Raw genomic sequence first — 288,358 nt, 5'->3', positions numbered from 1 at the left:
GAAAATATGCCAATAATTATTTGTTAAGGATCTCTTTGTATACCATGTTGTCAGTTCGGCCCTCCAGTTGTAACATGACCAAGCTGTGCGCTGAGCTTACTCTTTAATCGGTTTCAGTTTCATGGTTTGTTTCAATGATGACAGTATTTGCAGGATTTGTTGTGTTGAAGTGACATTCGGCATCTGTCAAGCGTTGTAAGCACACAACCGGTTTCATGGATAAAATCACATCCAGCTTTTGAGAGTTTAAACATTCATAAACATCAAAGTGTCCACTACTGAAATCGTCCCCTGTGAATCTAAGATGTTTAAGAGGCATTCGCGGTTGTCGAAAGGTGTAAAATATTTGGCCATTTCGGTACACTTGAAAGCGACAACCTAACAATTCAGCGGCAGCCATCAACTCACATGCATAACCATAGGTGAAGGGCTTAAGCATTTCACTCTTCTAGTGCTCCTGTGTAGTATAATTATCTCCTGTACCGTCATCAGCCCACACCTTGAACCTGTCCCAGTCATTCAATACATAAGACACAATGTTCCTCCGGATATCAAGAGTGAGCCTGATATGGCCGTGCAATATGTAACAAAGAGAATGGAAAAGGATAGGTGCCATCTCCGGGCATGGAAACCACTCGGTAAGTGACAGTTCTTTGATCGATAGTGATCACCTCAATAGACATGGTAATGGGGGTTGGAATGATAAAGGAAATGGGTACCTGAGAAATGTAAAGTAAGTGTAAAATACCTATACAATAACTATAATTGTAATAAACAAACAATAAAACAGCGGAGAAGCCGTGGATTAAACAAAAAGGCTGTAGTTATCAGTAGGGAGACGTGAATCCCGTGGCGAAGCAAGGAAGGGAATGTAGAGACCCGAGCGACGGACGGTCTTATATAGGTAGGCAGCCAACAACGTGGGAGGCGTTGGGATGCGGGACCCAAGCTTCCCAGCTCAGGGAAGCCACCTACCAAATTTCGTGAAGATGGGGCCGTAAATAAGAAAGTTCAACATGGCGGACGTTGTTGACCGTTATGACCGTTATGCGTAGAATTTCAAAATGAAACCTGCTAAACTTTTGTAAGTAAGCTGTAAGGAATGAGCCTGCCAAATTTCAGCCTTCTACCTACACGGGAAGTTGGAGAATTAGTGACATTGGAAAGTTCAATATGGCGGCTGACAGTGGTGTCATACCAACGAAATAAGTACGGACATCGGTTTCCGTTAAAAGTTCAATATGGCGGCTGACAGTGGCATCATACCACCGAAATAAGTACCAAATTTCAGCCTTCTACCTACACAGAAGGTTGGAGAATTAGTGACGTTGGAAAGTTCAATATTGCGGCTGACAGTGGCGTCAAACCACCGAAATAAGTATGTACATTGGTTTCGGTTAGCACAGGGAAGCCACCTACCAAATTTCGTGAAGATGGGGCCATGAATAAGAAAGTTCAATATGGCAGACATTGTTGACCGTTACGTGTAGAATTTCGAAATGAAACCTGCTTAACTTTTGTAAGTAAGCTGTAAGGAATAAGCCTGCCAAATTTCAGCTTTCTACCTACATGGGAAGTTGGAGAATTAGTGATGAGTGAGTGAGTCAGTCAGTGAGGGCTTTGCCTTTTATTAGTATAGATAGCAAAATACCCGCGCTTCGCAGTGGAGAAGTAGTGTGTTAAAGAAGTAATGAAAAAGAAAAGGAAAAATTTTAAAAAAATAACGTAACTTGACTGTTAATGTAATTGTTTTGTCATTATCATGAGTGTTGCTGGCATATATATATATATATCGATAGATAGATAGATAGATAGATAGATAGATAGATAGCGTGAAGCGCGGGTATTTTGCTAGTTATTAAATATAGCACAAGTACAAAAACGTGTTAGTATGTTTAGCTTTTCACCATTTGCCAGAATTTCTTCTACCACCTACCTGTATTTCAGTAGAGACATTGACAACTCGGGAATTTTACAAGGTTTGTATCACTTTGTTGTTAAATGACGTTTTTAAAGCAAAAGTGATTGGTCAGGATGAATATGCTGATCTTGTATAATGACCTTGTCAGTCTGTTGATCAGTGCCGTTTAATTTTCAAAAAATAGCAGTGGTCTCCCCTAGACTTTCTTGTGTACTCAGATATGGGGATGGATATTTGAGGAGTAAACTGCAAGACAATGATTATATTATGTACATTAAAGAACCATCAACAACAAATCAAATTAATAATATATTGAACAATTATTATAAATGTAAAATTGAATAAATCGGACTCTGCAGCTGCATGAATAAAAAAAAAAAAAAAATTGAGTATATTTCCAGGGGCCTCATGTATAACGTCGTGCGTAGAACTCGCACTATAACATGGCGTAAGCACAAAAGCCGAAATGTGTTTACGCACAGAAAAATCCAGATGCAGGAATCTGTGCGTACTTCAACTTCAACGTTCTTCCGTTACATAAATCCCGATCAGCGTGAAAACTAACTTCGCACGCGCATTATGTAACGCCCAAATCCTCCAGAATTACGCCTCTTTGAATATGCAAATCAATATAAATCGCCCTTAAGTGCAGCCTTCTGTGAAAAGACAATGGGAAAAGCACGGGGAAAATATAAGAATTTCAGCGAATACCAAGTGGAGGCAAAGGAAAAACATACTATTTGTTCAAATAAACCGTGGTATAATCAACAAAATGAAGTTGATCGAGTGACATAGCGTGTTGAAGAAACTTGAAAGCTCACATTCACAAAATCGCACAGTGCCGGAAATAAAAAAGAAGTCACATATCGAAGTTGCCGTGAAAAGAAGAGTTGTAAGCCCACTGTCTGAGTGTCATATGAAAGTTTATTAGGGTACAGAGAAAAAAGGCACACGGTGGGGAAAAAGCATGAAATGTCAACTTCAATCTCGACATTTCCACTTTAATCACGTAGTTTAGTTTGTCATTTAGTAGAACATTATAAACTTCATCTTAAAATCGTTTAATTAACCAGTTTCTCAAATCACATCGTAATTAAAGTAGCATGTTAAATGCTTTGTTTTGTATTTGATCTTCTACTGTATGTGCTCTGTGTGTGTGAATCACTACTTGCTTCTTAAACTGGCTCTCTTCCTCCAACTGGACACAGAGTCCATTACATTCGTGATATTACAGCTCTCTGAATAACTAAAATACTGAGATGTATACGTGATGTCATTTTCATGATGATAGGAGTTAAAGCACATTATTAAACATGTGTTTCACTTGATGAAATAATTTATTGCAGCAGTACTCAGGGGTGGCTCTAGGCTTGTGGTGGCACTGGGCAGAGGAAGAATCGGTGGCTCCTTCGCGCCAATGTCAGTAAGGTAGCTTATCACGGTGGATGGCCCGTCCGTTGCGGACACTGCACAGCAGCCTCGTGCTCATGACAAGCATTTATCTTTTGCGAAATTTGTCACTGCGTTTTTAGCTGTGTTGTTATTTTCTCTTTCTGTTTTATATTCAATATATATTGGCGTAGCGCCAAGAGTCCTTGCTTTTCTTTCCCCAAGTAACCGATCGCCATACAATCAGCTCTGTAATAGGCGTTAAGCCATCTGTAAGCTTAGCCGATTCTTCAAAACGTTTAAAGAACATTGAAATATCTTCGTAGTACATGTTTAATTATTCTATCCTTCACGACACTCCCAGTGAAGAATATAGATTATTTAAATGAAGTTAAAGTTTTATGTGTATAATTTAACAAACATATTTTGCTGCATTTCACCTTAAAAATGATATCGTCATCATATGTAAATACGCGCTTTATAAAGTGGCCAGGTTGTGAGATATTATAACTGTAGTGCAAGTTTACAGTGGTGATTGTACTTATAAGTACAAACCGTTCTACAAGGAGCAATTGATTGAGTGCATTTAAAGTTCTTGGGATTAAACTGTTTCTGAACCGCGAGGTCTGTACAGGAAAGGCTTTAAAACGTTTTGCAGTGGCTGAGACAGCGTGTCCTTGAAGCTGTATACCGATAATTCTCTTTCCGATCAGCTGCTGCTGTGATTCACACTCAGATACAGTGATATAAATACTCCGAGTCGTGCAGTGAGAGTAATATGGAAAAAGATGATCCGCTGTGGCAACTCCTAACGGGAGGAGCTGAAAGAAGAAGAAGAAGAAGAAGAAGTGAGAGTAACAACGCTAAAGCAGTTATGGTATTTGGAATACTATGGCTGTTCCCTGGACCATTATATTGTTACCAGTTAATTACAATCAGATGCATTACACTAATAAACAATATGCGGTTAGTTTCTGTGTATTTATAAAGCCGCGTCATGAAAATAATGAGTAATCACACAAGAACAATACCATTGGTTTGACGCTGGGTGCCGCCAGTTTGCAAAACCGAGCGGAGAACTTGCGTACGACAAGGCATGAGGTACCGTGGAAAAGTGCGTGGCTTTACGGCAAGTGTAGGTTTTATACATCGTGATTTGAACGTGGAAAAGTTCTTACGCAACATTTCTGTGCGTACGCACCGCTTATACATGAGGCCCCAGGTCAAGTATCACTTCCAGTTGATGGATTTGGCCCAAAAGTTAATACAGATCTACAGTTTTGGTGTAACAACCAGAAGCCAAATTTCATCTATCTCGTTGCGCTTTTGAATTATCGTGTTTACACACACACACATAATTCCAAAAAACTATTTTTGGACTCAGGGAGTCCTAAAACGTCAAGATTCATCAAAATCTCAAGGTAAATTTTTTTTTTATGATTATACTTTCTCTATACTTCATATACTTTGTGTGCGAAGTGGCAGGTGAATTACTGTCAACAAAAAGCAGGCAGGCACCTGAGAAATAAACTGAAACATTACTCACTCGATTTTTCTGTCCTACGGTAAAGCTTTTGTTGACCAGCACATTCTGATTTCAGGTGTTTGAATTATATCTTGATATACAACAAGTGCAAAGAAAGGTGGCATATAAGTTGCTTTCTATTCCATACGCTTTACATGCCCGCATTGAGCTCGCTCTGTCATCGCAAATGCTGTCTGAACACCCGCCGTGCACTGGATGAATATGTGCAGGCGGCTTGCGGTGGTTGACTTTCAGTTTTAGAGTTAAAAGTTATAAGAGTTAAAAGGCTAACGGCAAGAATATTCATTCAAAAATGAAAACAAAAAATATTTTTTGTAAATTATTATTTTATTTCAGTTAGTCTTTCCAGCTACTTTAATAGTTTCATTTAGTTTTAGTTTTTCATTTCGGTTTTGTTAATTATTTTATGTCAGTTTACAAAAAAAAAATTTAATAGTAGTTTGAGTTTGATTTTAGTTTTCGTTAACTATAATAACCTTGGTAGAGACAAACAACCATGAGGATTCCCCCCACCACAGAGTTACATGAAGAACTTTCAAACAAGACGTGAATGCACTGAACAACCACATGGGATGACGCTGAAGCAATTGCCCCAGAACAAAACCGCTGTAGAACTGTTGCTGCCCGATATGCCACATAGCATGGAAGGATCTAAGTCTAAGTCTAAACACACAGGCTTATAAAGGTTCACTTAGGGGATTAGAAACAACGAGTCACTAAATCTTCCTAAATTCTTTGTATAATGCTCTGCTGTGAGTTGTCATGGTGGTTAGTAAGTGTAAAGAAGAGAAGCTGAGGTAAAACAATAAATGTTAATCCTGGTGAAGTGACATCTCTGTTGTCCAAATATCTAAATTTTGCAAATTCTTTTTTCTTTTTAAATGTACCATATGACTGGTCCAAAATTAAACTCTCGAGTTGCTTTATTAATCGAAATCAGCGCTTGGTGAAGAAAATTAGCCAAGGTGATGGCTACAGCTTCTCTATTAACTTTATAAAAAAGAAATAGTATGAAAGTGGCTATTTAAAAAAAAAATCCAAAAGACAAAGGCATCCTAACCAAAAATCAAACTCGGGTCATACAGAGACTACTCTGGTTCTCTTCTCCAAACTGTAAAATTAATAAATAAACTTTATCAGCCATACAAGCTAAACAAAATCTGATCTTCAAAAGGACTTAATTTTTAATCAAAAACAGACAGTGACCAGATATTAGTCAAAGAGAGCCTTATCCAAGTTTCCCAGTAGACAAAAGGTCCATGATAAAGATGATTCATGTTTTGTTCCTTCAATTTTTTTGGAATGTCCCAGGAACCAAAAGTAGAATTTTATGTCTCAGATTGATCTTTCTCTTTCTGTGAACACAATGCTGACCCAAGAAAGGCTCAGTGACATTATAAACACTGACTGCTTTGTGTTAATTTAATCTTTGCATCCTGTACTCAAAACGTTGCACATGGTAGTTTAGATCCCTCATTATTGATATTTGTTGTATATAATAGAAAATAAGAGTAAAAAAAATGCACAAAAAGCAAATAGTGTTTAATAAATGTTGGAAGCTTCAAAACATAATAAAGTATACCATCTAAGTGCTGTAAATATTAAAGGAGCTACAAGAAACAGGACACCTGATGCCACATTGAATACAGCTTTAAAATAATTAAATTAAATGATCTTGAATATGAACCCAGGGGATTAGCACTGCAGTAATTTCCTCTGTATGTAAATATGCAGCTTTTCCTGGAAAGGAATTTGGGGACACCTACCCTTAAAACAAACATAACTATAACATAAATAATATTTATGTTTGTATATATATATATATATATATATATATTTTATGTTTGTTTTAAGGGGAGGTATCCCCAAATACATACCTTTCCATATATAAATATATATATACAGTGCATCCAGAAAGTATTCACAGCACATCACTTTTTCCGCATTTCGTTATGTTACAGCCTTATTCCAAAATGGATTAAATTCAATTTTTTTCCTCAGAATTCTACACACAACACCTCATAATGACAACATGAAAAAAGTTTACTTGAGGTTTTTGTAAATTTATTTTAAATAAAAAACTGAGAAATCACATGTACATAAGTATTCACAGCCTTTGCTCAATACTTTGTCGATGCACCTTTGGCATCAATTACAGCCTCAAGTCTTTTTGAATATGATGCCACAAGCTTGGCACATCTATCCTTGGCCAGTTTCGCCCATTCCTCTTTGCAGCATCTCTCAAGCTCCATCAGGTTGGATGGGAAGCATCGGTGCACAGCCATTTTAAGATCTCTCCAGAGATGTTCAATCAGATTCAAGTCTGGGCTCTGGCTGGGCCACTCAAGGACATTCACAGTGTTGTCCTGAAGCCACTCTTTTGATATTTTGGCTGTGTGCTTAGGGTCGTTGTCCTGCTGAAAGATGAACCCCAGTCTGAGGTCAAGAGTGCTCTGGAGCAGGTTTTCATCCAGGATGTCTCTGTACAGTGCTGCAGTCATCTTTTCCTTTATCCTGACTAGTCTCCCAGTTCCTGCCGCTGCAAAACATCTCCACAGCATGATGCTGCCACCACCATGCTTCACTGTAGGGATGGTATTGGCCTGATGATGAGCGGTGCCTGGTTTCCTCCAAACGTGACGCCTGGCATTCACACCAAAGACTTCAATCTTTGTCTAATCAGACCAGAGAACTTTGTTTCTCCTGGTCTGAGAGTCCTTCAGGTGCCTTTTGGCAAACTCCAGGCAGGCTGCCATGTGCCTTTTACTAAGGAGTGGCTACCATCTGGCCACTCTACCAGACAGGCCTGATTGGTAGATTGCTGCAGAGATGGTTGTCCTTCTGGAAGGTTCTCCTCTCTACACAGAGGACCTCTGGAGCTCTGACAGAGTGACCATCGGGTTCTTGGTCACCTCCCTGACTAAGGCCCTTCTCCCCCGATTGCTCAGTTTAGATGGTCGGCCAGCACTAGGAAGAGTCCTGGTGGTTTCGAACTTCTTCCACTTACGGATGATGGAGGCCACTGTGCTCATTGGGACGGGGAGACGTGTGAAGGAGGCCCGGTATCGGTCGATTCCGGCTACCAAGTAGCCATACCTTCAACAGTAGACGTGGTGGTGAAGTCCGAAAGTGTGGCAGGGGTGAAAGGAACAAGAGGGGAGGTAAGACGCCGGCTGTTGTGTGCCAGGGGTCTAGGTGCCCTACTCCCTGAGCCAGGGTCAGTCTCATGCTGCTCTACAGGGACACAGACGGTGCAGAACGCCTATATAGCGCCTCTGACAGGACAGGACAGCCACCATGGTTTCTATGGGGGTCACGGGAACCAAGCTGGGAAGCTCAATCCTATAGGGGCCCGTGGCCACCGCCAGGGGGCCGGTTCTGGATGCTGAAGCCCTGGAAGCCAGCACTCCTGCCACACCAGGAAGTGCTGGCGGAAGGTATTCCAGGGTCACCCGGAGTGCTTCCGGTTGCTCAGCCAGCACTTCCGCCACAGCAGGAAGGCTTGGGAGAGTGGAGAGAAGGCAGCCCGAAGAGGAGCATTGGAAGGCTCCGCAAGAGAGGTGTTTGGTGCTGGAAGCACTTTGTACTGTGCGGGGCTTGGGACTTTTACTTGTAAATAGTGTAAATAAATCGTGTGTGGTGGACTTAAGACGGTGTCTGTCTGTCTGTGGTCGGGCTAGTGTTCACACAGTCAACAACATGCTGCCTGATTGAGCTAGTGGTGCATGAAGTGTCGACAGGTAAAGCAAGTTCAGCTGCAATCTCTGCCCTTTTTCTTTTTTCCACTGTTTTGGTGGTATGTAAAACACCAGTGCTCCTTATTACTCATTGCTCCATTATATGCATTGTATTTACAGGTTGGCACTCATTGTTTGCGAGTTCTCATATACAGAGCCTGTCCCAGTGATTTAAGGTAAATCATTGGGGTGAGTTTTTGACTATTTAGAGTGAGTCACTCTAAATGTCAGATTAAGCGTCTGACAGTCACTAAAGCACACCGTGACTGCCCCCAAGTTGCTACGATTCTATAAATTAAGTCTACAACTGGTAAAGACACACAACGTGACATGGCATAAAGACTGTGGACTTACAATGCCTCAGAGTATTTGGCACTTCCCACAAAATATTCAGGCAATTCTTAACTAAACACAAAACTAAATATAAACAAGGTACATTTTCTTTATAACACAGAAGACTGCTTTAGTACAGAAGTTACAGGTCTTAAGTCAGGTCAAGGAAAAGTTGTTCTCCTTTCTCTACAGGCCTGCACATATGCTCAAAACCAATTTTGATCAACAGTGATTTGTGCATCTAAATGTAGTATACTGTTGTTGAACAGGTAGAGGGAAAAAAAAAGATTTGACAGAAATTCAAAAAGTCATCTGCCCCTCTGCCACATTCATTCCAAGGCACTAAACTGAATATTGAAACAACTCTGCCGCTCTTCCAGCATTTGGCCAATTTTCATCTGGTAACCACAAGCTTTGTTCACATTGAGCAGACATGTTTGCAGACAAAAGGGGTGCCTACAAGGACATTCAACATAAGCTGGTAACCACAAGCTAAGCTCTTGCTTACTCTGATGGGACACAACCCATTCATGCACCCTATAAAGCAGGCATGGATCTGTACCTGGAAGGAGAGTCTCGATCCTTTAAGTGGGCAAAGGAGCAGAAGATTCCTTACCTGGATGGGAAGCCCCACGTGGACAGACAGGTGTCCTAACCAGACATATTCGTATTACCTTCCCTGACTGGGACAAAAGGGAAGGACAGTGAAAGACTGTCTCTGTGGAATGTTTATTCCTCATGGATGGTAGATGGCAGTGGGCCTGGATATTGGTGCCCATTTGGAAACCTCAAGAGGGCCAAAAAAGGATGCTGTAGGGAGATGACGTATGACCCCTCTGTGGCGCCCCCTAGCCTTCACACTACACGGTGTCAGAATTCACTTTTAAATGCTTAGTATTGCAAAACTGCTTGATCTGCATTAAAACAAAATCAGGACTCTAAGTAACCAGCTACATACTTTCACCTGTTTGTTACTATCAATCTCATGATTACCTGTACCATCAACTCTGGGGCTATGACTATAAGCAAAAGTAATGTGAAATTACTGTAGAATGAGAAGCACTATATATAAAATGGCACGTACAATGAAGAAACTGTAGAAAACTTCTATATAAACTTAAGTTAGTCACTTTTCTTTTACATAACTTATCATTTCAGATATATAGTCATCATTCCAATTCTAAAAGCCTTGTGCTTTATCAATTTTTTTTTTTTTTAAATGAGCATGCTTTAATTATTTTTCTTTGGCATAACAGCCAGGAACCTCCATCTACAGAGAAAACCTAAGGAAAAAATCAAGTGAAAGTCTTATTAAAATTCAATATTGGCTTTGGTTTTAACAGTTTTGCATTTAGTAACTTAGTTCTGTGTATTACTTTTCAGGAACCATCAAGGTGGAGGGTATGAAGAAGCAAATAAATTAGCCATATTCGCTTCTTTCTTACTTTGTGAGGAAAATGTAGGTTTTGAAATGACTATGGTGAAACACATACCTTTAAAACAGCACACATTAAGAAAGGCAAATAACAATATGTTTGGGTAGGGGGTACAGCCAGAAAGGAATCATAATGCATAAGACTATAGTGGTTATAATGTAGACCACATAAAATTCTAAGAACGCTAAGCATGGTAATAAGCATGGACATTCTAGTCGTACTAAATAACCTTGTATTTGCAAAGGAGCTGTTGCCAGAGTAGTATTAATGCTTCTATTGTGCATTGGTTGAAATGATGGCGACAGGAAGTCCACACTCTAAAAAATTGAGAAATCTGAGATTTACAAGCGCAAGGTCCAGTGTAACACTACAAAGGTTGCCAGAAACTGACCTAGAGACAGATCAGCTTAATGAAACTGTAGAGAGAGATTGTCTAAATAGTGTTTTAGCACTAAAAGGGCGGGGATATACTTAACACTATGCAACGCGTGTGCTTGAGGACGGAGGATGCTACAAGGTGGCACTGCGAGACATCATCACTGTGAGAAAACAATGCCCAGGTTTGCTGTGTTGTGAGTTGAGGGACAAAGATGATAAAAATTAAAATTCTTTCCATTATTGATACTGTTGCAAAGGTGCAAAAAAAAAAAGATGGCAACAGCAATGCAGGTGGTATGTGGGACCTTTAAATGTATGGCATCAATATAATGGGGAATATGCAACACTTGTATTACCTATATGAGATATGGATGAAGTCAAGCACATTCGCATGTCAGCATTTAAGTCTGATGATTTGCTTCATTGTATCAAACCATTCATCAAACATCAAAGCATGCAGCTTGCTGTCACTTGTTGATAGTAAACAACAATGCTGATGTCAAGTACCAAAACTTGAACTCACACATCACAAGTATAAAATGACCTTAAAGGTTTCTGAAAGCCTTAAAGCAAATAAACAAACTTATAACAGAGTAAGAAAATTGAAGAAAGGGGAACTATCTAAAGCACAATGAGCGTATGAAACACTCAATGGTAGACTAAACATCTTTACCGAGTTCTACGAGGACAGAAAAGGGTACAGCAAGAAGAATATATCTACCATGAAAAAGGTTAATGAGTTTTCAAAAAGTACACAGAGCTGGATTGATGATATGAGTTGCAATATCCACAACAAATTGATAAGCGCATGTTACATGGATTAATTCAGAAGATGGTGTTAAATCTGAAGACAGTGTTTCTAGAGTTAACTGTAGTAAATCACACTGTTTGTCTGCTTCATCTGCAAAGAGACACATCACCGCACTCAAGAAGGTGGAAGCTGGCATGCAATATTTATGGCATAAGCAGAAGCAACAAAATAAAGGCAAGTTTTAGAACATGTAGAAGCACAGAGAAATAGATAAGGTACAGCTGAAACCTAAAAAAAGAAATCAGAAAACTCCAATTGAAGGAGAAAAAGGAATAGATAACTAAAGAAACTGCAGAATCATAAGCAAAATAAAACATACATGAGAAACACACAAACTGCCTGTACTTGCACACAAGCCACAGCTGAAGAAAGCAGTGTGTGAAGATAATGAAAATGTAGAGTCAAGGCAATCGCCACCACTAAGTAGTAAATACATTTCCAGATTCCCACAAAGACTATAAAACTTTCATGAGAGAAATAATCGGGAAGGGTTATGCTGTCAAAAGTACCCAAAGAAACACAGAATCGCTACGATGACAGGGTGTGATACATACCCCATCATGGTGTGTATTATCTAAAGAAAAATCAGATTCAAGTGTTTTTTTAATTGTATAGCAACCTATCAAGGGACTTCTCTTAATAAACAATTACTGAACTGTCCTGATATGGAACAGCCACTGGCATTAAAGGCAGAAAATAAATCAATGTCCTACAGAGTAAAAATCCCAGATAAAGACACCAATCTTCTTTGCTTTTTGTTGTGGCTGGAAGATAATCCAAATAAAGATTTGGAAGAATTTAAGGTGACGGTACATCTTTTTGGTGCTACTTCTTCACCCAGTTGTGCTTCTTGTGCCTTGCATGCAACTGATGATGCAAGGGAAGAGGTTTCAGAACTGGTTAACACTGTACTTCACAATTTCTATGTAGATCATGTAGTTGATGATCTATCCAGGTCTACATGATAATATCAAATACCGCAAGGACAATCACACAGTTTGTAATGGGTCATAACTTATCAGTTCCATTAAAATTCTTAAATACAAATTTAAGGGAATATTACTTCTCACCAGTGCATGATAGTTGCTCCAGAATTAATTATTTCTTCATCGATAATAATGTATTACTCACTGTCAAATCTTGCAAGTATGGTGCTTATTATTATCTGTGATAATGGAGGTTCAATCACTTTGCCCCACATACTCATTTCATAGCTGGTGTCTTAACCTCTTGTCATTAACAATGTGAACTCATCTCCAAACAAATTTGATTATTTTTTAGAGACTAACACATCCTCAGTGGTTTCCTCAGGAGTACTTTTGGAAACTTGAAAGACATTTTTAAGAAGACAGATGATTTCCATATCTTTCCCATAAAAATAAATTGGAGACCAAGAAGGCAGCAGTATTAATCAACAAGATAGATCAACAATACATAAAGTTTCCAAATGAAGCACTTTACAGGAAATGACAGGCTCTACAATCAGAATTTAACCTCTTCACAACAAAAGAAACTTAACAACCCATCTATAAATTGCAGCAACATTATTATGAAAATGAGGAGAAGGGTAATAAGATCTTAGCTAAACAAATTCACAAGCAGGCAGTAACATAAATTACCAATGCAACTGGACATAAAATCACTGCCCATAAAAATATAACTCACAGAGTACTACAAGTTCCTTATATTCTGCTCAGTTTAAAGAAAACGAGACACAAGTTAAGGAATTTTTTTATACAAAGTGCAGAGGAACTAGACAAACCGCCAGCACTCTCCTAACTAAGTTAGCTACACTATTATTACCAATAATTATAGAAGCTAGAAACAACAAAATTATTCCTCAAACTTTTGCCAGGGATTAATTACTATATTTTTAAAGGAAAATAATGACTTGTGTATATCATAGAGAGCAATTTCACTTTTGAATAATGATAAGATACTCTCCAAAGTTTTAGCTAGAAGGATTGAGACAGTGCTTCTTTCTGTAATATCACAAGACCAAAGTGAATGCACCGAACTAATACCATTTTGGACAAATAAAAAAAAAAGATCCCTGAACACTTATCAAACAGCCTTAATGTCACAATCATAATCAAACAAATTAAGAGCTGTGTTTGGTGTACACTAAGACGGACCTGGGGCCTCATGTATAAACGGTGCGTATGCACAGAAACGTTGCGTAAGAACTTTTCCACGTTCAAATCGCGATGTATAAAACCTACACTTGGCGTAAAGCCACGCACTTTTCCACGGTACCTCATACCTTGTCGTACGCAAGTTCTCTTCTTGGTTTTGCAGACTGGCGGCACCCAGCGTCAAAGCAGTGCTACTGTTCCTGTGTGGTTACACCTTATTTTCTGACGCGGCTTTATAAATACACCGAAACTAACCGCATATTGTTTATTAGTGTAATGCATTTGATTGTAATTAACTTGTAACAATATAATGGTTCAGGGAACAGCCATAGTATTCCAAATACCATAACTGCTTTAGCGTTGTTACTCTCACTTCTTCTTCTTCTTCTTTCAGCTCCTCCTGTTAGGAGTTGCCACAGCGGATCATCTTTTTCCATATTTCTCTCACTGCAACACTTGGAGTATTTATATCACTGTATCTGAGTGTGAATCACAGCAGCAGCTGATCGGAAAGGGAATTATCGGTATACAGCTTCAAGGGCACGCTGTCTCAGCCACTGCAAAATGTTTTAAAGCCTTTCCTGTACGGACCTCTCGGTTCAGAAACAGTTTCATCCCAAGAACTTTAAATGCACTCAATCAATTGCTCCTTGTAGAACGGTTTGTACTTATAAGTACAAAAACCCCACTGTAAACTTACACTATAGTTATAATATCGCACAACCTGAGCCACTTTATAAAGCGTGTATTTACATATGATGACGATATCACTTTTAAGGTGAAATGCAGCAAAATATGTTTATTAAATTATACAGATAAAACTTTAAACTTCATTTAAATAAACTATATTATTCACTGGGAGTGTCGAAGGATAGAATAATTAAACATGTACTACGAAGATATTTCAATGTTCTTTAAACGTTTTGAAGAATTGGTGCTAAGCTTACAGATGGCAGGCGTCTATTACAGAGCTGATTGTGTGGCGATCGGTTACTTGGGGAAAGAAAAGCACTGACTGCAGTGACGGCTACGCCAATATATATTGAATATAAAACAGAAAAAGAAAATAACAACACAGCTAAAAATGCAGCGACAAATTTCGGCAAAAGTTAAATGCTTGTGTCATGAGCACGAGGCGGCTATGCAGTGTCTGCAACGGACGTGGCCATCCACCGTGCATAAGCTACCTTACTGATGGCGGGCGAAGGAGCCACCGATTCTTCCTCTGCCCAGTGCCACCACAAGCCTAGAGCCGCCCCTGAGTACTGCTGCAATAAATTATTTCATCGAAGTGAAACACATGTTTAATAACGTGCTTTAACTTCTATCATCATGAAAATGACATCACGTATACATCTCAGTATTTTAGTTATTCAGAGAGCTGTAATATCACGAATGTAATGGATTCTGTGTCCAGTTGGAGGAAGAGAGCGGTTTAAAAAGCAAGTAGTGATTCACACACATAGAGCACATAGAAGATCAAATACAAAACAAAGCATTTAACGTGCTACTTTAATTACGATGTGATTTGAGAAACTGGTTAATTAAACGATTTTAAGATGAAGTTTATGATGTTCTACTTTAATGACAAAATAAACTATGTGATTAAAGTTGAAATGTCGAGATTGAAGTTGACATTTCGTGCTTTTTCCCCACTGTGTGCCTTTTTCTCTGTACCCTAATAAGCTTTCATATGACACTCAGACAGTGGGCTTACAACTCGGCTTTTCACGGCGACTTTGATATGTGACTTCTTTTTATTTCCGGCACTGTGCGATTTTGTGAATGTGAGCTTTCAAGTTTCTCCAACACGCTATGTCACTCGATCAACTTCCTTTTGTTGATTATACCACGGTTTATTTGAACAAATAGTATGTTTTTCCTTTGCCTCCACTTGGTATTCGCTGAAATTCTTATATTTTCCCCCGTGCTTTTCCCATTGTCATTTCACAGAAGGCTGCGCTTAAAGGCGATTTATATCGATTTGCATATTCAAAGAGGCGTAATTCTGGGAGGAGTTGGGCGTAACATAAAGCGTGCACGGCGTTAGTTTTCACGCTGATCGGGATTTATGTAGCGGAAGAACGTGGAAGTTGGAGTACGCACAGATTCCTGCATCTGGATTTTTCTGTGCGTAAGCACATTTCGGCTTTTGTGCTTACGCCATGCTATAGTGTGAGTTCTACGCACGCCGTTATAAATGAGGCCCCTGAACTGGAGAAGGATAAATTGATTATAATAGCCCATACCACACTACTAGCATGCAGACTTATCTTGCTTATCTAGAAGAATCCCAAACCACCTTTAAGTTAGTGGGTAACTGATGTTCTACACTATTAGAAAATGGAAAAAAATAAAAACTTTTTTTTTTTTTTTTAAATAGTTCAAGATTTGGGGGGAAAGTGACATTTTCCCATTTTCCCCCCCTGCTCTTGGCTCTCCTCCCTCTCTCTCAGGTGGAGGTTGAATTTTGTTTTGTTAGGGCTTGTCTTTTTTTTTGTTCCTGCATTCTTTTTTAACTTTGATTTTTTTTCCTTTTTCTAGTTTGACTATGAGGCCATTTCTTGTGTGCAATGTTATTCTCGTCAAATGAAATAAGTTAAAATAAGAAATGAAAAGAAAAAGTACAAACTGACATTAAAACCAAACCGAATTTTTTCAAAACCAGCTAAACATCCTTCATTTCTCCAGAAAAGTTCACACTTTACTCATTTTACTTTGCAGCAATGGACAAAACCGTAAATAAACTGTCTGCTACAAGAAACAGCAGACAACTGAATAGAGAAATTCTTAAATACTGCTTGTGTTTTTATGAGTGAATCTGTATCTGGAGTTTATGAATAATTTGTGGCTCTTATTAAGTGTAGTGATTGTCTCTGCTCCCTGCATAAACAATTAGGGGTCAGAGATATTCAAGTCAGATCTTTTAAGCTAATGTTAGTGGTAGATATACCCAAGCACTTTTCTAATTTGAATAGGTAAATGATGATTCTGCTTTACCCCCATAAAAAAAAAGTTAATGGAATGAAATTAATGCTCTGCTAGATTTCTGTATTCAGACAATAGAGGCCCACAGATTGTAAATATGCAGCCAGAAAGAAGACAGAAATGCATTACGGGCATATAGTTTTCTGATCATATGTACATACAGTATGTCAAATGTAGGTCACAGTGTATGTGATAAAACATAGAAACTGTAGGAAATATACCTAGACATTTAAGACTTAACAGAACATCACAGACAGGATTTTTTTTGTTTGTGTGTGTATTATTAGCGTTCCTCTTTATTTTTTGTGGGAACAGTTTTCTTTGAATTTAACTTAAACTTTTAAAATGGGGACACTTAGACTGTGGAGTTTCTTTGTACACCACTCATACTAATGCTGGAAAGCCCTTTTTGGTAGCTACATTTTGAACTATAAGGAAATTCTCAACAAGCACAGCTACAAGTTTAATAAAGTTTGCTAAAATTAATTTTCAGATACAGTCATAAAAGCTGTTTTTCCTCTATAATTACACTGTGATCTAAAAATCTAAACACAGAAGTCTTTATTTGAACTGTATAGTTAAACAGACTATGAATAATAAAAAAAAGTAATCCTACCTGTAAGGTTGACTCGAGGAACTGTGTACATTTCCTTCTCAGGATTAAACATTGTTGGAGCAACTGGTGGTAAAGCCTCACTTTTCTCTACTTCTGATACAACTGGACAACGTTGCAAGAAGTGTGTATCAACTAGGCAGGTAAAGGTATTGACCACTTCACTGTACTCCATGGTCTTACCTTATTAAAAAAAAAATGTTGAAAAAAATGAAAAGAAAAGGAAATGTTCATCTGTATCAACTGCAGGAAGAGTGATATTTAGTTTCATTATTTTAAATCAGCAGCTTCACTCAATATTTGTACTTTGTGAATGTAATTTTTACAATGTACTTTATCTAATCTTAAACTTTTTTAATCCTATATACTGCAATTCGTTATTTTCTTATGTTTTTGAAGGAAGCTCTTGATAAATGCTGCTCCATACACTAGAACAGTGATTCTTATTTATATGAAAAGGTCTTACAGAAGTTTTATGTTAAACCTGAAAATGCATTATTTCTAAGGTAAATATATATATATATATATATATATATAAAATCACACCTCAATCAGCTAAATCAAATGTAGCTAGTCTGACATCTCCAAAATGATCAGCTTGGATTGTTAGGTGAAATACACATACATACCCTCTGTGGAATCGGTCAGTCTGTCAGCCACTTTGCGCACTGTACTGCTCATTGTCATTTTACCATGCTGAAGTAGCTCTTCCACAATTAGCTCTCCTGTGTCGCCATAGAGTGTTTTTGCAGTATAAATATACCGAGGGAAGCGCAGAAGTCGGAGAACGCGGATAAAATCCACAGCATATTCCACTTGCCCACGACGGTTTACCTCATAGGAACAAATATTGTGCTGGATTAGCACACAAAGGGCTTTTTTAACCTGGTGGTGGGATAGAGCGAGATAGTAAGAATGGTGTTACTATGGAGAAGGTTTGCTCCTAGTTCTCCAAAACATCCGAAATAACTGTCCCTTTACCAGATCAAGGGCGGTCCCCGTTTCATGGCCAATCATACGTAATGCTTGAGCTCCTGTTTGGATGAGATGAGAGCCCACTTTCGCCACCACTTCTCCAAAATGTTCTCTCAGCAGCAGGGAGCAAAGCTTCCCCTCTTCTAACGTCATTATGTTTCACCGATTTTACTGCGTATCAGCATTGAACCTGAAGGATAACATAGTGAAATAGCGGTCAAATAAACAGCGGATTCCGATAAGTATTTTAAGAAATCCTAAAACTCTTTTTAAGTCTTTTCCATAATACAGAACAAACCCACTGGAGATAAAAGCAAGCCTCTCTGTGCGCCAGCCATTATCACCACACTACATTGCCACATTATCTTATCAGATCTAATACATTAATGATTAGCTGTGCCATTTTGGGCTAATACGGAACATACAAAAGCATGACAAACAAATATAAAAACATTGAAACGGCAAAGACTGAATGAGGAGACATTTTTAATTTACAAACACGCTGTTCGCACTTTCAAGTACAGCATTTTGATAACTATCGTTTTAACCTTAAGAATTATAGCACATCTAATAATTAACGTATCCGATGTTACCAGTACATGTGATTCTGTTCTGACACTTTACCATAAAGTCATATTTCTTCTACTGTCAGACACACACCAAGTTTCTCACATTGGTATCTCTTAAAGCTACCATGCACAAAAACCTCCTATCCGCTGGAAAATATTAAAAGACTTGTTTAACTGGTTGAATACTGCCACCTTACGGGTCGGATGACTTGGTGTTTTCAAACTTTTAAGCTATGAAGTTACTAGTGGGCGTTGTACCGTGTTAGCCATTATGGATGTAATGAAAAGTGAAGCAAAATGACAAATTTATTGGCTAAAAACATTTCAAAATGCAAGCTTTTGAGGCAATTCAGACCCCTTTTCAGGGAAGAAGAAGGGGTCTGAGTTGTCTCGAAAGCTTGCATTTTGCAAGCTATGAAGTTTAACTCCTGCCTACTCAAGTCAAGTTTACTGTCTTGGGTATATAGTACAATTCTTACTAAGAATAGCTGACATACATACATACATACATACATACATACATACATACATACATACATACATAGAATTTTTAAAATAGTACACATTATATTAATTTACTACTTACTTTAACCTTACTAGTTTCTAGCAGAAGGCAATATGTGATGCAGTGCGTAATAACAGATACATTTTCAGTAAAGTGGATCATTTAAAATATGCAACGGTATACTGGAAAAAAAACTATGCTATTTAGATAAGTGCGTGCTTGTACGTAAGGTGGCCTGTCCCAGGTGTAGTGTAAAACTTTGAGCATCAAGAGAAGCAGACTCTTATCAGTGTATTTGCAGAGTTTTCAAACGAATTACCGCGATATCAAGACGGAATACTGTAAACAAATCTTTAAAGGGACAGCAGGATATTTCGTTTTACACAAGATACATTTAAAAGAACACCGTCTTATTGTTGACATTTGAGCGCCGAAAGCTCATAAGTGAAGAATTTACCTTGTGTCACTTCAACACCGTCATTTTTTTTAAATTTATTTTTAATGGCACTATAGTTGAAACGTAGTAGGCTCCAGGACTTGTCATTAAATAAATAAGAGCATACCGCAAATGTTAAAGGGAAACTTTTTAACTCTTGAAATGATCAACTTTTTTCTTCATTCGCGGGAAGTAGGCTAATACCAGCAATCTATATACTGTAAATCGCAACATTTGAAAAATTTTCGACATAGAGAAAAGAAATACATTTGTGTTTGTTTTCATGTCTTCTTTTTTTAACTGAATTTTTTTTTCGCTTTTCTGTCTTGTAATCTTGTGTGATATGCTGTATTGTATTTCTTTGGTCCCGGACGCCGCATTGGCAGCAGTTACTTTTTGGGAGGTTTCGTTTATACGATAATTAACCAATTTATATCATTATTATTAGTATCAAGATAAACATCTGACCTATGGATTATTTCTATTAATCTTAAATTAATTTTTAAACCCAAGATGTGCTGCTGGGTCGGCCTGTATCCACTGCCTTTTGGACGAGCTGGGAACTTAGTTGTCACTGAGTGAGCAGCGAGGATCGGAAGAATCTCATGGCGAACTACGTCTATAACATCTGAGAATGTAAGAGACTGTAAGAACGTTATGTTCCCGTAATCAGCTTTTAGCAGTGTGATTACTGCAGATTATGATGAAGTAAGTGGACAAAGAAAAAGTAAACAGTACAGTTAGATAGCTGTTCGAAAAGAAAGATCTTTTAATTCTTTTACTGAAATACTCTTCACAAAAAGAAGCCAAAATAACAACAGAATTCTATTATATTATAGCAGTTCTGCATGGGCTAACCTAGGCTGTAGCCCAAGTTATTTCTGCACACTGCAAGAACCCCTAAATTAATCAAGATTCATGAAAAAAATATTTTTTCAGACAGGACAGCTGCTTCGAGCTCCTGTCATTGTTGGCGAGTCAAATTATCTCCAAAGTTAATGTTTCATTTATGAGGGAAGAGAGAACGGGGCTTGGGATCCTTGTCCTTCCATGGTTTCAGCAAATTGACATGATAAATCTGTTCACTGGGACGACGATTTGGTTGTTTCACCAAATAAACGACCAGACCCTTCCTCTCAGCTTCATATGGGCCCTACCAATGAGCCAATAATTTGGAGTGTGAAGTAGGAACTAAATCTATGACCTGATCTCCTGGGCGGAACTCCCGAAGAGACATGTCATGGTTATAACACCGGACCTGGGCTGCTTGCGCCTTTTCCTTGTGCGTTTTTAGTATGGGTTTAATCTTTCCAAACCTATCGCGTAACTGCGCGATATATTCCAAAATATTTGAATATTTGTTGAAGGGAGTGCCTCTTCCTCCCAGCCTTCTTTTAAAATATCTAATATGCCCCGGGGTTGTTGTCCATATAATAATTCAAAAGGCGAGAACCCCGTGGAGGCTTGTGAGACTTCCTGATAATGCAAAAAGGATGGGGTTTGGAGCTGATCCCAGTTCCTTCCATCCTCATTGACTACCTTGCATAATATCTGTTTGAGAGTTTGATTGAACCTCTCCACTAGACCATCAGTTTGAAGATGATATACCAAGGATTTCAAATGCTTTATTTGTAGTAGCTTGGCAGTCTCCCTAAACGTCTGCGAGGCAAAAGGCGTCCCTTGATCCATCAGGATTTCTTTAGGGATGCCACTTTGCGCGAAGACCCCTACCAATTCCAGTGCGATAGCTTTTGAAGTAGCTGAACGCAGAGGAACAGCTTCAGGAAATCCGGTAGCATATTCTACAAGGACAATTATATACCATGCATCCAGAAAGTATTCACAGCGAATCACTTTTTCTACATTTTGCAATGTTACAGCCTTATTCCAAAATGGATTAAATTCATTTTTTTCCTCAGAATTCTACACACAACACCCCATAATGACAACAAATAAAAAAAATTGAGAAAACACATGTACATAAGTATTCACAGCCTTTGCCATGAAGCTCAAAATTGAGCTCAGGTGCATCCTGTTTCCCCTGATCATCCTAGAGATGTTTCTGCAACTTAATTGGAGTCCACCTGTGGTAAATTCAGTTGACTGGACATGATTTGAAAAGGCACACACCTGTCTATATAAGCTCCCACAGTTGACAGTTCATGTCACAGCACAAAACAAGCATAAAGTCAAAGGAATTGTCTTGAGACACAAATCTGGGGAAGGTTACAGAAAAATGTCTGCTTCTTTGAAGGTCCCAATGAGCTCAGTGGCCTCCATCATCCGTAAGTGGAAGAAGTTCGAAACCACCAGGACTCTTCCTAGAGCTGGCCGACCATCTAAACTGAGTGATCGGGGGAGAAGGGCCTTAGTCAGGGAGGTGACCAAGAACCTGATGGTCACTCTGTCAGAGCTCCAGAGGTCCTCTGTGGAGAGACGAGAGCCTTCCAGAAGGACAACCATCTCTGCAGCAATCCACCAATCAGGCCTGTATGGTAGGGTGGCCAGACGGAAGCCACTACTTAGTAAAAGGCACATGGCAGCCCGCCTGGAGTTTGCCAAAAGGCACCTGAAAGACTCTCAGACCATGAGAAACAAAATTCTCTGGTCTGATGAGACAAAGATTGAACTCTTTGGTGTGAATGCCGGGTCTCACGTTTGGAGGAAACCAGGCACCGCTCATCACCAGGCCAATACCATCCCTACAGTGAAACATGGTGGTGGCAGCTTCATGCTGTGTGGTAGTTTTTCAGTGACAGGAACTGGGAGACTAGTCAGGATAAAGGGAAAGATGACTGGAGCAATGTACAGAGACATCCTGGATGAAAACCTGCTCCAGAGCGCTCTTGACCTCAGACTGGGGCGACGGTTCGTCTTTCAGCAGGACAACGACCCTAAGCACACAGCCAAGATATCAAAGGAGTGGCTTCAGGACAACTCTGTGAATGTCCTTAAGTGGCCCAGCCAGAGCCCAGACTTGAATCCAATTGAACATCTCTGGAGAGATCTTAAAATGGCTGTGCACCGACATTTCCCATCCAACCTGATGGAGCTTGAGAGATGCTGCAAAGAGGAATGGGCGAAACTCGCCAAAGATAGGTGTGCCAAGCTTGTGGCATCATATTCAAAAGACTTGAAGCTGTAATTGCTGCCAAAGGTGCATCGACAAAGTATTGAGCAAAGGCTGTGAATACTTACGTACGTGTGATTTCTCAGTTTTTTTTATTTTTAATAAATTTGCAAAAACCTCAAGTAAACTTTTTTCACGTTGTCATTATGGGGTGTTGTGTGTAGAATTCTGAGGAAAAAATGAATTGGAATAAGGCTGTAACATAACAAAATGTGGATAAAGTGATGCGCTGTGAATACTTTCCGGATGCACTGTATATTATATAACCCCTGGCCGAGGGTTCTTGGGGTACCACCAGATTGACCCCAATACAATCAAAAGGGACACCAATTAAAGGTAATGGAACTAGATGAGCACAGTCCCTCCAAGGAATCTGCCGCAATTGGCACTCTGGACAGGTCGCGCAAAAGCGGTGGACCTCCTCATTAATTCCGGGCCAAAGAATCAAAGCTTAATTCGCTCAAGTGTTTTTTCGGGACCCAAATGGGCTCCCAGGAGGTGTGTATGTGCTTATTCACAGACCTGTCGCCAGCAAGTCCGTGGTACTAACAAGAGGGACCTCACCTCCCCTTGTGTTCTGCTACCCGATACAACAGATCATTATTCAATACAAAGTGAGAACCCTGTGGCATGGGATGTAATTTTTTGCAAATTTGAGGGAATTGTCATTCCATTCTTCCCTTTTAAATGAAGCTGGGGTCTGCCTAAATTAAAACTGCAGACATGTGGAGAAAGACAGAACATGAGTGGCAGGAGATAAACAGATTGGTAGGAAAGGCTTTCTTTTATTGTTTTTGGAGGTGTGCTCCATAACCCAGATAATGGAGTATATGACAGGGCACCATTTGTTACAGAACAAAGACTCCAAATAAAATGCAGAAAACTCCAGTTCCTCTGAATTGTTTGCTTATTACGTTGGTCGTTACAGTATTATAGGAATTAAATCATTTTGTTAATACTTGTCCTTTGGTGTGTGTGGAATTTCTATCAGCGCATGCGTCCAACCTATATTATATTTTGTTAATATAGTTCTCTTTTGTAAATAAATACAACTATTCCCTAATCTACTGTATATCATTTTTAAAGTAGTTGTTCTGTTATCCAACTTTTCTCTTATCTGTCATGGCCTCGGTCCCGTCCCCGACAGAAAATCAAGGTTTTTACTGTAATTACTCATGATATATTGTCAATATTCTGATAACATCATTTTCTGTTCTTTTTGTTGGTCACTTCAATTTTTTAGCTATTTCTGCATGGTCATGGCCATATTATTTTTAATTGCTATGCACATTGTCAGCTGATATGGAGGTCACATGGCAGCTCCCGTCATCATGTCCTGACTATCAAAGATCGTGATGTACAGATTCGACCTCAAGAGGCGTGGTTTCGTTCTGACTCAACACCGCACTTGAAGATGATGTATGAGCGGACGAGATCAGGCGGAAGGGCATGTACCAAAATAGCACAAGCTGCCTGTTCAATGATACATCGGGTGCTATTTTATTTTGGTCTTAAGCAGCACCCAACTTTAGCCCAAAGTGCAAATGCCTGCGGTTTGATGGACATTCTGGGGTTGTATTCCTAATTCATGATATACCTCGCCTGCCAACCTGGGGCACCTCCACCTTTTTCAAAGGCTTTCGCCTTTGTGGAGATTTCGGGAGTGGTCCTCTTACTCAAGAGACCATAATAAGTCCCCAATGTGTTCCCATCTGAACTTGACCCTCATCCATAGGACCCCTGTCTACTGTCCTAGGTACCTTTCACAGGATTCTGGGTTGGATTAGGCTCTCGATTCTCCTGACACACACTGACTAACCCCAGCTTGGCAACGTGGGAACAGTACTTACCTACCTGACCCCGTTTTGGTTTAAAGGCATGTTGCTGTTTCGAGACATGTCCTTGTTCTGGCTTCCACTTCCTGTAGGAGGCCATCCTTCTGGCTACTCCACTGTAAAATAAATCAGACTCGGACACACAGGAAAGTTTGGGGCAGTCACTCATATATTGTACCTGGCAGCAAAAAGGTTTTAGTTGTCACACTGAAGTGCACAGTTCGAGTTCTCGATTTGTTAAGTCACAATGGCATCTTACAGACCAGGTCCCAGAAATTATGTCATCTTGGATGCTGGGACCTAAAGTGATGTTTCAAGATAGCGTTGGAACTGGAAGTGACATCTTTCGAGGTACCGGAACCAGAAGTGTCATCTTTCAGGGCACCAGAACTGGAAGTGACATCTTTGAAGAGAAATCACACAGGTTTTCCTACATCTGGTCTGCAGAGAAAACATAGCAAAGTTTAGCTTCCTCCTCTTCACACGTGTGTGACAATATATATATATATATATATACACATTAGGGGGCTCTTCCCCCCTGGTCACTTTGCTCGCCAACCCCCGGGCAGGCGATATGGGCTAGCCACTTCACAGATCTGCCAATTGCATATGGGGAAGCAGATGTACAATTTAAACAGATTGTTATTGTCAAGGGAATTGTTACATGTGAATAATGGAACTATTTTACATTAAATCAAGTAATTAACCATAGTAAAAAATGGTAAAACGTAATAAATTGAAAGAAAATTATCTTTCATGTTGCATTAGAGATATTTGTTGCGTTATACGTTTTCATTGTTTGGTTTGAAATTAACACACAAATACTTTTAAAACTTACACTTTTACTGGAAACCTTCAGTAAAAACAATTTTTTGAATCAACTTTTCGTCAGTGTCGCATTGAATTTTGATTCTGTGTTTGGACTTACATCATGACAACGCAACGTATAACTGCCCGTGAGTGAATATCGTTTCTTTCTGTCTAATAAATAATCCAACTTTTTCAAATGTGTCAAAAGTGATTTGTTAATTGCTATTCTAAAGGGAAACTATAAATCTTTTAATACGAATTGCATATCAGGATCTCCTTTGGTGTCTGTTATCCTTGGAAGATGTACTACGTTACCTTTCTTGTCACCCGTTTCCTGTAAATCAATTTGAACTGTTTATTGGCCTGAAATGTGTTTATATATACATATATATATATATATATATATATATATATATATATATATATAGCCTTTATTAATACTGTACTATCATCCATTGTTTTAATAGCTCTTATTTCATTGGTGGGTAGATTGTCTTAAGCTGTGTCATTAGCAAAATGCGCGCCTAAGGCAAAGTCAAACGCTAGCGCCTAATGACTAGGATCATGGAGGTGGAAAAAAATCAGTCCAACAGATATATGAGGACCTGGTCCTTAAAATGCTCAATCAGATCCTCAATGATCCCACACTCCCACTACAATGTAAATTTAATTTCATCTCAGTGGCAATAAACATATACTGTACTTACAATATCATGAAAAAAAACTTCCACATATAGTTGATCATACATTTGAGGTTCTGATATATGTCGTTCCTTATACTGTATCTCTTTTTCCTGTGTTTTTCTATTTAAACGTTTTATCTGTGTAAGTTTTTGTCGACGCACAAACCTAATTTCGTTATATGAATAAAACATGTAAAAATGCATTTTATTCCAGATTTGTGGCGACGAATTGCAGTTATGCTTTGCTTATTTCCAAGAAAACTCTTAATTACAGGGATTTTAAATTTACTGACTACAAGGTCCTAGTTTACTATTTATTTCGGACGCATCCTATAAATTTAGCAATTTGCATACCCCACGTTTCATTGTATCATTAATAAAGTGTTGAAATGCTTGTGTCTCTTCCTTCTAGGTTTCATAAGAATTGCTGACAAATACATATAATTAGCGAAAAAAAAAATCAAGACATCCAAATTTTACATGCGCACACATTTCTGCACAAAATGAAACCGCTTGACCTAAATAAGTCATACGTTCTCACCAAGTAATGCAACTGCTGAACTTACAAGGAAGTTATGGTGCAATCTGGGATATTAGCGGTAATTTACTTCAGTACCTTGGAGGACTGACGTCACAGCTTTTACCTCCCACCCCTCCCCCTACTCAGTCAGCGTAAAGATGGCGGAGGCTGCGGCTGTTGAACAACATCGTTTCTTTTGCCACTGCTGTAAGGGAGAAGTGAGCCCTAAATTGCCGGTGAGTCCTGGTACTAACTTATTGACGAAGTGAAGGTGTTATTAAGCACTGTCCCTAGTGGTACAATGTGTGACAATGATCGGTTGGCTTGGTGCTTTCAGTTTGGCTTTAACAATTGACTTTCTGTTTAGGCTTATAATCAAAATAAACCCATAGAAAGAAGGGTGGAATGTGGTCGTATACGTTGAAAATTTTACAGGTTTTATCCACTGAACCTAAGGCTTTCTGAACTACTGTTGTCACTGGCATGTAAGAGCTATAAATCGCGTGTTGTCATTTGGGCACGAAGGTATTTCAGCTTTTTATGTCGCTTAGGTTGTATAGCCTAGTAGTAGCACAGTGGACATGTAGTTATCAGAAGCAAAGGCCTGTTTCGAAAGCTGTTTGATGAATCTGAAAGTGAAAATTTAAACTCCAGTATAGACTCTACAAACCATTTCTTCCAGTCAGAGTTAAAAGTAACAATCCATTCCATAATATTATTCAGGACTAACTAGCGTTTGTAGAATACATTTTGGTAGTACATTACACAATTTGAAAGAGTTAGTTATACTTGTGAAATTTTTATGCAAAGCTGATTCTGACGACTTTGCTGTGTGTGTATGCTGTATATGATGGAAACATGAAAATGAATTCAGAGGCAGTATTTTTAAATCCTTATTGGTATCATGAAAGTGTATGTATATAATTTGTACACGATACTGGGCAAAAGTTTAAGCCAAACAATACATTTTCCGTGTTAATTCACACATGAAAATAGTATAAAAATTAGAAACAAATAAACATTGATATAATAATTAGTAACACATTTCTTGTGTTTTCAATGAACTTTAGTGTACTGAGATGGCTAGAATAATATTGATTTGGTTCCCAATACTCTTTAAATGCGTCCCATCCATTCCATGTCTTTGTTAATTCCTCCATCAACACAACTGATTCAGACTAATGAAAAAGCAATCTGCTGAACAAGCTGTGACAGTGATGCAGTTTGATAAATAAATAAATGGGTTTATTGGATGGCTTAGAAATAGTTAAGCTAATGCACTTTGAAAGGCATATATATATCATAGTTTTTGCAGCTGTAAGGCTCTGGTTAGCATGCAACAGCACACCATCTCAGATTTGCAAGATCTGGTGTTCAAGCTGTCCAAAACAAATTTCAAGAAAATAGACAAGTTTACGACAGAAGATAAAAGATTTTTTGAAGTGCTTGATAAAACATATTTCACAAAGTCATCACCTGTGCAGCAAAATCTTAGAAGAAATTGTCTTTGTTTTATGTTGCAACATAGAAACTTCTTGCGGGAAAAACGGCAAGTGGAAGAAATAATCATCTTTCAGCTGCTCTGGTTAGTGTTCACCACAGTAGGTCATCTGTTTCCATTCCTTCCTATCCTCTGCATCTTACTCTATCACACCCACCACCTGCATGCCCTCTCTCACCACATCGGTAAACCTCCTCTCAGGCCTCCCTCTGTTCCTCTTGCTTGGCAGCTCTATCCTTAGTATCACTCTCCCAATATACCCAGCATCTCTCCTCTGCACATTTTCAAACCAACACAATCTTGCTGCTGTCTTTGGCTCCAAACCATCCAACCTGACCTGACCCTCTATTGACATCCTTTCAAACCCAATGCAAATCTTTACATCTTTAACTCTGCCTCCTCCAGTTCTGTCCACCCTGCCTGCACTCTTTTCACCTCTCTTCCACACTCCCCGTTACTCTGTACTGTTACCAAGAATTTATATTCATCTGCCAACTATACTCCCTATATCCTTTCAATTCCTCTGACCTTCCTCTCATTTACACACAAATATTTTGTCTTGGTCCTGCTGACCTTCATTCGTCTCCTCTCTAGAGCATATCTCCACCTCTCCAGGGTCTCCTCAACCTGCTGTCTACTCTTGTTACAGATCACAATGTCATCAACAAACATTATAGTCCACGGGGACTACTGTCAGTCTCCTCTGTCGGCCTGTCCACAACCATTGCAAATAAACAAAGGCTCAGAGCTGATACCTGATGTAATCTCACCTCCACTTTTATTGCATCAGTCACTACTACCGCAAATTTCATCACTGTCACACTTCCTTGTATATAACCTATACCACTCTTAAGTACTCCTCTGCCTCTACTGATGTCCTCATACAATACCACAACTCTTCTCTATGGACCCTGTAATGCTTTTTCTAGGTCCACAAAGATACTTGATGTCTTCTCTATACTTCAGCACGCTCAGAGCAAACATCACACTTGTAGTGCCGTTTCTGGCATGAAACCATACTGCTGCTAACTAATCATCACCTTCCTTCCTTAACCTAGCTTCCACTACTCTTTCCCATAACTTCAGGCTGTGGCTGATCAGTTTTATTCCTCTGTAGTTATTGCAGTTCTGCTCATCACCCTTATTCTTGAAAATCAGTACCAGTACACTTCCCCACTCCTCAGTCATTTTCCCACTTTCCAAGATTGCATTTAACAATCTGGTTAAAAGCTCCACTTCCATCTCCCCTAAACACCACCATGCTTTCACAGGTATGTTGCCTGGAGCCTTCCATTCTTCAGCCTCTTCATAGCTGTCCTTGCATTCTCTTTGCTTTTTCCATTGCACTTCTGGTTCACTATCTCCACATCAACCAAGCTTCTCTCTCTCTCTCTCTCTCTCTCTTCATTTATCAGCCTCTCAAAGCACTCTTTCCATCTGCTCAACACACACTCCTTGCTTGTATGTTTTCATCATTATCCTTTATCATCCTAACCTGCTCCTCATCTTTTCCAACTTGGTCCCTCTGTCTTGCCAATGGGTACAGGTCTTATTCTACCTCGGTACTGTCTGAACTCTCATACAACTCATCATAAACCTTTGTCAAATCTCTTGTCACCTTATCTCCTTGTACTACTGTCTGCTTCATTCATCTCTCTGTCTGACCCATTTCTTTTTTGCCAACCTCTTCCTCTTTATTCTCTGCTGCAATTCCCCTTTCCACCACCATATTTCTTTGTCCTCCTTCCTCTGTCCAGATATCTCACCAAGCAACTGTTTGTCTCCCTTTCCACTTTTGTTGTAGTTGCCCAGCTAACTTTTAACCCTTCACTGACACCCAGTGCCTGACTAGCCTCTTCCATGAACTCCACCTTATAGTCTTCCTTTTTCAACTTTCACCATTTGATCCTTGGCTCTGCCCTCTCTTTCCTCCACTTCTTGATCTTTGTCATCCTATAGACCACCATCCTATGTTGCCTAATGACGCTTTTCCCTGCCACCACTTTGCAGTCTCCAATCTCCTTGAGACTGATCCTCCTGCACAGGATATATCTAGGGCCCTGTGATTTCCGCAATGTGGAAAACACGGGCAGAATCACAGGATTAACGCATTAAAACGGATTTTAGATTTAAAAACGGAAATGTGCGGAATTTAGAGACTGAAGGGATGACTGTTGCAAAACTTCCCAATAAACAGAACTACATAGTATCTGAATGATTAAACGATTGAATAATATTTTCTAGTTTGTTGTTTTTAAAGCAAACGCAATTCTTTGTAGAAATTCAGCCATGCCTCTATCTGTTTGTGCGCGTGTTTCTTTTATGCTTTCTTGTTAAAGTCACGCAAATTAGCTAGCTGCACGAGACATGGTACCTGATACTGCTCGCTTCGACATTTCTAACAATGTAGAAAAAACTAAAACACGAGCTTAACTGCAAAATCGAGGGCACAATAATATCCTGGCGACTTTATGACCTGGACAATTTTTCTGCAAGTTTTGGCAGCATGACATAGACTGGACATGAAAAGATACTTGCAATGACCACGTCAAATCTAAAACCCATCTCAAGAACAAGGAGAAATTAATATCAAAAAGAATTTCCCTTTCAGGTTGTAGCGGTCAGAAGCCGCTAAGATTCACACCGTCGAGAAAGACGGTGATTTATTTATTTTATATGAGGATTACCAGGGACAACCCCAGCCTTGGCACGACACACACCCACACACACTACAGAGACAAAGCGACTGGGAACTTAAGCGACAAAAAGTATAATGAAATTAAATTACTAAATGAAAACAATAATACCACCCCTGATCCCTTCGGCGATATTACAATTAACAGATAAACATGACAAACACGCAGTAAAGTCCATGTGTCTACTTTCTTCGTCCCCGGCAATCCCCACTCTACTGCATAGGTCACTGGTCCTTTCTTTTGGACTATAGTTGCCGGGCCGAACCACTTCGGAGCCAGTTTAGCTGTGAATTTATCGGAGGCTTTGGAGAGGGGATGAGTCCTGATCCAGACTTTCTCCCCAACTGAGAATTGCACAGGCTTATGTCTCCGGTTGTACAACTGAGATTGTCTGGACTGGGACCTCACCATCCTCTCCTTTACCTTTTGTGTGATAAGTTGTAGTGTTTGCAAATGATCATGTATTGAGGTGTCTGGATTGGGTGGTTTATGATTAATTACCCTCTCTAGTGGACCGTTTAGCTGTCTGCCTAAAGCTAACAATGCAGGGGTCTCACCCGTAACCTCGTGCACCGCCGTGTTCAATGCGAACCGCAGCTCAGGCAGCCACTTTGTCCAATCCTGATGATGGTCTCCGGCGAAGGATGCAATCATTGTCTTCAGGGTCCGGTTCACCCGCTCAGTGCGATTAGATTGGGGATGGTGCGCTGTTGTCTTCAGGTGCACCACCCCCATTGCTTCCAAAATTCTTCGCCTCTGAGCTGGTAAACTGCGGGCCCCGGTCTGAGATGATGTTCTTCGGCACCCCCCATCGGGTAAAGATCTCATCCTTCAGGGTGGAACATATCTTCTTGGCTGTGGCATTAGCCATGGGAATAGCTCCACCCATCGGGTAAAATAGTCCACAACCACCATCAGGTAGGTCTTCCGGTCCTTACTAGTGGGTAATGGTCCCATTAGGTCCACGCCTAGGCTCTCCCCCGGGGTAGTGATGGTTACTGGCTGGAGTTGACCTGAGGGGAGACCAGGTGGGGTTTTGTATTGCTGACAGGTGGTACAAGTCTGGACATGGGACCAGGCGTCTTTGCGTATCGTCGGCCACCATGCCACCTCCAAGACTTTAAACAGTGTCTTAGTGCGTCCAAGGTGACCACCGATCGGGCTGTCATGGTAATACTGTAGGAACTTGGGCACGTATGTCTCGGGCACTACCAACTGATAATGGTAACCCGGTCTTTTGTTGGAACACAGCGATAGAGTGCCCCTTGAAGTTCCCTATAATGTATGCGGTCAGACCTCCCCCCTGAGCCCTCTCTCAACCCCTGACACACAGGACTGGCTGCTTGAGAGTGAACAATTTCCTGCATGTTCAGGGGAAGATCAGGCCAAGGGTTAGAGACCGATACCGCACATACCATCGGTGCGGGCTCGTGCACCCGGGATAAGGCATCGGGCACCACATTAGCACAACCCTTCCGATAGCACACCCTGAGCGTGAACTGTTGGAGGCGCAAAACCCACCTTGTTAGCCTAGGCGTGGTCTTGGGCAATTGAATGCCCAGGTCAGAGCCCTATGGTCGGTGTAGACTTCAAAGGATGTCCCCTCCAGGAAGTGACGCCACTTTTCCACGGCCCACACGACAGTGAGGCATTCCTTCTTGGTGGTGGAATAATTATACTCGGCGCCCTTCAGTGACCGTGAAGCATAGGCCACCACTCTCTCTTCTCCTTGGTTAGTTTGAGCAAGAACGGCGCCGAGTCCGAGGTCACTTGCGTCTGTGTGGACCTGAAAGGTTAATTTGGGATCAGGCTGTGCCAGGACTGGAGGTGATATCAATGCCTGTTTAAGTCTTTCAAAGGAGTCCTGGCACGTTGGTGACCACTCCCAGGGGGATCCCTTCCTCAGCAGCTGGAACAAAGGGGCAGCGATGTCGGCAAACCCATGCACAAATTTGTGGAACCACCCAGCCATCCCCAGGAAGCGCTGGAGACTTTTACCTCCTGGGGCTGGGTAGTCCAAGATGGACTTAATTTTCTTTGGGTCTACCGGACCCGTCTGCCGACACCAAATGGCGAGGAAGTTTAGATGGTCCTGTAGAAATCTACACTTGCGGTGTTGAGTGTCAGATGAGCCTTCTGCAGTCGCTGGAAGATGTGATCAAGGTCCTTCAGATGTTGTGAGACAGATGGGGAGAATACGATGATGTCATCAATATACACGAAACAGGTCTTTCCAATGAGTCCCGGAGGACCTGCTCCATAAGCCGTTGGAATGACGCCCCAGCGTTTTAAGTCCAAAGGGCATCACCGAAACTGGAACAACCCCTCCGGGGTGATGACGGCAGTCTTCTCCATACTACTCTTCCCCATCCTCACCTGCCAATACCCGGACTTCAGATCAAGGGAGCTGAAAACCACTGCCCCATGCAAAGACTCCAAGATGTCATGAATGAGGGGCATGGGGTAAGCGTCATCTAAGGTCTTCTTGTTCAGCTCCCGATAGTCAACACAGAATCGGTAGGTCCGTCGGCCTTCTGAACGAGCACCGCAGGGCTAGCCCAAGGCGAGGTGGAAGGCTCAATGACCCCATCCGCCAACATCTGGTCGACCCACTCCTTGATTATTCCTCTTTCAGAGGCGACACTCTGTAAGCTCTGTGCGAACAGGGACAGGGTCGACTGTGTGAATGTGGTGACACACCACCTCAGTCCGACCCAATTTGTCCGTCCACACAGAGTGCCACCTCCTAAGCAGCGGCTGAACAAGCTCCGGCTGTTCAAGAATAGCCTTCTCTACTGGGCTGGGCTCGTCCACCAACTGCGCGAGGTAATAACACAAGTTAGGCCAAACCAGATTACTTTGAGCCTTCGTCCCAAACCGATGGACTCCACCCCGGCAACTCATACTCCAGCGCGACAGATGGATGGTAAGACCTACCGACACCAGAGAGTCCATTCCCAGTAACAAGGGCATTGACAGATGGTCATCTTCCAGGATGTAAACTTCTGTCTCCCAGTGTGTCTCATGTAAGCAGAACCTCATGGGAACCCTGCCCTTTGCCCGCGCCCTTCCATCCGCAAGAAAGAATTTTACTTTTGCACTTTCCCTTAACTGCTCATGAGGCACTTTAAGCTTTTCCCACAAGCTGTACTTCATAAGGGTATAAGTGCTCCCTGTATCTCGACTGCCTCTCCAGTGACACCCGCACTTGTATGGGCACCACTAAGAGGGCAAGGTGGCTTGCACCAAGGTGAGATCGGCCCGGGATCCACTGGGGCTTTCCCTCGTGGTTTGGACAGGGGACATCTCGAGGCGTGGGACCCTTCGAGACCCACTCAGCCCGATAGCCGCCCAATCCTTTTCCACTCGGGACCCCACCTTCACCAACTCATCGACCGATTTCACGACCCCCCTCAGAGTAGCAGCCACCCGAGGGTCACATGCATCAAGGACACGCCGCAATATCTCTTCCTCACGCATGTCAGATCGCCACTTCAGACACAACGCACGGAATTCAAAGACAAAGTCCCGGAGGCTCTGCGATGGTTTTTGCACAAAGGTCCGGAGCTTTTCTTCCAACAGCGCCTGGTATTCGCCGGAGAGGAACGCATTCAGGAAAGCAGCGAAACTCCGCCCAGGAGTTGTATTTGTGCCGCAGCAAACCACCAAGAGCGTGCCGCCCGCTGAGTGCCGTGTTCAGGAATCCCCGCAGCTCGGCTCCACTCAGAGGATGCAGCTCCACGAACATGTCGACCTCCTCTACAAAGTCGACAATGCCCGTGGGTGCACACTGAGGGGCCAGCTTTGGAAACTCCATCCGCGGTACGCAACGGACAAGGCCGACTGTCCCCAGTCGTTCCTCACTCCGCTACAGGAGTCGACTGCCCCAGTGGCTGCGTGACGGCACGCCAGCTCTCTTGCACCTGCCTCCTGATCTCCTCTCTCATATTGGCTTCCAGGCGCTGCACACACTTCGCGAAGGACTGCTCCAGACGCTGCACCCTCACAACCGCCTCTCCAGAAACTCGGGCGGCCGTGGCATCGATAAGATCATGGACAGTTTCATCACGATTTAGAAAACTGCGGGCGATGTCATCAACCCGCGTCTCTAGCTGTTCTAGGCGCAGCGTCAGGTCTTGCAGAAGCTGTCCTCGCCGATCTCGGGCTGCTCCGGACTGGAGACACACAGGGTATCCAGCAGGCTCAACTCCTCCTCGAGAGGGGCTCTGACCGTAGCGCGGACGCGCCTAGGCAGCGGACGACATCAACCAGCGGTTCACTAAGTTCAAGTTCCTCGCCCTGCACTGCGCTTACAACAGACGCTAAGATTCACACCGTCGAGAAAGACGGTGATTTATTTATTTTATATGAGGATTACCAGGGACAACCCCAGCCTTGGCACGACACACACCCACACACACTACAGAGACAAAGAAAACGCACTGGGAACTTAAACGACAAAAAAGTATAATGAAATTAAATTACTAAATGAAAACAATAATACCACCCCTGATCCCTTCGGCGATATTACAATTAACAGATAAACATGACAAACACGCTGTAAAGTCCATGTATGAAATAATAGCGGTGAAGTTATGTCCAGTGATTTGAATGAAGCGAGGGAAATGGAAAAACACAGTCCTACCGGTAGTTGCTGAAGTAAGTTGACAGATGAATGGTTCAGGAGCGCTCCTTCTTCCGTGAAAGCCAAATAATCCAGACAACGTCCTCAGTAACAGTAAACAGGTAGACGAATGATTCTAGACCCCAACAAACAACACAATCCAGGACACGAAGATGTAAAGCAGGAAAACGACAGGCAGTTCCACAGATAAATACAAGCAGCAAACGACCAAAACAAAACTTTTTTCCCCTCTTCGTCCCCTGCCCTCCTTTTGAACCCCTCTGGCCACCTTTGCCCCCAACAGCCCTGCAAGGACTGCTGGGAGATGCAGTTCTAACCAATGGTAGCACTGCTACAAGGTAACAGAGGAAACAACAAAAATTTGTCAGATGCAAGATGCTAGTTTGTGGAGGACTTTGTGGTCATGCGAGTCTGACGTACCACTGGAAAAAATGACAAAGATGTGTCATTTCTTTATTAAGTATTGTAATCAAGGAGGCGTGCTTCTAGAAAATGAGAGCAGTCTTCATCAAACTCATTTGCCCTGTGTCTTTGAACAACATCTTCGAAAGATTCATGGTGGTAAAATTTGTGTGTTAGTTGATGAAACCACAGATGGCTGAGACCACATAATTCTCAACATAGTGATAGGTGAGTAAACATTTGGCTGTATGGTAATTTTATGTAGACGGTTCTAATTGTACATGAATATTTAGCTGGTATTAACAGTCTTTCTCTTAGAAAAATGTTTTTAGTGAACGGTACTGGTTGTTAATGGGTTCCCTTTTAGAAATTAAAAATGATGTTTTGGGATTTAATAAATGTTTTGCCTCGCAGTGATGAGGCATGAAAGGTCCACATTTGACTCTTCCTTTATAAACTCGGCACCTACAAACCTGGGCAGAAGAGCAGACTTCGCCTCAGATGCAACAAGCCCTTAAAAGCAGGTCTTTGTTTTTTTTCTGTTAAATTCCTGGATTTAGTGTCTTGAAGATTAGTTTGCTTTTGCTTTTTAATTAATTATTTTAAGGTATGCATTAGATGAAGCTACAGATGTACTGATACACATTTTCAATCTGTAAACATTTAAGGTATAAGAATCATTATAAATAATTTACATAATTAAAATTACAGGTACTGAAGACCAGTACTTTTTGACAGATGTTACCTTTATGGAGAGCTACAACTTTTCCACTTTTTCACAGACAACATTTCAGTCCCTTCACAAAACCAGCTGAATCTTAATGACATTTTAACAGTGGTTACAGACAATACATCATACTGTCTGAAAGCATACCAGGAAGTTTTAAAAGGGGTTATGCCTATCGGTGTACATTCAACCTGCGTGTGTCAAGGCATCAGTTTGGTGGGAGAGACCTGGCAGCACTATAAATACTTTAGTGAGACTTCATCACTAGTGATGTGGGTAAAGTCTACCTTCTTCAAGAAGTCTTCCAGGAACCTCCAAGGCAGAAAACACCAGGTGGAATAGCTGGTTTGAATCAGTAGGGTACCTTGCTGAACATATTCCCCTCTACAAAAAGTTATTTCTGGCCTAGAACCCAAAAGTGACACCAAATGCTGCTTCATCTCAGAAGGATACATCAAACTAGATAGATGCTTTATTCATCCCCAAGGGGAAATTCACATACTCCAGCAGCAGCATACTGATAAAAATATTAATAGCAATAAAGTAGTGCAAGTTTTAAAAAAAAAAAAAGGTAGCAGGTATAACAGTCTATAATCTTGTATAGTGTTAACATTTACCCCCGGGTGGAATTGAAGAGTTGCATAGTGTGGGGGAGGAACGATCTCCTCAGTCTGTCAGTGAAGCAGGATAGTGACAGCAGTCTGTCGCTGAAGCTGCTCCTCTGTCTGGAGATGATACTGTTCAGTGGATGCAGTGGATTCTTCATGATTGACAAGAGCCTGCTCAGCGCCCGTTGGTCTGCCACAGATGTCAAACTGTCCAGCTCCGAATATCTAGTAACCGCTCTTACAATTCTGGAGGGCACTCACTGTCCTACTACAGTCTGAGCATACAGCCTCGTGGAGCATCTGGGCTCCTTCCTGTTGAATGGAACTGCAAATTAAGGTAGTGTGCTGTTTCATTAAAAGAATGTGCCATTTCATTATTTTTTGTTTTTGTTGTAGCTGTTGCTACTTACAGCAAAAAAAAAAAAAAATCAAAATCAAGGAAAAATTAAACAGTGAAAACCATAAGTCCAAAAAAAAAAAACGGAATTTTTAAAAAAATAAAACGGATTTCATAGGGCCTTATATAACCCACCCCACTCTTGTAAGTCACCCTGTGTTCCCTGTTTCTTCTGAAAATATGTACAGTAATCCCTCGCTATATCACGCTTCGACTTTTGCGGCTTCACTCAATCGCGGATTTTAAATGTAAGCATATCTAAATATATATCACGGATTTTTCGCTGGTTCGCAGATTTCTGCGGACAATGGTTCTTTTAATTTATGCTACATGATTCCTCAGTTTGTTTGCCCAGTTGATTTCATACAAAGGACGCTATTGGCGGATGGCTTAGAAGCTACCCAATCAGAAAATGTATTACATATTAACTAAAACTCCTCAATGATATAAGATATGCTTCCCGTGTGGTGCTTCATTGTTCGCTTTTCTCGGTCTCTCACCCCTCTGACATTCTCTGCGCCTGACGGAGGGGGTATGAGCAGAGGGGCTGTTTGCCTAGAGGATACGGACGCTCCTCTACAAAATGCCACTTTATCGCGGTGCTTCGGCATACTTAAAAGCACGTATTGATTTTTTGATTGCTTGCTTTTATCTTGCTCTCTCTCTCTGACATTCTCTGCTCCTGACGGCGCTCCTTTGAAGAGAAGATATGTTTGCATTCTTTTAATTGTGAGAAAGAACTATCATCTCTGTCTTGTCATGGAGCACAGTTTAAACTTTTGACTAAAGGGTGTTATTTCATGTCTAGAGGGCTCTAATAATGTTAACAGTGTGGGAGAGTTTATAGGGGCTTAAAATATGTAAAAATAACCATACAAACATATGGTTTCTACTTCGCGGATTTTCATCTATCACGGGGGGTTCTGGAACGCAACTCCCGCGATCTAGGAGGGATTACTGTATTCACCACAGCCATGTCTGTCCTTTTCGCAAAATCTATTACCATCTGCCCTTATTCATTCCTCTCCTTGACACCATACCCACCTATCGCCTCCTTATCCCCTCTGTTTCTTTCACCAACATGTACAAGAAATAATAGCATGCAATAGACCAAGTATGGAGCAGCAACCAATGCCAGAAAGTCTTGTGGAGGAATGAGTCCAAATTTGAACTTTTTGGTTCACAAAGATCAAAGAATGTCCAAAAAGACCTGAAAAGAAGTAAATTGGCTCTCTGCAGCCTTTTCATGATGCACAGTGGTGGCTTTGTCATGGTTTGCGGTATGTTTCATCCAACCATGTAAGGGTGCTGGTTAAAATCGGTGGAATGATAACTGTTGGGAAGTATAAACAGGTTTTGATGTGTTCATCAGGCTGTACCATGAGGAAAATGTCATTTTTGGAGAAGTGTCCAGATGCAGTCAGGACAGTTTTAGGCCTTGGACAGATCTGCGCACTTCAGATACTATGAGGTCCATAAATTAATGCTCCCATCTGGGGCATCTGCCCTGTCTGGCGGGTGAACTGACACCTATATTACATGCCCCTCATGATGAGTTCAATTCTCTTGAGTTCCTGCACTCAAATTGTGCATTCAGCATTTATTAAACTTCTAAACTATCGAGGTCTCTCAGTTCTGCATCCAAAGCAGTTGTTTTGGCGCCATATATTAGAAACAGATTGAACAAAAAAATCTTAACATTTTGTATTTTATAGTATATGTTTTATATCTTCGTTTGCCATGTCTCATTCACAAGACTTCACTTTTGAATATGTCAGTTATTTGCTGCACTCAACAGAGTAGTGGCTCTTTGACTAAGGATTTAGAACTGGTAATCAGATGGTTGACCCCATATAAAAATGGGAAATGCTAAGGAAGAAGATGAATAAAATATTTGCTGCACTCAGCTATGATCAACACTACATATTCTTATAGACACTGAATCGAATAAATCATTTAATTTGTGTCAACCGTCAAAATATGTAATACTATGCTCTGGACATTTTGGAGTTCTTTAGAGTACTGTCTTAGTGCTCTCTGTGTTTTTATCATTAGTACTGTATTATTACTGGTGAATCAATCAATCAACATTTATTTATATAGCACATATTCATACAAAAAAATGTAGCTCAAAGTGCTTTACAAAATGAATAGAAAAATAGAAGACACAATAAAAAATAAACATAAGTCAACATTAATTAACATAGAATAAGTAAGGTCCGATGGCCAGGGTGGACAGAAAAAACAAAACAAAACAAAAAAAAAACTCCAAAAGCTGGAGAAAAAAAAAAATCTGTAGGGGTTCCAGACCACGAAACCGCTCAGTCCCCTCTGGGCAATCTACCTAACATAAGTCAAACAGTCCTCTTTGTATTTAGGGTTTTCATGGAAGGACTTGATGATGATGGTCACGTAGACTTCTGGCTTTCAGTCCATCAATGTTGGTGCATCATGATGCTTTAAGTAGGTAGTAGTAGTGTACAGAAGTTTAATATTTTATATTAATGATGCATTAATTGTGGCGCAGTTTATGCTCTATAGGAATGACTCGCTCGCCCTCAGAAGCACAAAGCGGTATAAAGTAGTCATTTGAGTCTCTCAGCTAAGACCTTCTGTGTTAGCTGAGCAGCTTTGCATACCCATTGTGGATAGCTCGTGACTTTGCAGCAAGTATGAAGAGATGTTTATTACATTAGCACGACCGTTTATCCTGGTGACGCTTTTTTATTTATAATATTGTTTTGCGCACACTTTCAGTTTGCCACCATTACTATAATAGTACATTTAGCACAAACGTGTACTGCTAACACAGGTTTGAGGGAGTAGAAAGTGTGTGGAGTCAAAACAGATGCAGCTAAACGGGTGTCATCTTATGGGCCTCAGAATGTCTCAGGTTGCTGAATCTGTCCAAGGACTAAAACTGTCCTGACTGTACCTGAATTCTTACATTTTTGGCAGAAACTTCATCTTTAAGCCTAATGTCCCTATACACCCCACATACACTATTAAGACTTACTTTCAGTACAGCTTTGTAGGTGAAACACTATTTTTAAAGCAAGGAGTACTTGGACAGAGAAGAGAATAAAATTAAAGTTATGGCAAATTGTGCAAGAGGTTTGAAGAATTTCAAGTGGTACTTTTGCAGTACTACTTAAACATGTTGCAGTAGTATACAAAAGCAATAAAAAATGCTGACTTTCTTGTTACCTTTCATTGTATCAGTGTGTGTCTGTGTCTATTGTTTTGCTCTACTGATTATATTAGGCCAATATGTTGTCTCTACATATGCATCAGTACCAGTAGATCCTCCACTAATATTATAAGGCTGAAACATTTCAAAGCAAAGCATGTTTATTATATTCTTTTTCAACTATAAATGGCCTCATTTTGAAAAGACAGTCATCCATGAATGGTGTGCACAATGACAGTGATGAATTGAGCGTTTAGCAGTGTATGTGCTAATTCTTATAGTTTCAAAATGCTAAACATGGACTCCATTCTTTGTGCTGGAGACAGTCAATACTGAAAACCTTTATAGAAGATTTAAAAATTCATTTGTTTACTTACTGTTATACTGAGAAGTTCAGTTTTCCTGTTGAAATACTGTAATCCATGGTGTTCTATATTTTCCCATTGTCTTTACAGCCTGCTAAAGTGGTCACTGTACAGCCCACTACAAGTGTGCATAAGGTTTTCACTTAGTAACTACATTTGTGTTTGTTTCAAGGGTTGGGCATTTATGCAGTAAGTTGTTAGATAGAACATTTATCCTGCAAGATAAGCATTTAAGATAAGTATTCACCCACTCCTTTTCAGTCATCTTTTCTTTTAAGAGTGATGGTCAGGTTGTTATTTGATGTGATATATATATTTTTTTATATAAATAAATGCCCTAAGTTAAGTCTGTCAGCATTCTACTTGTCTTCGTAAATTGTAGCAATTGCTTAATAGACTAGTTTTTGTGGATACGTTCCTGTCACCCTTTGCTTGTTGTCGACTCATAGATATGTTTTCATATTAAAATGACTGGCAGCTCTTTCTCCAATAAGGTAACTGAAATTTTCTGCTCTTGAAAGAGCTATCACATGTTACTGTGGAGCAAATACAGTACATCACTTTTTATGCAGATAAGGTGTTTTCCTTAGCTACCTTGATAGTCATGAATTTAGTTGGACTTGTCAAATAAGGGGTGTTTCTTCGTGTGGATGAAAAAATTCTAATGTTACGCTTGTGGAGGGTGTCAGTGACTGTCTTCTGGACAACTGTCAAATTGGTAGTCTTCCCCATGATTGTGTGGCTTACTGAACCAGACTGAAAGACCATTTTAAAGGCACAGGACACCTTTGCAGGTGTTTTGTGTTAATTAGCTGGGTGGAGTGTGACAGCATGAGTCTTCAATATTGAACTTTTTCACAATATTCAAATTTTCTAAGATACTGAATTTTGGGTTTTCATTAGCTATAAGCCATAATCGGCAAAATGAAAAGAAATAAACGCTTGAAATATATCACCCTGTGTGCAGTGAATCTATATAATATATGAATTTAACTTTTTGAATTGAATTACTGAAATAAATTAACTATTCGATGATATTCTAATTTATTGAGATGTAAGTGTACATGAAAAACTTTACCGACAAAGGTGTTAAGTCACTCTGGATAGTACTGTTATCTTCATAAGCACCAATTTAATAATCAGATGATTGCACTCACGTCGCCTGCAGGGCACACTGTAGTGATAAATGTCAGATGTCTTTGTGCTTTGGTTGCATGAAGACAACATCATTTAACCTGTTTAAGTGTTAAAGTATGTCTGAGTGAAACCATCATACATGTAATCCCTATTCAGGTTTTTTTTTCTCTTTTTTTCTAGAAAAATCTACTTAAACCTTAAAGCAGTATTGGTACAATATGCATCTATAATTGGTCATCATTGCTTAACCCCATATCAGTATTGTTAGCTGGTCAAGCACTAGTCTTTTGGAATGTTATAAAGGTTTTTTTTTTTTTTTTGCCATCTACTGTCCAGGGGTCTCATGTATAAACAGTGCGTACCCACAGAAATGTTGCGTAAGAACGTTTCCACGTTGAAATCGCGATGTATAAAACCTACACTTGCCGTAAAGCCACGCACATTTCCACGGTACCTCATACCCTGTCCTACGCAAGTTCTCCACTCGGTTTTGCAGACTGCTGGCACCCACCGTCAAAGCAGCGCTACTGTTTCTGTGTGGTTATTCTTTCTTTTCCTGACGCGGCTTTATAAATACACTGAAATTAACCGCATATTGTTAATTAGTGTAACGCATCTGATTGTAATTAACCTGTAACAATATAATAGTCCAGGGAATAGCCATAGTACTCCAAATACCATAACTGCTTTAGCGTTGTTACTCTCACTGCACCACCTTCTTCTTTCAGCTGCTCCCGTTTGGGGTTGTCACAGCGGATCATCTTTTTCCATATTACTCTCACTGCACCACTCGGAGTATTTATATCACTGTATCTGAGTGGGGAATCGCAGCAGCAGCTGATCAGAAAGAGAATTATCGGTATACAGCATCAAGCACATGCTACCTCAGCCACGGCAAAATGTTTCAAAGCCTTTCCTGTGCAGACCTCGTGGTTCAGAAACCGTTTCATCCCAACATTTTGTTCTTACAGCCTTATTCCAAAATGGATTAAATTCATTTTTTTCTCAGAATTCTACACACAACACCCCATAATGACAACGTGAAAAAAGTTTACTTTAGGTTTTTGCAAATTTATTAAAAATAAAAAAACTGAGAAATCACATGTACATAAGTATTCACAGCCTTTGCCATGAAGCTCAAAATTGAGCTCAGGTACATCCTGTTTCCCCTGATCATCCTTGAGATGTTTCTTCAGCTTAATTGGACTCCAACTGGGGTAAATTCAGTTGATTGGACATGATTTGGAAAGGCACGCACCTGTCTATATAAGGGCCCACAGTTGACAGTTCATGTCAGAGCACAAACCAAGCATGAAGTCAAAGGAATTGTCTGTAGACCTCCGAGACAGGATTGTCTCAAGGCACAAATCTGGGGAAGGTTACAGAAAAATTTCTGCTGCTTTGAAGGTCCCAATGAGCACAGTGGCCTCCATCATCCGTAAGTGAAAGAAGTTTGAAACCACCAGGACTCTTCCTAGAGCTGGCCGGTCATCTAAACTGAGCGATCGGGGGAGAAGGGCCTTAGTCAGGGAGGTGACCAAGAACCCGATGGTCACCCTGTCGGAGCTCCAGAGGTCCTGTGTGGAGAGAGGAGAACCTTCCAGAACAATAACCATCTCTGCAGCAATCCACCAATCAGGTCTGTATGCTAGATTGGCCAGACAGAAGTCATTCCTTAGTAAAAGGCACATGGCAGCCTGCCTGGAGTTCGCCAAAAGTTACCTGAAGGACTCTCAGACCAGGAGAAACAAAATTTTCTGGTCTAATGAGACAAACATTGAACTCTTTGGTGTGAATGCCAGGTGACACATTTGGAGGAAACCAGGCATCGCTTATCACCAGGCCATTACCATCCCTACAGTGAAGCATGGTGGTGGCAGCAGCATCATGCTGTAGGGATGTTTTTCAGTGGCAGGAACTGGGAGACTAGTCAGGATAAAGGGAAGGATGACTGCAGCAATGTACAGAGACATCCTGAATGAAAACTTGCTCCAGAGCACTCTTGACCTCAGACAGGGGCGATGGTTCATCTTTCAGCAGGACAACGACCCTAAGCACACAGCCAAGATATCAAAGGAGTGGCTTCAGGACAACTCTGTGAATGTCCTTGAGTGGCCCAGCCAGAGCCCAGACTTGAATCTGATTGAACATCTCTGGAGAGATCTTAAAATGGCTAGGCACCGACGCTTCCCATCCAACCTGATGGAGCTTGAGAGGTGCTGCAAAGAGAAATGGGCGAAACTGGCCAAGGATAGGTGTGCCAAACTTGTGGCGTCATATTCAAAAAGACTTGAGCCTGTCACTGCTGCCAAAGGTGCATCAACAAAGTATAGAGCAAAGGCTGTGAATACTTATGTATATGTGATTTCTCAGGTTTTTTTATTTTTAATAAATTTGCAAAAACCTCAAGTAAACGTTTTTCAGATTGTCATTATGGGGTGTTAGTGTGTAGAATTCTGAGGAAAACAATTTAATCCATTTTGGAATAAGGCTGTAACATAACAAAATGTGGAAAAAGTGATGCGCTGTGAATACTTTCTGGAAGCACTGTATATGATACATGCAAATGTAGTTTTATTATTTGGTCATCTCTTTTTTAGTTTTTTTTTTTTTTTGTATTCTTTTGAATTCTTTTTAATTGAAAGGGCAAAACTATCTTTGGTTATTGTACATGGTAACTTTCAAACTGCACATGTTCTCACACAGTTTTAACAGATACTTTAATTTTGTTTGAGTCTAAATGTTCGCAAAGAAAAACAGCATTTCAGTTTCTTCAGTTTTGTTTAGTGCTGTTTGCCAATGATTTTTTTTTCCTTGCCCTCCAAAAAGTTATTTTGAAATCCTGTTATCAGGAGTTTACTACCAAGTTACTGTAATATGTTATTTTTAAAAGTTCAGAGTTTTCTCTACTCCTTGAATTAAATAAAATCCATTTGCAAGAGAGAATGTGTGACCATATAACTGGTTTATTCAGTCATTTCCATTGTAACCAAATCTGTGTCTGTGGTGGGCTCATAGATAATATTTTGAGGCAGAATACCACAGCGGTCTCCTTTTCTGGTGCTTTTGATCTATGGCATGTTTGAAAAATCAATCAAAATAATCTTGAATTCTCATAGTTCATACGAGGTACAAAAAATGCATTTTACAAAAGTCTGAGCTTCTTCATTTTTGATTATGACAGTTAGTACATGCAGAAATTAAAAATTCAGATCTGCATAAATAAGATTTCACATAGTACCGTCCAGTATTCAGAAATTTAGACGTTACAGAGCAATTTCCCTGCAAGTGTTGAATTGGTACTAAAAGTTTGACTTTGGTATCAATACTAGCTTTCGAACCTCAGTACGGGTACTGAAGCAAATGGCTTATTTAACACTCCCCCTCCAATTCATTCTCCTCAGTTCACCGTCCAGCTGCATAAATACACACTGGCATGCCTTGCTGCACTCTGCCATTCCCCTTTTGAATTTTCCAGCATTTAGAATGGGGATTTGGGTATCCCAGTGTAGTCATCAGCAGCATAGACATATATATAGGTAGATGCCGCATTCACTGTGTTACCCAGTCGACACGATACATCGGCGCATCTGCCATATTGCGAATGGCAAAAGTGCTGTTTTAAACTAATACAGCTAGACGTGGAAACATGGCTTTCTGATGAAAAAACAATGACGTTTAAAACAGTAACATTTACATACAACAGATTTTGGCAAATCGTTTAAATGCAATTTATATCCATTTGTACACTAATAATGGCAATTATTAAATAATTATTAAATAATTCCTCCCATATAAGTAACATTTCTCAGGCTGCCTTCTTCCATCTCCGATACATTTCTAGACTTCGTCCTGTTTTTATGCAACACAGTACGGAAGTATTGGTTAATGCCCTAGTCACCTCACGTATAGATTACTGTAATGCTATTCTGACATCCAAAAAAAACGTAACCATCGCTTACAACTTCTTCAAAATTCTGCTGCCAGGATAATAACCTGTTCTAAATCCACTGAACATATTACACCTGTTCTCTCTCAACTTCACTGGCTCCCTGTTCACTACTGAATACAATACAAAATACCGCTCTTAACATTTAAAGCCTTGTTCCCCCCTACCTCACTGATCTCCTACAGATGTACACTTCCTCTCGCTCACTGAGTTCCTTTAATTTGAGAGTATTCAGTCTGGCAATATGGTGCAAGACAGACACAACTAAAGACATGAGCATAAAATGATGGTTGTCAATTTCAAACTGTTTTTCCTCAATGTGCTCCTTGAGAAAAAACACATCATCTGAACCAATCTCAGCCCGAACAAACTGATTGATCAAAGATACACTGACAGCTTGCCCTAATTTGACCACCTTGACTGTACTCCTTCAATTCAAGGTAATGGGAATCTATGCTATAATGGGGCCATTGAAAGCAGTTCTGTGCCAAGTGCTTAGTATGATAGTATTAAAGAAAAGCTGGTTCAACCAGCCCCTTCACTAAAGTGAAACATATAAATGCTTTTTGGATTTTATAGTAACCCAAGAAAGAAGAAACTTAACAGAATATACAGTGGGTGTTGAAAAGAAAAATAATCACATTTTGTTGCTTTACATCCTAAAATGAAAAGCCACACACAAGTATTTTTTCAGCTTTATTTGCTCAGAGCAACCTATAACATCAAAGTCAGATTTATAAGCATCCCTTTGGAAAAATATGTAAGTAAAAAAAAAAAAAAAACAAAGTTTGAATTGATAAAGGATCACCCCCACTGTGTCAGTACTTTAGCCACATTGTGGTCAGATTTACTGTGTGCTTTGAGTCATTTTCATGTTGAAAGGTGAACCTTCTTCTTTAACTTTCTGGCAGAGGGCTGCTGGTTTTCTTAAAGAATTTTGATGGTGTTTGCCCCATCTGTTTTTCCTGCTACCCTGGCAAGTGCCCCAGTTCTTGCTGCAGTGAAGCTGGTAGGTATGGTGTGTTTTGTATGGTAAGCTGTATTGGCTTTCTTTCGGGTGTACTGTTTGGTGTTAAGGCCACATAGTTTAATTTTTGTCTCATCTGCCCGTAACACCTTTTTCCACTTGATCTCAGAATCTTCAAGGTGTATTTTAGAAAAGCTTGAACAAGACTTACTGTGGTCTTTTTTGAGAAGTGTCTTTTTTCTTGCACCCGTTCCATACAGGCCCCATTTGTGGAGCGCTTGTAATATTGTTGTCACATGCAGCAATCAGCACACTTTGCCATTAAGTTCTGTAACGTCTTTAGAGTTGCCATTGATTGGACTCTTGGTAACCTCTATGACCATTTTCCTCATCGCACATCCATCTACTTTGGAGGGACAGCCAGATCTGGGGACTTGACTTTGCTCCTAGTGATTGATAACGCTTTTGAAATATTTTTGTTTCTGTCTTCTGACTTGTGCTTGTGATTGATTACTTGCATCAGTGATGGATGTTGCTTTGCAGGTGATTAGAACCACATGATATGTTGTAAATACCCTGTTTACAGTTGTCTTTTTTTTGTTTTCCTGTTGTCAATGGATGGGCTATAAACACACTGTGAATATATTGTATATGTTTTAGAAACTGTAAATATGTCTTTAGCAAATGGGATTTTGTTTACATCTGGAGATATAGTCATAGCACAGCAGTATGCTTTTCTTCCAGAACATGTACACCAACTTTTGTTTCTACAGGGTGAGCCAAAAAGAAGTACAGTAATCCCTCCTCCAGAACCCCCCGCGATAGATGAAAATCCGCAAAGTAGAAACCATATGTTTGTATGGTTATTTTTACAGTATATATTTTAAGCCCTTATAAACTCTCCCAGACTGTTAACATTATTAGAGCCCTCTAGACATGAAATAACACCCTTTAGTCAAAAGTTTAAACTGTGCTCCATGACAAGACAGAGATGACAGTTCTTTCTCACAATTAAAAGAATGCAAACATATCTTCCTCTTCAAAGAATTCGTGTCCGGAGCAGAGAATGTCAGAGTGAGAAAGAGAGAGCGAGAGAAAAGCAAACAATCAAAAAATCAATACTTGCTTTTGGGCTTTTAAATATGCCGAAGCACCGTGATAAACCGGCATTTTTTAGAGGAGCGTCCGTATCCTCTAGGCAAACAGCCTTTGTGCAAACAGCCCCTCTGCTCACACCCCCCTCTGTCAGGCAGAGAGAGACAGAGAAAAGCAAACAATCAAGCACCGCACGGGAAGCATATTGTATATCATTGAGGAGTTTTATTTAATACGTAATGCATGCTCTGATTGGGCAGCTTCTAAGCCATCCACCAATAGCGTCCCTTGTATGAAATCAACTAGGCAAACAAACTGAGGAAGCATGTAGCATAAATTAAAAGACTGTCCGTAGAAATCCGCGAACCAGCGAAAAATCTGTGATATATATTTAGATATGCTTACATTTAAAATCCGCGACGGAGTGAAGCCGCAAAAGTTGAAGCGCGATATAGTGAGGGATCACTGTACCACATTTCAAATGTTTATTCCACAAAAATGCGACAAGATAAAATACATTTTATTACAACACAAGAAAGGGAACATAAATTAGATTTTTTTTTCCCCACTGCGTTTTAAAAAAAAATGTCAAGTGGTTGCCATCCTTAGCAATATACTCTTCGAGACGATTTCTGAACGCTTACATGACTCGTTTGGCCATGTCAAGGGGAATACAGTGATACCTTGAGATACGAGTTTAATTTGTTCCGTGACCGAGCTCGTAAGTCAAAATGCTCGTATCTCAAATCAACTTTCCCCATTGAAATTAATTGAAATGAGATTAATTTGTGCCAGCCCCCAAATTACCACCCCAATTTTTTGTTAAATGTTTTCAACATAAGAAAAATGTATTTATAATGAACAAATATTGTATCCAAACAAAATAAAACCTAATACATAAAAGAGAATGTAAAGAAAGAAACATGTTTTGGCGAAGCTGATTAGCGTATTGTAATGTTTTCTCTTTCACTTCACTTTTGCTTAACTTAATTTTCTTCTTCACTAGTTTTTTTCTTTTTTGCAATGCTTTCGTCACATTCATTTGCAGGGCATTTTTTTAAATAGAAACCTGTCCAAGGAGCTTTGTTTAGTCTTCCCTTTTAGAATGTTTCTGAAATGAGTTAGGCAAATATCATTAAATAGCGTCGCTGCGCGATCAGTTTCTTTTCAATAAAGTCAAGTGTTAGGCAAGTGTCATTACTGTAAAAAGCGCCGCTGTACGATCAGTTGTAACCTTTTCAAGGTGTTTCTTTTCTTTAAAGTTTGAAACTTTTTCCCACATTGCAAACACTTCCTTTATCTCACTTTAAGAGAGAACCTCCTCCGCGATCCCGATCTCCTGCAGAACCTCCGTATGTTGCTGCGTCTGTAGTTCTGTCAACTCATCTGTCGTCAGTTCCTGGGAATGTGTGGGGACAAGCTCTTTGATGGCTCGTATTTCAAATTCTGGCTCGTAACTCAAGACAAAAAATTGACCTAGTGACGGCTCGTATCTCAAAAAACTCGTATGTTGGGACACTCATATCTCAAGGTACCACTTTAGTGGCAATTTCATGGTGCATAGTGTCCTTGAGGGCTTCAAGGTTTTGAGGTTGTTATGCATATACCTTCTTCTTGACATAGCCCCACAAGAAGAACTCGCATGGAGTAGCATTTCAATGTAACGTTCTGAAGTGACGGTGACCATGGCTCCCAAAAGCGTAAGGGCCTACAATGCCAAATTCTGCAGCGGCACACCAAATTGTAACACGCTCCCTGTGCAGGAGTCTCTGTAGTTCACAATGGTTGGTTTGAGCCAATAGCGAATGTTTTACTGATTTATGCAATCATTCAAATGTACACGTGCCTTGTCTCTGCACATTTATTTTTCTTTTATGTGGAATCGCTCCCTGGACACTTTTTACTATTTTTACTACTTGACATGGATTTTTACACTCCGAGACTTGCCTATTCAAGTAGTCAACTTAAAGCACTGAGAAGAAATGCCCACGCCGGTGTGGTTCCCTATTTACCTGACGAGGTAAGAAGAAGATATCGGGGCAGCTGAGCCGGCGCAAAGATAAAAGATAAGATGAAAGTCAAGCAGCTTGCGAGAAAATGGCATTATAAACCGTCAGTGCCTTCTGTGATCCTTGGAAATGTGAACTCACTACCAAATAATATTGACGAACTGGCTGTGCTGGTGAAAAATATCAGAACCCACAGAGAATGCAGCTTGCTGTTTTAGTGAAACGTGGCTAACAACTACTATCCCAGATGCTAACGTGGAGCTACTTGGGTTTAGCACAGTTAGAGCGGACAGAGACGCAAATACTAGCAGTAAGAAGAAAGTGGGGGGGGAGTTGCTCTCTATGTCAATACAAAGTGGTGCAACTCTGGACATGTAAACGTTAAAATCTCCACTTGCTGCAGGGACATCGAACTGTTGGCCGTAAGTCTGCGTCCCTATTACTTGCCAAGAGAGTTTGGACACGTGATTGTTATTGTTTACATCCCCCCCTCGAGCGAACGCGGAGATAGCGAGTGACATCATCCATTCGGTAGTTGATAAGTTACAAACGCAGCACCCTGAGGCGCTTGTGATAATTGCTGGAGACTTTAACCATGTAACACTGGATAAAACATTACCTGCCTTCTCCTAGTATGTGGACTGTAACACCCGGGGAAATAGGACTATTGACCTACTGTATGCAAACGTTAAAGACGCATACAGCGCCACCCCACTGCCTGCGCTTGGGAAAGCAGATCATAACCTGGTTCTGCTTCAGCCTCACTATAAACCAAGAGTGAGGGCACTACCTATAACCACACGCTCATTCAGGAAGTGGTCCCCTGAGGCAGAGCAGGCTCTGAGAGTCTGCTTTGAAACTACAGACTGGGATATACTACAGGGGTGACATAGCGAGAACATTGAAGTTGTGCTCTTGACTGCACAACTGATTACATCAACTTCTGTATGGACTTTGTAGTTCCAGCAAGAACAGCATGCTGCTATGCTAACAACAAGCCATGGATTACAAGTGAAATCAAGGGCCTTTTGAACCAGAAGAAAAGGGCTTTTAAAGGCGGTGATCACCATGAGCTCAAGCACGTGCAGAAGGAACTCCGAGTCCAGCTCAGGGCGGTGAAGGAGCAGTACAGGAGAAAGCTGGCATATATGTGTGTATGTATGTATGTATGTATGTATGTGTGGATATAGATATATATAGATATACAGTTGTGCTTGAAAGTCTGTGAACCCTTTAGAATCTCTCTATATATATATATATATATATATATATATATATATATATATATATATATATATATATATATATATATATATATATATATATATATATATATATATATATATAAAATTCACTAAGGTAAGACACCCGCGGAAGGGGCATGGATTCACTAAGCCGCCGACAAGTAAGATACCTATGGCGCACGCAGGGAGGAGCCGCCCACCAACTCAGGTGCGACGACACAAAGAACGGTGTCATTTATATTCGTCTATCGTAGAGGCCTCGTGTACCTCCGAGCCACCTTGACTGTTCATAGAGGCATGTTTCTTGCGGAGGTGAGTCGCCATATGCAGCGTGTAAAACAGTTTGCGAGGGGTATCCCATGGCATCCTTAAAACCATCCTTTACAACTGAGGTTAAAACACAATGAAGTAAGCAGTCTTTAAAAAACGAGTTTTCGGTTACGACGCACGACCGCGTGCACCATGGCAAACTGTTTTACATGCTACATACAGCAATTCTCATCTGCGACAAACATGCATCTTATTCACTCACGGACAGTTATATGTTGCTCTCTCCAGAGTTCCATCTTTTCATTCACTTTATGTTGTATCCTCAAACCCTCCCTTTTTAGACAACTGTGTCTTTCCAGAAGTGTTCAACCATCAATAAATAATTATGCGGGCGTTTGTTATGCCGCGGGTTCACTATTGTGTTGTATTTTGCTCTCTCAGAGTTCCATCTTTTCATTCACTTACTGTTGTATTCTCACACCAACCCGTTTTAGACAACCGTGTCTTTCCAGAAGTGTTTAGCATTCAATAAATAATTATGCATGAGATTGAGCGTGTGTCTACCCGGCGCAGAGAGGCGTGGGTAAGCCGTTGAACCCCTTTCAAGCTGCAAACCGTGGAATTCTCACTAAGTGCGACTCTACCCTACCCTTTGTGCACACCCCCCTCCCACCTCGCTACTACTGTGGTCGGATGTCTTGGCTGCTTTTCTATATATAATCCACCAACGATTCAAGTGACGAGTTGGAGGTGGGCATATGAGCGGGCAGTACATACTTACCGAGAATTCAGCAGACTAGCATGACGGAGGGAGCTGAATGGACATCCTTCTCCTCTCTTCCCGTTCCACACTCTGCGCCGTGCACCCCTAACCCTCTGTCTGGCAAGAGAAGGCGCGATTGCGGTCTGCCAGCTTTCAGTCACGGATGATTTGTGTGTTGGTTCGTTCCGTGCATTGTTACAATGTTGCTTTTCTTGCTGATTTATTACATTACCGATTTTTCAAATGTTAATTTTCTCCCTGTGCTTAAAAATCATTAAAAAACCGGCCTGATTATGCGTCGTATGGTACACCACAGGTTGGCTAGTTTTCTATATTTCTGCATAAATATGACCTAAAACATCATAAAATTTTCATTCAAGTCCTAAAAGTAGATAAAGAGAAAACAGTTAAACAAATGAGACAAAAATATTATACTTGGTCATTTATTTATCGAGGAAAATGATCGAATATTGCATATTTGTGAGTGGCAAAAGTATATGAACCTCTAGGATTAGCAGTTAGTTTGAAGGTGAAATTAGAGTCAAGTGTTTTTAATCAATGGGATGACAATCAGGTGTGAGTGGGCACACTGTTATTTAAAGAACAGGGATCTATCAAAGTCTGCTCTTCACAACACGTTTGTGGAAGTGTATCATGGCACGAACAAAGGAAATTTCTGAGGACCTCAGAAAAAGAGTTGATGCTCATCAGGCTGGGAAAAGTTACAAAACCATCTCTAAAGAGTTTGGACTCCACCAATCCACCTGTCAGACAGATTGTGTACAAATGGAGGAAATTCAAGACCATTGTTAACCTCTATTGGAAAAATGTTTTGTGGATGGATGAGACCAAAATAGAACTTTTTGGTTTAAGTGAAAAGCGTTATGTTTGGAGAAAGGAAAACACTGCATTGCAGCATAAGAACCTTATCCCATTTGTGAAACATGGTGGTGGTAGTATCATGGTTTGGGCCTGTTTTGCTGCCATCTGGGCCAGGATGGCTTGCCTTCATTGATGGAACAATGAATTCTGAATTATATCAGAGAATTCTAAAGGAAAATGTCAGGACATCTGTCCATGAACTGAATCTCAAGAACAGGTGGGTAATGCAGCAAGACAACGAACCTAAGCACACAAGTCGTTCTACCAAAGAATGGTTAAAGAAAAATAAAGTAAATGTTTTGGAATGGCCAAGTCAAAGTCCTGACCTTAATCCAATCAATGTTGTGGAAGGACCCGAAGCGAGCAGTTAATGTGAGGAAACCCATCATCCCAGAGTTGAAGCTGTTCTGTACGGATGAATGGGCTAAAATTCCTCAAAGCTGGTGTGCAGGAATGATCAAAAGTTACTGGAAACGTTTAGTTGCAGTTATTGCTGCAAAGAGGGGGGTCACACCAGATACTGAAAGCAAAGGTTCACATATTTTTGCCTCTCACAAATATGTAATATTTGATAATTTTCCTCAATCAATAAATGACCAAGTATAATATTTTTGTCATTTGTTTAACTGGTTTCTCTTTATCTACTTTTGGGACTTGAGTGAAAATCTGATGATGTTTTAGGTCATATTTATGCAGAAATACAGAAAATTCTAAAGGGTTCACAAACTTTCAAGCACAACTGTGTGTGTGTGTGTGTGTGTGATATAGATAGATTGATAGATAGGTATAGATATATTCAACTTACATTCCTACCAAAGAGATTTCTGTTGACTAAATAGAACCTACTTATATCCAAATAGAACTTGAAAAGATATATTTCGAATCTGAGCACGCATTTTAGATCGACTTAACGTGCACTACATCGAGCCCTGTGCTATTGTGCTCTCGCCAGCCTGCCTCAATAAGTCACTGTCGCTTCGCTCTTATTTTTTTAACGTTCATTTAATCATGGGCCTCTGTACAGCTTTGTTTATTTTCGGATTGTAATGTTCATTAAATTTACGTATCATCTGGTCCATTGGCGGACCGTGCATCTCACACCTAGGCCAGTACTGCTCCGTCTGAATCAACCCGCCCCTCAAAAACTAATTTATGGTTATAAAAACCATCTTAATATGCAGAAATACAGTATAAAGAGCCGCTGCATCGCAGATAACTTATGTAGCCACAATAAATGCCTTTATTGAATAGACAAACCAGGGGTTAGCAAGTTCCTTTCTACTGCAGCCACAGCCACGACACACATAAAAAACATCAATATATGTATATATGGATAATTATGTGTGTGTGTGTATCTATATCTATATCTATATATATATATATATATATATATATATATATATATATATATATCTCTATATATATATATATATATATCTAAGAAATGTATATGTATATACTATATATATATGTGTATTTGTATATATACATACACATATGGGCCGTGCCCAAGCGCTAACGGAAGATGTTAATGATTGCCGAAAAGGTAAACGTTTTGGATATTTTGAAGGAAAGGAAAAGCTACATGGCTGTAGGACGCCATTACAGTATCAATGAGGCTATGATTCTTTTTATTTAAAAATTAGGAAAGGAATATAAGATCTACGGCCGCAGTGTCCTTTTAACAAGGGTGCAAAACGAGCTGCAAGTGGATGTAATAAGGCAGTAGTCTGGATGGAATCTTGTGGTGTTATGGGTCCACAGCTCGTGGAGAAAAGGCCATTGATTTTAAATAAATAATCACCGCACCCGAGGCGGCTTCATGAGGGGGGCGTTGTTGTAGCGAGCCGCGGGGCAGTCGTCGATGTGGCGTTTCTCACCGTGTGCACAGGTGAGGAACTGCCCACATTCGTGATTGCTCCCGTGGCTAATGCTGCAGCTGTGATGGCCCCTCACGTTTTTAAAAGAAGCGCAAGTCGGTTGGGGAGAAAAAGTGGAGAGAGAGAATCGATCCGAGAGAAAGGAAAGGAGAGGACGGAGGTTACAGGGAGCGTGGAAGCAAGCGCTGCAGGAGAGAGACGGACACGCGGAGCGTGTGGTGAGTGCGCGATCGATCGCTCGTGGGCAGCTGCGAGGAAGCTGGGTGTTAGGCCGACACCCAGGTGTTTGTGTAGATGTCGCTCCCGCTGAGTGATCTGGTAGCGGGAGTGACAAGGTGAAAGCGACGGGCCGCAGAGAGGCCATGGAAAAGGCAGCGGAAGTCGGGAGACTTGGTGATGGAATCCCCAACATGGGCGACCTGGCCGTTGAGGGTAATCAAGTCTCGGGGACTGGGATGAGTGCCAGACCGAAGCCAGGGATCGGGAGGTCTCCAGTCTCGAGCGTGTGATGTAGGAGGGCAGCTGCAGAGAGCGTCTTGCCTGCTGCTAAGCCCGCACGGGATAAGCAGGTGAGACGCTAACAGAAAAGAAGCACCAAGCTTATTTGTTGTTGTTTTTAAAGACAGCTTCCTGATCATTTTAACCTCTCGATTTTAAGGATTGTTTTTTCTATTGAGTTTTAACCCCCACGTGTTCTTTTAATGGATTATTTATTGACTCTTTGAAAATCTGCACTATTTATTGGAACACTGTTTTTGATTTGATGGACAATTATAAATAAAAGCACTTTTGCACTTTTTACCTTCCCCTTGCTCAGATGCTTAATTTGCCTCCATTGACTAGCTCACTCGGTTACATTATCGACGGTGTTGGGTTCATGTGCTTCCAATATCAAAGGGAGTGTGGAGCCTGAACCCACATCGTCACAAATCTGCTTTAGGGTTTTATATTGAAGAGGAACAACGGCGGTGCTACATAGTAACCTGAAGTGGCTCCTTTAGAAGAGCTGTAACGCTCTCCTTTGTTGTGCAGTAAAATTAAACTCATCGTTATCAGACAACTCGTCGTGTCATTGTTGGTGAGTAACCATAATTAATTTTCTACTTACAGTACTTAGTACATGTACGTAGTTTAGTGTCACTGTACACACATTTACTGTATACAATTTTTCTTGCATTGTACTTCTTGCTGTTGGCCTGTCTATCGTAATGGTTGTAACATATGTGATATCGGAGACACTCGATATCTTTAAAATAATATTTAGGTTTTACTGTATATAAAGCGTGAGCGTGGAGCGTGAACACCTCCGAGTTGCTGAAAAAGACCCAACAGAGACTGTTCTTCCTGAGGGTACTCGGGAGGAATAACATCACACAGAGACTGCTGGTGTGCTTTTATAGAGCTTCCATAGAAAGCATCCTAACATACTGCATATGCATATGGTATGCTAGCTGCACAGTGGCTCAGAGGAGAGCACTTCAGGGAGTCATCAACGTTGCCCAAAGGATTATCGGCTGCCCTCTCCTTACACTAGAAGATCTACACGGCTCCCGCTGCCTCAAGAAATCCAATGACATCATAAAGGACATCTCACACCCTGGTCACTCCCTTTTTGAACTGCTGCCGTCAGGAAAACGGTACAGAGCAATACACGCAAGGACAAACAGACTCAAACATAGCTTTTACCCAACTGCAATAGCATGTCTTAATGCCACTAAAAGTAGAAATGGTCACAAATAGCTATATGAGTTACGTACTTATGTATGCACTAATTTATGTAAATCGCACTACTGTATGTTGTTTATATTGTTTGTTTAGTTCTACCTGTTTTCTTTTATTGTTATATATGTGATAAGGCACTGACCGGAGACATCTTTTTAATTTCGTTGTACTTGTGACAATGACAATAAAGGATCATTCATTCATTCAAAACTGTGTGTTTACATACATATTTTCAATGAATCTTACCTAATATCTAAGAGAATACAAAGGGTTTATGATGTATAACTGTGCGGGGAATATTTATAAACAGTGTGGGAGAGTTTATAAGGGCTTAAAATATATAAAAATAACCATACAAGCATATGGTTTCTACTTCACGGATTTTCACCTATCGCTGTTGGGGGTCTGGAACGCAACCCCCGCAATTGAGGAGGGATTACTGTATATGAGAGAGCGAGATCTCTCTCTGTCTCTGTCTATCTAGAGAGAGATATTATCAACTCTATCTCTCTATTATAAAAAAAAATAAAAACTTGGGACGAGATTTTTTTGGCGAGAAGACATGATCTTTTGTAGAGACACTTTTTCAAGTCCCTCGACACGGTCATTTTCAATTAAGATCACGGTCCTCTAACCTCTGTGTTTGGCACACCCTACTTACCAACCATTTTCAAACAAGATCACGGTCATCTAACCTCTCAGTTGTTGGAAACCACTTCAAAAACGACTTAACAAAGAAGAAAGATCAGCACGTTGAAAAGAGACCCAAAAGTGTTGTAGAGAAAAGAATGCCCAAAAAATTCCCCGAAGGAACAATGATAACCTATGTGCAAATTCTGAAAATAAGGAAAGTAAGCAACAACTAAGCCAAGAAGAAAGGTTTGCGCAATACACATGCAGAGCAAGTTAAAGCTTATGAAAGTAGTAAAATTCAAAAGTGTCAAAATGAGAGTAAAGATTGCATTAGTGTCAACAAACGGAAATCATTACTCTGTGAAATAACTGAACAGCAAAAAGAGATCGAATATATGGACATAAGTGATATGTCAGAAGTGTGTAGATATTGTAAGGCTTTAAAGTTTAAATCAGAGACTTGTAGATCATCTAATTCGTGTTGCCATCAGGGAAAAGTAGTGTTGCTTCCCATACCGTGCGCTATGAGAATCTGTCGTCCTGCAACAAATAAAGCTACAACAAACTTAAGTTAGAAGAAACCACAATTCGGTCAGGTGTGTATTTATGATCATGGAGAAGCGATGCAACATAGAATCGAAAGAGAGAACGATTGGACATAATAGAAATTATACATCCAATAATGGATACAAATCCATACGTCCAAAAGTATCGCACTTTGTCTGCAAGACACGGGCAAAGAAATTTTCTTGGATTTTTAAAAGAATCCGAAAGATCATTCGCATTTATAATAAACCAACATGTGATGATTGTCAGCGATAATAATTTCGAAAGACGAATTGTCATATTAATGTCAAGTATTGTGCATCGGTTATGAAAATTAAGTACATCTACAAGTACATTCATAAATGGCACGATAGAGTACACGTAAGTTTATCGAAAGAACAGTTTCAGGACGAAGTTCAAGCATACTGTATTTAGATGCACGGTTAAGTCACTGCAGTGGAAAGCAGGTGGTATTTAATGGAATTGCCAATGCACGGTTGAAGTCATTCTGTTGAATTATTACCGATTCATTCATCAGGTCAGAATATGATTCAATTCAAAGAAGGCGAAGAATCTAAAGCTTTAGAGGTAGCGCAAAAATAGAAAAAAATATTGGCTTATTTTCTACTTAATTAAACAGATTGTAGCTACGTTTTTCCAAAATTACCAAAGTTCAGCAGCTCTAACTCAAAAAATGGGATTCAACAAAAGCCTGATACGCCAAAATAATTCCACAGACAAAATATCTTCGTTTTTAAAAGTTTTAGTTAAAATTCAAGGTAAAACAATTCACACAAAAAAGAAAATTAAAATAGCAAAAAAAAAAAAAGAGAAAAATGTATCTCTGGCATCTTCAGCTGTTCAAAGCACAAGAAGCACAACTGGGTGAAGTGGCACCAAAAAGATGTACTGTCATTTTGATTTCTTCTAGATCTTTACTTAGATTACCTTCTGGCCACCAAAAAAACTTAAAGATCAGTGTGTTTATCTGGTACTTTAACTTGGTAGAACATTGACTTAATGTCTGCCATTAAGGCTACTGGCTCCTTTCTGAATCTTGTAAGGATGCCAGTGAGTGTGTTAGTTAGGTCAGGGCCTTTTAATAATTGTTCATTAAGTAGGTGGCAGTGCAATCAAAGACCATTCGAATTTTATTTTTTTTTGGATGATACACACCGTGATGTGGGAAGTACAACACCCTGCCTTCATTGAAATTTAGGCTTTCTTTGGGTACCTTGACAGCGTTAACCCTTGTCAATAATGTCTTTCATGAAGGCTTTATAGTGGAAACCAGAATTTTTGCTCAGTTTTCTTTTGAGTCCAATTGCACGCTGTTCAGCAATACAGCGATTATTCGTCATTTTAAGTGTTTCATCCTTCAAAGGAAAATTTAAACAATAGTGGCCACCTACCAGTCTCGCAGATTCTGAGGCTATGCGCATGAACTTGATATCCTTCTGTGACATTTCCTCTTTTTCTTCACAACTGCGCTCTGGAAAATCAGTGTTATACTGTTGCAGCAACATATCTTCAATCCCTGTTATTGACACACGATTGATTGAATGTTTGGGTAGCTTACCACTTTGTTTTACAAGGTCATCTATCTCTTTGTATGGTTCATCAACCACCCATCCAAGTGCAGTCTTCATAGCATGAGGTCCACCTCCTTGGCTAGGTATGATTCGCGACTACTCGAAGATTTCTGGGTAGTTGATTCCTATTAAAAGATCAACTTCAGAGTCAATATGATATAGAGGTACCTCTTTAAGATATGCCCACTTACCGATATCTTCTTGTAGTGGAATACTTTCTCTGTTCACTGGAATGGAGACCTGTGTAAAGACCTTTGGCAAATCAGTATTTTCAACATCCTTGATACCACAGACTTGTAAATCTGATAAGACAGAACATTGGGTTAGCATCTTTGAATCATCATCATAATTACTCATAATTTTGAGGAATACTTGTGTTCTTCTCCCTTGAAGGCTTAGTTGTTTCTGGAGCCTTTCAGAGCAAATTGTTACTGTACTGCCGAGGTCTATAAATGCATATGTTTCTACATACCTCTCTCTCTCCTTGGATTTTACCTTAACAGGAACTACTTGCAGTGTGCATTCTTGTCCGGCCCCAGTAAAGGCACAAGTTCCAGTCTCGGTTTCCTTTTCAGTAGGTGTTGCCACACTGGCTGTAGCTTTAGATGTTGCTCCACTGTCTTTTTTGATGTGCAGGATGTCTGGGTGCTGAAAAGAACATGTCTGACATTTTATTCTTTCTTTACAGGTCTTACCAAGGTGCCCCTGTTTGAGACAGCGAAAACATAAACCTTTAGATTTTAAAAAGTCAATTCTTCCTTTATGTGGCAGTTCTTTGATTTTACTACATTCCTCAAGAGTATGCTGGCCATTGCAGAATACACAAGGCTTTTTAAATGAACATGTATCATTAACATTCTTTTTGAGAGATTTCTTGAGTCTCCCTTTCGGTAGCATCAGATATACTTGTAGTGTAGATACCTCCTAATCTCTGTCCATACTTAAGAGGAGACCTAACCTTGTCGGTCTTTTCCTTTTTCTCTGTGCTGCCATAAATAAGATGCATAAATATCTTAGCCTGTTTATGTAAAAAGGTAGTTAAATCACGAATGTCTATCTCTCTGTCTTCTTCTTCTTCAATTTCATAAGCTATGTTTCCCCACATATTTTGTAACATACATGGGAGCTTTGAGAGTATAGTACGGATATTTTCATTGTTATTAAATGCTGCTCGATTTCTAACTTTAGTCATGGAGTCCATACAGTTATTAAATCAAGAAAGGTTGCATAGTCTCTCAAGGCCTCTCCATCATTTTGTTTTATTTGAGGCCACTTCAATGCTTTACTTATGTACGCATTTCCTACAAACAGCTGGTTGCCATAGTAACCTTTGAGGTGCTTTCTAGCTTTTTTTATATACTTGATCTGGTGGCAGTCGTGCATAACCATTAATCATTTCTTAAGCTGGTCCTCTTGTATATTGAATCAAGTAATCTAATTTTTCTTGTGGGTCTGCTAATACGCCACCTACAGCGTGATCAAAGGCTCTGATGAAATTTGCATAAGTCAGTGGGTCACCTGAAAATGAAGGGACTGGTCTGTGTTGTACTCCACCACGTGGCGCAGTAGGTGGTGGAGCAGTAGCTGTCTTTTTTTGGGTTAATGATTTAGCCATTTCAGTGATTACTTTCTGACATTCAGCTTGATTCTTCTGATATTTGGCTTGATTTTGCACTAATACATCTAGTATATCATTTCTGGAGCTTTGAGTGTCGGTTTTTGCGCTAGTTGTGGATTGTTCCTGCCTTTCTACTTTAACTTTAAGTTCATGTAGCATTTGTAGGATACTATCGAGTTCCATCCATTCAAGTGTGATTGTTGAAGAAGGTTGAATGATTCAGCAGCGCTTATCTGGGCTAAAGAGTCACATTTAATATCAAGAGCGTGCTTTAACTGACGAGACTCCTTTCGTGTTTTTGACTTGTGCGATCCCTTTCTTGCAATTGCATCTCTTCGAATTGATTAACTGTTCATCAGATGTGTGTGTTAAAAGGCTATTTGTATCTATCAGCCATGCCGTTGTAGTGTCAATAAATTAATTCCATTTCTTAGAATTTTTCGCAAATGTCGTTTTCTGTTTCTTTATCACGCCATCTTTGCACTGATAGTAACCTTTTATGCAGCTCCTCTATCTGTGCATTTCACGAAAAATTTCAAGTCTTTCTGCTACTTCTAAATGGAGTGTCTTTTTAAGGCTTCCGGTTTCAGTTATAAGTACAGAAAGCTGATCTTTCCTCCGACATATATGACCATTTAAGATCTCCAATTACATTCTCTGGCTTTGAGTCCGTACTGAAAACACTCCCGACTTCACTTAAGCTATGCTTAGATGTTGCCATGACAGCAGCTCGAATGACTGACAAAGCGTTTCCTGACAGCAACAAACGTCACAGTCGAACACTGACAACAGATGACTTCCTTACAGCGAGGCTTCCATGACATGGGCAAAGCACAACCGATCATCCACAATGTCTTTTATAATATCACAGTCTCTTAAATCTTCTCAAGTTCAGGTACGGTGACCTTGCTTTCATTTACGATATTGCAGAGTTAGAAGTAAGAGCTCAGTACCTCGGAATGACTCGGTTCTTTTTCTTTCGTTGACAAGTTCTGAAGCAGAAGCATCCTCTGTCCTCAGATGGTAGATTCCATTTCAAGTTCAAGGTCTTCAGATAGCAAGTTTTCTGACGAAAACGTAGCTGCATTTTTCCAAAATTACCAAAATTCTTGTTAAAAGTTCACTTCAAAGCTTAAATCTTGTTGTATTTCAAATCATTATTAATCACTTAACATTTCTGAACCATTTCTAAACGACAGTCAGAAAACTGTATGCCTATCCCATCTCTGAGTCGAAAATGGGTCTTTTAAGTCCCTATGTACTGGGATCTGTTCTAAACAACGACTGAATCTATTATCACACTGTTCTTCAGTTATAGCAAGAAGGTTCTATCTCTTACTAACTTATAGGGAGAAAAGACTATGCCATTGTCTATGACTATGGAAGAAATTAATATTCTATTCAAATTAAGCGAACATTAATATGAGTTTAACTCAACTTTAACTTTCAAAAATTGGCTCTTACACAGATGTAAATGCAAAAGCATATATATATATATATGTATGTGCCAATTCCTCAACATTACACATGGCATAAACAAAAAAGTGTGGCATCCAATAAAAATTAAATGCAAAAGTGTTGCTTGATTAAATATTTTATCACCAAAAGATATTGAATGGTTTCATTTAAAATTGTTACGTGAATCAAAAGGAGCAACGTCATAAAAAGATGCTCTAACTATAAATGAAATTAAGTACACTACCTTTCAAGAAGCAGCATGAGCAGCTGGGTTATGTAAATCGGATGACTATATATTTGAAATGATGTCTGATGCCACTTCTGTAATGATGCCTGACAAATTAAGACTCTTGTTCATGTACTTAATTATGATGGGAGAAGATGACGCTCTACAATTATGGCAAAGCATTCAAAGGACCATTATCCAAAAAGTTGAATGAACAAACGGCTCATTCGATCATCAAAGAATTGTTAGAAGCCGAAGATTTAATGATGCAACAATTTGGACTTCCACAAGAAATTAACAAATCAGAGGTAAAGAAAGAGATAACAGCACAACCATTAACACTGTCCGGTTTTACACCGGCCGGATTACTGTTGAAAGAAGGATGTGTAATTTATGTATGATTGATGGGCTATGTAATGGGACAAGATTAGTTGTACTGAAATTGGTAGAACAATTCTAACATGTAAAATTTTAACAGGCGACAAGAAAGGTAATGTTGTACATATTCCGCGAATAACATTAGATACAAAAGGAGATCTTGCTATGCCATTCATTTTAAAACATTTACAGTTTCCTGTGAAAATAGCTTTTGCAGTGACAACAAATCACAAGGACAAACATTTGAAAAAGTCGGTTTATTTATAGCAGAGATGTAAGTCCAAACTCGGAATCAAAACTTCAATGCAATCTTGAAGAAAAGTTAATTCCAAATATTGTTTTTACTGAAGTTTTAAAGTAAAAGTGAACATAATGCATATATAACAATTCCCATGGGAAAAAAAACAATCTCTCTAAATTGTATTTCCAGTTAAACAAACCCGGGGGAGAGAGAGGCCGGAGCCCCCTAGTATGCAATTAGGGTTTTATATTAACCCTAACTCCAATTTTATATTAAGGCCTGCTTATTCACATTATTGAAGAAAATTGTCATGTTGCAGTATCTACAATAACTTCAAATAGGTTTCATTTTCCCAAAAACATACCCAAAATGTACTATTCCCTGCTTTTTCAGTGTTTCAATCAAAAGTTTTCCAATTGTTTGGCACTACACTACACAGAGCACTATAGCTCTAAAATGTTGCCACAAATCAGTGTGTTGAATTGAGAATTATCTTGGAATAAAATCAAGGTTCCAAAATCTAATTGAATCACAGGGATTCGTACCACTAGCATTCACAGTTGACTATATTTGACCAATATAAAGATTATTTTGATAAGTAATCCATACAAAACACAACACTATACAGTGGAACCTCGGGTCACGACCATAATTCGTTCCAAAACTGTGGTCGTAACCCAATTTGGTTGTGACCCAAAATAACTTTCCCCATAGGATTGTATGTAAATACAATTAATCCATTTCAGACCATACAAACTGTATGTAAATATATTTTCTTTAAAGATTTTTAAGCACAAAAATAGTTAATTATACCATAGAATGCACAGTGTAATAGTAAACTAAATGTAAAAACATTGAATAACACTGAGACAAACACCCAGGCTCCCTGCTCAGCTGCACGCAAGCCTGCGCTCTCTCTCTTGTGCGCTCACTTGCTGTCTCTCTCGCTCTCTCTCGCCCGCTTGCTCGCTCTCTCTCGCCCACTTGCTCGCTCTCTCTCGCCCACTTGCTCGCTCTCTCTCGCCCACTTGCTCGCTCTCTCTCTCGCCCGCTCGCTCTCTCTCTCTCTCTCTCCCGCTCGCGCCCGCCCGCCCGCTCTCTCTCTCAATTTCATGAAAACATAAAATTTTAAATTTCTTTGCCATCGCTACACGCAAAATGGGGAAAGTAACATTGGGAAAATATTTTTTGTTGGAGGGGCATAAATTGTTCAATTTAGAGACATTTTCGCCCTTGATTATTTCTGATGTTGGGTATTGCTTAAAAAGTGCTCTTCTTTGTATAGTTCAAATCTGTCCATGAGTTGGAACAGTCTGGCACAGTTTTAAATATGCAACTTATAATGATTACTTACTGTGCATGTTTAACACAGTCCAACTACAATACAGTGGAACCTTGGATTGCGAGCATAATTCGTTCCGGAAACATGCTTGTAATCCAAAGCACTCGTATATCAAAGCGAATTTCCCCATAAGAAAAAATGTTAAACTCTTGGATCTTTGAAAAGGAGGGACTGTAAAATGATTTTATATATTGCAGAAATGGTGTCTTAGTCCTTGAGATTGAGCAATATTTTTCCAGCATGGATGAGGGTGCGAGATGAGGAAAATCAGGAAGGTTCTGTTTAACAAAGTTCATAAGTTAAAGATAGTGAAAAAAAATGTGTAGCTGGAAAGTTAAATTTGGAATTTAATTGTTCATAGGATGCAAAGACTTCTATATAAAGATCTCTAAGCAAGTTAATCCCAATTTTTTTCCAGATATTAAAAACTGCATATGTTCATGAAGGTTGAAAGAGGTGGTTCTCTTGCAGAGGTGCCACAGATAAAAGCTTCTCCTTCTTAAAATGCTTTCTACATTGGTTCCATATTCTAAGTGAGTAAAGCACAATTGGGTTATTAGTATATTGCTGATAACTTGCGTTTATTGGGACACAGAGCAGGGAATATAAAGAAGTACTGCAGGAATTTACTTCTCTCCTCTTTTAAGTCAGTGGGAAAGTGATGTTTTATACTATTTGAAATTGGGGGAAAAAATCAAATACTCGGATGATCTGTACAGACTTTTTTCAAAACATGGAAGGATCTAATCAGTAATATTTTAAAATAAGCTCTTAAAGCACAGAGGAAGCAATTATTTCTGTATTTCTTTGTCTTCTGCATTCATCTCTAATGGCTTATCAAACTTATTAGTTTAGGTATGTTTACAAGCCTTAAATTTTACGCCGTTTGCCTTGCTCTCTCTCTCAGGGGTAGGGATCAACTTGTTCTTAATTTTACTTTTTGTATAAATTGATTGATTGATTTTGTATGGAATGATTGCAATAAAATGAATAAAACTTCAAAAAAGAAATAATGGAAACTTAGATGATTCATTCCACAACCCAAAAGTATTCATATAAAACTGATTAATACAAAATATAAAGTAAAAATACATAAAACAAATTAACCTGCATTTTACCTTTAAAAAAAATCATGGCTGGGATGAGGGAGTAGAGAGAGAGAGAGAGGAGCTGGAGGGTTATTGTGTAGGTCGAGTTTCACTCTAACTAACGGAATCCCTGCTCTCTGTTGGCTCACTGGAATCTTTTTTTTTTTTAGCAGCAACAAGGAACCTAACCAATGACAGTTGCTATTGCCTGAAGAGTCACTACACTTGGACACAAAACAAAAAAATGCTTTGCTCACTGTAAGGTTTCTAAACTCTTTTGGGGATTCCACCCAATGGGACGACACGCGGAAGAGTGTCCCAAGGCAACTACAGGCTCCCAGAGCTGTAGCAGTTTGCCATATAAGCAAATCTGAAAAGATCGCAGACATGCTATAAGTGCCTACCGTTGATTGGTAATACAAGGAACATTATAAATGCGCAGGGCACAGTATTACTTGGCCACTAACCTGGCCATGACCATGCCTGACTGCTGTATCTGTGTATAGGATAGTGACAGATCCCACTACAATAAATAACCGTACTGTTCCTGTTTCAAGTTGAATAAAGCTGGTTTTGCTAAACTTCTGAGACTCTGCTTCGTGTTTTATGGTGCAAGACAGGGACTCGCATGTTACAACACACACACACGTGGTCACAATGCTATAGTACACAGTATACGCTCATATGGATGTTGACTATACAAGTGAGGCACGCCGACTGAGACCGAGCAGGGGAGATGATCTCCCACAATCCCGCAGCGAGAGAGAGAGAACCACCATCTGCTCAGTTGTGATCACGTGATGCTTAGCAGACAGAGCATATACGTACTACTCGTATTGCAAGACCTCACTCATTTATCAAGTTATAATTTTTTAAACATTTTTGCTCGTCTTGCAAAACATTTGCAATTCAAGATTTTACCGTATTGATATTTGAATCTATACTAATAAAAGGCAAAACCCTCACTCACTCACTCACTCATCACTAATTCTCCAACTTCCCGTGTAGGTAGAAGGCTGAAATTTGGCAGGCTCATTCCTTACAGCTTACTTACAAAAGTTGGGCAGGTTTCATTTCAAAATTCTACGCGTAATGGTCATAACTGGAATCTATTTTTCTCCATATACTGTAATGGAGTTGAGCTTGATGGCTGTGGGGGGCGGAGTTTTCGTGTGACATCATCACGCCTCCCAAGTAATCACGTGAACTGACTGTCAACGCAGTACGTAGAAAACAAGGAAGAGCTCCAAAAAGCGCTGAAGAAAACATGCATTATACAATTGAGAAGGCAGCGAAACAAGAAGCGAGCGAGTGACACACACAAGCATATTCATGAGTGCAGCTACTTTGGAAACAAAGCACGGTGTAAACCTGAAGTTTAAATTAAGTTCATAGACAGGCTGCCGCTGGCGTTTGTCATACCCGCGCCTAATGCGGGATAGAAGTTTAATGAGAGGACACAGGGTATAAACGAGAGTTTTGATCACTTTGTAACTAAGTTAAAATTGCTGGTGAAGGGCTGTGCTTATGCAAATTCCGAGAGACTGTGTTTGTGGGGGGATTGACAGTTAAGGCGGGTGGGGGAGTGACGTCGTCATCTTTCCTCCCATTCACCTCATTTCGCTCTGAGCTGCGCTCCGTGGCTAACGCGGCCTTGCGGAAGCAACTTCGTCAAGCTGCCACGAAATACTCACAGAAAAATCCACAAGTTAATACACATGCTGTCTCTAGAGTTCAATTCAGATGCCTCCAATTTCCAGTAAGGCTCTGCTGCGCGATGACAAGTAATAAGTCTAGGGCACAGACCCTTCAAAACGATGCCATTGATTTCAGGCAAGATTACTTTTCTCCTGGACAACTATACGTTGCATTCTCAAGAGTGACCTCGCGCAGCTTCGTCATATTACAAACTTTTAAGTGCCGGGTCTTAGTTAACATTAAATTAAGCCCTGGACATTGCAACATCACACGAGAGCAGCTCACGTGAACTTACTGAACGCAGTACGAGTGATCACTTCCATGCATCAAATATGTTCAAAAAACACATTACACAATTGACAAGGTGATGGCTTTATATGTTGTTCATTTATAAAAGAGCGGAGAAGCTGTGTAAAGGCTATTTCACAAAAAACCAGCGGAGCGTCTTATATGAGCAGGCAGTCAGCTAAAGAAGGGAATCAATAAATATCTATATAATCGTAATAAACGAGCAAAAAATAACATACAAGCCGCGGATTAAATAAAGGAAATGAGTACCTGAACAGTAAAGTAAGTCTCGAATATCTACACAATAACTATAAGAATCATAATAAACTAACAATAAAACAGTACAGAACCGAGAAGCAAGGAGAAACGATGGCCTTATATGGCGTTCGTTTATAAAGCAGCGGAGAAGCTGTGTGAAGGCAGCTACACAAAAAAACAGCAGAGTGCCACACTCTGAATGTATTCCTGGCATCACCGTTATACCATCTGATCTCCCATTTCAATTGAAATGCCTCAAATTTCCAGTAAGGCTCTGCTTCGCAATGACAATTAATAAGTCTCAGGGACACACCCTACAAAAGGTTGCCATTGATTTGAGGCAACATTGCTTTCTTTCCTCCTGGACAAAACTATACGTTGCATTCTCAAAAGTTTTTTATATATATATATATATATATATATATATATATATATATATATATATATATATATATATATATATATATATATATATATATATATATATATATATATATATACACTAGCAAAATACCAAGCTTGGAGAAGTAGTGTGTTAAAGAAGCAATGAAAAGAAAAGGAAACATTTTGAAAATAACGTAACATGATTGTCAATGTAATTGTTTTGTCACTGTTGTGAGTGATGAGTGTTGTTGTCATATATATATTTATTTATTTATTTATTTACACACACAAACATATATCTATACATATACACATATATACATACACATATATATATCTACATACATACGTACACACACATATATACACACAAATACATATATATACATACATATCTACATATATACACACACAGCTATTTCAGTATCAGTGCAATACGCTGCTTGTTAAAACGGATAACTCCTGCTCTTACGTGCAAGTCTGCGTGGATATTATGAACTATCGTATTTGTTCAAGTTCTATTTAAATTTTAAATAGAAGGAATTTTTATTTAGTCGACAGAAATATATTTGGTAGGAATGGTAAAAACAGACAGGAATATTATTCCTGAATAAATCAACTCAAAACTCTCCATAAAAATATATCCTGTCTAAATTATACAAGTTAGAAATAAAGTAAACGTTAAAAGAACAAACATTCAAATTTCTTTACTCTTATGTAATTTAATATAAAAATAAACTTAGATTTTAAATATCCCAAAAGATTTTGCTCTCCATAAAAATATATCCTGTCAAAATTATACAAATTCAAATATGAACATGCTGCATAACAAAACCTGGAAATATAAATAAAATGTGTTCCTTTCAGCAATAACAAATCAAATCATTCAGTTGTCTTTGCTCATATGTCATTTTAGAGCTGGACGCCTGGCATCTTTTTTTGGCAACAGGTTCGTTTCTGTTTGGTGTGAGGTTCTGTGTTGTGGAGATTCTCAGGATGGATTGCAGGTGCTCATCAGTGAGGCGACTCCTGTGTGCTGTTTTGTTAGTCTTTATCACTGAGAAGAGCTTCTCACACAGATATGTGCTACCAAACATGCACAAGGTTCGAGCCGCATGTAGACGGACTTTTTGTTCTTCAAAGTCACCAAAGCGCCGTGCAAACTCAGTGCAGCGCTCAGTTTATCAGCAAAGTGCGTATTTGGGAACACCGTAGTGACGACTTGGTTTAACATTACTTGGCAACAGGGTTGCACTGGTGCATTTGTGTCTCCCATAAAAGCAGCTTCACTTGAAATCACTTTGTGATTGTGCACGGGTAAAAAGTCCGCTGAAGTGTCAGATTCTTATTTAATTCTTCTGCTTTCTGTATCTTCTGCATTGCATTCAGGTTACCCTGATGTTTTGTCTCATAGTGCCGTCTTAGATTAAATTCTGTAATTACAGCCACATTAGCTCCACAAATGAGACACACGGGTTCAGTAAACATATACTCAGCCTCCCATCGGTTTTTAAAGGCTCTATTTTCAGGATCAACTTTTCTCTTCAGCATCCTGTGAGCTAGCTTCGCAATAACTTGCAGCATCATAAGCTAGACTTGATTAGCGTGGTAAGTGTTCGGCAAGGCAGCTGAAGCGCTGCATTGCATTATGGGATCTGTAGTTTATTGTGTTACCAGCGCTTCATATACCGGGCCATTAATAACAATAATACAGTATATAAAATGATCTCGGGCGGATATAATTACGCCGGGCGGATGTGGCCCTGGCCCTTGAGTTTGACACATATGGACTAAATAGAACTTGAAAAGATATATTTTTCAAATGTGATCGCGCAATTCAGATAGAGTTGACGCACTACAGCCTGCATGCCTCAATAAGTCATCCTCCCTCGCTCTTACTTTTTACCGTTCATCTAATGAATACACTGAGTATGGCTTTACCAAAACAATCATTGATGGCGAATAAAGTATCCATTATTCGAGTATGTAGATCGGGATATATATATACATATATATATACCCGAGTATCGCAGCGGAGAAGTAGTGTGTTAAAAAGCTAGAAAAGAAAAGGGAACATTTTAAAAATAGCGTAACATGACTGTCAATATACAGTATTTGTTTTGTGAGTGTTACTGAGTGTTGCTGTCATCAAGGATTTGATTATCATTATTTCTTTCAATCAGGTTCGTATTTGTAGGATGTGTTGTGTTCAAGTTACATTCCGTGTTTGTCAATCGTTGTAAAGATGACAGGTTTCATTCATCGATTCGTTTCTTACTGCATCAATAAACAGCTCGTCTTCTTCTTTATCTGAGACCTGACACACTGCATGCACGGGTTTTTTACACTGTCTTCCTTTAGCGGGACATTGACTTTTTCCACCGTGTGCTTTGTTTCCGCAGTAGCTGGATTTATGAATATGCTTGTATCAGGCGCTTCATATTTTTGCTGCCTTTTCAATTGTGTAATTCGGTTTTGTTCAGCTCTTTGGAACTGTTGCTTTTATCTGTGCACTGCGCCAGTTCACGTGAGCCGCTCGGTGTACATGCATCGAAGGTTCCCAGCTGTGCTGGTGCCATCTCTCGCTATGTCCATGGCTGTATTTAATGTTACCTTAGTCCTTTCTCTCGCAGTTTCGCTGAGTTTGTGTCAAACACCACCCTGACCATCTCATCTTCCTCTCCATAAGCACAGTCCTTCACCCGTGAATATTTAGTGGGAGTTTGCTATTGGATTGCCGCTGACGGACGGCCTTATATGGGCAGGCACTAAATTACAAACGCCAGCGAAGCCTGTCTATGAACTTAATTTAAAGTGTAGGTTTACATCGTACTTTGTTTCAGTAGCAGAACTCATGAATATGGTTGTATATGTCACTCGCTTCGCTTCTTATTGTTTAGCTGCCTTCTCAATTATATAATGCATGTCTTCCTGGTTTTCTATGTACTGCGTGATTACGTGGAAGGCGTGATGATGTCACACACGAAACTCCGCCCCCACGGCGTTCAAGATCATCTCCATTACAGTAAATGGAGAAAAACAGCTTCCAGTTATGACCATTACGCGTAGAATTTCGATCACGCCTCCCACGTAATCACGTGAACTGACTGTCAACGCAGTACGTAGAAAACCAGGAAGACCTCCAAAAAGTGCTTAAGAAAACATGCATTATATAATTGAGAAGGCAGCGAAACAATAAGAAGCGAGCGAGTGGCATATACAGTAATCCCTCGCTATATCGCGCTTTGACTTTCGCGGTTTCACTCTATCGCGGATTTTAAATGTAAGCATATCTAAATATATATCATGGATTTTTTGCTGGTTCGCCGCTTTCTGCAGACAATGGGTCTTTTAATTTAGGTTACATGCTTCCTCAGTTTGATTGCCCAGTTGATTTCATACAAGGGATGCTATTGGCGGTTGGCTTAAAAGCTACCCAAAAGGAGCATGTATTACATATTAACTAAAACTCCTCAATGCTATAAGATATGCTTCCCGCGTGGCTTGCTTGCTTCTCTCTATCTTTCTCACTCTCTCTGCCTGACGGAGGGGGTGTGAGCAGAGGGGCTGTTTGCACAGAGGACACGGACGCTCTTCTACAAAATGCCGCTTTATCGCGGTGCTTCTGTATACTTAAAAGCATGTATTGATTTTTTGATTGTTTGCTTTTCTTTGCGAGCGCTCTCTCTGACATTTTCTGCTCCTGACGGCGCTCCTTTGAAGATAAGATATATTTGCTTTCTTTTAATTGTGAGAAAGAACTGTCATCTCTGTCTTGTAATGGAGCACAGTTTAAACGTTTGACTAAAGGGTGTTATTTTATGTCTAGAGGGCTCTAATAATGTTAACAGTGTGGGAGAGTTTATAAGGGCTTAAAATATATAAAAATAACCATACAAACATATGGTTTCTACTTCGAGGATTTTCACCTATCGCGGGGGTCTGGAACGCAACCTCCGCGATCGAGGAGGGATTACTGTACTACCATATTCATGAGTGCTGCTACCTCGGAAAGAAAGCAAGGTGTAAACCTAAACTTTAAATTAAGTTCATAGACAGGCTACGCTGGCGTTTCACATGCCCACAGGTAATGCGGGATACAAGTTTAATGAGAGGACGCAGGATATAAACGAGAGTTTTGATCACTTTGTAACTAAGTTAAAACTGTAGGTGAAGGGGTGTGCTTATGCAAATTCCGAGAGACTGTGTTTGTGGGGGACTGACAGTTAAGGCGGGGGGGGGAGTCACGTCATCATCTCCCTCCCACCTCATTTCGCTCTGAGCTGAGCTCAGCTAACGCCATCATCCGAAGCAACTTCACACTGCCACCAAATACTCACAGAAAAATCCACAAGTTAATACACACGCTGTCTCTAGAGTTTCAACACACTGAATCCTCCAGGCACTACTTACAAAAGGTCACATTGACAATCGTGTTACGCTATTTTTAAAATCTTTCCTTTTCTTAGCACAAGCACAGCTGAGAAGCTTCGATGCATGTGCTCCATAACGTTGAAAAATAATGCATTTAATCACACTTTGCATTACAAGCAAAGGGAGCTTTTGTCAATGCATGATTTCCTGGTACACGATTACATTGATCAGCGCATCCCGATTCATTTTACCCTCGCACCACCTTAGTTTGTGAGAAGAAGTATGAAAAAATATGAGGTTAACACAGAAAAACAGATCACCAATTCAAGCTTTATGAATAATCGATTAAGCCATCAATAATTGTTTTGGTAAAGCCATCCTCCTTCCATTTTATAATTTTTCCGCCACTAGCCATGATTAAATGAGCGGAAAAAAGTAAGAGCGAAGCAAGGGTGACTTATTTAGGCAGGAATATATATGATAGCAACACTCATGACAATGTCAATCATGTTACGTTATTATTAAAATGTTTCCTTTTCTTTTTCATTACTTCTTTAACACACTACTTCTCCGCTGCAGGTAGCGGGTATTTTGCTATATATATAATATATGAATTACCTCCAAAGGCTGAGACTTTTGATATCATGAGCGTGTGTACAAAGGGGTCTCCTGCCCAGCAAAAGTCGAGCAGCCAGCAGCGTGCATAGCTGTGCCGGCCTTTGAGGCGCTGACTGCGCTTCTGCCTTAAGTCAAAGTGAGCACTTTTAATTTTTTTCATCCGCCCCCTGAGCTATAGCCCAGACAAGTGCAAACACGGGACCCCTTTTCTACACCACGGCAAAATAATATTAAGGCGATTCACACTTTCTTTTGCGATATCGATTATCAGGTCCTCAGCTCGGATTATGAACACGCGCACGAGTGGAGGACTCACAGTGCCATCACAGCCGATTAATGGCGGGGCGTCTCACCAGTCTACACAAGACCCACGCGACTGTCCCCAAAAGGCGATCATAACGTCAGCGAACACATCTCTCTATACTATATAAAAGAAAAGGCAACTTTCCTTTCTTTACACCTTTTTCCTTTTATCCCAAACCAAAGCCTTTCTCTCTTAACACGGCAGAGGACACAAAATAATTTTCTTTAATTGCAGGTAAGGCACATTACCAGAGGCACAAATTTGAGCGTTCACATAGAAAATGTAATTTCTATACCACAGCCGTCGTGTAGCGCCTTTCAAAAGGGATCTACTACGAGAGATGATCCATATACATTTTAGCTGCTGTTAGTTACTTACCTGTTTTGTTACACAGTCTTTAAAATGTAGTTTACCCAACCACTCCAGTAGTGCTCAATGTACCTGTACTTCTTAAAACGTTAATGTTTTACTGTTTAAAAACTTATAGACTATATTTCATTATTTTTCCCTTGCACTCAGTGACCAAAGCTATACACACACATATAGACACATACAAACATACACACAAGTATATGTATGTATATATATATATATATATATATATATATATATATATATATATATATATATATATATATATATGTATATATATATATATATATATATATATATATATATATATATATATATATATATATATATATATATATATATATATATATATATATATATATATATATATATATATATATATATATATATATATATATATATATGACAGCAGCAATCAAGCTGTGAGAAAACAGTAAAAAGGAGGCGTGTCAGATGTCGTGGTACATTTTCTGATGCAGCTACCGAAAACAACTTTGTGACGCTGCAACCAAATACACAAAATAATTACTTTGACAATCATGTTACATTATTTTTAAAATGTTTCCTTTTCTTTTTCATAACTTCTTTAACACATGACATCACTGCGAAGCGCGGGTATTTTGCTATATATATATCTATTTAAATATCTATATATATATCTATATATATCTATATATATATCTATATCACAGCGACACTCATAACAGTGACAAAACAATTACATTGACAATCATGTTACGTTATTTTCAAAATGTTTCCTTTTCTTTCTCTTACCTCCTTTAACACACTACTTCTCCGCTGCCAAGCGCGGGTATTTTGTGATATATATATATAGAGATATCTATATATAGAGATATCTATATCTATCTATCTATCTATCTCTATATATATATATATATATATATATATATATATATATATATATAGAGATAGAGATATATATAGATAGATATGGGAACAACACTCATATCAATGACAAAACAATTACATTAACAATCATGTTACGTTATTTTTAAAATTTTTCCTTTTCTTTTCGTACCTTCTTTAAAACACTACTTCTCGCTGCGCTTGGTATTCTACTAGTATGGTATTATATATATATATATATATATATATATATATATATATATATATATATATATATATATATATATATACACACACACCCTGATCTACAATACTGTCAAATAAACGAACCACACACCCTGGCGCTGACGTCAGAGGTTCGATTCCCGAGAGGCGGTGCAGTGAGTGTGTACTGCCTGATGAGCCCAGAATTAGGGTGAAACACGTGCCGCATACTGTTTGTATTATTTGACAATAAAACTATTTCAATATATATATATATCAGCACTTCCCGATTCATTTTACCCTCGCACCCCCTTTGTTTGAGAAGAAGTATGAAAAAATAAGAGGTTAACGCAGAAAAACAGATCACCAATTGAAGCTTTATGAATAATGGGTACTTTATTCGCCATCAATAATTGTTTTGGTAATGCCATACTCTGTGTAATCCTCCTTCCATGTAATAATTTTTCCGCGACTAGCCATGATTGAATGAACGGTAAAAAAGTAAGAGCGAAGTGATGGTGACTTATTCAGGCAGGCAGGTCGACAGCTCAATAGCTCGAGTATGGATATAAGTAGGTTCTATTTAGTCGCCAGAAATATCTTTGGTACGAATGGAAGTTGAATTTAGTCTTTAAATTTCTATGGTGAAGAAAAATTTATGCAATGATGACTAAATTTAACTTACATTCCTACTAAACATATTTCTGTCGACCAAATAAAAATTACTTATATTTAAAATTTAAATAAAACTTGAACAGATACGATAGTTCATAATACCCACGCAGCACTAAGTACACGTAAGAGCAGGAGTCATCCATTTTAACAAGCAGCGTATTGCACTGATACGAAATAGCCTGCCCATTTAATTATTTCGGAATGGATAGATAAATTAAGATTTTGTACAAATGTTTTTTATTTTTCTTCCTCGATGGATTCTGGCACCCCCAGCAACAGCTGCTCGCACCCCAAAGGAGATATAGATATATAGAGAAAGATTATATAGATAGATATATAGCGATATAGATAGATATATATGCCAGCAACACTCATGACAATGACAAAACAATTATATTGTCAATCATGTTACGTTATTATTAAAATGTTTCCTTTTCTTTTTCATTACTTTAACACACTACTTCTCCGCTGCAAAGCGCGGGTATTTTGCAAGTATTGTATATACAGTCTCTTTTCTAAGAAGATGTTAGTGATGTGAGCTTATTTCAAATGCATGTAAGGGTGTGTTTTTTGTAATTTTGAATAGCAGTTGACATTCACTTGACTGCATAAAATCATTTGTAATTGTTTGTTTGTTTGTTTTAGGAATACATATGCCCTAGATGTGAATCTGGATTTATTGAAGAAGTCACTGATGACTCCAGGTAATGCATGATTGTTTTTTAAATGTACTGTAAAATGTTTGAAAAAACATTTAATAAGAGGATTGAGAATTGTGCTGGTGTGTCGATTGTTTCCATTGTGGTATTCATATGGGGCCTTTAACACTAGAATCTGTGAAGCCTACGAAAAAATTTGTAGTCATAAAGTCGTGAATTCTTTTAGCTCTACCTGACTGACTTTGCTACCCTTCTCTCAGTTTATCTCTATGTCAAGATGCTCATGTAACCTGTATGTGTGTGCTAGATCTTCAGTTCTGTTGTCTGTTAGGCTTTTCTCTGAATTTACTATCTTACTGTTCTTTATTTATTTATTTATTTATTTATTTGGTTTAGTACAATGCTATATAATGTAAATCCTGCTGTACTTTCTTAAACTCTGAAGTGTCTTGGGCATAGAAAAGGCGCTATATAAATAAAATGTAGTATTATTTTTATTATTATTATAATGCCGTGCCACCCTAAATTCCTTCAAACCTCGTCGTCAGTTCAGCGTCTTTGTTTTGCAAATGTATCGATCAGCACAGGAAGCAAGCAGCCTGCTATCCCAACCCCCACTGATGCAGCTGAAGTGAGACCCAAAATTCTCAGAGCTCAAGTTTTATCTGAGTTTGAAGTGCCTGGAATTGTATAGGATGAATAATATACCGTTATTTGGAATATATACATTTCATGTGTTTTCAGTGTCTACAATGATGTGTAAATGTAGGATGACGGGAAATGACAGGCAGGAAATGTTGAACACATAATAATGACAAAATGCTGACATGAAGTGTATAATATGCGAAGACTGAAATCCAAATATGAAATGCACACTTTCACAAAAGGTATAACAAAAAAAGTGCACCTTTGTTCAAGTATATAACAGAAGAAAAAGAAATTATTCAGTTTACAAGTTGATATCAAATAGTTCTGGGCGGTATGACCAAAATTCTATATCACAGTATTTTTCAAAATTATACCGGTTTCACGGTATTCAACGGTAGTTTTTTCCCATGAATGAGTGGTTGTTAACCACATTTTCCACTGCAATTACTGCAGAAGACTGGCTAAGAATAACCTTTTCCTCTGTCATGAGAATTGTTTGCACGGCCCCATAAAGTGATAGTGTTTAAGGGGGTGGCAGTAATGAAGGGAAGGAATCACATTGCATAACGTTTGCAGTCAAAATACAGAACCTTTTTATTGAACAAATTTTGCACACAACTTAAGAAAATTTTTACAACATATTTTTAACAATCCAAAAAGGCATTTAGACTTAAAATATTCATAGGTACTTGTTAAAAGTTGTATTGCACTGCACATGGCTTAGAAAAGGAATAAATAGTGAATATTTTTTGTAAACCAACTACACTAGCTAGCTCTGTTAATGTTAACAATCTCTGTCCACTGACACGTTAAAGTGACTTTTTAAACAACTTTACCAGCATTAAACTGCATAATACTTAAACTAATAACAATGAAATAAATAATAGTGCAACTTCCAGTAATAATACAATTGCTTCAAGACTTCAAGCCCAGGTGCATTACACAGTATTTACCAAATAAAAATAAAACAAATCAAGTGCAACTTGGTGAGACATCTTTACCAACGGAACCATTATTAAGGCAAATTGCATTAATATGGACCTCGTATACATAAGTAATAAAACTGCAACTTGCATTTATAATGCTATTTGTGATATAGCCCTACGGCAGCGTATTAGGGCCACAGTGAAAAAAAAAAACAAAACTAAAACTGACTTTATTCTCGACATTTCCACTTTATTCTCACTGTTTATTTTCTTATTAAAGTAGAATGTTGTAAACTAAACTTCACTCTAAAATCAATGTTTAATTTACTAGATTTTCTCAATCCCCATCATAAGTTAATGTAGCACATTAAATGCTTTGTGCTGTGTTCCCCGACCCAGTTGTTTATCTCTACGTGCTTCTTAAACTGATTTCCTCTGCACTAAGAGAAGGCGCAGGCAGGAATCGCCATACAGAATACATTCACTTCATGGTATTCCTGCTCTCTGAAAATTTAGAATGCCAAGATAAATACTTGATATCATTTTCATTATGAAATGCATTAAAGCAGATATTAAGCATGCGTGAGGCGGTAGTGCTGCTCCCTCGCAGTAAGTGGTCCCCAGGTGTACATTCAGTGTGAACTTTATGGCAGGTGTGACAAGGCTTCAAAAAACTGAATGTATGAATAGGTATCACACAGGTTTAACTTAAATATTGTGTATATGTTGGGTTCGTGATCTGGTGGTCAGGGACACGAACACGGAAATCAATGGATGTTATTCTGAGCAGGCTTTCTTTTTTGCATGCATCTCTATCGTACCAAACCCCCAGTTCCTATCCTTTTTCTTTCTCCTCATAACCAATCACCACACTATAAACGTCTTCGTGAAATTAAAACTAGTTATAAACTTGGACCACGGAGTGTTCAGAACTTTAAAAAATCTTCATTATACATGCTTAATTATGCCATCCATTCAGGATTACGCCCATCCCAGCAAGCACTGTGTGCGAGGCAGGAGAAAATCCTGAATGAGGAGCCAACACATCGCAGGGTGAATACGAGCAATACATACGCTAGCAGGGTTAATATAGCATAACAAAACCCCACATCCTACATGACTTTGAAAGGAAACTGAAGCACGTTGAGTAAACCCACCAGAAAAACATGCAAATTCAAAGCAAGGAACACCCGGTACCCCTTTGCTGCGAGGCAGCAGTGCAACCTCCATGCCACCGTGCCCCCACGATTAATACATGCTTTAATACATTTCATCATGAAAATTATGTCAAGTACTTGTCTTAGCATTCTAAATGTTCAGGGAGCAGGAATATCATGAAATTAATGTATTCTTTGTGCTGCCTGCGCCTCCTGTTAGTGCAAGAGGAAGTCCGTTTAAGAAGCACGTAGCGATTAACATGGCTCGGGGAACACTTAACATAAAGCATTTAATGTGTTAAATAACTTACAACGGGGTTTGAGACAATCTAGTAAATTAAATATATTCATTTTAAGGTGAAGTTTAGTTTACGATGTTCTACTTTAATGACGACCTTTTACGAGAATAAAGTCAACACAGTTCTCTGTCCATTTTCACCACGCAATACCTCCACTACCGCATGTACTCCGTATATGGGCACATTGAAGGAAAAAAAAACTATATGTCGAGAATAAAATCGACATGTTGACTTTATTCTCGACATTTCCACTTTATTATAGTTTATTTTGTCATTAAAGTAGAATGTCGTAAACTAAACTTCATCTTAAAAATCAATGTTTAATTTACTAGATTTTCTCAAACCCCGTCGTAAGGTAGTGTAGTGCCTTAAATGCTTTGTGTTAAGTGTTCCCTGACCGAGTTGTTAATCACCACACACTTTTTAACCGGACTTCCTCTTGCACTGCGGAGGCACTGGGAGGGATCACTGCACAGAATACATTCACTTCATGATATTCCTGCTCTCTGAACATTTACAATGCTAAGATATATACTTGATATCATTTTCATGATGAAATGCATTAAAGCAGGTATTAAACATGCACGGTAGTGTGGTGGTAGTGCTGCTCCCTCGCAGTAAGGGTCCCCAGGTGTACGTTCAGTGTAGAGAACTTTATGGCAGGTGTGACGAGGCTCCAAAAAACTAGATGTATGAATGGGTATCGCAAAGGTTTAACTTAAATATTGTGTTAATGTTGGGTTTGTGATCTGGTGGTCAGAGACACGAACACGGAATTCAATGGATGTTCTTCTGAGCGGGCTTTCTTTATTGCATGCGTGCTGTCTGTCTGACTTACCAAAACCCCAATTTCTATCCTTCTTTTTTCTTTCTGCACATAACCAATCACCACATGATAACACAAAGCATTTCATGCGCTACATAATTTATGACGGGGTTTGAGAAAATCTAGTAAATTAAATATTCATTTTTAGATTTAGTTTAGTTTATAATGTTCTACTTTAGTGACAAACTACGAGAATAAAGTCAACATGTCGACTTTAATCTCAAGATAAATGGCGAGAATAAAGTGGAAATGTCAACTTTACTCTCGACATAAGCTTAGCAGCACTACACAGACTGCACTGATGCTGAGAACAGAGACGTCACTTCCTGATGCCCATTTTCTGATATCTGATAGGCTGGTATTTTTTTTATTTTATCAGTCCTCCTCTCGCCCGCCTATCTCCACACCGTCTTTGCTTGTGAAGTGCCGCTCCGTTCCCACTATTAGCATGTACAGCCGCCTCTCGCCTGCCCAGCTCTCCACACTCCTTGCTACTATAATTAAACTGCTCCGCCCCTGCTATTACCATGCACACCCCACTCTCAAAAGCCAACCTCCCCATACTCTTTGCTTGTGAACTACACTCTGCCTCTTCCCCGCTATTAGCTTTAGCACCTAGCAACTTGCAATCCTACCTCTAAAATATTTGCCCACCTGCCCGCTCGTCCCTTGCCATCTCTGCAGATCATTAGATTTGTGGCTGTCATCTCACAATCTCATGCGAGATGACAGCTGGGCGCTCACCTAAATTAGCCGGGTGGAGCGCCCGGCTAAAAGATGCTAGGGAGAACACTGATGTAAATTTCCGTTTGTTTGCACTAATTTGATCTTTACTATCATTTTTTTTTTTTCAAATTTTAGTACTTTCATTATCTCTAACCTGCTCTGCATGTGTATTGCGCCAATGTTTTTGAATTCTTTATGAGATTCTACTTTTGTCATCTACTCTTTGTCTTTATTTCCTGCCCCAGGCGTGGTTAAATCTCTTGGCACAAAGTCTTGTCTCGTGGGACATGAAAGTATCTCTCTGAAAAAGTCACGTCTCTTCCCAGGCTAAAAGGTCTCCTCTCCTCCCAGGATTTTTTTATTATAATAGAGAAATAATGAAAACATACATTTGATTTGAGTCTAGAACAGCAGGTGAAGAGATTTCCTACTTGTAAAAGATATCGCTGTAGGGATATAAGCAAATGCTGGTGAATCTTGTTGTTACTTGAATTTTTTTTTTTTTGTTCTGTTTTATTCTTGAATAAAAACATACTTATTTCGTTATACCTTTTTGTAAAAGTGTTTATTTTATTTTTCAGTAACCACTTGAATGATGATAAATCTGTCTCTGCCTCTCTCATGCATACATACACACATCCATGCATGGAAACACAATTATTTGAAAATACTATGTCATTTGAACATTTTTTTTTTTTTGGATCTTGCCCAATTTCCACATTATGGTGCATGGTACTGGGAATGCAGCCAGACTTCCTCTTTTTTGGGGCGCATATACCGATAGCGTGGCACTAGCGTGGAGAATTGCATACGTACTGAAGTGACTTTAGCTGCAGGTGGAAGTTCCCGCCTCACTTTATGGTGCCAAGCAGAGTTGTGTTGTGGTGCAGCAGTTTATTAACCAGCAAAAGCAACATGTTACAGTTCAGCCTTTGTCCAGAAACTGTTTATGACCACAATCTTCTGAAAATATTTTTCCCATGGGAGGGCTGGGATGTTTTCCTAAATAAGGAGTAGCTTTGCACATGCAAATCTGTCATTTTTCCCGTGTTCTCCACAGGTATCTTTGTTGTCCAAGTGCAAATGGCTTATGGTAGTCACCGTATCTTTGATTGCCGGTACAACAAATAGTTCTGACCGACATCAATCACAACACCAACTGTGGTCATCACTGCTATTGTGAAAAGAATGGAGATAAATGCCATCAATTCGGAGAGGGAGAAGCAAGTTCGTTATACCACGTGAAAGTGACTGAAAGAATAAAACTGAATAAAAAAAACACACACATTTACAAGTAGCAAAAAATTACAATCAAATCAAATTAATGTTTTTATTTCTGTATATAATAATAATAGTAATAGCAGCTCACTACTCAAAATGGAAAATGCTGGGAAGACCCTTTCTTCTAATCCAACCATGCAATTAATAAAAAGGCTTTGTTTTTTACATATTGACAGTAACATGTAAATTGAATAATTTTCTTTGGCTATATTCTTGTTATACCTTTTGTGTATTTATCTGATATTTGAACTTCAGTCTTCACACTTTATACATTTCACATCAACATTTTATTAATTCTTACTATAACATGGAAAAAGTTTGTTTTAGCTATGTGTTCAACATTTCTTGCCTTGCATTTTCTGTCATCCTACATGTATCCAGATCTTTGTAGAAATGGAACACATGAAATGTATGTATTCCAAAAAACAATGTTATTTACCCTATACAACTCAAGGCACCTTACACCCAGATAAGCAAACTTGAGCTCTGAGAATTTTGCATCTCACTTCAGCTGCGTTGGTGGGTAATGGGATAGAAGGCTGCTTGCGCTGATTGACACATTTGCAAAACAGACGCAGATGAAGAGGTGCAAAGGAATTTAACTTGGCCCGGCATTATAACTTTTTTAGGTAACACCATATTTAAAGATTTCATGGAGCCATGTTTTTAAATAATTTGAGGAAACCTAGGATTTTAAATGTTTGCAAGATTGTAATGGCATAATCGAATAATCAACAATAATCAACAATAATCTGTAAACTGCATCAGTTCACTTCCTGAGAGTGTTGTCTGTTTTATTTATGAATAACCTCTTTAATCCTAATTGAGTGGTTCAAATGAAAAAGAACTTTACATGTATCTGAACAATTTTGTTTTTGTGTAAGAATGAGCTTCACCTGTGTTTTGGGTTTCTTTGCCACCTTGCCTGACCCTAATACATGACCCTATTTCTAAAATTAATAATCTGGTTTACTAGATAAGGTATACAAACTATATACCTCATGTATTCAAAAGAAGCTTTCACAAATGTCAAATTAAACTTTTAAAACACTTTTTTTTTCTATGGTAATTTTTGATACAAAGGACTAGACACCAGCATTTTGTATACCTGTATCATGTTGCATTTATGGATGACTTACTGTATACCATTAGAAAAATATGAAGATCCTTCTCCTGGCTCTTTGTGACCCTGTGCAAGTTGCAGTACCAGCAAAAACTCGGCGTGGGGTTGGGGGTGCAGTGTGATAAAAGTTGGAATGTGATGTCAGAGTCTCTGTTTACTATCTGCATTTGACAAAAAGCCGCTTTGTGGATCCTATGAGATCGATGTGCGCGGTTTGATGTGGTGAAGCTAAATACCGACATACAAATGCATTTGTGGTGCTTTTATATTCAAGCATTGCATTTTCCCGATCGTAATGACATGATACATTTTAAAAGTCTCACATACCATCTTCTGTGCCATCTTTTTTTTTTTTTTGCAACTTCACAACATCAACATAATGTACAGCGCTGTATTTGAGCCACAGAGAAAAAAAATAAGGACATGGTGAAAAGGTGTATTTGTGATTTAAGTGGAAATGCCAGCTTTAATCTCGAAATGTCCACTTTAACCTTGTAGTTTACTTTATCATTAAAGTAGACCGTCATAAACATCATCTTAAAACCGATCTAGCTGTTAATCACTGCGAACTTCTGGGGCTTCCTCCTGACCTGACAGCAGCAGCAAGCAGCAATACATCACCACACATTAAATGTATGATATTTCAACTCTCTGCACATTTAGAATCCTTAGATTTATACTTTATCTCTTCCATGATGAAATATATTGAATGTACTGTATTGTATGTTACATTTTACAGGTAAATCATTAATTTCATTTAAATAATGAATACTGAAAATTACACACATGGGGGTGACACAGTGGCAGAGTAGTAGTGCTGCTGTCTCGCAGGGAGTCATGTCGCTGGTGTTCCCTGTCTGGAGTTTACATGTTTTCCTGCTGGGTTTCCACAGTGTGCAAATGGTTTCCTTCCAAAGGTATGCAGATTTGGTGACACTAAAATGATGCTAGTGTATGTGAGTGCTTGTATTCACCTTGCGATGAGCTGATGCCCCATCCAGGGATTGTTTCTGCCTTTTGCCCAATGCTAGCTGGAATGGGCACATCCCTGGATTGATGGATTTAATCATTAATAATACTTTTCAGATATATTGCGGCAAGGTGTCATCGGAATTTAATGGGTGTTTCAGGCAATTCACAACACAGCGAAGCTGAACCTGTTCACACCGTGATATATCACACTGCCATCTGGCGGGTTCTTCCAGATTTATGTTAAGTACGCGCACAAGTATAAATACTACACTGCTTGCGTAGCAGTAGTTTACGCTGGAGCATGCGTTGCGTGAAGTATAGTCTTGACGCTTACAGTAGCAGGCAGACCATTCCACAGTTTAGGGACCCTGTAACTAAAATCTCGACCTCCCACTGTTGTTATTAATCCTTGGAATCATAAGCAGACCGGCATCCTGAGACCTTAATGTACGTTCTGGTGTGTAAGTCAGATCAATAAGTTGGACTTTGGCTTTATATGTTAAAAAGAGGATTTTGAAATCTGCCCTAAACTTAATCGGGAGCCAGTGTAAGGATTTAAAAACTGGAGGTATGTTTGTATTTTCTTGTTCTTATAATTCTTTCAGCAGAATTTTGGATTAACTGGAAGCTGTATAAAGAACAGTTTAAACATCCAGTGAACACAGAATTGCAGTAGTCAATCCTACTAGAAATTAATGCATATCTTAATTTCTCAGAATCCCACTTATTTTTAAGATGGAAGAAACATGATTTAGACAGCTGTGTAGTGTGTGCTTTAAATGACATGCCAGAATGAAAGATAACTCCTAGATTGTGAGCTAATTCAGTAAAATTAATGGTGATTCCAACTGAATTAAATGATGACAAAATATTGTTGCGATCCGTATCACTCCCTCCAATAATTAACATCTCTGTTTTATTGGTGTTTAAAGACAAGTAGTTCTGATCCATCCACTCCTTTAATTCACTAACAACTAATTAAAGACAACATCGGAGAAAACTTAATTTGGTCTAAAAGAGAGGTATAACTGAGTGTCATCTGCATATGAGTGAAAATTGATATTTATTAACGGTAGATCCCAGTGGAAGCATGTAAAGTGAAAACAGTAAATGTCCCAGTACTGAGCCTTGCGGGACACCATATCTCAGTTCTGTGTATAATGATGGAGTACTTTCAGCACATTTCTGTGTATACAGGAATTGATTTGATAAATAAGAGTTAACCAGGCAAGGACAATGCTTGTAGGCCCAATATTATTTTCTAGCCTGTGCAGTAAAATGGAATGGTCAGTGGTGGTGTTCGCTGCACTTCAGTCTAACAACATAATTACAGTGGAGTCTCCATCAGAAGATATCAGAATGTCGTTTATAACACCCGTTAGTGCTGTTTCTTTCTGAATTGTGACCAGTGTGAAAGCCAGACTGGAATTTCTCAAATTGTGATGTGTAAGGTGTGACTGAAGCTAATTGGCGACTACTTTTTCAATTATTTTGGAGAGAGAGGGTAAATTTGATATGGGTCTATAGTTAAGTGTTTGTGGGTCTAGGTCTGACTTTTTAAGTAATGATTTGATGACTGACACTTTTAGTGCATGAGATACTGTGTAATGCAATAATGAACTATTAATAATATTGAGTATAGGTGCTGCAAGAACATCCATTGCACTTTTTACTAATTTTGTTGGAACTGGATCAAGGGAACAAGTAGTAGATAAGAATAATTGTGATCAAGTGCAAAGACAAGAAACATGATACCCTCCTGAGCACTATTCCGAATGCAGCAAGTGTCAATGTTCATGTCCAAGGAAATGTGGTAGTCTACAATAACACAAAGGACTTGTCTATTGTGCCTGTCACCAACATTCTACCCTTGTGTTTGCAAATGACAGACAAAAATATATGTTTCGACCATCCCTATTTTTTATTTATTTTTTTCTGTTTATAGAGTAGTACTTTTTGTGAACATGCGAGTTGGAGGGTGGAAAAGAGATGTGCTAGGTGGTTCAATGAATGATAAATAATAGTGGTTCTGCTTCAACAAATTCAAAATATGTAGGCTAGTATCTATACTAATAAAAGGCAAAGCCTTGACTGATTGACTGACTGACTCATCACTAATTCTCCAACTTCCCCTGTAGGTAGAAGGCTGAAATTTGGCAGGCTCATTCCTTACAGCTTACTTACAAAAGTTAAGCAGGTTTCATTTTGAAATTCTACGCGTAACGGTCATAACTGAATCCTACTTACATACATATATACAGCCATAGCCTGCAGCTCGGCCGCCATGTGGGGTGGAGTTGTGTCACCCATCACCACGCCTCCCACGTAGTTGGCTGCCTGCCTATATTGCGTCCCCCATACCCACACCTCCCATATAAGGCTGTCCGTTACCAGCAATCCAATAGACACGCTGCCGCTACGAGACGTTTGTCATGCCTAAAATGAATACGATTTTCGCAAGATACAAGTTTAGTGAGAAGACGCAAGGTATAAACGAGACTTTTGATCACTTTGTAACGGAGTTAAAATTGCTGGTGAAGGACTGTGCTTATGCAAACGAAGATGAGATGGTCAGGGATAGAATAGTGTTTGGCACAAACTCAGCAAAAGTGCGAGAGAAACTTTTAACTTCCGGGTCTGAGCTAACATTAAATAAAGCCGTGGACATCACAAGATCGCACGAGATAGCACAACCACAGCTGAGAACCTTCGATGCATGTACTCCAACCGGCTCACGTGAACTGACTATGAACGCAGTACGCACACAAAAAGCAAGCGCTCCAAAGAGTACTGCGCAAAAAACGCATTGCATAATTGAGAAGGCAGCGAAAGAATATGAAGCGTGTGACGCATACAAGCATATTCGTAAGTGCAGGTACAGCGGAAACAAAGCACACGGTGGAAAAAAGTCAATGTCCAGCTAAAGGAAGACAGTAAAAAATGTGGTAAATTGAACCAGTTCGCTAAAGTTTGCAGGACTGGGAAAGGTAAACCCGTGCATGCAGTGTGTGATGTCTCAGATAAAGAGGAAGATGTGCTGTTTATTGATGCAGTAAGAAAGGAACAACCCTCTGAATCTGAACAAGCCTTTGTAGACATATCAATAGGAAAGCAAGATGTAAAGCTTAAGTTTTTAAATTAAGTTCATAGACACGCTGCCGCTAAATATTCGCAGGCAAATCCACAACTTAATACCGGGATTGCCTGTTAAATATCTTAGATTCACGAGTAGCGATTTGCATAGTGAACACTTTGATGAATGAAACCTGTTATCTTTACAACGGTTGACAAACATGGAATATAACTTGAACACAACACATCCTCCAAATATGAACCTGATTGAAAGAAATAATGATAATCAAATCCTTGATGACAGCAACACTCATAACAGACACAAAACAATTACATTGACAATCATGTTACGTTTTTTTTTAAATGTTTCCTTTTCAATAAATTCTTTAACACACTACTTCTCCGCTGCGGAGCGTGGGTATTTTTCTAGTTTATAATAAATACTGTGAAATGTAATTAACTTTTAGATTATTTGTCATTATTTGGAAAAGAGTTTCTTGTTCATTTTGTTACTTCTGATAATGTATGTTTGGGAGCACAGTAAAATTCAATTATTAAATGAGAGTTGTGTTTATTTGTAAAAAGTATATGAAAAACAAATTTACCCAATTTTAATTACATAGGTATATCACAGTAGAGACGTTACAAAAATAAGATTAATGTTTCTCTTAATTTGTGCTTAGTTTCCTTGAAGGAGGTGCCAGTGGGATCAGTGATGAGGCTGCCACACATTTTGCAGAGGTATCTTTCATAATTTGATAGTCTGTTAAATATGTGTTTTATTGGGAATGCAAAGATTTTAGCTCAGTAAAATGCTTGCTACTTATTTTGTTAGCTTTTGTTAATGTTAAAAGAGTAGGACTTGAACCTGTTGCATTCATATCTAAATTTCTGGTATATTTGAATACCAAATTCTTGTAATCTCTATTCAGCTTTGCCTTACATCAGGTCATCATTTAATATGGCCTTGTTTGTCTATCAGTTTCAGGAACTGTCTGATCTGATTTTTGCCTGGTAACTTTTGGCTCGCCGTTCAAACTGAGATAAAGTGGCATCCACTTTATTTAAAACAGCTTTTCTTGCTATTTGTCCAGTTGCATAGAATGACTTCTTAGATTGCTTTCTTGTTTCACAGCCAAAAAAAGACAGACGTGTGCACAGGCTGAACTACATTAACACTAGAATCCCTGAAGTCTACGAAAAATGGATCCCAGGCCACGCAGCAGGCAGCCTGCTCACTGACCCCCCCACGGAGACAGCTGAAGTCAACTTAGACAATGAAGTGTCTCTATCTTGCAGTGAGGTGTTTGAAACTGTATAAGGTTAATAATATATCGTTATTTGGAATACATACATTTCATGTGTGTTTTGTGTCTACAGCGATCTGTGTAAATCTAGGATGACCGGAAATGAAAGGCAAGAAATGTTGAACACATAACTAAAACAATCTTTTTGCATGTTATAGTATTAATGAGAAAATGTTGACATGAAGTTCTAATGTGTGAAGATTGAAGTCCAAATATCAAATAAACACTTTCTCAAAAGGTACAAGTATACAAAACAGGTGCACTTTTGTTCAAGAATGTAACCAAAGAAAAAGAAAGTGGGTTAGGGATGATGCTGACACGTCCTCTTAGCTGGTGCAGAGGTAAGAACTGCTGTCTCATAATGAAGAGGTAGCGGGTTCAATTCCCGGTCTTTCCTGCATTTACCGTTTTGAGTAGCAAGCTTCACTTATTGTTACTATTATAGAATAAAAGACAAACCAAAACTTGTAAAGGTTAGCTTTTATTATTATTATTCAGTTTTATTCTCTCAGTCACGTTCACAATCTGACATTGTTAGTTTTCAAATAAAGACGTGCTATAACAGAGGTGAACTTAGATGAGGATGAAGGTTCTACATTGGAGAAAGAGAACAGAAGCCCTTCCCGCAAGAAACATCCAGTCAAACATAAGAACAACGCACCTGCACCAGGCTTGAAGGAGAAAAATGGCACTGTTTGGACGCAGCAAGAGTTTGGGCGTCATCCTGCTAGTGAATCTGCCACACGCATGTTCTTTAACGAAACAGCAGGGCTTACAGAGCTCGCCAAGGTATTGTGAAAGTTCAGTTTCTGATTGGTTTTTGATGGTCTTTATATAAAAAACAAAATTGTATGTTGTATAAAAGCCACATTGAATGTTGTTTACCTATATTTATTTATTTACTTCAGCGTAAAGTCAGAAGTAGACTGCTTTCTGTGTGACAAAGTACATGTGCAATGCCACTCCATCTTTCGTCTTCATGCCTGATGGAGCTGCATTGCTCTTATGTGTGACTGGACGTTTCTCACAGGGAGGGCTTCTGTTCCCTTTCTCCGATGTAGAACCTTAATCCTCATCCGAGATCACCTCTGTTATAGCACGTCTTTATTTGAAAACCAACAGTGTCCGATCGGGGGGAGCGTGAACGTGACTGAGAGAATAAAACTGAATAATAAAACAAAAAAATGCTAACCTTTACGAGTACCATAAATTTATATTGGCTGTTACAGCCTCAAATCAAATGTATGTTTTTATTCTATAATAGTAACAATAAGAGTAGCTCACAATCCAAAATGGTAAATGCAGCCAGGACCTGGAATAGAACCTGTAACCTCTTGATTATGCGTCAGCACTTCTTACCTTTGCACCAGCCAGGTGGATGTGTTAGTATCATCCCCTAATCCAATTTATTTTTCTTTGGTTATGTTCTTGAATAAAAGTGCACTTGTTTTGTTATACTTGTATCTTTTGTGAAAGTGTTTGATATTTGGACTTCAGCCTTCACACATTATACACTTCAACATTTTGTTATTAGTACTATAACATGCAAAAACGTTTTTGTTTTACTTGTGTTCATCATTTCTTGCCTCGCATTTCCTGTCATCCTAGATTTACTCAGATCGTTGTAGACACAAAACACACATGAAATGCATGTGTTCCAAATAACAATATATTATTTACCCTATACAATTCCAGACCTACCTCACACCCAGATAAACAGACTTGAGCTGGGTGAACTTTTTGTCCAACTTGCGCTGCATTGGTGACGGATGGGATAGCAGACTGCTTGCTGCCAACACTGATGCACAATTTTGCAAAACAAAGACGCTGATGAGGAGGTGTGAAGGAATTTAAGGTGGCCTGGGATTACAACTTTTTTTATTTCCTTCAGGGATTCTAGTGTTAATTCCTTCTTAGTAAAGGAGTACTACAACTTAATGTAATGGTTTGAAAAACAGTTTTTTTTTTTTTTTTTTTGTAATCAGCTACTTCATCAATCACAGTGTCTTTTCTAGTGAAAATTGGCCAATTTAGATTGTTGCTGATTGATCAGGGCATCCCAAATTCTGAGTTTATGTATATACTGTTGCTTGGAGAACACATTTTTTGCTTATTTTTATATTAAGAGTTGTGAAACATTAAGGAAGTGTATCTGAAGACATCAAAAAGATTAACAATTGCAGGTAACATTGACTAATTGCAAATAAATTGTGAACTACCTACCCTTTGATTTTTGTTATAAATTGCAAATTAGATTCCTACTGTGACAAACTTGTATAAACCCAAATGTGCAATAAAGTGAAAGTCCAACATTTCTTCATTGGTACAAATTCATTTTATAAAGAAAATTTAATTAAAAATTAAAAAGCTAAGCCAGCAGTATGTTTTTCCATGTGATGTATAAACTAGTTATGAATGAATAGAAGTAAATGGTATGTAGAAAGTAGAGAAAACATAATTTGTAGACATTGCTGGGCAGTATGATTCTAGCTAGGACTTTTTGACTTGGTTTTTAAGATTTAAATGTTAAAAATAGGTATTTTTTCACATTTTAATGGTTGTCAAAATCTGGAGCATCAGCTTGACAGTTGCTTTGATTATTTAGCAGTAAATGACATTTTGTGTTAAGTATCTGTAAAACTAACGTGGTTATTAATCACGGTGGGGGTTGATTTTCTATATTGCTTCCCAAGTCCCCCATATCACTCCAAGCCCACCTCTCCCCACTTAAATTAACACTTTAGTTAATGTTTTACTTTATTTGCTCATGGAGTTTCATTGTAGCACACAACAGACATGCCCTTCCAGAGACATGGAACACTGTGCCAGCAAAATGCATGTACTGTACTGCTTTTCAAAGATGCATCAAAGTCTACATCCCTGACAAATAGCTTTTAAAATTGTGAACCAGTTTACTATGGGATATGTCAGGATTTCTGCAATGCCACACTCCTCCAGAATCGACAGCTGAGGTGACCCTGTTAGCCACTAACCAGCTGTGTTGTTAATAAGATGCTCGTTTTTATCTAGGGGCTAAATGCAATATTACGCTTCTTGTACTCCATTTAAAAAAATGTGTGTGTGTTTCTGTGTATGAATATATGTACATACATAAATACATAAATACAGAGAAATGGAGGGGGAGAAAGATGGAGAGAGTGATTTTTCTGGAAGTTGCTTTGGCTATAGGCAATTGCTGAATAATATCCAGTGATTAATCATTGCAGTACAATGTTGAACACATTATTGGTTCTATTTGTAAAATACTTCAGAACTCGCATTACACCATCTGTACATAATGAGGTACTGATAGAGAGACATTAGGTGTTCTGTGACCTAATAACACAGCATAACAGTGAGCAACAAAAGTGGCTGGGTATAACGTATTTGACCAATCACAAATGGTTTAAGTACTTTTTTTTGTTTGTTTTTTATTATTCATTTTATTTTTGATAGTTATCTCCTCATCTCTACTATGCACAACAGTTACAAGTACACTTATGGAGTCAAATGCACTCTTCTTTATCAGTTTGTGTGTTATTATAACATGCAATTAGGCATAAGGTAAAGATAATTAGCCTTTAAATAGTGCTCACAATAGGAGTTTACATATTAGAGAGCTATATGATTCTTCAGTTTGGAAAAAGAGTATCTGCAAAGCAGCCTAAATTAGAAAGGGTGTAAGAAGCTTTTCACACTGGTCATAACATTGATAGTTTCCAATATGACAGTTGAAGATTTTCAACAAAAAATTAGGGCATGTTATTCATGGAAGTGATCTGTGAATATGAGATGATGATCTGATAAATGTAATGTTTACATTTTTAGAACTTTGGGTTAAAATTGAACACCCTTAACCTATCTGTGCAATAACTAGCACAACATAAGTATATCAATATCCAGGATGTACCCTACAAAATAAGTTTCAGGTTATCTCTTTATCAGTATCTTCATTTTAAGAAACATTTTTGTTTCCGTGCATCCGAATGTTTACACATCTGTCTTTGGATGATTGGCATTGATTAAAGATAGTATCTAAACTGCCCTCAGAAAGAATAAGCCGTTAAGGATATGACCATTCTTGCACTATTTTTATTTGATTGAATATAATTAAGTGTGTCATTTAAGCATTTTCTGTTTCTTAATATTGTGTGCACTCTCTTCCTTTTTTTTTTAAATTGGTTTAGCTATGGCATCTCTTATTTGTGGATCGCCCTTTTTCTATGGATCCTGACAGAGACTTAACAGAAAGGCAACCGCTGCCCAGCAGTGAATACTGGACTTCAGGACGTACTACCAGATTGCAGACGCAGAGGCGATACCGTTCAAGAGGGACAACTAGGCCTGATCGATCTCCAGCAGTTGAAGGGTAATGAAGGATTTTTAAAAAAATATTCTTTATGGTTGTTTCAAATGGACTTGAATCAGGGATTGACCAATGATTATTCCTCCGTGGTCCAGACTGCCCAGTGCAACAATTAAACAATATGCTTATATTTTGTTTTGTGGCACACTACTTTCAGAAGCTGTATGTTTTTACTTGCCTAAAATCTCAAATTTCATCTATTGTTCATTGCTATTTCATGGTTTGTCATTTTGATGACATTTGTTATTTTCTTAAGGAAGTCTCATGGAGTAATTCAGTATTTCTATGGTGTTAATATGTTATCTGAAAATTGCAATATGTGAAAGTTTTCTTAGCAAAATTATCACTTATTATAGGACATTAGGTGATTGCTAGGTATGGGTTTCTGTCTGCTTAGAATGCCTACAGCTCAATAAATCCCTAAAAGTAACAATTTAAAGGCAGCAAAATCTGTCCTTGATTTTTGTAACAGTGCCAGATGGATTAGATTGTTAGTGTTTTGCTGCATTATATTCAGAACTGACTTTTAATGTCTGATTTCTTCTGCGTGTGGAGTAAAAGCCTACATTCACTCTTTTCTTTTCTGTGAGCAGTCTTACATTAAATATTATTGCAATGTACTGTACAAAATATGAAGTAACCTGAAAAGGAACTGCAAACAATGTAAGGTCTGTTTTTTATATTGTGTAACACTTGACACACATCAAGAGAAAACACACACTTATATGCCAGTGATTCATGTCATTTCTACAGTGAAAGGGTTCTGTAATTATTTATAAGCACAAGGTAGCAAATTTTGTTTTTGAAGATGCAATTTTTGATTCCCCTGAAATTTTATTTAAGCTAATTGTCAAAACCATAAGCAATATATAGGTATAATTAAAATAAACATGTTTCGTGTGATTCAGTGGTACTTTGTCTTTTAGACTAAGGAAAAATTTACTGAAGATACATAGGTCCAACAGTCCAGCAGTGTCATTTCATATTATAATTAACACATTTATTTTACTAAAGGTGTTTGTGCAAAAGAAATCAAATATTCTGATCCATTGTTGCTGGATTTGCATTTAGTTGTCCATAATAATCCCAGCCTAATAGTTTGTCTATCCTGATTTTACTTTTTTCTGTTTCATTCCTTTGTTTTTCTTGTTCTAGAGGTATTTTTAGTTTATTTTTAGTTTTAGTTTCGTTTTTGCTTAGTTTGTTTTTTCATCATTTTTCAATTTTTTTTTTGTTTTTCCATTGTTTTTTAGTCATTTTTGATTTTTGCCATTTTCTAATTTGTTAAGTTACTTTTAAGTTTTGCTACATTTTATTAGTTTTGCATTACTCACTAACAATATCAATATGAGTGTCAAAACAGTCATTATAGTTGTCAAATTATACTTCATTAATATGTTGTACATATCAACATTATACAAAAAATTTACTGTACTGTAATGCTTTTTCTCCTACTAACGAGACCGTTCAAGGCTTCCAGTATAATCAATGCAAGAATTAAATAACAGATGTGCTATGATGTCTGTTGTTGTTGCATTAACCTGCAACAAGTTTAGGTAAATTGATACTTAATTACAGAAACATTTTTTTGAGATTTCCTTTGTGAGCAGAAAGATCACCATACAGACATACTGTTAGTTAATGCTGATGTGGACTATATGTCATCTACCCATACTGAAACTTTACAATTGTAGTTTTTTTTTCCCAAATATATTCTTACTTTTTGAAATGCTGTTAAAGTCAGTACTTGAACTGTGTTAATAGCAATAATATTAGAATTCAAGATTCTACAAGTATACAATTTACATTAAACATTGAAACATATGTTATAGCAACATCTAAGATCATTCACTTAATAAACATACAAAATATGGGGAGCTCCCTGTGAGCCTACACTGGGAGTATGTAATTTAACAACAAATGTGGAGATAAACAGATTTTGGCAATTGAGAGTACTTAACACTAGGGCTGCAACAATTAGTCAACGTAATCGACGACGTCGACAACAAAAAATCATCGATGTGGATTTTTTATTGTCGACATATCGTAAACAGAACCTTCAATAGAGGCTTCAGTCACAACGAACCACATTGGTTTTTGTAACTGCAATGCACTAAATGAATGTTTGGGGGCAGTATCATTTGTTATTGTTTGTAAAGACTGCACGCAGTCCTACCAGCGAAGAACGATGTCTGAGAACAAGAATGTAGAGGAAAATAAACGTGGTTGCAATGGCAAGTCAGATAGAGGAGGAGGGAGATGGAAAAAATTGGGACAGAAACTTCCTAAAGTGTGGGAGCACTTCATCGAAGAAAAAAAAAAAGTTGAATGCAGATTATGCAAGCATAAGCATCTGAAATGCAAGCATCCTGGAGCTGTGATGCCGCCGTCTCTTGAGAATTTATGCTGGCACTGTTAGTTACTTAGTTAGGTTCAGATCAGGAGGGGAGGGAGAGCGTGAACGAGACTGAGAAAAGTGCAAAAAGCTAACTTTTACAAGTAACAAATTTACACCCGATCTGTTCTTTTTCAAATAATATAACATTAGTGTGATGATGTTTTCTGATTGGTACTATTCAGGTCATAACAATGATTTCTTTAAAATGTCACGTATATTTGTCTCTCTCTCTCTTTTTTTTTTTTTCCCTCTCTCCCCGGTGCTGTGCGCTGACAGCAGAAGGCGTGAGCTTATTAGCAGGAGCACACAGGTGGCCGGATGCTTGTGCTATAACAAGCTTAACCTGGCGACGATCAAAGTACATGTACTGTGCAAGGCATGTACGGGGTCCATTGAGAAAAGAAGAGCGTTCATGGCTCACCTTGAAAATTCTTACCTCTGCATGTCCTGGCGTCCTGTGCAGACTGGGCAAGATCGGGGGTGGGGAACGCTGTCACTGATTACAACCGCAAGAAGAAGATGTTGCATCCGTGCCACAATATTTTCCGAAATGTACTAGAAGGTCATAAAATGAATAATTCCAAATATCATATATACCTATGTCTCTTTTGTCGTCAGTGCGGTTTTGACATCACGGACCATAAGGTGCATACTAATTCAGTGTAAGCAGGAACACTCAATAAAATGGAATAAAAAAATCAAGTGACAATAAGATACGAATAAGGCAGATTCACCAGTGTTTGTGTGTCAGCTTTTATCCATCCAGATCAGAGAATTTGCGGTTCGATCGTCTCAAAACACCTCTCACATCTACAGTTCTTCCCAGTTTCAGATAAAAAGTAACAGTGTTGGATCCATGAGGCGGTAGTATGCATTGTGATCGTGATTGAGAGAATAAAAGTGAAAAAAGGTCATTTTTACAAGTACTATACACTTACAGTGGCTGTTACATTTGATCTGCATCTGTATGTGTTTATTGTGTGATATTAACAATAAGAGCAACTCACTACTCAAAACAATCAGGATTGAACCGGGGGACTGTTGATTATAAGTCAGCAATTCCTACCGCTACACCATGGAAGCTATTGTATCGTCCTTGAACCTTTTGTGAAAGTATTTATTTGATCTTTGCACTTCAGGCTTTACACATTATATAGTTTATGTCTACATTTTGTCATTTATTACTAAAATATGAAAAATGTTTCAATTTTAGCAGTGTATTTTTTGGTTAAGTTAAATGCCCTTTTTTGTTTAAAGACTACGTGCACTTTAGTTTGTATTGTTTAATGTATTTCTTTTTTTATTGTGATGTTCACACTAATATAAAAAACTATGATTATTTTCAAATTCATATGTTTCACTGGTTATTTCAATTTGATTATTATTAATTTTAATCGTGTTAATGCAGAGACATCAGGGTGCCATTCACAGGTTGACAGACATGAGCAGATGAGTTAAGACATGCACTGGAGCTCAGAACAGAGATGTGCAACCACAGGTCACAGGTATCAAAATAGTCAGGCATGAAATAATCGTGACTAATCGAAAAATAAATCGAATGATTAGTTGACTACCAAAATAATCATTAGTTGCAGCCCTAAAAAACACACCTCTAATATCCAAGTGCAAGTGGCACTCTGTAATAGTAGTAATAAAATGTGTTCTTATACCTTTCAAATGCTCAGAACACTTTTATAAAAGGAATAAAACAAATCCATTTTTTTGTGTTACGCTGTTTTTATTAAGACTTGATGTATCACTTCTGAAATCTCAGTGGCTTGCCAAGACAATTTAACTGTGGTTGAGTTTTGTAATCGGCTAAATTAGATACTGTGCACTTTTTATAAGCATGTTTATATTTAGATTCCTGTTTTGTATAAAGAAGTTAAAAGAACAGTATTTTGTGATCCCCTTGTGTTTAGCTTTTGAGAATTTACTTGGGGAGTTGGACATCGATGAATACTAGTAAATTCTTTTTAATTTTTTAATGTCTGTTTTCAAAAACTATTCATGCATTATGCTTTTGCATATTTCCTGTGCTTTTTCCCCAGGATAGTACAACAGTTTCTGGCAAGTCTGTTTGCAAACTCTGGGGTACCTGGTTCTCCACCACTGTCATGGTAATCGTTCTAATGATAGTAGTAAAATTGTTATTAAAATTATTAACATGCAAGTAAAGTTTTCCTAATAATACTAAATGCCTAGGAAGTTAAGTGATACTCAGGTGTTCCTTAATCAATTACTTATATTGGGCTGGGTATCCATTTCAATCAAGGGTCACATAATTGATTTTTTGCTATTTTTGCTGCTTTCCCAAGTGTCTGATTCCTGTATAAAATGTAATTTATTATACAGTCTATTATATGTCAATAGCCATAAATACCCACCAACAAAAAATCTATTTCCTTTTTTTAGCAAAAAATTTTAACTTTGAACCGTTTATGTATTCTTTGTGTTTGCTTGTTTTTACAGTAACTGCAGTATAGATGACAAACAATTTACAAAAGTGAAACCAAATGTACCATTCTTAAGCAGAGTTCCATTCACATTAAAATTTGACCACGCTAGCATTGGGTACTAGGCAGGAACATACCCTGGACAGATCATTAGTCCATCAAAGGTTCCACTCACGCACACATCCTTACACATTCACCAAGAGCCACTTTAAAATCACAGAATAATCTAAAATGCACACCTTTGAGATTTGTGTGCAAAATCCAAATTAGACATAATAAAACTCATGATAACCCAGGAGTAATGTTCAGGCTACACATACACAATGACCTAGTGTAGTAACAACTAAACCTCACAGGAGTGAGGTTTAAAAAACCTTAATTATAACCACAAATTGTATAATGTTGCTGACACTAATGTAAAAACTTATATTAGGGTACTGTAGTTTTAAAGTGCAGTGGTGAGCATTAAGGATTGTTTTTGCATTTTGTCTTTATTGCAATTACATAAGCTCCTTTTGTTAATAACTCCACTGTAATGAGTTTGTTCTTTATGCTGCAAGAGTACAGACTTACTACAAATAAAGCAAAAACAATATTGCATGAGTTTTTCCAGGATTGTCTGGGCAAATTATTCTCCAGTGTTATTTTTCCTTATTAAAAAATCGCAGGACCTATGCCTAATTTATGTGTGGTGCATGCATTTTATATAACTAATGTCCAGTGTGTCTTTTCTGTAACGTGGCATTAACAATTGTAAATGTATGTTATACCCACCTGTTGTTACAATTAGTTTATTCTGTGATGTGTAGCATTTCTGAATGAGTGTGCTATTAGTAATTTATTAAGCACTTTTTGTGGACGGGAGGTTTCTTTAACATGGTTTCACTGTTGTAAAGTTTGCCATATTAATGCAATGGCCCATGCTCAATTAGAGCCCAGTATTTTAAAGTGGTACAAAATTAAATTACAGAATATTTGTTTTGTTTATTGTCTAAACGAATAACTTTTAACAAAAAACGCTATTGTATCTGGTGCTTTGGGGCCATAGATGGCAGCACTTCTCATAAAATATGTACAAACACACACACAAAAGAGGGTGGTCTGACAATTGCCTGAAGGAACTAAAATTGCAATTGCTGGTTAAACCTATGTAAATCAGAATATATTAATCTCTGGATTTATGTTAAGTGAAAGTATCAAAAACACATCAAAACAGATTAAATGCTTAGACTCTTTTAGCTAAAAACAAAATGCCTCAGTGTTTTACTTTAAACTCTTGGATAAAACTTGGGCTGTAATATTCACAAACATAAATATCCTCTCAAAGCTGCATCAGATATATGTCTTTGTGCTATAGCTGATCAAACTTTAAAAACAGTGATTGACACCATCATTTAAATTGGCTAAATTTTTGAGTTTTTAATATGAGCCGTTATTTTCTGAAATACTTATGCATTATTCGTATGGGCTGCTATTTGATTAAAAAATTGTTATTGTGATTTAATTGAACAATTATAAACTTTAAATGAAATTAACAACGTATTAATCACAATGTTTGTTTTTCCTAAAAGCATATTACAGAAAAAATAATGCAGTTGTTAATTTAAAATAAAAGTGTAAGTAATTGCTTAGATATGTATTTCACTTTTTCCATATTTGCTTGGGCATTTGTTCTGTTACACAAAACTATTTAATAAACTAATACATATGGTTTGGACTACTATGTTTCCAAGAGCCCTAACAATTACACAAACAAATACAGGTACATATTTAAAAACAGAAAAATATCATGGCTCAGCATTTCAGCACAATCAGTGCTGCTATAGCTCAGGTTGTGCTTAACTATGTGATACAAATGAGTTGGCTCCAAAGTGGCTACCTGGAAAGGAGAAGTTATTAGAATGAAAATGTGTACAGATTAGGCTTTTAAATAGCAAAGAACAGCTTAAAAAAAGTCTAAATATGTAACTGATAGTTATTTATTTTGTTGTCCTCAGATGTATCATTTACGAATTTTAAAGTAAGACTAATGATCTTAATCTACAGCCCAAATGGGTGGAACTATTAGCATGATCAATTTGCACTGTTTATTGCCTAGTTTGTATTGGTTACAGTATAATATGGGCTAATGTAGTTTATAATGTAGGCTACATACAGTTAATTAAACAACAACAACAACATACTTTGTCTGCTTTGGGAAAAATGTGAGTTAGGCATAAGGAATCCAGCAGGTCGACTTTGTCATCTGCTCTTTAGTTGCTTGGATGTGCATAGCACCTGCACTGTGTTGTTTCAGGCCAGATATCCTTCCATGGCCAACCAAAAAAGCCCCACAACAAACATATTCATTGCAAAGGTCAGGACTGACCCACTAGCATTCTATTCTGTCTTACACTTAGACCTACATTATTCCTTGACAGTCTCTTATTTAGTTTAATGGGCAAGCTTATATTAGCAGATATACTATGCGATGTGACTTTTCCCCCCCGATTCCACATCAATATGTGAACACAGCATAAAGGAAAAGAAAGGTAAACTTGGCACCCAGCGCTTGTCAGTCTGCAAAGTTAGTGCAACAAGAAAATTAAACTCATTCCCTCTGCTTGTATAATTGGTTTGATTTTAATTGTTCTCAAATTATTCTCTAGCTAGTGCTAGTGTATATATGTAATGATGTGTATGAATCTTCTTTCGGCTGCTCCCGTTATGCAATCTCGCTTCTCTGACTTTGTCTCCAAACTGTCCAACTTGAGCTGACCCTCTAATGTACTCATTTCTAATTCTATCCATCCTCTTCACACCCAGTGCAAATCTTACCATCTTTAATGCTCTGTACTGTTGATCCCAAGTATTTAAACTCATCCACCTTTGCCAACACTACACCTTGCATCCTCACCATTCCACTGACCTCCCTCTCATTTTCACACATGTATTCTGTCTTGTTCCTACTGACCTTCATTCCTCACATCTCTAGAGCATATCTCCACTTCTCCAGGATCTCCTCAACCTGTTCCCTACTATCGCTACAGATCACAATATCATCAGCAAACATCATAGTCCACGGGGACTCCTGTCTAATCTCATCTGTCAACCTGTCCATCACCATTGCAAATAAGAAAGGGCTCAAAGCTGATCCCTGATGTAATCCCACCTCCACGTTGAATGCATCTGTCACTCCTACCACAGACCTTACCTCTGTCACACGTCCCTCGTACATATCCTGTACAACTCTTACATACTTCTCTGCCACTGCTGACTTCTTCATACAATACCACAGTTCCTCTTGAGGCACCTTGTCGTATGCTTTCTCCAGGTCCACAAAGACCTCACTTCTTAACCTAGCTTCCACTACTCTTTCCCTTAACTTCATGCTGTGGCTCATCAATTTTATCCCCCTGTAGTTACTGCAGTTTAGCACATCCTCCTTAATCTTAAATATCGGCACCAGTACACTTCTCCACTACTCAGGCATCCTCTTACGTTCCAAGATTCCATTAAACAATCTGGTTAAAAACTCCACTGCCATCTCTTCTGTATATATCCAGGCTTCCACAGGTATGTCATCTGGATCAATTGCCTTTCCATTTTTCATCCTCTTCATAGCTGTCCTTACTTCCTCCTTGCTAATCCGTTGCACTTCCTGATTCACTATCTCCACATCATCCAACCTCCTCTCTCTCTCTCTCTCTCTCTCTCTCTCTCTCGTTCTCTTAATTCATCAACCTTTCACAGTATTCTTTCCATCTGCTCAACACACTCTCCTCGCTTTTGAGTATGTTTCCATCTTTATCCTGTATCACCCTAACCTGCTGCACATCTTTCCCAGCTCGGTTCCTCTGTCTAGCCAATTGGTACAAGTCCTTTTCTCCCTCCTTAGTGTCCAACCTCTCATACAACTCATCGTACGCCTTTTCTTTAGCCTTCACCACCTCTCTATTCACCTTGCGCCTTATCTCCTTGTACTCTTGTCTACTTTCTACATCTCTCTGACTATTTTCCTTTCCACAACCAGGTTTCCTTTTCCTCCTTCCTCTGTCCAGATTTCACACCACGCACCAAACATGAATATACAAGTTAAATCGTGTCCTTTACTGATTCAATATCCTACACTGCATTTTTTACAATATGGGGCAATCCCATATTACAAGGGATGAGTTGTGACTCTGCTAATGTTTGTGACTGAAAACAGTTATAAAGAAACTGGTATGATTTCTTTGGATAAGGCGTAAAACTGAGGTCCATAATGCATGTAGCTGGTATTGGATCCAACACTTGTTCCTGCCAGAACATGATTTAACTGTTTAATATGGCTATTAAGATAAAGAGAACAAGTTGTACTCTAGGTTAGGCTGTTTTTTCTCCTTTAGATACACTCTTTCATGTCTCATGTTATGCTATTATGTCCTAAACATGTTTTCCTTGCCTTTATAGGACTGGGATGCTCCACTCTAACCCTGGGGACTACGCATGGGGACAAGGTGGTCTTGATGCTGTTATAACTCAAGTGAGATTTTTTTGCATATTTTATATACATTCTAAAGCTTTCATTGAAATGTTAACATTGAAAGAAGGAACCAGTGTTTCTTTTTTCAGTTACTAGGACAGTTTGAGAACACGGGTCCACCTCCAGCAGAGAAGGAGAAGATTTCGTCACTACCAACAGTACATGTTTCACAAGATCAAGTCGGTGGGTTACATCCACGGTGTAATAATGTGGCACATGAACAGTAAATGTTTTTCTTTTAAAGTCTATGAATCTGAGGTTCATACTTGCAATAAAAAAAATAAACTGAATTTGGATTAAAATGTACAAATAGCATTTAGTTTGCATTTAATATAAACACCACCTAAAAATAACCTATCATGCATTTCACCTACTATAAACAATAAGGTCTATGTGTGTGTCCAGTCCATCAGAGCAATTTGGTTGGTCAGTTTGGTTTTAGTGACGCGATCAAAAGAGCAAGTGCATGTAAGAGACACACAAGGAGGAGAAAGTGCATAGTGGGAATGCTGAGAGAGTCACCTTCAAACATGTGAAATATAAAACCAGATATTCGGTGAAAAAGGTGCCTCAAAAATAATGACACTCTGAGAAGCAGGCTTTACCGGAACAAACTCAGGAGGGATAGCTGGTGAAGAGAGTTTCAGACGCATATGGATACCAAGGAAAGGCGCTGCAGGTACATGTAAGGCAAAAGATAGCTAATATTTTTTAATTTTTCCACTTCTTATCTTTAACAGGAAGTGTAGCTAGTTTTACTATATTTGTGAAAAAATATATAATCCCTTTTGGACAAGTTTAGTATAAATAGCAGCAAATTATTTTGCTACAAGAAAGCATTTATTTGTAACTAAGTTAATATTTACATTTGAATTGTTTACCAACATTCAGTACATTCAGTATACCTGCTGGAATGCAAATATTTTGGCAGTCAGCTCTGGGTTGTCTGGTACAATTGATCAGCTGGAATCAGAAGTGTATGTGCTTATATGTAATACATGTGGTGTGTTTGTGTGTTTGGCAGACTAGATCATCTATACTGAAACCCGTGAGGTGCAGTGTGCTATTTGTGTACTGTACATCCTTATGCTTGATGATCAAGGTGAAGAACAACTTTTCCTAATCTGTAGCATGAATACAACTAGCGCAAGATTCCTCAGTCCATTGATTTACTGCTGTGATGACAATTTGTTTATCTTTATTTTATATAGCGTTACTTGCATTAATTTCTGAAGCAGACTCTCATTCTGAAGCAGTGAACGTGTTTGGGTATAATCCTAAATGAGAGAGCAGACTGTATTACAAAGAGTTAATTGTTTCATATCATTGGTTTGAATAGGAATCTCTTTATAGAGCTGTTGTGATTGTATATTTTTATTCAAAACATTTTGTATTGCTATAATAACTTCATATTCATATCATTTTAATAGAGAAACTAGTTAAGTGCATTTCTGAATTAAATGTATATACTAGAGAAAGTAAATTTCAAAATTAATTTTAACAACTTGCATAAATTAAACTGATGTACTTTAGGATTTAAAATTATCACTGAAAGACAGTTTAGGAAACTTTTAATACCATATAATAAACTGTATATCCCCCGCTAAATTGTTTTGCTTCTAATGTTAAACTTAAGGTTTTTTGATTAACGTAGAGTTAATTTAACAATAGATGCACAATATTATTTCTTTTTTATTTAATGAGCTGTCCGTTAATACATTGTCCCAGGTTTCTCCTAATTCAAAAAAGAGTGATTCCAGTTGTTTCTGAATTTTTTTTTTTTGGCTCCAAGGAAAGAATAAATAGTTAGGTCTTTATATTGGATTCTTTGTTCTAATTAAAAAAAATCCCACATCATAGTATCCCATGTCTTGTGGCTATTGTTATTTTATTATTATTATTCCAGGTATTTTTTAAAATTAGCCTAATATACCGTTTGTGTGCGTGTGTGTGTGTGTGTGTGTGTGTGTGTGTGTATATGAGAGAGAGAAATCATGATTTTTTTTTAGTTTGGTAATATTCCTGAGCTTCAGAAGTGTAACAGTACAGCTGATCCTTTATTTGTATACGTATGCTTATACAAATTGTCTATCTTACAAAAAATGCTACTTGTACTGTGTATATACAAAGATGAACTATTTTTTGCACTGCCATAACACCTTTAATTTTCTGATTTTAACTACGTATATTATGGATATGCTGATTTTTTGTTTTGTTTACTTTGTTTTTGTTTACCTCAGATTCAGGTTTAGAATGTCCCGTGTGCAAGGAGGATTACAGACAAGGTGAAGAAGTTCGGCAGTTACCATGCAATCACTTTTTTCATAGCACATGCATTGTGCCTTGGTTAGAAATGGTGAGTCATTTCAATTATTTTAATATTGTATAAATTGCATTAATACTACAAGGATAATTTCTGAAATTTTAATTTGTATTAAAGCAGTTTGCCATGGTTTAGAGTGATTATACTGGTTTTAGTCATGAAAAAGCTATTTTAACAAACAAGTATTGGCATAATTTTGGAAATCTTGTATAGACAAATTACACCTTTTTTTGCTCATATATTGGAAGTAGCTATCAGAACATCTAGCAGTGTTCGAATATGTGAATTCCTTATCCATGAGTGTAAACAAATAATAAAAACACCTTAATAATCTGATGTCTATAATGACAATACACTGAAGTGTCATTGTTTGTTACACCATTACACAACAGCCATATATTTACTTCATCATTTAATTATCCACTGTTCAATGTATGACATATACATGACTTCGAGATCTTCAGAGAATTATTTGCTATGTATTTTAATATGTATTTAAAATAAAACCTCTCAGAGATTTTTTTCAGAAAGCAATATTATTATGTATCCTAAATTTATTCTTGGCTTATACGAAGATTTTGATGTAGAAATGCACCATTGATGAAGGATTGATGTCCAGACTTTACTAATATTTCTGTAACATTATACTGTAGTTTTAGAGAACTCTAAACATTGGTTGTAAGCTGGGTCTTTCAGATTTTTAGATATTACAATATTTTGTTAGGCCACGCCATTCAATTGTTAATTCCATTCACAATTGCACATTAAGCACATCTTTCTCAACTTTGATTGCTACTCCTGCATATATTTTAATAGATCGATCTTGTGAAAAATACCGTTAGGCACCCACCTGTATCCTTTAGTCATTTGATTTTTGGTTATGTCCCCAGATCGTACCATTTATTGAAAGCCTTATCTTCCATGAAAAATTCTAACATGCCAGTGACTTTCTCTTTTTTTATGACTTTAATTTGAGTGAAAATAATAATGCGGCAAAATAGTATGGCATCTTAATGTGCATTTTTTTACACTTATGAGCACATAGTTTCTGATCTATTGCTTTTTTGTGACTTATAGACATCTACAGTAGTGTGTGTAATATATAGCCTCAAATGTTGCAATCATATTTCATAATCTTTGTGTATCTGTATGCCTTACTTTTGTTTATTTCTATTCATGTACATTTCTCTGGAAAGATTTTAGAACATCATCCCTATATATAGACTTTTCATGGTTAAATAATTTTTCAGTGTTTATAGTTGCTGTCATAACACACTTAAGATAAAATTACAGCCATATATTTTTTTTATAATAAAAATTCAGGTTGGGCATCATATCATCTCTTACATTTACCACATAAATCTTGTTTTCCTACTTACGTAGCCTCCACAGTCTCATCATTAACCTTATTGATTAATCTGAAATCATGTTTTAAAATTTAGCCCACTTTTTACTGTTCCTGCACCTTCTCGCCATTTCTCTGTCTTGAAATATTTGTATATTTCTGTTAAACTTTAATGCACCTGACTCGCATTTTGTTTTAGCTTTGGAAATCGTTTGCAATTGTATGAGCTGTTTTTGTGTTTGAGGACACTCATAGTGTATCTATAATAATTGTAGAGCTGTATTTTAATAAAACATGCTTTCCCTTAATTTTAAGCCGTGAATTTAAGTGCAGTACTTATGTTACTTAGTCATTCAGTTTTCTTTAGGATATTTATCATCTTTTACATTATATAAGACTTTGAATCAAAAATAATACATCTGTTTCTCTGTTTGCAGCATGATACATGTCCTGTGTGCAGAAAAAGCCTCAGTGGTGAGGACTCCACGCGGCAGTCTTTAGATGCCACAAGTCTGAACAGTGAAGGAAGACCACAGGAAAGGTGGTCGTTTTAAAGGCCCATCCACCTTAACTGCTTTTGCCACTCATAATGTAAAAAAAAGAAAAGAAAATTCAGAATTATAAAATACCAGAATGCATTTATGAAAGCATACTGGAGATGTATAGGGCTGTTGTGTTACTGAGACTTACACTAAGCTGGCAGCATCTACAACCAGCAATTCAGTCCAAAAAAAAAGAAAAAAAAAAAGTAAATGCAGCCACAGACTTGGGGTTGATGTCTTAGTCTGGAATGCTCGCTTGTAGCTGGAACATGAAAAGGCCAAACTTTTTAAAGTGGTAGCTGTCTAATATGTATGATATATACTTAAAACAAGGTCTGGCTGGTGGGAATCCTAGGAAGACTTATTGAAGTTCCTGCAGTGAATGAAAGAAGCCTTGAGCTGGATAAATTGCTGCCATTTCTTGTTAGGATTTTATTTATGCATTTTCTGTATAAAAATCACTTTTCTGCATTCCTGTTTATCATCATAGTTAAAATCTGAAAGCATACTTTATGGACCAAGTATTGTAACTTTGTTTTAATATCATGGCATGCTCTCATGGGGCTATATGTCTTGCTTTTGGCATTTGCTTTCTGGTTTTCATTCCATCTAAGCTCCTACTGTGTAAAAATTATCATCCTAACTAATTTTAAATATTTTCCCTTTGAAATTATGGTTTCAATTATAATCTCTCCATACACTGAGAAGGAAAGAAGATATTTTCTGTTTGTGTGTATAATATGCATCTTTTACACCCTATGTACTGGGACATTTAACCAATAGGATGAATTTTAAAGGGTGTAAAATCAGAATGCTGCTTCTGAAATACTGAAGATACCAGAATGGGGTTTCCATAATCCAGAGCTAGTTTGTAAACCATCAGCCTAGTATCTTTTTTTTTTTTTTTAATGTTGCGTTGTCTTTGCTTCTCTTCATTGAGGTAGGAATGTTATACATAGGTAGGCGGATGATGTTACTGACACAGGACTTCTTCCTATAAAGAATGTGTTTGTAACAGCTCTTTCATTGAAAGTAATTGTAAAACTAACATCACTAAAACTTAAGAAAAAATTCCTTCAAATTATATTGGAAATAAAACCAGATTATTCACTTGTTCCAATTAAAATTATGATTTCTTGGTCTTGACAAATAATATCTTTGTGTCTTGTATTGCTGACACTTTTCTTTGAAAAAGTATGCTATAGTTAATGCTAATAACCTTTTTCCTTTTAATGGAGAATGGCACAAATGCCATAATAAATTATTCAAGAAGGTGTTTAAGTAATAGTTAACACGGAAGAAATTAAACCTTATTATAAATTGGTCTTGTATAAACCGTTATTTATCAGTGTCATTAAATGCCCTGCTTCTGTTTTAGTAAAGGTATGGTATTTTAAGCTACTAGTTATATTAAAAAGGTCTGACAGAATGATTAAGTAGTTAGCAGATATGCTAGTTGGCTTTTCTTAGGACAATAGAAAAATTTTACTTCCCTTAGCAATAGCAGTATATTTCCATTAAGCAAATGTCTGTCCCCTAAATGCACAATTGGTTAACGTTATACATGTTCTCTTAAAAACATTATTTAGTAATAACTTACCTCTGTTTTTTTTTCTGTTAAGTCACTTACTTATGTACAGTGCTGTGATTTTGTTATACTGAATGTTAAATTTGATCATTATCTGTCATATTCTTTGTCAGGAGCATCCCAACCACCCAGAAAAGACAAGAAACCCATAATTCTTTTTCTTTAATGTTTGGCTTTTAGATTATATTGACATTGCCAGCAGTGTATTGCTCCTAGTATTATTAAAAAAAAAAAAAAAAATTGCAGTCCTTTGTACCTTTCACTCTGTTTGGCTATAAAAGGAACATGCCAACATGCAGGCTGTTGTCTTTCATGGCATTGTGTTGGATCCTATTTGTCTCCATCCTGTTTTCCAGTGGATTTCTTCTATCCATGCAATTCTTGTAGAAGAAAGAATCCAACATACTATTCTTTTTTTTTTTTTCTTTTCTTTCAGGCAAGGCATTCATAAAACCACAAAAAGTACCACAATTGTTGTGGCCTCTACCATGTACTTGGCTAGTCATAGCAAGAAAGCAGCAATTAAGACATCTTTTTGTATTAGTTTTAATTGTACGTTATGTATTCTCAGATATTAGATTTACACCTGGAAGAAACAAGTACCAGCTGGTTTCCTTCTCATCTAGTTCTAATCAAGGCAGCATTTGCCTTTCAGTTTCCATCTTTGCTATTATCATATGATTTATTTATTTTGCCAACATAATTGGAAATATTCAATCATCTGTATTAATCCTGACTGGCACAGTATTGCAATGATGCTTCTGCCTCATACAGTAACTCTAGTTTTGCCCCAGCTTAGTTTGTATTGCAGTATGCTTCCATATTTTACAAACCCATACAATAGGTTAATCCTTAATTTTTCTAACATTGTACATGCTGCTACCAAGATAGGCCTTGGTTTCTTGTGAATCTAAAGGAGTAAACTGTTCAGGAAATTGAATTGGATGTATTTTAACTGTTCATGGAAGAAATAAATAAATGAAATTGACATTTTGCATTTCTGCATTTTGTAGTATGTTTTATTTAAAATGAGTGTATATTTTGATTTTATTTTAACAGTTTGGAAATAAGTAAATAATAAATGGGGGAAGTAAAGGATAATATCAGTCAGCTGATAGTTATTTACTGTGATTCAATTACATTGCTCTCAATAGAGATCTTCTAGGCATGAGAGGGACTTGGAGAGGTGGTTTTGTAAATTTTCTGTCAATTTTTATGGAAATTGTTTCAAGAGGTATTGAAACTTTTACTGACTCCATTCATAAAATTCAATATGATGACCATTTTATTTAAGTACTAAAGTGGGGCATTGTCATAAAGTGCTTAACTTTGATTGTAAAATCTAAATTTAAAAATTGATAACAGTGTCTTGCTAGGGTATATTTCAAAACTATGTCTTTAGAGCATGAGGTGTTAATATTAATGGGACAACATGTGTTCTGGTTCTTCATTCACCAGTGTTGTAGGTAATTTTTACATAAAAAAAAAATGAAACCATTATCTGACAAGTCTGCATTTACAGTGGTGCTGAAAGTTGAAACAGGTACCATTTTACAGAACTTTTATTCTGTGCCTTAAAACACCTGTTATTACGTACCAGTGTCATTTTTAGATTAATAGTTTTTTTGTTTGTGTGTGTATGTCTGCTTATAATAATATATTTCCAACCTTTACCCCATTAGATTATAATATGAATCTAAGTTAACCCTATACAATTGTGGTCTGCACTGGACTGGCATCCAGCTACCATTGGATCCTCTGTTGCACTGAAACCTGGCAGAGAACTCTGGACTCTTTAACACTTGAATTCATAAGTTCAGAACACAGTGTAGGTAGAAGTTGGGGTATTGGAAAACTGAAGAGTAAATTTTAGGTTTTGCACACACAAAATTAAAAGAATTAAATTCCAAAACATTTTTTATAAAGTACAACTTGTTTTCTTACATTTTTGATGGTGCAAAGTGTTAGTTCCAGAAATTGTCCATTCAACTTAGTGAGTGAATTTTGCAGTGATGTGGCTCAAAATATACCTAAAGTAGTTACTAATGATCCTGCTGCAGTTAGATCCTGAACTGGGTATATTGTTGTAAGAAGTCAGTATACCAAACAATGGTAGTTTCTAATTGATTTTTGTATGTTTTAAGAGAGGAGTGAACACTTGCAATTTATTTAGTTTGCACCTCTTTATTTAATACATATGCACTCTAGGATTTTGATTTCACTGATGTATTTATTTTACAGCTTTTTTTTTTGTTGTTTTTCTTCAGTTATACTATTCAAGAAGATATAACATTGGGGAGTAACATTCAAAGCAATTTTGTTATATTTTTCTTCATGTGTTATTCTATAAGTCAAAATAAAGTGCATGTGTATATATAGGAGAAGATTATAATGTATTTTCACAATTTGTTCTCATCTGTAACAAGGCTCTTGCACCAAGGAAGCGTTTGATGCCAGTTGCATGTGGTTGCAGTGGATGCACTAACTTGTCTTCTCAAAGAAGATCTTCCTCTTGAATTATTGCATCTATAACATTTTATTTCCCCAAGACTATTTTGTTTGACATGTCTCAGAATTTTTAAATAATTGTTAGGATCAAATAAATATTATGGGTGAATAATGCACTTGATGTAGAAACATATAGGACAGAGCTTCAGTTTATTAAATCGGAGATTTGCACTAAATCAAGCCCTAAATGAGGTCTCTTTGTTTATAAACAACTAGCAAAATTCCCGCGCTTCACAGCGGAGAAGTAGTGTGTTAAAGAAGTTATGAAAAAGAAAAGGAAACATTTTAAAAAAAATTTAGTATTGAGAGTGAATTTGATGATTATAAAGAGTTTAATTTATGATTGTAGATGTGTATGAGAAATGCACATTTTTAGAATTTAAGGATCTCTTTGTGAATGACGTTATCAGTTTTGCCCTCGGGCTGTAAAATGACCAAGCTGTCAGATGAGCTTTCTCTTGACCATGCAACGTACAGTTGGCCATGTGAGAAGCAATCTTTGCCTCAATGAGGATCTTGTGCAAAGATTTTATCTGAAGCCTGGTGCCGTTACAAAGTTTTGGTGTTTGTAAGTTTCGTAGTAACATAATTGGTGCGCCGACCTTCAAAAGTATACTGTAAAAAAAAAAGTCAGTAAATCTAACCGTAAAAATCCTGTAAATGGTGCAAGTAAAAGACCTTTTCTGAAAAAAAGGAAAGTTACCTTCTGTTCTACTCAAAATTACCTGTATATCTTAAAACAATACATTCCATTATATTTTACAGCCAAGTTCTGTAAAATTGATATTTTTCTGACTTCAAAATATGCTAAATACCGTTTACTGGTGCATTACAATTACACTGAAAAAATGTTCATTTTACAGTGGAAAACTGTTAAATAGCGAAGGTAAACAACCGTGAAATGTAAAACAATAAAACGCTGTTTCAGTAACACCGAAGTTACGATATTTGCATAAGGACACTCCCTTTTTACCATATTGTTCCTGGTGAACCACATACCTTTGAATAGTAGAGGGAAAAAAAACTTGAACCAAGTTAGCAAACTTATTTTTCCCTGCCTGCTGAAGGTTTTTTGAGGTTATGGAAGCTGATTTATGGTGGGTTGTATTCGATAAGGTGGCACACCTGTAGGACGCCATACATCACAAAGCAAACTTTACTTCTCCACTAGACAATATGCCATAGCTTCCTTAAACATTGAATTGTTTTCAGTGTGTATAATTAAATGGTACATGTTTGCTATTGGCTGTTGCTACTTAACTGATGCAAGCTGTGTACTGGGGTTTGACCCTAACAATACTTTCTAATGGTTTTTTGATTGGCATATTTATTACACTACATGAATTTCTTGTTATGGTTAAAAATTTCCCTTCAGTTGGAATGTGTAGCAAAGTCAAAGTTGTACCATAGACCTAAAAATATTGTCACCTTATTACAGCTGCCAGTTTTTTATCGTAAAAATAACATTTTTATAGACCTAAAAATACTGTCACCTTATATATATATATATATATATATATATATATATATATATATATATATATATATATATATATATATATATATATATATATATATAGTAAAATTCTGGCAACCCAGCTGCCAGTAATTTACTGTAAATGTAACATTTTTTTTTTACAGTGAGTATTTGGAGGCATGCCCTGAGGATTAAGAAGTGTGAAGAAGCTAAATAAAAAGGCAGGAGTCACCAGCAGGAAAACGTGAAGCAAGGCGAACAATAACGGGCTTGAAACGGTGGAGTAAAGAAGAAGGGAGCAGTGAGCACGACGAACAGCTGAGGAAAGTAAGGAAGCGAGTAAGGTGGCACATGAGCACGGGATGTCATTAATGTATATAGACAGGGAGCCAACTACTTGGTAGGTGTGTGGACAGAGGTCATGCGGAAAAAGGAAGGGTGACCGGGGGCGGCCCTTGTGCGTCTCAGCCATAAAATAAATTCTCTGTTAACTGAAATAAGGAATGAAACCGCGAAACGGAGAGGTCACTTTCAAAAGTTCCTTACGGCATAATGGTGAGAACCGTCAAAAAAAAGACATTATTTTCGAAAGTTCGTTCGTTTGTAAGTACAGTGTAAAGGATGAGCATGGGAACTTTGGGCTTCCTACGTATATTGGAAGTCAGAGAAATAGTAAGGAGGGGTTTCCCTTATCTACAGTTCGGTCCATAAATATTTGGACAGAGACAACTTTTTTTTAATTTTGGTTCTGTACATTACCACAATTAATTTTAAATGAAACAACTCCGATGCAGTTGAAGTGCAGACTTTCAGCTTTAATTCAGTGGATTGAACAAAAAGATTGCATAAAAATGTAAGGCAACTAAAACATTTTTTTAACACAATCTCTTCATTTCAGGGGCTCAAAAGTAATTGGACAATTGACTCAAAGGCTATTTCATGGGCAGGTGTGGGCAAGTCCATCATTATGTCATTATCAGTTAAGCAGATAAAAGGCCTGGAGTTGATTTGAGGTGTGGTGCTTGAATGTGGAAGATTTTGCTGTGAACAGACATGCGGTCAAAGGAGCTCTCCATGCAGGTGAAAGAAGCCATCATTAAGCTGCGAAAACAGAAAAAACCTGTCAGAGAAATTGCTACAATATTACGAGTGGCAACATCTACAGTTTGGTACATCCTGAGAAAGAAAGCCAGCACTGGTGAACTCAGCAACGCAAAAAGACCTGGACGTCCGCGGAAGACAACAGTGGTGATTGATTGCAGAATCATTTCCATGGTGAAGAGAAACCCTTTCACAACAGCCAACCAAGTGAACAACACTCTCCAGGGGGTAGGCGTATCGAAATCCAAGTTTACCATAAAGAGAAGACTGCATGACAGTAAATACAGAGGGTGCACTGCAAGGTGCAAGCCACTCATAAGACTCAATAATAGAAAGGCTAGATTGGACTTTGCTAAAGAACATCTAAAAAAGCCAGCACAGTTCTGGAAAAACATTCTTTGGACAGATGGAACCAAGATCAACCTCTACCAGAATGATGGCAAGAAAAAAGTATGGAGAAGGCGTGGAACACCTCATTATCCAAAGCATGTCCATGAGTTCAAGACTTCAGACTGTCATTGCCAGCAAAGGGTTTTCAACCTAGTATTAGAAATGAACATTTTTATTTCCAGTTATTTAATTTATCCAATTACTTTTGAGCCCCTGAAATAAAGGGATTGTGTTAAAAAATCACTCACATTTTTATGCAATCTTTTTGTTCAACCCACTGAATTAAAGCTGAAAGTCTGCACTTCAACTGCATCTGAGTTGTTTCATTTAAAATTCATTGTGGTAATGTACAGAACCAAAATTAGAAAAAAGTTGTCTCTGTCCCAATATTTATGAACCTAACTGTATGTATAGATGTTTACAACTGTATTGTTTCCATTGATTGCAGACAAAGCTCAGTGTAGTAAATCAGCCATTTAACCGAATTTAGAATTTGAAAACAACATGGACTGAGATTGAAAGTGGGTTGGAAATTGATGATTATTTAAGAGTCTTAATATTCTACAATTTGGGGAAAAAAAAAAATTATACTGGAATGAACAGAAAAAGAAAAATTGTCATTTTGTGGTGGTTGGAGCTCAGTGACAACAGAAGTTAGTGGGCTTCAAATTCTGCTAAAATGACCAATTCTGATTTCTTAGTTGTAGAAGTTGGGAAGCGACAGGAATATCCATTGTAAATGTGTTCTTTGCTTTTGACATTGAACTTTTCATCATCTGCTTGAGTAAACAACCATAACTGTGGGCATTTTAAGGGAAGGATCTGAGCAAATTGAATTTCTTTATGTAGATATGTTGATTCATATTATTAATCCATATTCATCACTTATGTACAGTGCTGTCAATAATATCTGGGACAAAGACTAAATTTTCCACTGTGCTACTTAGTTTTAAGTTTGTAATCAAATTAAGGGGTATTTTTATATATTTTGGTTCACCGTGTAGAAATGACGACACTTTTTTATACACTGCACCCCTACTCCATTTCATGGCAACTTAATGTTAGGGACATAGTGATAGTGCTGTATGTGTATTAGTAAGCAGTCAGATTTATTACTTTGCATATCCATTGCATCCGATGACTGCTTCAAGTCCACAATTCATAGAATAGACCTCTGCCAACCTTCTTCAGCTGCTTGTTTTGGGCGCTTGTCTCTTTAAGTCTTCTCTTCAGTATATGGAAAGCATACTCAATTGGATTTACATCGTTGAAAAATTTGGACAATTAGATGTTTCTATACACTTCAGAATTAGTTTTGCTACATCAAAAGTGAAGATAAAGTGGATATTTAAATGAATCACCCCCTTTGAAAATCATATTTTTGTTGCTTTACAACCAAAAATGAAAACTCACACCAATATATTTATTTGGTGGCTTTATTTACTCAATGCAACCTATAACATCAAAGTCAAAGATATATAAACAACAGTTTGGGAAAAATACTAACAATTAAAAAAAAAAAAATAATATAAAGTTTGAATTAACAAAGGATCACATTCCTCAGTGTCAGTTATTTGTGAAACTACAGCCTTGAGTCTGTTGGGATCCTTCTGTACCAACTTTGCATATTTAGAGTGAGCAATATTTGCCCACTCGTCTTTACAGAACTGTTCAAGCTCAGTCAGATTGGATGGTGACCGTTGGTGGACTACAGACTTGAGATCAGTCCACAGATTTTTAATACAAGTTTGGGTTCTGATTAGGCCATGCAAGCACATTCGCTTTTTACCTCCTTCAGCCACTGCATGGTCAATTGTTCTATGTGTTTTGGGGCATTGATGTAGAAAAGTGAATTTTCTTCCCATCTTCAACGTTCTGGTAGAGGGAAGCAGGTTATTGCCCCATTCATTTTTCCTTCTACCCTGACAAGTGCCCCATTCCCAGCTAAAGAGAACCCCCAGAACAAGATGTTACCACCTCCATCCTTCACTGTATATGGTGTGTTTTGGGTGGTGAGCTGCATAGAGTTTCTGCCAGGTATACCATTTGGTGTTGAGGCCAAATAGTTTGATTTTGGTCTCATCTGATCATAACACCTTTTCCATTTGATCTAAGAATCTTCAAGGTGAGTTTTGGCAAAGCTTAAATGCGACTTAATGTGGCCTTTCTTGAGGAGTGGCTTTTTTCTTGCAACCCTCCTGTACAAGTCACATTTGTGGTACACTTGTGATATTGTTGTGACGTACACACAATGAACACTCTTTGCCATAAAGTCCTGTAACTCCTTCAGAGTTGCCATTGGACTGTTGTTGGCCTCTGACCACTTTCTTCATCTCTCTTCCATCTAGTTTGGAGGGATGGCCTGATGCAGGAGGGTCCATATAGTACCAGACACTTTCCACTTCTTAATCATGGACTTTACTGTACCCCTATAAATTGATAAAGCTTTTTAAATCTTTCTGTATCCATTTCCTTACCAGAGCTTTATCCCCGAGATCTTTTAAAAGTGACATGCCATCCATAGTCGATTGTTAGCTTTCAGTTTTGCTATTAAGCACTGCAGTGCTCCTGAAATGGCCATTTTTATACTAAACCAATCACAGTGATTATAGCTGATCACATGTGGAAGCCAATTACCTTTGGGTTGGGGGAGGAGTCCTTTATCAGTCTTAGTGATTCGTGTTTTTTACTTTCTTGTATAGGGAAAGAATTGTAATCGTCCAAAAATTCCATTTCAAGATTTTGATGAATCTCGACATTTTAGAACTCCCTGAGTCTGAAAATACATTTTTTGGATTTGTGTCTGTCTGTCTGTCAGTGTGTGTATGTAAACATGATAACTTGAGTGCACTCTCACTTGGGTCAACCAAATTTTGCATACAAGTATTAGGTACAAAACTTCTATCAACTTTTGGGCTATTTCCGTTAACTGGAAGTGGTACATTACCTTTTATTCATGCAGCTGCAGAGTCCAATTTATTCAACTTCACTTTTATAATTATTCAGTATATTATTTATTTGATTTGATTTGTTGTTGATGGTTCTTGAATGTACATAATATAAAAAATATAATCATTGTCTCACGGTTTACTCCTCAAATATCCATCCCCATGTCTGAGAATACGAAAAAGTCTAAGGGAGACCACTCCAATTTTATTATTATTTTTCCTAACTGTTGCTATTATGTGTTAAACATGGATGTTATAGGTTGCATCAAGTAACTAAAGCTGAAAGCATATTTTTGTGTGTGGTTTCAAATTAGGCTGTAAAGCAAGAAAAATGTGAATCTTTTCAAAGGGGGTGAGTCTTTTCCATACCCACAGCAAGTTAGTTAGTACCTGTGGCTGCCACATGTGCCCAGGCCAGAACACACCTACCACCATGTTTTACAGATGAGGTGATATACTTTAAGTCTTTTGCAGTTCCTTTTCACATCCACCCTTTCTTCTTGCCATCGCTTTGATGCAGGTCGATTTTTTTCCCTAACTTGGCTGTTTTACATACTTCTTGGCAGGGTGCATCTTGTTTCTGGAGTTAGCTAGTGGTGTGTATCTTGCAGTGTCGCCTCTGTATTGTTGTTTATGAAGTGTTCTGTGCATATGAGTTAACAGCTCCACACTTGCCCCCCTAAAAGTGCTTCTGATCTCTCAGACAGGCATTTTTGGGAATCTGTCTTCATTATGGTGAGAATTTTTCTGTTGTCAGCCGTGCAAGCCTTTCTTGACTTGCCTGTCTCTTTGTGATGCGCTAAGCTCATCAGTTTGCTCTTTCTTCTTAATAATTTATCGTAGAGTTGATTTTACTAATCCTAAAGTTTGACTGATGTCTTTTAGCATTTGTATTCTTGTGGTTTAGCCTGATAAAGGCCTGTTTAACTTTCATTGGCACAATTCTTGTCCTTCTGATGAAAGTGGTAACAGTGGTCTCCAGGGCTGATGAAAACTTGAAGACTTGATGCCAAAAGTTCTCTCATACCTGCACTAATGAAACAATTAACCCCACCAGAGTAATTATAAACACTTGTGAAGCCAAAATTAATTACTATGTCCCAAACATTATCTTGCCCTAAAAGGAATTGGGGGTTCTAATTCATATAAATTCTGTAATTTCTACATGGTAAAAAAAAAGTGTAAAAAATACCCTATAATAAAATTTTAACAAATCAGCATTTTAATTGCATGTGAATGGTCTGTTTATGAATTTCAAACTGTGGAGAAGGGCAAATCAAGACAAAATGCCTTAGTCCTAACAACCCCAACCCCAAGAACGTTCAAAAATGGCATGTGGAGTCTCGCGGGATATATGGGATGGGCTCATGAAAAGAGACAAGGCACGTGACTCTTCCAGGAGGACAATTGACAACACTGGCAGAGTGAAGGTGACTTTCTGTAACCGTTACAAGGTGCTTACACCAGGGGAAGGCAATTCTATTGAAAGTAAGGCTGTGAATCATTTATTATTAAATAAATGTACCTGTACTGGATTTAACTCTCGTTACTTGTGTGTTTTTCCACCTTGGTGTTCCTTACAGTGTTATTATTGGTAGTGTTGCTATGAACTGGCAACAGTTATGTGCAGCTTAGCAGAATATCCTACCATATGTTTTCCTTCTTCTCCTACTACTATTTTGAATATTATTATTATAACTAGCCATCCCCCGTGGCTCTGCCTGCGCATTATTGAAACAGGAAAGTGAGGAGGGCCCGGCTCAGCTCTCTACTCCTGATGTCACTCTTCCACCTCCCCTCACCTCCTGTAAGCAAACTATGATTCTTATCGCAATGAGGGAATTCACAAAATCAACTGGAATGTTCAAACAAATTAAAGGAAAAAACCCAATCTAAATCCATTAAGTAGCTCTCTCATTCGCTAACTAAACGGAGGTAAGGTACATGCCCCGAGGCTGGCGCGTGAGTGAGGAGGGCCCTGCCCACTTCCCCTTGGCCTGCTGCATGTTTCTCAGATTTGTGCAAATAAATCTGTACCACAAGTGAACTTGATACATAGTGCAATGAGAGAGGTTGCAAAATCAACCAGAATGTTCAAGCAAATTATAGAAAAAAACCCGATCTAAATCCATTAAGTAGTTTTGTTGTAAAAAAGAGAACAGACAGATAGATGTTGGATTTTATATAAGAGTGATTATCTGTGGTGAAGCCTTAGCAAGAAAGTCCTTGATTTAAAAAAAAAAAAAACAAAAAAAGAAAATCGCATTGCACACAATAAGACTATAAAACCTATCCAGTACAAGGTATTAATTCTGAACAATGTCTTCCAACATCTGCTTCACTGGGTCACGTCTTAGGAATGGCTCTTGCTCGACTTTATTAGAGCAAAATCTTTTCATCATCATGAAAATCTGTGGTTAGGAGATGTAATGCTCACATCTTATCTTAGTGATATGGAAAAATTCTAGACCACATAAAATAAAAATAAAAAAACTAACTCAAATTTTACTTAAAATTAGAGGCAAAAAAAATCCCTCTACAAGGAACAGGGCAAAGGTTGCAAAAATTAAATAGGCATTTATCAGTGTTCTCCAAAATTAATTTTGTGCACGGAATAATTTTTGTAAATATTTCAGGATCATTGAGTGATTATCTCATAGTCTTTCTTTGCGGTCTAGAGTTAATTTGAGTAAAGTATAGTACTGCGTAAGTATAGTAATGAAATCGTTCATGTCAATAAAATACATGCTCTGTATAAAAATATTTTACCCAGCTGAAAAGCCGTGTTCTTATTTCTTGATTTACTATTTTCCTTTATTCTGTTAATTTGTAGGTAACATTCATTATCTCAAACTGCAGGCTTCCTTTTAAAAGAATAAGCAGTAAGTTTATGGATTACTTACTGGCTTTTATAAAGATTTTAATGCACAAAGAAATTGATCTGAAGTATTTTTTTTTTACTGTATGAAATCCCAACTTTTTTTTTTCTCCTTCTTCCCAGAAATTGGTTTAAATATTTCAAAATGACAACACACATTTGGGTAGTTGTAAATCTTCATTTTAAGTTAAATATCTATTCCAAGGTTTGGTTAAAAAAAAGTTTCTTAATGGATTAGATTTGTGCTTTTAGCTTGATGTGCATTTCTCTTTATAAACTGTTTTCGATGTTTATGTGCAATGTAGATTCTTCACTCCTTGTCACCCTCATCTTTTTTTGATTTCCTTGTGAAAAAGCCAATCTGTAAAATGAAAAAAATATATATATATTGTAAAACAGCACCATTAATTATACCAAATAATAACTTCTCTTGAATTATATACCTAATTAGCATTGGAATATTTATATAGCGCAGCTTCATTTCTGATCTAGCCTTTCAACACTCAAGTATGCAAATCTAAACTCTGTATACCATAAGCATGGCCAATAGATTATTTAAACATTTTAGTACATCATGCATATCCTGTTTTAGCTTTAATCCAGTATTGTCTTTGCAAGCTGTACTTCAGAAATGCTTATGAGGCTAGAAGTTCTATTACATATTATATAATCAGTTACTTCACAGTCTGAGGCTGCTGGAAATAGTTACTTCTTATATGATGGATAGACTTTTTTTTGTTTATTCTGTTAAGTTACTTTTTCCACATATGGGCCAGAATACTGTACTTGTCCTAAGATAAAGTCAATTAAAGAAATGTCATTAACATTTTTTTTTCTTTTTTCAGTGTCCACACTAGGTGAGCAGGTAAACCATCTGTAATTTTATGCTCAATGAAGGTGTATTTTTAACAGTTGAGACAAACACTCCACGTACATATGGCAAAATCTTGCAGAACCTGCTTATACAAACCCACTGGCTGACAACTGAATCAATCGTACGTCACATAGCAGCAGTATAAATTCAGCCCATTGGAACTTTCCTTGTCCCGGGGTTAGATCTTGCTAATGGTACCAAGACAGACTCCAATCTCTGCATTTGGAATGGACAATTTGTTAAAAATAGATTGATTTTGGGACTTTGCAAAAAACGTTTTGTACATTCTTGTGAGTTTTTCTCAGGGTACTCCAAATCTCTTCCCATGACTCAAAGACCCATGAAGAGATACACAGAATGCTGCCTGCTGTAATGTTTTGATGAAGCTATGAATCTATGGTTTGTTTTGTTAGAGGGTATATAATTAACTTTTTTTTATTTACACTATTTCCTTTGGTCTACTACTATTTTAGTCAGAAGTGCAGAGGGGTAAATATTTTCTATGACAGCTGCAATGGCAAAAACATTTATAATTTGTGATTTTTTGTTTTCCAATTACAGTTGGATTTTGATTAAAGTGTGGCTATAATGTTCTGAAGAGCTTGAATGTTCGCTTTCCTGCAACATCTTGTAACTTTCAAACTGTTCTGTCCCATAAATGGACCACACAAAGTTGGTTTAAGTACTTTGGTATCCAGCATCCACTCACTTCGACACTGCATCACTAGAGCATACTACTAGTGTAGGCAGGCACTTGTTTGCTGTTTTAAAACCTAGATCTGGTACACTTTAGTATAGTATATGCAACTTTTATCCAGCTCTTGGCATTGTAAGAATTGCATTACATACCTGGATTTCCCTTTAGCGTTCGATCTTTAAATTTAATTTTATACGTACTAGTATTCTGAATGTTTTCATTTTCAGCCTAAATGACTGCTGTTGTACTCACTTTGTTGTTAATCCAATCAATTTGCACTGCAAGGTAGACAGTAATTATATTGTATAAGTTAATATTTAGATCCAAAGTTCTTCCAAGTGTTCAATTTCAGTAACAGTGAAAGATTCTGTACTTCATTTGTCACCCTTAAAATTATACAGTCAAGTCTATTATAGTGGCTATTACATTATAGAAAAAGGTCATGGTGCTGATTCTAGCAGCTATTGGCCTGTCAGGTCCTTAAGAGATAAATCTGGCAGACCCCAGGTCCTTGATAGAAGGACTAAGGCCAGTGGAACAATAAGAGAAGAGCACACAAAGGTGCAATTTGAAGGAAAAAAAAAATACAAATTTATTGTGTAATAAACTGCTAAAAAAAAACAGTTCCAGAGAGTGCAAGTACCAAAAAGGTGAAAATAAAATCAAATAGCTTTAAAAACATACTAAAATGGCACAATAAATATCTCAAACAAAAAGATTAATTGTGGAAACAGCACCCATCCAATTTTTGTTCTATCTGGGCACTTCACTCCCAGCACATTCAGTCTCGAACAAACTCGCTCTCTTTTAATTTTGCTTTTGGTTGTGTTTTGCTATCCCTCTTACTACTCTGTCCTAACAGAATTTCAGCTCATCTGCCACAACCAAAGCCAATGCATGGCCATATGCATCCCTAGACGTCCTACACTTAACTCGGCTTTTCTTTTCCACTATTTACGTTCCCGACAGGCTTGTTGAGGTTTCTCCTGCAATCGGCTAACAAGGAACCTGGTCACCCGTTTAAAATTTGATATTGCACTTTTAAAATTTGATTTGATAGCTTAAATGCTAATTTTAAATGCATTTTAAACTCTCACATTTTGCTATTTTGATATCAGGATTGTAAAATTTATCGCACTTTTGAAATTTGATATCAAGTTTTTAAAAGTGAATATCAACATTGTAATATTTGATATCAAGCTTTTAAATTTGATACTGAGATTCTGAAACACAATCTGTAGATGGGATGAGACACAATTGGTACAAACACAGAAAGCAAAAGATTTTTTTCTGAAATGGGTAATTTTAACAGGCCCTTAGAGATATAGTATGTGCTGTGCCTGTTGCACTTTTTAAATTTATATAAATGATCTAAATACAAATATAGCTCACAAGCTGTTCACATTTGCTGATGACACTAAAGTAGATAAAATGGCAGACAAAAATATCTTAATGTCAATAGCATCCTTACAGAATTCGCATTTGGGCAGATAAGTAGATTTAATGCAAAGAGATATGTTATACACATAGGAAGCAAAAATGTTCAATTTTAATACATACTGGAGGTTCTGCAATTTAAAAGTACAACTTTACGAGAACAACTAAAGAGTTGAATAGAACACTTTACAGCAGAAGTAAGGAATGTGAATTGGAAAGCTATAACATGTAGCAGTGTTTAAGTAGAACTCATAGAAAAGTTCTACACGCTGGTGAAGCTTCATCTGGAATATTATGAGTAGTTCTGGTCTTTATAATGCCAAACACAGAGCAGTAAAGACTGAATTGAGGACAATGAGCTATGAGGAAAGAAAGAGAGGGCAATGTTTTCACTTTTAAGCAAACAGTGGTAAAGTGGACTCATAATAGAAGTATTCAAAATTATGAAGGGAATTGGCACGGTAGATTCTGGCTACTAATTTAAAATTAATGTTTCAACAAGAACATAAATGCATAGATGGAAAATGGTTACGGGTAACATCCTTAACATTCTATTTGTCCTCAAAAAATAGATTTTTTTTTTTCCAACAAGAAAAAAATGTTACATATAGCAGAAAAATGTAAATATGAATGCGTCAGTATAATTACAGTAAGGTACATCTAGCGTTCACTGCTACACTGATGCAGATTTAGTACATGTCCTTCATGTCACATCATATATCACAAATGCACAGCCTGATGTGGAAATCTGAACAGAAGAAGCATCTTTCACACACTTTTCTTAGAATACTTTTGATGCTGTTAGCACAGAAGAGGGTACAATTTTGTTACCTGAAATGCACGATTGGTGCATCTATTGTATTACTGGACGATACCCCAGCGCACAGCTTAATGACTTGAACATTGGCCCATTGCTGCACTGTGAACAGTGCTTAAGAGGTTAACATCTTTCTTCTCCTTCAACTTGAATGCAATCATTTTACAGTATCTTGGCAACTTGGTTGTAAAGCGCTCTATGCATCAGTTTCAGTGTCAATGTCTGGAGGATATTCCATAAAACATGGTTAATGATTAAGCCTCATTTAAATTGAGATATGGCACTTATCTGAGCTGGTTTAGGTTACACAAAACAGGATTTGGGCAAGTCCTGCTTGGTCAGCAAGGCAACTAAGCATTATTGCTTAGCCTGATCTGATCTGTTAAGAAATGCATAGTAATAATCCTGATTTATTTCAGTGTCATGATAGTTTAACCACTAGGTGCCAGTATAATATTGTCCTGAGCATTATTCCGGCTTTATGTTGTACATTGGATCATAACTATACCCTGAAAGAGACATTTGGAATTAACTGGGTTTTTTTTTTCTTAGAATTCCAAGCACGAGATAGGCAGTAGTTTGGCATCAATCAAAACTGACTGGAGGTATCTTGTAAATACAGTGTATTATATAAATAGGAATTGATGGGCTTTGTTGTCAGAGTAGCCCCAAGGAAAAATCCAAGCATTCATTTTGGAAGCAACTTTTTCAGTTAAGTGTTATGATGAGCTAGAGTGTATCTTGGTAGCATCAGTGCAACGAAAGAAACAATGCTGGAAGTCAGTCCATCACAAAGCACACATGGCCGTCAAGCCAGATTAGAGTCAGGTAAAATCTGACACTTATCGCAATGTGACCCAAGCAGTGATACTCCCCATGTTATACTCCTTTTTTATTGAAAGGTTATATGGCAAATATTCACATAGAAAATCTATTAATTATCCTATAGTGCAACTAAATTACAGATAAACCTAACTGATATTTTAAGAATCCGGATTTTGCAAGAATTTTTATAGACTATTGTCAGTCAGTCAGTGTCCAACCTGCTGTATCCTAACACAGGGTCATGGGGGGAGCCAATCCCAGCCAGCACAGAGCACAAGGCAGGAACAAATCCTGGGCAGGTTGCCAGCCCACACAGGGCATATACACACACATACACTAGGGACAATTTAGGATCACCAATGCACCTAACCTGCATGTCTTTGGACTCTGGGAGGAAACCCACGCAGACCTGGGGAGAACATGCAAACTCCACACAGGGAGGACCCGGGAAGCGAACCCAGTTCTCCTCACTGTGAGGGAGCAGCGCTACCACTGTGCCACCGTGCTGCCCATAGACTATTGTGGATTTTTGAAATCAATTATAATGAATATTTCAAAGAGGCCTTTTTTTAAGATGTTAGATTTTTGAAATAATAAACCTGGTGCATTTTAATTAAATAATGAAACCTTCATCGTGTCAATAACTTTGCCAAGCAATAGGTTGGCAATGCCAAGTTTAAGCTGTTATGCTTCATGATGCAGTAGTTACTCTGCTTGACAGACCTCGTGATTGAGGCATTTCACTCACCTTCCACAGAATGAAAATGATCAACGACAGCAGCAGCAAGCCACCGATGATGCTACCAATAAGAATCCATAATGAGATGGATATCGACCGCCCTTTAATAATCTCTAGTGTGCTCTGTGAAAAGACAAAATGCAAGTAAATTAATTTTAATTTTTTAACCTGCTTTTTTTACAGTACAGGGTTGATAGGAGTGAGTTTGTTCTGGCAGCACTGGACACAGTCCTTCACCATTCTGGACAGGACTCCATGACATCAAGTGAACATACACATCTATCTAATTTAGAGTTTCCAGTTTGAGTAAAACACACATCCTTGTGATGCTAGAAAAAAAATCATTACCTGAAGGAAACCTGCACAGACACATGGAGAACATGAAAATTATACACAGATCCTGACAAAATTGGAGATGGCATGCTGGACCCTGTAGTTATGAAGCAGTTGGAAACCATGGTATTATATGTGAAAATACTCTTTTCCTTTTTGGTTTCTTTAATAACAAGTGAGTTGCTTCATGTTGTATTTTTGTATTGTATAATTTGAAGCTTATTCTTACCATCGGCTGTGCTCCATATTTAATTTAATTTCATGTCTTGCTTTCCTACTTCTGTTTTCAGTCCAAATGTCATGATTAGGACTTTCAGTGTACAGATACATGCCCTCAGTATGTTGGTGCAGCTTTCCTTCAAGGTAACTTTTTAAATGCTAAGATTTTGTAAAGAACATAGACAGGTATGAATAGTGATCCTGGAGTCGCCTACTTCATGATAAAGAAGTGGTTCACTAATTGTTATTAGGAACTGGCCTCAATGTTAAATACTGTGCTCCTTTGTGAGCAAAATGATTATAAATCACTTACCCTTAACATTTATTAAAAACAAATATACAAAGACAATGCTGAATTTTAAATGCAAACAGACTGAATAGCCAAATGGTTTGCTTTAATAAATGTCAAAAAGGAGCCCCTGTTTAAATCAATAAAAATATTCTCCTTACACTGCCTAATTAACACTGGGTTAGACCTGCCATACACTTTAGCACAAACCTTACCATTTTAAAAACCAGAGGAAGACTTTTAGTGTCATTCTTAGAGCAATGTGAAGCTTGCTGTTATTATGACAATGCTAATGTTTATATATTTACCTCTCTCCACTGATTGCTCTGACCAAGTGTGATCAGGGCAGCATCCTTTACTTGCAGCATGTAGGTGCTAATAATCTTCACTGATCTAAAATTAGCCTGTCCAAAGAAAACAATGAAAATCATGACCTACTGTTTTTGTTCTATAACTACCAAGTAGTTAGTACCATGCAGTAATTCAACAGCCTGACCTGTCGAAAGAAGTCGTCATGGACTCTCCTTGTCACCTGAGCAATCGCAAACTGGCCCTTCTGAAGCTGGTCGATCTGACAGTTCACTACTGTACACAATGAGTTGCTGCAGTTCTGCAAAACAGAAGTAAGTGGACTGTTAGCCCTTCAAAGCAAGGTGACTGGTGAATGTAAATTTCTTAGTCAACTTTGTTCCACCACTTCTACAGTATAGCTGCACAGCAGAATCCATCCCCATTGAATGCATAATATCCTTTCATGGCACCTACTTAGTATAAGACTACAAAGTGGAGAGTGGTGATGCTAGCTTAGAATATTACTGGAACACAGACTCCTTTCATCCTAAACACATATAATACACCTCTGGCACATAGAGCTAATGATGTTGTCATTCTTCAGTTGTGGGATGTTCTTCCATTCCTACAGAAGGGCCTGAGAAAGCTGCTGGTTATTAGAGGGAAGAGTGTCATATCTTTAGCCGTTTTGATCCAGGGTGTAACAAAGTTTCTTTACAGGAGAGTAGGCAGGCCAAGGCAATCCTTAGGGCAATTTTGACCATAGGTTCTCTGTGTGACCTTATACTTTTCTGCTTGAGGGTCAGATTGTGAAGGAGGTGTGGACAATAGGCCTCTGACAGGTTTCTTACTGTCCTCACATTGATGCAAGAATTGATTCTGCAACCAGCCATAAGGAATATTCTTAAATTATCTCTCAGGTTGTCCATTTTGATGTGTTGGCCTGCTGTGGAGTGGTAAGGTGAGTATGACAAGATCTAGTATAGTCATCTGCCCAACCATTCTGCAGAAGCCTTGGCTGTAGTTTTGACAACGTGGGGCAGGTCAATTCATAATTTCTGGAAACACTGGCATGTGACATCTATTCCTTTTATTTAAGGCATTATAAAATACATAGAAAACTGACTAATTGTGGGTATCATCTTGCTGTGATCTACACTTTCAATTAAAGCTTTTTAAAGGTTACCTAATTGGGCATTGTTTCACCTATATGTCGTTGAATAAAAGTGCACTAACAAATCTGTATTGCTGGTCAGAAGGTCTAAAAATAAGTATTTGTATAATAATATACAAGAAACATGCAGTGGTCATGTCAAGACAGGGCGCAGATACTGGCACAACACATTGCCTCACCCACCACATGATGAAACAGCCCCCCAGACAGGTCCAGCCCCTCCCCAGATATGACCATACAGTATATCTGCCACAGCCAGGTGTTACATGGACATCCACTTAGCCTGGTCCAGCCACTCAGGTCCTCAACAATGAGGACCCTGTAAGCCGGATCACCCTCAGGAAATTGTGCCACATGGCTTTAGTGCCGTCACTGACACTCATTCATAATGCAGGTAATGAGCCTCATTTGGGAATCCATGAGCAATCACTTGTTTGACACAAAGTCAAGCCAAGGACACAGTACCGAAGGAGTCCAGTCTTCATCTCACATCACTGGATAGCATCCACGTCTCGCAACCATATAGCAAAACAGGATGCACCAGGGGCCTCATGTATAAACAGTGCATATGCACAAAAATGTTGCGCAAGCCTGTTTCCATGTTCAAATCGCAATGTATAAAACCTAAACTTGCCGTAAAGCCACACACATTTCCACGGTAGTTCATACCCTGGCGTATGCAAGTTCTGCACTTGGTTTTGCAGACTGGTGGCACCCGGCATCAAAGCAGTGCTACTGTTCCAGTGTGGTTTCCCTTTTCTTATTTTTTTTTTTTCTTTTAAATCCATATCCCTGATGTGGCTTTATAATTACCCTGAAATTAACTGCATATTGTTTATTAGTTTAATGCATCTGATTGTAATTAACCTGTAACAATATAATGGTCCACGTAATGGCCAATCTGTTCCAAATACCATAGCTGCTTTAGCGTTGTTACTCTCACTGCACCTTCTTTTTCTTCTTTCAGCTGCTCCCGTTAGGGGTTGGCACAGAGCATCATCTTTTTCCATATTACTCTCACAGCACCACTCGGAGCAGCTGATCGGAAAAAGAATTATGGGTATATAGCATCAAGCACATGCTGCCTCAGCCATGCTGCCTATTTGAACTTCTCTCACACGGCAAACGCTTCAAAACCTTTCCTATACAGACCTCGCGGTTCAGAAACAGTTTTGTCCCAAGAACTATAAACACACTCGATCAGTTCATCAAGTGCTCCTTGTAGAACTGTTTGTACTTATTAGTACAATCACCTCACTGTAAACATGCACTTCTACTTCTTCTACTTTCGGCTGCTTCCGTTAGGGGTTGCCACAGCGGATCATCTTCTTCCATGTCTTTCTGTCCTCTGCATCTTGCTCTGTTACACCGATCACCTGCATGTCCTCTCTTAACCACACCCATAAACCTTCACTTAGGCCTTCCTCTTTTCATCTTCCCTGGCAGCTCTATCCTTAGCATCCTTCTCCCAATATACCCAGCATCTCTCCTCTGCACATGTCCAAACCAATGCAATCTTGCCTCTCTGACTTTGTCTCCCAACCGTCCAACTTGAGCTGACCCTCTAATGTGCTTATTTCTAATCCTATCCATCCTTGTCACACCCAATGCAAATCTTAGCATCTTTAACTCTGCCACCTCCAGCTCTGTCTCCTGCTTTCTGGTCAGTGCGACCGTCTCCAATCCATATAACATAGCTGGTCTCACTACAGTCCTATAGACCTTCCCTTTCACTCTTGCTGATACCCTTCTGTCACAAATCACTCCTAACACTCTTCTCCACCCATTCCACCCTGCCTGCACTCTTTTTCACCTCTCTTCCACAATCTCCATTACTCTGTACTGTTGATCCCAAGTATTTAAACTCCTCCACCTTCACCCACTCTACTCCTTGCATCCTCACCATATTACTGACCTCCCTCTCATTTACACATATATATTCTGTGTTGTTCCTACTGAACTTCATTCCTCTCCTCTGTAGAGCATATTTCCACCTCTCCAGGGTCTCCTCAACCTACTCCCTACTATCACTACAGATCACAATGTCATCAGCAAACATCATAGCCCACGGGGACTTCTATCTAATCAAATAAGCAAATAAGAAAGGGCTCAGATCCAATCCCTGATGTAATCCCACCTCCAACTTGAATGCATCCGTCACTCCTACTGCAGACCTCACCACTCTCACACTTCCCTCGTACATATCCTGTACAACTCTTACATACTTCTCTGCCACTTCTGACTTCCTCATACAATACCACAACTCCTCTCAAGGCACTCTGTCATATGCTTTCTCCAGGTCCACAAAGACGCAATGCAACTCCTTCTGGCCTTCTCTAAACTTCTCCATCAACATCCTCAGAGCAAACATTGCATCTGCGGTGCTCTTTCTTGCATTGAAACCATACTGCTGCTCACTAATCATCACCTCACTTCTTAGCCTAGCTTCCACTACTTTTTACCATAATTTCATGCCGTGGCTCATCAATTTTATTCCCCTGTAGTTACTGCAGTCCTGCACATCCCCCTTATTCCTAAATATCGGCACCAGTACATTTCTTCTCCACTCCTCAGGCATCCTCTCACTTTCCAAGATTCCATTAAACAATCTGGTTAAAAATTTCACTGCCATCTCTCCTAAACACCTCCATGTTTCCATAGGTATGTCATCTGGACCAACAGCCTTTCCTTTTTGCCGATGTTTGCGTTTGCGTTCCATGAGAACCCATTAGAAAACCAACCATGCACAGCAATTACTAAAAGATCTTTTAAGAGGTGAAAAAGGGCTGACTTTATTTGATTTTGATTAACATCTGAACTTAAGATATCCATTGTAAATGATCCCCTCCGTTCTGTTACCCTCACATGCTATAATCTTATTACTCTAGAAAAGCTAGCTGTAGAGCTTGAGTATAAATCATAAATGGAATACACCAAATATGGTTTATACTAAGAAAGGTAGGAAATACAATAGGTCCTTCTCCTGATGTATAATTTGAAGAAAAAGTTATTTTGTAAATAATAATGATATAATTTTATAGCTGATAAATCAGCCATGTCTGTAGATGTGTTATTGTTTTGACTGCAAAAAAAAAAAAATTAAAGATGTTAACCTCAACTTCCTTCTTACCAAATTATCAGTGAACATCATGTCTTCTGGATGGACAGGCTGTGCTTCTTTCTGTACCTCTTGCAGTACTGCCTTATTACTCTCCAGGCTGCAGTTTAGGGTAGTTGTCTACAAGACACACATTACATTTACTCCAATCTTTTGCTCACATTTCTCCTGGCATAAACAACACGAGGCATTGATAAATAATGACAAATACCAAAATGAAAAAAATCTGCCAAGTCATAAAGTTATTAATTGCTTTCAAGGATTACACTGCAGCACTCTCAAGCATTCTCATTGCCTCCATTGCACAGCTTTGTCCATCAACAGTTACAGTGGTGTGAAAAACTATTTGCCCCCTTCCTGATTTCTTATTCTTTTGCATGTTTGTCACACAAAATGTTTCTGATCATCAAACACATTTAACCATTAGTCAAATATAACACAAGTAAACACAAAATGCAGTTTTTAAATGATGGTTTTATTATTTAGGAGAAAAAATCCAAACCTACATGGTCCTGTGTGAAAAAGTAATTGCCCCCTGAACCTAATAACTGGTTGGGCCACCCTTAGCAGCAATAACTGCAATCAAGCGTTTGCGATAACTTGCAATGAGTCTTTTACAGCGCTCTGGAGGAATTTTGGCCCACTCATCTTTGCAGAATTGTTGTAATTCAGCTTTATTTGAGGGTTTTCTAGCATGAACCACCTTTTTAAGGTCATGCCATAGCATCTCAATTGGATTCAGGTCAGGACTTTGACTAGGCCACTCCAAAGTCTTCATTTTGTTTTTCTTCAGCCATTCAAAGGTGGATTTGCTGGTGTGTTTTGGGTCATTGTCCTGTTGCAGCACCCAAGATCGCTTCAGCTTGAGTTGACGAACAGATGGCCGGACATTCTCCTTCAGGATTTTTAGGTAGACAGTAGAATTCATGGTTCCATCTATCACAGCAAGCCTTCCAGGTCCTGAAGCAGCAAAACAACCCCAGACCATCACACTACCACCACCATATTTTACTGTTGGTATGATGTTCTTTTTCTGAAATGCTGTGTTCCTTTTACGCCAGATGTAACGGGACATTTGCCTTCCAAAAAGTTCAACTTTTGTCTCATCAGTCCACAAGGTATTTTCCCCAAAGTCTTGGCAATCATTGAGATGTTTCTTAGCAAAACTGAGACGAGCCCTAATGTTCTTTTTGCTTAACAGTGGTTTGCGTCTTGGAAATCTGCCATGCAGGTTGTTTTTGCCCAGTCTCTTTCTTATGGTGGAGTCGTGAACACTGACCTTAATTGAGGCAAGTGAGGCCTGCAGTTCTTTAGACGTTGTCCTGGGGTCTTTCGTGACCTCTCGGATGAGTTGTCTCTGCGCTCTTGGGGTAATTTTGGTCGGCCGGCCACTCCTGGGAAGTTCACCACTGTTCCATGTTTTTGCCATTTGTGGATAATGGCTCTCACTGTGGTTCGCTGGAGTCCCAAAGCTTTAGAAATGGCTTTATAATCTTTACCAGACTGATAGATCTCAGTTACTTCTGTTCTCATTTGTTCCTGAATTTCTTTGGATCTTGGCATGATGTCTAGATTTTGAGGTGCTTTTGGTCTACTTCTCTGTGTCAGGCAGCTCCTATTTAAGTGATTTCTTGATTGAAACAGGTGTGGCAGTAATCAGGCCTGGGGGTGGCTACGGAAATTGAACTCAGGTGTGATACACCACAGTTAGGTTATTTTTAACAAGGGGGCAATTACTTTTTCACACAGGGCCATGTAGGTTTGGATTTTTTCTCCCTAAATAATAAAAACCATCATTTAAAAACTGCATTTTGTTTTTACTTTTGTTATATTTGACTAATGGTTAAATGTGTTTGATGATCAGAAACATTTTGTGTGACAAACATGCAAAAGAATAAGAAATCAGGAAGGGGGCAAATAGTTTTTCACACCACTGTATCTTCTATGTGCTCATCTGAAGAAAACACCAAGTACTCACATTACTGGTGGATACGTCCATTACTGTCAGAAAGTGTCTGTTTCCAAAAGCCATTGAGGGTAAATAGAGGTTGAAGTCCAAATTGCTAACGGTGTAGCAGCCCAGGTTCTGTACCTGTGTGTCACAACCCAAGAGTCATTACCTGTCATCTTTCACAGAAGATGAATTTCTGAAATTGTTACTATTGCCTGCTTCTTTACATTTTTTGCCAAGTGTTTGATACATTTTCCTCACCTTAAATGTTGTTTCAAACTCTGGTCCAATACCTTCAGAGGCAGTTTTGCTGGGATGAACCTCGTATCTATTCAGATTGGCTTCACTGTGCAGGAGATCAAAATTATTAATAAGGGACATTAGAACAAACTAGACAAGAACAGGTCATTAAGCTCAACAAAGCTCACCAATCCTTTCCATTTAATTCTTCTAAAAAACAAAGTCTAGGTTTGAAAGTGCCCAAGGTCCTACTGATTACCACACTACTTAATAGCTTATTCCATGTGTCCATGGTTCTCTGTGTAAAGAAAAACATCCTAATGTTTATGTGAAATTTTTCCTTAACAAGTTTACAACTGTGACCCTGTGTTCTTCATTAATTCATTTTCAAATAAGAGCCTCAATCCACTGTACTAATTGCCTTCATAATTTTAAACACTTCAATTAAGTCACCATTTTAATCCTATTTTGCTGAAACTGAAAAGGCTCAGTTCTTTTAATCTTTCCCCATAATTATCCCATGTAGCCCTGGAATTAGCCTAGTCACTCTTCTCTGGACTTTATCTAGTGCTGCTATGTCCCTTTTATAGCCTGGAGACCAAAACACACACTTTGGACTTGTACTCTATACATTGTGCTATATAACCTAACATTCTGTTAGCCTTCCTAATAACTTCTGAATATGTCTGTCAATTGGTAATGTTCAGTGCACTATGATTCCTGTATTCAAACCTAACATTTCTACTTCTTTAACATTTACTGACACTTAATTTCATCTGCCACAAATCTGCCCAAGCATGTCTGCTGTCCAAGTCCCGCTGTAATGATTCAACAGATTCTAGATTATCTTCCAATCTACTTAGCTTGGTATCATCTGCACACTTAAGCAGCTTGTTACTTAGATTCCTATCTAAATCATTTTTTTCTCTATTATATAAAAATATCTTGTGAAGAGACACTTCCGGCGACGAGACGTGATCTTTCGAAAAGAGATCTTTTGAAGAGAGATGTTTTGAAGAGAGACACTTTCACTTCCTGCAGGACGGACAAGTCACGTCATACTTATAACCTTTGGAAACAAGTCCCTTGATGCACATGCAGAGCAGGTTACAGATAATGGAAGTAGGAAAATGTGTCACCGTTCAGCCCCCCTCTTCACAACAGCAGGTAGCGGTGGTGCGGGATATGCGAGCAAAGTTCAGATCACACAGCGTGGCAACAGCAGCAAACCAGAAGCTGATCGAGCAAAGAGTAGTTAAACAAAAATATATTTGTTTCCCATTGTATCACCATTTAAGAGGGGTTTTGGAGGAACAGCCACGTCTCCTTGAGGTGTGTTCAGCCCCACACAACGGTGCCTAGAGGCTGGCGGGTGGGTAATCGAGCGAAGCCCCCTAGTATATATTAAAAATAGCAGCGGCCCTAGCACTGACACCTGTGGAACACTACTCAGTTAATTCTGATTGGGTTCCTCACACCATAACCCTCTGCTTCCTGTGTCTAATTCAATTCTGTACCCTTTAACACACCACACCTTGAACTCGCAACTCTCTTTTAGTTTGATGTCCAATCTCTCATGTGGCACCTTATCAAATCTAAATAAATAAATAATATCATACGCTCCACTTTGATCATATTCTTTTGTTGCTTCTTCATAGAATTCCAGTACACAAGTAGTTAGCTTCATCTTACAAAGCAGGTTATTAACAAAAGCAGATGTGACTGGTAAGGACTTACAGAAGGAGCTGGATGGAGTTGGAAAACAGGGAGAGATATAAACAGATTATGTATTTATGTTAGTTGAATTATTTAGATCTTTAATTTTGTTATGGGAAATGCGGAGGAATTTCTCACAGACTTCAGTAGAAGAGGTAGTTAGGCCAGATGCAGGTTCGAGTAGTTTATTAACTACAGAGAACAAAACCCTTGGGTTGTCATGGCTACTTTCTATTATTCTGCCATAATGGGTGTTCTTAGCAGCAGTTACTGCTTCTCTGTAAGCTCTTTGGTGGTCAGAGAAAGCCTGGATGTGCACGTTGAGGCCAGTCTTACGTGACATTCTCTCAAGGTGTTGGCCAGCTGCTTTCATAGATCTCAATTCTGAGTTATACCAAGGAGCTAAACGTATAAAGGAAACCTCCTTATGTTTTAAAGGAGCTGTTTTATTGAGTGCTGAATTAAGGGCTGAGTTATAGTGGTCAACAAGCCTATCTGGTGTTGATGGAATAGGCGAAGACAGTAAAAGATCAGAAATTAATCCAGAAAGAACAGAGGGACAGATATTTTTAAGGTTTCAGTAAGAAATTTGTCATTTACAGGTAAGAGGAGGGAGAGATAATTAGACAGTAAAAAGTACTGCTTTATGGTCTGAGTGCCCCAAATCAGTACTGTAAATGTTGGCAAAAGATAGTCCAGAAGTACAGATCAGATCCAATATATGATCACCAGAGTGGGTGGAAAAATCAACATGTTGTGTCAAGTCAAAACAGTCCAGCAAGGATAAGAATTCATTTCTCAGTTTAGATGTTGGGGTGTCAACATGGATGTTGAAATAACCAAGAAGGATAACTCTCTGGGAGTAGGAGCTTAAGTGGGTTAAAAGTTCAGTCAGATTAGATGATAAGGATGCATTGTATTTTGGAGGACAATAAAGAACAATAAGTGAGATGGGACCTGATTCCATTATTAGTTTAAGAGCCAGGCACTCGAAAGACAATGGACAATCAGTTGGGATAATTTTGATGTGTAATTCCACTTTGACAATTATTGCAATTCCACCGCCTTGTCTTGAGCTGTGAAGCTCTGTGATGAAAGTGTATCCAGGTGGTGTCGCCTCTGTGAGAGACGTAAATTCATTCAGTTTTTGCCAAGTCTCCGTTATACACAGTATATCAAGTTTGGTGTCAGTGATGAATTCTGACAGCACCAATGCCTTGCCATTAAGAGATCTCGAATTAAACAGTGCAATATTAGTTAGTGAGGCTTCTTTTTGCACAGAGCCGTGACTGGAGTTCATTTTCACATACTGTAAATTTGGCACACTGACACTCCTATTTCCAGGGCCGTGAGTAGGACGGCATATTCCTGAGCAAATATCGCTGGTGGTCTTTTCATTCACAGCCCGGCAGTGGCGGTGACGACCTAATAAGCGATGTACATATTTCAGGCGCCGCAAAATACCGGTGTATTTTGGGATATTCCAGTCAGACCATTGGCTCTGGACAAATAGTTTAATATGAAGGAGTTTGTCATAAGAGTATTTTAGCATGATACTGAGCAATACTTATCTGATAGCAGTGGAAAAGCAGCACAGGACAGGCGGGTGAGGTAGCATAGATGAGCGGCGATAGCAAGGCAGCAGAAAGCAAAGCAGGAAGAGGTAGCAGTATTTGGTGGTTCCAACATACAGCCATAAACAGTAACGTTGGGTATTACAAGCGTGATCACCCCAGAGCCACAAGCCAGGTGGGTATGAACATGAGACCAGTTCTTAGTCATAAAGCACAGTAAAATTAATTGGGAGCAGACCAGCATAGCATATATAATCAAGGAGACAGATCATCCCAGGCTCCTAGATCATCAGGTACAAAGAATCATAATTAATTCACTGTTATTTTACTGAAACCATTCCAGAACATTCCTAACCTTGAATAATGGAACGTTTGTTGCCAAGATGGACATTTACAGGTAAGTACACTACTGCCATGAATGCATATACCTGATTAGCAGCGATATTCAGTTTTCCTGTGGTTTTCAAATATTATATTCTTTATATCAAAAGATACAGTTTGTGACAAGAAAATATTCCCTAAACCACTGCACTTCTAAAACTAACCTACACAATTGACATCTATCAGAATAGATCCACTGGTTTTCAGAGCTTTTCATCTTGTCGTGGTTCTTCACTCAGCATAAATTTACATCAACCTGGATTTATCTGACAAGGCACTCTTTTTCCAGTCTTCTAAAAGAAGATCTTTTGCTCATTGCAAACACACCTTCTCTTTTTTTGTCAGCAGATTAGATTTGGTTGTTGGCTACCATATCCATGTGTGGCACAAGGTAGGATGAATTGCTCATTCTCTTTCAGCACCACTGTTATGCTCATCTCCCAGTTGATGGAGTGTTGTCCATCTTTTAATGTGCACAAGCTGTATTACTTTCAATTGCCTCCTTTTGGAAATGGCAGGATGCTCATTTTTGATACAACTATGTTCACATTAATTCCCAAGAGTGTGGCTTTTCCTAATATACCCATGTTAGCGCTCACCACAAAGCCACTTAAACCTTTAGTTTGCATTTTCAACATACACCCAAATCTACTGGTATCTACCTACCTGCTGCTCGTAGCTTTGTTTGCCCATATAATGTCACTGATAGAACAGTCAATTACACAGCATATTGTACCTAAATGAAGTAGATACTTTGTGTATATTTATGTATTTAGTTTAAAATTATTACAGTGTCTTTTAAGCTGTTATAGCTCTAATGGAAGAAATGTAAGTAAATTGTAAATCAAGGTAGCATGATCCAAACCAATTTTACAACAAATGAAAAGCATCAACAGCCATTGTTTGATGCAGATTCTGGAGAAAGGGAAAATTTGGAAACCACAGTCCTTAGGCCTTGGGTGTTGTCAAAATCTATCTGACCTACTGTAGGCCAACTACCTGTTTAGCACCTTCCAAGGCATTTCATAGTATATTTATTACAGTGCAGTATATTGTACAATTTCAGCTGTCTTAACTAGTGACATTTTACCTTATGACAAAGAGGTCTGGCTCATATCTCACAAATACCAGCAGTGGCACGGAATTGTCGTGCAGTGTTTCTTCTTTTTCAACGCTATCACTGAAAACATAAAAATGAAAATGCCTCAATTCACAGTAATATTAAGAAAACACCTACAGCAACATGAAATTTTGACATTTACCTGGTGGCAGTGATTTTCATCTGAACACGACTCAACAGAGAGGTACAGCTGAACTCAAATTCCAGATTAAAAGTCACCTGAATATGTAAAAGATACCACTGTCACCAGCCAAACAGCACACACAGTGGCTTTATCCCTTTCCATTTTGCATCCTCACATGGAAAGATCGGCCATGAACTCTGAGCCTTGGCAAAGTTTTATCTAGTTTAGCTCACAGGCAACCTCTGTTGCTCAAGTGAACTTCTGACTTGTATCATAAATACTGTACGAGGGTGCCATATTATGCAGTAAGCTCTCTCTCTTTATTTTTTTAAACCACAATGCCCATTTCTACACACTCGCTGTATAATCTCAAAGACCAGTTTTGTCAAGTCAAAATAATGCAGAAAGATTACCTTTGCCAAGGACCTAAACACAGGGTAACTAACATTGCATGATCGGCTGTTGGTGGCTTGTGCTGTACAATCAATTCTGGAATGTGGTTCATCCTGCAAAGAGAACAAATTGAATTCATGGCACATTTATAAAGTCAGTTCCCAAAAGAAATGAAGAACAGCATATAAAGTGGATACCTTCACTGAAAGACTGGAGAAGTGCAAGTTTTTAGAAAACAGTAGTTTCAGGCTAGTGTTGTATGCATTTTCCTTGAGATTTTCCAAAATCAGCTTGACAGAAAGCCGCCGTTTTGAGGTCCGGATAATATATGGCTCATATCTTTAAGAAGAAAGAAACAAAAAGAAATCACCAAATGCTACACGAAATTGCACTGCATATCTAAATAATTATATCCATATTGTTCATTTACCTTTAACACAACATGTATTGAATTATATTGTGCTCTATCTTTGAATTGCAGACTTCTTAATATTGAGATAGTATACTCTGTGAAAGATGCCATATCTCTCTATTATAAAAAAAAAATCTTGGGATGAAACTTTTTTCCTGCAACAAGACTTTCATGTCCTGCGAGACGGTCAAGCCACATCATACTTACAACCATTTTCAAGCAAGACCACGATCATCTGACCTCTCAGTTGTTGGAATGCTTTTGGCTAACACACTTCCTGTGCTCTCAGCTCTTAAAAATTTTATACGTTCTAGATGACACGTCAACGACTAAGCAAAGAAGAAAGAGCAAAAGAATGCAAAAAAGAACAAAAATAATCTATGTGCAAATTCTTAAAATAAGGAAAGTAGTAGAATGTCGTAAAGAATTCAAAAACATTGGTGCAATACACATGCAGAGCAGGTTAGCGATAATGGAAATAGGAAAATTCGAAAGTCTCAAAAAAATGATAGTAAAGATCATATTAGCGTAAACAAATGGAAAATATTACTTGGTGAAAGAACTTAACAGCAAGAAGAAATCGAATAATGTTTAAAGGTGTCTGGGGGAGAAGAGAAACAAGGCAGTGAGACAAAATGTAAGGCTTTTAAATGTTTGAAGCACCGCACAAGATGCAGATCATGCAGCACGGCAGAAGCAGCAAAAAAACATCTGACATACAATAATGAGACTGTTATAGTGGACAAATTTGTCAGGGAAAAATGAACAATTATAAAATTTGAAATATTCTTCATCATCAATGCCAACTGACCTTGATGCTTATGTGAGTGACAAAAAATAATGAACCTGATATTGATGCAATTTTAACAGAGATAAAGAATGAGTAGGCAGTTAGCCATGTCAGATTCCTCAGTTCTATAGCTACAATGTATCACTTAAAAAAAAATTTTTTTTTGAAATTTTATTAATTTTATTGCAATCATTCCATACAAATCAATCAATTTTTACAAAAAGTAGAATTGAGAACAAGTCGACCCCCACCCATGAGAGAGAGAGAGAGCATGGCCAACGGAGTAAAACTTGAGGCTTGTAAACATACCTAAATTGATGAGTTTTATAAGCCAATAGAGATGAATGGAGAAGAAAAAGAAATACAGAAATAATTGCTTCCTCTGTGCTTTAAGAGCTTATTCTAAAATATTACTGATTAGATCCTGCCATGTTTTGAAAAAAAATCGGTACAGATCCTCTAACTGGGCATTTGATTTTTTCAATTTCAAATAGTATAAAACATCCCACTGACTTAAAAGAGGAGAGTTAGGATTCTTCCAGTTTAGCAAAATAAGTCTGCGTGCCAAAAGTGTAGTGAATGCAATCACAGTTTGTTTGTCTTTCTCCACTTTAAACCCATCTGGAAGAACACCAAACAGCTGTTAATGGGTTAGGAGGGTTTGTGACACCCTAGGCTGTCTGAAAGGTAATTAAAAATTTTGGTCCAGAATGACGTTAATTTGGTGCAGGCCCAAAACATGTGACCCAGTGAGGCTGAGACTTGATTGCAGTGTTCGCAGGTTGGATCTTGCCCTGGAAAGGTTTTGAAGTGTTTTAGGCGAGACAGATGTGCTCGATATATAATTTTGAGTTGGATAATTGTATGCTTTGCGCATATGGAGCGCAAGTGAATTCTCTGCATTGCAATTTTCCACTCCTTTTCTGGTATATTAATTGAGAGACATTTTCCCAGTGTCCTCTTGGATCTTTGAAAGGGAGGGACTGTAAAATAATTTTATATATTGCAGAGATGGTGTCTGAGTCCTTGAAATTGAGCAATATTTTTTCCAGCATGGACGAGGGTGCAAGATGAGGAAAATCGGACAGGTTCTGTTTAATAAAGTTCCTAATTTGAAGATAGTGAAAGAAATGTGTAGCTGGAATGTTAAATTTGGAATGTAATTGTTCATAGGATGCAAAGACGTTGTCTATATAAAGATCTCTAAACAAGTTAATCCCAAATTTTTTCCATATATTAAAAACTGCATATGTTTGTGAACGTTGAAAGAGGTAGTTCTCTTGCAGAGGTGCCATAGATAAAAGCTTCTTCATCTTAAATGCTTTCTACATTGGTTCCATATTCTGAGTGAGTGGAGCACAATTGGGTTATTAGTATATTGCCGATAACTTGCATTTATTGGGGCACAGAGCAGGGAATACAAAGAAGTACTGCAGGATTGTAGTTCTATTGCGGACCAGGCCTGTGTATTTTCATCTATTTGTGTTCAGGTTTTTATAGCTTGTATGTTTGATGCCCAGTAATAAAACTGGAAGTTAAGTAGAGCCAGGCCACCTTCTGCCTTTTGTCTTTGTAGGGTCGCTCTTTGGATACTTGGATGTTTTGAGTTCCAAATAAATGGGGTTATTGTTGAATCTAATTGCTTAAAAAATGATTTATAGATGTATATTGGAATGTTTTGAAATAAAAAAAGGAGCTTAGAAAGAATATTCATATTAACAGTGTTAATTCTTCCAGCTAGAGTGAGATGAAGGGTTGACCATCTATGCAAATCTTGCTTAATTTTTTCCATGCAGATGGTGAAATTTTGTTGATAAAGAGTTTTATGTTTACTTGTGATGTTTACCCCTAGCTATTTAAACTGTTCTGCAATGATAAAAGGTAGGATGTCTAATCTAATATTATATGCTTGAGAATTCACTGGAAAGAGTAAAAAATTTGAAATATTCTTCATCATCAATGCCAATTGACCTTGATGCTTATGTGAGTGACAAAAAATAATGAACCTGATATTGATGCAATTTTAACAGAGATAAAGAATGATTAAGCAGTTAGCCATGTCAGATTCCTCAGTTCTATAGCTACAATGTATCACTTGAAAATTTTTGTAAACTTAAAGATGGTGGTTCTCTGCAGCGCAAGCTAGACATGAGTGGAGGATATCATGCAGTAAACATGTTTGTGGCAAGCCAAAGAAACAGAATTCTTTCAACATAAAATATTTTAACATAAAATGCTCAGTGTGTAATATTCTGTATTAATCATGTGCTATTTCCAGAGAAATTTATATTTCATTTTGATATCTTATGATTGCATAATTAAAGCAGAATAACATTAAAACCCAAAACCCCTCTGCCAAAAACATTAAAATATGCGATTCCCTTGTTATGTTATATAGCCTCACTTAAGTCAGAAAAAATTTTGAAGTGCCAGTTCTGCTTGGTTACTTGAAATTCAGAATTAGTATACTTAAAGTTTTGAAGTGAATTGAATTGAAAGCCTTCATTGTCATGTTGAAATAATTACAACTAAATTACGCGCACCTCTCCAACTGGGTACAAAGGGCAAAAATGATAACTACTTTTTGTGAAACACAACAAATGCTATAACACACAATACAATCAAAGAAAAAAACAGTAATATGGAACAATACAGTTAAAAAGAAATAAGATAAAATAATGATGAAACCAGAAGGGATACAGTAAAATAATACCATTCTACTGGGGAGTAGCTGCATGAGAGCAGCAGCAATATGTGAGTCTTCTCCACATCACTGACTAAAAAAATATTTAAACTGCCTTTATTTGTTCAATGTATTTATGGCCACTGGAAAGAAACTGTTTCTGAATCTATCATTCCGTAGATCAATGATCTTTAAAGCTGACCAGAGGGCAACAGTTCAAACAGGTGGTGACCAGGGTGTGAAGGATCCTAAACAATGTTTTTGGCTGTGGTTAGGTATCAAGATTGGGCAGTATCTTCTAGGGAGGGAAGACAACAGTCTGATTTTTAGCCTTCTTGTTTGTTGTCATGCATCCAGCGTACCATACTATGATACAGTATGCCAGGATGTTCTCGATGGTTGAATAATAAAATGCCACCAATAGTTTTCTGCTCCAATTTGTTTTTCCTGAACACTCTCAGAAAGTGCAGTCTCTGTTGTGCTTTTTCGACCACTTCCGTGGTGTTCCAGATCAGGAAAGGTTCTCTGACATGTGGGTTTCCAAGAATTTCAAGGTCTGCACCTTTACCACATGAATGGAGTTCATGTTGATGTAAAGAGGTTCTGGTTCTGTGGTATGCTTTCTAAAGTCCAGAATGAGTTCTTTGGTTTTTTTGGTGTTCAGTGTTAAGTTATTCACTGAACACCATTTTGTCAGTCACTGGACCTCATCTCTTTAGGCCGACTCATCTCCTTCTAATATAAGTACTATTACAGTGGTATCATCTGCAAATTTAAGGATAGAATTTGTGGGATGAATTGGGGTACAGTCATGTGTGTACAAAGAATAAAGTAGTGGGCTCAACACACAGCCTTGTGGAGAACCTGTGCAGAGCAAAAGGGAAGAAGAAAGATGAGGGTTGAGTTTAACCTTTTGTTGGCGGTTTATCAGAAAGTCCTTTACCCAGGTGCAGGTAGAGGGGGGACTAAAGTCTACAAAGAGCAGCCTTACATAGCTCCTTCTTTGGTCTACATGGCTCAGCACAGTATGTAGAGCAGTAACAATGGCATCTTCTTTGGAAATGTTTGATCTATAAGCAAACAGATGCTGGTTGAAAGTAGATGGGAGTCAGGATTTAATATGCTGTAAGACCAATCTCTTGAAGCACTTCATTACTACTGGCGTGATTGCAACCAGTCTATAATCACTTTAGCTCTCTGAAGCTATTTTTTAGGGACAGGAATAATGATTGATGATGATGAGATTAAAAATCTCAGTGAAGACCCCAGCAAGCTGGACAGCACATGCTTTCAGTATCTTCCCAGATACTCCGTTAGGACAAGTGGCTTTCTTTGGGCTCACCATTCTGAGCACACGTCTCGCCTTATATTCTTGCAAAGTGAGTGTGTGGGTTCTGGAGTGTAGTGTGGTCAGTGTGGTCATGTTGAGCTTCCTTACCTCAAATTTGGCAAAGAAATGGTTCAGTTCCTCCACCAGTGAGGCACTGGAGTTGACAGACCTGGGGTTGCTGCCCTTGTAATTTATAATGTGTCAAATTCCTTGCCAGACCTACAGAAGATTGTCCTCTGGGAGATGGTCCTCTTATAGGCCTCTTTAGCTTCTTTGAATCCTCTCCTCAGGTAACCTCTGACTGTACTGTATAACACCTGACCTGAAGGCAGTGTTACGTTTTTTGAGGTCTGTACTACTTTTGTCATCCAGGGCTTCTGATTTGGAAACTCCTGGATCCTCTTTATGACAGTGACATTATCAGCAAAGCTCTTGATGTAGAATAGAACCCTTTCTCTATATTTCCCTAAGTCTTCTTGTTTAAATACATCCCAATGTATGTGGTGAATGATAGCAATCTCAGGCCAAATATTTATGGTCTTTGTAACTGGTTCTGTTTTCCTCCTGAGAGGTATGTATACTGGGATGAGGAACAATGAATGATGATCAGCCTGACCTAAGTTGGGGAGAGCTGTGATTTTATAAAAGCATGTTTTATATTTGAATGCACATGATCAAATGTATTTTCCCCCTAGTGGAGTACTTGAAGTGTTGGATGCATTCAGGAAGTATAGTCTTTAAACATGCTTTACTGAAGTTACCAGCAATAATATGAACTCCATCGGGATAAGCCTGCTGCTGTTCATTTTAGTATAAAGGAGTACTAACATTTACGTCTGGCAGAATGTAAACAGCAGTCACAATTATCACAGTTCTCTTTCTTGGTAAAAAGAATAGTCTGCAAATGATTGACAGAACTTCTAAGTCAGGGGAACAATGTCGGTCTATAACTCTGCTGTTAATATAGCAGTCATTGTGCACTTACATGCATAAACCACTCCCTCTGTTCTTACCCAAATTTTTGTTCCTGTCCTGCCGGTGGATTGCATGGTCCATTAGTTATATTGTAGCATTGGGGATTTGTCAGCGAAACCAAGTCTCAGATGTGATTATCACATAAACTGTACCACCAACTCATCCATTTATTAAGTAATCAATCTCTCATTCGTGAGAAAGATGCTAGGTGTCTTGTTTTCACAAATTGTGCAAAATTAAATGATAGCGAGACTTTCTTTCTAAATATGTAGGGGAACTGTATTTATCACAGCTCATTACATCCATTGCATCTGTGCTCTATATTAACTCTAAAACAAAAACAATCGACTCCCTTTTTCTGGTGCTTTCCTTATGACATAGGTGCCTAAACAATGCATGATAATAATAATACATTTCAATGACATATCTTAAAACAAAACTGCACATATATGTATTAATATTTTGTTGACACAGAAATATTACACTAGGTAACTGAGGTTTGTGCGGTTGTTTACTCAGTTTTAATTTTTTAGCTCATTATGGTAGTAAATCACTACAAGTTCACATTTTTCAAAATTCTTTTCAAATAATATTAAAACATTAGAACAATTGTGAAGAGAGCAGGCCATTTAGCCTAAGAACACGTATCAATCTCATTCACCCAGTTTATCTAAATTAATAGTGAGTCAAGTTTTGAAGGTACCTAAAGTCCTGTTGTCCTTTTCATCTCTGTTCCCATGTTCTCCTTGAAGAATTAGTTTCAAAGTAACAGTTTGGATTCAGCGTACCAATTCTCTTCACAATTTAATCACTTCAGTCATTTCAGCACTTATTCTCTGTTTGCTTAAATTAAAAACATTCAGCTCCTTCAATCTTTCATCCAAGTTTAAAGCTTGCAGTCCTGGAGTGAGTCTAGTTGAACCTTTCTAAATTTTCTCCAGTACTGATATGTCTTTTTTATAAATAGGGATGAGAAAAGTGCACAGTACTGTACTCCACATGAGTTTGTTACATAAAGTATCTTAAGTACAACCTCTCTTGACCTAAACTCCACACTTAATCATATCTGCACACTGTTTGGATGTACAAAGAGAACAGTCCACAAAGATGTATCCTCTAGTTTTAGACTCCCATTGTATATTCACATCCATGATTTTTATTTCCTATTTGTGACCTTTTAAATGTATTCACATAAATTTTACCTGCCCAAGTCTGTATTCTCTCTGTGCTGATTCAGATATCTCTGTATTAACTGCCATTCCACATAATTTAGTATCACAAGCAAACTTAACCAGCCTGTTATTTATATTCTTATCAAGGTCATGTTATGTATACTAAAAAGAGCAGTGGCATCGATTCCTGAGGAACTACCATCTAATTCAATTTTCCTTACTGTATTGTAAGTGTGACCTTATAAACAGCCTTCTAAAAATCAAAATAAAGATCATTTAAACATTTGTAATTGTACACTTTTGTTGCTTCCTCATAGAATTCCAGCATATTAGTGATTAGATCTTCCCCATCTGACTGCTCACTAACATACCTGCTCTTGCCATGTGATGACTCAATCTTTTCTTTAATAACCGCTTCCATCAATTTACCCATGATGCATATTAACCTTGCTGACCTATAGTTACTTCATTCAGCCCAATCACATTTTTATGTAATGGAGTAACATTTGCTAGCTTCCAGTCCTTAGGGAAATTCAGGTGTGCCATAACCTCTGAATAATACATGTTAAGAGTTCTTATATATACTCGGTAACTATAAATGTTACCTGGTCCCATGATTTGTTAGATTTCAATCTATTTAATTCAAGCATCACTTCTTCCTCTAAAATTTCAGATTATTAAATACCTACTTAGTAGTGTCTCTGACAGCTGGGAGGTTATTTACTTCTTCACAAGTGAAAACCTCCACAAAAAAAAAAAAAAGAAGAAGAATTTACAGCTTTCACTATATTTTATTTTGCCCTTGCTGTTCCTAATGGATTAGATTTCCTTCTTGACTGTTAATATTGGAAGGATCTGTTTGGGTTATCTTTAACCTTTTCTATAATATTTCTCCCAACTGACTGACTAACTTTCCTGACATCCTTTTCAATGGTTGCTCTCATAAGCTCTACAGTTAGCACTGGCGTTACATGATTTTATTCCTTATACAGCATGTCTTTACAATTTCTTTTTTATCTTCTTACTTATCCACTGCAGAGCGCTCTATGATTTCTTATTTCTGCAAATTTGTCCTGCATTGTAATAAAATACTTTTAAAACCTACTCATATGTCCACACTTAAAAGCTTGTTCCCATTTTTCAGATTTTGCTACATCTTTTCAAAATTTGCTCAACATGTCTGTTTTCATCATAATTATTTGCAGCTACATATAACTCCAACTTACTTGTGTCTTTATTTATAATGAGCCTTCCTTTACTTCTGTTTGCTTCTTGATAACTTTGTTTACTTTCTGCGACTTTTACTAACGCTTCTATCCTGACAATACCTCTTTATTCATACTTTCATACTAATGTAAGTACTCACCCATGTCCGTCCTCTTCTGCTTACCCGAGGTCGGGTCACGGGGGCAGCAGCTTAAGCAGAGAGGCCCAGGCATCCCTCTCCCCGGCCACTTCTTCCAGTTCTTCTGGGAGAATCCCAAGGTGTTCCCAGGCCACACGGGAGACATAGTCCCTCCAGCGTGTCCTGGGTCTTCACCGGGGCCTCCTCCTTGTTGGACGTGCCCGGAACACCTCACCAGGGAGGTGTCCCGAGCCACCTCATCTGACTCCTCTCGATGCGGAGGAGCAGCGGCTCTACTCTGAGCCCCTCCCGGATGACTGAGCTTCTCACCCTATCTTTAAGGGAAAGCCCAGGCACCCTGCGGAGGAAACTCATTTCAGCCGCTTGTATTCGCAATCTCGTTCTTTCGGTCACTACCCATAGCTAATGACCATAGGTGAGGGTAGGAACGTAGATCGACTGGTAAATTGAGAGCTTTGCCTTACGGCTCAGCTCCTTTTTCACCACAACAGACCGATGCAGAGCCCGCATCACTGCAGATGCTGCACCGATCCGCCTGTCAATCTCACGGTCCATTCTTCCCTCACTCGTGAGCAAGACCCCGAGATACTTGAACTCCTCCACTTGGGGCAGGATCTCACCCCCAACCCTGAGAGGGCACTCCACCCTTTTCCGATTGAGGACTATGGTCTCGGATTTGGAGGTGTTGATTCTCATCCCAGCCGCTTCACACAGCTGCAAACCGATCCAGAGAGAGCTGAAGATCACGGCCTGATGAAGCAAACAGGATAAACTCATCTGCAAAAAGCAGTGACCCAATCCTGAGTCCACCAAACCGGACCCCTCAACACCCTAGCTGCGCCTAGAAATTCTGTCCATAAAAGTTATGAACAGAATCGGTGACAAAGGGCAGCCCTGGCGGAGTCCAACTCTCACTGGAAATGGGCTTGACTTACTGCCGGCAATGCGGACCAAGCTCTGACACCGGTTGTACAGAGACCGAACAGCTCTTATCATGGGGTTTTGTTCCCCATACTCCCGGAGCACCCCCCACAGGATTCCCCGAGGGACACGGACGGACGCCTTTTCCAAGTCCACAAAACACATGTAGACTGGTTGGGCAAACTCACCCATGTGCTCTTGTTTAAGTGACTAACCTAGGATTCTGTTTCAGTGCTTAAACACTTCATCTCTGCTAAGCACATTTTTGTATACACTATTAACAGCAGCAATGCTAGTAAATAGCTACTTGCTGTCAGATTGCTTCTGCTTAATTCAGCTTGTGTTTCTCCTGCGCTGCACTACACCAGCCCCTCTCCTCAACCACAGTTAGATTACCCCTGTGAAGGTGAAAAAACAGCAACAAAAAACATCTTCTGGTTTTGCTTCTGCATAGCCCATTAATGGCAACCAAAAAAGTTTTAGGAGTAAATACCATCATTTAATTTAGCTTGCATTAGTTCACAGAGGATGATGTCAGCAGTCTTGTGTAATATTTTAAATAAAGTATGTAATCATATATCTGGCAATATTTCATGACTAAAGATAAGACAAAGTTATCCTGAGTTGTCTAAAGAAAGAATCTGTGTATCTCATTGAACGGTCTTACCTTGTTCCAGAAATGTCCATAGTGGCCTGTAGGACAAGATCAGACACACAAATATCATCATCGCCACAGTCCTTAAAAAAAGGGATCTAAAGAGAGAATAAGAACACACCACTCAATATTGAAAAAGCAGTTAACTGAAAGAAAAATTCAATTCAGTTCTATTAAAAATATATATTTTTCTCTTAGGGTCTTCTTGAAACTGTGGTGCAGTAGTTAGTGTTAATGCCTCATATCTTCATTCTTTCAGATCAAATCCTAGCCCAGTGTATGTGTGTTTTCCATGTTTCTGTGGGTCTCCTCTCACTTCCCACAGATATTTATGTTAGGTGAAGTGGCTCCTTATAATTGAGTGAAGATGTTTGTGCTTATATATAGTTCTGTTGTGCGTTGTGCTTGATGCTGCTCTGAGGGGCTGTACCTCTGGCACCCTTGGACTGGATGACTTGGTTTTCAGTAATGCATGGGTGGTAAAATGTCTTGTCAAAGTGCTGCTCATGGAAATAAAGGTATGCCTACAACAGACCAGACAAAAATGACAGCAATACAAAATATGAAAAATGTTTTGGCTTCCAGCAACATTGTTTTTGTGGGGCTTAGACAGGAATAGGTGTGTGTTCTGAGCTTTTAGTCTTCAAGACTTTTTTTTGCTAAACAAGGCACATTGCCTTAGTCTCAAAAATGAACAACAGACAGAGGTACTGCTGCTTTACATTTAAGGATGGACAGAGGTACAGTATGGGCATCACTTCCAGGCAGTGCTTGGATTATTGGGGGGCCAAAAAAGGGGATTCTCAAAAAGAAAGAAATTTGACACTACACAGTATTTAGAGGAATGAATGTTACTGAAACAGTTTTGAGTGACTTGACTAAGCCATATTAGGTCATTAGTGACTTATGACCCTGGAAACGACATTTCAACTATTAAGCTACACTGATGGCCATGTTTTCTTTTTCTCCAAAACACTAAATTTAGTCCATGTTTAATTATTGCAATCTGTTTTGGATAATTGATACATTTTAATAAAACAGAAGAAGTTTAGATGCTTGCTCTTTTAAGTAAATGTAATTATGTTTCACTGTGTACCTAATTAATACCTTTAGTTGTTCAATGTTATGTATGATTTATTGCAAAGCTTCCTTTAATAGCAGGCATCCATTTTCTTTCTTGTCACTTTGCCCACTCTTTAACTCAAGTCCCAGAACATGCTTATTCAACTTAATAAACGAAGGAATGTTGGCAAGTTTTACTCCATTGACATTTGCTATACAAGCTAATATTTAATAAAAAATCTTCTTTATTTAGCTAACTCAATAAATCAGTTTTATTTTTTATAGCATGGACCTTTCATAACAATGTCTACCATAAAGTGCTATACAAAATAACTATATTTGACATTCCGAGTCAACTTTGGTTTAGATAAAGATCATTTGTTAATCTACATTGTAATCGCATATTCTGATACACAAGGGAATTTCTGAACAGAAAATTAAAAATAAGTCCGTTCAAAGCAGAACAGCTAGCAGATTACAATCAATCCACAATTGCAGACTAGCCATGGACCTTCATTTTGCTGACACAGAGCAAGCACTGCTTATGAAGCAGATTAAGATGGACACAGAGCAACCACAATCCCTTAAACTCCCTGAGTGCAGTTTATTGCCATTTGACATACATAATGCGTACAAAGCAACACCCTTTAGATTGACTTTCTGTGGGTCAAACATCATTTGTGAATGAGAAGAATATTCAAAGTAGAATGTTGCTTTTAAAAAGGTTTTGTTTTGTTATAGCCATTACAGTAATCCATACAGAGAAATGTCTTGAGTATTTGGTGTCTGTAGTCTTCACAAAGGTTTCTGTAAAATTACTATTGGAAGCCATGGCTTGAAGCTGTTTGATCATTAGCATTATAATTATTTTTTATTTTCCTGTCACGTCTCAAATATAATTACATTGAGTTTGTAAAATTTGACAAAAAATGAAAAATGAGGCAGGCAATTTAAAGTGTTAATGATTATTTTTATATGTTATATTCTTCACAAAATCACATATCACAGCATAGGTAGCTGCCACTCTAAGTGACAACATGTTCATTTCATGCAGGTGTTCTTATGCCAAAAAGAAGTGTTCAGGCAAATCCATTAATTTATTGCTAAGTTGACAAAAGAACCTAAGTTAGTGTGCAGCAGACACCAGACAGAAGTGTGCTTATACCATGTGAGGTAGGGTGCAAACATTGTGAAGTTGCTTAACTTATGCTCCTGTCATTGAATTCTTATTTCTGCATGCCTAAGTCACTTGCAGCTTGTGCCATCATATGTTGGCCTCTGTACAAACATTTTCACTGTAAGTGGTGATCACACTACCTGCTTACCATTCTAGTCCTATACTTCATTATTTAAAAATAATCCAATAATCAGATACTTGTAGGAAAAGACAATGTGAAATTATATTTCTTCAGTTTTATTAAAACATTTAGGTAAGCAGCGGAACTTGGTGCAAGCAAATATATTCATGCTGTATTTTTTGCATCTAAATCACTGTTGTGCCCAGGGGTGGATCTACCATCAGGGCATTCTGGATGTGTGCCCCAGGGACCTGTGACAGAAAGGGGCCTTTTCACCAATAAACCATGTATCCAATGAAGCAATCGTGTACCACTGAGTCAAAATTAGTAAATGAGACAATTTAATGATCTGAGTATTCACATTCTTGCATTGAAATCAAGAGTGAGAAGTACTGCACTTCTTTAAATTACTTAAGTTTGCATGCTGCATGAATGTTTGTATGAAGCTAAGTCACCTAGGGGACTGTGGGGGTCTTAATCTGGCCTTGATTGTTTTTCTCATTGCATTTTTCTAAATACTATCATATACAGGCATTGTCAGAATTTGTGCACTTGTTACTTTGTTTGGTTACTTTAAGTTATATTGTTTAATGCCCTTTGAGAGGCTTTCATATGCTAAAAAACAAATAAATAATATCAAGTTGGTAGATGGGGTCCTGCCGTTCTCTCAACCATTTCCGGTTAAAGGCCCACGCCCACGGTCCTCTCATTGTTGGGAATGCTTTTGTCAGACACAGTTCCTGCACTCTCAGCTCTTTAAATTTTTACGTTTTCCTCACTTTAAGTTCCCAATAAAAGACTTATTATGTCCACATCTTATTGAAGAATTTCATCCCGAAGGTTTATCAACAGAAGAAATAAGTACATAGGCAATCCTAGCACTGAGAAACGATGAAGTCAAATGAATTAACGTGAAACTTGCCAATTGGTTACACGGCAAATTGGTTAAATGCGTTTCAATAGACTAGGCTGAAACTGTTGGTGGTGATGGTGCGGAAAATGAAAACATCAACTTACAATATCCTGTAGAATATCTACAACCGTTAACACTGTCCGGTCTTTCACCGGCCGAATTACTGTTGAAAGAAGGATGTATCGTAATGCTACTGAGTAATTTATGCATGAGTGATGTGCTATGCAATAGGACAAGTTTAGTTTTATTCAAATTGGTCGAAAAATTATGACATGTAAAATTTTAATAGGTGACAAGAAAGGTAATGTAGCACATCTTCCGCGGATAACATTAGACACCAAAGGAGATCTTGATATGCCATTCATTTCCCATTAGAATAGCTTTTGCTATGACAGTTAACAAATCACAGGGGCAAACATTCGATAAAGTCGGTTTATTTATTGGAGAGAGAGAGAAACGATATTCACTCACTGGCAGTTATATGTTGCGTTGTCACAATCCAAGTCCAAACACAGAATCAAAATTCAGTGCGATTTTGATGAAAAGTTAATTCCAAATATTGCTTTTACTGAAGTTTTACAGTAAAAGTGTAAGTTTAAAAAGTGTTTGCGTGTTAATTTCAAAGCCAAACAGAACGAAAATGTATAACACAACGAATACCACTAACGCAACATGAAGTATAACGTTCTTTCAATTTATTTCGTCTTACTGTTTTATACTATGGTAAATTACTCACTGTACTGTAAAATTATTAGGTCTATTATGCATATGTAACAAGTCCCATATATCCGCTTCCAAATACGCGAGTGGCAGAACCGTGAAGTGGCTAGCATGTAGTGCCTGCCGGGGGGCTGGTGAGCAAAATGAGTAGGTGGCTGAACCCCCAGTAATAAACAAATAATACTATCTACAAAAATTAAATATTCACATCTGCCCAGGTACAAAAATGCTGTAATGTCTGCCTATTTTATAACCTAAAAAACACAATACTGTAGTGCCGGCACTAAGCACCGGAATAGATTCTCTGCATGGCTCTTTGTGGTGGCTCACTATCATTAAAATGACTGCTTGACATTGCCACAATAGATGGAATTCTGTTTGGGACATTCCAGACTTGCTCTTTATATTGGCACCCCTGCTGCTGGCTCTGAAGCTGCTCATGTGTGTGGTGGAGTGCCAGCTCATACTATAAGTGACTATCCCTGGCAGATGAAACCTGTCAGCTCCATTACAGTATTATACAATTTGCATATGTCAAAAGTAAAACATTTATTTTTATTTATTTCAACATAAGTTAATGCTGTATGTAATGTTAACATTCATGGTAGCAGTCAGTCCTGCCGGTAACTGATTATCGTCATTGATTACATTGCTCTTCTTGTTTAATAACATCAATTAAATTTTGTAGGTTTGACTCACAAATTTCTTCACAGAGGTAGGCCAGCCTTCATCTAAAACAGGACCAGCATCTGTATCATTAATCCTGAAACGCAGAGTGAAGCCAATGGGTCGAATGTAGTCAGCTGTGTCCTGAAATAAAAAAAATACATTTTTCTTTAACAGCATAAAGGAGAATATTTTCAGACTCTATCAATACATTCAATGTACTTATTTAAATATAGCCCTTCTCATAGAATTTAAAAGTAGGAATCAATTCTAGTTTACAAACTAAAATAAAATGAAGGAAAATAGAAAAGACACCATACTAACAATGACGTGGAAAGGTAGGGTGTGGCAAGTCATTGCATTGCTCTGAACTTGCATCACTTTTTGTATTTGCTTTTGAGAGTTTTCATCAAAAATGGCTCTTGTCACAAATTTCCGGTCATCAAGGTTAGCAGTCACATTAAGGGCTGAAAATTAAGTAAAACAGAAAACGTATCAAGCATAGTAGTAGAGAAGATACTATTCTTGCATCATACTGTACTCACAAGATGTAATATACACTGTATGCTAAAGAGGCTTTACACATACTGCATACTGTATGGCTTTACAAGTGTAACATTTCTTTTGAGTCAGTCAGTCATTTTCTAAGCTGTGTAATCCTGAACAGGAATCACGGGGGTATACTGGAGCCCATCCCAGTTAGCATAGGGCGCAAGGCAGGAACAAACCCTGGACAGGGTGTCAATCCATCGCAGGGTGAAAACACCCCAACCACACACATTTGGGCCAATTTAGGATTTCCAAGACACCTAAACTGTACATCTTTGGAACGTGGGAGGAAACCGGAGCATCCGGAGGAAACCCACACAGACACAGGGAGAACATGCAAACTCCACAGAGGGAGAATCCGGGATGCAAATCCTGGTCTCCTTACTTTAAGATAGCAGCACTACCACTACGCCCTTGTGCTAACCATTTCTCTTGAGTACATTTCATTTTTGTTGGCATGCTTTATTACAAAGGTTAATTTTTCAGGATTGATGGTCTGAGTTGTTTATCTGTATAATAAATGTGTTTTAAGGCAAAATATTTTTTTGCATATTGTACAATGTCAGTCAGATTCAACTTACCAAATCGAACTGTCTGAATGACAGGAGATCGGGAGGATACTGAGAAACAGGCTTTGGCAGAAATGCAGGCAGAGTCCCTGTTGTTTCTTTGACAGTTCTTCTGGATTACATTGATTGAATGTGGCTCAAATTCTATACTTACGTTAATTGTAACAATGCTTCTGGAGCTGTGAAGAGGATTTTAATATAAATTACACGGCCTGCAGATTGTGGAGCATAAGTATGTCAGAACAACAACAACAACATTTATTTACTGTATATACTGCAGCACCTTCAAAACAGATTACAATTCAAGGTGTATTGGAAATGACATTAAGTGGAAACAAAGAAAACCAATAACCAAATAAACAAATGATCAGTGAGAAAAAAAACAAACAAACACTCTAGTGGAGGGAAAAAACCTCTGGGGTTCTGCAAAAGCCTGCCCAGGTCCAACCATAGATGTAGCAGTGTGTGAGAACTCTGTGCCTGCATGTTGCCTTTGGGGAGTCTGCACATTCTCTCTGTCTTGTTTGGGTGTTTCTCTGGGTATTCTGGTTTTCCTCCCACGTCCAGAAACAAATGTGTATTAGGTGTACTGGGGATTCTAAACTGGCCCAGTAAAAGTGTTGTTGTGAATGTGTGTGAATATGAACCCTGAAATAGCTTGTAACCATGTCAAGGACCAGTTCCTGCTTTGTGCCTGATGTTGTGAACCCCTCATGGCCCCAATTTTGATTCTGTTTGAATGAGAATATTGCTTTTTTTAGTCATAGACCAGGGGTCCTCATCACAGTCCCAGAGAGCTAATTAGAAGACAGATCTTGCTGATGATGAAACTTTGTATTAAACTATATTGCTTCTTAATACTTTTGTTCATCCATGACAAATTTTAATTATATTATAGAGTTTCATTTTCTGAGAACATTAATAATATATTTTGTGGGTCTGAACACATTTGCACTTCATGATACTCCTTTTTTTCTCATTTATTTTAAAATCTTTTATTAACAGAAATACATGATGCACATTCACCATTGTCAGTGGAACCAAGTTAGCTGGAGAGATGATGGATTCTTTATTATCTGCATTTCATTAATAACTGTGGCTAGTTAAGAAATCAGGAAATAATTAAAACCTACATACATCTCTTTAAAATTAAAATATGCAAATTGTGGCTCAGATGTGAATTAAGTAAAATTAAGCCCAAAAAACATATTGCTTATGCAGGAAATAAATTGATTCTAATTAAGAAACTGGTGAAAATGAAAACCAGCAGCTTTCCAGGACCATAAGTGTGTATCCCTGTCATAAACCATCATGCCTATGCATTAAATAAACTTCATTTAATTTACCCTTTGAAATGTCTTATATCTTGTGGCGGACGGCTGGGTGTGGTACCCAGCCGGGACACCCAGGAGGACCGGAGGAGGGTTTATGCCTCCTCCAGACCATGAGGGGGCGACCGCCCTGGTTGCACTGGGAGCCACGGGTGTAGAGCTTGGAAGCACAACCCTGTAGGGATCCGTGGTCACCGGTAAGGGGCACCCCAGTGCCTGAAGAGCCCTGAAACCTCAGCACTTCCGCCACACCGGGTGTAGAGCTGGGAAGCACCCGGAGGGTAGGGATCCGCACTTCACCACACAGGGCACCCGAGGAGACTGCCGGGAAGCAGCCCTGAAACCATCCGACTGCACTTATGAGCCGCCACACCAGGAAGTGCAAGACTCGGGTGGAAGAGGATGGAGCTCAGAGAGAGAGGAGCCGGACTTCCGCCAGAAGGGGAAGTCACTGGAGACTGCCGAGGCCTGGAGCTTTGGAGACCATCTGGACTGGTATACTGGGTTCTGCACTAGACTATTTGTCGGGAGCAAGAATCGGGTGGAATAGGATGGAGCTAGAGAGTGTGAGTGGGTGCTAGAAGGAAGGCACTGGAGACTGTGAGGCCTGGACTTTGGGGATCGTGCTGGAGGCACTGGGTTCTGCATCTAGATCTAACAAGTAAATACTTTGTATAATAAATATGAGTGTGTTGGGTGCTAAACTGTTGTCCGTCTGTCTGTCTGTCATTTGGCACTTTCCACATATGAAATCAACAAATGGCCTAGGAGCCAGAAATGTTATACATTTTAATTATAAATTTCATTTAGTGTTCACACCTAGCTCATATCAACGAGAATCTTGGGGGTGGGACTGTGCCAACCAGTACAATGCAGGACCTTATTTTAGAAATGGTCTGTCGTCCCTTTGATGTTATTTTTTTTAGGTGATCATAATTATGCCTTTTAAAAATGTGTGTAGAAAATCTTAATACAAATTCTGGCTGTGTCAAAAAAGCTACAATAATATGTTATAACTTGCAAGAATATTAATGTTTGCAGGAATTCCTGGAGAAAATTCTCTCTCTCTTTTTTATGTTGCCATTTGGAGATGTAATTCAAAACCTTCATTAATTGTGTACTTTTTTTATTATGTTTGAAATTTAATTTAATTGAGTCCACATTTTAAAAGAAATGTAAGTGTTAACTTTGTCTGGATTTAATCTTTAGTCATCACAGTTCTAAACTGTCTAGGATCCTGCCTCCTCCAGGTTAGAAACATTGACAAATATGGCAGTTTAACACAAATTATGTTGAAACTTGATTTAATGTCTGAAGTGTTTTATGCTCATATTGTTCAAAACTGTAAACCCAGCTGTAATGATAATTCTGTATTAAGGTTCCTAACTAGAACTCTCAAATACAGCCTTACAACTCTAGTCCTTCAGTCTATCTACATTAGCTTCCTACAAGGTTTAAAATGGTTAAGGTACTTAGATTATAGAATGATCTACCTAACTACATCAATCACAGCAATTAAGTCAAGTCTCAACACTTGCTATCTCAGCATAGTGCATTCCTCTAAGAGCTGTTCTAAATGCATTTTTTAAATTTACGCCACCATTGAGATGTTTTTCATTAGATATTTCCACATTATCTCCTATCAATATTCTATAGTGGTACAAGACATAGGTGATACTTTGATCAAGTCATCCCTTCTCACGTTGGAACAGCAGCTCAGAGTGGATGCAGAGATTTTAGAATTACTAGCGACAGATCCATATCCAGATTGTCTTTATATTCCAGTAAAATTCTGAGCGGCTACTTTATATAATATCTATTTAAAATTCTGAATAGCCAGTTGACCTAAGTCAGAACAAGGCTGCCCTTTTATTTAGTTGAGTACAGTGGAACCCATAGACTACAAACCCTGAACGTGAGAGCCGCTGGGACAGCGAGACATTAGTGCTAACTGATGTGCTACTGCTGCTCTCAAATAAAAAAAAATATCCAACTACCTCTCCATTCTTCAAACCCAGTTATTCCGTATCAGGGTCACAAGGTGGCAAAACCTATGCCAGAAGCCTTCAAAGCAATCCAGAAACCACCTAAGATGTCGGTCATTAGCTGGGTGCACATTCTAGGCCAATTTAGAGATGCCAAGTAACCTCACCCAAATTTCTTTAGGATCTGGAAGAAAATCTAATAAAATACAGTAGGCTAAAGTTTACTTCTTTTCATTGTCCTAAGGCATGCAGTCAGATCATTTGTGCTATTTGTTGCCTTGTATCCATGACAGTGACATTGCTTTAGGAAAAAAATATATACAGTATAAAGATTTCAGAAATGAAGAGATTGCCATTTTTATTACTATGTTACTAAAGTCACAGTAGAAACTTATACAAAAACCTGGACTCACCTTAGAAGGACAGCACTACCCTGAGCTCCAACTGCAAGGTCCACCAGACCATCCCCATCTAAATCAAGTTGTCCATTTACACTGCTACCGAAATACTGAAGGCCTGGGGACAAAGCAGAGCCTGGAATCCTCTGGACAAAGTGAAAATAAAATAATTAAAATTAAAAGCTTTAGAATTGCACAAGCATTGGTATTATGCCAACTTTTAAACACAGCTAAACAGAGCAGAAGAAAAAAACTCTGGCTATTAATTCTGACAAAGGTGAATTAGCATTCTAGGGGATAAAAATCACTGATCTCCTTCTATATAAACGGATGGACAGGTTAAATCTTTGGTGATGTTCAGTGGCAATGTGGTGGGCTCAAGCTCACATTTACTTCACCAATTATTGCTGTAGTAAGGCTTTGAATTCAGATAATTGTAGCCCTTAATTGTTGTGCTCAGACAACTCACCTTTTGATAATTTCAAAACAAAATGTGATACCTAAAAGTAAATGATAGACGTGGTTCACCTGCTTGTATTGTGGTAGGATACTGGTGCGATGCCCATGATAAATGTAGATGGCCCCACGATGATTGTCCTCCAGTGGTGCTCCTACCACAAGGTCATTGTAACCATCGTGGTTTAGATCTGGGGCAGCAGCTAGGGAGTATCCAAAACGGGCATCCTGCACCTTTTTGTGAGCTTGGAGAGTTCCATTGAATGTGAATAGTACCTGAAAAAAGTGTGCAGATTAAAGACATTGCTCACACCATTTCCACTTCACAGCCACAGACATGGAGGCTATGCTTGCAGAATCAGACACAAGACAGGAATCCTGGATTGGGCGCCAATCCACTACAAGGCCCACAAGGCCAATTTTTGACAATTCAATCAACCTAACAGGCATATCATTGTCAAAAAGAGGGAAGCCCACGCAGAAAGGGGAAGAATATACAAACTCTACACAGTCAGAGCCTGGGCCATGTTTTAAATCCAGATCATTGACTGTGTGTGGCAGCAGATGAACCATTATGCCACTTTATTTGTTTAATACACACTACCTGTCAAAAGGTTTTTAAATACCTCAAGGCATTGAATAAATAAACAATAGCAGATAAAAAAAATAGGTCAAAGAGTGATTACGTGTACAAAATTTTATTCAAATTTTTGATTCATCAAAGTAGCCACCTGTTACTGATGTAACAGCCAAATTGTGGTAACCCTTTTCTTTCAGAATGCCAGCCACTCTGTGCAAGTCACCAACTCTGCCTCCAGCAAAAGAACCTCAGACCACCACACTTCCTTCTCCATGTTTGACAGCTGGTGCCACACACTGAGAAACCATTCTTTCTCTAACTTGACGGCGTATAAACACTCTGCATGATGAACCAAAGATTTTCAGTTTTGATTCATTGGTTCATAAGACTTTTTTCCACTCGGCAGTAGTCCACAGCTGGTATTTCAAGGCCCTATTTTGTCCTTTAAGGAATGGCTTTCTTACTGCTACCCGCCCTGTCAAACATGCAACACAATGTCTCCTCTTTACAGCTGAAACTGAGACTTGACTTATTCGACCACTGTTAAGACTGAAGCTGTTGTGCTCTGAAGCACCTATCATGCCAGCTGGTGACTCTCAGAAAAGGATCTTCTGATTAGGTTGTGACTTTGGGCCTGCAAGATCTCTTCCTATCAGTTTCTTCTCATTTCCAATTGGCTTTGGAATGTGTAGGACAACATACTCAGTGCCACCTTGAACATTTTTTTTAGATTTATTTTTATTTTGCAATTTCTGTAAATGAAATGCCTAAACTTCAAAGGTAATAATGCTCTGTCTCCCTTCATTTGTTGATTGCCATTTTCTTGCCAATTTCACTTGAATTTTCAACACTCTGCAGTGTAACATTATCCAAGTAGTACTTTGGAGGGTGTAGTAACACAGTCTGTTCCAACTCCGTTTCAAGACAGACAGAGGGCTTTAAGTAATCAACAAAAGTTGGGCCACCTGTTCAAATTATTTGTTTTAACTTGCAAGGCTTAAATTACTTTAATTGCTGCAGAACATCTGTAGGTTGTAACCTATTAGCTGTTCCAAGAAGGAGGCCCATTTGTAATATTCTAAAATGTACTTTTTTCAGTTCTAGCTAACCTAAATTTTAAATGTAAACTTCTGGCAGTTTACTGCTTACCATTTCAACATTTTAGGTCATTCACTGCATTTCAACTGATTAAATTTTAGAAAAAACTAGAAAAACTGAGGTGTTCTAAAACTTTTGACCAGCAGTGTACATATTTGAAACATTACAAAAATTAATGCAGAAGGCAGCCATCATTGCTTTCAATGAAAATAAATAACTATCTGTACTACACAGCCATTGTTACCAGATCTTTTTTATTGCTAGGTAATCTTCGAGATCAGATTTTGTGTATGGGCCACAATTAAGCATTTAAAAACAGCAATATTAGTAAAGCTATTTCTGTTTAAGGACGCCATCTTAAGGTAATTCTACTATATTCTCACCCGACTGAGTGTGTACACGTAGACTCGACCAGTTTCTCGGTTTCCTGACCCCAGAAACATTGGGGCCGCCACCAACAGAACATCAGTGATTCCATTTCCATCTACATCAATTGGGCACAATTCACTTCCATAGTAAGAGCCAATCTGAAAAAGACAAAACAATGCAGTACAACACACAGGTAAAGAAGAAGGGGAAAGCCATTGTCGGAGTACACAAGTGTGGCACACATGCACTAAAGTGAGTTTCTTCCAGGGCAGCACTGTGCTCAAATGAACATTTACTTTGAATTTGTTTCATGGCAATATTTTAATGTTTTCAGTGTCTTCATTTTGTTTCAAATTTATGTATGTTGAAGTTGATCTTAGGGTAACTGAATAACAGTGCAGTACTTGTGACATTTAAAGAAGTCATAACTGTAAGTGATTTGACCTTCTGCATCACATTGTGTCATGGCAATTTCTCCATGTGACCAGCAAATTACCAGTAAAATGAATGTCAGGTAAGGGAGGTTCCCAAAAATGAACAGAAACTATAATCTGGGGCAAGCAAAGGTCAAACAATAGCTCACATTTTCTTTTACAGAATGAGTAAGAATCATAGTCTAGAATGCTTAGTCAGAAACCTGAAAGTATAAATAAAAGTTTTTATGTTAAATTTTTTTATAAAAATGAATAATTTACTTTTGAAATACAGAAAGATTTTAAACTGCAGCCCTTGAACCTTATATAGGCTGTATTTAATGCATCATCAACTGACACTGGCAATGCAAAATGCCATTAGAAATACAGCATGTAGACATGAAGACTGTGACAACAAAAGAAAGGTATATAGAAAATTATCTAAAATGTGCAAAAACACTTTGAACTAGCCAAGGATCTTGACAGGATGGTGTGTACCACTGGTACAATGATTGACTATCAAGCTAGGCACATAGTTTTGAGCAGATGTGGAAAATTGTTGCATAGAAAGCAGAAGAAAAAAAATATCTCTGTCCCATAAAGAAATATTCTTTTGTCCCTAAATAACAATCTTCACTAGCCAAACAAGTGACGTTGTGCATTCCTGTGGAGTACTTGCAAGTGCCTGTCTTGGTCAAATGGAGAAAATTCTCTCACTGGAAATTATGCTTAATGCAGACATATACTATGGGCCCGGGTGGCTAAGATATCGTCGGCTTGAACTTTTAACACTTTAGCATTCTATGTGTGGGCCTGTTATAGTGAAGTTACCACCACGTAAGACAACAGTACTGTTGAGCTAGAGAAGTTCTTATACTCAGCCAAGTTGACCATTTCTGTGCTCACTTTTCAGGCTATCAGTGCTATGACCAAAATTAGATTTTAAGTCAGAATCAAACCACAGCAGGCATCAAAGAATACTGATTGAATTTGTTACTTTAATGATATTCTAATTATGAGTTATTACCATTCTGTCATGCATAGACTGTGGATCATATCCAGTAGTTTTTGGAAAGTAAGGTCACTGTACCCACAGAAGCAGCTTGAGAACATACTTTGCAATGGTAGAGATGGTTTCACTACAAGAGTGAGTGAGATTAGGCCTTAGTAGATGTAAGGGTGCATGAAGAAGTGGCAGCTGCCCATTCTGTGAAGAAAAAAAAAAGGCCACAAATCTATTTGTCAACAAGAGACACAGGTGAATAGGTGGGTCCTGGTTACTCCCTGAAGGGTGAATACAAAGAGGACTGGCAGAAAAATTAGTGCTCCCGAGCTCAGGCCTCTAGTGGGTGGCAAAATGCCAACCCTTGAAGTGAATGGGCAGCTGAAAGGGTGTCTTACTTATAAGCTTTGCCCTTTAAAGACAAGTGAAGGCTCTGGGTTGCAGCCTTACCAAGGGGTTGGAAGTGGGAGTTCTAGTTTGTTGTTCCTGTAGCAAAAGTTGGGGAACTCCTGACCCTGGAAGGGTTTATAGGGCATGTCCAATTTCCCCTTGGGATTAATAAAGTATTAATAAAGTATCAAATTAATAAAGTACAGTATCTATCTATCTATCTATCTATCTATCTATCTATCTATCTATCTATCTATCTATCTATGTCTTGAAATAAGACGGTGTTTCACAGCCAAAGGGTTAAAAAGTCCAGAGGAGAAGTGAAGAGAAAGAGCCTAAAATTTATGACAGAGAAGGCTATGGTGTACTTGATAGGTTGAGAAGATGGTGGGTGTCCCTAACCATGTGTAACAGTTTGGGTTGGCTCCACACTCCCTGGTGCCTCCAGGAGCCTCTTGAACGTATAACCGTTGACAGTCATAACTGAAATGAGCCGGGCAAATGAGGACACACACATTCAGTAACAGATTAGTGCAAAAGTGTCAAGCACTTTTATTAAAATTCAGACCAAAACAAAACTGCAAATAGAGCAGTACAAAGTTTTCCATAAACAAATAATCCAATTAAAAGCAGTGCAGTCTGTGAGTTAAAGTACAGAGATAAAATCACAGTAAAACAAACAGCCATTGGGTCCCTAATGTTCCTTCTCTGCTCTCATAAGAGCTCAGTGCAACTTCTTCTCCCTCTCCTCAGTTCATCTATAGCCCAGGTCTTGCCGCCCTACAAAGACTCCAGCAGCCACGGTCCTCTTCACTGACCCCCGTCTTGGCTGCCTTCATCCGCATCTACCAGACTGCTCAGGGTTGGTTGTCCTCCTGTCTTCGTTCTTGCCCCTGGGCATCCCTCAGATCCTTGAGGAGCACTCAACCGCCATTGCACCCACTACTCTGAAATGTCAGTGGGGATGATCTGCTCCTAGAGCGAAGATCTTTCACTCTTCAGTGGTGCTAACAACCGTACTACCTCTTGTTCACTCACTGCCAGGCTTGTCTTGCTTAACCGCCTGCTACTGTACTTTCACAGTTCTCTTTCTTTCTCTGTATTTTTATGTTGACCTCCCAGCCCACTTTGAGATGTGAATGAAGCACCAGAGTGATTTGCCTGCATTTGCACTTAAGTGCGCAATCAGCCAAGCACCCCAATCAACCCTGGAGTGAGCACTGGCATGCACAAATCCACACCTGATCAAAACCTGCATGCTCTGGGACTCGATTATTTATTTAAAACTACATTTCTTTACAGACCTCTTAAATACTACATGCATTTTCAATTACAACAGTCAAATATACAGAAGGTATTTTGAGAATAAAGTAGAAATAAAGATCAAAACGTAACAGTGCAAATATATTATAAAGTATATATTATTATGGAGACACAGGAAATGAAATATACCTTAATTAAAAATACAAAACAAAGCTTTTTCTATTATGCTATAACTGTATTATTGGTATTATTAATTAATGAGTGATCAATATAGATAATATCATCCATCCATTATCCAACCCGCTATATACTAACTATAGGGTCACGGGGGTGTGCTGGAGCCAATCCCAGCCAACACAGGGCACAAGGCAGGAAACAAACCCCGGGCAGGGTGCCAGCCCACTGCAATAGATAATATCAGTGTGGCCTTAAATTACTTGGCACCAATTTGAATTTTGAGTTGTCGTGTGGAAGCACATGCTTTCTTTTTGGATTTTTCTTGGAGACTTCAATTTTCTCCTAGAGTTCAAAGACACGCACTTCAGAGTCGGTCGATTTACATCTCTGTGCTGTCTCAGTATGAATGTGTTTGAGTGGCCTTTGTAGTGTATTTGAATCCCACCCAGGAAAGGTCTCTGAAAGAGATTTGTGTGGTTCCTGACAGATAAAAATGGTAAGCAGTGCAGAATATGATAACATTTTACAGTGTAGGCGAATTGTTTAATTTTCAACATATACACATTAATTATGCCTTCTGAAACTTTATTTCATCCTAAACTTTCCTTCACATTTGGCATCATATAATACATAGTACATATTTTTGCACAATGCATAACCCTTGTTTTAACAAGAGTTTTCAACTTTTCAAAGAATGAGCTCTTAGTTTCAGAAGTCATCACAGTGCTACATGATCTTTAGAAAAACTGATGTCCTGCTGTAGCAAGCAGATTTGAGGCTGTCACCACAGGTCTTTGCTGATATTAACACAGATCTACATTTTCTCAATCTAATGAAACTATACTACTTCTCTCTTTGCTGTAATACTACTGGCCCAAGGGGAAGGCATTAAGGAAGGCCTCTTTCATTTTAATGTTTCCAGAAATATAATATGTTCTACTACTTAGACAGAGAATTGCTATGTTTAAAAGTCTACTTTAAAAATTCTTACTTGAATGAACTGACTTTAATAATGAAAAGCAGAAGTAATCAGAGGCCAAACCACCCTTGACTGTGTACTGACTACTGCAATTTAAAATCAAAGCCAAAAAATCAGCTACAGTACCAAAGTATGTTATTACATTGAAAATGTTGTCTACATTTATTTCCATTGCCAAGGTCTAGCCTGTCTGGATCTGACCCACACATGCCTGTCATCTGACTGGGAGGAGATCCAAAGGCAGACACAAGGCACGCTGGAGGTATTATATTTCTCGACTGCCTTTGGAAATTACCAAGGAGGTTATGGGGATAGGAAATCTGGTAAGCCTGCTCTGACTATAACCTCCATGAAAGTAAGAATGAAGGCCTCTCTCATTTTATTTTTTTCAGAAATGCCCTCATTTCTGAAACATTAAAAACGAATCAATGTCTACATTTATTTTACTTGTAATTTTGTCATAATTTCCCTTTCAGATGAATGTCAACATTGTGCAATTAAGCTGAAGGATTTCATGTTCAAAGGCTTGTAAAAAGTTGTAAAAGACAACAATCATAATATAAAACCAAGCTAGGCTTAGAGCCCATGAAAAAATATTGAGGCTAGAAAAAGTTGTGCAAGTATATTGACATTCAGGACAAATAGGAGGATGAAGGTGCTCCCTTTGACTCACCATACTGCTATACCATTGGAAACAATTCTGTAATTAGGAGTTATGTCGGAAATCACTACAGATTCCAGAGAATCAGGATATCTGCTCAAACAGCGCAAGAGTAACCAGATACAACGGAGAATAATAACAGAGGTCTTAATATAATGAGTCACAAAAGTGCCAGGCAGGTCACAGACATTATTATGATTAATTGCAAAAATAAATAATATCATGGTACTGACTGAGTGACTCTAGCTTTCCTAATGCTGTGGTACTGAAGGATTCTTGGTGTCCAAACCCATCCTCAAAACTTCTTTAGAGTCGGGACAATATCCAGAGAGACTCAGTGTTAACACTGTGACATTCAGCACACTAAAGGATATCACAACATTAACCAATAATTCCCTTAGTATCTTATAAGTGTACAGACATTCTAGGAGCTCAGCAATCACCCAAAGGTCTAGGCACTAAGTCACCTCACTATGTCAGAATTTCGGGGATTGAGGACAACAAATTGAAGCTCAGTAGACTGGTTTACTTTTTACAATAATTAATCTATCTTGCCATTTTGCAACATATTTATCAGGTTCAGAGAGATGGGGAGCTGGAGCTCATCCCAGCAGCAATAATGCAAGAAGGTAACTAAATCTAGATGCTGCATCAGATCACTGCATGAACTTTAAGAAACATTTTCTTCTTCTTCTTTCGACTGCTCCTCTTAGGGGTCGCCACAGCGGATCATCTTCTACTACTTATTAGTACAATCACCTCACTGTAAACATGCACTTCTGCTTCTACTTTCGGCTGCTTCCGTTAGGGGTTGCCACAGCGGATCATCTTCTTCCATATCTTCCTGTCCTCTGCATCTTGTTCTGTTACACCCATCACCTGCATGTCCTCTCTCATCACATCCATATACCTCCTCTTAGACCTTCCTCTTTTCCTGTTGCCTGGCAGCTCTATCCTTTGCATCCTTTTTCCAATATATCCAGCATCTCTCCTCTGTACATGTCCACACCTGCGTTGACCCTCTAACAATACAAAGTGTCATAATTTCTTTCCGAAAATGTCATTCAAAATATTGAGTCACTGGCTCAATATTAACTTTTCCCTTTTACTCTCTGAAAGTCAAAGCAGTACATTAATGATAAGAAGAGTGTGATGGAATTCAAACCTCAGAATCTCCATGATTAATCATGGGGGTGAGCGTACAAAGAAATAACATTTAACATTGCCATGGATATCAAAGATCACACTTTGAGAGCCCAAAGTATATTCCAGCTGTGACTAATAATAATAATAATAATAACAATATTCCAGCTAGAAACTTCTGTCATATTACACAGTTACTACAAAGATACTGGTTGAAGACTGGAACTCTGCTGCTCTTTTACCTGCTCTCCATTGAGGGCCTGTGAAATTGTTACATTGCCATTGTTTTTGAGGTCAAAGAGAATGACTTTTCCTTTGTGCTTGAATCTTGGCGCTCCAGCAACATACAATCTTTTGCCATTCCTTACTGTTACCGATGACACTGTGTAGCCTGTGAACAACAAAAAATAACATTTTCTACACTTGTAAAATGCAAGCCAATTATCATTTCATCTTCATGTAACACAATAAATATTGTGCATTTTCACATTCTGCAGACAACCACACACTCAAATGTTGTAGTTAAACACATCATTCAAGTTGCTGCATCCATTCAAGTTCTATTCTCTTCCACCACTAGTCTGCCTGAAAATTGATGATCTACTGAGTAAAATGGTCAAGTATTTTGTGAAATCAACAATGTGGAATGACTTTTGTTAGTTTAAACTGTCAATGAAGATCACCATAATCATATATAGTATTACTGTTGTATGACACACTCATAAAGCTTATGAAATGTTAATTTATACCAAAAGTTGAAGCTGGGACAAATGAAACACTATATATATATATATATATATATATATATATATCTTTATCTATATATATCTTTATCTATATATATATATATCTCTTTATCTATATATCTATATATCTATCTATATTTATATATCTATATATCTATCTATATATCTATATCTATATATATATATATCTATATCTATCTATATATATATATGGGAACACTTAATCATCACAGTCTAACACCAAATCAATTAAGCTTCAGGCATATCAGTCTGTCCAGGTCAGAAGCATAAGTGATTATGAAAGTGAAAAGTGGTGCACTGGAGAGGCAACAGCAAGACAGTCTCCCAAAAAGGGAATGGTTTTGCAGGTGGTGCCCGCCGGCAATTGCTCTCTTTTTATCCTTCCTGACTGATTCTTGTCTAGTTTTGTGTTTTGCTAGTATCCTTGTCACTACTGGTAGCATTAGGTGGTAAATGCAACCAATGCAGGCTGCACAGGTAGTCCTGCTCCTCCAGGATGGCCCATCCATACGTGCTGCTGTGTAACAGCCTGTCTCCTGGTATCTTCTTCATGCTGTTGAGACTGTGCTGGGAGTCACAAACCTTCTTGCAATGGTAGCTACTCTAAACTGGTCATGATGATGCTACTGTGTGTATGTATGTGTATGAGTGTTTCCTGCGATACACAGGTACAGTATCTCACTCAAAGTTGGTTGCAGCCATGAACCTATGATTTCCTAAAAACCCCTGTAGCAACAAAAATGGGACTAGAAATGGATAAAAATGTTGCAATCATAAGTGAATTATCTTTTTTTCGATTTCATTATAAAATTACTTTGTAAGGAAGGACATTTAGGTTGAAATTCTTCTATATTGTAAATTGTATAAAGAATATCACACACAAAAAAAACCACGTAGATTTACAGTGAAATAAGGCTGCTAGCTACCTTAGACAAACAATCAACAACAAAAGCAAAGCAATATCCTGATGTTAGTTGTGCAGCAGGTGTCATTCAATCTATGAATTCAGTAGAAGCAATTTAGGAAGTGTAGAAAGTTTGGGGGAAGTAAATAGTCTTTATCAGATATAATATATTTTTCTACCATAAACCAAAATAAATGTTATATTTCACAGGAAGAAAAATGTGTATGCAATATGGTATAATTCAGATACCCCATCATTTTTGGAAACAGACAAAGAATATGGCAGTGCTATAGAGTTATAGGCAGCATTTAGCCACATACCCAGATAGGCGGCATGATTCTTTAACTCTAAGGGAAATTCTTTCTCAAAAGCCTCGCGTGGTGGCACAATACGACCTTGATGGCCTTCCTTCAAGACACCTCCATCCCAATCATAGGCTCCGACTGTTCCAAAAAGTATGCCATCCTAAATAAACAAAAAAAAAAAAAAAGAAATAATGCAGAGAGAGTCTTTCAGGGCCATCAACATGTCTCTTACTGTTCACTGCCCAAAGTGATTGTGCTTCATCAAAAGCCACAGTACCACCTTCCTCACTTATTGTTATATTGTTGAACTCTCATAACCTTCCTCGCCACCCCTATTGCACACCATTTGCTGAATGTATCACTTGTAAAAAACAGTGTAATTAAATATTTATAACATTTGACAGCTTTAGTTTATTCTTGTTATTTAACTTTATCGTTCTTCTATTGTGTGATGATGGTGGTGTTATCAGTGCCACAGTTTTAAGCGCGATGCCATGTGCCACCAGTGGAATGCCCTAAGAGTGTGTGTGCATGCCAATAATGTCAAAGCGGCCATCTTATTTAAGGGCAAGCTGCATGCTCAGTTACTAAATAACACTTTTTCAAAGGATAAATGTTTTGTTTAATTGATTATTTTTTAATGCTGTTTATGATTTTTGTTTTTGACTTTATTCACAAGATCGAAGTAAAGCTTATACATTTGGTTTGATTGAACCCTATTTTTTCCGTGCTATCCTATTTTTTTCTCCCATACAACACTTTCACCTATTTATAATCAACTATCCATCCATCCAGTATCCAACCCACTATATCCTAACTACATGGTCATGGGGGTCAGCTGGAGCCAATCCCAGCCAACACAGGACGTAAGGCAGGAAGCTAGCCCACCGCAGTTCACACACACACACCAAGCACACACTAGGGACAATTTAGAATCGCCAATGCACCTAACCTGCATTTCTTTGGACTGTGGGAGGAAACCCACGCAGACACGGAGAGAACATGCAAACTCCATGCAAGGAGGACCCGGGAAGTGAACCCGGGTCTCCTAACTGCGAGGCAGCAGCGCTACCCACTGTGCCGCCCCTATAATCAACTATTTTATGAAAATATTAAAATGGTTAGAACATAGCGTCTGGCTAGGTTAGAATTTTTCCTGCACGAACCTTTTGACTTTTTGCACTGGAAGAGGTATTTATCAAATCAAATTTGAAAAACAGTAAGAAAAAAAACAAAACAAAAAAAAACATAAGTTCAAAGTGTAACCGGATCAGACAGCAGCAGTCTTGGAAAGATTAGAGTCAAAGCCTTACCTCTAGTATATGAGTGGAAAACCCGGTCTCCGACATTTCCATTTCAAAAGAGCTTTCATTGTATCCCAAAGTACCTTAGGAAAGAAAAAGCAGAATAACAGGAATACAAACACTGGTTTCATCTCTACATGTCAAGTGTTACAACACATCTAGGCATTTTTGGGTCTCTGTCATTAGAGCTTGTTTGTGTAAAAGAAGTGCAATTTTGTTGTCAAATGTTCTCTTTGTGTCAGGAGAAATGAGTGAAAATTTGGGGTTTTGCACAGTGATCACTAAGTGAGAAATGTCTTGGATGATTTGGTAAACAGAAAAAAGGAGTACAAACTACAGGTTATGTGTAATCAATAAAGGAACAAAGCTTTAACCAGTATATTACTGTATACTTTCCTAGCAGGAGTTCATTTTGTTGTATTGACACCACAGTTTACTTGACTTAATGCTATGTAGTGGAGAGACCATTCACATGCAGGTAAAGAAAGCACAGAGAAAAGAGAAAGGTTTATCTACCTTACAAAATGTTCATCTGTCCCTTAATTTCTTAGAAGTGGTGCTTATTGGAGAAAAATAGGGATGATAGTGATCATCCTTATAAAGCAAAAATCTTTGGGCCAATTGTTAATTTTTCAGCTATTAGAACTACTGTATTCCATTCAATTCCATTTATTATTATGTAACTCCCTCCTCAATAACAAGCTCAGAGTGAGTACACATTTAAAATATAATTAAATGCATTATAAACATTAAAAATGAAACATTGCATAAAATATGTATACATTATATAAAATGTATATGCAATATGTTTAAGTTATATTTAATTAGGTTTTTAGACTAGCAAAAGAAGAAAGGAAAGCTACAATCAGCCATGACTATAAAAAGCTGGTCTTGACGCGAGGCAGAAACATAAAGATGCCCTACATAGACTAATTAGAGCAATATATGGTGCCAACTTTACCAAGATGTCAGCATCTCTTACTCATGAAAACGGGACACTTACCAGCAATTTGGAAAGATTTAATAGTTTACACTTGGAAAGATGATCTAGCAACTTCACAAATGACAGTCTCAATTAGAAAAGAATAGATCCTGAAAATTGTACCTACTACCATGTCATTTTTATTTCTGTTTAAATGAACATTACATGGTGGAAGAAGTCAAGACACACATTTATTTCTATTATTTTTCCCGACAAATACATTTTTGTAAACTGTGCTAAAATGATGCAAAATTATGCACTCACGACTAAGAAAATGAAAATATGAGATAGTGAAAAAACTATAGTCAAATATGAAACACTAAAAATCTAAAGATATATCCTTTTGGTTACTGTATTTTGTTTGTAAAAGTAGCGTAAAGTCTGGCTTCTACCTCATTGGTACCACGCACCGTCCATTTTGCATCGGTCCCACTGCTGGTGGACAATGCTTCCATTGACTAATTTCAAAGTAACTGTAAAGACTATGGTGTGCTGTGCTCATCTGGTGGAAATCTGGATTAGCAGTTCCTACATTGGGTCAGATCAAGAGTCAATCCATTTTTCAAATCTAAAAATTATGTTATTACATGTGGGTCCCTCCACATCTAGAAGCATTTTTGTAAATCTTGGAAAAAGCTCAATCAGTACATCATTTGTGGCCCTTTAAATGTTTTCAATCAGTCTTAATAGTTTTATGATAGATCTTGTATATGATCATCCAGTTTTTTATGACTGGTTAACCTATGTTAATGTCAATGCATCTAACAGTTTCAAATATAGGGGAAGCAGAGACTATCAGTTGCAGGAATCCGGTAAAGTTACTGGAAAAGTTTTCGGATAATTTGTGTGTGAGAAAGAGGCTAGCATGAATAAAAAAAGTTCATGTAATACAGAACCATATTGGCTAATGTTTTTTGTGATCAAATTGTCAGTCAGTCATTGTCCAACCCGCCATATCTTAACACAAGGTCACAGGGGTCTGCTCGATCCAATCCCAGCCAACACAGGGTGCAAGGCAGGAACAAATCCCAGGCAGGGCACCATCCCACTGCAGGATCAAATTGTCACTGATATCAAACATTAAAAGAAACAGTAAAACTGAAACAAAAAAGTGATTTGTCAAAATGACAATAAAAATGGGTAAAAAAAGGAGTCAACCTACCCCATCCCACTTCCTAAGCCCACTCCTGCCACCCTCCCCTACACGCCATTCCATCCAAGTCCTGCTGAGATATTAACTAGCTCAGTTGCCAGATGATTCATTAATCCATACCACAGAACAGTCAAGAAAAACTAAAGTAAAGAAGAATGTTTTCCAGAAATTACAAGAGAGAGAATCTAAGTATTTCTAACATGAGGCCAGGGCTAATTTATCAGCAATTGTACCAAGAGAAATATGCCTCCTCTACATAAAAATGAAGGAATGAGCAGAGAGTTCCAGGAGAATGCATGTACAAGAAAGAAAGAACTAGGAGCCAATCCCAGAACAAGTGAAACAATGTGCCAAGGGTTTAAGGAACAGACACGATGGTTGTGCTCAGAAGCCACACGTATGGCAGAAAATTTACAAGGAGGGAAAGATATGTGGTATAGAAATGAAACACCCAGACTAGTTCTCAGTGCAAGAGAATGAAGAAATGTTATTAAACATAACTTTAAAAATATATGGGGGAAAAGGAGACTTGGAGAGATAGGTCTTGTAGTTAGACTGAAAGTATCAGTAAGGGCCTCGAAAGGGCCTTATGTGGCATTGCACACAGGACCACCCCTAGCTTTAAACTGGGAAGGAGTAAATATGAAACATAATAATTAAGGTGGCAAAGAAAGTTGAGAAGATAGTGGACAACTTTCATCTTAAGGACTGATTTAAGTTCGAGACAGAAAAAGAAAGGGAGTGACATTCCATCTTCCGAGTTAACATAAACATCGTCAAATGCTGTATGCCATATTGAATAGCTGCCAAATGCTTCTCAGCTTTTCAACAGTTCCCAATAAAATATGTAATTAAGGGATAGAATATGACTTTAATTTTAAAGAGAGAAAAGGAAGAAAATAAAGGTGTCAGGGAGAAATCATATTAATTTTAATGTAATAGCTGGACACTGCAGTAAAAATGGAGTCAAAAAAAGCACCAAACTGGCCAAAGTGTAAATACCCAATGATGTAATTCTATGTCAGGCAAGAGCAACCCTCCTTGCAACCTTTCACAAAACAGTACAGTGCATGATGAAGGGATTCAAAAAATTCAGAAAGAAGAGATCTAACCTCAGACCAATAGTTTATAAAGGGAAGAAAGGGAGCCCGATACTAAATGTTAAAGCTGATGACACTGTTTATTCTGATAATCTGTAGTTGTAGGAAACTGGGAAAAGATACATTAACTTCTTAAAGACAAGATGATAATTGTATGTGACAAGCTCCTGCAAAGTAAGAGACAATTTAATGCCCAGGTATTTAATTGAACCTGCCAGTAGGACGAATGAAAATACAAACTGAAAACATACAGAGTTTCACAGAAGGGGAGAAGATTTAGACCAATAATTTTGTAGCCAGATAGGATTTCAAAATAACAAGCTTGGGACATGATGAAGATCTGGGCAGGCATTGCTGAGAAAAAAGCAAAAGTCATCATGCCAACATTGCAAAAAGTGACAGCAAGAGGCTCAAATGACAGATTAAAAATTAAAAGGAATAGGGTATAGCCTCGCCTGGAATATTTTAAAATTTGCAGGTATACGAGAGCTGAATTACAGAGGATTGTCTTGATCATATTAATGTAAGCCTAACCAAAATCTCCCACTGAAAATTCCAGTTTCTGCAGTTTTTTTTTTTTAATTCCCTGGATGAGAACATTACTCCTGCAGTTTATACTGTCTAGCTCTAAAATTTTGGTAGTCAGTGAAACCACCAGACTCTCTTGTTTCTGTCAGCATTCTAAGCTACAATGAGACCTTCTTCTGCTCAGTTTCTTCAGAGCTCAATTTGAAAGCTCTTCTGTATGGAATTGTACATGGTGATGACCTATTTGCAGTGACGTAGCCAGTACATTGTGGGGAAAAAATACTGAGGCTCCCCTGCATAATATTTAGGAAAAGAAGTATAAAGACTCAAGAAAACAAGGTATATTTAATTGCATGTAATTTTTTGTACGTGGAATATTTAATTTTTGTCGCATGCGGCTGGGGGTGGAGCCCAGCCGGGACGCCCAGGAGGACCAGAGGAGGGCTTGTACCTCCTCCAGACCGCGAGGGGGCGACTGCCCTGGTTGTATTGGGGGCCACGGGTAGAGGGCTTGGAAGCCCAACCCTGTAGGGGCCCGTGGCCACTGCCAGGCGGCGCCCCGGTGCCTGAACAACCCTGGACCTCAGCACTTCCGCCACACCAGGAAGTGCTGGAGGGAAGAGGAGCAGGGACACCCAAAGGGCTTCCGGGTGCGCAGCCAGCACTTCCGCCACACGGGGGTGTGTCCGCAGGAGATTGAAGCAGCTGGAGCCCATCCGGGTTCCTATATAAGGGGCCGCCTCCCTTCATTCAGTGGCGGAAGTCGGGTGGAAGAAGGACGGAGCTGGAGAGAGGACTGGAGGCGGCTAGAAAGGCATTTTGTGACTGTGAGGCCTGGACCTTGGGGAATCGGTGCTGGAGGCACTGGGGTGTGCACTGACTAAAACCTGTAAACAGTGTATATAATAAAGGAGTGTGTTGGGTGCTGAAACGATGTCCGCCTGTCTGTGTCCGGGTCCCATTCCACACACTGTAAATGCATGATTTCAAAAAACGTGGTCACTTAAACTGAAAATAGTGGCTAAAATATTTGAAGGTTATTTATTCAATTGAGTGGACACTTAATGCGAAGTAATTTGAAACTACAGCTGCATTCATTTTTTTATTAAGCAGTCACCTCAGGAGAGGTGGAAACTTTATTGTTTATTCATTAATGTGTATGGTACCAGCAGTGGCGGTTTTTGATATGGGCGACATGGGCCGTTGCGCAGGGCGGCATCTTGGGCATCGGCGCTGGGAGGGGTTGCCAGAGGTGGTGTTCACCCAGAGCACCAAACAGGCTAGGACCGCCCCTGGGTACCAATGATGTTTCCAACTCAGCTCACCAAAGCGTGGAAAATTGCACTGACCATCACAGAGTTGTAGAAAATGTGACAGATGTCACTTCCCACATTTAATGAACACAGTCTCCTAAGAACTGCCCTTTGATTTAGTACTTCTATGTGTTCCTTGGCATCTGTGTTCCGAGACCAGTCCAACCTGTCATTGAAGTGGACTCCCAAGTACTTGTAGGAGTGGACCACCTCTACATCCACTCTGAATAGTGACCAGACATAGAGGCTTCTTGGTGCAGTGAAAGTAAATAACCAGTTCATTGGTTTTGCTGATGTTAAGTTGCAGGCAATTCTTTTTACACCAAGACACAACGTTCTCCACCTGACTCCTATACATATACTCTGTCTCATCCCCTTTATCAATACACCCCATAAGTACAGAATCATCTGAGAATTTCTGCAAGTGACATGACCTGGTGTTATATTTATTGTCTGAGATGTACAGACTGAAGAGAAATGGAGACAGAACTGTTCCTTGTTGTGCTCCAGTTTTGCTCAAGTTTGTATCAGAAACACAGTCCTTGAGTCTCACAAACTGTGGTCTGTCTGTTCTTCACACTACCAGAAGACATACATTTATCCAAGCACTTTAGAATAGTGTGATGAGATGCTACTCTTCCTCACCAAGGCACATTAAAAATAATGCAGAATCTTCATTGCACCTTTTCTACAAATTTTGAGTCAATGTACACCTGAACAGCGAGGACACAATGAAGTATCAACCATGACCACAAAAACTTCTTTTAGTATAAAACATATATACCCTAATGCTCTTCACTTGCTATTCATAACACTCTCAAAATCATCCCATTCCTGTGTAATGTCAGTTAATTTTACTTAAACATTTCAAACTAGTGTAGCAGTTCTCTCACCTTACAACCTCATCTGTCATTCCCACTTCTCATCTCCTTTCTTATTCGTATCTTTGCTTGTCAGTCATCTCTAGTTGATTGTTTCACTGGTTGAGATAGGGAAGATAGTGTTGTGGGGAATATTCTTTATATTTTTGTGCCACAGAAATTAAAGCACTCTATGATCAGTTAACGGTTGTGTTTCACATACTAAATAGAGGGCAGTATACAATATGTGCTTGAATTATCTCAGCTAACTTTACTACACAGTCACGTGGCAACCAATCACAAACATGTCTGCAACCAAATCTGGGTTGTGACACATGGTTTAAGAAAAACTGGTCTAATGGTTTGAAACCTTATGCTTCCAAATCACTGATTGCTGTCCTGATCACACATGTTTGCTGCTTGGGTTGGTAAATGTGAAACGATTAGATTTTTTGAAACAAAAAAGGAAGATACGTAGGACTTCAGGAGCTAATGGGATTTCCTGTCCACTAAATGCAGTAGCTACACAACTGCCTGGTAGACATTTCAAATAAAGCTTCCATATTTGATTTACCAGTGTGTTTGCCATAGTCACCTCTATACAAAAAGAAATCTTCCCTGAATTTAGGAATGTACCCTCCATGACCTGAGCAACATCTTCAGACTCCAGGTGTTAAGTGTGAAATTCAAGTTTAATTAAAATGTAGTTTAAAGAGGGTAAGATTACAACAGGCAGGTGTGTGTTCCCTGAGGACTACCTCAATATGTGTCCTCCTGCCACCAAAGGTCTCATGGTCCCTGTGCTATGTCAAGTTACACAAGTGAGGCCAAGTACTATTGAAATATAAGCTAAATTTAAGTTCAGCTTAATTTTTATGACACCATAATAAACTTGTCCAGTAGAACTGAACAATCATAAAAAAAATCATAAAGTGCAGAATCTTTTTCTAACAGGCAATACTTTCCACAAAAATATGCTATATCTACAGTATATACTCTCTCTTTATATCTATCTATCAACAAAAAATATTTTTTTCCAAATACAGTTAAGCGTTACTAAACCCAAGTATGAATAAAAATAAAAGTTTTGATTTTCCCAACTTTAGTGTAAATATGTATTAATTACAAAATACACATTCTATTACTTAATAATTTACATCAAACCTTGCATTCAAAATCGGACTTCAGAATTCTTTAACCTCACCTACAGTACTTTTAGATGGGTAGGGGAGGGAATGAGGCAGCTGTAATAGTGTCAGATCATTGAACATTCAGTTAATTTACCTGGTAACATTTGTGATATAAAGGAGTAAGCTGTACTGGAAAGTGTAGACTTGCAGGATGAGATTCTCAACAGCAATTGTTGCCATATCAGATAACTTATAAAAGTTTCCAAAATTTGAATATAACATAGGCAAACCAACTTTGAAACAAAATTAAAACAAATATTTATTATAATGCTTAGAAAATTGTACAGTATATGCCTGGATAGGTTCATAATCAGGTGATTAATATTTTGTCACTTCTGCAATGTTAATAAACTATCTTTTAGCCTTTTCGTTTGGACTGGATGGATGGTTCAGAGTGAAGCAACGTTGTTCTACAAAACAAGTTGCTTTTAATTATGTCATGTCTTGCTAGCAATACACAAAATAATGGTGAAAATCAATAATATTATTAAGTAAATAAACATAACATATGTATGACATCTATGGAAGATATTTGACTTTTTTTGTTAATTTTATACCTTTTTCTGTCAAGGCTAGTCTGTGGGAAAGTTTTCTTGTATTGCTGACTGTCAGAAAATTTAAGAAAGAGGCAAAATTTGATCTGGTCTTTGAGCATATTTTGACAACAATCCTTTACAGCCGTCAAAATTTTCTTGTGCATGACTAATTCATCTGCACAGTCTCTTCTGCTGAAGGTGTAAAAATTAAACATCAACACAAAAGTCAACAATGTGCTTATTTAACTTTGTGGAGAAAAGTTTCAAGTGCTATCTCTGTCCTTGCAGAGACCTGGCTACTATATTCCTTTTGTGAAGAAACACAGTCCTATTACAAAAAAAAGTATGTGCAGATACACAATGTTTGAACAGTTAGTCATCCAATGTAAAACTCAGTGAAAAGCTGACAAGCATAGCTAATGTAATGAGTAAATGCAGTAGCTACTGGTGTGAGCAGTAGCACAGCATCACTGGAAAACTCAGAATAGTCAGTTCATTCTCCATCGATTGCCATCACTGTCCTTCCACCTCATGAATCCGTCCACCAAATCCAGAAAGAGCTGACATTTTAACAAACAAAAACTTTCTGTCCATCTTCTTGGGCATAGCAGGAAAAATGGGCATTTATAGCTGGGTTAAATTTTTTTTGTTTTTGTTTTTCCTATTGAGATGCATTAGTGGATCTCCACGGTTAAAAAGAAAACTGTACTGTGCTATTTGGCTAATTCAAGCAACTTAGACAAGGTGATTACTGCTTTTTGCACATCAGTATTACAATTAAACCCTCAGAAGTTCAAGCAGTTACTTTTTGTAATATTGAATCTGATTAAGTTAATGGTAGATAAATACTCTCTACAGTACTATCAATTCTAATCATAATTAACTAAGTTCTGCTGATGTTTAAAGCAGGTGGTGTTATCAAGTGCACCAACACTACTTTTATTGAATTTATTTTTATCAAAAGTGGCATTATGGTGAAAAGGTAAACACTGTGATCTTGGATAAGGAGCTCAGGATGGATTAATGGATTAATGGAAAGTTATAATCAACATATAGCAGCCAATCCATAGAAACAAGCACAAGTAAAGTATGTGTGTATGTGATATGAAATTAAAATAAACAACATTACATACAAAACTGCATTGTCATGGGCAGGTAATACAGAAAATGTCTACCATTTATAACATTAGGCGACTATTCAAGCTTTTTATTTGAGCCAGAAGGATAATATTTAGTCACCTAACTGAGCAGTGATGTTATTTTATTGTGTCAGAATAAATATAAAATCAATGCCACCCAATTCTAGAAGGATGTATGTCCTTTAACTGCTACAAAGATATTATCCTATGGCCATTTCTGAAAGTCACCCTCACAGATTTCAGAATTCTAGACTGTCCAGCCTCAACAAATTTGTGGAACCTTTTCTTCAGACCTTCTCCATTCCTAGCTGGCTTCTGTTTTTTAAACCTGGAAATTCAGACACAAGTCATCTGAGTTTTTTGGTAATGATCAGCGGTGACAATTGCTGGTTTGTTATGGACTATTTATTTACTCAACTTTTATCATTGCCTAAAAAAGATCACAGTGCATTACTAGTTAAAACTTAATTGGCACAAACCTATTTATTGTGTTTTTCATTCAACTCTCCATACTTTGCATCAAGAAGTTTTTTTTTTTCACTGACCTTCCAGGCTGAAGATCCGATCTCCCAGGGCATCCACAATGTCATTGAGTGCTGCTTCATCTGTTACATTAAAGAAATACTTTTCATCAGGGTCACTTGCAATATATTTGATTTCATTGATGAATGTCTCTGGGTCTTGCTGTCTGCGAATATAGTGTCCAAGAACCTATGTAATTGGAAGTGGTGAGACAAAACAGGGGTAAATGAAGAGGATTAGAACAGAAAATGCATGTACTTTCAGATATTTATGTAACTAAAATCACACTGTTGAATAAACGAATTACTGAAGCTGGACTTTAAAATCTGGAGATTACAGTAGCTCTTTTCCTTGGTGTAATTCTGTACCAATAACAAAATTACAGAAAAAAAAAAATCAAACAGTCATAATGGCTCTGTCCATGGACCATATCCCATCAATGTCCATCCATTATAGACAGTTCATTGATTACCATGGTCACAGTACATGGACTAACCATCTTGTCAGGTGGCTTGTCTGAATTTAGAGGCTGATCAGAGCTCTTCCTTTCCTTTTTCTTCTTTTCTCTAAGATCCTCTGGTTTCTGTCCAGCATTGCCCTTGCTTCTTGATGTCCTAGCAGAGTCTCCAATGGGGGTCCTCTCTTGGGGATGGGAAGGCTCACAGTGAATGCACCTTACACTGTGGAGTCTGCAGCATCCTTCAGGAGGACTGACCTTGCTGTCATTCAGCCCAGATGAAGAAGGGTGGCCTGGGCATTGTGGCTGCCGGCGAGGCTTCTCCTTGCCCCTTGCTGTCCGGCCCCAAGGATTGCGTGTGCTCAGCGGCCACTGAAGAGAAGCATGGTCAGTATCAGTTAGAACAGGCCAATTAGATTTACTGTTCAATTGTTGTTTTGTTCATGTTGATTTTTTTTTAAGTTTATACCCATAATAGTATAGATTTAACAGTTTTCATTACTCAGTTTTTAATTCTGTAATATTGGAAAAAGATAGCTGTTAGACAATGCTAGCACTTATGACTGTGATCCTTATGTTTATAAAATGTGTGTTTTGAGGGTGACAAAAAGTTTGCTCTGAAACATAGCAACAGGGTTGAACTACAGCAGGTTTCTTGATAATAAATATTATTTTGAATACTGGCTTATCTTGCCAATGCTAAATGTAATCAAAGGGGCAATCAATATCAAAAGGTAGGGGAAGGGATATCAACAGGAGAGATAAGAGGTGTTCCCATGAAATGGTCAGTCAGTCATTTTCCAACCCACTACTGTATATCCTAACACTGGGTCACGGGGGACTGCTGGAGCCCCCAGCCAGCACAGGGTGCAAGGCAGGAACAAATCCCGGGCAGGGCACACACACACACACACACACACACGCCAAGCACATGCTAGGGTCAATTCAGAAACGCCAATGCACCTAACCTGCATGTCTTTGGACTGTGGGAGGAAACCCACGCAGACACGGGTAGAACATGCAAACTCCTTGCAGGGAGGACCCAGGAAGCGAATCCGGGTCTCCTAACTGCGAGGCAGCAGCGCTACCCACTGCACCAACGTGCAACCCCATGAAATGGTGAGAGGTGTAATTATGCTCTTGCTGAAAATGTTTACTCTTGGGTTAAGAAGTCTAATGTTGTTTGCTACTAATTATCAAAGCAGTTACATTTCTGAAGTGTGGTCAGTTACCAGTTTTAACTTTCGAAATAGTGAATACAAGCAAACATTTGCCAGTGGTAATGTAATCACTGAGCTTAGGTTCTTTCTAATTCTTCATTTTAATTCTTGCCCTTTTAACTGCACTTTGACAAATATTTTGCAGATGTTGGTATGAGTGACATCACAGGCTTACTTAGGCAAATTACCCCTGAGCAGCAGAGCTCACCAAAAACAAAGGAGACACACAGTAGCCCCACCACTGGCCGATCTACTAGTGGGGTCAGTAGTCACACCTCTTCCTGAGCTACTCTATTTGCTAAAGACAACATAGAGGGTAAAAAAAAAAAAATTTACTTTTTTAGGACATACATTTTTTGATGCTGATTGAGAACATACAGCTGTAATTAGAATACCCCTTTCCTCGCCATTAACGGAGATTAACGTTTTGGTTTTAATTTGTTTGCAGTATGTTTTACAAGTAAACACAGCAATATCGTCGAGAACACGTGTACTCTATTTGCTGTATTTACACATACTTTATATAGAGTACACTTGATTATACACATTGCATAAATATAAATGAGTTAGATTTTATTATCTCAGAGGGAAATTTGTTTGCAGCAGGAAAGTACCAAAATATCAGGCATTGATACACAGATCCAATAAAAATTATATACTTCGCCTACAATATGGGAATGAATATTTTATGCAACATGCTACATGAAGGAAACATCATCATTGTTAGCTCCATGAAAGAGAATGTAAGAGAAGAGAAGAAAATCAAGGGCACATCTTTTTCAGTATTCAGGGTGCACCAGTATGTTTTCAGATTAAATGCATATTGAAAAAAGGGAAAGGTCAGAACTTCGATGGCAACCTCAAACTACTGTAGTTTAACTAAGTATTCAGTAAACACAGCATTCATTCCAATGCAACACTTGTGAAGAATATGAGTACGCCTGTATTTATATTTTTATCCCTTTATAAACAATGGCTGACTGTGTGAATGGGGTGTCTTCTGAACAGTACTGATATTCCACTAGTAATATCTTTCTGTTCTGCTCTTGAGTCCATTGAAATCTAAATATGTTAGATAATGAGAACTTTATTTCATGTATTTATTTCTAGAAGGATTGACTACTGCAAAGCATTATTCACTGACTTATCTAGCTTTCCGTTAATTTAATTTAAAATACTGCTTCAAGAATCATTACAAGAGCCAAAAAGTACAAACACCTCTGTTGTGATGTCCTTACAATGGCCCCCAGTTAAGCTTAGGACTGAATTCAAAGTGTCATTTTTAACAAATAAAGCCTCAAATGGTCAAGACCATATTAACCAACCTGAACTTTTTATTACTTACAGACCAGAGTGTCATTACTTACAGAGAAGAGAGTGCATTGAGATTTTAAGACGATGGCCTACTTAGGATTGCAAGGATTAATAAAATAACAGTGGGATGTCGAGCTTTCAATTACAAAGCCCAAAAGCTATTCTGTTTCTCTTCTCTGTATCCTGATGTTGAACTTAGCAGTGGAACTGCTCTATTGCCAAGCTGTTCTCCTGCCCATATAAATGTCATCTTAGATTCTGGGAACCTTGGAATCATTGGATGGAAAGATTCTGTCATCAGATTGGACGGCCCAGTACAGACTCCACTATAGAATGCCAAGGAGGCGGTGGGCAGCTACTTGGCTGAGGTCACTAGGACTGTAACTGTGTGTGACTTTGCCTTCAACTGTCTCTCTTACAATTGAGCTTGAACCCCTCACAGGTTTATTTTCTCCATTTTTGCTGTTAACTGTAGTTTTTGTTTTTCTCTTTTCCATTGTCAACTGGCCACAGTTCAACAGTTACTTAATGGACAGATATTGTTGATTTCCATATGTGTTAATCTGTTTTTACTTTGTTTTCTGTGTGTTTTAACAAATCTGTTTATTTTAGTGTATTAATAGTAATTTATAAAATATACACTTACATTTACCTAAGAACCTGTAACAGCACTCTGAGCCCGCACATACAAAAACAGACTGAATTGAATTGAAGTTACCTCTTTGAAACTTGGACCCTGTTATAAAGGAAAAAAAAACTTATACAGCATATGCATGGGCTGTAACTATTGCTGCATTTTAGTCAAAAAAACATGCTGCTCAGGTCACATATAGTTGATTAATTAAATATTGTTTTAATTTTTCCAACATCTGTAATATTTATTTCAAAAAATATGTATGTCCTTTGTTGTCTATGACATTGCCATTTATTGTGACAATAGTGCTGTAAAGTGTCTGTTTTTGCCTTTTAGCCATTTTTGTCTTTTGTCCTTTTATAATTTTCCCAGACTCCCTTGTTTGTTTTTTGTGTTACTTGTAAGATAATGGTTATATATTTAGGATTTTCTGGTATGACCTGAAGCCCTACTTAAGGCACCTATTGCATACCTTAATGGTGTGGCATTAGCTAGCTCCTTAGCAAGTGTTTTCAAAACTCCTTTTTGTTCCCTTTGTAAGTTTGGCCTTTTTGACTATTACTGTTTTGTTTTTGAATTTAGCTATTAGCAGATGAGTCTTGGATAGTGGACTTAATATGGTTTTTAATTGGATTGTAGTTTTTCCTTTGTTTACCTTCTCTGTATTGTAATTTTATTTTGATTTTTTTAAAATTTTATTTTATATGTTTATATTTAGTACTTTGAAATTTTGAGATGGTGTAGGTTTTGGAGATTTTAAAGCTTTTGCTGCTTGGGCACTAATAACTTAATAAAATAATTTTTGTGAGTGGGCAAGGAGTTTTGATCAGTTTTGGGATCAAATTACATGCATTCCTGGATTATCCGAGATTGAATTATTAAAGTGGTACTTATAATTCTTAATTTTGCAACTCTAGACAAAAGAAACTAGCTCTGGAATTTTTGACTTTGGTTTTTGGCTAGCGATATGACTTTGCAGACCCTTTCTGATTTCCATTATCGATCCTTGCCTGTTAATTGACCATGTCCTTTTCTACTGGTCATCACTCATAAAAATTTTATTCAACTATTTTTTTCAATCCATACATATCGATGTCTGTGTCAGCTTCCTTTTTACCAGTACATTTGAACCAAAACCCTTTATGTACAACACAATATCCAAGTTCTATCCAGTGTGAAGAACATAGCTTTTTAATTTTATTTTCCAAAAATGTATTAACTTGGCTGTTCAGCTTTTAGTCCAATTTAGCCAATAAATCTGAAGTAAATTGAGAATGGCTTCATAGTTTAGGTTTTGGGCAGAAGTACTCATAAATGTCTGTGAAAAGTTTTTTGCTTGCCATTTTTTGTATGAACCCCCTTCATAAGGTTTCCACAGTGCTGGCATAAGCTAACTCAGTGTTTCAGTGAGTGCATACCCTGCTTTACCTGTTATATGCTTCATCACTTCACCTCATTTTCTGAAAACTGATTTTTAAGAAATACATTTCTCATTTTTACCTAATTTTGTATTGTATTAGATTTTTTGTAGAATTTTATTGAGCTTGTAGGAACCCATTGAGTGTATCGAAATTTGAACTTTCCTCTAGAGTGACTTACAATGTTTCTTTCATAAATTACTTTATTAAAATTTCTTTAAATAACAGAAGTCAAAGCTGTAATACCGAGTCAATATTTCATTATTAAATATATACTAGGGGCCTCCGCCCCCTGCTCTCTTCACTCGCCTACCCCCGGATTTGGTAAACCGGATTTACAATTTAAAGAGATTGTCAATTTCATTTAATTCATTTTCATTCATTTTTTTTTTTTTTTTTGATATTTGCCAGTAATAAAGCTGTAGTGAATCAGTTATTCCTCCTCCCCCTCAGGGCACACTAAGTGACAGCCACTTCACATCTCTGCCTCTCGCATTGTGAAGAGGGGGGCTGAATGCACGCTAAGGAGATATGGTCGCTCCTCAGAAACCCCCTCTTAAACGGTGATACAATGGGGAACAAATACATTTTTTTTACTTCGTCTGTTCTCGATTAGCTAGCTTGCTGCTGCTGCTTGTGTCGTGTTGTGTGATCTGCATGTCGCACTGTGCGTCGATCATTTAAGAGCCTGTACAGCAGCTGTCCTTTTGTCTCACTTCCTTGTTTCGCGGGATGTTAAAATGTCTCAGAGAAAATCACGTCTTGACCCAAGATTTTTTTATTATAATAGAGAGATATTAGTACATTGAAAGATGAAGAATGACCAATTTTGTTCAGGCGAGACAGAAAAAATATTAAAAAAAGAAACTGTCTATCTCAGGATAAGGATGGATTGTGGCCATGTGTGCCATGCAGTTATCTGCGTTTCTTTAACTTTGTCATCAATTAGACAAACCCCTCAAATAATAATACATCTAGTAAGCCTGTTTCAAATGAATGATCAGAAGCTATCTGTCAGAATTCAACGTGTCTGTGATTGAGTCTTGAATTGCTAGCCTGTAACTGCCCTTTCTCTCAACTTCTAAACATTAAGCCAACTATGTTCAAAGAATGATAATCATCACACAGGAGTTTATTATGTTTTAACAGATTAAGTTGAACACAGCTCAGATAACTGCTCTTGTAAATAAGCACTAGCGCTGTACTACAACACTTGTGGAGATTTCTAATACTGTAAATTTACATGGTGTAAAAGCAGCAGAGTGTCTTCTTCAACTACATCTTTCTACCTCATCAACAACTTGGACTTGTGTAGGACTCAGTTTTGATGAGAACACTTACAGCAATGGCATATCGTGTTATGTTTCGTTTCTCGCATTCAGACAGTGCCTCTGGCAGCTCTTCTCCGTCATGCGATTCTCCATCTGTTACCACAATCATCACCTTGGTGGCACCATCACGTGCTCCTCGTTCAGGACTGAAAGCCTCAGTGCTGCAAGAAAGATGATTGAAAAGAGAATGAAGTCAAAACAATCATTTCATGTTTTGAGGTGCTTTGCTTTAATTTTTACGTAAAGGAGAAGAAATAGTAACAAAACTCTTCTCCTTATTATGAACTGGAAATGAAAAGAAAAACCTAATGTGACCTTCAAATCACTGTTAAATGCAATATTGCAGTAACATTGCATTTTATTGAATAATCATAAAATACCACAAAGCAATCTTTTAAAAACAGGGAAACCTACACATATGCATTTATATGAAGAAAGTAATAAATGTGTACAAGTAGAAGAATCATATCCATTGGGCACAAGTCCATTACATGAAAAACACAGACTTACAGATTTTCAAACACTCACATTCATACAGGGAAACTTTTGGCTTGCCATTTAACCTAATACACATATTACATACATCTACAGTAGTCACCGCTATAATGAATCACAAAGAATGAATGAAATCAAACTAACTAGTCAGAAAATTGCGATTTTTACCTTAACTAAAGTAGTAATAATTTAAAACCCCATGTCACTCATAACTCCAGCTAGCTTGATAGTTTTCATTCTCTACCTCTGGCTCATCAAGTTTGTCTAGTGATTCTATGTCTATTGATTCTTAGTCATCTATTTTAGATCAAACAATAGTCAGATCGGACAGATCCTTCCCCACAACCATGCCTAACACACTGTACCCCAAACCCAAAAAAACATGAGGTTTCAGTGATCAACATCACCCAATGGCCATTATCTGTATCTGAACAGTCCATATTATCTCAGAGTCTTTCTTTTACTCTAACTTCCAAATATTGCTCATTTCAGACATGTATTGAAATATTCTACATTTTTTAATAAAATCCACTTATGTGCCTTCGTTTAGGATAACAGGAGAATCCATTCCTTGTAACCCCCTCTTTAAGGTCTCTTTCACCTTCATATTGATACCTTTTGCAACCTGATTACTAGAGATATTGAACTCATTAAGCGACATAAGCAAAAGAGCCATTCCTATAACACAGCGCTTCTCAACCTTTAAGTATTTGCGACCCGAGTTTTCATAACAGTTTTAATCGCGCCCCCTAATGTTTTTTGAAAGGAGCCCACTAATATCAATTTGTTCTTATTAATTAATGATATATCATATATGTATATTTTATTATACGTACTTAACTTTTATCAACATTTATCTAACTCTATATTTATTTTTCTAGTATCAGAATGTAGTTTAAGTTAATTTGTTTTGGTTTCAATAGATGTATTTTTCATTCTTGTTTTCTTTTTTTCACATCTTCGGACCCCCCTTTTTGTTACTTCATGCCCCCCTAGGGGAGCCCACCCCACAGTTTGAGAACCACTGCTATAACATCTCTATGGCAGAGCCCTCTGCTCTGCATATGCTTAAAGATGGCTCCTCTATTACTATTAGATGGGCCAGCAAAGGTGGTGCTGCTGGCATAATGGATACAACAAAATATACAAATAAAAGGGCCCACAGTGTTAGGAACTTTAAAAAAAAATCACTCTACAAATGTGTAGTTTAATTGAGTCTTTGATAATACATTTTTTTTCTCAATATCCATATATTTTATCTTCTCCCTGAGATGCTTTCAAATGTACATAATCCACCTGGGCACTCCTTGGTCACAGTGAGTATCCCTTTCATGCATGGCTGTTAAGCCCTGTAACTAACCCTTAGACAGTGGCTAAAGAACAATACAAAACAGCACATTAGAAAACCAAGTTGTGGTGGCATAGAGATAGCTGTATGGAGAATGGGGTTCTGCTGTCTTCATAAATCAACAGGTGTCATCGGATATTCACCTCAGCCTTGCTATACTGTAATAATTGTATGTGCTATAAGGGGCTATGGAGGCTGGAAATATGAAATTTCTTTATTTTAAGGCAAAGGGTTTATACCACACTGATGTGGGTAATAGGCAAACCATTATTACTGCCTAATTATTGTGCTTACAATTTCCTAATTAAAATAATTTGTTTCATTCCATTGCACTTGACTTGCTCCCTATATATTTATGAATAAAAGCACTCTGTCCACCATTCTAAGTAACAAAGGATTTCTTAATACATAATGGAATGTATTTTCTTCATTTAAGGCGTGTGGAAAAAATGCTGATTAAACACATCAAATATATACACAAACAAATTACATATTGCCACCAGGCTGTTGATGTAATGTCTGTGTGTCTGGAAGAGAGTAACATTAGGTTGTTTCTGTGTCTCATTTCGCCTTTGCTTTTTCTTGCTTTTGAAAAGGCATCTGTGTACCTTAATAAACAATGAAGAACTGTTACCATATACAAAATTAGAAAGTGTATTTTTCATTTCAATGTTTGCCATTTCTTTTTTATTCTCCTTAGAATCGATAGGTGTTTTACCTTGTGCTTATTTACATGCTTTATCTTGTTTGGTTTATAAATAATGATGTTATACTTATTTCATATTATTATTATTCACAAGTTTATTACATATCATTGCAACGAGGGACAACAATATGCACCACAAAATGAAAATGTTTCCATCCGAAAATTTTTCAAATGACTTGTGTTTGTTTTTTGTATGTGACTTCAGGGGCCAAGCTAACAGAGCAGCACTTTAAACTCCCTCATAAAGTGGTCAATTTAGAGGGGTTTGGGAATCCCATGGGAAAGTAGCTTGTATGTTACATAAATCTTTCATAAAGATTCTTGTTAACCATTAAGAGTCATTGATTTTTGGAACACTCACCCCTTATTAATTATTCTAACAGTATGCATATTCATGACCTGGTAGCAGTTGAACATTAGTTAATGAAATGTCCCACTTTGCTTTGGATCTCTGAAGAGTTTTTTTTTTTTTTAACTCCATGGTCACTTTGCGTTCCAGATTAAACAAATTACAATTGCGTCCAGTTTTTAAAGAAGAATTAAATTTATTTTGTAACGCATTGGAAGAAATCTAAAAGTTTTGGAAGAATATCATCATGTCCTCTCATTCTCAAATTGCTTCATCCAGTTCAGGGTTGCAGGGAGCCGCTACCTATTCCAACAGAACTTATGCACAGGGCTAGATAGGGTGTCAGACAAGAATATTCATTTTAATAATATTATTTATCCCAGCTAATGTGAGATCAGCATTTTGAGCAATTGGTAAGGTCTTGTTTAACACAATTCATCAGTATTACAGATATAACCTTGTCCCTGCTAGTAAAGACTCAACCGAATGTGAGTGTACTTATTACATAGCACCTCACATCTCATGCAACATCAAAAAAATGTGATCTGTTAGCTGTCTAAAGTGCTGTTTGCCATTATTTCTCAAAAAACGAATTTTTGGATTACATAACTGATTAGTCATTAATAGAAAGAACCCTACTTTACAGTCATCAGTCCATTTGCTTTTTTGCTTGATCATGTCATGTAATTTTTAGGTCCATAGTTTTTAAAGTGATGTCTGTATATGTAGCTATCTGTATCTCTTAACTTTATGTTTATTGAAGTAAATTAAATGCATAATACTGTGATCACCATTTACTCTTCTTGCTAGATGTCAATGTGTTTGTATGGCGATAACTCTTGTATTCATATCTTTCCACTTTGTCTGAGAAGATGTTTACTATTTCTGTCCATCATTTTTTGACATAAACAGCAATTCAGTCCAATTGAGAGCAGAGGTGGCTCTGTGGCTAAGGATCTGCAATAGTATCTGGAAGGTTGGCAGTTCAAATCAAAGACAATTTTCCCTCTGGGATTAATAAAGTCTATCAAATCAAAAAATCAGATTTGTATGTGCCGTATTGATAATGTAAGTATGTAAAAAACAAAGAATATGCATGTATGAATGCATCTTTACACCTCCATATTTCTACTGCAGAAATGAAAAATGCTTGTAATGCAGTATGCAGTTTTGGTGTCAGTGGAAAAGAGGAACTCTCAAAAGGACAGGGAATTGACCAAAGATTAACCAACATGATTTTAGGATATAATGATAATCACATTAATTAATTATCAAGATTGAAGAACATTTTTTAATTCTTTCATTGTGATACAATAGCAAATAGAAAATATAAATTACTAGGAAATGAAACAGTAGCGCTTTATCAGTTAATATGTATATCACCAAGAAATGTGATAAATGTCTTCAAGACAACTTTGAAAGATCAAAATTTATTTTTTTCATTACAGCGTTTTGAACTGTTTTCCAACAAATAAGAACCCATTTGAAGTACTTACTAATCCTCCTGTCTCTTTAGTGCTTGTTTATTAATCTGCTAATTCATCTTTGAAAATCATGAAATCTCACTTTTCTAAAGAAAACCTCAGACCAAAACTGAAAATATTTCCTACTGCTCATTCCTTCCTGTGTGAAATTCCAAGGATAGTGAGCTGGCATCAAAGGGATCTTGAAATAATTTTTATGCCAATGACCAAAAAGACAAAGCTAAAAAAAAAAAAAAGTTAAGTTTTTTTTGGGCTATAAAATTTGTTTTCACCCCTAAATTATGTGCTAAATATAAAGTTCTTCAACACATCTGCCAGGCGGTTCAAGACACTATTTACTTTGCCTACTAATTATGTGGTAAAAATAATGACTGGCTTGGGCGGTGTCTTCGTCCTGTGTTTTATAAATAGTACAAAAATGAAAGCAGGGCAAAAAAAAAAATAAAAAATAGAAAAAGACTCAAAAAGGCATAAAGTTCTAAAACTTTGGTGCCGTGTCTTAAGGAAGCATAGGGCATGGTAAAAAAAAAAAAACAAATTTCTGAAACTAGGGGGCAACACAATTTATGTAAAACTAAATGACTGACCTAAAACAAATCAATGCTAACCATATTTAAGAACAAAACAAATATAAAAAAATCTTGGGAAAGACATATTAACTAAGTTTCTGTTCACCTGGATAAATAAACAGGCTGAAAAGAAAACCATCAGCCATTAGGGTAAGTGAGGGAATACTGGAATACTGGCTTTGGGGCAATCTCCTCGTAGATTTTGGAGACATCACGGACTTGATTCCAATTATTACTGAGAAGTAGAAACTGATTTTTTTTTCCCCACAGACAATTTAGGAATCAATCACAGATAGGACGCCGGCCTGTCGCAGGGCATAACCACGTGCACCCATGTTCACTAACACTGGGGCCAATTTAGAGTCACCAGTTAACCTGATCTGCAGTTATTTGGAGATGAGGAGGGAAAACCAGATCATGTAAACTCCACACAGACAACAGCCAGCCACAGGATTTGAAGCCAGAATGCAGGATTCATGAGGCAACATTTCTAACCACTGCACCATGTGCCACTCAGCTTCCTCCTCAGAATGATGATTTAAAAAATGCAGATTACTTCTCTCTTCTAGGCATAGTTGAAGATTAACATAAACCCTTCAGTTTCTTTCCTCAAAGTAGCATGGATTTAACTCACAGCTTTTCATGGTTGCTTTACTTGAATCTATTCTCTTTGAAACAAGCTATTTCTGATTACTTTTTTTATATGACTGCTACACAGTTTATTATTTCTTAATAGGTGAAATCACTATTACTGCACCCAGTACACTATTTTCAGCAGCAAAGTGATGATCATCAAGAAAGAATAATTATTTTAGTACAAATGCTGAACTTGAAGGCACTTCAGAATTGACAGTGCACAAGCTGACAAGGGCAAATTTAAAAGAAATAAAAAAAAAAAAAAAAATACATACAGATAATACCATTTATTTTTTTGGGAGTTCATTGTTTATAAAAGACTAAACAAATATTTCAAAGGCATTATAACTCATTTTTTAAAACTGTAAACTGGTCCAGCATGAGCAAACACAGGTATCCACAAAAGACTGCGCTTCAATAAAATGGTGCACTGGGGGGTTCATTAATATAACTTGGTATGGATTTGAGTGTGAAAATATATCCATGCCAAAAAAAACAGAAAAATGGGTATGTCACAAAAAAAAAATCAGATTTATAAAACCTGTCGTACACACATTTCTAAATCTGTCACCTTCTAAATATGTGTACGGGAATGCATGTTAAAAATTTCCCTGAAACATCCATATATGGACCATGCTAATCAAGCTCATACATATGCAATATCGATGCCACAGAACTTCATTGCCTGGATAAGACACCTGGCTCCTGACATGTCGAGATTCTGCCACCTGCATTCAAGAATATCAGGCTGTGCTTCACAACTTAGGGCGCAAGGTCATGCACATCATTATAGGTCATCTCCTCTGTGCTCCTGAAGCCCAGGAAAAGTGTAAGGCACCATTGTTTGTGCAAGAAGCTGTTATCACCTGTCACATGTAATGAATAGTTCAGGCCATATGAAACACTGAAGGTTCAGCCAAAGTCACCTTCCCAACAAGTCAGCCACCACATACATCATGTCTGTCAACGTTACTTTGCCTCACAATAAATGAATCACGCATTGACCCACAGAGACAAGAGGTTTCTCAACTACATCTTGGCGTCACAGATGACTTCTGCATTAATTGAATGAAGCTGCTAACAGTTAACAAAAGCAGCTTCATTCTTGCTGGATTCTCTTATTGCAATATCATTCATCCATCCATCCATTATCCAACCCGCTATATCCTAACTACAGGGTCACGGGGGTCTGCTGGAGCCAATCCCAGCCAACACAGTGAGCAAGGCAGGAAACAAACCCTGGACAGGATGCCAGCCCACTGCAGGGCACACACACCCACACACCAAGCACACACTTGGGACAATTTAGGATCGGCAATGCACATAACCTGCACTTAGGAGACCTGGGTTCGCTTCCCAGGCCCTCCCTGCGTGAAGTTTGCATGTTCTTCCCCGTGTTTGCATGGGTTTCCTCCCTCAGTCCAAAGACATGCAGGTTAGGTGCATTGGCGATTCTAAATTGTCCCAAGTGTGTGCTTGGTGTGTGGGTGTGTGTGCCCTGCAGTGGGCTGGCATCCTGTCCAGGGTTTGTTTCCTGCCTTGCTCACTGTGTTGGCTGGGATTGGCTCCAGCAGACCCCCGTGACCCTGTAGTTAGGATATAGCGGGTTGGATAATGGATGGATGGATGAATGATATTGCAATAAGAGAATCCAGCAAGAATGAAGCTGCTTTTGTTAACTGTGAAGAGTCACATAGTGTAGCAGTTTCATGTTAACTTCATTTCAGTGGTACATGCAAACTTTTTCTTGCTATTCTTGTTTTGCAATGCTCAGTAGTGTAGAGCTCATAATGCAGAATAAAATGTCCCAATAATCCATGAATATGGAGAATTTTGGGAAGTAAGCTGTGACGCTGCAAGAGGGTTGCATGTCCCTCAGTCCAAAGACATGCAGGTTAGGTGCATTGTAGTTGACTGTGTTGGCTCCAGCAGACCCCCGTGACCCTGTAGTTAGGATATAGCGGGTTGGATAATGGATGGATGGATGAATGATATTGCAATAAGAGAATCCAGCAAGAATGAAGCTGCTTTTGTTAACTGTTAGCAGTTTCATTCAATTAATGCAGAAGTCATCTGTGACGCCAAGATGTAGTTGAGAAACCTCTTGTCTCTGTGGGTCAATGTGTGATTCATTTATTGTGAGGCAAAGTAACGTTGACAGACATGATGATACAGTATGTGTTTTTTGTGTATGTGACTGGAAAGAAAAGAACAGAATGAGCAGCATATACAGTATGATTTTCTGGTATTTAATGTATACACCCATACTTACACTAACAAACTGGGCCACCTTGGATCACCAACTAACCTAAAGTGCATGTCTGAGAGTGAGAATGGAAAACCAGAATACCTTGACGAAAACCAAACAGGCACAAGGAAAATGTGAAAGCTCCACACAAAACAAGAATGACTGGAAGAAGAATTGAAACCCATCCTAGTTCCATGAGGCAGGAGCCCTAACCACTGTGCCACCAAGCTATCTGTCCACTTAAAGGCATACAATTATTTGAATTAACATTGTTTTAATTAAAATTAGATGACATTGTAAAAAAAATAAAAATTTGTCCTAATCAGAGTTGCAGGGGCAGCTGGAGTTTATCCCAGCTAGCATAGGGTACAACACAGGAACAAACCCTGGAAAGGGCACCACTTCATTGCATGGCAGTTAATTTGAAGTCAGTTGTCTATTTTGGATTTATGTGTATAAGTAACAAACATTTCCAAACATAACTCCCTCATACTTAGCTAAATTCCTCCTAAATCTTATTTCATACTGAGAATTTTTCTTACTAGAACCTTTTCTTGTATCTCTGACAGAAAGTTTGGTAGTGTTAGCAAAACAAGAGCTACTAGTTTGGGCAATCTGTCTGCAAATAATGCTCCAGCCCTGCATGTTATTTAAAATATCAATCAAAATATAACCCGTTTCAATAAAAATGTGTCAGAAATATACTGGGTTAAATTTTCTAATAATATTAAAATAGATGAACTAACAGGTAGTTTAGGATGGTGGTTCTCAAGTTGAGTCCTGATGGTCCTCTGTGGCTGAAAGAAATCATCCTAACCAAATTCTGCTTTTTATCTGGACTTTTACCTTAACCAAGCAGTTATTTTCAGGTTTCTACGTTTTTGGGGTCAGTATAGAAATTGCAAAACCGTTTACTGAACGTCTTTTTGGGATGTAAAAAGCACTGCTGTAGGTTAAATGGAGATAACTTACTTTTTAATTATTTTATCATAAAAATTTACACCATTATAATTGTCATCCAGGAGTTCTGGTTATTTCAGCTACTGAGCACACTAGTGGGTATGATATTCAAGGAGCTCCTTTCAGCACTCACTGTCGTTTGCCAATTAACAGAGCAAACTAAATAAAAAAAAAAATTTAAACATTTAATGCTTTGAAAAAAAGATGTAAAATATGTCAAAAAACGTCTTACAGACATAAATCTCATTACACTACACTTTTCTAAATGCTGAATAAGCATCTGAAAGGTTGCTGATTCAAATCCCGTTACTACCAGAAGGGATCCTACTCCACTGGGCCCTTCAGCAAGACCCTAAACCTGAAAATTATTACTGGGGAGCTGCACAATGATTGTCCCTGCACTCTGATCCCCAAAGGTCATGTGAAAAGACAATCTCCCTTTGGGGATTAACAAAGTATATAAAAAAAGAGAATGACACCTATTTAAATAATGACATTAATTACAAGCAAAATGGCTTGCTGATTGTGAAAGTGGTTGGAACAAAAAATGTCATTCTCAGTGGGCCTCTAGGATGAAACCTGAGAACCACCGCTTTAGACTCAGCAAGATCTCTACACATACACGCGATCAGAATTGAAACTGAGCATGTACCATATGTCGCAAAACTGTAATCAAGATAAACACAAACATTTTCACATACAAAACAAATGTTGAAAGAACAACTATACAAATGTGAATTTAGAGCTCAAATGTTTCCCTTTTGGTAGAGACATATCACTATCGACTCTTGCTCACAACAGCTCTGAAATGCAGACGGCAGCTTCTGAAGACTGGGGGATGAATGAAAGACACATTTAAAATTATGAAAGGAACAAGCTGGTGTATGCCAAAAGTTACTTTAAAATAAATTCCTCAGTGTGTAAATGAGGAGACAGATGTTAGCTACAGTATTAAAGAGTAAAGTTCACATGGATGTTAAGAACACCCAAACTGCAGAAATAACATTAAGGAGGCTCATAAATAATTGAAGAGAAAAGGATAAATATTCAAAAATAGACAAACACTTGGATAATGCACTTCAATATAGACATGTTTCTGCAAATTAGTTCTTAATGAACAAAAATAAAAGATTGAAAAACTAGCAGGCCACATGGGCAAAAGAATAATAAACAATGAAATAGAAATCTAAACCAAAATAGTAGCAAAGTTGTAACCCAACTATGCCCAATTCACAGTTAACACAAAGTCTTAAAGTACTAGCCAATAAGTTGTTAAGGAAAAACAAAAGGAAACCAGTCGTAAAAATATTTTATAATTTTGGACCAATGCTGGCTCATGATGCCGGCTCAAATAATATGTGTCCTCAATGACAGATGACTAAAACCCTAAAGAAAAATATATTGACTCAAGAAAAGAATAAAGTTACAGTACTGTAAATGATAGTATAAATGATCATATTCACAGCAGAAAATAACCTTAAAATGAATAGAAATTCCAACAAGAATGAGATGAGCTTATGATCTTACTGTGCGACTCCAGGTCTACTTTAACAGAAGAAAGTGAGAGCATATGGTAGCATGGCGTAGTGTTTAAGAAATCTGGATTTCAAACAGTGAGGTTGTGGATTCAGTCCCACCACTGACATTGTGTGACCATGAGCAAGTCACTTCACCTGCCTGTGCTCCAATTGGAAAAGCAAAAGAAATGTAACCAGTAGTATCTGATATGTCATAAGTCATCAAATAATAAGTAATAACATGCAGACACACATGGCAACGCCCAACATGTGCTGCCACTACATCACAGTCATCTTGGATTGCAAAATATAACAGGTGCTTACAGCCCAAATGAAAAAGTAAAAAAGAAACAAAGAAATAAACAGCACAGTTTCTTGAAAACATTAAATAAATGCACTTAGACAGAAACTGTGAGAAAAACGTTGACATTAACTTTAAGTGTTGAGCCTTATTGAGATGTATTCATTCAGCTCGATTTTAACATTTATGTCTACGGCAGGAAACATTTATACTGTATACAGTTTTCACTTTACTTTTCACTTTCCATCAGAAAGTCCTGGTGAAGGTAGAGGTGACAAGTTACCAAACAGGACAGATCATACTATTCCATCCCCAAGGTGCTGTTATACTAGCTATAAGATGTGATCCCTTCAGCAATCTGACAAGGTCAAGAGTTCACCATTATCATTAGCTGAAGAAATGCACCCTCATACTGGATATTCTTCAAGTCTCAAAACTATGTTTTAATTAGTTAATCATAACAATCATGAACAGGGGAAGAGACACAAAGCACCTTTTGTGATGTCATACAATAATAATGACAGTTACTGCTCCACACAAACAGACAGAATGGTACACAGCAACTGTTCTAGAACCTAGGAATCTTGTTAACACCTTCCACATGATGTAACATGGGAACTGGTCGCAAGTCTTGAAACTTACAGATCTGTGAACATGTGCAGATTCCTATACTCCCTGATATCTGTCTGAGGATAAACAATTGTTAAACTGTTCTACTTGGATCAGAGGTTTTACTATCAGAAGGTGTCTCCATTCCTGCATCTTGGCATAAGCTTTCCAAGGGGAGCTGTAGAGTGAGGCATCTAAATTAATTAGAACACACATCTCTTTATAAAAATAAGTCCAATCCGCCCATCATATTTAACTTCTCAGGCAACACCTCATTTAACCTTTTGCGGCTTTACCATTATAGACCTTTTTAATCATCTCAGTGATCTTGTTCACAGAAATGGTGCCAATTCCAACCAATACTTCCAGAACTACCTCTCTATAAGGAGTATGTCCATTCAGTTTAGTCATCCTTCAAGTGCTTTTCACTGTATATCTCACAATGACATGTGAAGCCAAGATTAACACTTCCACATCTATATGGAATAAAGCCTGGGTGAAATCTTGCCTGTCCTTCCTGTGTCTCATCAGATATTGTCCAGAACCTTTTTTGAGCCATTTTGCAAAGCCCCATCAAACACTTCCAACACACGAGTTACCAGTCAGGCCACTGCTGCAACTGCTTCATTTATAGCATATTACTGTTTCTTAGTTAAATCTCGAGACACTCCTAACATTCCTCAGAAAGCCATTCTCATTATTTTGAGAGTTATCCTTATCAATGGTGATCTAGGACTGCCACCATGATAAGGACCAACCACCTTTTGGCCACAGGTCCTTGCAGCTGTCCTCACAATTGATTCTTGAAGGAAGTCTTTCCAGATGTTTGTCTCCAGCCTTGCCATAGAAAGAAAAGGACTTCTGGTGATCAAAGGCAAACTCATTATGAACAGAGACATTCACTACCTGCTTGTGTCTTCCATGCTTTTTTCTGGAGACAGCCGGTTTGTCTGAGGCCAAGTATTGATGAGTTGATAGCTCAGCACCTCTCTCTTTTGATCTGAATGTCTAAAACCTACAGCCTCAGATCAGATAACATGACTAAAAACTTAACCATTGTCATTTGGTGCAAGGTACTCTGGTAATGGGTACACTTATGAACAACCTTGTGTTTGAACGTATGGTTTGTTATAAACAGATTACAGATAGCACAGAAATGCCACAAAAAATTGTCTCTTGGATTTGGATCAATCACATTCACAAAGGAATTTCTGTCATTCCTCATTTTAATATTAGATTAGCTTAATTTATATGTGTTATACAATGCATGATCACCAATAGTCATGAAATTCACTTTCAAGTACAAATTTAATTAGTGTACCTCTAATATTGGTTGGAAAAGGGAGAACATGCTTCAGAAACTCTATGGGAAAGCTACAAAATACTATTAATCTCAGTGTTCAAAAGGCTTATGATGAAGGTACCACATAAGAGGGTATTGATCCAAGTTAAAGAATAGTGTGTGTAGATGTAGGTTTAAACACAGGAAGCAACAAATAATCATGTTAAAGTAACTTTTGCCAAAGCAGGTGATGTTAAAAGTCGCTTCCTGTGGGAATCAATTGTGGACCCACTGACCCTTTCAACTTAGATAAAAAAAATCTAAATACGAATATAAACAACAAGCTGATTAAAATGTACAGATGATATTAAACTTGGTGGAATGGCAGATAGGTTAGACACGATAGAATTGTTACAGATGGACCTGTACTGACTGGCAGGTGAAATTTAATGTGAATAAATACAAAGCATTAGACAGAAAGTAGAAATGTTGGATATAGTTTCGGACACAAGAGTTCTGAAAATCAAAAAGTATGTCACTTTAGAAGGATTCATTACTGTCTTCAGCCAGAGAGTACGCAGTAGTGACTAAGAAAGCTAATATTCCGTTCGATTACACAGCATGCTATGTGAAATAGAAATTAATCGGGCATTATGCTGCAGCTGTAAACTGATTGCAGAGGAAAACTATGCAGAAAACTACTGATAAAAGAAGAAGGTAAATACATTTATTAGCCTTCAATCTTTTCCATTTGAAAATCAATCTATGTTCCTTGGTTATTTGAGAAGGGTGCTATATATAAAATAAACTGAAAAACAAATTTACATCCCAATATCAAACATAATATCTACTTTAATAAAAGGATCTTTGTATATTTTTCTTTACATATTTGTCAGTTAGCCCTCAGTCAATATTCATCCATCCATCCCGCTATATCCTAACTACAGGGTCACGGGGGTCTGCTGGAGCCAATCCCAGCCAATATTAATTGTAAATATTATTCTTAACAGAGAACACCATCACAGGGAGCTTTACAAAACTAATTGAAGTATAAAACCTCTCAGCAGAATGACAAGGTATATAGCAATATGAATTTATAATAAACTTGAATGTCTACTACAAAAAAAGGCTATAAAAATATTGGCTGAAAAATCACGTGTGCTTTGTTAGGTAGAGAAGGGAAAGAATAAAAACTTCTCTAGATTTTAAAATTTGTGTCTGTACAGGTACATTTTTTTGGGGATTTTGCTTTTCATTCACTGAACTTTGCTTGACATTATAAAATAGTGCTGACCTTTATAAAAACTACCATTATCCTTTTTCAATCTGCTTTGCTTTACACTTTTTCCATGAAAGGACTTCCTTATGTGCATTCCTTCTGCTAATCGCCAGGATTATTATTAAAACAACTGTGGATTTTGCTCCCGCTTCTCTCTAGTTTCTTTTTTTTTTCACTTGTTTTCACAGCTGTCCTCAAAGAAAGTTGAACTCAGCGTGATGGAGCATTCAGTAGGCTAAATGCACGAAAAAGTCTTCGTGCCAGGCTGCAAGAATATAGCAGCCAGTTACTAAAGTAAAATTAAGATAAAATTACTGATAAGTCATGGAGATCTTTGTATATGGTTAACAGATCAAAGCGATGTATTTGTTTTTAGTTCGTCTGAGGGACTTGTTCCCTCTGTTCAATTCTCTTGTAGACTTTATAAACACTGTTTAAACAGCAGCTCAATGAATTCATCAAAGAACACCAATGTCTAACCATACAACAACAACAACGACATTTATTTATATAGCACATTTTCATACAAAAAGCTCAAAGTGCTTTACATAATGAAGAATAGAAAAATAAAAGATACCGTTAGAAAAAAAAATAAGTCAACATTAATTAACATAGAATAAGAGTAAGGTCCAATGGCCAGGGGGACAGAAAAACAAAAAAACTCAGACGGCTGGAGAAAAAAATAAAATCTGTAGGGATTCCAGACCATTAGACTGCCCAGTCCCCTCTGGGCATTCTACCTAACATAAATGAAACAGTCCTCTTTGGATTTAGGGTTCTCACGGAAGGGCTTGATGATGATGATGGTCACGTAGACTTCTTCCTTTTAATCCATCCATCACTGTTGGAGCATCATGATGCTTTGAGTAGGTGGTGGTGGCGCACCACAAAGAAACCAGAAAAAGAAACAGAAGAGAGAGTAGGGATCAGTACAGATTTTAGAGCCACCATGAATAGTTATTATGATGAATTATACATACAGAGTATCAGGATTAAGTTAAAGTGAAGTTATAAAAAGGCCATGTTAAAGTAATGTGTTTTCAGCAGTGTTTTAAAGTGCTCTACTGTATCAGCCTGGCGAATTCCTATTGGCAGGCTATTCCAGATTTTAGGTGCATAGCAGCAGAAGGCCGCCTCACCACTTCTTTTAAGTTTTGTTCTTGGAATTCTAAGGAGACACTCATTTGAGGATCTGAGGTTACGATTTGGAATATAAGGTGTCAGACATTCCGATATATAAGATGGAGTGAGATTATTTAAGGCTTTATAAATCATAAGCAGAATTTTAAAGTCAATCCTGAATGACACAGGTAACCAGTGTAGTGACATCAAAACTGGAGAAATGTGCTCGGATTTTCTTTTCCTAGTTAGGATTCTAGCAGCTGCATTCTGCACTAGTTGCAAACGATTTATGTCTTTTTGGGTAGTCCTGAGAGGAGTGCGTTACAGTAATCTAGTCGACTGAAAACAAATGCGTGAACTAATTTCTCAGCATCTTTCAGTGATATAAGAGGTCTAACTTTAGCTATGTTTCTTAAGTGAAAAATGCTGTCCTAGTGATCTGATTAATATGCGATTTAAAATTCAGATTACAGTCAACAGTTAACCCTAAACTTTTTACCTCGGTCTTGACTTTTAATTGTAATGTATCCAGTTTATTTCTAATAGCCTCATTGTATCCATTATTGCCAATCACTAAGATTTCAGTTTTCTTTATTTAACTCGAGAAAGTTACTATTCATCCATTTTGAGATACAAGTCAGACATTGTTCTAGTGAATCAAGAGAATCGGGGTCATCAGGTGCTATTGATAAGTACAGCTGTGTGTCATCAGCATAGCTGTGGTAGCTCACGTTGTGCCCTGAGATAATCTGACCTAACGGAAGCATGTAGATTGAGAAGAGCAGCGGACCCAGGATAGAGCCTTGTGGAACACCATATTGGATATCATGTGTCTTTGAGTTGTAATTACCACAACTAACAAAGAATTTTCTACCTGCCAGGTAGGAGTCAAACCAATTTAAGACACTGCCAGAGAGGCCCACCCATTGACTAAGGCGATTTCTAAGAATATTATGATCAATGGTGTCAAATGCAGCACTCAGATCTAAGAGGATGAGAACAGATAAATGGCCTCTGTCTGCATTCACCATCATTTACTACTTTAACGAGTGCAGTTTCTGTGCTGTGATTTGTTCTAAAACCCGACTGAAATTTATCAAGAATAGCATGTTCATTTAGGTGGTCATTTAACTGCATAATGACTGCCTTCTCCAGAACTTTATTTAAGGCTGGTTAGAGATAGGTCTAAAATTTTCAAGAGCCGAGGGGTCAACATTATGTTTCTTAAGAAGGGGTTTAACTACAGCAGTCTTAAGACAGTCTGGGAAGACCCCGTATCTAATGACGAATTTACTATGTCAAGAACATTATCAATTACACGCCTGATACTTCTTTGAAAAATTTGTTGGTATTGGATCAAGGACGAGGTGGAGGGTTTTAATTGAGATATTATTTTTGTAAATCAGGTAAATCTATCCTAGTGAAAGAGTTTAATTTGTTTATAACAGAATGCTGGGGTTTAGGAGCATTCTTAGAAATAACATAGTATATGTCCCCAACACTAATATCATTAATTTTTGATTGAAAAATACAGCGATAGCCTCACAGGTTTTACTGGAAGTAATTAGGAGGCATTCCTTTGAGTTACCTGGGTTTAGTAGACGATCAATTGTAGAAATAAGACTCTGGGATAACTAGCATTGTTATTTATAATCTTAGAGAAATAGCAGTGCCTCTCAAGACGGACAGTGTTATTGTATTCTGTTATTTTAACTTTTAATATTTTATAGTGGATAGTTAGTTTAGTCTTCCTCCATTTACGCTCAGCTCTACGGCATGTTCTCTTTAAATCAGACACTCTTTGGGTCTTCCATGGTATAACAATGCTAGAAGATTTTTTAACTGTCTTTTCAGGTGCCACTATGTCAACAGCAGCTCTGACTTTAGTATTAAATCTTTCCACCTTACTATTTACATTATCCTCGCTATTATAGTTGGCACTATAAACGGACTGATTGCTTAGAATGTTTGTAAGTTTTAAAGCTACTGATGAGTCAAAGAAGCGTTTTTAACAATATGCTTCTCATGGTGTTTTTTATCATTATTTCTATATTAAAAAGTAGAAGAAAATGGTCTGATAGACCAATATCAGTGATCTGCTTTATATCAACTTTCAGTCCTTTAGTAATCACTAAGTCTAACGTATGACCTGCTTTATGTGTAGGCTGACTAACGACCTGTCTCGAATCAAAAGAGTCCAGGAGGTTCATAAATTCTTTTACTTTTAGGTCACACTGATTATCTACAGTGGTGTGAAAAACTATTTGCCCCCTTCCTGATTTCTTATTGTTTTGCATGTTTGTCACACAAAATGTTTCTGATCATCAAACACATTTAACCATTAGTCAAATATAACACAAGTAAACACAAAATGCAGTTTTTAAATGATGGATTTTATTATTTAGGGAGAAAAAAAAATCCAAACCTACATGGCCCTGTGTGAAAAAGTAATTGCCCCCTGAACCTAATAACTGGTTGGGCCACCCTTAGCAGCAATAACTGCAATCAAGCCTTTGCGATAACTTGCAATGAGTCTTTTACAGCACTCTGGAGGAATTTTGGCCCACTCATCTTTGCAGAATTGTTGTAATTCAGCTTTATTTGAGGGTTTTCTAGCATGAACCGCCTTTTTAAGGTCATGCCATAGCATCTCAATTGGATTCAGGTCAGGACTTTGACTAGGCCACTCCAAAGTCTTCATTTTGTTTTTCTTCAGCCATTCAGAGGTGGATTTGCTGGTGTGTTTTGGGTCATTGTCCTGTTGCAGCACCCAAGATCGCTTCAGCTTGAGTTGACGAACAGATGGCCGGACATTCTCCTTCAGGATTTTTTGGTAGACAGTAGAATTCATGGTTCCATCTATCACAGCAAGCCTTCCAGGTCCTGAATTAGCAAAACAACCCCAGACCATCACACTACCACCACCATATTTTACTGTTGGTATGATGTTCTTTTTCTGAAATGCTGTGTTCCTTTTACGCCAGATGTAACGGGACATTTGCCTTCCAAAAAGTTCAACTTTTGTCTCATCAGTCCACAAGGTATTTTCCCAAAAGTCTTGGCAATCATTGAGATGTTTCTTAGCAAAATTGAGACGAGCCCTAATGTTCTTTTTGCTTAACAGTGGTTTGCGTCTTGGAAATTTGCCATGCAGTCCGTTTTTGCCCAGTCTCTTTCTTATGGTGGAGTCGTGAACACTGACCTTAATTGAGGCAAGTGAGGCCTGCAGTTCTTTAGATGTTGTCCTGGGGTCTTTTGTGACCTCTCGGATGAGTCGTCTCTGCGCTCTTGGGGTAATTTTGGTCGGCCGGCCACTCCTGGGAAGGTTCACCACTGTTCCATGTTTTTGCCATTTGTGGATAATGGCTCTCACTGTGGTTCTCTGGAGTCCCAAAGCTTTAGAAATGGCTTTATAACCTTTACCAGACTGATAGATCTCAATTACTTCTGTTCTCATTTGTTCCTGAATTTCTTTGGATCTTGGCATGATGTCTAGCTTTTGAGGTGCTTTTGGTCTACTTCTCTGTGTCAGGCAGCTCCTATTTAAGTGATTTCTTGATTGAAACAGGTGTGGCAGTAATCAGGCCTGGGGGTGGCTACGGAAATTGAACTCAGGTGTGATACTCCACAGTTAGGTTATTTTTTAACAAGGGGGCAATTACTTTTCACACAGGGCCATGTAGGTTTGGATTTTTTTTCTCCCTAAATAATAAAAACCATCATTTAAAAACTGCATTTTGTGTTTACTTGTGTTATATTTGACTAATGGTTTAATGTGTTTGATGATTAGAAACATTTTGTGTGACAAACATGCAAAAGAATAAGAAATCAGGAAGGGGGCAAATAGTTTTTCACACCACTGTATATGAAAATTAAAGTTGCCAACTATTAGGAGTGTGTCATAGTTAGTAATTAAAATTGACATTAAAACAGAGAATTCCTCAAAAAAAGACGCAGATGATACTAAAACGTGAGAATCTCCATGGATAACAACGGCGAGATACTCAAAGGACTTGAACTTACCAAAACTGACATCTTTACATTTTAACCGGCTCGAGTAAATGTTTGCCAAGCAGCCCCCCCTTTTTCCTTGGCGGTCTGCACGAGTAAAACTGTAATCCGGAGACGCAGATTCGATTAAAACAGCCTCGCCGTCTGAGTTAAGCCACGATCGTTGATATAAAAACATTTTGTTAGTTAAAGCTCTAACATTTAATAGTGCCATATTTAATGTTTTGGATGGGCAGAGAGGAGTACTATATGCATTATTGATATTTGGAATAGGAACTAAATTATTTTTATTAGCACCGCTCTGTGTGTATTTTTTGTTTAATCTGTGATCTGTTTTCATAGTTTTAATACATTGTTCCTCTAAAATAGTAATTTTAATTAGATTATTGAAATTTATGCCATATTGCCTAGATTTTTAACGTGCATTGAGATTGCTTATTACAGTATTAATGTTGTGCACTTTAATGGAAGATTCTATTAGACACTTATCATGTCCTAGCACAACAGTATCATTTCAGAAGGAGTTAAGAGCAGAGATAGATAGTCAAGATAAACAAATTACCTTAGATATGTTTTCGAGGAGGACCCGGGCGCCGAAACTGTTCGGATGCAGGCCATCTCGCTTGAAGAAACGTGGCCTTTCCAAAAGGAGATTCCAATTGTTGACTAAACCGATGTCTTGCTTCCTGCAGAAATCCTGTAGCCAGCTGTTCAATCCTAGCAGACGACTGTAGAAGATACGAACTGGAAGATGATTTCAGTTAAAGGTCCTTCAGTCACTTGTGGGTGTAGCACTGTAAAAATGGCTTGTAGAGATGCCTTGACAATTTTTTGCTTGAAATGGAATACACTCCATTGTACTATATGGGCATATACCCAAGTTGAATGATGTTTCACCAACCCTCTTCTCACAAGTACAGTATATGTACATAGCAGCATACACTTAGAAACTACATTTCCCTTTTAACTTTTGTACAAAGAATTTCCCAAGAAAACATTACTAATTTTGAACCAAATTCATTATTTTTGTAAGATTTGATCTATTAGCTAGTTGAACTGGAAAATCTTTGCCTGGATTACAAGATTCTTGGTGCCTGTTTACTTAGATGTAGCTGGAAGGTTGTTCTCCCACAGCTTGTTTGCGGGAGTGGGTGCTGAGTGGCTGGTAGCTGGTATCCGTAAGTCTACCAGAATTATCTTATAACCAATATAGAAGTTATTGCTTTCAATTTACCAACAGCCGAAAATACATGTGTTAATACATTTGCTGACTTTACACGTAGCTACAAAGTTTCTACTCAGACATTTACTTAGGACCACACCTGTTATGTCTGCATTGAAACAGGCACAGAGAAAAATAATGACCAGAAGATGAAAATGGTAAATGTGAGGCAAGCCTACATTTGATAACCAAAAATAGGTCCAATCTTTCAGCAAAGCCAAGAACAGTAATCAAAGGAGGCTTCTAACGCCATGAGTGCCTCTTAAAGCAGTGGACTCTCCCTCTTTTAGTTTTGCTACACCCACCCCTTTCACTACAGCACTAGAACCAAATATACAAAGTAGTAATATATTTGGCTTTTATGGTCCATGTCATCTCAAGTGATGGAGGTAATGCTTGGCCTGAGATCTTCAGCCCAACAAAATGATTAAATTGGCACGCATGGAGGAAGAGAGCTCTTGGGGCTTCTTTGTTTAGGTGTTTAATAATACATTGCAATTGATGAGTTTACTACAGTTTACAGTCTGAAGTTTCAAACAGTGATCCTTTCATACTAGCATAAAATGTCTGCTGAGAGTTAGTGATCATTTAATTGTTTATCTTTGGTGAAATAAGCTTAGTCTTTTTTAAGGTTTCTACTGCTTGTGCCCAGCATGTCTTTTGAGGTCTTGCAATGCATTTTCCCCTCAAAGACAAAGGTGTTAAGCTACTTTTTGTATGAAAATGTGCTATATAAATAAAGGCTGTTGTTGTTGTTGAGAGCAGCAGACAATAGCAGAAGTATTGGTTTTTCATTTTTTTTAAAACAAAAATATTTGAAACACTATTTTGGGGGCTTTTGGAAACAAAAAAAAAAAGAGGTTAGTGGTTGTTTTTCAATTTAATGCATTTTTAAAAGTGTTAAAATTAAATCACATTCTTCTGCAATGTCATTTTGTTTCTCTTATGGCTGTCATCATGTGAGATAGTGGTTTTGATGGTTGCTATGCCATTGTCAGACAGGCCGGTGGGAATGTACAACACGTGATGTCACTATCACAGTGGACTTGCCCTTGATTTGTCCAAATCTGTCGATTCAACCCAAATGCTTAATTCCTTTATATTATACATAATTGAATATTCGTTATGGGCTTTTCTGTCCTTTTTTGACCTCCATCTTCAGTTTGCATTCTTTTGCAGGTTTTTACATTTTTTTTTTTTTTGCTGAAGACTATTTTTGGTTTCATATCCGGACCTGTTTGTTTTGATTCTTGATCTCCTGGTTTTGACCTTTGCCAGTCTATAAACCTTTCCCCAGATTCCATTCTTCATTTAAACTGCTGTCCTTTAGTGCAGTCAGTTTAGAACCTAGACTTAGCTGATGAGAGTGATTAGCCAGTACCAACACTGGATTACAAAGGAGTAAGTGTATATTTTGACATTAGTTTCTTGTGTATACATAGATTCAAGCTTTTGGTGTGTCAAAATTGACAGAGGTGAGTTACGTTCACTCTCCATGCTGACCACTGAAGCCAGTCTGATATGTTTGAAAGAGTATCATTTGATTGTAACTCATACTGCATTATCAGATAAAGAGATCCAAATTCTGTACACCAAGATTACTACTCAGTTTCAAAGAGAAAGTCATCCTTTAACTTGAAATTTCACTATAGCTGATGTTGGGGTTCTGTTCAATAAAGGACTACAGCTTAGTCCTGAAGCCTCAGAGAGTTTCAAGTACTGAAGGATCTTCCATTTCTCCAATTAAATATCTTTATCATTTGTAGATATCAAAGTAAATAATTTTATAGTAGGCCTTCAGTGGTTAAAATAACACAGACATTACTGCTTATTAATAGTCTGAAAATGTGATATTGCTGTACTGTATCCAAGGGTTCACACATAATTTGAAAAATATAAAGTATTTATGTGAAAACTGTGAAATAAAGAACAAATCGAAAAACAGTGTATGAGAATCTGTTCTCTGCTGATTGTGAAGGGAATTAATTTGAGTAGTAAAGCTGAATTTGACTTTGGCTCATAAATTTTGTGGGAATTTTCAAGAGAGCAATTATTTTTCTGTCTTCTTTTATGAGACTAAAACCTAATGATCATCCAAATTTAAAACAACCTTTAAATAAGATTTTATGTTCCAAGAAAATTAACCTACTATTACTTAAAATATCAACTGCAATAAATCTAGCTGTTTCTCTGTCAATTTGCTCACATTTCTTAATATTTTTGTTAACCAGCTGACTTAACCAAATAGAGCTTAAGGTAATGGCAGACTGGTTCAAAGTATGAGAAAAGATTCTGAACTATTATAACAAGAAATGTCTAAATGAATGCACTTTCCATCATCTTAAAACCCACCATTTCCATGAACTTGTTGCCCCAAACTATGCATGTTTGTTTGTATGTGGAGTGGGATTGGGGGTGCACGTGGGTGTTAAATAGATTCTCTGCAATGCCTTCTGGTACAACTTTACAGGTCTGTTGAATCACCAACCAGCCATGAATTAAGCATCTGCACCGTATGCGCTTGTACCGTCACAGGATATTGACTAGGATGTATGTCTGGCCTATATTTACCTGATGCCTGCACTGTAATGTTATCTTGTCATTCTACATTCTCCTCTCTTAGAAGGGTGTAGTGATAAGTGAGCATGCTCTCGGTTCGAGCATCGCTATGCTCGGAGCTTGGTGCTCCTCAAACGAGCACCACATGTGCTCATGCGCTATGCTCGAGTCTCCGCCCCTCACGTTTCGCGAGTTGGAGACAGCCAATCAAGGTAAGTACTCCCCTAACTGTAATGCCAGTAGCCATGTCAGGTGCTGGCATTACAATGATTGGCTGGCCGGAAACACGTCATCGGGTGCTATATATGTAGGCACTGTCATGTAATGTTTTAGAGCGTCAGCTCACCTGCAGGCACTGGCATATAATATTTTAGAGCGTCATTTTTCCTTTAAAATTGATTTTTTGGGGGGTTTTGGGCGTGTTTTTGTCAGTCTGTAAAAGTGGTGTACAACTCGGACAAACTGGATCCCAGCAGCGACTTGGGAGTCCAAGATGCATCCAGACATCGTCCCCATGCTGTTCCCGGTCCATTTGGGTGGTGTTTCTGTCACTTTCTGACCTTTTCCAAAGGACCAGGCACCCTCCCCTCTTCAAAGCAGGGGGTGCCTGGTTGTCTCCCATTGACTTACATTATACTCGGGTGCTCGGTAGAGCACACGAACATATCGATGTGTTCGGACCGAACACCCGAACACCTTGGTGCTCGCTCATCACTAGAAGGGTGCCATCCAACCATGACTTATGCCCAAGATAGTCTTCAAATTATTTACATCTATCAAGGCCACTATCCACCCACAACTTTCTGCTGGCTCTGAGGCTAGGAATCTGCACTGGCAATCAGAAGGTTGCCGGTTCGAATACCGTAAATGCCAAAAGAGACTCCGCTCTGTTGGGCCCTTGAGCAAGGTCCTTAACCTGCAATTGATGAGCGCTTTGAGTAGTGAGAAAAGCGCTATATAAATGTAAAGAATTATTCATGTGAAGGGAATTTTTGTAGTTACATTTTGTAATACTCACTCTGTTGCATTCAATAGAATTTCTGGTCAGGACTTTAGAAGAAACACTGGGCTTCTTTTGATTTCTTAATTAGACTACACAAAATCAATTAAATAGGCAGTATCATTCTGTGAAAATATAGTTCAAATTAAATTTATTAAGCAAATACAGTACCTCATAACTCCAAATACAATTCAGTCCACAAAAAGGTAATTTGGTTGTAATTTTTATTTATGATTACTGAAAGCAGTGAGAGGTCAGGGTTACATCACAACTCAGGTAGTATTGTGTCCTGTGGTGTTTTTGGGATGGATAGCCTGTAGTGGCCATACCAGAATTTTTCTGTATGTGTGCAGACATGTCAAATGTTAACATTAACTTGCCTAAATAATAATCACTGTCTCTCTTTTACTAATGATCATCAAAACAAGTATTTCATGCCACAAAAAAGTCAAACAATGTGATGCTGGTGCCTGGTCTGTCTCAATTGGCATCACATCAATGTGACATCATCATCTGACAAAATACAGCCATGCAGATTTAAGCACTAAGTAAATTGAGAACCTCACAGCCACTCACTGCAATAGAAAATCTTTTGGCTACTAAGTGCTTAAACAAAAATAGTTACACCTCAAGTTTAGAATTCAATGCCTGTGAGGTGAAAAATGACAAGCCACAATAACATGGAAAGAACACACAGACTACACACACTGCATCGATCTAACTGCACATTCAGTAGTAGCACTAACTACCTTGAGGAGAGATGTTCACTGGTCAGAATGAAACCAGCAAACAATTGAAAAAATATTTTCTAAATTTATACCTGTTTTTGAACCAGGATTTTGTGCTTTTTTAAAAAATAGACATATCACATTGCTGGCATTTTTTCACTTACATAGAAGAAGTGCAGTATAAGGCTTCCTTATTGGTTTTTTTTTTTCTCCAAATTTAGCCTGTTCCTCCTCAGTGGTGGGTAAAAATCAAGATGCAGCATAACGTCTTGTGAATGATGCCTTCTTGACATTGATTGTTTTCCTCTTTTTAAATTACTGTGGCTACATTAAGGGAACAAATGGTACTGGACTTTTTGTACCTTTTCACTGGTGTGGGCTACATGACCGGAGTCGGCTGGAAAAAGTTTAAACTGGAATTGAAAACATGTTTTTTAAATTAAAAAAAGGAAAGCAGTTGAGAATAAAATCTAGCATATAGGTTAATTTTTTTTATTAATGTCTAGCAATATCAGATTTTTAAATTCTGGAACGCTCTCCAGGCCTTGCTCGGCAGACATTTACGACTTGCTAGATGAGATTAAGACCTTTTGGCAAGTGATGTGCTCTGGCCACCTGTGACAGGGAGGGAAAGAGTTGACCAGAGAGGGCCAGATGTGTAAGAGCATTTGATATTCGATGAGCTATCCCTCCAGAAGGAAAGCCTAGACTAGAAGAGACATGTGCATTTATAACTCTGATAGAGAAGCAGGTTTGACACGGCAGTTAATGATTTAATTATCTGTACACCTTTTTTTTTTCTTGTTTGTCCAAAACCTCATTTGTGCATCCTTCAAGTATGCATGTGCTGTATCATTAGTGAATTCACCCCCACACTGAGTTGAGAAGGTGTGTCAAGAAGCCACAGGATTCCTATAAATTAATGCTTAAACAGAAGCGTACTCTCTAGCTCTTACATTTTTCCATTCATTGAACAGGCCAAGTCATCACTTATTCCATTTAAAAGCCGTGCTAGAGGAAACCCCAAGCTGGACTAGAGCCTATTAAGACAGACAGCCATCTGGTAGTAAGCATATAGAATTTAAAGGGCACTGCTACTTATGTTGTAATGGTATTTTTGCCATACTCATTTTACTTTATTTATTTTAGGGCCTGTTTGTCTGTCTGAATGTCGGGGCGGTTGCTATGTCTCTGTCATTTCAAAAGATGGTGCATCGCAAACATTTTTAGTAATAAAATGCATTGCATTTGTCATTCCAATAGATGGCTCATCACAAACATTAACACTGCTTTTACGAATCCCATAACAAATGGCATATAACAGAGACATATGCACTGCAAACGTTAATGCTGAGGTCTAGGTTGATTACTTAGATTTCAACCCATCTTAGACAGTTAGCACAGCTAGTACATGAATAAACTTGTAAATTTTTCTCATGCCTGTTCTAGTAATTTATCTAATAATAGATATAAAAGGTAGTGTAAGATATGAGGGATAGGCAAGGATTTACTTGGCATTTAGAATATAAAAGAGGAGAATAGGGTTAACCTAGGCCAGCACCATGATAGAGCAGCGATCGTAATTTTAATACGGGTACCTTCAAGCTCTAATGATAAGACTGGAAAGTACAGCTTGCATATTCATAAAACACACTGAAGAGTATAAAGAACATTGCAGGACCAGTTAGTCCAGCCTCTGAGTCAGAAACAGTCTTGTAGCACCCAGTACAAAGACAATTTCACATATTAAATGAAGCAACATTTTTCTAAATTACCAAAGAAATTGAACAAAATTGCTTAAGACAACAAAGCTGAGAGCTGATATAGACACTTTCAGAATAAATTCAAATACAAAGGGATGTTATAAACACAGCATATTGCGTCAACAAGATGGCTAACCCATGGTGTACATTTTGTATGGTCTCTCTTCTTAAACCTAGATATCAAGATCTTCTTAAAGCACAGTTGGTGGCACAGGTCACACTCAAGAGTGTGGGACTTCTTCTAAATATGCTACAGTAAATGTTTGAGTGCACATTTTAAAATGGCCTCATATGTATTACCTGCTAGCAATCACTGACAAAAATACAGTACAAAAATGCTAGGAGCAGGAGGTGGGCCCCCTTTCATATTTTAAGGGCAAGAAGGGGGTGCCTGTCAGGCTGTACACTATTTTGAGAGGCTATAGAAGGCTGTGGGAACAAAAATTCAAAATTCATTAGAAATCATTTATTCCCCAATACCTTGGCTGCTGTCTTGCAGGAATAATGTACACTGTATAGGTATTACTGTCAGATAATGTTGTTTCCTAGATTTTGTGGTGTGTTATTAATAACCATCACAAATTATTATTTTTATTCCAGGGAGAGCTTATGAACATTTTTATTCATCCTGTGACGGGTCATTGAATATCCTTAATTGATGATATTTCCCACTCTTTATGGGTCTTTCCTGAATGCAGTGAAATTAAGGCAGCCTACTTAGGCTAATCTGTTGAAACCCATCAGACATTTTTAGACTGGTTTGTTAATTGTAACTCAGACTTGCATACAAAACTGCAGTTTCTGCATTGTCAGAATTAGAAAAGGTTAGCTACTTACTCACCAGCCCATGTGAATGGCATATGCAGTTCTTGTTTCACGACCTTCCTGTCGGCTTATATTTTTAGCTGCTTCCACTACATCCTGAGTTGTTTTGTAGTCCTGGAGAGACCACTCGTGAACTGAGATTTCACCATATTGCAGAACACCCACCTTTAACAAAAGACACAGCTTTTACTTTTATATTAATTTAATATATCAATCCATTATCCAACCCGCTATATCTTAACTACAGGGTCATGGGGGTCTGCTGGAGTCAATCCCAGCCAACACAGGGCACAAGGCAGGAAACAAACCCCGGGCAGGGCACCAGCCCACCGCAGTAATATAATACACATAATTGGAAATATTTAACATCAGGACAAATCAGCACTCAGAAAATAGAAAATGTTATATAAAAGATCACAGTGTAACTTCTCTTTAGAATGTTACAGGTAAGAAAATGAAGAAATTAAAGGAAAACATAATGTCATTTCACCAAAGCTTACAATACAAGTTACAGAAAGTGTGGTCTTACTACTAAGCATTTTAGCTGTAGGTAAGACTGCAGGTTCAAACCCCACCACTGACTTGAATAATTTACTTAATCTAAGTGTGTACCAATAATATAATTTTGCTGTAAAGCATTTTAGAATGGTATAAAGATGGTAAGAGGGGATGAGGACCACTCCAGGAGACTGGGGTGAAATGCTGACCTGGCAATTGCTTATGTGGAATCTGAAAGTTCTCTTTATGTCTGCATTGGTCTTCTAATACTCTAACATTTGTAACACATTTTCAAACTGGCCCAGCGAGAGTCAGTCTAGGTGAGTAAGACAGTTTGTTTCCTTTGCTTTTGGCATTGATTGTTGATTGATTTGATCATCTAATTATTTATATCAATTTCTCATTCTTAATATGTATCTTTTTTTTAATTTTAGTTAGCCAATAAAAGGTTTAATTTTGCTTCGCTTTTCTCTACATTCATAATGGCTAACATGGTACAACACCCTAGTAGTACAAACATAAGTAATCAAATAATTGTATCGGTGTTACTACATAATAAAAATATTTCTCTTTGGTAAAACTTTGATGGGTGAATAACCATGCTGGAGTGGCTAATGTTGTGACTTTCTATGTGAATGAAGAAATTTTACAACATTTAAGTTTGCTCCTGCATATGGGAACTTCTTTAAATGACTCGGGGGGGACTTGCAGGATTAACAACTGGAATATCTTGATGTAGAAGTAGAGCACTTCCAATATTTCCTAGGGCAAGTAATGACTTTTTGAATTTAATTTCTCCAGGTAGCTGTTTTATATTTTATTTATTATGAGACGTATTTTACATAATTGATTTTTGTTTTTCAATGGTAGTTATAAACTTATAGTACAGATTCTACAACTTCTTAACAGACTGGGTTGTACAAGTAAAAAATCTTGCCTACAATGGTAAATACCCCAGTAAAACACATGGACACACTGGCAAAACACACTTAAAGCTGTTAATACAATAGGGTGCCAGTTAAAATCTCACCGCCACACTGGAAAATCCCAGTAAAACCCATAAACTTGATAATAAGGTTATTATAAAAAGACAATGGCAGAATTTTATACAATGCAGCAACACAATAAGCATTTTATGAAAGTCTTATCAGTGCTCTTATTTTCTTAATCCAATTCAGTGTTACTGGGGTCAGATCTGCTAATGACATCACTGATCCAAACACAGGAACCAACCTCAAATGGAATCAAAATCCATTACAGGTTTCACTCATGTGCTTTCCATGGGCTCCAGTTTAGAAACACTGATCAACCTAGCACTTGTGTCTTTCAGATATGAGTGGAAAGCTGGAGCACATAGAGGATATCATACATAATAATAACATTTTTTATGCCACTTTCCCCATTCTTTGCAGTTCTCAAAGTGCTGCACAAGCATTTAAAACGTAATAGGAGAAACTGACACACAAGAAAAAGGTCAATAAATAACACAGAACAGAAACTGAAATCCAAAATATTTAGCAACCATTAAAAGATAAATACATGAATCAAAAACCAGTCATATGGATACAGGGAGAAAAGGCAAAGTCTAAAAGACAACAGATAGGACAGATTGGAACCCAAGATTCTGGATCCATTACACTTCACTGCTACCACTATGTCACCATACCGCCAAGTAAGGTTAACTATTGTGTAATAATGCATTTACAAGTTATAAAAATATATGAGACTGCACCAGATGCTGACACATTGACTATGGTCAGGAGAAGGAAATTATTCACACTGATGTGTAAACCTGTTCAGTACTAATACAGCCAAGCAGCTGTAGTTATGGGAACAAAACAGGCACTGGATGCTTGGCCTGGGCAACCTCAGATTTATGACTCAGAAGAAAACACACAGTCTAAAGCCACTTAAAAAGAAAAAAAAAAAACTAAGACAAGACCTAACCATTTAATGGTTCATTTCACAGAAGGCCAAGCTGTCTTCAGATTTGTAATGTCAATGGAAAAAGAAAGAGTGATCGAAATCCTGTTACTTTCTCAGTCAGTTCTCTGGCTCAAACACCTTAAAAAAAGTTAGCCCGAATTGAAGGCATCGGCTAAATAAATTTAACAACATAAGTTTATTATTCTCCAGGTCACTTTTTAATAAGATTTAAAAGTTCTTATATTTTATTTGAGATTACATTAGAATGGTTTATACATTCAAGGTTTACTTTCCACTTGTTATGAAGGCAGCCTCAATTTGTGATGCACTCCAGGGGTTAAAGTACAAGACATGTTTGTCACAAATAAGTCAGCATTGCCCACATGCTGACGTGGGGCATGTTCACGTCCACACCTATAATTTTGGTAGCTGGTGGAATGTCCAAAAGCCAAAGATATTTCCTCTTGGTGTTTGTCTCTGCCCGATTACTACAGAGCACTGCAGCACACAATGCCTGTTATCCATCAGCAAGAATGGTTTGGTAATGCATTTACTTTCCTTTGCCTTATTTGGATATTTTGATAAAGATATACATAAGCACTTTGGGTTTTTTTGGGTAAACACTGCATATAATTATATGCAGACACAGAGGGAGATTTGGTTAACTCATAAAGGGTTCATTGTTTATTCGGGTTAAGGATTCTTTTTTTAGATTTTAAACGCTTTCCTCTTTTGATGTTTTGAATTGTTTTGATCCATTAATTTATCAAAAAATTCCAGTCCCGTGGATAGTCCTGTAAGTGTGCTTGTTCTTCACTAATTTGCTAAACTGATTTGCATTACTCAGCTACTGTAATTCAACTTTAAATAAACTTTGAAAATAACTGTATTGCCAAGTTCTTGTAAAGTTATGAGGGGTTTTTACAACAAGAAAAAGCCATTAAAGCCTTTATTTCCTATGTGTCTGTCATGGTAAGGATCATTTCAAAGCAGAGCCATGGCATCTTTGCCAGCAGAACTGAGTTAGCAGTTAAAGTAATTGACTCTGCAATGTTGGTTCTGCGTACTGTATATTAATAAGAAATGAAAATGATTTGCATTTTACAGTCTGTAACTGTTTAAAGGTGGCATATTGGGATCCAGCGTTCTGGTATGAATCCCACACTCACTTGTTGCCTATATAGAGCTTGCAAGGTTTTTTTTCCCTTACATCTCGTTAGACATGCAGAGTAGCATAAATGTCACTTCCAAAGTGGCCCTTAAGTGTGTGAGTGAGTGTGCCCTGCATCATGTTATGTAAAATGACATTATAAAACAAGTTAGACCGTCTACATATTGTGTAACATTCAGTTTGGCGACTAAGTTAACTAACATGAAAGTTGAAGCATTTCACATTTGTATTTACGTGAACCAAGAGTCAGTTATAACATTTTTGTTTGTTAAATAGTTTTATGACAATAAGTCATATTCAAAAGTAATAGCAACAGAATGAGTAAAAATAAAGGTAATAGAATGCAATAACATGTTTGTAGGCTACATTAAATATGTGCTTTTAAAAATTACTTGACAATGGAGTTAAAAACAGCACAAAGAGTCTTGTGGTAGCTAAATAGTTTTCATGCCCAGCATACTGCAATTCAAGTGACGTGAAAATGGGCATGGATTGATGTGCACTAGCAGTGGAGAGTCTGCAAATAGGTATTCTGGTTTCTTAAAAATAACATTTTTGACAGTACGAGTAGTATCCAATAATTACCAACTGAACAATATCTATCAATACAAAATGACCAATAGCAGCATAAAATCATTAGCAATATGACCCTATAAAATGGAAATGAAACAAAAATAAATTCCCCATGCACATATTAATTAAAACGCAAAAATTTGTTAAAATTGTATAAATAACTTGTAGAGGAACTGACTTATTGTATAACAGGAATACGAATGCTGCACAATGTTCAAGAGGATCGGGGCTTGATGTGATTGTTTGTGTATATATGAACTGAAAGATCAGGGGCTTAAGACACTGAGTCCTCCCACCTCTGACACCACTGTCCATTTTTACATCTATCCTATGTTCATATTAGTTACAGGTTGATAACATTGGTTCTTTACAATAATAAGCTGCAGATAATATTGTTCATTCAATTCAGTCTTATATATGCTTACACAATTGCTTTGACCTTCCATTCATTTTTGTATTCTACTAGTTAATTTATCTAACACAACAGTAGAAGAGCACTGCTGTGTGAGCAGTTTGTGTGCATGAGCTCTACCCAGTGTTTGCCTCACTTGCACTGGGCATCTGAGCAGCTGTCAGAAGAGTAAAAGTAAAATATTCTGTACCAGACATACAAGTTCAAGCAACCATGCTCAAGGTAAAATTAAAAAAGTAAACTTATTCCTAACTGAAGTTGCACAGAACATTTCTCCATTTTAAGATAGATCAGTTTGCAAATTTGACAATGATTTTTTTTTCATTTGGAGATTTAGAAATTTTCAAACTTCATATAGTGTTCAAGCTGTTCAAGATATCTCAATGAAATCTGAACTATCTTGTCAAACTTTTCTAAAGAATAAGTATGCCACATCTCCACAAATTTGATCCAAAGATACAGACAGACAAACCGACAGGAACGTTCACAATAGGTACTTGGGCATTATATGCAAATGCACTTAAAAATGTCTCTCTATTATATAAAAAAAAATCACAACAAAACTTTTTTGAAGACTTTTTCCAAGTACCCCGATACAAGACTTTTGCCTTGACATTTTTTCAAGTCACGCCCTCCTCTCAAACATTTTCAAACAAGACACACTTCCTGCACTCTCAGTTCTTATACATTTTAACATTTTCCTCCCTTTAAGTTCCCATTTAAAGAAGATGTATTATGTCCAAATCTTATTGAAGAATTTCATCACGAAGGGTTATCAACATAATAAATGAGTACATGTGCAATCTTAGCACCGAGAAACGAGGAAGTCAAATGAATTAACATCAAAAATGTCGATCGGTTACACATCAGATTAATTAAATGCATCCAAAAATGTCGAACGGTTACACGGCAAATTGGTTATATGCGTATCAATAGACTATGCTGAAACAGTTGGTGATGATCGTGCGGAAGATGAAAACAACAACTTACAATATCACAAAGAATATTTACAACCGTTAACAACATCCGGTCTTATAATGCATGAATTACTATAGAAAGAAGGATGTATCCATGAAAAGTAATGTAGTACCTTTAGGATGACAATAAAGGAGATCTTGACATGCCATTTGTATTACAACGTTAACAGTTTCCGGTTAGAATAGCTTTTGCAAAAACAATTAACAAATCTCAGAGCCAAACATTCGAAAAAGTAATTTTATTTGATAGGGAGAAAGAAACTAAATTCTATCACGGGCAATTATACGTTGCGTTGATGCATATGTAACAATTCCCATGAAAATAAAAATCTGTTTAAATTGTATATCCGCTCAGGGGTGGGGATCGATCTATTCTTAACATAATTCTTCTTTTTGTAAAAACTTGATTGCTATGTATGGATTGTACGGTAATAAAATTAATAAAAAAAAAAAAAAAAATTGTATATCCGCATCCCTATACATGAGTGGCAGAACCGCAAAAATGCTAGTATGTAGTGCAGGCCTGGGGGTTGGCATGCAAAGCAAGCAGGGGGCGATGCACCCTAGTAATTTAAATAAAAAAAAAAAAAAACAGGTTTGTTATGCTCAAAGTTTATAATTTGCTAGTGAAATTGCATTGGAATGCACCAAATGAATATTCATTTTATGCTATCTACAGTATCTTATTCATTCATAAATAAGCTCATCAAGGCCAATACATGAATCACCCCAGATAGGGAGCCAGCCCATTTAGGAGGAAATCTGGAGTATACCCACAAAAATATGGCAAGAATAGACAGACAATCTCTTCAAAAGCGTTCACTGAACCAAGATCTGAACACGGCCTTTTGAGCATGTAGAGTAGCAGCACTAACCACCGTGCCAGAAGGCTATGCTTCATGCAGTTCTTCCAAATACTTATTCATCCCTTTAATTTCTGAGCTATATTAGCAAAGAGTATTGTATTAACATTTAAAAGTAAAACTTGTCCTTTGAAGCTTAAAACTTAATATACATTAAAATCCTTATTGTTTAATCTCCTCTATGTCAAGAAGCAAGGAGTGTTACTGATAGTTTACTAAGATTAGCCAGGAAAAGAGGTGAAATTAGAATAGTTACTGTGTTTGCTGGGTGTTTAATGTTGATTAAAAAACAAACAAAAAAATAAAAAACAAAAATCAATACATTTGCGTCTCAGTTCTGTCTAAATAAAAAGCAAAAACAATTTTGTGTTGCATGCACAAAAGAACTAAAACTAGGCAGTGACTGCAGTCCAATTTAAATTGTATTCGGTCTGCAATATAGCACAAATAGTGGCTTCCCACTAGGTATTTTTTGTATCCCTTATTTTCAAATCCAGTCGTTTTCTGAACTCCATTACAGGCTTATGTGGTCTTGAAACATACCCATGATTAACCTACCATGCAAGTCTTCAGGAGCTGCAGGAAAATTGGTTGTTGATCTAAAAAAGAAAAACTCAAGCAAACACAGCAAGGATATGCAAATTCAACAGAGACAATGAATACACTTGGAATCCATGCCTAGCCCTCAGAGCTGTGAGGCAGCAGTGCTAACCACTGTACCATGATGGTACCATGTACTGCTACTAAATGTATTCACAGTATTTTGTGGAACAGCATTAACAATAGCTTGCAAAAGAAGAAAAGCATATATCAGCAGCACTTTGTCAACACAATATCGGTATTTAAAAACTTTCAAAACCCAGATCAGGACAAAACGGTACACCAACTATGATGAATTGTAAAGAGTTCAGCTGCTGTAGGTCAAAAACAGCTTTGTTTCACATTACCAGTAGTGTCTTTCAGATCATGACTGCAAAACTCTTATATACTATAGCAATATGGTAATATATTTGCAACTCAGTTTAAAAAAAAAAAATTGAAAAAATTTACATGTTATTCTAACATTATATTATAGACAGTATTTTGATGATACAGAAGAAAAGTCAGTTAATACTGTGCCATCTATCTACACAACTGGCCTAGTTGTTTCCATTTGTGCATTTTGCCCAATTTTATATGAATGACACATAAATATTGCACACTGACCTGCATTTGTTCTGGACTGATATGAAACTTGCTGAGAATGTTGCTGAGGAAATTCTGGACCTCATACCAGGGGTAGATGCTGTTGGATCCATCAAGCACAATTACAATGTCCATAAATGTGGCACATCCTACATTCAGAATGGGAGAGTTGACCTTTAGTCTAGATCACGGATGTCCAACTCCGGGCTGGGAGGGCCGCAATGGCTGCAGGTTTTCATTTTAACCATTTTCCTAATCAGTGACCAGTTTATCACTGCTAATTAAATTCCTTTTCTCTTCATTTTCATAGCTCTGTTTAAGGATTCAGTCATCTGAATTGATTCTTGTTTTCATTAAATGACAGCCAAACAGAAATGAGATGTGAAACAAGCCAACAGTTGACCAGCTAAATTGGGGCTTCCAATACCAACCAGTTTCTTTCCAACCACTTTCTTAATTTGAAGCCAGTTCTTACTGTTAATTAAACTCGTTATTTAACTCCATGGTTCGTTGCTGCTCTTATTCTTATTATTTCCAAAACTATTGATTTTCCGTTTTTTCTTAGAGCTGAGAGATAAACCTTACTGAGACCATCACCTTTATTTTCAGATACTGCATGATGTGAACAGATGAGCTGGCCATGTGGTGGCTTGTTTTGTGTCTCATTATTGTCTGGCTGCTAATTAAGGAAAAAGAAGCAACTAAGGGGCCTGAGTCAAGTTAATTAAAATTAAGGAAAAGTTAATCATCAGCAAAAACAAGTCACTATTTAAGAAGATGGTTAGAATGAAAACCTGCAGCCACTGCGGCCATCCAGGACTGGAGTTTGACTCCCCTGGTCTAGAAGTTTGCATAAATCTGAGGTGTGTCTATTTTGTAGAAAAGCACACCATCACACAGCAAGTGGAAAAACACTCAAATGACATTAGTAAGCAGACACTTCTTACTCTGGGCAGTGGGTGCAATAGTCCTAGTAGGATTAAAGTTTTTGTCTACACTGGCACAAATTCCTGTACTGAACACCGATGTGCCACACTCCTGCGACCACAAGGGGGCACATGCCTGCATGAGGAAGAAAAAACAATGTATTAAAGTACAGTATTCACTTCATTCATCTATTAATCTGATTTACATATTTAGTTCAAAGTTAACATATTTCCATAGAATTGGGCTCAAGGTGGGGAACCAGTCTTGGACTTGATGCCAGGTCTCTGCAGGATTCATCATGTCCTTATTCATAATGGGTCTATTTAAAAATGCTAAATAATCTAACAAACCAGTTTTTGGAAAACCAATGAATATACGGGGAGAATGTGCAAATTTTACATACAGTAGGTAGTAGTTGGGCTGGGATTCCAAATCCCAAACATGGAAATGCGCAACAAAGCTGGGGGTTTAATGTTTCTATCAAAATGAATGCATTTTATCCAATTCAAATTATTTTTGGATAACACATTTCCATTGAAAGATTCAATACATTGTACATATTTGATAAGTATGTTGAGAGGTGAGGAATGATTGAATAAAAAAAAAATAAATGCAAAACATGCAACACATACATGCAAACACATATAGACAGATCTGTATATAAAATTGTTATTTACAATTTATAGGTTCGTTGGGGCAGCACAATGGCACAGTGGTTAGTGTTTCTGCCTCATAGCTTTTGCCCAGCAGGTTTGAATTCTAGCCAGGCCACTGCCTGGCACATTATCCTCATGCTTACATGAAGACAGACCAAAGACTTGCATGTTGAATTGAAAGGAGATTGTAACTTGGCCTCATAAAAGTAATGTGGGTGTGGACACCCACCCGAGGGTTGCCTTCTGTGTTGCACTAAGTGCTGCCAGGATAGACTCTGGAAATGTGATCCTAAACTAGATTGAGCTGCTTTGAAGATGGATGAAGTTTCCCCCCCTTATTTTTGAAGATAAATTGGATTACAAAATTATTGTCATACATTTGTCTATTAGGTTAGACCAATGTTTCCTAATCTTATTACTTTGGTGGCACACTTTTTATAACCAAAAACATCCCACGGCACACCACTATCTTACTAACCACAAACACATTTTATGTCATACACTTGCTCAACTGTCCAATGGGGTGGAAAGCAAGGAAAAAAGCAGCTCAGAGATCAGCATTTGCAGACACAGCACTTAGTGAGCACTTTGCTGGCATCTCTCAGCTGCTTTGTTCCTTTGCCTGCCCTCAACTGCCTCAGAGGCATCTCATATGCCCACTGTCCACCAGCGCTGTGAGGCTCGCTGGTGACCACAAACCCAGGGCAGATAGAGACGTATCTGAAGTGCTGTGTCTGCAACGTTGCGATCAAGAGCTGCTTTAATTTTATCTCCAGGTTGTAATTTCCATGGCACACCTGGGTACCTCTCACAGCGCACTACTGTGCCACTTCACACTGCTTGGAAAACACTAGGTTAGACCAATACATCCTAAATCAGACAACCGAGGCTTAATAATCAGACTGCAGTGCAAATTTCTGCTGAATAATCTTGTTTTTTGATGCATGTTAACATGCATGTTCAAATAATACGAGTCTCATACAGGGAATCATTTTTGCGTTCACTAAAAACAATCACAAGGACCACACTGTTACTCCTAGTTTCTTATGAGCAAAATATAACATCTCTCAAATATAACTTACGACACATTTTACTGATCGCAGCATGTGCTGCCTCATAGTAAGAAGACCAAGCTTCACATCCCTGGTCCTCCCTGCATGGAGTTTGCATGTTCTCCCCTTGTCTGCATGGATTTCCTCCCACAGTCCAAAGACATGCAAGCTAGGTGGACTGGTGATACTAAATTGGCCCTGGGGTGTGTGTCTGTGTGTGTTAATTCGCCCTGTGATGGACTGGTGACCTGTCCAGCATTTGTTCCTGTGTTGCGGCCTATGCTAGCTGGGTTAGGCTCCAACACCCCACACAAAGCTGTTCAGGACAAAAGTGTTTTACAAAATGACTGACAGAAATTTTGCTGAAGTTTTACAATGGTTTTGACTGTCTTCTTGTAAAACATCTAGTGAAACAGTAAAGGTATTCATTAAAAAATGCATTGAAAATGGAACTCCTCAAAATCAAAAATATACAAGAGCAGAGCTCATATAGTTGGCTTTAATCTCAATGAAGCAGAAGTGTGCACATTGTAGTTCATCAGTTCATGTGCACATTGGTGTGGAGGCCATGAATGTGGTGACTGCTGGAGCTAACTTTCTGTAGTATGGAATACATCTGAGTAGTAAAAAACCTGACAACCCACAGGGTTCAAAACTATCATTCGTCAGATGGCAGTTAAACAATGGAATTTAAAATTAGTTTTAAATTGGAAACTGAAGCAAATAAGGGGTTTACTAAAATCATCCAGTCATCAGTTCTTTATCTTAACCACTTATTCCAATTCAGGATCTTTTAGGTCAGCATTAGGTACATGGTCTGAAACAAGACCTGGACAGGTGCTAATACACTACAGACCACTTACTCATATTTGCTTATACCAGGTCACTTTATAATTGCCTATCACCATTACCAGAGTTTCTTCAATATGTGGAAGAAAAACTGAGTTGGACACATTTAATACATGTGAACTCCACAAAGGATAACTGGATCTGGGTTTTAATCCTGTAGCTGTGAGGCACTGCCACTAACTATTGTGCCACCATGACACTGCTTTATAAATTTAGGATTTCTGAAAAACTAAAAAACTTTGTCAGCTTTTCTGTTTTTTTGGTATGGCTCTGTTTTTACTTACTGGTTAGTGTAATACTATAAATAGGGCTACTTACTACAAAGCCTTTGTCCTTATTGCTTGTCAGGGTCATCCCAAAATGGGTGTTTTTCATCTGTCGGGATACATTCTGCAAGGCAGTCTCCCCTATGCAACAGAACATGTAATCATACCATGAGATATATATTAATTTTTATTTGCTCCATGTAAGTACATTACAGACAAAATTAAATAGGACAATCAAACATAAGTTTCAGTAAAGCAAAATTACAAGATTAAAAAAAAACTATTCAATCAGAGCTACAAATGACCCTATATATCACTTAAATCATTAAAATACTGTATATAATCACAAACCACACTCAAACTTCCACACTCATGATTTTCGATTGCCAAGCAAGTAACTCTGTGATACCAGCAACAAGACAATTGTTCAAGGCTCACCAAAAAAGTTGTGCAACAACATTATTTAATTGAAACTAATTTAATATAGAATTGCTCAAACACACTCCTAGGATAGCTTGATACAGTAGCTAAATGGATTTTTCTACATAAACTCCATCAACTTCAAAAACCACCTGCCTGAATCCTGCTGTGCAGCCACTTATTTAAAACTACTACTTCTTACTTCCAAAACTTTTCCATGGATAATTTCTCTGAGAGATTCAAAGACATGGCTGCTCAAGCACTTGAAAATGTATTGTTCCGGGGCATTGTAGTAGCCAGCAAAACATTTCAAATAATTCACAGTATGAGAGGTAAAAATTTCTATTCATTTTGAGTGACGAATAGAAAGTTTTGCATCATCCTGAATACCACAGGTCCTTCCTAAATTATGGTGCAGTCTGTTATGAACCAATTAAGAAACTTATTTTCCTTTTGGGCAACACTGTGACACAATGGTTAGCACTGCATCCGTAAGAAGTCTGCATGTTCCCCCTTGTTTGTGAAGGTTTTCCTCCAACAGATGTGTGTGTTTGATTGGTGGCTGTAACCTACATCAGTATAAGTGTGTGTGGATGTGTGTACTGTATTAGTGTGCTCTGTCTATGGTTGCATTCAGCATTGCCACACACAGATGCTTCCTGCTAACATAAATCAGTATAAAGAAAAAAAAAATTATAAATGAATGAATGATAATCAGGGTGGCACAGTGGCGCAGTGGTAGTCCTGCTGCCTTGCAGTTAGGAGACCTGGGTTTGCTTCCTGGGTCCTCCCTGTGTGGAGTTTGCATGTTCTCCCTGTGTCTGCGTGGGCTTCCTCCGGGCACTCCGGTTTCCTCCCACGTTCCAAAGACATGCAGGTTAGGTTGATTGGCGATTCTATATTGGCCCTAGTTTGTGTGTGTCCTGCGGTGGGTTGGCACCCTGCCCGGGATTGGTTCCTGCCTTGTGCCCTGTGTTGGCTGGGATTGGCTCCAGCAGACCCCCGTGACCCTGTGTTCGGATTCAGCGGGTTGGTAAATGGATGGATGAATGATAATTGTCAAATTTCCTTTTAAAACGTATGGCTACATCATTCTAGCCATGATCAACAAATTATGCAAGAATAGTATCACTTAACAGCTTATATTGTGTGAGTAAATAATAAACAAAATAGTCAGAACTAGAGTTAGTCACATTAAAGACATTTGAAACTGCTGTTTATTATAACAACATTTGAAAGGATGAGTTATTTTAAATTTCTGTTGGAACATGCATGTGTTTTTTTGGCTTATTCATTTGTCATTATGCATCAGTATACCCCTACATAGGTATATTGCACCTTTACCTTTTCTAGATGGCTCTGCAGTCTCTCAATTTACCACAAATTAGGAGACTAGTCCATTAAACATTACTGTTCAGTAAGTGCTATTAACCCTACTTGTGTCTCAGTGCATGGAAAGGCACTATTTAAATAAAATGTATTACTATTATTATTATTATTATTATTATTATTATTATTATTATTATTATTATTATTATTGTGGCAAGCGGCTTGGGGGAGTACCCAGCCGGGACGCCCAGAAGGATCGGAAGAGGGAATATGTCTCCTCCAGAGCACAAGAGGGCAGCCGCCTTGGTTGGTATTGGGACCACGGGAACAGAGCATGAAAGCTCAACCCTATGGTGGCCTGTGGTCACCGCCAGGAGGGGCCCGGATGCATGAGAAGCCCTGGTCCTTCCATGTGTGGCAGAAGTGCTGGGGGGACAAAGACCAGGGACACCCGGAGTGCTTCCGGGTGCACGGCCGGCACTTCCGCCATACCAGGGAGTGCCGGCAGAAGCTCATTGGGAGGCACCTGGAGCACGTCTGGGTGGACATAAAAGGGGCTGCCTCCCTCCATTCGATGGCTGGAGTCGGGTGGAAGAGGACGAAGTCTGGAGGATAGGAGTGGAGGCAATGAAGAGAGAGGCATTGTGTAAAGTCTGGACTTGAAGGTGATTGGTGCTGGGGCACTGGGTTGTGTGCGGTTTACTCTGTTGTGTTAAATATTGTAAATAAAGCGTGTGTGGTTTGAAACAAACGATGTCTGCCTGTCTGTGCCCGGGCTGTTCCCCATATTATATAACACTAGCAAAATACCCGCGCTTCGCGGCGGAGAAGTAGTGTGTTAAAGAAGCAATGAAAAGAAAAGGAAACATTTTTAAAATAACGTAACCTGATTGTCAATGTAATTGTTTTGTCACTGTTGTGAGTGATGAGTGTTGTTGTCATATATATATATATATATATATATATATATATATATATATATATATATATATATATATATATATATATATATATACACACAAATACATATATATATATATACATATATACACACACACATATATAAACATATATATACATATACATACATATCTACATATATACACACACAGCTATTTCGTATCAGTGCAATACGCTGCTTGTTAAAATGGATAACTCCCGCTCTACGCAATAACAAATCAAATCATTCAGTTGTCTTTGCTCATATGTCATTTTAGAGCTGGTCGCCTGGCATCTTTTTTTGGCCACAAGTTCGTTTCTGTTTGGTGTGAGGTTCTGTGTTGTGGAGATTCTCAGGATGGATTGCAGGTGCTCATCAGTGAGGCGTCTCCTGTGTGCTGTTTTGTTAGTCTTTATCACTGAGAAGAGCTTCTCACACAGATATGTGCTACCAAACATGCACAAGGTTCGAGCCGCATGTAGACGGCTTTTTGTTCATGAAAGTCACCAAAGCGCGTGTAAACTCAGTGCGCAGTGCGCTCAGGTTATCAGCAAAGTGCGTATTTGGGAACACCGTAGTGACGACTTGGTTTAACAGTACTTGGCAACAGGGAAAGTGGGGCAAGGTGAACTGGTGCATTTGTGTCTCCCATAAAAGCAGCTTCACTTGAAATCACTTTGTGATTGTGCACGGGTTAAAACGTCCGCTGAAGTGTCAGATTCTTATTTAATTATGCTGTTTTCTGTATCTTCTGAATTGCATTCAGGTTACCCTGATGCAAGGCAGCTGAAGCGCTGCATTATGGGATCTGTAGTTTATTGTGTTACCAGCGCTTCATATACTCGGGCTTTAATAACAATAATACAGTATATAAAATGATCTCGGGCCGGATATAATTCGGATGTGGCCCGCGGCCCTTGAGTTTGACACATATGGACTAAATAGAACTTGAAAAGATATGTTTTTTCAAATGTGATCGCGCAATTCAGATAGAGTTGACGCAAGACTACAGCCTGCATGCCTCAATGAGTCATCCTCCTCGCTCTTACTTTTTACCGCTCATCTAATGAATACACTGAGTATGGCTTTACCAAAACAATCATTGATGGCTAATAAAGTATCCATTATTCGAGTATGTAGAGCGGGATATATATATATATATATATATATATATATATATATATATATATATATATATATATATATATATATATATATATATATATATACCCGCAGCGCAGCGAGAAGTAGTGTGTTAAAAAGGTAGAAAAGAAAAGGGAACATTTTAAAAATAACGTAACATGACTGTCAATATACAGTATTTGTTTTGTGAGTGTTACTGAGTGTTGCTGTCATCAAGGATTTGATTATCATTATTTCTTTCAATCAGGTTCGTATTTGTAGGATGTGTTGTGTTCAAGTTACATTCCGTGTTTGTCAATCGCTGTAAAGATGACAGGTTTCATTCATCGATTCGTTTCTTACTGCATCAATAAACAGCTCGTCTTCTTCTTTATCTGAGACCTGACACACTGCATGCACGGGTTTTTTTACACTGTCTTCCTTTAGCGGGACATTGACTTTTTCCACCGTGTGCTTTGTTTCCGCAGTAGCTGGATTTATGAATATGCTTATCAGACGCTTCATATTTTTTGCTGCCTTTTCAATTGTGTAATTCGGTTTTGTTCAGCTCTTTGGAACTGTTGCTTTTATCTGTGCACTGCGTCAGTTCACGTGAGCCGCTCAGTGTACATGTATCGAAGGTTCCCAGCTGTGCTGGTGCCATCTCGTGCTATGTCCGTGGCTGTATTTAATGTTACCTTAGTCCTGGCACTTAAAACTTTCTCTCGCAGTTTCGCTGAGTTTGTGTCAAACACCACCCTGACCATCTCATCTTCCTCTCCATAAGCACAGTCCTTCACCCGTGAATATTTACCCGTGGCAGTTTGCTATTGGATTGCCGCTGACGGACGGCCTTATATGGGCAGGCACTAAATTACAAACGCCAGCGGCAGCCTGGCTATGAACTTAATTTAAAGTGTAGGTTTACATCGTGCTTTGTTTCCGAAGTAGCAGAACTCATGAATATGGTTGTATATGTCACTCGCTCGCTTCTTATTGTTTCGCTGCCTTCTCAATTATATAATGCATGTTTTCTTAAGCGCTTTTTTGAGCTCTTCCTGGTTTTCTATGTACTGCGTGATTACGTGGGAGGCGTGATGATGTCACACGAAACTCCGCCCCCACAGCGTTGAAGCTCATCTCCATTACAGTAAATGGAGAAAAACTGCTTCCAGTTATGACCAATATGCGTAGAATTTCGATATAAAACCTGCCCAACTTTTGTAAGGAAGCTGTAAGGAATGAACCTGCCAAATTTCAGCCTTCCACCCACACGGGAAGTTGGAGAATTAGTGATGAGTCAGTGAGTGAGTCAGTGAGTGAGTGAGGGCTTTGCCTTTTATTAGTATAGATATATGTTCTAAGATTGTTCATTTAAAGAAGAAAGAAGTTTTGAGGTGAGGTAGCTAGTTCAGGAAGACAGATGCTTTGAGGTAAGTTAGTTATACCAACTAATCAAAACCAAAGGTGCTATGTTGCTTGATGATTAGCACATGGAATTAAGAATTTTATTATACTCTGTAAATGTAACAATAATTGCCCTATTAACTTATGCCTTTCACAAATTACAGGGGTTCTATTAAAGACTTTTAATTGTATGTTTTGGTTTTAATTATTTCAAATTCTGATTGGTGATTTGCCCTTATTTTATTTTCCTTTTCTTTCACAGTAAAAAAGGCAAAATAAAGGAAAAAAAGATACTGTAACAAAAATGGACAAATTAAAAAATAGAAGCTCATTTTTCCATTATTTAGGTGTCATAATGTAGAAAAACAGATCTTATTATACATTCAGATAATGGGAAAGGTTTTATGAAAGTTGAGAAGTGTTTTGAAAAGTGCTTTACAAGATATAAGTAAAAGAGATTTAAAAGCATGCATTTAACTTTAAAGAAAATATTAGGAGAATAAATGGAAATTGGCAGGTATAACAAAGTGCTGTTAACTATAATTTTATTATGTTTCCTATTATGCATATATTAAATGTTGTATGTGTGCATCTATGGTTTGGGGTGGGGGGTGATGTTTTGTGGAGTTGTGCATGTGTGGGGTCCTCTGAGTGATGGTGTTGGTAGAGTAAAGGCTTTCTTTTTCATATATTTGTGCGTCTCTTATTAAGTCATACAGTGGGCACAAAGGAGAATTTGGAAACAAAACACCACACTGTGGACTTTAGAGGAAATTGGCATAGTTGCTTTTAGACCAGCACTGATAGAGCATCACTAGAGACCGTTAACTTCTTAACGGGGACTCCTGTCCCTGTCTATATCCCTGGTAACTAGCTAAAAAACAGTTAATAATAATGCTTTCAGATTTTAAGGCACCTCAAGAAATATAGCATGATGAAGTCTTCAGGACACTTTAGACCTGCGCTTTAGAAAATGTCATGACTGGGTGTAGTTGATCTACCAGTCGCACACAGAAAAAACAGGAGGATTTCAACATCTACTCAAAAATCCAGTGTTCAGGTGTGGAGGCCAGCACTACATGCTTTGTGTAATGAAGCCATGAAGATAAGCCATATTAAACAATTCCAGCTACTGCACCCTAGATCTAAACTGGTTTCACCCCTTTACCAGTACAGTTGGTACAATACAGGGTGGCCCACGAAAAAGTCGCCCACCTCCACCAAAATGACTAAATTAAGTGGTGAAGTTACATTTACAGAAGATGCTGAAAGTGATTTCCTTGTGCAGCAATACATCTCTGTGCCCGTTTCAGCATGTCCATGCACACTCTTTGTTCATAGCCACTTTTGCGTGGGCCACCCTGTATTTAATTCCTGGTTTAATGCTGCACTGTTGCATTGACCTAGAAATTGTGGCATATTATTTAATGTTGTGCTGTTTTTCTATATCTTATTCTGACTAGGAAATGTCATATTGTATGTATATACTCCTCATGTGTTTTAATTACTTGTTGCTTCATATCAAGATGCTAAATTGGTTAAACATTTTATTAGGCATCATCTAGAGTTCACAGACAAATCATTTTCTAACCTTTGACTGTACATCAGGGATTCCCCACCTCACTGTCCCACTATCTATTTATGGAAAAAAAAAAGAAAACCAACAAAGTTTCCATAGTAACAGGCACAATTTTTGTCTCCTAAACATTGACTTACAGACCCTGGAATGACAAATTTTGACTTTACATTTTCCAAAACCAATGTTGGCATTGATGGGGTAGAACTAATTCTGAATTGGGAAGCTGCCGTTTATAGACAGTTTTAAGGCTGATCTTCATTCTGGTTATATGCTTTGAGATACACAATATTTATGTATTCATGGTTGCTATGCACATGTATTTTGTATTGCAGCATTAATTGGCAACTTTAAATGTTATGGGCTGTGGGTGCGATGGACTGGTATACTGTGAAGAGACTGCTACTGAGATACAGTAGGTCTCACTAGAATTAACCATTCAGAAAGGGGAAGAACAATTAGTACAAATGAAATGAGCAATATTCTTAAACCAGCTTAACATACAATAAAAACACTTCTGAAGTATAAAGCACAATACAAACATAAGAAATAAATAACTTAAGGTTTAAAACAACACAAGCACAAAAACCACAAGTATAATAGCACAGCGCTTTTTAAGCCAGTTTGTACTAAAAAAATGTTATTTTTATAGAATACTGCTTTTACTTATTTTTATTGAAACAATCAGCATTTTTTCTGTCTAAAACTCTGTTTTGAGTAACTGAGGTATATGGGAAGCAAGTAGACAGGTTGAAGAGCCATGTGCAGCATATGCCTTGTGGCAGAGCTGCGTTTTTTGCTTGAACTCAGAGGAACCCAAAATAAAAATTTGCAGACTGCACAATCATGAAATAATTAGAGGTCAGTAATGCAGAGGAAGAGAACAGGCTACAAAAAGGTCAACTGTCCTTCTAAACTATCTAATGTAATACATAATTGAGTCCCAGGCCACTGAGGCCATGAAGAACCAACACAAAGCACTGGGCGACTCCAGTAAAAAAATAAATGTGCTAAACTTAAAATAAATATTGGCAATTGCTTTCCTCAAAGCAAGCAAATGAACTAGTGGCAGAATAACCTGTCAGGCATCAAATACACAGCATATGTGTTTGGTACTCAGTTGCCATATATTCCAATAAATACAGTATCTAGGCTCAGCATCCATTCATTTATTAGGAGAAGCAGTAAAGCAACTACAGTGAGGCTTTATTTTGCCTTTTTCAAGGAGTACATTTTATCTCCTGCTTGAAAAATATATATTTAAAATTACTTTTATGGTACTCTGTTCTTGTTTATCAATATTGTCTCTTTAGATAAGCAATTGGAGACACCTTTTTAGAGGTTTTAGAAAGACAAATCATAGGACATGTCTCATGAATGTGACTTTTTCAAAATTTTAAATAAAATCTGCTGTTTAACTTTTCTGTAGAGTGTTACATCACCAATCAGGAAAAAATTACATTTTTTGTGGTTTAACACTTTAATGTCAAAAATTCAAAAACACAAATCTTGCATGTTGTTCTGCAAATGTTTTAAAGAAAATCAGGCATACAGTTTAAAGGGAAAGAAAGTAGTGAGGCCATTGCACGAGTACATAACATCTGATTTAGTACATTGTAAAAAGTTCCTGTGATAAAACCACACACCTTACAGCACTTCTGAAGTAATGCATAAATGGATAAAGAGATAAACAAGAACAGTGGTCAGGACAGCAATTAGCAACGGTTAAAGTTTTGAGGTTGACGGTAGGAGCTGCACTAGGGTTCCATTCTGAACTCATCACTTCTCACGATGGTGATAGAGATGGTGACCAGAGAAATGTGTGAAGTGTTAACCATGGGAACTTCCTGTATGGTTATGATCTTGTACTTTCATATCTTGTAAATGAAGATAATCTGCAGGAAGTATCAAGTGAGGCAGATTTTGCTTTGTCTTTTATGATCAACCATTCTTTATTAGAATGCATATATAGCAAGCATGTGGTAAATAAACAAAATAATAAACAGCATCACCCTGGTATTTGATTGGCATTTTCCTTCTCTGTAAAAGTAAAGACGAGATTAGAAAAAAAACCCAAAAAACAGCTCTCACATGATTACTCAGACTACTCACCCAGATTGACTTTGGTACAGTTTGAGTTTCTTTCCTCTCCCACAATGCACTTATAAATATCTCCTTGTCTGTTATTTGCTGGCCCATCCCATGGAGCACCGACAAGCATCCTATGACAAAAAAAAGCCCTGAATGAGTGTCATTGGCAGATTTATGATAGATATATTATTTATTCATATATATATATATATATATATATATATATATATATATATATATATATATATATATATATATATATCTCTCTATATATATCTATATCTATATATCTATATATATCTATAAATAAACTGCTAAAAAAAATTAAAGGAACACTTTAAAAACACATCAGATCTCAATGAACAAAAATCATGCTGGATATCTGTACTGATATGGACTGGGTAATGTGTTAGGAATGAAAGGATGCCAAATCATTTGATGGAAATGAAAATTATCAACCTACAGAGGGCTGAATTGAAAGACACCCGAAAAGTCAAAGTGAAAAAATGATGCAGCAGGCTAGTCCATTTTGGCAAAATTTCATTGCAGCAAGTAGTTTGTATGGCCCCCACGCGCTTGTATGCATGCCTGACAACGTCGGGGTGGACATGCTCCTAATGAGACAACGGATGGTGTCCTAGGGTATCTCCTCCCAGATCTGGACCAGGGCATCACTGAGCTCCTGGAAAGTCTGAGATGCAACCTGGCGGTGTCGGATAGACTGAAACATAATGTCCCAGAGGTGTTCTATTGGATTTAGGTCAGGCGAGCGTGGGTGCCAGTTAATGGTATCAATTCCTTCATCCTCCAGGAACTGCCTGCATAATCTCACCACATGAGGACGGGCATTGTTGTGCACCAGGAGGAGCACAGGACCCACTGCACCAGCATAGGGTCTGACAATGAGTCCAAGGATTAAACCCTGATACCGAATGGCAGTCAAGGTGCTGTTGTCTAGCCTGTAGAGGTCTGCGTGTCCTTCCAGGAATATGCCTCTGCAGACCGTCACTGACCCACCACCAAACCGGTCATGCTGAGCGATGTTACAGGCAGCATAACGTTCTCCACGGTTTCTCCAGACACTTTCACGTCTGTCACATGTGCTCAGGGTGAACCTGCTCTCAACTGTGAAAAGCACAGTGTGCCAGTGGTGGACCTGCCAATTCTTTTATTCTATGACAAATGCCAATCAAGTTCCACGGTTCCAGGCAGTGAGCACAGGGCCCACTAGAGGATGTCGGAGCCTCAGGCCGCTCTCATGAAGTCTGTTTCTGATTGTTTAGTCAGAGACATTTACACCAGTGACCTACTGGAGGTAATTTTTTAGGGCTCTGGCAGTGCTCATCCTGTTCCTCTTTGCCCAAAAGAGCAGATACCGGTCCTGTTGATGGGTTAAGGACCTTCTTATGGCCCTGTCCAGCTCTCCTAGAGTAACTGCCCGTCTCCTAGAATCTCCTCCATGCCCTTGAGACTGTGCTGGGCGACAAAGCAAACCACCTGGTAATGGCACGTATTGATGTGCCATCCTGTGCATCCTCTGTTGGGTCCAGGTATCACCTCATGCTACCAGTAGTAACACTGATTATAGCCAAAAGCAAAACTAGTGGAAAAGCAGTCAGAAAAGATGAGGAGGGAAAAATGTCAGTGGCCTCAACCTGTTAAACCATTCCAGTTTTGGGGGTCATTTCATTGTTGCCCCTCTAGTGCATCTGTTGTTAATTTCATTAACACCAAAGCAGCTGAAACTGATTAACAACTCTGATTGTTAAACAACTCTAATACTCTGATTAAAAAGTGTTCCTTTAATTTTTTTGAGCAGTTTATATACATCAAGAGTTCCCAAACTTTTTTTGGCCGCAGACCACTTTACCAAAAACTTTCAAAACCGTCGACTCCCTAGTCATTTACTTCACTTACTCAAATTAATACATTTGTACAGTACTCGATATTAAATATCTCACTAGATATCAAACTTTTCATTTTAATCACTTGTAATTAATGACTGAAAAAGATAAAAGGACTATGGAATATGGCTTTATCTTGTGCAACATTTAATATCGAAACCTGCACTAACAAAAATTAAAGCAAAAAATACGAGCAGAGTTTTTTTTTACATTTTTGACATTTATAAATAAATATGTGAATTCAAAATAAGTACAAATAGTCCAAGCTGTACTGTCTGCATTTCTTTTTTGGTTCAGTCATATTATCTGAAGAAATAAAAACTTTTATTAACAAACAATTTCAACAGCCCCTGTGATTAAAAAAAAAACCCAATAAAGTATGTACTCACTTGAACTCAAAAAAATAAACTGTGTCCTCCGATTTTCTTTTTCGTAGTACTGCTCTTCAATAAATAATTATATTCAAAGTTGAAATCACAAATAAGTACATGTCACATCAAACAAACCAATTTATAGTGTTTTATGAAAGCATGACCACAGAAGACTGATAGATTCTGCTAATATCGAATATCCGTCGTCTCGTCCCACCGCAAGCAAGTGCAGATATGCAACGGTTTTTCATGTCCGCACTTGCTTTGATACATTTGATAAGACAATACATAGACATGTTTGTGCTACATGTATTTTCATGCAATCTTAAGTGTGACTCTTTTAATGATACATTTTACCTTTTCATTCGCAAGTTTGGTATGTAATATGTTTTTATCAAAAAAGTGTTTTTTTGAATTATTTAATTTTTTTATTTACTTAATTAGGTACCTATTGGAATCATAGATATTTTGAAGTAACAAACTAATAGGAGCAGTAAAGGGGTCTATTTTTGCTGTCGTCGACCTCCACATTTTTTTATTGAAACTATCGACCCTTAGAAAGTTCAAATCGACCATTTTGGGAACTCTTGATATACATGGCATAGTAAAACTCTTGGTACTTTACAAGCAGAAGACACCTTTATAAAGGAAAACAATATGTAAATAAAAAAAAAACACACACAACCACACAATTGCAAACAATAACCATCTGCAAATTATGACAAATGCACATTATTCTTGAGGGAGGTGCACTTTGACACTCCAGGTAGTCTTTCCTAGTAATTCCAAAATTATTCATATTTAACCTGTTACTCAAAAATGATTTAGAGGTTTCAGCTCCAACTCACTACCTACCTGACTGCACTAAATGTCATCACTCTGCACTGCACACTCACCATTTCTGTCCATCAGCTTCATGTTGCAGGACTTTAAATCCAAACAGTGCATCAGCAGGGCCATTAAAGATACGAGGGCTCTTGATATCAATGTTGAAGCAGGTACAGGTAAGTGCTGGGAGAGAAAAGAGAAAATGTATGTTATTTTAACTATTTTTCAAAACGTTGTAGCATCCATCTGTGAAAAATAATCAGAGTATTGGACAAACAATAAATGGGCAAACCTTTGTTAACAGAACAGACTAAACTTTACAGTCAATAGCTAGCAAAGCAGCAACACTAAAATTCCTCATTTGAATTAAATTTTTGTTTTGCATAATGTGAAGGGTCTTTCCTTTATTTATCACATAGATTAACAGCCACATTTCATTCTTAAATAACCTGGCACTTACAGTATTTTGTTAAATTGACAGACATTCACTGGTAGCCGTGAAACCAGTACAACGTTGGCAGCAAATCACATCAATGGCACAGTGAAGATATTGTAAAATTAATTTAAAAGTAATTCAAGGAAACCAAAACAAGAAAAATTAATTATTCAGAACACACCAAAACAAACTAAATTTAAAGTACAGAAAATTTTGATGGAGATGAAGTTTAATCTTTTTTTGAAAATGAATTGTTTATGCTCTTTTTAATCACTTTGTTGATGATACAGTCCTGTATAAGGAATGGTAACCAGTATAACTTTATACATTATATAAGTTGGTGAGATGACATGGCATCTTATTTAAGATGGGGTTATAGATGTTCTGTGTGTTAGTTTTACTTAAAGTTAACATTAAAAATTTATGAAAAATAAAGAATTTCAGGCACCAAAATGGTAAAGCTCTCAAAACTACCAATCCTGTTATGCCACATTAAAAATTTTTGTCCAACTGATTGACTCCAATTGCCTTAATGTTTTCATTTCTGGTTTGTGTATATAACTTTGTAGCGGGGCTACATAGTAGTAATAGTGTTTGTGTTCGTACCACGTGCGTCTTGTTTCCATCGTCCCGTTTACTGTTTGTGTATGTCAGTGAATGATGGAAGGAGATCGCAGCCCCAAACCTGGAAAACACCGGTTTTCAATTAATCAATTACATTCGCCACAGGACCATAAAAACAACCAAGAGAGGAGGAGAGAGAGAGAAGGAGATTTTCGATATACGACCACGAACCACCCGTACCTGCTGTATTTCACATCGCGCATTTCCAACCAGTTTGTTTTTTCATTCCGCTGGACTCACTCCAACACCCTCATCATCGAGAGACCCCGGGGTCGGATCATTTTCCACCACCGCCGAGGATACACGGTGAGGCTGTTTCATTTTTTACGGGAATTACAAACGCTCCATATATCGTTTAACCAGTCATCTGCATTCAGGACAATTGTTACTCGGACTCAAGTTCACGACCGTTCATTTCCGTATTTCATTCATTCTTTTTTGGTATTTGTGTTGTTTGTTATATGTTACAAGGGCAAGGGAGGGGTAGTTATATTCATCTAGGGATTTGCCATGGTGTTGCTTTGGTGGAGGGATATTTATAATTTATTTAGCTTTTCTGTTTCATTTAATACATTTTATCAGTTTAAGTTTACATATCTGTTTTGCTTTTGTGCTTATTTCCACCGTCGATTGTGGGGATAAAGGTTTAATTTGTTAAAGGTACGGCTTGATTAGATTCAACCTCAGCAATTAATCCAGGCCACAGGTCTTGGAGGTGTAGCTGCCGGCTGGGTTAAAGGCGGCCATTACAACTTCTAGAACTCAAAAAACACAGTCAAAGGAATGTTTTAATGGAAACACAATTTTGTTAGTTAAGATGCCAGGAAAATGTGTGCTTTTACTCCTTGCATTTTCAACTTTTTTTGTAAATACTGGTGGTAGCCAAGCCTTTGTAAATGCAGAAATTTAGTGTTTTTCTTAACGTTCAAAACAATAGTAATTGTTTTACAACAGATATGTAATATGCTACCATTAGGTGCAATCTCAAATACAGCAACTTCAACATTCACTTTGATTTTTACATAGATTTTATTTTTTCTGTTTATCAAGAATAACAATAGAATAGAATTTGTTATTTTTAACTGTATAACTCCTTTTATAACTTGTTTACTTTTAACTGAATAACCCTATTTTTAACTGATTCAGATACACAAAGACAATACAGTGTCAAAAACTTGACTGAAATGCAAAGGGAACTGATGCTTTATTGTAGAGTGTTACATCAGATCTTGAACTTTAACTTAACCGAGTGTTACAAAAAGTAACATGATATGGTGAGAAGCTTGCAATTCATAATGACCTCTGAGTAGAACTGCTGTTTCACCAGAATGACAGGAATCCGGACAGTTGGTTTTGGGCATGCATCTAGAATGCTCTCCCCTGGGCACAATCAGGAAAAGACCAAGTGGAAGACCCAAAACACAGTGAAGGAGTTATTTCTCTCAACAGTCTTGGGAGCATTTCCCAGGAAGGGCTTAATAAGTTTCTGAATATACACTGTGCACAATTATTAGGCAAGTGAGTATTTTGACCATATCATCATTTTTATGCGTATATTCCAACTCCAAGCTGTATTAACTTGAATGCTTATTGGATTTAAGCACGTCAGGTGATGTGTATTTGTGTAATGAGGGAGGGTGTGGCCTAAGGAGATCAACACCCTATATCAAGGTGTGCAGAATTATTAGGCAGCTAGTTTTCCTCAGCCAAAATGGGCCAAAAAAGAGATTTAACTGACTCTGAAAAGTCAAAAATTGTAAAAAGTCTTTCAGAGGGATGCAGCACTTTTGGAATTGCTAAGATATTGGTGTGTGATCACAGAACCATCAAACATTTTGTTGCAAATAGTCAACAGGGTCGCAAGAAACGTGTTGAGAACAAAAGACGCAAATTAGCTGCCAAAGATTTGAGAAGAATCAAACGTGAAGCTACCAGGAACCCATTATCCTCCAGTACTTTCATATTCCAGAGCTGCAACCTACCTGGAGTGCCCAGAAGTACAAGGTGTTCAGTGCTCAAAGACATGGCCAAGGTAAGGAGGGCTGAAACCCAACCACCACTGAACAAGAAACATAAGTTGAAACGTCAAAACTGGGCCAAGAAATATCTGAAGACAGATTTTTTTCAAAGGTTTTATGGACCGATGAGATGAGAGTGACTCTTGATGGACCAGATGGATGGACCTGTGGATCAGTAATGGGCACAGAGCTCCACTCCAACGTGGAGGTGGGGTACTGGTATGAGCTGGTATTTTTAAAGATGAGCTAGTTGGACCTTTTGCATTGAAGATGAACTCAAAATCAACTCCCAAACCTACTGCCAGTTTTTCGAAGACACTTTCTTCAAACAGTGATACAGGAAAAAGACCATGATTTTTATGCAGGCCAATGCTCCATCACTTGCATCGAAGTTCTCCACTGTGTGGCCAGCCAGTAAAGGCCTTAAAGATGAAGGAATAATGACATGGCCCCCCTTCCTCATCTGACCTAAACCCTATCGAGAACTTGTGGGCACTTCTTAAACGCTAGATTTACGGGGGAGAAAAACAATACACCTCTCTGAAGAGTGTCTGGGAGTCTGTAGTCACTGCTCCACAAAAAGCTGATCGTCAACAGATCAAGAAACTGACAGACTCCATGAATGGAAAGGCCTTATGACTGTTATTGGAAAGAAGGGTGGCTATATTGGTCATTGATTGATTGATTGATTTTTTTTGAAATGTCAGAGATGTTTATTTGTAAATTTTGAGGTGTTTATTATTCTCACTATAACAGATGAAAATAAACAAGTGAGATGGGAAAATTTTCATTTTTCCTTTAGTTGCATAATAAATCTGCACACTAATAGTTGCCTAATAATTGTGCACATATGTATTCCCCTGATGATGTTCACACTCACATTTCCGTTGTGAAACATTCAGGTTTCAGGTTTATTAACATTTTGGATTGACTGAAAGCACTGTGTCTGTTCCATATTAAAATTAATCCACAAAAATACAACTTGCCTAATAATTGTGCACACAGTGTAGAGAGGCCTGGCCAGAAGGCTCAGTGTGCTGCTATCTCGACTCTTATCCGGGAAAGTGGAAAGATGATGATACTGATGATAAATTATGTATCCTCAAACCCTGATCTGAATTAAGCAGTTCTGAAAGTAACTGAATGAATGAACAAACTGTAATGGAATATTGATTTATTTATTAAGTGAGAATTCATAATGAAGGGTCAATATAAGTTTTAATGTTTATATAAAAAGGAACAAACAAAAAGTAAAAGTTGGGGATTGTTGTAGCGGGGAAGAGAAGTAAACATGGCAAGTAATCCACAAACATGTATGCTTTCCTTTCATATGTATTTCTATTTAAATAAAATTTCCTTGCTAGACTAATGGTTGAAGTGGAAGTGAAGCACCACCACAAAATACCAAATACTAAACATATAAGTTTTACAGTTTCCTGCAATACACTTGTTATAGTTCTACATTTACTAGAAGCATACCCCAGCTTATGACACACTTTTGTCAATATTTTCATTGCAGAGACTTTGAATGCAGTAAACTTTGCTTTTAGGAGCTTTACACAATTTATTGTCACAAACTGCTGTCTCATAATATAACTGGTTATATATAGTATATACTTTTAAAGATTACTCAATATAGAGTAAATGCAGTCTTTCTATTTCTTCGTCAGAGATTAGCGATTTTAGTGACTTGTACCTGCCTAATCTACAGTAAATTATTTATGGCACAGCTGAAAAGGAACACATACAATAATTTTGGCAACGCATATAGAGTCAAGGTAAGGTGGCAGGGCCATGCAGTGGATGGTGCTCCTGCTTCACTGCTCCAGTAGACTAATTTCAAGTATACATCTTGCATCCTTGTGGAGTTCTCTCTGTGTCTGCTGACTTTTTCTCCAGGTATTCCTAGTCTGTCTGTCTTTCCAAAGACAAATAGGTTAGGTATGATAAAATGAGAAAGTGTATATTGCACTTAACTGGCATTCCATCATGTCAAGTCAAGTTGGGGAGCATGCACTGGTACAGTGTGTTGCCACACCCACTACACAATGAAACCACTCAGGATCCCGGTTGGCAACCCCCCAGGCAGACACATGGTCCAGTCCCACCCTCCGGAAATGAACCTCTATCTGCTGCAGCCAGGTGATATGTGGGTGACCCCTTGGCCTGGTCCAGCCACTCGGGTCTCCAACAATAAGGAGCCTGCGAGCTGGATTACCCTCGGGGAAACGCACCACATGGCCGTAGTGCCGTAACTGAAGCTCCCTCACAATGCAGGTAATGCGCCTCATTTGGGATTCCATTAGCAACCGCTCAATCGAGACATAGTCAAACCAATGGTACCCAAGGATTTTCCAGAGAGACACAGTACTAAAGCAGTCCAGTCTTCATCTCAGGTCACTGGATAGCATTCATGTCTTGCAACCATATAGCAAGACAGGAAGCACCAGGACTCTAAAGACTTGAACCTGCACCTCCTAGGTTTAAAGCGTGCTGGCCAGCTGAAGTGTACCAAAGACAGCATTAATAAATATCTGACACAGACATATAACAAACTGGAGAAAGACCAAGCTCTTGGACCATGCAGCATGTCAGTGCCTCCACCAATACCTAAGACAGAATTTAATATTAAGGAGCTTAAATGTGGTAGATGCTGTGGTGAAGAAGGCTAGGGCAAGCTTGGTCCCAGGGCAAAGTGGGGTACCACACAAGATCTATAAGAACTGTCCAAAGCTATGTTATTGACTTTGGAAGGCCTTGAAGGAAATCTGAAGGAAAGGGAAAGTTGCTGAAGCATGGAGGTATGCAGAGGGTGTGTGGATAAACAAAGAGAAGAAATCAGAGAACATCAATAAATTCCACATAATCACCTTACTAAGTGCTGAAAGCAAGGTCTTGTTCAGCATTATGGCCAAACGTCTCTCCAATTTCCTGCTGAATAATGAACACAGACCCCAGTGTACAGAAGGAGGTATTCCCAGTGCCCAAGGATATTTGGAGCACACAGGTGTGTTGACTCCGCTTATCAGAGAAGCCAGAGGGGACCTGATCGTATGGTGGTTGGATCTTGCCACAAAAATTGGTTGAACTGTAAGTCGAGAGATACTATGCCCAAGGGAAAATAAAAGATTCTGTAATGGTTTATTATGGTAGCTTCAGGATGAGGGTCTCTTCAGGGCCAGTGATATATTAGAGGCACCAGCTGCAGGTAGGAATTAGCACTGGCTGCACCATCTCTGTAACTCTTTTCACTCTGGCAATAAATATGCTGCTGAAGGCATATTAGCAAGTCAGGAACAAGGCAATCGCCAATCAAGACATATATGGATGATCTAATAATGACGACAACAAAGGTTCCAGAAGCCAGATGGATCCTGCAGGGTTTAAGCCAGCAAAGTCCAGGGGCCTCATGTATAACGGCGTGCGTAGAACTCGCACTATAACATGGCGTAAGCAAAAAAGCCGAAATGTGCTTACGCACAGAAAAATCCAGATACAGGAATCTGTGCGTACTCCAACTTCCACATTCTTCCGCTACATAAATCCCGATCAGCGTGAAAAGTAACCCTCGTGCACGTGCTTTATGTAACGCCCCAACTCCTCCCACTTTGAATATGAATATGTGAAAAGACAATGGGAAAAGCACGGGGGAAAATATAAGAATTTCAGCGAATACCAAGTGGAGGCAAAGGAAAAAACTTACTATTTGTTCAAATAAACCGTGGTATAATCAACAAAAGGAATTTGAGTGACATAGCGTGTTGGAGAAACTTGAAAGCTCACGTTCACAAAATTGCACAGTGCCGGAAATAAAAAAGAAGTCACATATCAAAGTCGCCGTGAAAAGCCGAGTTGTAGCTCACTGTCTGAGTGTCATATGAAAGCTATTTAGGGTACAGAGAAAAAAAAGGCACACCGTGGGGGAAAAAGCACGAAATGTCAACTTCAATCTCGACATTTCCACTTTAATCACGTAGTTTATTTTGTCATTAAAGTAGAACATCCATAAACTTCATCTTAAAATTGTTTAATTAACCAGTTTATGAAATCCCATCGTAATTAAAGTAGCACGTTAAATAGTTTTGTTTTGTATTTGATCTTCTATGTGCCTATGTGTGTGAATCACTACTTGCTTCTTAAACTAGCTCTCTTCCTCCAACTGGACACACAATCCATTACATTTGTGATATTACAGCTCTCTGAATAACTAAAATACTGAGATGTATACGTGATATCATTTTCATGATGATAGGAGTTAAAGCAAGTTATTAAACATGTGTTTCACTTCGATGAAATAATTTATTGCAGCAGTACTGGGGCTCTAGGCTTGTGGTGGCACTGGGCAGAGGAAGAATCGGTGGCTCCTTCGCCTGCCAATGTCAGTAAGGTAGCTGACACTGCATAACCGCCTTGTGCTCATGACACAAGCATTTAACTTTTGCCGAAATTTGTCGTTGCGTTTTTAGCTGTGTTATTTTCTCTTTCTGTTTTATATTCAATATATATTGGCGTAGCCGTCACTGCAGTCAGTGGTTTTCTTTCCCCAAGTAACCGATCGCCACACAATCAGCTCAGTAATAGAAGTTAAGCCATCAGTAAGTTTAGCGCCGATTCTTCAAAACGTTTAAGGAACATTGAAATATCTTCGTAGTACATGTTTAATTATTCTATCCTTAACGACACTCCCAGTGAAGAATATGGATTATTTAGATAAAGTTAAAGTTCTATCTGTATAATTTAATAAAACATATTTTGCTGCATTTCACCTTAAAAATGATATCGTCATCATATGTAAATACGCACTTTATAAAGTGGCTCAGGTTGTGCGATATTATAACTATAGTGCAAGTTTACAGTGGGGTGATTGTAGCCTACTTATAAGTACAAACAGTTCTACAAGGTGCAATTGATTGAGTGCATTTAAAGTTCTTGGGATGAAACCGTTTCTGAACCGCGAGGTCTGTACAGGAAAGGCTTTAAAACGTTTTGCAGTGGCTGAGACAGCGTGTCCATGAAACTGTATACCGATTTATTCTCTTTCCGAGCTGCTGTGATTCACACTCAGATACAGTGATATAAATACTCCGAGTGGCGCAGTGAGAGTAATATGGAAAAAGATGATCCACTGTGGCAACTCCTAACGGGAGGAGCTGAAAGAAGAAGTGAGAGTAACAACACTAAAGCAGTTATGGTATTTGGAATACTATGGCTGTTCCCTGGACCATTATATTGTTACGTTAATTACAATCAGATGCGTTACACTAATAAACAATATGCGGTTAGTTTCAGTGTGTTTATAAAGCCGCGTCAGGAAAATAAAGAGTAACCACACAGGAACAGTAGCACTGCTTTGACGCTGGGTGCCGCCAGTCTGTAAAACCGAGCGGAGAACTTGCGTACGACAAGGTATGAGGTACCGTGGAAAAGTGCGTGGTCTTATGCCAAGTGTAGGTTTTATACATCGCGATTTGAACGTGAAAAAGTTCTTACTAACATTTCTTTGCGTATGCACCTTTTATACATGAGGCCCCAGGTCAGTGGTGCAGAAGAAAGAGAGGGTCATGGACAAGTGCCCCTTGACAGTGGGAGAAGAACAGATACCATCCATAACAGAGCAACCAGTGAAGAGTTTGGGCAAGACATTTAACTGTTGCCTAAGAGACAAAGCAGCCATCAAAGATGCAAGCAACAAGCCAAAGGGATGGCTGAAGGCATTGGATAGGTTTGGGCTTCCCGGAAAATTTAAAGCCCGGACCTAAAAGCATGGGATCCTACCAAGGATTCTTTAGCCCTTGTTGATCTATTAAGGTACCAGTTAAGGCAGTGGACGTTTTTGAGCAATAGGTCAGCAGCCATCTTTGGAGATGGTTAGGTCTGCCATGAAGCTTGAGCAGTATAACATTGTATGACAACAGCAATAAGCTAACAGTCCCATTTAGCTCAGTGAAGAAGGAGTTTATGGTCACTAGAGTGAGAAAACACATGCCGCATACAGAGTCAGGTGACCCAAAGGTGCCAGAGCAGGGATTGCAGCGAGGACAGGGAGGAAGTGGAAGGCAAAGCTGTGAGACAAGCAGAAGCCTGACTTCAGCACAAAGTCCTAGTGGGAAGAGTAGCCCAGGGCAGAGCTGAGCTTGGGAGTGCTGTGACAGAAATTTACAACACTACCCATGGAAAAAAGACAAGTAGTTTGGGCTGGGGAAACTTCAAGCAGCCATCAAGGAGGAAAGGAATCACAAAACAGTGGCAATGAAACAGCAAGGAGCATGGATGAGGTGGGAGCAGGTTTTGGAGTGGAAGATCACCTGGGAGGACATCTGGAAGAATTAAGTTCTTGACTCAGGGAGTCTATGATGTCCTACCAAACCCATCTAAACTTTCCTTATGAGGAAAGATCGATTTACCAGACTGTTACCTGTGTTTAGGGAAGGGAATGTTGGAGCATAGCTTAAATTGCTGCTCTTAGGCTCTAGGGGAAGACTGATATTTATGGTGACATTATCAAGTGGTCACATCAGTGACAGAAGAGTACATCAAGTGGACAGATGCCAGTAGAAGGCATTTATCAAGGAGGGAGTGCAACCAAGGTAGCTATTAAAGCACAGTGAGATTGGTCTGCTACACACAGCATGGGACTGGGTGATGTCGACCTAGAAAAGCAACTTATAATATCATCTCACATCATCCAGACTACACTGAGACCCAACATTCTTATCCATTCAGAGGCCACAAAACTGCTCATCCAGGTTGTGTTTATGCGTCTATGGGAGGACAGGATGGAGGAGGCCTGAGAGAGGAAGAAGGCAAAATACCAGGAGATGGTTGAGGGCTGTCAAGGGCAAGAGTGATCAGGAAAAACTTGAAGGCTGCTGAGAAAGCCTACTGAGGGCTCTGTCTGTAAAGAAGAGAGCCGTGGTGCTGTAGTAAGCCACTTGGACACAGGCTGAAGCCTAATCAACCTCAGTTGATTCTTCTAGAAGAGGGTGTGTGATAGTACTATAGACCTGAAACACCCAATGACACCAGGTTCTGATGATGTGTCCAAGTACATAAATTAAATGATGTATCATGTAACCAAGTTGCAAAAGCTAGGTTCACTAAACTGAAAACAAAAGTTAGGATTGCATTAAGAAATTAAGTGGAACACTTTACCTTTCACCAGAGTGTAATGTAAAATAACTTATTTGGCTGATACATTTATCCAAGGCAGCTTACAACATTAAAACATAACTGGTTACATTTCTTTTGGTTTTCCAATTGGAGCACAGGCAAGAGAAGACAGTTGTTCGTGATCACACAGTGTCAGCAGCGAGATTTGAACCAACAACCTTAGAGTGTGAAGTCCAAAGTCTTAATCACCATATCCACACTACCTGCTACATCAAATTAACAATTTTATAATGCTTAAAGACAATAGCATGAAAACAGCCTAATCCAACTTGCTTCAATCAGAAACTTCACAATCTCCCGTGAAATCTGCACAAAGAGGAGAAAAAATTTCTGCTTTCACAGTTAGGATAGCTAAATCACTTTTAGTGTGCTTCTGTTTATCATCAAGTGAAGGGATTGGTCAGCCTTTCAAGAGTATTGGGGTTCTACAGTATGTAAAAAGAAAATGTTTGAAGTACCTATTATGTTATTTTTAAGAAAGATTGCCCAAGGTTACCCATCATGCTGAAGCTCATTTTTCCTTACACAATTCTATCTAAAATAAACCAAATTAATGTAAAACTGTCCAATCTGGCAATGATTGTATCTGCAGCTATAGTGGGATAGCAGACTTAGCTTTAATTTGACTTCATTATCCACAGAGTGGAAATTGTAGTGTCTTGTTCCTCTTGACAAAACCGAACATAAATACATTCTAACACTGAAGCCAAGCCAATTGTCATGGGTCACCAGTAGCAGGGTCCCTTAAATCTCTCTGAGACAGTGCAGAATACAAATTAATGTACAGTACTGGAAAATAGAAACATAACACTCAAAAAAATGTTAAAAGCATGGCTTTTCCAGAAGCTCTAATATATAGGTATTTCCATACAAAGTAAAACGCAATGGGTCTTTAGTTTTGTTATTCATTCGATTTGCCTCATTAGTTCTTTGTTTTCTAAGAGGCCAGACATTTCGCCATTTTCAATTTGAGAACAGTGTGAAGCAGAACAGACAATTACCTTGTCATTGTCGCCATGCCGATATCCACAACACTATGGAGCAGTCTATGGAGTTCACAGTGGAGGTCTCAATAAGCAAGCACATCATTCCACATTATAAAATGGAGAACACCATCATCCATCCATCCATCCATTATCCAACCTGCTATATCCTAACTACAGGGTCACGGCGGTCTGCTGGAGCCAATCCGAGCCAACACCATCATAAAACTACTAATTTTGTATTCTAGCCAGGCAATCGACAGACACTAAAGTGTCCGATCAATGTATGGAGGATTTCACAGGATTCCCTCATCTCACTCCATTGACATAATCATCATGCCAAAAAAGGAATACTTGGTTCACTCTACAGCCATATTTAATGATGCTTGCCCAGCATCTAGCACCCTAGTAGCCATTTTTCCCTTAAATAGTAAGCAGAAAAACACAAAAAGAAAGGAGAAAATGGGAGAAAGAGAGTCAGTAACACAATATGACATACACCTATTTAATGACATCATCATACAATAAAGGAGCCATCTTGTTCTCTCCAAGAAAATACCAGTAATATCATACAAGAACTAAATATCCATGTAGGAATGGGATTACAACATGCAGGTTTACACCCAAACTATGTCCCTCTTCCTCTGACCCTCTGTCACTGTCTCATAGGCAGGTCTACTAATGCAACTCATTTGTTTCTCAGTATCACCAGAGACATCAATATGGTCAATGAGCATATGCGTTTTAGTTCTGTTAGAGCATGACTAAGGGCATGACTAAGCAGAGATTATAATCGGGACAAGAACATGATCAGCGTCACAGTCCGTTAAAATATGCTTTGATTGTGAAATCACATTCTAAAATTTGAGGACTGGTTGTTATGACAAAATGCATCGCTAAAGAGTGAATGCTATGAACACTAGCAATATCTATGGTGGGGGTATTGGGTCAGTTGCCCTCCTGTCCTAAATTTAGTAAAGTGCAATACCCCCCAATCCTGGAGTGATACATGTGGTACAAGTCGGTTGATCAGTTTATGTCACATATGTCTTTGTCGCTACATCCGGAGCCTTGAAAAATTACTCAGCTGAAAAACTTTTCACATTGTTTTGTTTCACATTGTTTGTCTACAAAACAATGTACATTATGCAAAATTAAAAGAGTCAAATTGAAAACCTTTTGCCAAAAAGTAAAAATCAGAATTGTGTGTTTTTTAAAAGTTCACTTATCCGTTACACGTCTTAGGGAAACTTTGCTAAGATCCAGTGTTATTGTCTCCACCTGTTCAGGAAATGGGAGGTATCACTTCTCATGCACTTTAAGCAAACCAAAGTGTCATCAGTAAATTCACAGATGTTTATAAACAACGGAGGAAAACATTTGCTTTGTTTTGAACTTTTAATACAGACCCATTTTGGGAGACTTTCACATTTTGACTTTTAATTTAATAAGCTTTCAGCAATGCATTCAAAGGTTAGTGTTATTGTTATAATAGTCATAGCCATAAATACAGTCATAATATCATATTGATGGGCGGAGTGGTGGCTCTCAGGCTAGGGATTTGCACTGGCAATTGGAAAGTTGCCGGTTCGAATCCCATAAATGCCAAAAGGGACTCTGCTCTGTTGGGCCCTTGAGCAAGGCCCTTAACCTGCAATTGCTCCGTCCTGGGTATGATGTTAATCTGCATCCATCCCTGCATGTAGGCCCTCCAACCTGCAGGGAAAAACTTGGGGGTTGGTGGCAGAATTGGCACTCTTGCCACCATAAAAAAACCCTCACACTGTTCCACTCCATCTGAACTAGTGTGGTGCTGAGGTCATCCATTGCATGGCTGCACTCGGGTCATAATCTGGATCCCGAGTTGGTTTGCGGTGGGTGTGGCAATGCACTGTATCGGTGCGTGCTCCAAACCTCTCATATTTAAATTCCATGTCTTCTATGTTATTCCATTTGAAGGATTGTTATTATTATGGTGGTTTTGTGAAAAGCAAAGCACAACTACATTGTTCTTATTCCAAATGGCACATGTATTTATTATTAGCTGAAAAGAAAATGCTGTTTATAAAAAGTCAGCCTCCATGGCTACAGGTGTTTCTGACATCACTGGTTATGGTCACATGCCAATGATGTTAATTTTAAAAGAGGGAGCTGTATAGTCAAAAAGCAACTACACTTTGTTTTAACATAAAGGGAATACTTTAGCACAACAATGCTCGGTTCTTAAACCGTTTTAAGGTTTATACTTTTTCCTTCATTTTTTTCCAGACTAACTCCTGTATAACTCATAATTTAGTAATAATTTTAGCCTGTTGCTGACTATTCTTTGTCCTTCCCCTTTCAAAGCTGTAGCCTGTCTCATCCAGTTTTTACCAGAGTTGATATTAAGAGGGGAGCAGCTCACTCAGATAGCAATGACCTAACATTCAAACTTGGTGTTACCTGATGCTCTTGCAGGGCAGTCTCGGCCACATATCTGAACAGTAAGGATCCCTGTCTCCTGGGATCATAATCAATTGGGACAAACAGGGTACAATAAAGTAACTAAAAAAATTAGCAAACATAAACATTTCAAAAATAACTGCAATAAAAGAAAAAAGCATCATGAAAAATAATGAACAAAATTACAAATACAGTAAAAATGGATTGAAAAACAAAAATCCAAAAGAAAAATCAAAGCAAGTAACCAAAGCTTGGCCAAAACCTGAGAAGGTGTTTCATAAATTCATCAATTTAGATTCTGGAGTGGAACAAATATTGGAAAAGTCATTTGAGTTACCGGAGGTCTTCACAAGTGAAACAAGAGTTATACAGTCAATAGACATTACAATGCCGAAAATGACAATGTTTCCCATTGCCATTCTTTCCAGGACCATATTCATTGCTTAACCATAGTCTAAGGCACCAGAAAGATAAAGCTCTTTCACCATCAGCCAGCATCTCTGGGTTGTTGCTCACCAGACTTCAGAATTTCATTAGTGTTGATTTATATAATGAGCCACCTCTGCAAACTTTATTAGAGGAAAAGATTCATAGAAGAATGTTTCATTTAAACTAGTTATAAATCAAATACATATGCATATACATAAATATTAGATTAAGGTCATTGTCCCTCTTGCATGTCATAAAAGAAGGCTGGTTCTAGGAAATGCAATCTGGCCTTAAACATTTCTCCCTTAAACCCAAGGATGAGCAGTAGCTGACCTCTGGCTTACACTGCTTTGTATATTTAGTCTCCTGAGATAGTCAAAGAGGTGAGTTCTGAAATCTGACCCCAATAGTTAAAGTTAACCCCTCTATTTAAAAACTCAGTACTGTAATGCTCTTTTCTTTCTCCTCAATGCATTAATATATGTTTTCAGCTCTTGGTAGGTGTCTTCTTCAAGTCTGGGTTGGTGCCAATGAAGCAGCCCTAAGAGGATGAACTACTGTTTACTTCATGAAAGTGAACCCTGAGTATTATGTAATGACCATCTCAAAATACCTTCACTTGGCTGCTACACTCCCAGGTCTGAGACCACGAAAAACCTTGGACTAGGCCAAATCAAACCATACTTTGATTACAAGTTTAAGTATTATTTCCATAAATGACAGTGATAATACAGTAAATCACAATGAGGTGATTACATTGTAAAGAAAAGTGAGTTTGTATATACAGATGGCAGAAAATGTTCCTATATCCTGTATTAAGTAAATTAAATAGGAAAAACTAAATATTTATATACACAGAAAGAATTATTCTCGCTTGCTCCCTTGGCTAATAAACACTATATACAGTTAGAACAAAACAAAATCCTCCAAATAACTATTACACACAATACATACAAAAATGTCATAAACCAAACACACACATACTCCAGATAGAAACTGTGATTTTGAAGATGGTGGAAAACAATGAAGCTAACCTAAAGCCATGAACTGAAATGGATGCAAATTGATTCACAGCAATGATGGAGATACCCCAAAGTAAAGAAAGTTGAACAAAACCAGAACAGTCACACCAACCTGAGTCCTAGTGGATGTGAATTCTTTTTCAAACTGAAATTAAGGAAAATGTCCAACTGGGATGAGGCCGATTTTAAGGGTTCCTTGGCCCTGGCACCATCAAACTGATCTTAGCACATGTGATTACAATGGTGGAGATTGTGGAATGAAAAGAAGATGGAGATGCACCAGAGGTCTCTCTATATATAGAAGTACCCAGGAAATCTTTTTGACCAGAAACAGGAAGTCCCACCTCAAAGGGTCAGCAGCTGTCAATTATGTGTCTTCTTTATTTTATTTCAATAGGTGGTTGATTCTACACCATAAACAACTGACACACAAACAAACAGAAATAATTGAACAGACCAATACAAATGACAAAATCATGTAGCTCAGCTACAAATCCCCACCCATCTTGAAAGAGCTATGGTAAAAGTGCCTTCTTAGGTAAAGCCTAACTAGTTTTGCAGTATGTGATGTAGACATTTTTCATATTGCAGAGTTTCAGAGCAAAACTCAAAACGCCAACCAGCAAGATAAGCTGAGGAAGACTGATTGAAATGGACAAAGAACCATATAGAAAGATAAACCAGTGTATAGCATTGCAATGAATGTTTTTTAAATGGAAACTGGATAAAAGGCAATGTCAGTCCACAGAACAAAAAAACAAAACAAAACACTTGAAACCTTAGATATCAGTTAACAGACAAGATAAATAAAAACCCAATATAGCTAATAAATATCTTTTGCTTTCTCGGGTTTCATTGTTTTTACATAATGAGAATCAGTAAGTACTATGCCAGCAGAACTTCTAGCTTTTAGAAGATTTTTAATTCAAACTGTCTGGAAAGAAAGCAACAGGTTTAAACCAGTGTATTATAAAAACTAAGATTTGTATTTGTAGTGTCATGCAACAACTGTAAATGAAGAAGATTACACACAAATGATTGTAATGTGCACAAAAAAAAATCACTTGTTCTTTTAGGAAATCCAGAAAACTCCTGAACTTGCATTACATATCTGTTTGTTGCTACAGTCTTAAGGTCAACATTTTTAGTATTATTAATGAGTGTCTCATTTTTTCATTGTTTTTTGTAAAATCAAAGCTGATAATTTAATTTTTTTTTTTAATAATCAAAAAATAACTACGGTGAGACACATTATTTACTGTGCAGTACATTTTCAGTCACATTATGATGTGTTCTTCCAGTGCTCTCTGTGTTTGATTTCTGAAGAGTTCAGCAGGTTGCTACACTGCATCTATCATAATATCACAGCGTATGGAGTGGAGATTTTTTTTTATGTAGAGGATTCTGAGGAGATAATTACTTTTCACTCAGATGCCTGCCACCATTTAAAGATGCATTTCATATGTAATATTGTAAAATACTGTATTTGATATTTAGTGTAAAAAAATGAACACTTAAAACTTACAAATGAATACATGAAGATGCATATTCATCATTTTTTTCCACTTTCTGTGCTTCTACAAGATTTTTCCATTGATTTTAGTAATTTCCATACAGAATTTTTAAAATATCAAAAACCTCTCTTTTTAAACATATGCCTTATATATGGTGGAAATGCTAATTTTATTAATTCTCACAGCACCACCTAAAAATAGGAATGTGTTTTACCCATGCCTGTTAGTTTTACCAGCAATGACACAAGAAAAAGCTACAATTTAATAAAATATTCAAAAGACTATTTCTTAGAGCATTACACCTACTGCATCTTAAACCTCTACTGCATGATGAAAGACTACAAGTTTAAACACAAAACATTGCACACGTGTACAAACATGTTGCACATGGTACTAGGTGTTGTGAATGTAACCAATATGCTTGTATTGGGTTTAATATTTCTAGTATTAATCAGCTGAATGTAACAGAGATTTTATTAGGACATTGGTAAAGAATAGTCTAGAAGCACACAAGGGTGAGGAATATGAGAGGACAAATGATTGTTCATCCAACCAGTCTACTAACCAAATATAAAATCAAATAAAGCTAAGTTGGAAGCCAGGAAAATTAAAGAAAAATATATCTCATTGTCAGAGTCTTTAATGTTATATAATTCTATATAATGTTATATATATTCTTGAGGGTGACAGACTTCTATTATAGAAGCAGTGCACTGACATCATGCATCACACATCTAATGATAACATGGTTATTGGTGGGCATCATTACCTTCCATAAACCTGTGGCTCGCACAAAAATTGCGTTCAAAATGGCTGCAAGCAACAATTGACAAGTGCCACTGAAAATTCTGCAAAACTATTTACAAAAATAAGAAAAAATATCAGACATCTAAAAATTAAAACGTTCTTAATAATGGGCATGTGGCATTTCTAAATTTTGAAAGTATATAATCGATTGCTGAAGAGAGTGATCACATAACACAAAACCACAATCTTTATTTAATATAGAACCTTTTTACAGTGAACACCATCCCAACACCCCTTGCAAGTCCCATAATAGAGAACAATTATTACTGTTAGAGTTAGAGTACTAGCAAGTTAAGAGACCTCTCTGGTTACACAGTGAGTAAGAGGTAGGAACTGAACCAACATCCAGTGCCACAGACAGCAAATCAACAGTACAATTTACTTTAACAACAAAGACTACAAAAAGCAAAAAGAGAGAAAATTTCAAAACTTGTAAGAAACAACAAATATTGATTAAATTAACACTAAGTTTTACACTAATATAGCATATTCAAACAGCATTTTTTTTTCTCAACCAAATTTTTTAGAAATTCCCAAAAAGAATGATTGACACTGATATTTACATGTTTTCAAGATAAAATCTGTGATATTGTATTTAGGTCACTAGTGAAGGTAGATAGTCTTTACTATTAGGATTTGTAATACTGCTGAAGCTTCCAATTGCTCGGCTTTGGAGTTTCGGGTTTAATTGCAATCTAGTCAACTTTCCTATTGACTTAGGGTCATCCATTTTCCAACCCGCTGAATCCAAACACAGGGTCACAGAGGTCTGCTGGAGCCAATCCCAGCCAACACAGGGCACAAGGCAGGAACCAAACCTGGGCAGGGTGCCAACCCACCACAGGACACACACAAACACACCCACACACCAGGGCCAATTTAGAATCGCCAATCCACCTAACTGGCATGTCTTTGGACTGTGGGAGGAAACCGGAGCGCCCGGAGGAAACCCACGCAGACACGGGGAGAACATGCAAACTCCACGCAGGGAGGACCCGCGACGCGATCCCGGGTCTCCTAACTGCGAGGCCGCAGCGCTACCACTGCTCCACCGTGCCGCCCTGACTTAGGGTCAGGAATCCCTAATTAATCTTTTAAACCACCCATAAGACTCGTAATTAACATTGTGAGATGGACCCTAAACATAAGTTTAAAAAATATGTAATGGTGTTGTAAATTGTTTCATGCCCATTACTGTGTTTTTGTGAAAATAGCCTGGAATACAAATTCAGAAAGGTTCAGGTGTTTCCTTTTACTTAACAATTGATTATTGAAATCATGATTTTCTGCCATCAATACTCTTAAATAATCATAGCTGGTCTGTGGCAGGCTGGAGTTAAGGAGGTTGTCTTTAGCCTAAATATTCTTGAAACAAAGAAAAGAAATGAAAGTTCTCCATGAACACATTTTTTGATTTACTTTAAAAAATAAAAAATCAAAGAAAACAATGAAATTTTCCCAAAGAATGAGTTTTCCACATTATGATGTGCTTGCAGTGAATATTAGCACTGCTACATTCACATGAGGTATGTGTGCAACAAGAGAAGTTGCCAGCCATCCTGCAGGATACTGCCTAGCAGTACAAGGGGACGTGGCTTCATTTGCAGATTTCATATGCAGGCATGATGTGATTAGTCTATTTAAGACATTTCTATCCTATGTAAAACATATTCTATACAGCAAATTGTATATTCTATGTTACTACCAGAGCTAGATTTCACTGTACAGCTAACAACAAAACACTACTGGGACTACAGAACACTAACAAACACTTTCAGAGTGGCAGAATAAAACCATTTTTGATAGACGCTAATGCTTTTAAGGTATATATGGGTTGCAGTCATTAGTGTTGCTGCAGATTTCATTGGACTTAGGTTTGAATCTAGACCAGGCCCTTTTTTATGACATTTGCATGACAGTCTGTTTTTGAAGGAAGTCTGTATCTATACAGCCTGGTTTCCTCACTTGTCTTAAAGATGAACATGTTGAATGAATTGTTTTATTGCCTGGCCTGTGTACAATTCAACCTATCTAATGCTGCCAGTATATTTTTATCTGCCTATGACTCTGTTACAGATACAATGGTTCAGTAAATAGATAGCTTGGTGGCACAGGAGTTAGTGCAGCTGCCTCTTCACTTCAGAATCCTGAATACACCTAATTTTCAGACAATTCATGTGCATAGATTGCATATTCTCTCCATGTTTGTTTAAGCATTTCACCCACACGCGTGTGTGTAAATTTAATTTTAAATTATAAAATGTCCTGTTGTGAGTGTGTGTAGGCTTGTGCATGGGTGTACTCGGTGATGGACTGTTGCCACATCCAACAATGGTCCCTGCCATTTTGTTCAATGTTGTTGTGATAGGCACGGACTCTCAATGACCTAGAACTATGTAAGTGGATTAGTAAATGAATAGATGGGTGAATGGCAATACACCGAGACACAAACAGATCCATTACTTATTTTTTGCAGCAGCTGCTGAAAAACGAAATGCACAAAATAAACTTCCTCACCAGCATGTCTGAACATTGACACCAATAACAAATCACAAAATACAAAATATTTATTTTAGTTTCAAAAAGCAAAATTGTCATATGATCAAGTATTAAGTGAAAATAGGACTCACACTCAAAAATATGCAGCTACAGTACAAACCAATTGAAAGAAATGTCCATTATTCTTTTTAAACAAATAGAAAAATGAACACTGGAGTAGACTCAGAATCAAACATGTGATTTCCTAAATTCAAGTTACGTTCTCACTATACTGCATATACTCACTCACAAAGTAAGTTTTTCTGAAGACTTCCCTAAACACAATGCCATAGATCTGTTTTAATAGATTAGATTAAATACATTTAACTAATCCTAATGGGAAATAAAAAATGAAATATGTAAACTCCGGGGACCGATTATATAATCAATAACTTAATAAATGTATATTGGGCAGAAATTGCAAAATGAACTTAAAGAGTACAAGTATTTAGTCTGGGACATCAGGAGGAAGCATTGAATTTCCCAATCGAATCAGGCAGAGCACATCATGGAGTACAAAATTATTGGCTACAAGTACCTTTAAGACAGCATTAACTAGAGGGAATGGAGGGGATTTTTCCTGATGGTGTCCAATTTTGCCACAATTCTGTTTTCCAAAACAGCTTCCAGTGTGTCCAGTGTTAGCACTTTGATGAAGCAGGCTTTCCTGACAAGTTTATTTCTGGCATTGTGCATGCTTTAAGGTCAAGTTGCTTCCCCAGGAGACCCCGGAGTAGAAAAATACACTGGCTACTATGGAATAAGAAAAGAACATCTCCAGGAGCTTGCTACATACAACAGAACACACAAGACTCCTCAAGAAGTACAATCTGCTTTGGCCTTTCTTGTACAGCATCATAGTGTTGTCAGACCATTCCAGTTTGTGGTTTGTGTGAATTCCCCTGTATTTGTAGCTCTGTACCATTTCATGTTCTTCCCTTGAAAGATGACTGGTCTCAGATGGTCTATGGCATTGCAGAAGTCCATCATCAGCTCTTTTGCCTTGCAAATATTGACCTACAGGCACTTCTCCATGCACCATAATATGAAGTCCTCTACAAACCTCCTGTACTCTGAATTGTCTCCATTACTAATGTAGCCCATAATGGAACAGCCATCTGAAAACGTCTGTAGGTGGCAAGAGCTGGTACTGTGCTGGAAGTCTGTTGCATAGAGGGTAAACAGAAAGGGAGACAAGACAGTTCAGTGGGATGCTCCCGTATTACACACTACCATTTCTAACACACAGTGTCTCAGCATCACAAACTGTCTGTTGGTCAGGTAGTCCAGGGTCAAGGAGATTATGGGGGCATCTAGATGCATAGCCTTAGGCTCTTCCCCCAGGTGATGAAGCAGAACAGTGTTAAAGGCACTGCAAAAATCAAAGAACATTAACCTGACTTGTGGAGCATATAGATAAGGGCATCCTCCAAACCTATATGTGTCTGATAGGCACACTGCTGAAGATCAAAATGTTCTGAATCCAGGGGTCAGAGCTGTTTCAGGACCAGCCTCTCAAATGATCTTCATGATGTAAAAAGTATGTAACTGGTTTGCAGTCTGTGGTACTAATTAAGTATTAAAACTTTGCAGTCTTTAAATGGCCCACAGTTAATATGTCTGTTAAAAAGCTCTTCAGAAGATAGCTAAGGGAGCTGGAAATGATGCACTATGAATAAACACTAATGAGTTAAATCTGAAAGCAGCCCCATAAACTGTGACTATCTTAAACCTGAGATGACAAATTTAAATCTTTTAACACTTTCTAAAGATAAAGATTGCACATATGAAAAAAGAAAATTATTGAGAAAAGTATTCCTTCAACCACATATATAAACTGGCTTTGAAAAATTGACAACTAATACAATACAAAGATCCAGCTGGTTTTCAGAATGGCAGATTATCATGCAATAGACATGTCCGATTGCCTCACACTTCCCTTACTCATACATGGACTCTTGCATTGCCTCTTCTCCTTCTGCTATTCTGTGATACTCTCCCTGGTACTCTCTCATCTCACACCACTGTGCTGATTACATTGTCTTCTTATATTCTGCTGTAGTGTTCTTTCCTGCTTTCAAAAACTGTATTTCATTAGTTTATTCTCTGACATTCTTCCTAGAATTTTGATGCCACTTTACTACTAGCAAGAAGCAATGCTCTCTATTATTTGTATTGCTGAAGCTATTGAGTTTATGTAATCGTATTGAGAGCAGACATTTTCTTTATGCATCTGTACACATTGACTTTATTCTTAGTATTATTCCTTCACACGGCATTTAAAACGGCACACAAAAAATAACCATAGGCTGCTGAAATATTAGCTTTATTTTGTGTAACCTGCTTTATTCAGTTTATGGTGATTGGGGATAAAGTATACCTTTATTACTTCGGGATCAAGGCAGAAACCAGCTCCTAATTTGGGCCAGCCCATAGTAAGGTACACCCAGAACCAGCCCTTTAAATAATGCAAGGTGCATTTTAGCTCATGCTTCACCTCATATATTCTTTCTAGGTATGAGATAATGCACATGTAATATGTAATGCAATACAGGTTTCACAGTACAATATTCCCATAATGCAGAGCATCTATGTAACAGACAGAATAATAAATTAAAATTGTATGATTTTTTTTTTTGAAAAATCAAAAATATCAACTTTCAACTAACAAAACACACAAAATATACGTTAAAAACAATAAATATGTATAAACACTTCACTGCTTCTGTTTGACCCATAAAAAAAAATTAAATTCAGTTTTACAACTGCAGACTTCTTTTTTTCGCTCATCCTGCTTGTGTCTTTCCCTTAGCACTTTCTAAATATTTTGCCCTTTTTAACTAAGCTTCTGAGTTGCAAACTTAAGAGACATTTATCAGACATTGCGCATATGACTGATACCTTAATACCCTTCCTGAAATTAACTAAATTTTACATTATTACATAATCCACAATACATAGCCCAATAAGTTATCCAAAAATCAGCAATATGCACACCAATATCATGCTTAGATATGTAGTCTTGAAATAGGCATATGATGTTTTAATTTTCAGGTACTCCTTCTGGAAAATTTAACAATTTTTAAAGGAAAATATTTCTTACAGTTGCTACTGGTAATATATAAAGTTTAAAATTAATTCTCATTTTTAGAATTACTATTTCATAATGTTAAAAAATATAATACTATTTGATGAAAGTGCAGCCCACACCAATTTTTTTCTCAAGGAGACTGCCTTACTGCCTCATTCCATTCACTGGCCCTGGGTTCAATCATTCATGTCGGACCCATTTAGGATTAATCAAATTACAAAAAAAACAAAAACAAATGTATTTAGGATGAGGGAGGAAAACCAGAGTCCTCTGTTAAACTTCAGATGATAGGGTATGAGCTGTCATTTCAAATCAGGACTTTAGAGTTGTGTGGCATCAGCACTAAGCCCTGCACTACCTACATAATAAGTAGACATTCAAATATGAATTGACATTCGTGTATAACTTTCTATCCCTCTTTTACTTAAGGATGAAAAACACCAAAATGAACGATACAAAAAAAAATTCAATGAAAATTCTTAAGTTTTTTATAGAAAAAAAAGATACCTCGATGATGCTTTCTGAAAACGCACACTCAACTTTGTGCATCCGTACACAGGTGATCTTCGCCACTGGAGGCCAGCAGGGGGCGTGGCAGTTGACAGGCCGCGGTTTTGGATAGTATTGGCGGTTTGGGAGCTCTCCCGTGACGTAACTCTCCAGTCTGATATACGAGTATAAGTAGCACGCACCACCACTGTTGCACTCATCTGATTCCATCTCGCTACCGTTAGATTTTATACATCGATACATACACATTCAAAGACTTCAATAGATTCCGTTGTTTATTTCAAGCTCAGACTGTTAGAGATTTCTAAATATTTTATTAAATCATACGATATTATTTACATGCGAGACTGAAATAAACCCAATGACTGGATTATAATATCCCTTTTAGGAAACGAGCAAGACGCGGTCAGTTTTTATGAGTGTGCACTCCGATCGACGCCCTCCTATAAGCAGTCCTTGGTGTTCGCGACTTTTGTTTTTCCATTTATACCTGTTCTAAACTCTTGACAGTCTTCGCATTTGCTGCCCACGCGCACTGGAGTAAACGCCAGAAATATTTTTCCAAGCGTAGCCTTCCAGCACACCGGCTTTTTAAAAGGAAACTTTCATCGGGGAGCTGTGAGTTTTCAGGGCCAGCTTTGGGAGGCTTCATACACGGATGCAGGGGCGTGTGCTCCGGAGACAGAAGCTCTCTGTCTGCCGAACAAGCCTGCAGTTTAAAGTCAAGGAAAAGCCCCCGAGCCCAACACAACCGGCAATTACACTGGCAGCTGCTGCTGTTTCTGCCACTTCAAAACAGAATCGACCAAGAACAGTTAAAAATGTCTTTTGACTGTCTCTCAAGATGCCAGGGAGTGGTGAAAACCAATGTCTGGTCTTTCGAATCAATGATTACAACAATAAAAGTAGAATTACAAAGAACAGCTAATTAAATCCCAGGCTCCCTCGTTCTGATGTGTGTCTTTTAATGAAATTACATCTTTCTGCTATGAAATTGCTCTGTGACTGATCTGGCCAGCCCCACCTGGGTGGAGTGAAGCTTTTCAGAATTCAGCAGATTGTGAGGAGTGCAGGATGTAGCAAGACGAGAGAGAAGAGTTTGGGGAAACAGACGTAGCCCTTTAAGCAGTGGTAATGTAGCACAGTAGAATAGAAGGAGACATCCAGATGGATAGACAGAACATTGTCTAGAGAAAAGAATCTGTCCGAAGTTGGAGGGAGACAAAACATCAGATGAAAAAAGGGATATGCGGTAGAGTGATAATACAATAGAACAAACTTTAGTAGAGAATAACAGGAGATAATTAAAGCTACAATAATTCAGAAGAAGCAAGGGGAGCACACTTGTGTTTGAAGTAGATGGTTTAGTGGAGCTGAAAATTGAAGTGCAGTACATTAGGCAGATTGGAGAAGGATTAGACAAGATCACATTATAATGACTGGAGAGGGATGAGGCAAGATCATCTTATAATGCTAGTTTAACAGGTGACAAAATAGGAGGAAGGGAATATAATTGTTGATGATAAAGGAAAGTGAAATAGAACAAAATTAATTCTCTGGAAAGCAATATATTAAGTAATGCAAAGGTAACACTGTTGAACAGAGTAGAAAGAGAATATGTAATATGACAGAGCATAGCAAAATAATTGAGATCAATATAATGGAGTAATTCAAGGTGACAAGAAGCCAAAAGGAGTAAAATAATACATAGCACATGAAAGAGGAGGCATTATAATGAAAAATTTAGAATGATTGGCAGGTAATAAGACATTTGGAGAAGTGTTTAAAGCAATGAGACTGACAGAAAAGGTAACAAGACAGCAGAGAGAAATAGGATACCATACCTTATAAAAAGAATTATGAAACAAACAAAAAAAAACACAGGATGATGGTGCAACAGTGTACAATCCAGAGTAATACCAAAGGAACAAAGAGCACCAGGCAACAAAACAGTATGAGAACGTTTGTTACTAACAAATTTGGATACAAGCTCCCATGTTAGCCTTTAACCTAGTTTACCTTAACATCAGGATAACATACACTGTTAATCCACAAAACATGGCAATGGTGGAAAGTAAATGTTTAACTCTGCCAAGAGATCTCTAGTGGGAAAAGTGTTGTTTTAAACTAAAAGTTTGAAGAACATTTCTCTGGAGTATATGAATAACATATTTAGCAGCTGTTTAAATAAAAAAGCACAAAATATTCTCTAGGTAAGTGTGCTTGTGTAAAGGATATAAGTGTAGCGCATGCAGCGCGTACAGAAACACCTGCAGAAGACATTGACTCAATAAGCTCCATCTCCAAGCTAGGTCACAACACAAAATCTGCTAATGTCGTTTTTTTCCTCTTAAAAATCAAAAGTCTTGAAAAACACTTCTGATGAGCTATTTGATTAAAGCACTTCCTGAGGGGCATCCTTCTGGGAAAAATGCAACTTGAATATATCATGTCATATAACCTAATGGAAAAAAAATAGACAAACATGAAACCACCCTAATTTAAGTAGTGATATTAATTATAGATCTTATGAATATATTCTGCTTTTACTGGAAGCTGCATATGAGAAAACACAACACTGGTAGTGTTATACCAGTGCTAGTGTTATACCAGTACTAGTTATATATGGGATTTTCAGGTGCAATAAAATTTGATATTCATCTAAAATCAAGCCACAATGAATGTGTGAACAATGAACTACCAGCCAAAAGCACGTTTCGAGCACAATCAATAATCCGCCTTTAGCACCACCTTTCAACCCAGTAACTGTGGGCTATCAAAAACCGGTCGGGATGCCAGAAAATCCCAGACAGACAGTCTTTAGCGTTAATATTATCAGAATTGTATGAAACTTCTTTTAAAGAAAACGTTATCTACTGTGACTTATTCCAAAGCAAATTACAATATATGTTCAGAAAAGGAAAAATCCTTACGGAAGTCTTTTCCTGTCGTAATGAAATACAATTTTGCAGAAGTCAGGCGCGTACTCATTCTCAGACTTAAGACTGTGTTAAAAAAAAACATAGTATTTAAGGTACAGCAAGTATAGGTTTCATTCTTTGCGCATAATTTTGCTAATGCTTCAGTTCATGTATGCATTATCAAATGAAATTCATTCAGTTCGTGATCGCGACAATGATCTCATTCCTGCAGATTAGGATTCAAGACAGGGACCAACACTCGAATAACTGCCCATCGCAAGCAAAAAAACATTGAAAAAACATTTATTAGTATTTCATATAGATTCTTTAATAGAAAACGGTACTAAATAGTTTCAAAGAAAATTATGCTGTTCAAATCCCATACAGAATTCTATAAAAACTCAGTCCACATTTTTCGCATTCAGATATAATGCAGCTAAAAGTCACTACGGCATACTGTATTCACAAATTTATATTTTAAAATAATTGCATTGAAAAACGCCTTGTTTAAAAGGTACAATCAGTGTGAGACGTTTTTCTTTAGATAACCACACAAAACCTACCCCCATCCATCTATCATGTAACCTGCTTTACCAGCCAGGGTCTCGGAGGCTGGAGTTTTTCTTGGCAACATCAGGTCCAGAGCAGGAATCAATCCCGGACTGGACGCCAGTCTTTGATGATGTAAATATTTCAACACACGTGCAACGTGATTTAGGTTAAGGCTAAATTAAATTACTTTAACGATTTTCTTTTTTACTAGAAGTTATCAACTCATCAATGACATTTTAAAAGTTTATGAACAGATTTTCTATGTAGTATACGAAGAAAAAGAAGGGAAAGTGACGGCTTGGAGACACGCAGACTAGAGGAGCCGATAGGCAGCACACTTACCTCGGAGCAGCAGCACACTTGGCGCAAAACAGACCCGTCTGTTGAACTTCATTGAAGCTATTTGTTTTGGGTTAAGTCCCCAGGGGTTCCACTTCGATGCTGAACTTTGGCACGAAAAAGGATTCACTGTTCCCCACAAATGTACTCCTTAGGAGTTTAAAGAAGTTAATGTTTTTAAAGCAGGACCATGCAAAACGTGTTTTTTGGTTTTGAATAAGACTAATATAGTTATCGACTGCTTAATTTGGTCGTTTTTATGTAGTATTCCATTCCTTTTGGAAAAGAAAACATGTTTTCCTTTGGTGTTGGTTTAATCTTGGCGGAGAAAACCCGATCCGTTATTCCTCTGCACGAGTCTGTAGTCGCGCTTCTTAAACAAACTAAGACGCGCACCGTTACTGTTACACCCAATTTCCAACACGAGTCGAGGCTGATCACCTATCTCTAGCGCGGTAAACTTGATGCTTTGCTCAAGGACATTTCTGCGCTCTTTGTTTCTGTTCTGTAGTCCAACTCACTGCGCCCTGCACTGCCTGTTCCAAATTTATCAAAACCACAGCTTCATATAAGGAGTCTTAACCCTCGCGCTTTTTTTCTGGGTGGGGAAGGCAGTGACTTAAAAAATCCACCCAAGCTAAATTTGCAAGAATAAGAATAAACATAATACATAGGTGGGTAGGTATACTTTCGTGGGTTTATTTCACCGCCGCCTTTCAGGTGATAATTTTGTTAAACGATGTTCACATTTTAAAAGTAAACATTAAACATCAACAGTCTGCAGATTTTTCTCTTCAATGTTTTTTAATCCCCAGTGTAACAAAAACAATATGCATATACAAATAAAAAAAGTTCACAAGTCTGGATTTATCACTGGGAGAACACAGTGGTGGAGGGACATACACAAACACACCCACACACACACAAAAGAAACTAGAAATACTCACCATCTGGTTTGATGGCCCATCCACTTGCCTATTGGGTACTACAAAAACCATTCTTCTCACCTTCATCTGTCCCTCTCTCTTTCTCTCTGTCTGAAACCTGGTCTTGCTTTCTCTTGCCACTAACCTATTAAACTCTCCTCCATAGTCAAGATTCAGTCTGTCTCAGTGTTAAGGTATCCACATGTCAAGGTTTGGGAATCACTATTGGTATCATGTAAGGCCCAGAAATACTATAGGACCAAATGGCTAGAGCTTATACAGTATACTGAACCCTAGTGTCTCCGCATCTCTGAGCTCTGTATAGCACCTGTAGTCTTCCAGACTTCTTCACACTCTGATGTCTTCATAGGTTTTACTTAAAAAATCCCTCTGACAGTGTTTGCAGAGTCCTATTGACTCCTTTTTTGCCATAGTGAGAAGTTCTGTCCTTCACAATAAATACTGTTTTCTTTTTTTAAGGGTTTTCAGGTGAGTATTTTCTTTGTCGTCAGGCCTCAGTGGTCACAAGTCTCTGAAAACCTCTGGGTAGCCAAGAAACTGTTTATATGGTTTCAAGCATATTAAAATGATTACTTTCTAATCAATTTAATCTTCTGCAAAAATCAAAGAAACATACTTGACATTAGTAAGAAAAAGGCTGGTGAGAATACAGAATAAGCAGAACTTAAAATGTTTCTGCAATGGTTTAAAGTAGGTAACATTTTATCTTTTGTTTCATTCCCTCTATATAAAGATGGGAGAAAACACACTTGCTGTTGAACTAAAATTCCTCCTTAATTTCTAAAATAACAATAAATAAATCCTGCAAACGGGCCTGAAGAGGCTGCTTGCTGTTATTAGGCAGAAGGTCACATCTCCAGATGCTGCTATCCAAGGTATCCCAAAGGTGCTCTATGGGGATAAGTTTAGAAGTGAAAACATAACCTGAACACCAGCATTTATAAGGGCAGCACATGTGTGTCTGATGGGGCGTTGTCTTTCTGTAGTGACATGTAAAGATCTCTGACCAGTAGACCAGTGCCAGCACTATCCTGTCATTGATGTGGGCATTGTGTCTACCAGCATTTTCAGCAGCAATATGGGTGGTAAATACAGAATGAACCTCTCATTCTAATGGGTCAGGCTTGCTCTGGTCAGTTAGTGGAGTTAATACCTTGGATAGTCATGTACCATGCTGGTCTGCTTAAATACTGTTTACTGTTAGGGAAGCATAGTCCGTAGCGTCTGGCAATATGGTGATGTGAAATGCCTACCTGCAGCAAGCAAATGACTCTCTGCCTTGCTTATAGTGACATTCGAGGCATTACAAAATGTACATACGACTGATTAAGCATTTTCTTTTCCTTGCTGTGACCCAAGATTCAATTTCATTTTAATGATGATATGATTAAACATTGTTCCATCTGAACCTTGTCAGGTAAAAGTGCATGTAACAATTTTTCATGTGTTTGGCAAGTTACAATTCCCAATTGCACAAGCTGCATTGTTTTAGAACAAAGTGAGAACCTTGTGTGAAATACAAAAGTTATAGCTATAGCTTTCCCATTTGAGAAAATAAGTTTATTTTTTTAATCAGTATATACTGTGCATTTATGTCTGTGTATAGTATATCTCATTTTTAATGTTAATGAGAAATAATTGTACAATTCTGATTGTCTAATCTACTTGAAACTGAAATGCCAATTTAATTACTTTATATGGAACATACAGTAGCCATGTTCTTCATGATTGCCTAATAATGAATGAAATTCCTTGTTTGGGATGTACTGAAAATTTAACACTAGACATGGTATCTACTGTATTAATTGTACAAAATCATGACTATAATTGAGCTGGTCTTTTTTTGTTGGATACTGGTTCCTGTTTTAGCCAGTTTCTCAATCAGTGAGTTATTTTATCTCTAACAGATAATCATTTTTAATTAGCTGTTTATTTTCTTCTGTTATTCTGGATTCATAGCACAGCAGAGCAAGCTTTACATTTATATGAAATCTGGAAATGTTACACATTTGCCTTAGCTTTAAATGGCAAAGTAGAGTCAGTTTTACAAGATTCGAACCTGCAGCCTTCGGATTACCAGTACAGATCCCTAAAATCTGGGGCCTCATGCATACCACCATGCGTAGAATTTGCACTATAACATGACGTAAGCACAAAAGCCGAAATGTGCTTACGCACAGAAAAATCAAGATGCAGGAATCTGTGTGTTTGCCAACTTCCATGTTCTTTCGCTACATAAATTCCAGTCAGCGTGAAAAGTGATGCTCATGCACGCACGTGCTGTCCCACCCCAACTCCTCCCAGAATTACGCCTCTTTGAATATGCAAATCAATATAAATAGCCCTTAAGCTCAGCGTTCTGTGAAAAGACAATGGGAAAAGCACGGGGAAAAATATAAGAATTTCAGCGAATACCAAGTGGAGGCAAAGAAAAAACATACTATTTGTTGATTTAAACAGTGGTATAAACAACAAAAGGAAGTTGATCGAGTGACATAGCATGTCGGAGAAACTCGAAAGCTCAAGTTCACAAAGTCGCAGTGCCAAAATAAAAAAGAAGTCGCGTATCAAAGTCGCCCTGAAAAGGGAGTTGTAGCCTACTGTCCGAGTGTCATATGAAAGCTTATTAGGGTACAGACAAAAAAAAAAAAAAATAGGCACACAGTGGGAAAAAAACACAAAATGTCAACTTTGATCTCGAAATTTCCACTTTAATCATGTAGTTTATTTTGTCATTAAAGTCGATCTTAAAATCATGTAATTAACTAGTTTCTCAAATCCGATTGTAACTAAAGTAGCACGTTAAATGCTTTGTTTTGTATTTGATCTTCTAGGTGCTCTGTGTGTGTGAATCACTATGAAATTCCATTCTTTCTCTTTCTCCAACAGGACACTGAATCCATTACATTCGTGATATTACAGCTCTCTGAATAATTAAAATACTGAGATGTATACGTGATATCATTTTCATGATGATTGGAATGAAAGCATGTTATTAAACATGGGAACACAATGGTGCAGTGATTGTTCATGTCTCACACAAGATGCTGCTGCGCCATATGCGACCTTCAATGAAATACTTTATTGTAGCAGTCCTGTCTCTTTCAAATGTACTAACCTCCAATTCCTATCCTTACTTTTCTTTCCCCAAATACCCAATCGCACAGTGCCGGAAATAAAAAAGAAGTCACATATCAAAGTTGCCGTGAAAAGGCGAGTTGTAGCCCACTGTCTGAGTGTCATATGAAAGCTTATTAGGGTACAGAGAAAAAAGGCACACAGTGGGGAAAAAGCACGAAATGTCAACTTCAATCTCGACATTTCCACTTTAATCACGTAGTTTATTTTGTCATTAAAGTAGAACATCATAAACTTCATCTTAAAATCGTTTAATTAACCAGTTTCTCATATCACATCGTAATTAAAGTAGCACGTTAAATGCTTTGTTTTGTATTTGATCTTCTTTGTGCCTATGTGTGTGAATCACTACTTGCTTCCTAAACCGGCTCTCTTCCTCCAACTGGACACAGAATCCATTACATTCGTGATATTACAGCTCTCTGAATAACTAAAATACTGAGATGTATACGTGATATCATTTTCATGATGATATGAGTTAAAGCACGTTATTAAACATGTGTTTCATTCCGATGAAATAATTTATTGCAGCAGTACTCGGGGGCGGCTCTAGGCTTTTGGTGGCACTGGGCAGAGGAAGAATCGCTGGCTCCTTCGCCCGCCAATGTCAGTAAGGTAGCTTATGCACGGTGGATGGCCACGTCCGTTGCAGACACTGCATAGCCGCCTCATGCTCATGACACAAGGATTTAACTTTTGCCGAAATTTGTCACTGCGTTTTTAGCTGTGTTGTTATTTTCTCTTTCTGTTTTATATTCAATATATATTGGCGTAGCCGTCACTGCAGTCAGTGCTTTTTTTTCCCCAAGTAACCGATCGCCACACAATCAGCTCTGTAATGGAAGTTAAGCCATCTGTAAGATTAGCGCCGATTCTTCAAAACGTTTAAGGAACATTGAAATATCTTCGTAGTACATGTTTAATTATTCTATCCTTAACGACACTCCCAGTGAAGAATATAGATTATTTAAATGAAGTTTAAAGTTTTATCTGTATAATTTAATAAACATATTTTGCTGCATTTCACCTTAAAAATGATATCGTCATCATATGTAAATACAAGATTTATAAAGTGGCTCAGGTTGTGAGATATTATAACTATAGTGCAAGTTTACAGTGGGGTGATTGTACTTATAAGTACAAACAGTTCTACAAGGTGCAATTGATTGACTGCATTTAAAGTTCTTGGGATGAAACTGTTTCTGAACCGCGAGGTCTGTACAGGAAAGGCTTTAAAACGTTTTGCAGTGGCTGAGACAGCGTGTCCATGAAACTGTATACCGATAATTCTCTTTCCGATCAGCTGCTGCTGTGATTCACACTCGGATACAGTGATATAAATACTTCGAGTGGTGCAGTGAGAGTAATATGGAAAAAGATGATCCACTGTGACAACTCCTAACGGGAGGAGCTGAAAGAAGAAGAAGAAGAAGGAAAAGTGAGAGTAACAACACTAAAGTAGTTATGGTATTTGGAATACTATGGCTGTTCCCTGGACCATTATATTGTTACAAGTTAATTACAATCGGATGCGTTACACTAATAAACAATATGCGGTTAGTTTTAGTGTATTTATAAAGCTGCGTCAGGAAAATAAGGTGTAACCACACAGGAACAGTAGCACTGCTTTGACGCTGGGTGTCGCCAGTCTGCAAAACCGAGCGGAGAACTTGTGTACGACAAGGCATGAGGTACCGTGGAAAAGTGCGTGGCTTTACGCCAAGTGTAGGTTTTATACATCGCGATTTGAATGTGGAAAAGTTGTTACGCAACATTTCTGTGCGTATGCACCGTTTATACATGAGGCCCCAGGTGAGTACTGTATATGGCATAAATGGGTAAACTCAGACTGGGGTACTTACGTTCTAGTCCAGGGGTCCTCAATCACGGTCCTGGAGAGCTGCAGTGGCTGCAGGTTTTTGCTCCAACCCAGTTGCTTAATAAAAAGCACTTATTTCTAAAGTAACACTTCTGCTTCACTTTAGTGATTTTGAGCCCTTATTGCTTAATTTTGTCTTAAACAGCTATTTTAGTTGCTCCTTATTATCAATAACATGCAAATGACAAGAGAGAGCAGCATTTCTCCATTTAGCTTATTTACATTTACACCTGTGTGTATTTATCTGCACTATTGGGTTTAATTAAATACTTGGAAGAAAAATGAAGAGAAAAAAGTGAAGGACTGAGAATTACTCGTCCATTTTAGCCTTCAAATCATTTGCATGATAGAAAGGGAAAGAAAATCTAGGATATGAGAATGACCTGACATAGCAGAGTTAATTTAATTTCATAGCTTGTTAGTGCTTTATTGGCAAGAATTGCTTTCTAATTAAGCAACCAGGTCAGAACAAAACCTGCAGCCACTGCGGCTCTCCAGGGGCCTCATGTATAAACGGTGCGTACGCACAGAAATGTTGCGTAAGAACTTTTCCACGTTCAAATCGCGATGTATAAAACCTACACTTGGTGTAAATCCACGCACTTTTCCACGGTACCTCATGCCTTGTCGACGCAAGTTCTCCGCCGGTTTTGCAAACTGGCGGCACCCAGCGCCAAAGCAATGTACTGTTCTTGTGTGATTACTCATTATTTTCATGACGCGGCTTTATAAATACACAGAAACTAACCGCATATTGTTTATTAGTGTAACTGATTGTAATTAACTTGTAACAATATACAATAACAGGGAACAGCCATAGTATTCCAAATACCATAACTGCTTTAGCATTGTTACTCTAACTGCACCTTCTTCTTCTTTCAGCTCCTCCCGTTAGGAGTTGCCACAGCGGATCATCTTTTTCCATATTACTCTCACCGCACGACTCGGAGTATTTATATCACTGTATCTGAGTGTGAATCACAGCAGCAGCTGATCGGAAAGAGAATTATCGGGATACAGACTCAAGCACACGCTACCTCAGCCACTGCAAAACGTTTTAAAGCCTTTCCTGTACGGACCTCGCGGTTCAGAAACAGTTTAATCCCAAGAACTTTAAATGCATTCAATCAATTGCTCCTTGTAGAACGGTTTGTACTTATAAGTACAATCACCCCACTGTAAACTTGCACTACAGTTATAATATCTCACAACCTGGGCCACTTTATAAAGCGCGTATTTACATATGATGACGATATCATTTTTAAGGTGAAATGCAGCAAAATATGTTTGTTAAATTATACACATAAAACTTTAACTTCATTTAAATAATCTATATTCTTCACTGGGAGTGTCGTAAGGATAGAATAATTAAACATGTACTACGAAGATATTTCAATGTTCTTTAAACGTTTTGAAGAATCGGCGCTAAGCTTACAGATGGCTTAACTCCTATTACAGAGCTGATTGTATGGCGATCGGTTACTTGGGGAAAGAAAAGCACTGACTGCAGTGACGGCTACGCCAATATATATTGAATATAAAACAGAAAGAGAAAATAACAACACAGCTAAAAACGCAGCGACAAATTTCGACAAAAGATAAATGCTTGTCATGAGCACGACTCATGAAACACATGTTTAATAATGTGCTTTAGCTCCTATCATCATGAAAATGACATCACGTATACATCTCAGTATTTTAGTTATTCAGAGAGCTGTAATATCACAAATGTAATGGACTCTGTGTCCAGTTGGAGGAAGAGAGCCAGTTTAAGAAGCAAGTAGTGATTCACACACATAGATCACATACGAGTAGAAGATCAAATACAAAACAAAGCATTTAATGTGCTACTTTAATTACGATGTGATTTGAGAAACTGGTTAATTAAACGATTTTAAGATGAAGTTTATAATGTTCTACTAAATGACAAAATAAACTACGTGATTAAAGTGGAAATGTCGAGATTGAAGTTGACATTTCGTGCTTTTTCCCCACCGTGTGGCTTTTTTCTCTGTACCCTAATAAGGTTTCACATTACACTAAGACAGTGGGCTTACAACTCTTCTTTTCACGGCAACTTTGATATGTGACTTCTTTTTTATTTCCGGCACTGTGCGATTTTGTGAATGTGAGCTTTCAAGTTTCTCCAACACGCTATGTCACTCGATCAACTTCATTTTGTTGATTATACCACGGTTTATTTGAACAAATAGTATGTTTTTCCTTTGCCTCCACTTGGTATTCGCTGAAATTCTTATATTTTTCCCGTGCTTTTCCCATTGTCTTTTCACAGAAGGCTGCGCTTAAGGGCGATTTATATTGATTTGCATATTCAAATAGGCGTAATTCTGGGAGGATTTGGGGCGTTACAAAATGCGCGTGCACGAGCGTTAGTTTTCACGCTGATCGGGATTTATGCAGCGGAAGAACGTGGAAGTTGGAGTACGCACAGATTCCTGCATCTGGATTTTTCTGTGCGTAAGCACATTTCGGCTTTTGTGTTTACGCCATGTTATAGTGCGAGTTCTACGCACGGCGTTATACATGAGGCCCCTGGACTGGGATTGAGGACCCCTGTTCTAGTCCATAGATACTCAGCAGAGCGTTAAGCAAAACAGGTCAGGTTTATCCCCTGTAGCAAAGTTGCGGACATTAAAGTGGGAACACTTTTATTGTAAAGTGCATCGCTCTTTATTTGTAGGACTTGTGCAACTGAGGTCTGCAAGAAAATGATGAACTCTGACATACATCATAAACACAGTGCAAATGATCCCCTTTCTTAATATTTGAAGTGGATCACCAAATGCACAGTCTCGTGCAAAAGGTAAAACTATTGGCAACAGGATGCATTTGAATGTTAATAACAATAACAATAATAATTTTTCCTTTCTGCTTTCAGTAGTGCCATGGTGTCTACCAGTTTTTTTTTTTTTTTTGGTATTAAACGGGCGCATTGTGTGTGTGTGTGCGCGCGCGTGCGTGTGTTCAACCTCATAGCCCCCCATCTCTGATATAATCAAGGAAGATACTAACAAAAATAATTGCGATCTCCCAGGCTCTCTTTGTCACTCAAGTGAAACTCAATGGAATGGAATGGCGTCTACTGTTGGAATTATTGTGGAGCACCATTAAAGGCCAGTGGTCCATTCTAGATAGCTTGGAAAAACCTGATTGCTATAACGGGATTTCGCGCCAGCAGAATTCCGGCGCCAAAACGTTGGATTTCAGCTCAATCTCACAATCCAGGACAGACTGATATGTGGTTACGAGCTTACGGCAAACTTTTAAAAGACCTTCTGTGCTTATCAAACATGTATTATAAGGCTAAAAAACTAAGAGCAACTGTGTTTTATAGAAGTGGCGCTAAACGCAGCATATGAAGATCAAAAACACTTTTGCATCTTTTTTTCAAAGAAAAAAAGAATACTGCAGCTGCTGCAGGGAAAGGGAGATGCTTGGAGGGATATTTCTGATCGAGTGAAACCGTAACTGGTGGCCCGTGAAATACTTATAATATGAAGGTGTTGACAACGATTGTATTGTGCAGTAAGTACGTATCCCTAACGGTGCTATCTTACTTGAAAAGTTATATGCATTTAAGCATGTCTAATTTTTGCAAATAAATACAGTCTAAAATATCTTACCAAAAGATTGTGTTCGGCCTGCATTAGTTTCCTTTACTTGTTAAAATAGTAATGTGGATTTTCCCCCCACCTTTCCCTCTGCATTGATATCTGTATGCACATGTATCCATCTATTTTTCTAATCTTCTTCTCCTGGGCTAGGTCGTGGGGCACCAATCCTTGGGCACCATAAGCATGGACAATGTCACACACAGTCCAAAGCCATTTACGTGAACTGTCATTGGTAAATTGACTGCTGTGTGTGCGCATGGGCACGCGCGCTCACCCTTTAATGATGATAATATATAAACAGCAATTTTAAATCCGAATCAGACATCATGGTTTATTTTCATTACACAGCCACTAGGAATAAATGACTGTAAAACGGGAGGCTGATCCGTGCCACCACATCCCTTTCACCTTCAGCCTGAGCCAGAAAGCTACTGTACCTCTTCCAATAGAAATGGAAAGAGCCATGACATCAACGGAGATCCGTCCAACAGTGTGTATCATGTATTACTGTTGTTGCAAGATTGAGAATTTATATTCCCATATACATATATGTATGTATGTATGTATGTATGTGTGTGGAAGAGAAGGTCTGTGATATGGTTAGCATATTTGCAGCTGGAGATCCACAAAGGGAGAAAATGAATCGCGTATCATAAAGTAGTTTTTATTCCTGAGCTTTCATTAATCGAAAACTACACAGAAGACGCCAAAAAGCTCAGCAAACAATTGACTTGAATCCGAACCCCCACCCCTCCTGGCACCCACTCCCTTATCACCACAATGTGTCTGAAGGTGCAGCACGCATCCTGGCCAAGTCAGGTGTCAGAATAGCACACAAACCCATAAACACATAAACAATCTGCGCACGGTCCTCTTTAATGCTAAAAACAAGAAATTGACAGCAGAAACACGAAACGCAGTGTACAGCATTCCATGCAGTTCATGCTCAGCGGTATACATTGGACAAACTGTGAATGAGGCTGTATCTACTTTCAAAAACCTTACGATGGCCAGTACATTAGTACTTGTCTCCAAAACTACTGGTAATACAAGATCTACATTCCAGATCATATCCAAAAATATGACCTCCAGGTGGAACTATGTACATCTACAAGTTCGGAAGAATAAAATATGAAATACTGGAGCACAAGTTATAAAGTAATATTATAAAGTATGTAAAGCATGTTTAACTATGGCATTTCTCAAACCTTCTATGCACCTTCCCCAGGCCTCTTCTGGACAGGACCTTAGAGGATGCAGGGATTGTTGAGGATGCTTGTGATCATCTCAACCTTGGGTCTGGTCTTCCAGTGGGCCTGCCTGTGATTTACCTATGCAACAGATTCTGGCTAAGGGTAGGGATCATCAGGAAGTGCAGGCAGGGAAATCCTTCCCTGAGGAGAATACCATTATATTGCCCTGTAATTGCATTCCAAAATAGCCTAAACTTTTAATACTTTAATACACAAATCTGTGCCAAGAAGACGTAGAAAAGCACCTGTCTTATCGCATGATAACTTACCCTGTTTATAGTTGTGTCAGAAAGGTTGAGTTGCAGAAAACTCTGAAACTGTGTACAAAAGCTGGATATTTGCCCTTGACATTTGTAATGATGTAGTGTATCATATCTTAAGAGAACAGGATACATGGATATTTGTATGAAGCATTTGATCCACAGTTGGGCTTTTGTCTGTACCTGCACACTGATGTGAAAAGATTTCCTGTTCACATAGTCACCTTCATTAGGCTGTAGTGCTTTGCAGATGTGTGGCCCATTCATAAAGCCAATAACATTGGGAAATCTAGTAATACATTTATTTAGAAGCTAATTTTATCCAAAGTGCCCTATTAGCAGTAAAGTACAGTTGAGTAGCTGTCTTTCATAATAAGTATATGTAGGAAATTTGTTAGTGTTCAATTAGCACTTAAGTGTCTGTATGGGCCTACTTTTTCAATATATGCACTTAAGAGTTAACACTGGTGATTTTACCATGTATAGTTGCAAGTGCTGCATGGTAAAGTATATAAAAAGCAAGCCAGTAAAGACAAATGTGAGGTGAAAGAATGGAACTAAGTTAATGGTCAGAAATTCCATGAATAAAAGTAATAGCAAGCAACCAAATTATCTCTAAGCCAATTTGTCTGTTTTCATGGGGGTGGACCGTCATCCCAGGCATTCCTTTAAAAGGATGAATTAAGCTTTGGAGCTTGTGCCCCTAGTGAATGGATTATTATTAAATGTTACTCAGAAATGTCCCAGATGTTTATATTGCCTTTTCTGTGATTCTGTAGAATTCCTTTTTAGCCATGGTTGCAAATCTTGGATCCGGGACCACAACACATGATCCTGCTTTAAAGCTAGGTACACTGTTCTGATCATTCTGTATGGCTAAGCTTGGTCAATATGTTACAGCAAAAACTAATGGTAGCTTTCTGTGTTGGAGACACCTAAGGGCCATGCACTGGATTTTTATCAATGTCAGAGCAATTGCATGACCTGTTACATTGGAGAGAACCTGCTTTATAAGGTTGTTGAGATGTTTGAAAGTTTCTGATGCAAAATGATCCTGCTCATGTAGGCATTCTTTGGGGGTCTGTCTAATTAGCCTTTCTGATAAAGTTGTGCATCTATGTTGACTGGTAAATCTAAGAAGGGACATCACATTTTCAACATTAATTGATTGTTTCATCAGCTTTCTCTGCTCCTTAAATGTTGTTGGATGCTTTGCTAACTAATTATTGTATTAATCCTTCACAGTAAACCATCTTTCTGCAGGTTAGTTTCAGGGAGCTGGTTATTCTCGAACTGCGCTGAACTTCATCAAGTATTTGTTTCTGGAACAGACAAAGCTCAAGCATGTTTCAAAAAGTAGGGTTATGCAACTATCTGCATCATCCTCACACATCATTTAATTCTGGCTGTATCTGTTCCAGAAGCACAGATATGACAAAATCCAGGTTTGTCTGGAATGGAATTAGCTTAATTTCCACATATCCAGATTTACAGTATGTTAACTGGGTTTCACACCAATTCCTCTTTTCAGGAAAAGATTCTGTGAATGCTAAAGAACATGACTAGCCTCCTCTGCTGCTATTCTAATATTGGATTTTTTTGGGGGGGGGTGTTATAGTCATGTTTTTAAAAATTCAGAAAAAATTAAAAAATGTAAACAAAATAGGGTTCATCCTGCTATTCTGCCATTTTTTTTTTGTTTGTTTGCTCTTTATTTCGCCATATACAATTTCTTGTATTAGGAATTTGTTAGTTTTCTCATACCCCTTGGGGTCAGAGCGTAGGGTCAGCCATTGTACAGCGCAGAGTAGGATCTGTTTTGGCAGTGACAGGGATTTGAACCGGCAACCTTCGGGATACCAGTGCAGATCCTTAGCCTCAGAGGCACCACTCCGCCCTCCATTTTATCATTCTCAATGCCACTCATATAATGCATTCACATGCCTTGTTCTTTTTTCTTTCTTATTTAAAAAAAGAAAGTCCTGTCACAGCCCAGAAAAAATTAAATGTGAGCCAAAATATTCCAGATTTGTACCAGGGTATTCTGTTTTGTTCCAGTTACTCAAAAAATGTTTTTGTGTCTAATTTAGAGAATAATGATACCAATATGGCCACTGTTGATCACTTGATTACAGTCATAAAAATAAAAAGTGAACAATCTGAAATCCAAAAGTAGCCTTGTTCTTAGGACATTATGCCAGTTGTTATAATGCTTATGCAAGCCCTGGGTCACAAGGTGGACGCCAATACAGACCTCTGAAATTCTTTCAGACAATGGCAGAGCATCCTAAATTTGCCCGAACTGTGCAGATGCTCCCCTTACACTTGGGGGTGTGTGGTTAGGTTGGGGAGTATACTTTTGTCAGAACAATAGGTGAAATTTTCATATTTTGAGTTTTGCAGCACAGGGTTTCACTAGTCCTTATGACTTCAGAATAAAATTTCTTAACCATGTGAAAGAGCATAACAATTTGGTAACTTTTACCCTAAGAAAGCTTTTTTTTTTATTTTTGGGGAGGCAAGGCAGGTTTTTAAGCACTGCTTCCCTGCTGGCAGATGTCTTAACATGACGTGGTTGTCCATAATGTCCGGTTACAAATCATGGGCAGCACAAAGTGTGTCTTTGTTACTAGAATTTTACATGGGTGTGAGCAGATTGCTTCAAGCTGACATATGAATAGGCTTTGGGTTGGTGAGAGGATTTTTATGGTTTAAGGTTTGGGGCTGCATTAAGAGAGGTTAAGAGCACATGCTGATACAGCACATTACCGCACCTACCACATGACAAACCAACTCTGCACCCGAGTGCAGCCATGCAACGGGTGACACCTCAGCACCACACTAGTTCAGATGAGGTTTTTATAGTAGCTGGAGTGCCAATTCTGCAACCAATACCAAGGTTTTTCCCTGCAGGTTGGAGGGCCTACATGCAAGGCTGGATGCAGATTAACATCATACCCAGGACGGAGCAATTGCAGGTTAAGGGCCTTGCTCAAGGACCCAACGAAGTAGAGTCACTTTTGGCGTTTTACAGGATTTGAACTGGCAATCTTCAAAATTATCAGTGCAAATCCCTAAGATCTAGACTTTCTAAGACTTATTCTTTTGTATGCTTTGAACTTCATTTATCTTTACATGAAACAGTTACTTGTTTCAAAATGTTTTAATTGCATGTGAGATTTTAATGGTCTGGGGGTATACACACCAGATCATATTACAAGTGGAGCTCATCCAGTGACTTGAGGCATCCAGATGTTTTTTTTCTCCAGCCTAACTGGAGTTTTGTTTTTCCTGTCCTTCTGGCCAGATGGCCTTACCTTTTTTTGTTGTTATATACTGAATAATATTCAAATGTCATTGTCATTGAAGTGTCTTTGTGACAGTCAGTTGTATTTGATCCTTCTGTTAAAGTTAACTTGGGCTCTACTCTGAGTGGAGGAAAAAAAAAAGTTCCCAACATTGAGACAGCTTGGTACCACGATCCATTCATTAAATGGACAACAAAGAAGCAGAAATTGACGGAAACCATTTGGTAAATGTGTGATTAAATTGTGGGTAAAGGAAGAACCAGAGAAGTTATGGCTGGATTTGATGGTTTTGTATAAGCTAAATGTACAACTTTTGGGATGGGTCCAGATGACGTCTGTTAATTGGGTATATTGGGTCCATGGACTTCCAAATTGAGTTGTGAGTTCCCAGCGTTGTTCATTACTAACCAAGTAGCAAATCACCTGTTGCTGCTCCATTAACAGTGGAACTGATGATCTGCCTTGCAAATTATAGCTTCAAAGGGGATGCTAGTTGTTAACCACAAATGTATGTGACTAATATGTGCCCACCTACTCATGCAGAGGTTATGAAAGAAATGACTGGTACATTGGTTATTTTTGCTTCCTGTCTTGTACTCTTTAGCAGGACATTTTCTGCTTTAAGGGCAAGTGGTGCTGTTGGACAAAAAATGTAAACAATAGTAAAGCCCCCTCAATAATTTAATCTATTTGTTAAAATGTTTATATCAATTTCAGTCCTCATAATTGATTTGTTCCAATTTTTATGATATGCTCAATGAAATTTTCTTTCTAGAAAATTTTTCTTTTTAGAAAATGGGATATTTTTCTTTGCTCCCAGTTTAGCTGTCCTGTGTCACAGTTGCTGTGGTAGTCCCTTCAGCGCTGCGCTGTTCTCATCATACCTTTGCTCATATGTGCAGCCTGAAACGTTTTCAGTTCCATCTTGGGACTTGAAGGTCAGAGTCTTTTTAGGCAACAAGGATGGTTCTGCAACTTGACGTCTCTTTCAGTTTTGGCCCCACCAATATTTTCATGCCAAAAACACCATCACTCTATGGTTATGTTTTAATTGGCTCACTGTTAGTCTGTACACAATGTCAGTTTCTTACACGTGGTGTGTGTGGTTTATTTTTTGTTACTGATTGAACAGAAAATATGACAAAACCTTTCAGCTGCCAAATTTTATTAATTTCAGTACCTAGCTGAAGGTCAGATTGCAAAAACGAAGCTGTGTCGCAGTTTACCTCGGCACACCAATTTAAGCCCTGTCTTTTTATTTAAATGGAAATAAAATAAAGAGAATTTAATTAGGAAAGGATGGGGATGAAGAGAGCAGGTTTCAAGAACACATGAGGGGATATTAAGAATAGCATTGGAATGAAGTGAAAGGCCAAAGCAGAGGAGAGTTTCATTGAATAGGAAACATCTTGCTACTGGAGAGACAAAATTCAAAAAAGACAAGGTGAACATAGAATTCATATGTTTTCACCCCTACTTTAATCCAAATGGGAGCTGGAATATTGAAAAGGGTGATACAAAATAACTGTAGCATACAAAAGAAATGGTTTGAAATATAAAATTGATCCAAAAACAAAAAAGCCACTATTGATAGTTTCATTATTAAAAGGAACATTTTTAAATTCATTTTTTACAGTATTTGGAAGTATTTATTGAAGACAGACTGTTTGCTTACCAAGGTTTATAAATATTAGAGTAACAAAATAGTACAACATGTACTTATGTATGGTTTTATATCCAATTAAACAGAAATCGATCTATAAACTTTGTGCAAAGGGCAATTAAAGTTCAAGTTCAGGTGACACATGTCAGCTGGCCACCCTCAAGAACATGGTATGCCATCTAATGAAGTCACTAAATAAGAATTAATACTTGTATGGTAAAATATGACACAAAAAGCACTGGGGTGCTTATGAATATAAACAGATACCAGAGTTTAGCAAAGGTAACATTTTCTTATTTTGCAAAAAGGAAAATCTGAAAAACAACTGGCTCAAAAGACTGAAAGTTCTTGAACATTCAGGACAATGATGCAATTATTAACAAAATATAAGTTTATTAGCAAAAAGAGAATAGGTGATGGTGTATAGATAAGACAAATGATGTAATTTAGAATTTAGGCTTCTGAATCGGAATTTAGATTATTGGCATAGGACGTTAGGTAAGGACATTGATTATCTGGTGATAGGATATAAAAGCACATTTAAGAAATATTTTATTTATAAAGTAGCCTTTATTGCATTTTACGAGCACACTCTGTATAAATTCCAATTTTGTGTACTGTATTCAACAAGAATACAAAGAGATGGTCATTACTCTTTCTTGGCATATGATGCTAATAAATTGGGCTAAGTATACATATACTTTAGAAAGTATTTATAGCCCCCTCAGTTTTGTCACATCTTCTTATGTTGCAGCCTTGTGCTAAAATCATTCATATTTAAATTTTCTTTCATCAAGCAGTACTGAAATAATAAAATAAAATACCCCAGAATGACACAGCAAAAACAAAATTCTATAAATGTACGCTTTTTTTTTTCAAAAAGTAAAATTTGAAACATTACATTGACACAATTGAAACCCTTTACTTGGTACTTAGTGGAAGCACCTTTTGCAGCAGTTACTACGACTTGGAGTCTTTTGGGATACATGTAAGTATCTATTGATGTTTGCTGTACCTTGAGACAAAAAACTAATTTTAAAAGAATGTGTATATAGTTAGGCATACATCTAAACAAATTTTCTAATTTGTTTCCCAGAAAAATTAAAAATCACTGTGTTAGAGTTTGCACCATTATGAGATTTTTTTTTTTGCTAGTTATTATGGATGAGTTAAATGGTTAGGATACAATAGTGTATTGTTTTGTGCATTTAGTGAACTATTTCACTCTTCCAAAATGAGTCAGTTGCACAGTGAAGTTTATAGTTGCAGATGTGCACTATGCTGCTTTTGTCAATTTCCAACTAGATGGCAGTATTGGAGACCGGATCTATTCGTCTGAGGTGGTTTTGTCATATAACCCCAACCCCCCTTGTAGTAAAACATATCATTAATTGGCTTCAACACCGTATCTGTTAACCTACTCAATCAAAGCAACGTCATCTGAGTTTTTAGTATTAAAATAGCTAAACAAGTAGACAATTAGATACATTTACTGTCTAATGTATACCTTCTTTCACAAGAACTCCCTTAACTGAAAAGAAATGTCCTTAATTAAAATGAAAGGCTTTGACTGATTAACTAAAATGACTAGATTTGACAAACATGAAATAAATTTTCATTGTAGTAATATCCAAGCTGATTTAGGCCCAATTTGATTAACTGCAGTTATAACAAGCAATTCAGACATGATTACAATGCACATTGCAGACTTTAATTTTAAGAGTATTTGCATATATTTGTATCATGCTATGTAGAAATGACAACACTTTTATTTATTTATTTATTTATTTTTGTTTATCATGGTCCCCCTGTTTCAGGGCATCATCATGTTTGGGACATAGCAATGATAGGTATATTAAAGCAGACATATTTAGGACTTTGTTGCATATCCCTAGCGTGCAATGACTGCTTGAAGTCTGTGATTGATAGACTTCAGCAGGTGTCGACTATCTCCTCTGGTGATGCCCCGGCAGGCCTCTCATGCAGCAATCTTCAGCTCCTTCTTGTTTTCGGGGGCTTGTCTCCTTAGATGGCATGCTCCATGGATTAAATTTGGGTGTCTGACTTGGCCATTTATGAACTTTTGATTTTTTTCTTTTTTAAACCTTGAAAAATGTGGTTGCCTTAACAGAATGTTTGGGATCATCATATTTTACTGTAGGTTGAAGTGTCAGCTATTGAGTTTGGAGGGATTTACTGGAAATTGAGCAGATAAGATGTTTCTATACACCTCAGAATTCATTGTACAACTGATGTCAGTAGTTCCAACATTTAATAAAGGTAAGTGTGCCAGTACCTGTGGCGGCCATATGTGCCCAGACTCTAACATCCTCGCCACAACTGTGTTTCAAAGATAAGGTGGCTTGCTTTTGATCTTGGGCAGATCATTTTTGTCTCCACACTTTGCTCCTGTCATCACTCTGATACAGATTCATCTTTGTCTCATTTCTTCACAAGACCAATTTCCAGAATTCTTTTTCAAACAGTAATCCTGTTTTTGTGGCCTACTAGTGGTTTGAATCTTGCAGTGTGGCCACTGTATTTCTGTTCATGAAGTCTTCTGTGGATAGTAGTCTCTGCCACACACATACAGCTGCCTCCTAAAGGCTGCATCTGAGCTGTCAAGACAGGCATTTGCCACTTTTTTTTCTTTGCTATAGTGAGGATTCTTCTGTCATTGGCAGTGGGGGTCTTCCTTGGCTTACTAGTGCCTTTGCGATTACTAAGATTACCAGTGTGTTCTTTCTTCTTAATGATATACCAGACAGTTAAATTACATAATTCTGAGGAATGGGAAACCCCTACAAATGAGTATATGTAATGGAACACTACCCAATGTACCAGTAACGCAGCATGACACTTCAGGACACTAACTTCTCACCGAAGCGTATTTATAGTGCTCCCTCATTTTCTTCTAGATCTGCACAGCTTGTTTGTTGGGGCATAAGTTTAAGTGAAGGCACAGTTGAAAAAAAAATACACACCGGTTTGCATCAGGTTTTGGAGGTTAAATTATCATTACTGAACATTGATAGTATCTTTATAAAATTACTGATTTTTTTTTTAAATCTTACCTTAATTTCGAGAAAAAGGCCATGGATTTATACAAATTAGGTCTGACCCCTTTGTCGGTTTAAAATCACATCCTTGGAGCTAACTGATTTGTATCTGTCTGATTTGCTAGCTGATGCTCCTGTGCTGAGATTTTAGTATGTTTGTTTTTAATATGTGGCACAGACAAGAAAACCCATTAAGACTGATGCTTGCCATTCAGAGTACTCTCTGTTAGATTCAACATATCACAAAAACAATGTCCCCTTTCTTACCAATTAAAAGTTTTGCTTACTGATGCTTGTTTGCAAAACAATTTCGCTTTGGCTGCTAAAGATACACTGTTCTTAAATAAGTCTCTCTAGTTCAGGAAATGGATTTAGATTTATGAACTTTAGTATTTCTACTCAAAAATGCAATAAAACCTCTTTTACTTACTCTGTTACTGTATGTTTGGAGTTGGCAATGTGCCAGGTTGTTCTTGTAGAGAATAACCTAAACAAACCCAGTTTAATAAAGAAAATAGTGCAACTTATTGATAACTAATTTGGACAAATTTATTGGTACCCCTCCATGAAAAAGAACCCACAATTGTCTCTGAAATAACTAACAAAAGTAACTGGCACTCATCATTGCTTAGTCTGTATTTAGCAAAAATCAGACTTTGCTTTAGAGGTTTGATTCAACAGAATATTTCAAATAACACAAATGAAAATGGAATGGACAAGGTTAGGATCCTTAACATAATGTATTGTTTCACAACCTTTAGAGGGAGTTTATTGCAAACATGATTTCTGTAGCCCTCCATGAGATTCTGCAATGGCCAGCAGGTAGTTTGGCCCACTGTTCCTGAGCAAACTGCTCCAGTTGTGTCAGGTTTGAAGGGTGCCTACTCCAGATTTCATGCTTCAGCTCTTTCCATAGATATTTGATAGGATTTGAAGAAGGCCACTTCAAAACAGTTCAATGTTTTGTTCGTAATTGTTCTTGGGTGCTGTGTATTTTGGACCATTATCTTGTTAGAGGATCCATTACCTGTGGCAGAGCTTATAACACTGGGCAGTATGTTTGGCTCCAGAATGTCTTGATAGTCTTGAGATTTTATTGTTCCCTGCACAGATTCAAGGCACCCCATGCCAGATGCAGTGAAGCAGTTCCAAAACATAACTTGGCTTTGTCCGTGTTCCACAGTAAGTATGGTGTTCTTTTCTTGGAAAGGTTAGTTTTCTGTTTTTTTGGTGGACCTAGAACTGATACAACTTGTCAAAAAACTTCAGTTTTGTCCCCTCTCACAGAATCATTAAATGTCTCTCTCTCTCTCTCATCCTTAGTTTTTTTTTTTTCCATTTCTCACTATATTTCTACCCATTCGGGGGTCAATATTCCTCCACTACAGTCCCATAGACCTTAAACTTAATAGTTATTGCAGCTGTCATTACAGGATCATCAAGCAGCTCAAAAGCTGTCATATAACCTTTGCATTTAACATGCTTGTCTATAAACTTGTCTTATTTCCTCAGACAACTCTCTCCTTTGCTTTCTCTGGTCCATGTTCAGTATGGGACAGATGATGAAACCAAACAGCTAAGAGTGACTACTATTATTCAATTAAATAGGCTGAAAGAGTGATTGGAGGTCTGTGTGATACTAATTAAAGAATCACTCTAATGCAATTATTTATGATCTTTTCTAGGGGTACCAACAAATGTGTTCAGGCCATTTTAGAATTTGTAGTGTTTTGCCACCAAGTTTTCAACCCTTGATGACCTATCAAAGGCATGCAGTTATACATGGGACAGTTGCTTTCATTTAATCAGTTATTGGGAGGCATACCTCCAAACCGATGGCACTATCAGCATCGACGGAGAAGACCTAAAGAAGACCCATGAATTCAAGTATTTGGGATCGATAATCAGTAACGACAGGGACATCCTTCCCGATGTGCGAGCTCGGATCAATGCCGCGTGGGCGAAGTGACGTCAAGTAACGGGCGTGCTGTGTAACCGGCGAATGCCTGACCACCTCAAGGCCAAGATTTACAAGACTGTAGTCCGCCCAGTCGCCCTGTATGGATTGGAGTGTTGGCCAGCCACCGCCAAGCACGAGCAGGCCCTACACACGAGGGAAATGTGAATGCTGAGGTGGTGCCTAGGCCTCATGTGCTGGGACCTGGGGTGGTATGAACAACTCGGTAGCAAAAACGGCTATGAGGTTTGATCCTGGTGGTCAGCGCCCACGTGGCAGGCCGAAGAAGAGGTGGATGGACAGAATAAAGGAAGACATGAAGATTGTCAATGCCGCCCCAGAAGATGCCCTCGATCATGCCAAATGGAGACGGATTTGCAGAAAAGCGGACCCTGCCAAGCGGGATAAACGCTAGGATAAAGAAGAGGAAGAGTTTTTGGGAGGCATACAATACTCTTTTAATGAGCTGTAATGGTACCAACACATTTGTCCATGTACTACATAATTTTATGTACATACAAATACAAAATTATAGTTGGGAGAATGCAGTGACGCAGCATGTTGCCGCACCTCTACCACACGACAAACCGCATCAGGATCCCAAAGTAGGACCTGATAAAACCAAACAATGTAAAAATCTGATCTAACTGGATGCCGTTCTTTCTTTAAAAAAAAAGAAAAAAAAAAAGTACTATATAAGTTACAATTCAACTTTTAACTTTATTAAAATGAATATAAAAACCTGGTTTAGGTTAATACTTTTTCTAAGATTTTTGTCTTTGAGCTGATAAAGCATGTAAAGCTTTCGTATTAAGCTTTTTTAAAATGAACTGCACAGATTTTGCCCCTCACAGCCTGTGTGTGCGTGTGAGAAAGATATCACAGGCAGTTTGAAGCAGCATTATATCCTATCCTATCTAGAGGACTCAAAGGTCTTTTCCATTATAACTTGCATTTGTAACTCCTTCTTTTCCTGTTAAATGTGGAAAAATAATAACCTATAAAAGCTAAAGAACTTACCTGACACACAAACAGATCATTAGTTTCAGTGTATGTTAAATCAATAACCAGAAATACAAACACACTAAGTTCATTAACTTTTACTTGATACTTGAGGTTAGGGACAGCATTTGCCTTAGAACTGTGAAGTACAAAGTAGTAATGTCATCTAGTCTTTGCTGGGTTCCTGTTCCAGGCCTGAAAGTGATGCTATTTCATGAAGATTCAGATCCCAAGGCATATAAAAGGAGAACCCACTGTGATGGCAAAGGGCCTTTTCACCAATGAGCGATGAAGGATTGAAAAATGGGTAATGCCAAGCATGTCCTATACAATGGATCTCTAATACATATCCGACCTCTCGTGCTTAAATTTCCTAAAGCAACATTTGAATAAGCAGTTGAAAGAAAGACCATATACCATGGTCACAGATATGAGAGAATCTGTGTCACAAGGCTAGGTGTTTTTGCCTTTAAAGCCCATTGCTGAATATTAAGTGCCTTTGGCACATTATTAGCTCACAGACTTTTTTGCCAGGAGGAAGCCTATACCACCTTCAATTGCACAATGGCACAACAGCATATTATCTGAAATTTAAATAAAGAAATTTGCTTGATAGGAATTAACCCATGATGACGAAAGAATATGACAGGCCTTATGTACAGTCGTTTTCATTTGTGATGCCCAAAGGAGTGTTTCTTTAGTTTTTTCACTTGTTTATATTCAAGAGGGCATACATAGGGTGTGATTTATTGTTGCAAGAAGCAGGAGCTTATTCAGGCAGCTCTGAACCCAAGGCAGGAAACCATTCAGGACAGGGCACCAGCCCTATTTAAAGCCCACTCACAGAGGGCTATTTTAGGCTACCAGTTCAAATAACATGAAAGTGTTTGTGGAATGTGGGAAGGGGAAAAAAAAATCATACAGATACATGGAGAACATGCAAACTCCACAAACAATGAATGGGTGGAAGATTTAAACCTAAGATGGCATATTCCCAAAAAAAGATACAGAATCTTGGTTATGACAGCCTTTATTCAAATGCATTTACTGTTTAATATGTTGTTGCTCAGCATTTGAAAGAAAAATTCCTACAATAATTAGAGAAAGGTGTGACCTGCCAGAATCTGTGTTCCCTTTTATGATATCATTTTATCACAACTTTTGCATATTGTGCACTAGATTTTGTAAAGTTTGCATACTGTTTACACATCCTGTAGCACATGCATTTTCAATTAAGTGTTTTAATACACATTTTTTTTCAAAGACCCAGTATGATACATTTTTACCCGGAATTACTTTTCATTACGTCTTAAGTGGAAATCATGACCATGGGAAGGGGGGCTTCAGAGGCTTATACCCTGATCTAATGTTCCTAGCACCCCCTTTTTCCCCCTAAGGTTTTGATGTAGTTTTATTTACTCAACTAATAAAATTTCCCTATACCCCTATCATCTTTGATTCTGCAAATGTTTATGAATGTGCTCAAAACCCCAAGGGACCCACACATTTTTTGATTTTTATGTACGTAGAACAAGAGGAGGCTAAAAGCCTGACCCAATCACATCTAAGAAAAGTTCATTATGAATCATAAATGGACAAACTGAAGAAATTAAAGTTCAAGTTTATTGTAATGTGTACAGAATACAGTTAAATTCGTACTTGCATGTCTGACCAGCACACAACACACATAAGAGAAAACAAATGATAGTGATAAGTCTCCACATCTTAGAAAAACACTTATTAATGGCTACGGCTAAGGCTGATAATCGGTGGTAATGTTCTGAATTCTGTTTTGTTTTTTTAGTAAAGCAGTTTTGGAATTATTGCTAATATATACTGTAAGGCAACAGTTGATTGAAAAATGTGTACTTGAAAGTAAGGTTTTGAAAATTAGATTTATGTATTCATTTGTTTGGCTAAGGGACCAAATTGTGTTTGCAAGACCCACTTCTGGGTAGGTGTCAGTGCTGCCCTACTAAGGATTGTGTTATTAAAAGTATATGACAGCCCTGCTATCTCTTCAACGCACTGAATATGCTCTTTTATAGTCATACCTCTCAACGATCTAGGCCTGGTCACCAGCTGTGAAAAGATTTCATTTTCTTTTGTGTCTGCGTGTATTTTTCACTCCAATTTTCCACCCACCTTCAAAGACATTGAGTGTAAGTTAACTATCAACTGACCCCATATGGGTGTGTGCACAAGAGGTCCCTGTAAGGATCACACAGCTAATATTGCTACTAGTTAATCTGGCAAATGTAACTAGCCTGGCATTGAACTCCTTGCCATTAACCTTGAGTGTTACGTGGGCTCAAAATTCTGCATAAGTAGGATTAAGCCCAAGTCAGACTCAGGGTAACGTGTGATGATCCACTTTACATTGTTAAGCACGAATAACTCTCGGGACCGTATTTTGCTGCCATCTAGTGCATTAAATAACATTTTGCTACTAAAATCATGAATGTTAGTGATTTTCCACTTCAAAGTAACTCCTCAATATTCATGACTTGGGTGGAGTCTTCAAACCTAAACAAAATGGTGTTTAACTGAGAAGCTGTAAGGCTAGTTTTAGAACAAACTGCAACTGATCCATTAGTTGAACCAAGTGAAAGCGATGGCAATGTTAATGATCATCATCCTTTCACATGGATAGTGAAACTGATGCATATGGCACTGTATGGCCGAATTGCCATGATATGCCTGGTG

At 38.0% G+C, this 288,358-nt stretch overlaps 3 protein-coding genes across 5 annotated transcripts in view; 1 reads left to right on the top strand and 2 right to left on the bottom strand.

The window, feature by feature from the left end:
• The window catches only part of polr3c (polymerase (RNA) III (DNA directed) polypeptide C), a 74,363-nt gene extending 55,390 nt beyond the window's left edge, over positions 1-18,973 (bottom strand). Inside the window, exons 1-4 of one of the 3 annotated variants that reach the window (XM_039763274.1) lie at positions 18,887-18,973; positions 18,269-18,452; positions 17,917-18,172; positions 17,291-17,470 (exon numbers count right to left, since the gene is read on the bottom strand). In XM_039763274.1, the coding sequence (XP_039619208.1) occupies positions 17,291-17,470; positions 17,917-18,172; positions 18,269-18,415 (583 nt within the window). In that variant the 5' untranslated portion in view covers positions 18,416-18,452; positions 18,887-18,973. Of the gene's footprint in view, positions 1-17,290; positions 17,471-17,916; positions 18,173-18,268; positions 18,453-18,855 lie in introns of all 3 variants that reach the window. The other 2 variants (XM_039763284.1, XM_039763293.1) reach the window with 2 other exon arrangements.
• Positions 18,974-26,863: 7,890 nt separating this feature from the next.
• Positions 26,864-109,878, top strand: rnf115 (ring finger protein 115). Its single transcript, XM_039763261.1, has 9 exons — positions 26,864-26,986; positions 77,009-77,067; positions 88,736-88,793; positions 93,547-93,728; positions 98,175-98,243; positions 103,011-103,083; positions 103,173-103,266; positions 105,324-105,439; positions 107,189-109,878. Exons 1-9 carry the CDS (start codon positions 26,909-26,911, stop codon positions 107,303-107,305), a joined length of 846 nt encoding a protein of 281 aa, XP_039619195.1. The 5' UTR covers positions 26,864-26,908; the 3' UTR covers positions 107,306-109,878.
• Positions 109,879-119,421: 9,543 nt separating this feature from the next.
• Positions 119,422-264,077, bottom strand: itga10 (integrin, alpha 10). Its single transcript, XM_039763251.1, has 30 exons — positions 263,555-264,077; positions 236,224-236,338; positions 233,074-233,183; positions 224,220-224,308; positions 221,365-221,479; positions 220,439-220,566; positions 212,829-212,977; positions 185,810-185,960; positions 179,449-179,614; positions 170,112-170,185; positions 168,814-168,958; positions 167,065-167,213; positions 160,808-160,951; positions 158,819-159,022; positions 158,306-158,436; positions 154,589-154,755; positions 153,783-153,925; positions 153,492-153,602; positions 148,812-148,897; positions 138,693-138,834; positions 138,516-138,608; positions 138,121-138,197; positions 137,949-138,038; positions 133,209-133,293; positions 132,975-133,088; positions 131,009-131,116; positions 126,910-127,023; positions 126,722-126,817; positions 125,582-125,695; positions 119,422-120,544 (listed from the first exon to the last, which is right to left on the bottom strand). Exons 1-30 carry the CDS (start codon positions 263,604-263,606, stop codon positions 120,494-120,496), a joined length of 3,513 nt encoding a protein of 1,170 aa, XP_039619185.1. The 5' UTR covers positions 263,607-264,077; the 3' UTR covers positions 119,422-120,493.
• Between the last annotated feature and the right edge of the window lie 24,281 nt (positions 264,078-288,358).

Source organism: Polypterus senegalus, chromosome 1 (assembly GCF_016835505.1).
Source record: "Polypterus senegalus isolate Bchr_013 chromosome 1, ASM1683550v1, whole genome shotgun sequence".
Taxonomy (NCBI): domain Eukaryota; kingdom Metazoa; phylum Chordata; class Cladistia; order Polypteriformes; family Polypteridae; genus Polypterus; species Polypterus senegalus.
Note: the sequence above shows the minus strand (reverse complement) of the source record. Positions and strands in the feature narration are given on the sequence as shown.

What these genes read in the sequence shown, in the direction of transcription:
- rnf115 (XM_039763261.1), top strand. Translation starts at nt 26,909, where the DNA reads ATGGCGGAGGCTGCGGCTGTTGAACAACATCGTTTCTTTTGCCACTGC. An exon ending in CTGCCACACATTTTGCAGAG is followed by an intron (nt 88,794 to 93,546) that starts GTATCTTTCATA and finishes AAATTGGTTTAG; the next exon opens with CTATGGCATCTCTTATTTGT. An exon ending in TGTTTCACAAGATCAAGTCG is followed by an intron (nt 103,267 to 105,323) that starts GTGGGTTACATC and finishes TGTTTACCTCAG; the next exon opens with ATTCAGGTTTAGAATGTCCC.
- itga10 (XM_039763251.1), bottom strand. Translation starts at nt 263,606, where the DNA reads ATGAAGTTCAACAGACGGGTCTGTTTTGCGCCAAGTGTGCTGCTGCTC. An exon ending in AGGCCCTCAATGGAGAGCAG is followed by an intron (nt 160,952 to 167,064) that starts GTAAAAGAGCAG and finishes TGTCTTTTTCAG; the next exon opens with ATTGGCTCTTACTATGGAAG. An exon ending in ACGTGTACACACTCAGTCGG is followed by an intron (nt 159,023 to 160,807) that starts GTGAGAATATAG and finishes CACTTTTTTCAG; the next exon opens with GTACTATTCACATTCAATGG.